At 41.7% G+C, this 263,527-nt stretch overlaps 1 protein-coding gene, 3 long non-coding RNA genes, 1 other non-coding gene and 1 pseudogene across 12 annotated transcripts; 1 reads left to right on the plus strand and 5 right to left on the minus strand.

Annotated features, from left to right (window-relative positions):
* Positions 1-3,314: 3,314 nt before the first annotated feature.
* 1700066O22Rik (RIKEN cDNA 1700066O22 gene) lies at positions 3,315-32,645 on the minus strand. Its single transcript, NR_015541.3, has 2 exons — positions 32,319-32,645; positions 3,315-3,948 (listed from the first exon to the last, which is right to left on the minus strand). It is a non-coding gene; the product is annotated as an RIKEN cDNA 1700066O22 gene (long non-coding RNA).
* Ccdc192 (coiled-coil domain containing 192) lies at positions 32,635-229,960 on the plus strand. 6 transcript variants are annotated; one of them, XM_017318003.2, is made up of 8 exons: positions 32,635-32,861; positions 36,926-36,977; positions 62,837-62,935; positions 90,861-90,992; positions 92,972-93,028; positions 166,128-166,260; positions 166,887-166,946; positions 229,608-229,960. In XM_017318003.2, the coding sequence occupies exons 1-8, from the start codon at positions 32,746-32,748 to the stop codon at positions 229,832-229,834; spliced, it is 876 nt and encodes a 291-aa protein (XP_017173492.1). In that variant the 5' UTR covers positions 32,635-32,745; the 3' UTR covers positions 229,835-229,960. The 6 variants fall into 6 exon arrangements, with proteins under 6 accessions (XP_017173492.1, XP_030106485.1, XP_030106484.1 ...); XM_030250625.1 differs by lacking the exon at positions 229,608-229,960 and adding an exon at positions 177,803-178,069 and having other exon boundaries at positions 166,883-166,946; XM_030250624.1 differs by lacking the exon at positions 229,608-229,960 and adding an exon at positions 177,803-178,069.
* 4930511M06Rik (RIKEN cDNA 4930511M06 gene) lies at positions 44,254-51,290 on the minus strand. Of its 3 annotated transcripts, NR_027945.1 has the most exons (4): positions 50,640-50,760; positions 47,977-48,129; positions 47,172-47,268; positions 44,254-44,758 (listed from the first exon to the last, which is right to left on the minus strand). It is a non-coding gene; the product is annotated as an RIKEN cDNA 4930511M06 gene (long non-coding RNA). The 3 variants fall into 3 exon arrangements; NR_015494.1 differs by lacking the exons at positions 44,254-44,758; positions 50,640-50,760 and adding an exon at positions 51,000-51,290 and having other exon boundaries at positions 44,907-47,268; NR_027944.1 differs by lacking the exons at positions 44,254-44,758; positions 47,977-48,129; positions 50,640-50,760 and adding an exon at positions 51,000-51,288 and having other exon boundaries at positions 44,907-47,268.
* Gm18740 (predicted gene, 18740) lies at positions 86,901-87,704 on the minus strand (annotated as a pseudogene).
* Positions 130,972-137,478, minus strand: 2210409D07Rik (RIKEN cDNA 2210409D07 gene). Its single transcript, NR_045360.1, has 3 exons — positions 137,372-137,478; positions 134,901-135,028; positions 130,972-131,194 (listed from the first exon to the last, which is right to left on the minus strand). It is a non-coding gene; the product is annotated as an RIKEN cDNA 2210409D07 gene (long non-coding RNA).
* Positions 168,346-168,451, minus strand: Gm26038. The gene has a single exon (XR_003952714.1). It is a non-coding gene; the product is annotated as a U6 spliceosomal RNA (small nuclear RNA).
* Positions 229,961-263,527: the final 33,567 nt, after the last annotated feature.

A 263,527-nucleotide genomic window follows, 5' to 3' on the forward strand; every position in this document is an offset into this window, starting at 1 on the left:
AATACTTTGTAAAGGAAAGTTTAAAAACATAACAATAATAAGTCATAATCCACAGAATAAAATAAACATCAGCAAGCCCATTTATAAACAACTGGAGATCATATTTAGGACATAATTCTAATTAATATTGTAACAATGTAGAGTGGATCCTGTAAACTTACAAGATTGGTAAGTATCATACAACAACTTAATTCTAGCAAGACTCATGATGGGTGTTTAAATTGCTAGCTGAAAACTATGATTAAAACAAAACAAGCTATTTACATAGAACTAAAGTACCTCTTATCCAAATGTGTCTCATTATAAGGTGGAAAATGGCAACTCTAGATTGAAGAATCTTAGGAAAAGAGTCAGGTTAGGCATCACCTGGGTGAGATGCAGTAGAGCACTCATTGACAAGGTCACAGTATTTGTGTAGTTACTTTTTCCATTGATGTCCCTGAATGCCAGACGAGAAGCAACTTAAGGGGATACTGTATTTTTGCTCAGGATGTGGTACTGTAACTGGTGATCATGGTGAAGAATGTGTGCAAGAGGAGGAGCTGCTAGTGGCTGTGTGGGTGGGAGTGGAAGCCTGCATACTTAGATCTCAGCAAACCAGGACACAGAAATGGCACAAGGAGCAAGGCTATAAATCTAAAGGACAAACCCTGGTAACTCACACTCTTAAGTGGGCTTCCCAAAGCTCTCACAACTTCTTAAAACAATACCAAGCGCTGGGGACTGAGTCTTCAAACACATGGGTTTGTGGGAAATATTTTATATTCAAATAACAGCAGAATCCTATTTTTGGCATGTTTGGAAAACATGCACACACACACACACACACACACACACACAAACACACACACACACACACAAACACACACAGACACACAATATGAATTCAATCATGTGGGAACATGAGGAAAAACTCCAAGTGAGAGATTTTTTTTTAAAATCCAGCCAGTGCTTTCTAGAGTCATGGTTGTGGATGACAAAGTCTTAGGAACCATCCAGGTGAATGGAGACATGTCAGCTGATGGCACTGTCGGGCTGTGGGTTCAAGTCTAGTCCAGAAAGTCTACATTGGTGGAATGTTGGCAAACATGAGTCAAATATATAAATTACTTAATAGCACAGTAATTGAAGTAATTTGAGAGAAGTTTGGGAAAAGATATATGGATATAACATGATATTGTTTTTATAATCTTTTATAACTCTGATATATTTAAAATAAAAATAAAGGCTTAAATAATTTGTCAGGCAGTAGTAGCCATGAAGTTTAAGAGCATAGATCAGAGGATAGGCTATAGCAGAAGAATCATAGAGCCTGTCACACAGCCAGCCCCATCCATCTCAACTTTGGCCTCCACATGTATAATTATTGTGGCTAGTAAAACTTAGATCATGCTGTACATAGAACATCCATGTTGACTTTCTCGTTTTCTTCATTTTTTTCTTCATTTTTTTCTAGGTAGAGATAAAAAAGATAAAAATAGGAACCTCAAGGCTAGAGAGATGGCTCTGCAGTTAAGAGCATTGGCTGCTCTTCCAAGGGACCCAGCACCCCCATGGCAGCTCACACCCATCTATAACTGCAGTCCCAGGGCATCCAACAGCCTCTTCTGGTCTCCACAGGCACTGTAAACACATGGATCACTGACACACATGCAGGGCATAAGTATGCCCAGAAGTCTGGGAAGAATTAATCATTTCTAGATCACTTATTTTTATTATTTTGAAGTAAGAAGCTGGTAACCACACAGTATTACACACCCCAAAACACTGTAATAATATGGCTAAAGGTTATTCCTGTAGGGTTGAACACTGGAATGCTGATATATAAGCACAGTGCCAACACCATAGTATTCAATAAAATTAAATACAACTTTAAAAGATGATGATATCTGGTAACAGGGGTTATAAGTCCAGGCTTCAGTCAGGGTACAGAGCCCAAGGCACCATTGCAAAGTGTGGCTGATGGACAAGAGAGACAGGGAGTTCTCCAATTTAAATTGTCAATGGGATGTGTAAAGAGAAGTGTAGTTGGAGATTTGATTTATATCCAAGAATAGATTTGTCTCTCAATCTGGTAACTCTGCAAACATCCAAGTATTTCAGAACAATCCAGATTGAAAACTGGAAGGACAGCATTGGATTTGGAGGAACGTCTCCCATCCAGTTTGGCAATGAGCTTAGCGAGTCAACAGGGCATGGTACGTGGAAGACTAACAACTGATGACTGAAAAGAAAAAGATGAAGCAGAGGTAGTAGACTATGTCACACTATATTAGTTCACTTTCTGTTGTAACAAAATACCATGGCCATTGTTTTACAGGAAAGTTAATTTAGCTCTCAATTTTGTAGACGGAGGAGCCAAGATATGGCAGTCCTATGTATTTGACCTCTAGTGAAGACTCTCTTGGCAGAATCACATGGTAGAGAATGAAGAAGGAAAATAGCTGTGTGCAGGAGAGACCAAGCTCAAGGGTTCTCTTGCTTTATTGCAATCTACTCTTGAGGCACGTATTTATTTTTTGAGACCTGCATCAATCCCTTTCTAGAGTAGATACTTCATGACTTCATGACACAATTACCTCACTGTAGGATCTACCTCTTAAAGGTTCCATTACCTCAAATCCACCTCGCTGATGGCCAAGCCTTTAACACAGGAACTTTTGAAGAACAAAGTGCCACCACGCTATAACAGTCAAGAGGATCACTCTGACCATCCGTTGGTGACTGACTCTTGTCCACAATGTCAGCTTAGGAAAGATTACCACTGCTGATCTTTGGCTTCAGTATAACAAAGCTTATCTGACAGGGTTGTCGTGTGGAATAAATATAGAAATGTATTTATGGTCGTGCTTTCTTCAAGAACAGGATGACTATCTCCAGGCAAAATGGTAGTTTGGATAAGTTGTTTTTACAAAAACATCATAACGAAGCAGATTTTTTAAAGCTGAGAGAACAGTTTTAGTAATTTGTCAGCATTCCTTAGATTAATTGACAAGTAGACAATTTGTCTAAAGTCCTTAGACATTTCAGGGTTCCATCAGGACACTGAAGAGCCTTGGCCGAACCTGGAAATATTAATTTGATTCTCCCCATGGGTTAGAGTGGGCCTAGCATGTTTATTTTATATCTCAAGAAACGAGGCTCACTGGTTACAGCAAAGATTCTCAACATAAACACTGCAGTATTCTGGGTCAGACCAGCCCGAGTTATCACCCCCAGAAAAATATATTTATCAAGCTTTCATGTTAAAGATATGAACATGTAGGACTATTTTCTGTAATCAAAATACTTTTATGACTTTGAGTCTTTTTTCACTCACACAAATATAACCATATTTTATTAGGTGTAAATAGTTAGCGTGCAAGGATTTCTCAGACAGTGATTGTTTATAAACCAGGCATATAGACAGAAAGCTTCCTCACTGTGTTGTCTCTTTTCTTCTCCTGGGGGCAGGTGTAAGTCTGTAGGGGGAACAAGGTAAGGGATAAAGACACTGCCTTGTGAGTGGAGCCATCTGCGTTCAGGCTTTAATGTCCTTCCCTCCGAGGCTGATACTCTTTGAGCTTTAGGTGATTTCATTTGGTTTTTAAAAACACATCTTGTTTTTGAATCCAGAAAAATGTACCACCTCACAGAGTCTCCTGGCACACACCAACCTCCATCCCGGGCTTATCCTCTTGTGTGAGGTCACAGCCCCTAGCTGTCGCTGTATTTCATCCTTGGGCCAACCACTAGGCTTCTTTTCAACTTCTTTTTCCTGCCTCTGTCTTTACTTTTGAAATCCAGATTCAAGGATGCTTACAGTGCTCCTGCCACACCATCCTCAGGACTGTTGTAGGTCGCTAAAAGATCCTCACCCACAAAGAGCACAGAGACCGCCATCGTTGCAAAACGCATGAGGATTTTACTTACCCAACATGTTGGGGAACCCCGTCTCAGCATGCAGGTCTGAGGAGAGACCCAGAACAAAGAAAGAACACACTTTTTATACCTTTGTAAGGGCCAGATATAGGCACCAGGGTAGTCTGGCTTATTTTAATTGGTGTAGCCAATAACCTTTTTAGGCATTGGTTGGTTTGTATAGGGTGACTCTCATTTTGTCTGTCCTTGAGGTTTTTAGTGTGAGGCAGGGCAGGGGAATTGCTAATCTTGTTTTTGACCGCTAAAACTGTTTCTATATTTGTTTACTCAGCCAGCTTTTTATCTGGCTCTGTACTTGGCCTGCTAGTACAGTTTGGAAAGTCTTTTTGAAGGGGGAAGGTACGGGGTGAATATTTCAGGACCACTGATAGTCTCACCTGTGCATGCTTTTCCCTAAGAGAGCACTGGCACACCAGCTAATACACTTACTTCACACTGGGCCACAGAGATGCTCACCCAGAACACCTTGCTTCTTTTGGTCATGATAACATCAAGGACTTCTCTATGAGTGTCTAGGCAGCCTTTGTAAAGGATTCTGGGGCCAGGTATGCTCTGACTAAGCACCATCAGGTGTTGAAGGATAAGCGACCCATGCCACGCGCACTCTACTCTCACTGGGCTGTATGTGCACACTCTTTTCTTCCCTCTTCTGGAACCCTCCCATAGACTGTAAAGTCAGGCTCTTCATCACATCCTTCTCAAGCATCGTTCTAACTAGCCAGGACTCTATTCTTTCTGTTTTTAACATATATATACATACATATACATATATATATATATATATGTATATATATATATACATATATATATATATATGAGATATTGAATAGTTTGATCCATTGATACAAAAATATTTTTAAAAAAGCACAGTTCCAAATTATTTTCTAAGATTCACAATAGTTTTGAGGCATGAAAATATTTTTGAAAGCAAAGAACAAGTGAATTTGGTTTTGTAACATTTATAATATGATGAATAATGAAATGATGGTTATGGATATGAGGAACTACTTGGAGTGCCAAGTAAACAGTGAGCCCGTTCTGTGTATTTGCTGTTGCTGGTTTCCCGTGAGCTACTTATGAGTCAGTTGTTCTTCCTCTTCACAGTTCTTTTTGAATGACACAAGTGTCTACCTTCAGTTAAAAAGCAAAATAAATAAATAAATAAATAAACAAACAAATAAATAAATAAATCAGAGAACACGAGGTTGGAGAAATGGCTTAGTGGGAAAGAGCGCTGCTAATCACATACAGAGACCAAATACTAAATTCCTAGCAGCCTCATAGAAATCTAGGCATGGATGCATGTGCCTAGAACCCCAGCACTGGTAAGGGAAGACAATTGGGACCTGGAAGCTGCCTTCATAGCCAACCAAGCTAAAATGGTGACTTTGGGTTGATCCTGTCTTAAGGGAATGAGGCGGAAAGTCATTAAAGCACCTGATTGCTTTGTCTTCCACACGTACACAGACACTTGAGCACACACACACACACACACACACACACACACACTCACACACACACACACACACAAGCAGCAGCATAAAGTTATCAGTACAGATATTAGAGGAACAGGGTTTTTTATTATCATTATCAACCATAAAAGTAATTATTTCCCAGAATGCTTTTATTGTGAATGAAGTAAAATCCACTAATGTTTCCACTGGATTTAACAAATTGTCTTCCTCAGTACTTAAAGAATCCTCTGATTTTTTTTAAAAAACTCTTTAATATTTAAAAAAAAATCAACTAACAGGACTCTGATTTGGTCAATATTCCACCCATCATTCATTTATTCAGCAAATGATTATTGGCCACATATTATGTACTAGCTATTGAGATTCCAGCGGCCCTTATCATCAAAATCCTATACATTTAGGGCTGTCTGGATGACTCACTGAGTAAAAGGTTTGCCACCAAGCCTGTCTGTGTGAATTCAGTCCCTGGATCCCATACAGTAGAAGCAGAAAACTGTTTTTCACAAGTTGCACATATGTGCAAAGAAAACAAACAAATTGTAATTAGCAAAGTATTTGAAGACATTTTATTTCGGACTTAACTTCCCTGTAAACAGATACCTCAAATCATGTAAGAATTTTTTAGGCAACTTAGAATCCCCATAAAAATGACTCTATTTCATAAACAGTTTCAAAAATCATTTTGTCATAAATATGTTCTAAGTTTTTAAATGTAAAAAGAATGTAATTGGAAATTCTGAACATCTGATAGATTTTCTTTGAGGTTTGTTGTTGTTGTTGTTGTTGTTTCGAGACAGGGTTTCTCTGAGTAGCCCTGGCTGTCCTGGAACTTATTTTGTAGACCAGGCTGGCCTTGAACTCAGAAATCTGCCTGCCACTGCCTCCGGAGTGCTGGAATTAAAGGCGTGTACCACCACTGCCCGGCTTTCTTTGAGTTTTAAGTTTCTTTTTGCCTTTGCATTTGGGGCAGAGTAAGTACTTATGATCTGTATTGAAAAAAATAGCCGAATGACTGGCACCTTCAGAGGTAACTGCCCCCTGCAAAACTCTGCAAAAGGGGGCCTGAGTCAAGTTGCATTTTAATATTAACATTTAGAAGAGAGATAAACACAGCAGCCTCCAAGAGAAGTGATCCTTTCTGAATATGATCTAACCACAAGTGGGAGGCCAGAGAAACCATGGAGCTGTTGACAAGTGGAGGGCAGCAAATATTTGTGCCAGAAACCCCCACAGCTCTCCCAGAAGCATTGCCCCATTCTACTGCTCTGCTAGTCAAGTAGACATACTAGGTTCCTCCCTGGAGTGCCTTGTATCATACTATATTTTTGGGGGGCATCTTTCAGTAAGATATTAAAGATAATCTCTGTAAGACAAATATATACCAGATATCAATCCGTCCTTGGCTAGCTTGAGAAGGCCACACCCCATGTTCTCTGCTGTCTGTCATTTGAGCAGGCTGGAGTCTGGCCAGCACTTCTGGTTGCCAGCATGCTCTACTCTGTACATGTTACTGAGCACGGCTCTGCTGAGTGGGGATAACACTAGTCCTTATTAAGAGGAACTTCATAGCCAATGTTTACTTTGACAAATTGAATACAGTCCTAGAGGAAAGAATAGACCTTGTGTAGGTCCACTTTCCAGGGCAGTCAAGAAGGTGTAGTGTGCACAAAATCACCGCACTCTTCCCTTGCTGAAGACAGAATGAAAACCTGCAGCCATAATTCCAAAACTCCAAAAGTGGTCCAGCGAGTCAAATATGTCTGTTTTTGAAAAAGGCAAGGGACCGTTGTGCCTTGGCAAGTTTTTGTTTCAAAGCTGAACAATGTGTTTTCTAACAATTTTCTCATTAAAAGAGTTTTTTTTTCCTTAAGCTTGCTTCAATTCATTGACTTTGATCCTTTGACTATTCTGTCAGGTCTTGGTCAGAATAGTTTGTTTAGTAAAGCCCACGTTATCATTTTCCTGCTGCAGATAAAGTGTCCTCGTTAATTAGTTGCAGCCAGGAAATGCATCCATTTCAATTATTTTCTGAGATGTGATAAAATAACAAATCCTCATTTAAAAATGCATTCAAGGAGTCAGACTTAAATGCTAAACCGTGTTTAATACAACTCACTTCAGTGGAAATATGCTACCAAAGGAGACTGAAAAATACAGGGTTTTTCTTGACTTGACAATCACTAGGTTCTTTTTTGGAGAATGTTAAAATATCAAACCATGAGTGTTTCAGTGTGGCTAAGAATTCTAAGAAGCTTTCATGGAAGTTTCTAGAACAAACCAAGTATATGTGCTGTGTACTTGTTCACATGTAGGTACATGTGTGTTTTGGGTTAGAGGCATTTCCTGGGAAGAAACAACATTTGCACAAGTCAACTAACCCCAGAAAGAAACCCATGCTGACTAAAGACTGCACTGAAGTTCAACTTGATGAACCAATGAGTGTTACTGGAGGTTCTACCAGGTAACTCCAGTGTGGGTGAGAGGTTACTCACAAGGAATAAGGACAACTCAAAAGCAGGCACACTACTGAAAACAACCCACCAATATCTGGGTGATGACTCACAGAAGGTCAAGCCCTGGAGAGCCTCTGCACAATTTTAAGGCAGCTCAATAGATCCAAGCATCTCCACTTAACATCCTGGCTGGTCAGTCTCCTCCCCAAGTAGTTGTCTAATACTTCTATAAATCTCTGGAGGAGCCTTAGGGAGTCTTGCATGTTTTCACTTTCCCAGACACAAGATCTGGAGCCTCATGAGCCTTTATCTCCTGAGTAGCCTTGCTACATTTTTAGGGGGAAAACAGAGAAGTCTCAATTCAGAGAGAACTGAAACACAGCTGTGTATGCATGTGCCTATGAAGGCTCGAGTTCTACATTCTGTTTTGGGGGGACAAAGTGTCTCAGTGAACCTGGAACTCACTGATTTGATTAAGCTGGGCCAGTTACTGAGGATTGGGGGTATGCCTATCTCCATAGCACCAGGATTACAGCAGCACATTCAATACATACATACATACATACATACATACATACATACATACATACATACCTATCTAATCTCTATATCTGGTCCTCTCTGTGTATATGTGCATCTTTGTGTATATGTGTGTGCATGCGCTAGTACGTGTGCACGTGGGTGTGCACTGAGGATCCTAACTCAAGTTCCCATGCTTGTGCTGCAGGTACTTTATTGACTGAGCCATGCATCTGGTCTCCAAAGGAGATTTTTCTTTCTTTAAAATGATTTTTAAAGAACGTTATACATGATCAATGTATTTATATTACTTCCACCCCTTCCTCCTTCCTTAAGCTCCTCCCATTAATCACTATTACCTTCTTTTGTCCCTCCAACTCTTCCCTTCCACCCTTTCAACTCATGATCTTGTCATTCTTACTGCTAAACACACACACACACACACACACACACACACACACACACACACACAAAATCACTCCCAATTTATGCAACCTCCCAAATCTGTTTAGCAATGCACATATGTGCATGTGTCCAGGGCTGACCCCTTGGGATTGGACATCCTCTGCAGGACTTCATTCCTGGAAGACATTAGTTCTCCCTCTCTCCTCAACAATTGATCACCTGTAGCCTTTCATTCAGAGTGGGACCATGTGGAATTTCCATTTTCCATGCTAGCATGTAAATTAGTGTTGTCATTATTCAAGTCCTACTTGAGCAAGACTATTGTTGGGATTTCATGAGTTTGTCATACTTAGGAGATACTTCTATTGGTAGGTGTCCTGGGCCTCTGGCTTTTAAAATTTCCCTAACTTTCCCTCTGGAAACATAGCCTATTACTATTCCATTGGTAGCTTTCCAGAACATGTAGGTAAGGACATGTGCTGCTGAGGACAACACACATTTTGAACACAGGACATGGAAGAGTCAAGAAGGAACTGAACTGGAAGCCTCCTTTCTTAGGCTCTATTAGTAGCTGAAAGTATTAGCAATCTGCCAATGGAGAAGAGCAATTGGTAGTTCTACCAAGCTGTAAATCCAATGAACCATAACAATGACTGAAGCAGCAAAAGCTAACCAAGGGTACATTTGTGGCACTTTTATCTCCGTGTAACCAATAGTTTTCTAATTTGACATAAGCCCCATTCACTAGAATTGAATTAATGCCTAGTACCAAAAATCTCACCAATTACCTATGGCTGGAGAGGTCATAGAACCTGGATAACCTACTACTGCCATTTTTTTCTAAACCAATATAATTTCTAACTGTGGTTTAAATACTAAGTACCCATGGATAATATAGCTCTCACCCCTAATCAGAGAAGGCTTTCTGCAATAAACATATACCATTACAGAGATCTACAATGGAACAAATACATTGAATAAGGCATGTTGGGTGCCCACCCCAAATGAGATATATGCAACTCAACCCCTAACTGGCATGCAATGCTGACCTGTCTTTTTAATCTTACTGTAAAATAAAGTACTTTAATTTTCCTTCAACCTAATCTTATCTTTTGCAAGACATCTGAGAATGGAAGAAAAGTGTTCTGTAAGTTCAAGGGAAGGAGAAATATTGAATACTAATCTTTTTACTTATAAATTGCTATCGCATATATAAGGATGAGAGGATTATCAAGTCACCAGAAATCGTAAAATGAGGGAAAGCTTTGTGAAAACTCTTAATGCCCCCAACTGTTTCAGCTACTTTAGCACGTCATCAGAATTCAATCATCAGTTGTTTCAAATGATGCAAAGATCCTACAGTGTCCCCAGGCCCAGCTGCTGTTTTTACAAATGAGGAGGGGTCAACACCGTAAGTGGATCTGTGTTGAATTTAGGTCTAGCATAAAGCCAGAGGAAAATCGGAAAAGCATCAAGCTAAGACAATTACTTTGTCTAGCTTACAGAGACTCTTGTGGGTCTTGTAGACTTCCGCAGAGTTTCGGGCTACATTTTCCTTCTGTGCTGTAAATTCTCTTCCCAAGACTTTCAGAGAAGCCCACATTCAAGGACAAGGCACTGTGTAACAACAAGATTTAATTAAGGACCCAGGAGGTGGTGAAGATTTAGCGTTATGCAATCAAATGAAATATTCTTCTGCAGTGTTTTGTTTTCTTAACAAATTACCAAAGTTACTCGGGAAGAAATCTAATGGAGAGTAAACCCTAGTGATTAAATCGGGGGTGGTAACGTCTGTGACCTTTTCAGAGGGCACCTTGTTTTCCATTTTTGTCTGAGTCCATTTCAAGTACAACTAACTTCAAGAATAATGGAGAAGGTTTGGTGTGGCGGCACTTAGGAGGAAAAGGCGGGTGGGTCTCTCTGAGTTCTAGGTGAGCTCATTTCAGGCCAGCCAGGGCTACATAGTGGGACTCTGTCTGAAAGAAAGGGCTTGGGGAAGCAGGAGAGCATAGAGTTGGTGGCGCATATCTATAATCTCCACTGTTGGATGCTGCGGCTGGAAAGCCTGAAGTTCAGTTCAGCCTGAGCTACACCCTGAATACTAGGATAGTTTGAGATATTTGGGTAAAGGGAAAATTAGTCAAGAAGAAAATTTAGAGTTCCTCATGAAGGAGCAAACAATGCTGAGATCTACATCACTATAGCAAATGCTAAAGCAGTGAGCCCATTACTTTTAACAGTTTCAAGTGTCTACTTTGCAAGAGCTCACAAAGTACTGGGTTCAATTTCCAGTCTAAGTCATTCATTCTTTTACTCATTCACTCATTCAGACATTTCACAAACATGTTACAAACTGTGTTCTACGACTGTGTGAGATACTACTGAGAGGAGAAATATGCATGGTCCAAAGAAGCAGCATGCTGTAGGATCAGGGCACTTCCAGTCTAGGCCCTTTGAGGAGTTTCCTAGGGGAAGCATATTTACACTGAAGTCTAAAGGATGACTATGTAATGTTTACTGTGTGAAAAGGAGGGGAAGGCATTCCAGGTGGAAGGAACGTATACACAGCAGTCATGAGGATGCAGACAGCGCAGTGTTTGGAGACAGGGAAAAACAAGGTCAGTGTGTGTACGTGCAGCACCTCTGTAAACGGTTTGAATAAACAAGTCCACTGTCCAGATCTTGGCTTTAGATATAACAGAACTCCATACGGAGAAGGCTGAATTCTGTAGAAGAGACGTGAGATGTGTCAAGATTGAAGTCGATTCAGCTTGAAGGAGTTACTTTTAGCCAAATTCCTGACAATCTGACTATGAAAGGGGGCGATAATGACAGCTTGTACAGCATCAAACAAAATAGGAAACCATTAGTGTATAATTATTAAATTATTATACATGAACAAATTTAAAGTTTGGCGGCAGATGATATTTTCATATAGCTTCAAATTATCTTCTTATAAAAATAACTGTTAGTTTAAAAGGCAGAGGATACAGTTGTCCATAGATCCCTGGCAGACACTACCTTAAGTGATCAGCATTAAGGTGGTTAGTATAGTTAGTACATATTGAAATTGTGAATCACATTTGGGCAGTCACTGAGAACAGAACACCATTTCCTTACATTGTCTACAAACATGCACAGGTATCATGTTGAGAGCTCAGGCCCATCGGGACGAAGGCACACGATTACCCTGGCCTGTAACCTTCAAGTTTAAGATCATAAAAGTCAATGGAAGAATGAGAACCTTGTTTCAGGCCAAAGGATACTAAGCAGACATTGTAACTGATGACAGGGCTATGTCTGCATCTTTGGCTGAAAAAATATTTGGATATGCTTTATAAAACTTGAATAGAGTCTGAGAGATGAATGAACATGAAGTTCTTTCATTTCATGGCTGTAATATGTGCATGTCAGGGGATGCTCTAATTTAAAACAAACTCTTTGAAGTATTTGAGAATAATGGTGGCTGTATCCATAGTCTATGCACCCAACTGATTCAGAGGAAAAAAATTATTTCTTGTACTATATTTCCAAATATTTTTGAGCCAGCTCAATATTCTTTTAAAATGAACAATATATTCAATAGTATAAAGAATAAGAACAGGGGCTGGAGAGATTGCTCAGCAGTTAAGAGTGTTTGAAACACAATAGTGAGGGTTAGGGATCAGATCTTAGCTCCCACTTAAGAAGCCTGAAGTTGGGCAAATGTCTTTGACTCCAACTTGGAGGGACCTAAGGCTGTCTGTCTTCTGACTTCTGTGTGTGTGCAGGCTACTCCACCCATGCACTCATACAGTGTGCATATGCTCACATCCATAAAAAATGATATCTTTTGAAAGATGATACGGAGGCTAATATGACTAGAAAGTTTGACTTGGATTTCTCCATCTGAATAAGAAGGGCTAAGCAGCTATGCCCCGGTTAGAATGCATTGTGATAACTAGTCCTCAGTAGTAGTATATAAATGACAAAGAATAAGTGTTAAGTTTTGTTGCTACGTAAGAAATGCCTAAACAATTGGTAGCTGAAATATCACAATTTATCATCTTGGAATATCTAGACTGGGATTTGGAGAATATCTGAGTCAGCTCTTTGAAAAAGGGTGGGATGCCATCGTGTTGCCGTGTACTCCTCAGACTCATTCCTAGCGTAAGTGGTGTTCAGCTCCTTATAGTGGAGAATGTAAGCCATTCTATCTTTTCTGACTGTCATCAGGGGAAGGCTCCTGTCCAGAGAGATGCTTAGCCATAATACCTCCATCACAGTGTAGAGAATTCCTTCACACTGGGGTCTTGTGTTTGGAATCTCTCTTTTTCTTCTGTTACCATCTACAGAAATCACTGCTTTTAAAGCTCATGTGATTAGGTAAGGTCATCCAAAAACTACTTATATCTTGTTGTCATTACTGGAGATTGAACCTGGGCCTCCTGTTAGGCAAACACTCTACCAATGAATGATAGTAATTCCCCAAATTCCCTTATTTTAAATATGAACTGACTAGTAATCCTGACTACATGTATACTCCTCCTTTGTTATGCAACATGATCATGGAAGTAATGTCTGGTAAATGTCATGAGAACATTTCACAATGGTGTCTATCATAGACAGGCTGGAGAAATGCGTTGGAGTCTATTATTAAATGACGCAGGTGGCAAAAGCATGACAATTTGGTTCTTATATCTCTGATCTGGAACTTGAGGCACTTGGGGTTATGATTTGAAACACTGTCAATAGTGAGTGTCCCTGACTTACCTCTACTATGCTACAGGAGTGGTCAGAGAGCCTCTGACTTATGCTGCAACTCTAGCACAGAGCCCAATGCCTGGCACATTGCAGATGCTCCAAAGAGAAGGCATAAACAAAAAAACGGTGAGTGAATGATTACATACAACAGCCGAAGATTTGTTTCTTATTTAAGTAATCAGGATCCCAGGTGCTAGTTGCTCTGCGACAGTCTCCTAGAATACGGCAGGTTAGGGTAGAAAACAGTGAGTTTCCAGTTTCCTTTTGATTAATGATACCTCTGTATTTATAGAACCCAGAGGCACAATTTTAGGGCATAATTTGCCAAGATGGCTTGGAATATAGCCATTTATCAATAGAGGCAGTTAATAAATTTAGCACAAAAGATCTTACAGTGTTATGCTGCTGCAATTAACAGATTATTATTATGAAGCTTAAAACATTGTAAGAGGAGGTAACAGTTTTGAAAATTATTCTAACAGTACCTTTATTTCTTTCTAATATACGATTTGAATCTGCCTGTTCTAGTTTGCTTGTGTTGCTGTGATAGCCAGACCAAAAGCAACTAGAGGGAAATTTCTTTGGCTTACAGGTTAGTCAGTCATCCAGGGAAGCCAAGGCAGGAACTCAAGGGAGGAGCTTGAAGCAGAAACCATGGAGGAACAAGTCTTACTGGCTTGCTTTTTCTGGATTGTCAAGCTACCTCCCTTCTATGATGCAAGCTCACCTGCCCACCTGCATAGGGATGACACCACCTATAGTGGACGGGGCCCTCTTATACCAATCAGCAACCAAGATAATACCCCACAGCCAAGTCCACAGGTCAATCTAACAGAAGCAGTTATTCAAGTGAAATTCCCTCTTCCTTGATATGCCTAGGTTTGTATCATTTTGACAAGAAGCTATGTCAATGACCAAGGTTAAAAACAAATTGGAACCTTCAGAAGAAAACAGACAAAAATTCATGATACTATAAATCATATACTATATTTTGATAAATGTCTGTGTAGTAACCTCAGCTATGGCACACCAACACATACACATATAGCTCTCTATAGACAATACTACATGGTTTTTGTAGTTTGTTTTATTTGAAAATATATGACAGGCATATTTTCATGGCAATGAATACAAATAGGAATTATCATTTGAGTAGTTCCACGATGCTTCCGATTGTGTTGTTTGAAATATATTTCATTCAATGCATTTCTTTCACAGTGGACAACTACTAAATTATCTGCAGATGCTCTAGGGAGACACACATTATGTTGGTCAGCATCCTGCTACATCAGCCTTTGCATGCTTCCTTAAGTATTTCTGTAAAATAAATATCTAGCAATATTACAGATGCCAAAGGATAACAAATCTTAATATTGACAGATTGCTTTTAGAAATGTCTAATCCCTTGCTTAGATTATAAAGCACGTGTTTACCCCTTATCAACAAGGCAAAAATCAATAGACTACTGAATATTTTCCAAATATGTGAAATACATGCTGGCTTATTTGCTTTTATTTTATGTAGTATTTCGTATCTCTACTTCACTGAATTTTAAAGTCTCCTTAAAGATGAGTTTATTAAATGGCTTTTAGGCATTATCTCCTTTCTCATCCTTCCTTGAGAGGAGCTACTTCCTTGGGAATACAAGAAATTGCTTCTAAACATTCTTCATAAATAAGTTGTCTTATTAACATAGGAAATCAAAATATGCCTGGTTTGATCTTCTACTTATGATATGGTCAGGGATCTAAAATTATAACTTGGAAAGTAAAAAGAACCTCCTCTTCCCATCTCACAGTCCTTCCACCATCTTAACTCTGGCTTCTGCCTTTCCTTGGTTAAATATAACCTCAAGAGAAAGTGTAGTATTTCTATACAATGGGATACTATTTAGCTATAATGAAGAATGTAACTTGTCATTTGTAGCAAGATAGGTGGAAATGGGCACATTATGTTCAATGAAATAAACCAGAAAATGTGAAAGGGCAAGTAATTTTTTCTTTTCATACATGGAAATTTAAAAGAAGAAAAGTCAACATGTGTGGAGTAGATGAGGCACTTAGGGGGTGTATATTGTTGGTCCAGGCACAGCCATGACAAATAGCCCAATGCCTCTGTTACCCATGTGAACGGTAAACCTTTCCCTACCATGAGGTTCAGGGAATAAAGACTTCATCAACTGGCTAGATTCTAGCCCAAGGATTGGTGTTTACAAACAAGTGACCAGTGTAGGCAAAAGGTAACAAGTATAGCTTCCTTTTCAAGAATGACTGCAACCTACAACATCTCCCCTACAGAGACCCACACTACTGAGAGAGATTACATAAACCTACGTCCGTGCTCATAAGTATACCAGAAATTAGCCTCTTTGCTCCAGATGTGTAAAATAAATGGGCTAGGTTTCTGGATGGCATAGTTCGTGGCCTCTGTCAGAGAAGCACAACCCACAGGATCTTGACTTTTCTGTCTCTGTGTTTGTTCTTTCTTCATTCTCTTGTCTCCCACATCAGGTTTCCAGGACCAAGCCATGCAGAGTGCAGCAAACCTGGATATAAAATGGTGACTGGCAGAGTATGGGAAGGGGTGTATATAAATAAAGTTGGAATGAATTTGATCAGTGCAACCTGTGTACATGTATTGCACTCTCACACTGAATACCATCAGTATATGCATTTAATGCATGTTAATGAAAAGTTTCAACAAATTTAAAGCAGACATCTTTGGAAAATGAAATATAACTTTTTTCTTATTAAAATGTCTATTATTTTGGGAGTCGGAGGTAAACTAAATGATACCTTATGAGTAGCATGATTTCATGGGTGCTGGACTCATGGCTCTATATAGCAAGTGTTTGCTTCTGATCAGAGCATGGTTTCAGAGGTGAGAAGTAGAGGTAGATCATAGCTGGGAGAAAGCCCGGGGATAGAGGTGGAGGGCTGTGCAAGATACAGAGGACCTCAGATATGCCCTGGACAAATCACTGTTAAGTGGTGACTCTCTTCTCTATTCCAAGCAAAAAGCTCCTTCCTATTACAAACTTTTACTGTTGTGTTTTCATTAAGAGATGTCTCAAGGTCGGTACTAAAGGTCAAGAGTGTACGGCAAGTCCAACAAAATTAAAGATAAAGAGCCTTCTGTGGAGGTCAGCCTCCTCCAGACAAATCCCTTCCACAACTTCAAAGAGGAACACCGTGTCCAAGGCTGATTAATGATCTGCAGATCTGTATCCCAGTAAGATGCCCGCTGTCCCACTGAGAGAAGCCCCACACCTCATGCACACAGTAGCAATAGTAAGAAGATAATTCAACCTAAGTCCACCTTCCAGGATGTTCCCTGAGTGGTACGTAAAGCTTAAGAAGGGACAGTTTAAGAGTTTTACCCCGTTTTACCTCCATCTTCTCTTTTTGAGCTGTCAGAGTAGTTAAGTGTAATGTGCTGTGTTGTGGAAAGAGAACACACATAATTTGCAATCTGAACCCTTAAACTACACCCAGGACTGACAACCGGGTGAGCAGCCAACACAACACCACTTTGGGAACAACAATCCCACAAGGCTGTTTGAAATACCCTGAGATAAAAAGTATAAAATATGCTTTACTACACGTTATACTTGTAACTTTTATTGCCACATGCATGTGTGTAAATTTCAGAACATTTTAAGAGAGACAGCATGACTTAGTTGTCCAAACACAGATGCTCTGAGAGAAATTTAACTCTGTGACTGATAAGTGCCACTAAGAGGTGTCTCTTCCATCCCTTTAGGGCACATCCAGTTTATGTCTACAATATCCTTGGAAAGTTACTTTTAGTTGGCATAAGGAGTTTTCTGTTTTCTTTTGTTTTTCTCCTTGAGATTAGCTAAATTGTAAAATTTGAAACAATTCAACTAATTTAAAAAATACATTTATCCTAATCCAACAAAATGTCTGACCAGTCTTGTTACATAAGTGACAGTTTAATAACATAAAGAGACAGTTTAACAACATGAATACTCTTGAATATTATACTCATGAATTCTTTCAGATTAAGTAGGTACCCTGTTTGCATTTGTCTGACAGAAATGCAAGAGAACCACAAGAGGAACAGTGATGCTGAGTGGCTACTGCCCATCCGAGTTCTGGAAAGATACGAGGAAGGGGGATGGGATGGAAAGCACTCTTTCTAGAAGAACATATTCCAGTTATTGGTCCAGTGGACGAACCTGAGTACTATGACTTGAAATAGTCAAACAGCCTGTAGCAGATCCTCTGCCACAAGGCTCCATATCCAAATAGTGCCGGGAGGGAGCAGGCCTCCCAATAGTGCAGACAGGTCTGGGAGCACAGGTAGGACCACCACTGATGCTCAGAGGAACCTGCCCAGAACCCTCAGGACACAGGAACTAAGGGACTGCCTGGGACAGGAGTCTTCCGGTCTCCATCAGTGCCCAGAGCTGATCCTGTACCAGAGACACATACACAAATACCACCAGGAGAGAGCTGGTCTTCCAAGAGTACCTACACACCTGTGAGCACAGATAAGACCACCACTTCTCTTCAAATTCCTGGCCCAAGAGGGACCCTCACAGGGCCATCAGGACACAGGAACCAAGGATCAGCTGGGGACAGAATTCTTTTGATCTCTGTTTACACCCCAGAGCTGACCCTGGACCACAGCTCTCCATACCTAAATTCCTCCTAGAAAGAACTGGTATCCCAGGAGAACTGGCACACAGGCTTGCAGGAGGAGCAAGCCACAGTCAGAGACAGCAAGACCAGCTAACACCAGAGGTAACCAGATAATGAAATGCAAGCCCAAGAACATAAGCAACAAAAACCAAGACTACTTGGCATCATCAAAACCCAGTTCTCCCACCACAGTGAGCCCTGGCTACCCCAACACACCAGAAAAGCAACACTCTAATTTAAAATTACATCTCGCCTGGCTTGGGAGGCAGCCTCAGCCTCAGCAGCAGCGGTCGCCATCTTGGTTCCGGGACTCAGCAGAACTTAGGAAATTAGTCTGAACAGGTTAGAGGGTGCGCCAGAGAACCGGACAGCTTCTGGGACGGGCAGAAGCACAGAGCCGCTGAGGCAGCAGCCTGGGCGGGCCGCAGACAACCGGCCACCATCCGGACCAGAGGACAGGTGTCCGCCTGGCTTGGGAGGCGGCCTCAGCCTCAGCAGCAGCGGTCGCCATCTGGGACTTTTGGTATAGCATTGGAAATGTAAATGAGCTAAATACCTAATAAAAAATGGAAAGAAAAAAAATAAATAAATAAAATTACATCTCATGATGATGATAGAGGAATTTAAGAAGGACATAAATAACTTCCTTAAAGAAATAAAAGAAAACACAGGTAAACAGGTAGAAGTCCTTAAAGAGGAAACAAAATTATAGGAAAACACAACCAAACAGGTGAAGGAACTGAAGAAAACCATCCAGAATCTAAAAATGGAAAAAGAAACAATAAAGAAATCACAAAGGAAGACAACACTGGAGATACAAAACCTAGGAAAGAGACCAGGAGTCATAGACACAAGCATCACCAACAGAATACAAGAGACAGGAGAGAGAATCTTAGGTGCAGAAGATACCATAGAAAACATTGACACAACAGTCAAAGAAAATGCAAAATGCAAAAAAGATCCTAACCCAAAACATCCAGGAAATCCAAGACACAATGAGAATACCAAACCTAAGGATAATAGGTATAGAAGAGTGAAGATTCCCAACTTAAAGGGCCAGTAAATATCTTCAACAAAACTATAGAAGAAAACTTCCCTAGCCTAAAGAAAGAGATGCCCACGAACATATAAAGAAGCCTATAGAACTCCAAATATATTGGACCAGAAAAGAAATTCCTCCCATAATAATCAATAATAATTCTGTCACATAATAATCATAATACCAAATGCACTAAACAAAGAAAGAATATTAAAAGCAGTAAGGGAAAACATGGTCAAGTAACATATGAAGGCACACTTATCAGAATTATACCAAACTTCTCACCAGAGACTATGAAAACTAGAAGATCCTGGCTGAATCTCATGCAGACCCTAAGAGAACACAAATGCCAACCCAGACTACTATACCCAGTAAAACTTTCAATTACCATAGATGGAGAAACCAAGATATTCCATGACAAAAAAACCACTGAAACTTATAGAGGAGAAAGTGGGGAAAAGCCTTGAAGATATGGGCACAGGGGAAAAATTCCTGAATAGAACAGCAATGGCTTGTGCTGTAAGATCAAGAATTGACAAATGGGACCTCATAAAACTGCAAAGCTTCTGTAAGGCAAAAGACATCATCAGTAAGACCAAAAGGCCACCAACAGATTGGGAAAGCATTCTTAATCATCAGGGAAATGCAAATCAAAACAACCCTGAGATTCCATCTCACACCAGTCAGAATGGCTAAGATCAAAAATTCTGGTGACAGCAGATGCTGGAGAGGATGTGGAGAAAGAGGAACACTCCTCCATTGTTGGTGGGATTGCAAGCTTATACAACCATTCTGGAAATCAGTCTGGCGGTTCCTCAGAAAATTGGACATAGTACTATTGGAGGATCCTGCAATACCTCTCCTGGGCATATATCCAGAAGATGTTCCAACTGGTAAGAAAGCCACATGCTCCACTATGTTCATAGCAGCCTTATTTATAATAGCCAGAAGCTGGAAAGAACCCAGATGCCCCTCAACAGAGGAATGGATACAAAAAATGTGGTACATTTACACAATGGAGTACTACTCGTCTATTACAAAGAATGAATTTATGAAATTCCTAGGCAAATGGTTGGACCTGGAGGGCATCATCCTGAGTGAGGTAACCCAATCACAAAAGAACTCAAATTATATGTTCTCACTGATAAGTGGATATTAGCCCAGAAACTTAGAATACCCAAGATATAAGATACAATTTGCAAAACACATGAAACTCAAGAAGAACGAAGACCAAAGTGTGGACACTTTGCCCCTTCTTAGAATTGGGAACAAAACACCCATGGAAAAAAGTTACAGAGACAAAGTTTGGAGCTGAGACAAAAGGATGGACCATCTAGAGACTGCCATATCCAGGGATCCATCCCATAAATAGCCTCCAAACAATGACACCATTGCATATACTAACAAGCGTCTGCTGAAAGGACCCTGATATAGCTGTCTCTTGTGAGACTATGCCGGGGTCTAGCAAACACAGAAGTGGATGCTTACAGTCAGCTATTGGATGGATCACAGGGCCCCCAATGGAGGAACTAGAGAAATTACCCAAGGAGCTAAAGGCAACTGCAACCCTATAGGTGGAACAACAATATGAACTAACCAGTACCCTGGAGCTCTTGTCTCTAGCTGCATATGTATCAAAAGATGGCCTAGTCAGCCATCACTGGAAAGAGAGGCCCATTGGTCATGCAAACTTTATATGCCCCAGTACAGGGGAATGCCAGGGCCAAGAAGTGGGAGTGGGTGGGTAGGGGGGTGGGGGGGAGGGTAGGGGGGACTTTTGAGATAGCATTGGAAATGTAAATGAGGAAAATACCTAATAATAATATTAAAAAAGAAAAAATGTAAATAAAGAAAATATCTAAGAAAAGAAAAATAAAATAGTCAAGTAATATTTTGGACGACATAGGCAACATGAAGCATGGTAGTAAAAAGTATGGATTTAAGTTTCAAAAAGACATGTATCTGAATCTCAGTGTAGCTACTTCTTAGTTGTAAGATCATGGGATCCTTTTCTGAAATACATTCAGATACCACAATGTTTTTTATTATAATCATTTTCAACCTAAACTTATGAATTCTGATGTCTCAAAAGTTTCAGATTCAGTGAATAAATGTCACTGGAGTCCCATGAACATGAGTTGTTCTATATAGCTGGACTATAACATCTAATTACACTGTCTAATTCACTTATGCTTTTCCTACACCAAAGAACCAAAAAACATGATGACTCTCTTTTCCCAGAACACCTCTTTCAAATTCCAACTTCTAATTAAGCATGTTTTGGACATTTTTACAAAGTACTTAATTTCTTATCAAGACCTAATGGAGGTAAATAGACATTTATATCTTAAAATGAACTTCTAAGGTAGTAAGTTTACTATTGTTTATTTAGCCTCATCCCTGTATGTGGTGCTGGACATTAAAGCAAATGGATTCTAATGGTGTGTATTGTAGATTAGCATATGGGTAATAGACTCTAAAGGCTTCCCTGCTGGCAAAGTTTGATAATTGTGCTAATAAAAAACAACTCACTCTGTCTTTTACATCTATGTTTAAAGATCAGCTTCAAAAGACATGGAAAGGCTGGCGGAAATGAAATTTAGCTGTTAGAAGGCTTTGGTGTTTAATTTCTAAAGTGATAAATTTTGGGGGGGAAATAATTACTTCGAGGGGACACTGGTGAGCTGGGGAAACGTACATCACTGTTTCACGTGTGGTTTGTTGCTGCCGACATCCAACTGACTGAGCCTGGTTGCTTGATCCCCATCTTTTCAAGCTTCAAGGTTCTAAGAATCCATTGTCTGTGATCACTCAGTGTGAGACTGAAGCTTGCTGTTGGTGTGTCATGTCATTAGGAGAATCGGGAGTCAGATGAAAACACTTCTCAGAGTGGGAGTGAGAGGCACCCTACACTGGCTGTTTGGCTGCCACTCTATGCATCTGCCCTGCACAAAATGACAGCGGGATCATTGAGGGAATTTAATATGCTCGCAGCGAGCATCCAAATGAGACTGCTTATTTTGGGAACATCTTGACATGAGGATGCGTTTGTTCTTGGAATAGCCTTGGAAAGGCTTTTACTGAACTTTCTCTTGACTAAAGGGACAGCCGATGTCTGGCACATAGAGAACGAGAAGCGGTCTTAGTTCTGTCAATATTTTTCTTATTAGTAGGAAGGTATTTGATTGCTAAGTATTTGCTTATTGTCTGTTTGGAGCAGCACACATTGAAAGGTTGTTCCTGGAAAGCTGGGTACTTTTCAAGGGAAAACTGAACAAACACCACTCATAATAATACATACTGCACTTTTATTACATTGACAGTAGGCTTCTGAAGGAGACCTGGCATTGTAAATATTCTTTTTATTTTAAGATTTGTAATTTTTTGTTGTATTTGTAACATAGCTCACCAAAAGTTTCCAGTAATCAGAATTTGAAAATTGACTTCCAACGCTATTATGTGTTAACCAGAGAATGTAGGTGGCAGAAAATAAGTTTATTAATTGTGATTATGAATTATGCCTGACATTTCTTAGAACGTATTATCATGCATTTTGGGTTTTTTTCCTTCACTTGAATTATGTTTTCCCTTTAAGTGTATTTTCTGTTCAGTTCTAGGGTTTGCTGTTCGTGTATCCTGTTTTGCTAATGAGAGCTGGGATGGTTTAAGCAATCCTCTGTAGATGATAAGTGACAACCACAATATATTGGAAGTCGATGGCTGCCTCTACCTTTCCGCTTGCTAGAACTTCAAATGCCCTATGTTGCTTTTCTATTCAGTAAGCGTGTCTCCCAAACCTTATAGAATAATAAAATAAAGATCAATAATGATCATAGAACTATAAATGATAAAATATTAGCCATCTGCTTGCAAGGGTGAGCAATGACTCGCTGGTCGAGGAGTGTTGGGGAGGCTGTGGGCAATTTTTCTCTGTGTAATGTAGGTTCGACATCCTTTATGAACACCAAGGACTCCAATGAGAACTGTTTCTTTGTGTTAATGTATTTTTTCTCTTTTTTTTTTCCCCACAGTCCACTCACTGCTCTTGTTTAGCACAACCTGAGTTTATTCCTACTACTTCCTGGGAATATGGCACGATATTAGTATTTTTTATGTGTGTGTGTGTGTGTGTGTGTGTGTGTGTGTGTATGTATGCACATATGCTGAGTCCTCCCCAGTGGAGAAATGAGATCACCACCCTACCTTTAAATTTTTTGACCCAGAATTGTTTCTGCTGAAAAGAAATGCAGGTGTGAAAATGGAGCAGAGATTGAAGGAAAAGCTGTCCGGTGAGTCAGCTTGGGATCCATTCCCATGGGTGGGCACCAAACCTGAACACTATTGTTGAGGCCATGTTGTGCTTCCTGACAGGAGCCTGTCATGGCTGTTCTCTGGGAGGCTCTACCAGCATCTGACTGAGACAGATGCAGAGACTTACAGTCAACCATTGGACTGAGGTCAGGGAACCCTATGGAAGAGTTAGGGAAAGGATTGAAGGAGCTGAAGGGGATTGGCAACCCCATGGGAAGACCAACAGTATCAACCAACCCAGACCTCTGGCAGCTCCCAGAGACTAAATCACCAACCAAAGAGCATGCATGAGCTGGTCTGTGGCTTCTGGCCTCTGGCATATATGTAGCAGAGGGTTGCCTTGTCTGGTCTCAGTGGGAAAGGATGCACTTAGTCCTGGAGAGATTTGATGTCTCAGGAAAGAGGAGGTAAAGTGGGTGGGTAGGGGAGCACCCTCTTAGATGTAAAGGGGAGGAGGGATGGGGTAAAGAACTCTTGAAGGGGTGACTGGGAAGGGGGGGTTAACATTGGGAATGTAAATAAATAAAAGGATTCTTTAAAAAGAGAAATATAAAGGATGAACTCAGGTAAACTTTTGACCTGGGCAGTTGCTCAATTTTGATGTCATGTTGCTTGATGAAGATGGAAATATATTCATGTTGTGGACAGAGACATTAGCATGCACGTCCTCTCTAATTAACTAATGTATCCATTGACATAAAGTTAGAAAACAATTCCTAAGCTACAGCAACTACAAAGTAGTTTGTTGATTTTATGAATAATACAAATGAACACCAGACATTATAACAGAGACATTATGTGCTAAAAAAAAATCACATAAAGCCCTTGTTAATTATGGCTTATTTATTTTACAATTTTTCTAATGCCCACTCTCAGATTATTTTCCAATTCAAAATACAAAGTATTGGGGTGGGATGTTTGTCAGTTGGTAGAGTGCTTGCCTAGCAGGCACAAGACCCCAAATTTAATTCCTAGCACTACATAAATGAGCATGGTGGCACACAGCTGTAACCCAGGCTCTCCGAGGGTGAAGGCTTGCGATTCAGAAGTTTAAGATCAATGTTTTGTATATGCAGAGTTCAGGGCCAGCCTGGACTACCCAAGACCTGGGAATTAAGTAAGGTCAGCTTCATTCATGGGTGTTCCCTGACTGTGGAAAATCGCAAGGTCACAGGAACACACTTGTCTGCTTTGGTAACAAAGTGTATAGCCACAGCTTTCCTCTCAACCTGACCTCTTCTGACAGTTCTCCTCTTTCCTAATGCAGTGTGCTGTCTTGTTTATGATTCCAGGTACTAAATTACATCATCTCGGCGCATTGTCACCTCATCAGCTGCTGTTACTCATTGCCATGAATACGGTTTTTAAAGCTGGCAGGCATATCCTATTTTATAATCAAGGTCACTTTCTGCATTTACATCCCACAAGCCAACAAGTCAGAAGAGATGGTTTTGAATGCAGTGCTTATTGCTAAGCAGTCAATCTTAGCCTGCACTGAGCTTCACTGGGGGATATTAGAATCTTGTCTCAATGCTCAGAACAGACAAGAAACACAGGTTCTGATGGCAAACTGCCTGTATTCCTGAGCTCTCGAGGAAAGGCAATGGCTTTATCCTTTTTAGAGCCACTGTTGGAGTGGGTATAAAAGACTGTCTTTTGAATAATACTGCCTAGTTTGGTAGAAATGGTTGTATTAAATGTTCATCTTTTAATAGCATGAGATGAGCTAAAAGATGTGTCATTTATGCTAAACTAGCACATTTTTCTTTATTACATTTATCATTAGCCCAGACAGTAAGGCCTTTAAAACTGAGTACTTTGGAAAATATTTGAGTCTCTGTGCAGACCACATGGAATGGACCTAATGTCACCTAGGAAGCGCTTGAAGGCATTTTGTTAGGTATTTGCTTCTTAAAGTATTGGAGCAAAGTAAAGAATATATATGCAGAAATACTCTATTATATTATATGCTCATCTTTACTTCCATGATTATATAAGGAACTAAGAAAACAACATAAATTATATATAGATCTGTGAAAATGTTATCTTTAGCTGGTCGGTGGTTAGATCTTCCTCAATGTATTTCAGCCTTCCCCACTGTGTGTTAGCTATAGCTGTTGAGTGAGATCTGTCCTAATAATGATTCTAAAGCTGGGTTCCATGGCTCTCCACCTTCTCCCACCTCATGCAATGATTAGTGAGGGGTGGGCATATATTTCAGGTTGGCAACAATGTACATTTCCCCAGTGATGGGGTTCTAGCTAGTTTGGATTGCCAAATTAAAACACAATATAAGACTTCAGTTCTAAGCTTGTGGGAGGCAATCCTCTTTCTCCATCTTGGACTATACCAAATCCTGTGTAGCTCTAGCTACTGCTAAAACTAGCTGGGTACCTTGGGTAGGCCCAAAGGAACGCACATCTGAAGAAGACAACTTTGTTCTTCCCAGAACAGCAATATAGAACAATGCTGCTTGCTAAGAACATTATTGTGGCTGGGAAGAAAACCTAAGCATTTTAAAACTCCCAGCCTGCTACCTATGTGAGTAAGTGAATTCTCTTGTGAGGAATTCCATGAGTTGCCTTTTCTGTTACTCATGAACTAAAGTGCTTTGCACTGGACAAAGTCCATTACAGCATCTTTGTCCATCTAGCTGTAAGCCATGAGGAAACTCTAGGCGTCAAGATGACTTTCTGAGGCTTCTTAGGTTTCCCGACTGTCAATTAGACGGTTTTTATTTGCTTGACCCTAGATTCTCTACTTAAAGTCTATGAAAATTATCAAAGACACGAAAATGCAGTATCTGGAAAAATTGTATTTAATTTTGCAGCTAATGAATCTCTGAGACACTTACTAAAGACATAATTAGGGGAAAATGTTTCTACAGAGTCAGAAGTAGCACGGGAAGGACAAGAAGATTTAAAGTGGTAGCAGCAAATATAAGCCGGAGGGAAGTCTCAGCAAGTGTGTGTGTGTGCATGTGTGTGTGTTGTGTTCCTGGTTGTATGTATGTATATTCCTGTGTGCATGCATGCATTTGTGCATGTGCATGGATGTGTATGTGTGTGCCTATGTGCATTTGTGCATGTGTGAGCATGCCAGAGGCTAATATTTTGGGGAAACAGAGACCCCCTACTTTCTAATAATGAGTTCTAAAGACTCAGAGTGTCAAAGCAAGGTAATTATTTTAGTCTTTAAGGTTGGGCGCAAGCATAGACATAGTGGCCCATTAGAGTCAAAATGGCACCAAGAATCATAAGTCCTTCCCCTCTCTTTGTCATTGCCTAGCCATTCAGGGAAGTACAATCTTTTTTGAATGCCCTGCCCTTTTTGACCTATGCACTTAGTCACATGACACATTGCCATTCTGAGATAAACTTTTGGTTTGAATAAAGAGCAATCAAAAGACCCAAACAGACAAGCATCAGTGTAGGATAATCTCATGTGTACTGTACGGAAGCATCATCTGTCAATAAAAATCCGATGGAATGGCCAATGAGCTGAGGCAGGATTAGAAGGTGGGACATCTGGCAGGGAGCGGTGAACTGAGATCCCCGCCTGGACTGGAAGGAAGTCAGACAAATGAAACTGAGGAGAGGTAACTAGCCATGTGGCAGATCTAGAATAGTATAAACAAGTTAATATAAGCTTAGGGCTACTCAGAGAACAAATCTATCTATGTCCTAGTCATTTATCTATAAATAATAAGCCTCTAGGTCATTATTTAGGAACTGGGGTATGGGTGGAAAAGCCCGTGGTTACATGTCAGTGCGGGAGCAGGATACGTAACGCGGCATCCTGGTCATCTTAAGCCTTATACTTAAGCCTTAAGCTGGTTTTGTGTGTCAACTTGACACAAGCTGGAGTTATCACAGAGAAAGGAGCCTCCCTTGAGGAAATGCCTCCATGAGATCCAGCTGTAAGGCATTTTCTCAATTAGTGACCAAGGGTGGGAGGACCCATTGTGGGTGGTGCCATCCCTGGGCTGGTGGTCCTGGTTCTATAAGAAAGCAAGCTGAGCAAGCCAGGGGAAGCAATCCAGTAAGCAGCACCCTCCATGGCCTCTGCATCAGTTCCTGCCTCCAAGTTCCTGCCCTGCGTGAGTTCCTGTCCTGACTTCCTTTGCTGATGAACAGCAATGTGGAGGTGTAAGTCGAATAAACCCTTTCCTCCCCAACTTGCTTCTTGGTCATGATGTTTTGTGCAGGAATACAAACCCTAAGATAAGCCTAAACCCATCTAGGCCACTTTTTTATTAGCAAAGGACCACCATAGTGTATTTTTCATAGTACCAGGTATCTCCTTCTATTGTGTCCACCTTGGTTTCTAATTCTATGGGTTTTTTTAAAAAATAATTTCAGGTATAAGTATTATATTTACATCCTCCTCCTTCCCTCCATCCCTATGTTCCTTCTCTCTTCCACTTCCTTCTCAAATTCATGGCCCCCTTTTCCTAGTTATTACTATTGTTTAATATGCATGCATATAAGTCTATTCAGTATTTCTTGTATGCATATATTTTTTATGGCCAATCACCATCCACCTTATTGTTTTGAGATGCTCTTTCATGGAACCTGGAGATTATCAGTTTGTCTAGTCAGGCTGACCAGCAATCTCCATAGATCCATTGTCTCTGCCTCCTTAGTACTGGGATTTCAGGCATTCTTCAACTCTTTACTTGGGTTCTGGGGATCCAAATGTAGGTACACATGAATTGTTGCAAGCGCTTTCATTGACTGGCCCAGCTCTCTAGTGCTCCCTTTAAAAAAATAATTTATGTTTCTTTTTAGTTTGAATGAAAAATAATGGGTTTCATGCATGTGTGTCATGAGTTTTCTTCATATATGATTGTACTTTGGTCATGGCCTTGTCCCTTCTCTCATCGCCTACCAATCTCTTGTCTTCCTCAAAAAGTCTTCTTCTGCTTGTTTGTCATCGTCTCCTTCTCCATCATCTCTATTTCTCCATGTCCACCTCTACCTCCATTACCTCTACCTCTATATCCATATCTATCTCACCATCTCTATCTTACCATATATATATTCAACTCCATCTCTATTTCTATCTCTGTCTCTGTCTCCACCTCTATCACCCCTACATTACCTCTACCTCTATCTATATGTTAAATCAAGGTTTTGCCTATGAGCAATATTACACAATGCATGTCTTTCTTTCCCCCATCACTCTTCCATGCCGCTCTGACCATGTATGCTTTGATTCACTCCTTATCTCTAACATCAGGCACCATGATGGACCTGCTGATAAAAATAAGTTTCTTAAATGAGTGAGCGTTTCACTTTGACTTGGAAAGCATAAGAAGAAGATAAGTGGATGACAGGGGAAAAAAAGATATGCCGTTACCAATACAGTAGAGATTTTAAGGGTAAAAAGTGATAAATAAAAACAAAAGAGTGACTAGAGGTTGTGCTATGTATGAAGTTCGAGGACTCATTTCCTGGCCAGTGTTGTGCACACCATGAGGCTGAGGCAGACAGGTCTCAAGTCTGTGTATGGGGAAAGAAAATTGATGTATATGAGAAACAGTAAGGCTTGCATTAGAATATACTGTCTGCAAGTAGTCAAACCCAAATCTAGTGAGGGGGCATGTGAGGAGGGACTGATGGGATACTGGGCTCAAGGAATCAACAGAAGGCTAATGAGGGTTAGGAGTGCACATGACCAAGCTCAGTCCTGCCTCCTGGGTCAGAATGCCGCTGTTTAGGGAGCTGGCAGGATGGAAGCTGGTGATGACGTGACAGAGGGCATGTTAGAGGACTCTGTGGAGCATGAGAAATGTTAAGAGGGCACTCCTCTTCTAGAGAGCTCTTTGAATTTCTTTTATTTTTGTTAGAAGAGCACAGGGGAGATGTGAGGTCAAGAGAGCCTTGCATGTGCACTCCTCTGACGTCAGGACCGGCTGGAACAGTCTTCCCTGCAAGTGTTTCATGACTCCCATCCTTCATGTTCCATCCCGTTCATGTCGCCTCCTGTTTCTATTCTTCTCATATTCTTCTATGTTCTTTCTAATACATGTTTCTCTCTACCGTGATCCTGTGTGTGCTTGCCTGTACCAAGTAAAGTAGGGACTTTCAAGAGTGTCTAAACTACTAAATCCACAGATCCATGCTTGTCAGTCCCACTCAGAACCTCAGTATTTTCAAGGTGAAAAAGAACTATTGTAAGTCTAATGTTTCGAGGCTTCAGATTCTCTCCTTGGGTCCTGTGATGAACAGCAAGGCTCAGATGAATGTGGGTTTGGTAATGTTGCTTGCTTTTCCTTTACTTAGGCCATGGAGACTGACTATCTGAACTTACTGACCCTGTAAATGTCAATCATCTAGCATGAGGGAAACATTACTGCTAGGAGACCCTGACAACCAATGCTGGCTTCAGCGAGGACCTGGAAGATGGGAGAATGAACACAAACAAACCATAAAGGAAAAGTTTACATCCTCACTCATAATAAACGCTCTTGTGTTTATGGTTGTGTTTCCCAGGGAAAGTTTAGGACCAAAATGGGTAAGAGAAAAGTCTCTACTCACATAGATAAACATTGCTCTCTACGAAAACAGATGGGAGCCTGGAGGTAATTAGACCCACCTTACCAAATAATCAGCATGGTGGGGAGGAGGACCAAACAGCACAACAAGGGAGTCAGCTCTTACAGGGACAGACAGCAAGCGTTTCAGTCAGTGGGCCATGTCCCCATTGTGCTGGCACTGATCTGGGCCTGTTCCTAGACGGTTACTCTGGTTTCTCCATCAACTCTCCGGTCTCCTCTTCTTCTACCCAAATGTAAACACATTGATCTGGACACAGCCTCCAGTCTAGTCTCAATGTGTACCACACTGAGAACACACAGAATGTCTCTCGAACTCTCTAGAAATGGGACCATTTTTTTTTTCCTCTGCAGGATTGGACCTCCATAAGGGTATACTTTGAATGACTTCAGCTTGATTTCTTAGTTACTTACTTGTACCCCTGCAGAGATAGAGCAACAGTTTTGGTATCTCCAACCCACTTTATTTATTCATGTTACAGTAAGCCAATTGTTGCCACTTGACAGTTCCCAGCTCCATAAAATCTGGGGTGGGATTGATTTTGTTCACACTATCACCAAGTATAGCACACTGTGCTATAAAGTAAAGAGTTGGCAAGTAATTAGTGAACCAATGAAAGAGAATGAACACATGAGTGTAGCAGACCCCAAAGACCTCTACTATAATATTCCTATTGTAAGACATAGTACAATACACTCTATCATAGCCATGTCACGTCACCTCATTATAATTTATTCTTGTTCTGCCTTGCTCTTTTCTCATTGCTATCTTCCTTTCCTCCTGCCTTTTCTGGCCCTGTTAAAACCAACTCATTTAACTACCTAGCAGCAGTATAAGCACATACGTGTACATATGTGTATAAGCACAAGCACATATGTGTCCATATGTGTCTTCTGATTGTCAGAAAAGATTCATATTTGGGAACCAGCAAGATGGTTCAGTGGGTAAAGGTGCTTGCTGTCAACTCTGACAACCTGAGATTGATCCCTGGGATTCACAGCGGTAGAAGGAGAGAACTGAGCCCTGCATGTTGTCCTCTACACCATGGTATGTGTAAATTCCCCTCCTTCAACACAAAATAAGTATTGAAAAAAAAAACACAAGAAAAAAAAAGTATTTGATAGGCTAAGAGGTAAGATTTTAAATGGTGTGTTGTAGTCTATAGCAGCCATCCTGAGCTTACATTGTTTTTAGCTTTGGATAGTATTAATGATGACATCAGGCATTTGTTATAAGATGGCTTTTCCTTTAGATTCAGAGAAAATGTGGGTTTCCTTAAAATGCAATTCCAACTTTAAAGATAGAGTTGTTTATGTGATTTTTAACTTAATTATGACAGAGTGCTATGCTTAACTTCATTAGCCTGGTTAGTCAAGAATTTTGTGAATAAATGTCTTCTTCAGGGAACTTGGACATTTGTTAGTCATCTTGTGAAGGCCTTCATAGTACTATACAGCATTCTTTTTAAGGCATCACCAGTGAGGATAGAGAAGTCAGGTTTCTTGTCAGGGACTTACAAACATCTGTTTTGTGCCAGCCATATCTTCCTGCCTTTCCTTTTTATAAGTAAGACATACAATAAGATTAATAAACATTATAAATAGTTTGTGCTCACAATGCCTCGTGCTAACCATTTCTGGGTTGACCTTCCTTTCATAAAATGTTACGAACCATCATCTACATGTGAGCCTCAGCCCATGGAAACCACTATGTGGGTTTTAATGAAGTGGGATACAGGAACAGCAGGATGTTAGACCTGGAAGAGACCAAAACAGTTCAAGTGGTGCCTTTGAAAATAAGAAAGCCCAAATATGGAGTAAGGTGATGTATTTCTGACCTCCCAAAGACTGTGAACCAGTTATAATGCCAACTGTAGTCGTGAACACACACACACAGCTAGTGTTGGCTTCTCTACCTGGCCTGCCAAGTGCTCAATTTGTATTAATTTTGTTCATAGTGTTAAAAAAATTATTTTCATCCTAACTAGTTTATTTTGGTATGAGCTGTGCAAGTAGTTTGAGTTCAGAACACAGGAATGAAGAACTCAGGTCTGTTTCTTATCTGTACACCACAGGGCCCTTATGTCTAATCCTATGGAAGCCAGAAGTGGGGGCTGCCTGCAGCTCCATGGAAAGGTACAACTGTCTGGGAGAAAGTGACAAGGAAGAACAAGGAAGGATTACAGATATGTTGTGACAGGAACCAGACATCATCAGATGTATTACCTGCTCAAGCCTGTGTTAGGGAGCTGGAAGGCATAGCTCTGAATCCCAGCTCTGTCAGCTTAGATCCCCTCTGTGAAGACACAGGGACAGCAGATGAGCATAGCATAAACCAATCTGTTTCTGAGTGTGATCCTCTGCCAGACAGCAGGGGGACAACCGCCTCCTTGGCATTAGACCTGGGTTTTAGATATCTGCTCTAAGCATTCATCCAGTGCTCCTCTTACGTGTTGAGTCAATTTCCAGAAATGACGGCTCTGTGATGTTTCTCCATCTGTCCTCATGCCTGCATCTGACTTGTGAGATGTTTTGAGGGAAGCCTGTGGCTCTGTAACGGATTCTTTTTTAGCTTTGGGCAGTTAACTGTCATTGTAGTTGCCTAGCAACAATGGACAGCAGAGCAGTGCCAGGGATTCCAAAACCCTAAGGAATGAGGTTAGTCGGTGTCTGTCCATGGACAGAGGATCTCAATGGGCCTGCCAAGATGGGAGGATGTCACAGCAAGAAAGTTGTAATCCCAGATATTGAGACCTCAGCGAGATGCAGGTGAGTTCCTAGCTCCTTCTGTCCAAAATTAATCCATGGAAATTTCTGGATAAAGCAACCTTCACTTCATACTTCAGAGATAACCTTTCTTTAAAGTCTTGGAGAAAACATCAAAGAGACTTTTTTCTTTCCTGGTAAGTGACCTTTTTCTATGGATGATTGTGTCATCCCAGATCACAGGGCAAGGCCTGACATGCGATAGAGCTCAACAAGTGTTTGTCAAATGAGTAAAAATGTTCTTCATTTACATTTCTCAGAATTATACACTCGCCCATCCTAAGTGCTTTAATAGTGTGGGAATAGGGGTGTTGAACCAGCCAGCCTGCTCTTTTCAGAGCCACAGAAAAACAGTGACACTGTCCCCATTGTCCTCCCATGATGTGCAGGACACATAATACTGGGACATGCCTCCTAAACTTGTTCTCCAAGTAAACAATGCCAACCAGCCCTGACCACAGGAGTGGGCATAGAGATGACCTCTATCATCGATCTGCAGTCAATCACTGGAAAATTTGCATGTGGGCTCAATACACATTTTCTGGGCTCAATACACATTTTCCCTTTCAAATATGGAAATAGCTTCTTCCATTTAGAGCTTCCTTTCTGATCTTGAGTGAGATAATTGTGCCCCTTTTGTAGAAGAAGTTGTCACCTGGAGGGCAATTTCCTGTGTGGGATAGTTGCATATAGCCCTGGTTTCTACCTCGACTGGCTTTAAACTATGTCTACATTTTAGCGAATATGTGAGCTTTGCTTTTGACATTGGATCAGAGGTCCATGGCTAGTACAGAAAACTCATTTATCTCTTACATTTTTATGTAAAACGCTTGTTTCTGTTTGTAATCTGTGAACCTCAGAATATGCAAAACCTCATTTTTTTTCTATTTTGAAACAATGAAACTCGGCAAACATCCATTTTCTCTTTATTTGTTTTACAAAATCACCTAGTGGATTGATAGTTGGGCATGCAGGCAATTAAAAAGGTGAACATAGTGTCCCAAATGGAGGCAAAATGTTCTCTGATTATCAACTGTGACATGAATAGCCCAGTGTGAAGCAACAGTGATGCCCAGGGCAAGGCAGGACACAGTTCTCATTGTCAAGTGTACTGTGAGCTCTTGTTCTGATACACAGAGCCAACTATGAGATGCAGGTACCAACCAGGGCTTCTTTAGTAACAGCAAGGGGTACCTTCCTGCTGTTCTTGATGAGTTCAGAGTAGCATTTCCTCTTCTGAGCAGGTATGAACTAGTCTCCTAATTAAGCTTGTCATTTTCCTTTCCCCTCTTCCCATGCCCTTAAGACAAAACCTTTTCACTTTCACAAACCATATGGGAACTTGATTCTAATTTCTCTAAACAAAGGAGAGTTAGACTCTGGAATGCTACAAATTCAAGGACCAAAGCAAGCATCTTCCCAGGAGCCCTCTCTCCTATAAGAACAGGGTACTTACCAGCAGTGCTGCTGCCAAACCAGTTGTGTTGAAATCATATATTCACACAGCCAAAAAGTAAAAGGCGTAGGGAGAAAGCTTAGCAGTCAAACGTTATTAAGTAGAAAGAAATATTTATGCTCCAGTAAGGCATTGAGAGAAGATAAACCTCTTCCAGCCTCATGTGGTCATGTGATATCACCGCACTCCACATGCCACAGATGTTTAATGAAGCTTTTCAGTTTTTCCATGAATCCTAAACCAAGAAAACATTGTGACAAAAGCAGGCTCAGAAATATATTTGTTAATTCCTCCTTGCTTTATTTCAAGGCTAATAAATAGGCATTCTAGAGCTTTGTTTAATTATTATACATGTCTCCAATGTGTATGCTGAGTTGCTATAGTTACTCTGGGGCCATGACTCGTGACCTTTAAATGTTACTGTCAGGTGGCCAAGAATCTCTTGTTTTGAAGTCAGTAGTTTTGTCCTGCGTTTTATTAAAATTGGGCAGGTTTTGTTGTCCATGCATGGCCTATCTAAGTAAGCCAGTTGGGTAGGTTATGATCACAGAAATTGAACATGCTATTATATAAATAAGGTATAGCATTTGTTCCCTATAATGGTGTCACTGAGAAATTTAAAAACACAGATACACAATTATGTATACACTTAAACATAATGAGGGCTATAAGAGAGGTGCCTAGCTACTTGTGAAACACAGGGTCCAAGATGTTTCTGGAAGAAGTAACATTGAGTGTGGTATAAAGAAATGACAAACCTTCAGCAAGATAAGAGAACTCAAGGATTTTATTAAGAAGAAATGACTGAGGCACATACTCTGAAATCATTACATGACATAGATCACGAGCATGTCAGCTCTGTGAGGCACTCTGATCGGAGATGAAAAGTTAGATCATTAAAGTCATTCAATGCTACATGTTGATTTTTCCCAACAATTATAACCAGGAAGCTACTTTGCATTCTGTGAGAAAGAGGACCTGTCTATAAAAGGAAGCACCTGAATACCAAATTTTACTAGTGTGCATATGATTCAAGGAGAGCAATTACATTTCTTACAACTCATGTCGCCTTCTTTAAGTGAAAATTGGATTAATTTCACCCATGAACCGCTGATTGCTTTGTGAGCCTTTTAAAAGTGGTTCTAATATCTTTGAGAAGTTAGAAAAGTAAGCAGTAAACATTCACATAAATGTTAAAATGAAAAATAAATCTATTTCTTAGGCTAGAAGTTGAGTCGGTTGAGGGCTTTAAAGCAAGGCTCGCCAGTTGAACTCTGCGATTGAATGTGCTAACTATGAAGTTCACTAAAACCCTCATCTACTCATTGGTTCTTTCAATGTTAACCAGCCTTCCAGTCTTCAGGGTGGTAAATATTGGAACTGGAAGGCCACTCCATGGGCTTATCCATTGGTTAGCATGTACAAGGCCTTAAAGTCGATTTCCAATACTTGAACACTCATAGAAGTTGCTGCAGATAGAGTAACAAAGTCAAGGGAGAGGTGTCCTATACATTCAAGGAATGTACCTGGCCAGTTGCTATGAGATATAAGTATAATAAATTAGTGAACTCTAGAGAACACCAGAAAATATTGACAGCAGCAGGGAAACCTCAGGAGCTGTGAGATGTGAGTTTTGATTATAAGTCAGATGCAGATGGCAGGTCCGTGGACAAGATGGCATTGGAACAGAGATGGGAAGAAAAAGAAAAATAAGTCAGATGGACTCATGTGTAGTCCCCAGGGTTAGGGCTGCTTTGGGAGCCAGGTGAAAAAGATATTTCCAGAATGAAGAAGTGACAGATCCTGTCAAAAGCTGTTAAGGTGAATTGTCACAGGACCAGTGCAAACAGCGATGAGGGAAGCCCTGGCCATGCCTCACGTTCCTATGGAGTGGTACTAGGGAAAGCCTGAAAAAAGGAATGGCTTTAGCAAAAGACGAAGAGGAATGGAATTGGGGCCATGGAGAAAGTAGTTTTTGTCACAAAGTGTGTAAGAGGAATCAAGCAGAAACTAGAAGAGCCAAGGAGGCTCAAGCTGAAACAAATGACGTATCTGTAAGCCTGGGATTGGACTGGGGAAAAGAGAGGAAATGAGAGGAGGGAACAGAAGAGAGGGAGGGAGGGGTGACCGCCCTGCCTGCTGTTTTACAGACGGGATGTGCCTCCTTCCCTTTTCTTTTTTTGAGTTGAAAGAGGAGATTTTGCAGGATTTCAGAACACATTGTACTGCTGTTCAGTCTGCTTATTCTCAAGACAGCCTTAAAAGGCTGCTTCATCTTCCACCCAGAGTTTGTGCTCTGCTAAACTTACTTCCTAGTGAAGTGTCCAGAACATTTATGGGAAATTCTCTCTCTCTCTCTCTCTCTCTCTCTCTCTCTCTCTCTCTCTCTCTCTCTTTCTCTCTCTCTTTCTCTCTCTCTCTCACACACACACACACACACACACACACACACAACTTCAGTGCAAAGACCTATTCAATGTGAGATCTCTCCCTCTCTGTATGTACGAATGTGAGTCTGTGTGTGTCTGTGTCTGCGTGTACTGTGTGTGTAGTTGCCTAAACTAAAATTCTGTAGTTCTAAACTCTTCTTTCTTTTCCCCATGCCATCCAGGTCGATGCTTGGAAGTTATCAGTCATATATTCAGTCACAAAACAGAACATCGGTAAGAAATAAACTTTACCTGATTTGTTTTCTGTAGGAAAAATTCCCCAAACAATGCAATTTAACTTAATATTGAGGTTTTCTTGATAAGGTTTAGTTTTCACATCCTATTATCGAATATTTTTAAACAAATGGTGGATCATTCTTTCCTAGGTAGGATAGTGAAGGGAAGGGAAGGGAAGGGGTGTTTGGGGGGAAGGGGAGGGGGAAAGATGTCAGATAAGAGTGATATAGTGTGTAGCCTTCCCCATTTTAACCCGTCATGGATGTCACATTGTTCTTTGTGGCCCTAGGATAGCTAGACTCCCTGGACTATTTCATTTGTTTATAGACACAGAAGTTCTGGAGTTGAGACATGATATAAATCCAACAGAGCACATTATTTGGCTTGGTTAAATAAGCTTGGGTTTAAAACACAGTCTATTCCAGACACATCCAGTTTGGGTCTTTCAAGGTAATTGAAATAACTGATTCTGGCGTCTGAGGTCTCTCATAGTTCTGTTTTGTACTGGGACCACTGAAAGTCCTCCTTCCCTAAGCTCATTGTGTCTCTATGGCATGTGAAGAGATCTAGGTGGCCATTGAGCCAGGCGAGGCTCGGAGTTGGAGGGTAGAGTGACTATTTTTTATCCTAAGCCTAAACATTGTCCTTAAGTTTCCCTCAGCCTCGGGGACTTTCTCTAGCTCCTACATGAGCTGAAGGGGTCTGCAACCCTATAGGTGGAACAACAATATGAACTAACCAGTATCCCCAGAGCTCGTGTCTCTAGCTGCATATGTAGTAGAAGATGGCTTAGTTGGCCATCATTGGGAAGAGATGCCCCTTGGTCTAGCAAACTTTATATGCCCCAGTACAGGGGAACGCCTGGGCCAAGAAGTGGGAGTGGGTGGGTAGGGGAGCAGGGTGTGGGGGGGAGGGTATAGGAGACTTTGGGGATAGCATTTGAAATGTAAATGCTAATAAAATTTTTTTTTAAGTTTCCCTCAGCCTGCCTTGGTTCACTTTTGGGACTTTTTTGACCCAAAGTTGTTTTCTTAAACTATCTGAGATCTCAGTTAGAGAGGGTGGTATAGTGGAAATGATTATAAAACTAGAATTCACAGCACAGAGCCTGTACACAATCTTTAAGCTATGTGGTTGCAGGTGATTCCTCTAATCTCTGTGAGCCTCACTTTTCACCCACACAACTGATGATGATGTGGCTTGAGTCATCAACTTCAGGTGACATGGTCAGGATCTGAAAGCACCTTGGGCGGGACCTAGAAACACAAGAGGATGCTACTGCACTGACAACTCTGTGTTCATCAGAAGGCTGTTCTCAGTGTGCTCCTGTGAGCATCAGGAGGCTCTTCTGACCATTTGTTTTCTCAGCATTTGCCCAGTTTCTGGTCTCTCGGTGGCATCATGGATTCGAATAGACCATTTGCTTGAAAGCTGTATACCCAGGATATCACCTTTGCACTAAGAACTAAGTAACTTAGTTCATAAAATGCTAACCTCTCTGGCTGGAGAGACGGCTTCGTGGTAAAGAGCATTTGCTACTCTCAGAGACGACCCAATTTCCATTCCCAGCTCCCACATGTTAGCTTATAATCATCAGTAACTCCAGTCCCAGAGGATTTGATGCCCTTTTCTTGTCTTCATGGACACCAGGAATATACATGGTTCACAGATATAGACTAAGCAGTCATATACATAAAATAACAATAAATGTATATTTTGATAACATAATTAACATACCTCTATTCTTTAGCATAGTTCTAGTCCTAGACATACTGACCATAACTTGCAAATCCATGAACTGTTTTCAGATGGAAGATTTTTGCTAGGAAAAAAATGTTAAGTAGAAACCCAATTCAACTTATTAAATGGTTGAAGTTAAAAAAATATGTAGCCTATCTATATTGCTTTTTGGGGGAGAGGGAGTTAGGTAGAAAAAAAACTAATAATGAATTTTTATTTTATTTAATGAAGCTATTTATGAATACATGCCCTAAAATGATTCTCCCATTACCTTTCTATTTGACGGCAACCTCTAAGTCTGGGAAATGGGACACTTCATGGTCCCAATGTCCCTTTCTTCTAAGTGTGTCTATCCATCAGTATCTTTTTGGTGGCATCCACTGACAAGGACACTGACCATATTAGGATTCTGCCTGGGGCTTTCAATTAGCTTCCCAGAGTTAATAATCCAGACCTTTCCGGTTTACAGTTGACATGGTTTGGATGTCTGGGGCTTGGAGGAGCTTCGTTTCTCTTCCTGTGTTTTTACATCCCCAGAGAATTCCAGTTAGCTGGAGGAAGTCAGGCTCAGAGACCTCAGAGGTCATGGTGTATACTCATGCTGCCCCCTTCCACACAGTCCTGTTAAGTCATGGAAATTCTAATGCAGAAAACCTCAGAGCTCTATGTCCCATGAGGCACCAAATCCCAGGTGGCATTCAGACGTCTCTCTTAAATCATTAGTTTTAGTTTGGGCAGAGAAAACGGGGGATATGAAGGGTGGAGTCTGTTTCGATTGTGTGAGGACCTCTTGGCCATGTGGGCATATTGGCACACAGTCTACCTGTCTGTCCCACTTGGAAAGCTATGAGTTATTAAAGGTATTGACTTTATTCGTCTTGATGAATCTGTAACCAAATTTCAGACATCTAAAGGACTCTCTGTTGGTCTCATTTGAAGTAAAACTTATAGGCTGTGGAACAGGGAGAAAGCAGGATGTGTCCCTTCAGATCCTTACAGCAGCAATAGGGTGGTCCAAAAAGCACGACCGCTATGTTGACAATTTTCTTCTCTTTGATCTTAACCGTGAAGAAGCTGTGACTGAGGGGGGTTGAGGAGCTTCCCGCTCTGAGTGACAAAGTTAAAGCTGCTCACATTTGGTAGGGACATTATAGGACAATCTGCTGAGAGCTAGAGACACTTCAAGAGGAACCGGAGGCCCCCCACTTTTCTCATACTATTACTGGAGAATCAAGAAATTACTTGAACTATTGTCTTTGCTTTGTTTTTACCATCCTCTGGAAGAAAACACCAGTGTGTATCATCTCATTTAAAGCTGTTCAAGAGATAAACATTCTATTGTACAGAAGATTGGCCTGAAAATGATCAGGATTGCTCTCCCTGAGTCAATGTGTGTGTGTGTGGGGGGGGGGGAATACTGATGTCCCTGATTGCAAAGGAAGACACACGCAAAGGCGAGAATATGGCTATGGGTTAGGCACGCTAAATTTATTCCCAAAGCTATTCACTTCCCAGCTGTGATGTCACACTTCTCAGTGTGACAGCTTCATTAAAGAATCATTAGTTTCTTGCCAAAGATACAAAAGTTCTCTGGGGGGGGCATTAATTTCCATGGCTGGGCCTACAAGATGGCCAGAAGTTAGCTAAATGCAGCCACATTTTATGAAGTGAAGAGGGAAAGAGAAGATAAGTCATGTGATGTCTTTGGCTCTGCTCTTCCTGTAGCAGCAGGTCTGAGGGCCAGATTTACTCTCTCTCCACATTTTCACATTCTAAGATGGGGCATATATATATATATATATATATATATATATATATATATACATACATACATACATTTCCTCCCTTTGATGAGCAGAAGTTCAAATCATTAATGAATCAAGATGTTAACAGGCTACTGCACTTTAAAGGAGAATTTCAAGGGATTTCAAGACCCTTTCATTCTTCAAATGAGAGTAACCCAGACCTGCATTTCTATGTATCTTTAAATAGAAAGATTGCTGGGGTTCTAGAAGTTAGGTTAGACTTCAGAGGTCACCACTTTGATAAGGAAAGGGTGCTTACTCAGAACGTGTGCTCTGCCTGACTCCTTCCTGCCTGCCTGTCTTCCAGCTTCTCTTCCAGAGTCCTGAGTCAAGTACACAAGCTCTGATACACAATTAGCCATGGGAAGCCATCCTCTCCATTAGTATAATAGAGCTATCCATCACTCCTAAAATTCTGTGTCCAGTGGAATACCCCACCCCCACCCCAAACACAGCCCTCCAGCCTTTCCCTGAGCTTCAAATTCAGGGAGCCAGGAAGTTGGTACCTGTTGCATCAGCCTTTATGACTCAGACAAAAAATAAAAGTCCACTTACATTTCAGTATGTCCGCAGTTCGTTCTCACTGTGGAGTCAGATTCCTTTGTCTGGGGTGCACATCTGTGACTATCTTTTTCTCTGTTGACTAACGTTCAGGTTATTTTCAGGTTTGGGGGTCTTCCAAATGAGCCTGGGGGCGTTCCTGGTTGGGTCTTTGTATGCACATAAGGTTTCATTTCTTTTGGGTAAACTCCGAGGACTGGACTGGTTGAATCATATGATTAAGTGTTCCAGTCCTTGTACGGGAATGATTCTTTTTGCCGTCTTGTGTAAATACCTTGGGGTGGAATGGTTGAGTTGTATGATGTAGCTCTGATTTATCTATTTAATTGCTAAATTGTTTTACAAAGTGGTCCTTGGCATCTTTGCACCTTTTTCAGAGGCATGAGAAATTTCACTCCCTATACATCATTTCCAAGCCTGATAAAGAGCGCCCTTTTAATTTTATTTATTTTCCTGATATTATAATTATAATCTGCATTTCCTTACATGACAAATATTACCAAGTATTTTATACAATTATCTGTCACCTTTTTTTCTGATACTTACACGTTTTGTTCACTAGCGTGTTCTAGTGCTTGTTTCTTATTATTTGGTATCGAGAGTTCTTTTGAAAATAGATTTGGGGGTTAAAGTCATCTTTTTATTTTTTTTTTGTATCTAGTCATTCTGACATCACTTTCTTCTGTCTTGGTTTGTTCCCTTTGTTCAACTAACGGTATTTTGAAGAGAGCAGACGTTTTCAGTTTGGTGAAGTCTAATTTAATCAGGGCTACTTTCACGGCTCATGCTTTTGCATCTAAGAAAGCTTTGCCCTAGGACACAGATATTTTTTCCCAAGATTTTGTCTAAGAGTTTCATACTTTTGGGCTTTATAATTAGGTCTAAGATCCATTTTGAGTTCATTTGACTGAAAGCTGTGTTTTAGTGAATAGCTTTGTAAATGCTTTTCTTTGTAAAAGCAAGTAAGATATTTCATTAAATAAGATGGAGTGATATTATTATATTCCATCTAAAATACTTTTTCCACACCAAAAAAATGCAAATATGCAGGGAGAGGGAGTATTTGTAAGGTCTGAGTTTTTGTTGTTGTTTGTTTGCTTGTTTTTGTTTTTTAGGGCTCAAATTAGAGTTACCTGAAAAAGAGGATCCTCAACTGAGGGGTTGTCTCCATCAGATTGGCCTGTGGGCGTGGCTGTGGGGCGTTTTCTTGACTAATGATTGATGGGATGGCTTGTGAGAGGGCCCTGTTCACTGTCAGCAGAGTCCTTCTGAACAGGTGGTGGTCAGCCATGTGTTATTTTAAGAAAGGGAGCTGAGCAAAGAGTAAACGGCGCTCCTCTGTGGTCTGTGTCTGAGTTCCTGCCTTTAGGGCCTAGACTCTAGTTCCTTGCTTCAATGTGCTCATCTCTGGCTCCCTTCACGGAGGGACCTAGGACTGAGAGATGTGTAAGCCGAATGAACCTTCTCCTCCCCAGGGTGGTCCTGGTCAATGTTTTATCACAGCAACAGGAAAACAAGCTAGCAGAGGGTTAATGCTCTACATGTGTGCTAAATCTATGTAGAATAGGGTCATTACGTCATATACAACTGTATCATAAATAGATACAATGAGAGCTTTCCAAGAATTCCTTAAAAATCACAAATAACACACACACACACAAAAAGCTCTCCTTCTAGAGAAAATTATACTCATTTTCTATGCTCTACTAAATCAAAAATTGCTGTAGAAATGTATTCGGTATAGAATTCAGGCTATGAAATTTAAATCCGATAAAGTGAGGCGAGTGTGTGGGCCAGGGCTGGATTTAAATTTCGTAGCCTGGGAAATGTTTCTACAATGCTTGGATGAATAGGTATTTTAACTCAACACAAAAAGATTTTAGAAACAGAATTGAACTTAAGAAAAGAAATCCTATAGAGAGACAAAAAGGAAAGAAAAAAGGAAAGCATTGGCTTTCTCATTAGCATCCCATTTTAATAATACCTTCTGTTTAACTTGGGAGTCAAGGCTGTGAAAAAGTCTTAGTTTAAAATGAAGTCCTACAAAGAACTCGAGAGGAAATGGTCTTTCCTAGGCCTTTGGGAATGCTGACCTATTTTATTTTTAATTTCTATGTTAGAGTAGATGTATAAGAAACAAAAGGCCCTGTCTTCATGCAAATGCGTTCTTTCATTTTTTAAAAATGTCAATAGGCAAAGAGATTTAGAAAGCATGTGTCTCTGCAACAGATTGTTTACACATAGAATGTTTTCCAGAATTCCCCCAGGAGGGTTCAGTGGAGCAAGGGACCTTTATAAATGGAAGCAGTTGATTGTCTGCAAAATTGTTCCATTAGGTGCCTGTGACTTTTTTTCATTATTTGTTCCCTTCAAATGGCAAAAAGATCCAGTGGGTACCAGTTAGGGAAAGAGCACATAGTGTTGTGAAGCTGATGTGTTGTTTTCTGTGAGAGTGGCAATGCTGAGACAGATGTATGGCGAGAAGTAGGAGAGTTTAAATGTCTGCTTCTTAGAGACCGTGGGTTCTTCTATGTTAACATTTTAATTTGTTTGGTTTTTTGTTTGTTTGTTTGTTTGTATTTTTGAGACAGGGTTTCTCTGTATAGCCCTGGCTGTCCTGGAACTCACTTTGTAGACCAGGCTGGCCTCAAACTCAGAAATCTTTCTGCCTCTGCCTCCCGAGTGCTAGGATTAAAAGAGTGCACCACCACTCCCGGCGTTAACATTTTAGGTAAGATCCAATTCCATGTATTCGGTGGCTTGAATATGCTTGTCCCATAGGGAGTGGCTCTGTTAGGAGGTATGGCCTTGTTGGAGGGAGTGTGTCACAGTGGGAATGGGCTTTGAAGCTCCACCCAGTGCACAAGAGTCAGTTTGTGCTTTATTTGACTTTATTTGACTGAAGATGTAGAACTCTCAGCTCTTCCTGCACCGTGCCTGCTGGATGCTGCCATACTTCCCCTGAACCCCCTAGTGATAAAGGACTGAACCTCTGAACCTGTAAGCCAGCCCCAGTTAAACATTGTCCTTTATAAGAGTTGCCTTGGCCATGATGTCTCTTCACAGTAATGGAAACCCTACCCATGACTGTGTAACTGGCTTCTCTTCTGAAGGGGGCTGAGCAAAGGAGAGGTGTCTTTGGGGAACCATATAATCAATTGATCTGACTTGAGGAACGCACTTTAATTGATGAAAATTGAAAATTGGTAAAGATTTTCTCAAGAGGGGCTCTCCTCCCAAAACATTAGAACAGTTATCCACCATTGCCCCCCACCAAGGGATGAGTGGTCCTTTGGTGACTGCACTCTCTCAATGAGAGGTTGTGAGAGTTGGGGAGCCCCGAGGCAGACAGTTTAAGGATAACAGAGTTCAAGGGAAGGCTTGGACAGGGTTGTCCTCAGCCTCTGCAGCAGAGCCGAGCACATCGGCATAAGCATAATGTATCTCAATACTTTAGTTAAATTGAAACTAGCTGCTGGCGATAACAGCTCCGGAACCTCTCGATGATAGCTGAGATGTTTATGTTAGGTCAGCTCTCAGAGAAAATTGGTTACTTTAAAGTATGCTTGCTGATTCTGATTAATGTGCTGCGTTATCTGTACTCTTGGAGAGCTAAGGAAATGAAGGGGCTGCTTAGTGGCTGCCTTCACGGAGCTGACTTTCTTCTCAGAGCTGTGCAGGAGGGAACACACGATGATGACAAGATAAGTTCGTTTCTGAAAATTCCATAGCTCACTAAAGAAAAACATTACCATCTTCTACCAAATCAATCCATTTAAGGAGCAGTGAGGAATGTTAACAAAAAAAAAGCAATAGAAAAATTATTTGTGGCATTTATTGCAATATAGTGTCCTGAACTATTACATTTTTATATATGGGATAGGGGAGATGGCTTCAGAGTTAACAACTGCTGCTTTTGCAGAGGACCTGGTTAGGTTCCCAGCACCCACATCACATGGCTCCCTATGCCTCCAGCTCCAGGGAATCCCCAGAGAGATGATACCAAGCTTGTACTTTCTTTGCAAGGCTCCCACCCTCATGGTACTGAAGTCCACTTTCTAAATGTCCATACTCACATTTTCAAGTTTCTGCATACTATGGGAAATTCAATTAGTTAAATTTTATCCCCCAAGATTTTGTTCTTGGCCTTATAGACTAAATATGCTTGATAAATACCTGAATTATATTCACCTGTGTTATGTTATTGAATACCTAGATCCAATGTGCTCATCATTTAGGGAATAAATAAAATTTAATTGGTTGATTCATAACTTCATGCAAATGGAAATTAAGCTGTTTTTAAATTACACAATGGAGTACTACTCAGCTATTAAAAAGAATGAATTTATGAAATTCTTAGGCAAATGGATGGACCTGGAGGGCATCATCCTGAGCGAAGTAACCCAATCACAAAAGAACTCACATGATATGTACTCACTGATAAGTGGATATTAGCCCAGAAACTTAGAATACCCAAGATACAAGATACAATTTGCAAAACACATGAAACTCAAGAAGAACGAAGACCAGTGTGGACATTTTGCCCACTCTTAGAATTGGGAACAAAACACCCATGGAAGGAGTTACAGGACAAAGTTTGGAACTGAGACGAAAGGATCGACCATCTAGAGACTGCCATACCCGGGGATCCATCCCATAATCAGCCTCCAAAGATGACACCATTGCATACACCAGCAAGATTTTGCTGAAAGGACCCTGATATAGTTGTCTCTTGTGAGGCTATGCTAAGGCCTGGCAAACACAGAAGTAGATGCTCACAGTCAGCTATTGGATGGAACACAGGGTCCCCAATGGAGGAGCTAGAGAAAGTACCCAAGGAGCTAAAGGGGTCTGCAACCCTATAGGTGGAACAACAATATGAACTAACCAGTACCCCGGAGCTCTTGTCTCTAGCTGCATATGTATCAGAAGATGGCCTAGTCGGCCATCATTGGGAAGAGAGGCCCCTTGGTCTTGCAAACTTTATATGCCTCAGTACGGGGGAACGCCAGGGCCAAGAAGTGGGAGGGGTAGGAGGGGAGGGGAGGGGAAGGGTCTGGAGGACTTTTGGGATAGCATTTGAAATGTAAATGAAGAAAATACCTAATTAAAAAAATAAATTAAAGGATCTGATGGAATTTGGTGGGATTAAGTTCTGTTTGTTATTTATTGCTCTGCTGGGTTAACTTGCCTTAATTGCTATATATCTGAAACACCCTTCTGACTTGGCCCATGGGTCAGTCAACAGGGTCTGCAAAAGAGAGAGTGGGGATGTAGGGGCAAGAGACACAAAGAAGAATGGAGACAACACAGTCTATCTGCTTAAGTCTCATGTCTCAAGTCTCGAGTAAAAGGCACCTGTGGGTACTTGCTGGGGAGTGCAGCTGGAGACACTTAACCACAGCTCCGGGATGTATAGGAGAAAAACAAGATATCAGAGTGTGTTCAGCTGTGGTGGGCTGAGATTTGCCTGTTGGTGGATTACTAGACCTATAGTGTCAGTCCAGGCAATAATGGTGTCCCAGAAAGTTGTTAGGGAAATAATGATGGAAACTGTTGCTGTTTTGTGGTTTGTTTGGTTTTTTTTGTATTAAATAATAAATTTAGGCATGTTCTAAAAAACAAACAAAAAACAAAAAACAAAAACAAACAACAACAACAACAAAACCATCATGCTAGGAAAACAAGTCTCTCGTCAGGGTGGAAAAGTTCCACCTATAAGAAAATAGCCCGAGATGGCTTCAGAGATGACAGCAGCTTTCTGCTAAAAGTCGGCTTCCTGCAGGGGGCAGACCTATTTACCATCTTCTTGCAGTAGGTCTCTGGGGACCATGACCTGAATCCCACAGGGTCTTCTCTTCTGTGGAGAGTAAGTCTGGCTTCAACATGAGTTCTGAGTTTTCTCCAGTGTTCATGTCAAAAATCTGGAGAAAGTTGCTAACAGTGATTTTCTTTGTTAAAGTGCAACATGTCCTTCTGAGATGTCAAGGGTCCCAGTGGCAGAACTGGTTTGTGATTCAAAGCAAAGGAAGAAAGTAAACTGTGCAGTGCGTGTGGGTGACTTTCAGATCGCTCAGGCTCTTACCGGGGAACTGCGAAGCCATCACCCTTTCTCTCCGTGCGCCAGATCAGCCTTTCTTCTTTTTCTTCCAGTTGTTCTTCACTCATTCCCAGACCAATTTCTGTTTTAAAAGGAAAAAATTAGATACTTTTATAAAATAAAATTTAAGCTTAGAACATCTCTTTGTGTCATTTGAAATTTTTGGCTTACACACATTATCAAAGATGGGAGAATTCTATTATCCACTCTCCTGGCAAAACAGAAAAGTCTATGTTCTTGTCCCCAGACAGCATGGAATGTCATTTGTTATGTGTGAGAGTGCCCTTCTTTGTTTATTTTGTTTTGGTTTTAGAGCCATGTTGCTCGCTTATTGATTCATGAGTTAAGGATATCCATCGAAAACTGTGATCTGCACACTCAGTGTCTATTTCACTTATATGACTGATTCTACTTTCACTGTTAGTTTCTAAGCACAACACCACCCAGTCGAAACAAACTATAAGCTGCTCATGAAATTTAAACTCTTCTATTTTAAATTTCCTAATAAACCTAAAATTCCAACCTAAAGCTCTAAAAGCTTAATTTTAATACATGATCCATCTTAATTTAACTTAATATAGCCAAACTCTTTTCATTTTCAACACATAGTATAAAAATATTAGTGAGATAAATTATATTCTTATATAATGGACTAAGTTAACAGAACCTGCTGTGTGTTTTCTATTTACAACACATCCTGGTTCTCACTGAACAGTTTCATGAACTGAAGAGTTGCCTGTGGTTGGTCGCATCTGTTGGGAAGCGCTGACTGGTGTCAGGTGACCTCTACCTTCTACATTCATCCTCTGGGTTGTTGAAAAAGTTGGAACTGTTTCCTCTGGGTCAGTTCTCTTCTGTGCAGAGCTAAGGAAACCAGGACTTTTCACTGTGCAGTGAAAGCCGAAACGGACCAGGAGAATGACGTCACCGCTTTAATCCCTTCCTGGAGGAGATGCAACACACTGTAGTAGCAGAGAGGAACTGACAGATAGCTTTAAGCTCATTTCTATGAATTGCCTGTCTAGACTTCTCTGCCATCTGTGTTTCAGTTTCCCCTTGGTATATTTTTAAAGTCATCTCTTTTATTTGAGGACCATCTGGCTACAGATCAACCAGTTACTTTCCCCAAAAGTTGTACCTGGTAATCTTCCAAAATTGCTTTTAAATAACATTCTTAAATTGTAGCAATAAACAATGCAGAAGATATACTTACACGATGCTGCAGTTCATCAAAAGCACACCAGCAATTTCAACTCTTATTCCTTGTGTTATAAAAACCAATGTTTGGCTACATTTAAAGGTGTTTTCCGTGTGATTGTTTACACAACTCTAGTAATGCAATGTAATGGCTGTAAGATCAGACTGATACTTTTAAAAAACTCTTAGCTTTATTTATTTTATTTTATATGTATGAATGTTTCTCTATTTGAATGTATGTATGTGTATGTATGTATGTATGCATGCATGTATGCCTGGTGCCTGCACAGCTCAGAAGAGGATGTCAGATCTCCTGAAGTGGAGTTACACATGGCTGTGGACCACCGTGGGAGTTCGGGGAACTGAAGAACACCAGTGCTCTGCAAGAACCACAAGTCCTTCAGACCAAAGCTATTTTTTTTTTTTTACTAAAAACATAGAAATACTTAGTCCTTGTCTTTACCTGTAGACCACGTTCATTCGGGCTTACATTTCTGTATTTGCTGTGTCACTAATTTTAAAAGTCACATCCAAAGGATACGGCAAAACCCAGGCAATGTAGCATGATTGTTTATTCCTCAAACTTGTGAGATGCCCTTCATTTGTCGATAGAACACAGACGATCTGCTCTACAGTTGGTGTCATAGTTTAAATGCAGGCAGGCAAGGTGCTGTATACATGAAAAATAACTGAGCTCCAAGTGTTTAGTACTGAAAAAAGGAACCGGTTCTTAACGATTTATTTTATATAACAATCTTGGCAATTCGCTGCCACCAGCAGTTTGAGTGCACTTCCAGCAGCAATTGGGATCCGAGGAATGGCGGAGCTCTTTAGTGTAGTGATAAAATACACACATTCTTGTGCTAGCATGTGCAGAGAGACCTAAATTGACCTTGGTTTTGTTCTCAGCAAAAGGACATGGCCTGCTCAGTGTGGTTTTTACAGTTCCTGTTTGATGGGTGCTGTCTTTTTATAATAAATCCATGACCCCAGAAGATAACAGCCTGACAGACATGGCATTAAGACCCTCGGAGCCACCCTTGGCTTTCTCCTCTCTGTCCATTACATTCTCCTAACAGTCTACTTTGATTTCACTGTGGCTTTCATTTCTAACCAGTTCCTGAGCCACCACTGCCACCATAAGCACTAACCACTGGCCACCTTCCCACCACAGCCCTACTCAGGTCTGTCCTATCTGCATCTGGCTACCCCTGTGGGTTCCAGAGCACAGAACACCAGAAGGAAATTCCTCTGGAATATTTTTTTAATAATTAACAATGATATAAAATAATTCTTAGGATGACCAAAGAGCAAAATGCCTCCAAACACAGAAAAAGTAAGTTCACTAAGATTCCTAATTATCTTAAATCAAAACAAAACAAAACAAGACAAAACAAAACCCCAAAGGTCCTGTTATAAAAAACTGCAAGACAGAATTAACTTCGTTTTTTTTTTTAAACAAATACATGGAAGCTCTGTTCTTTGTAATACTGCTGAGTCATAAAACCTCAGTTTTTACAAATGTAACTGTTCAAAAAAAGAAACAAAGTTCTAATTGGGACCATTGAACTCTTTGACACAGAAAAGCTGACATCATGTTAATTAAAGAGCAACAGAGGGAGTGAGGAGGATGCCAAAGTTTCTCTTTAAAATAACATTTCTTCCTCTCCTTGTGCATGCATTTCCATCTCACCCGATAGCTTTTCCCAAGTTGTCTCTGCAAAGTTTCCTGAAAAACCTTGCTCCTTTGGCCCTGCGCCACTGTTCACTGACTCTTCCCTTCCTGACCTTAGAAGGCCCGCAGAGCGTGTCAAGAAAAAAAAAAAAAAAGAGGCAAAACAAAAAACTGGGTGAGACTCTAACTGGCTGGCAGGAGAAGAAGAGACAGGCTACGTCTTCCTATCTGCAGTTCTAAGTATTTGCTCTTAAATTGTTCTTTGTCTTTGCTGTCTGGGGAGAGTCAGATCCGGTAGGCCCCGGGTGTCAAGGTCGCCACTTTCTGAGAATCTGTGGCCATTACAATCTTCTCCCAGCCTCTCCCAGAGCTGTGCGCTCCCAGAAGCTACACTAGAGAAAGACAATCGTCAGAGCTTTTTCTGTTAACGGTTACCATCTTCTTTACTGTAGCTGTGGGTCATCATGCAAGCCCTTGCCTGGAGTTTTCAGGGATGGGGAAACGAGATGTCAAATAATCAATTACTCACTTAAGGTTACACAAATAAGTGACCCCCGTTTCAAATCCCTGACGTTAGTCACCTTATCTTTGGAATCAATCAATAGGCCCCTTCTCATTATAATGGAGAGAAAAACGGGTTATTGAAGGTTACAGGTGTTCCACGGGTTCGTCAGGAGAGTCGGGTCTGGTGGCAAGCTTGTGGCTGCTGCCATTAGGCTGGGACCCAAGCATTGCTTGTCACTTTACCTGAGTGTGAAATACACCTGCAATTCTGATGTCACTGCAGCTTCTGGAAGCAGCCCCACCCCCACCCCCACCCCCACCCCCACCCCCACCCCCACCCCCACCCCCACCCCCACCCCCACCCCCACCCCCACCCTCACTGCCTACCCAGCCAACTTCTAGTCTACCTGGGGTCTTTTCACATCACAGCCACCTACCCTGGAGTCTCAAGGTGATGTGTCTGACTGGTAGAGTCCAAGTCGCCTGCCTGCGCCTTGGCAGCCAAGGAAAGTTAAGAGTTCTTAACTTCTACACTAGAGACCTAGAATTAGTAAGACAAGAAACTGCAAACGCAGAGACCAAAGGCCGCAGAGCAGCCGGGCAGATGGCCACGTGGAGCTAAAGTTGAATGGACGCTATAGCTCCTTTCACAGGTGAAGGATCTGAGCCTCACTGAGTAGCTGCTGTTGTGCGTGCTATACCTCCTGTTAGGACACTGCCTGCCTCTTAGAAGTAGTTGACTGGGAGACCTTAAAAGAAATGGAAATTTACAGGGGAAAAAAAAAAAAAGAAGCTGAGCGCATGCGCCTGCCCTCTGCCTGCCTTATCCGTCTGGAATGTACTATGGAAATTATTGCCCTGCTTTTATCTGATACAAAAGGGTGCATAACCCATCTCTCCTTCTGATCTTCGTTAAAAATAGTCTGTGCAGATGCCAGACTTGCAGGGGAAACTTTCTCATTAGACAGCAAGTTCAGCTAAGGATTTCCCTGCTAGGTTTGGGGAACAACCTTGTTGGAGTATCGAAGGTCTTATCCCTGCAGCTCACTGTTTTGAACATTTTTTTAATGTGTATGCATTCATAATCTAAGCATCCGGGGCAGAAACACATTAGTCACCGCTCTGAACAGTCAGTATGCAGAATGTAGCGATGCTTTACATAGCAACAGTAACTGGGAAACCACAGTCATCTCGGGCAACACAGTTGTATCACCTCAAGTATACAACTGTCCTTCCTGTCTGCATGTCTGTTTCCTCAAATCGGGATATTTAGTAGTGGAATGATTGCTGATTGATATGCCCAAGTACTCTATCTGAACTTCTGTGTGGCGTATGAAAAAGATGCTGTCCCCAAATATTTAATTGTTTAAATCAAATGATATGTTTTTCTTAATTTTAATTAGAAAAATAAAAATTCCCCTTTTTCCCAGAAAGCAGGCTCCTTGGGCTTTTTATAAAAATTATCTCTTCTTCTATAGTTTTTATTGTGTTTTATCTTCTTTTTTTCTACTTGACTCTCACAACAGTCATTTAAAGTAAGTATAGGAGAGTTGAATTTATTGTAATACAGATTTCTTCTCATGATGTATGTTTTACAGGCTGGTCATATAGGACTGTTTTCATTTTCCTCTTGAACTATGTTAAAATACATACAGATTTTACCACTGAGATTATTTTTGAATCCACTAGTTCTTCGTTGTTAATCATACCTCACACTGTTGCAAGTTTCCTGAAATTCTTCAGCATACAACGTTGAAATTCCATACCCATTTAACAAGTCCCCGTTTCTCTCTGTGTCCTTTATATTCTAAGGAAATAAAATTACCTTTCACTCACAGGGTTGCCCTGCTTTGTTCTAGTTCCCTGCTTTTCATTGAGGAGTAAACATATTCTCACTAGAAATATCTTCAGTCTGTAGGCAACAAGGTGGGTTGTCATGGGTGATTGGTAAGCTTTTAGTTTTAAAGACCAAGTTTGGTTTGGAAAGTGTGCTGTTTACTGAACAGAAAGAGAAAATTATTTTCTTCTTTTGATTTTTGAGCCATTTCCTGTCGAAGAAAAGATTATTTGTTTACTTACTTTCGTAATTTATAACAGAGGCAGGAAGAGCATAGTGAGAATGTCTGTCCAGAATTTGTATTTTATTTTATAATAAAAATAAAAGTACCCAGAATATCACATCTCTTCTAAACACAGCCTTCCTAATTAATTCTGAAGTTGCAGATGGAACTCATCATAAAGTTATATGCAAAAGTATATCTATATATCTATACCTATATCTATTGATTCAAGTGTGTGGACTTAGGATTAAAAAATTCGTCAAATACTTTAAAAAGGTCATGAGGTTTATAAATCAAAATGGCAGAGCACATTTTGTGTTAGAGCACAGAGGAGACCTTGAAGCAGACCTAATATAACGTAAGGTGAATCCAGGTGGCCTGGCAGCCACATCCTTTTTGTGGGAATGTAAGGTATGGGAGGTGTGTACTTTTCATGGTCCATTGCCCCCTACACACACACTGTTGTACAAGGTGTTACTTGAGATCTAACTAGAATATCTGAGGGCGGGTTAAAGTGGCCACTTACTGGTTTAATTTTTTTATAGTATTTTATTTTCTTGTTAATTTTTTCATACTATAATATATATTACCCCCTTCCCTTTCTTCCCTCCAAGCTTCCCAGATAACTCTCCCTGATCACCTTCAAATGCACGTCTCTCATTAGTTCTTATAGCATGCATATATGTATCTGTATAGACACGTCTATTCCCAAATGTAACCTGCTCAGCCCATGTGATGCTACTTGTATGCATCTTTTCAGGGTGGGCTGTTTGGCATGTGATAACCAATTCATGCGTTCTTCCTTGGAGAAGCCAACTCTTCATCAAAGAGGGAATACAAATACTACAAAGTACAGAATGGTATATTATAAGTCAATATAAACGTGTTAACATAGCTACCAGCTTTTTTCTTGTTTGTATTTACAACTAAAGCCTGGAATGTTTCTATTTGACAGAACACCTAAGGTGGTGACTCTGGTGCCAATGTCAGCCGTGCCTGACTTGCTTTTAATTTCTTAGTGTTTAACTCCTGACAAATCTCAGCATTTTGAAAAATGAATTTTTTTTTACTTTTTCACTGTACAACCCACTTACTGACCCCTCCCAGTCACCCCTCCCACAATTCTTTTTTCTATCCCCCCTGTCCTCCTTCTCTAAGTGGGTGGGGACCTCCTTGGGTATACCTTTACTCTGGCATATCAAATCTCTGACATGCGCTTCATTTCCCACTGAGGACAGACAAGGCAGCCCAGCTAGAAGAACATACCCACAGACAGGCAACAGCTTTTGGGACAGCTCCTACTCAGCTTGTTCAGGACCCACATGAAGACCAAGCTGCACATCTGTTACTTATGTGCTACTAGGTCCAGCCCATGTATGTTCTTTAGTTGGTAGCTCAGTCTTTGAGAGCCACAAGTGACCAGGTTAGTTGACTCTGTTGGTCTTCCTGTGAAGTTCCTATCCTCTTAGGGGCTGCAATTCTCCCCAAATTTGTTTAATAAGAATCAGCATGTTAAGAATTTGGCCACTATTTACAAGTCACAGATGAAACTATGAAATGGCATCAACTCCCATGACAATATTGTTTTCTTAAATTAAAATGAGAGCCCACGGATCCCTTGTTCTGTCACCCTCTGTTGGCGATACTGTAGACTTTTGGAAACAGTCAAACTTGTCACAGGAGGAAAGGTGAATGTTTAGAAATGAGTTTTGTCCCAATCACAAAAGAACACACATATGCATTCACTGATAAGTGGATATTAGCCCAGAAGCTCAGAATACACAAGATACAATTTGCAAAACACATGAAATTCAAGAAGAAGGAAGAGCATAGTGTGGATACTTCTATCCATCTTATAAGGGGGAACAAAATACCCATAGAATGAGTTACAGAGACAAAGTGTGGAGTAAAGACTGAAGGAATAACCATCCAGAGACTAACTCACCTGGGGATACATCCCATTTACAATCACCAAACCCAGACACTGTTGTGAATGCCAACAAGTGCCTGCTGACAGGAGCCTGATATAGCTGTCTCCTGAGAAGCTCTGCCAGTGCCTGACAAATACAGAAGTGGATGCTCACATCCATCTCTTGGACTGAGCAGCGGATCCCCAATGAAGGAGCTGGAGAAAGGACCCAAGGAGCTGAAGGTGTTTACAGCCCCATTGGAGGAACAACAGTATGAACTAACCAGTAACTCCTGGGCTCCCAGGGTCTAAACCACCAACCAAAGAGCACACATGGTGGGACTCATGGCTCCAGCTTCATATGCAGAAGGGGATGGCCTAGTCAGACATTAATGGGAAGAGAAGCCCTTGGTCCTGTGAAGGCTCTATGACCCAGTGTGGAGGAATGTCAGGACTAGGAAGCAGGAGTGGGTGGTTTGGTGAGAGGGGAAGGGGGTAGGAGATGGGGGAGGGTGTTTTTCAGAGGGGGAACCAAGAAAGGGGATAACATTTGAAATGTAAATAAAGAAAATATCCAATAATAATAATAAAAAGAAATGAGTTTTGTTTGCTTTATGAGATGCCAAGTATCCTGCGTGCACTATCAGACAGATGGCTTGATAGATGCTACAGATCCACTTTGAACTGGTCCAGGAGCCCAAGCTACTGTAGTCTTAGATAAGCTACCTAATAAAGCATGTGTTTCATAATTAACACCCATCAGGTAAGTGGGGGAGAGTGCCTCATGTGCACTTCATAAAGCAGTAAGAATGGTTACCTCAAAATCAGTACGGTGAGCTCTCACAGGATTGCCAACCTTTTATCCCACCCTCTCCAAGACAGCATGCCAACCTGCACCAGTTCCCAGATACTGTACCTCAGCTCTGTCAAAGGTGACAGATGCTATCCACGGAAAGGGGTGGGGGAGAAAGGACAGAGAAAGATGATGACCTCAGACGAGGTTGGGCCTAGTGGGTTTTGCTCCCGTCCTTTCCTTGTTGACAGCTGACATTGACAGTGGCTCTTAGCACAAGCCTGGCCCTCAGGCTGGCCTCAGAGGATCAGGGATGGAATTAATTCCTGTTGAGCTGAGGTTTCTCCATGTATCTAGCTCTTTCCACCTCTATCTCTTCCCCGGTTCCTCCCTCCCTTCCTCTTTTCCAGGAAAGCAGTTCTCTCCACACCTGTCATTCAGGCTCTCTGGCCCTTTGTCTTCTTACTAAGGGAGGAGATGGCCTGGAAAGCAGAGAAAAGGTCAGGCTGTCTGTGTCACTGCCTCATACAGTGGCAGAGACTATGTTGTGTCTCTTACCTCCAGCTTTCTGCATATATCCATCTGTCATGTTCCTTACCACCACCACCACCACCACCACCACCACCACCACCACCACCACCCACCATCCTCCTTTAGGTCAGGAGAAGGCTAAGGCTGCCTGCCACTTGCCTGACTACTCTCTGTTGATGACTTTAACAATGCCCACACTTTTAAACAGTCCCTTCACTTCATTTTCCTCAATCACTGCGGGGAACTAACATTCTTAATTGAAAAAATGGGAATTTAGTCACAGACAAGTTAAATCATACAGTCAGTTCAGAGGGAGAACATGACCTCCCAGCTGAGGAGCTGGCTGCTCTGCCTGCCAGCCTTGGTCTTGCTGTTTCCCCACCCCCACCCGCACCCACACTGGGCACCTCCTGCTCAGTCAGAGATAGATGCTTCCTGCTGCCTCCAACTGTGGTTGGCTCATCAGGGTTTGAACTTCAATATCTTATTGGGCGGTGATAAGGCAACTCCAACATAGACAATCATGGTTTGCCCAGAGATGACAGTTCCACTGTGAGTGAATTCTGACCATGAAAAACAAGAGTGAACAAATGATGGAAAAGTGACTGTAATGCAGGACTCTGGAATGGGGACAAATTAGGGAGGCCGTGTCGGAAGGGACTGACCTGAATCTGAAGGGAAATCTAAGCAGACAGAAGACAGGTGAAGACGCAGAAGCCCATGGGTGTCTACCAAGAAGGGAGGAAAAGAACAGACAGCATCAATGAAGAGGTGAGATACCAAAACAGGAAGCTTCACCACTACAAACTCTTCTGAAAGAATCTCCCACGTGTTGAGAAGTGACTGTACTTCTGAGCAGAGGCCTGGCTGGGCACCTGGCATGTTAGAAGTCGCAAATTTTAGAGACACTGTCTCTAAAAATGAACTGTGTCAAAATCCTCTCCTATAAAGGTAGAATCTATGACCTTTTTCTTTTTAGCAACCTTTTAAATAAACAGACATGCATGTATCAGCTGTACTAGCAAGCTTAATTCTATATCTGATTGAACTTTCTGCTTGCTGTTGCGAAAGTGTACCTGTGAGAATTCTCCTTTAATGCTTTTTTAAAATCAGCTAGAAGGATTTAATATCAAACTATCCTTTTTGGTTGGTTTAATGAAATTATTATGATGATTGTGATCTGTTGACATGTTTACCTGCTTCATTTGATTAAAGCTTAGTCTTTGTAATGGCACTACCATCACCTAAAACCATGGCTGTCACCTTGACCTCTGCTGCCTCTGTCTCATCCTTGGCCCTGGCCAACAGGATTTCCTAGGGCTGTGAACTCTGTCAGTGTCACGGGTGTGTTACATGGAAAGGATTGCTCAAAGAAACCATTGTCAAGACTCAGCATGGAGGACTGTCGTTTTTATACAACTGTCTTCTTTGAGCTGCTGAGCTCCTGATCAGTCAACAGCTATTTATTTGGCTTCAATCAGGAGCTCAGCAGAGTCCTATGTGACCTCTGCACACACAGTGTTCTAGGAGTAGAACATCAAGTCTATTACATCAGTGACCTTGAACTAGCTCTCAAAGTTTGAAGACGTTTAATGGCTGACACAGATGAGTTAAGTCATCTAAGGACACAGAAATAAAGGCACTAAGAGAAAGGATACAAAGAATGAGCACGGATAGATTAGAGACATTAAGGGGTAAAAATAAGTCAATAAGGAAAGTGGTAAGTTTTCCTATAAACTCTCGAATGAGAAACTTATACAGCTAAAAGCAAGTTGGTGCTTATGTTTTTTATGTTTGTTTCATTAATAAGCTATCAGTCTAAATACATATTCACCTATATACAGTTTGGCATCTTTACTGTAATCAAAGAATATCTGTATGATTAAAATTATTTACTAGTATTTTAGTTTGATCATTTGAACTATATGTATCGGGATTGACTTAACATTCATGGAGAAACATTTAAGAGACCTAAAGTTAAAAGTTACAAATAGGAATTATTGAGTTATTAGAGTTTATCCCTTGAGGAATCAGTCATATTTAAACACAGTATTATCACCTGTGCTTTTGCACTGTGATGCCATGTAATCATCTCCTTTTTAAAAACTCATTTCCATGCTTGCTTATAATGTACTTCGATACATGCATCCCCTCTATTACCCTATTCTCCTTTCCTTTCCCGTTCAAATCCTAATGTCCCCCTTACATTCAGGTCTCCCCTCCTTCCTCCACGTACAAGATAAATCATGCCGCACTTTGTGAGACTGACATGTGACATGACATAATGATCTCCATTTTCCTGCTTATGGAATTTCATTCTTCTTTATGGCTAAACAAAACCCCACCGTGTATATATGCCACACTTTGTTTGTCTGTCCATCCATCGATGGGCAGCTAGGCTGATTCTAGCTTGGCTATTGTGAACATCATTGTGATAAACATGGATGTGCAGGTATCTCTATGGGATGCTGACCTGGAACCCTTTGATTACAATACCCCAGAATGGTATAGGCGGATAGAATGATGCTGACTTCCACAGCGTCTGAGCTCATTCACGCTCCTCTGTAGTGTGCAAGTGTTCCCTTTTACTGAATTCTTGTCAAATTTTTGTTTCCATGCAACAAACTGTTAATTAGTATAATTCACCTGTCAATTCTTTAACCCTCTAGAGTGTTCATTTTTATGAGTGACACAAGTGTGAAGTGTCTACAAGGGTTTCCACTCATGAGTGGAGACCCATCCCTGTTTCCCTATCTTCCTGTCCTACAAAATGAACATTGACCGACCATATTTCACCTTCTCGGCTCTTCTGAAAGTCAGGGTGCCCCTCCAGCCAAGTCTTCATGTTGTGCTTACTTCGAAATTTATTTTTAAGTTTTACGTTTTCATTTGGTTTTTGAAGTTGCTACTTACTGAGAAGAGCTTGCCTTTGGATAAGCTTTCCCTCGCAAGTCATTGAAGGGAGCCCCTGGGATGCTTAAGATCGTGTGGAAGGGCAGCTCATGGCCGGGTGCAGGTACAGAATGCAGACCCTGCATTTTATAGTTTCCTGAGGCTGTGCTGCATTCTGGACCGTATGACGAGTGCCTAATATTGTCTGTATGAAAACCCTCGGCTGTCCAGTCTTCCATGGCAGTCCGTTGGGCTTCGTTTTGGCATCGCAGAGCTTCTGTCTTACATGGCTGAATTTCTTGTTTGGGGAAGTTTGGGTGTTTAGAGAAAAAGGACCAGAAATGGATTAGCTGATCTTGACACAGGGTTTTAAAACTTTTCTCCAGGCAAGAGGATTCTCACTGGTAATGGAGCCGGCTCCACACACTTTTGTGCACAGTTTGGCCTCTCAATGATTTTCTCTTTCTGGAAAAAAAAATGTTATGCAGCACAGGTTTATTTCTAAGTATGAATCTCCAGGAACTACTTTTGAGAATGCTTCTTCTTCTTCTTCTTCTTTTTTTTTTTTTTTTTTTTTGGAGACCATTTGAACCCACTAAAAATACCATTACTACACATATATACATTTAAAACACATGCTACTGAGATCACTCAGTGTCTTAGTCAGGGTTTCTATTCCTGCACAAACATCATGACCAAGAAGCAAGTTGGGGAGGAAAGGGTTTATTCGGCTTACATTTCCATACTGCTGTTGATCACCAAAGGATGCAGGACTGGAACTCAAGCAGGTCAGAAAGCAGGAGCTGATGCAGAGGCCATGGAGGGATGTTCTTTACTGGCTTACTCAGCCTGCTCTCTTATAGAACCCAAGACAACCAGCCCAGAGATGGTCCCACCCACAAGGGGCCTTGCCCCCTTGATCACTAATTGAGAAAATGCCTTACAGTTGGATCTCATGGAGGCATTTCCTCAACTGAAGCTCCTTTCTCTGTGATAACTCCAGCTGTGTCAAGTTGACACAAAAACTAGCCAATACAACTGACCCCTTGTCAACTTGACACACAAACACATCACTAGTAAGCCTCAACCCTTACATTCTTATTCATCCCCAAGGTCTAAATAACTTTAAATGTCCCACAGTCTTTACATATTCTTAAAATTTCAATCTCTTTAAAATATCCATCTCTTTTAAAAATCCAAAGTCTTTTTAAATTAAAAGTCTCTTAACTGTGGGCATCACTAAAACAGTTTCTTCCTTCAAGAGGGAAAATATCAGGGCACAGTCACAATCAAAAGCAAAAATCAATCTCCAACCGTCCAATGTCTGGGATCCAACTCACGATCTTCTGGGCTCCTCCAAGGGCTTGGGTCACTTCTCCAGCCATGCCCTTTGTAGCACACGCGTCATCCTCTAGGCTCCAGATGCCTCTACTCCACTGCTGCTGCTGCTCTTGGTGGTCATCTCATGGTACTGGCATCTCCAAAACACTGCATGACCCCTTCAGTCCTAGGCCATCAATTGCAACTGAGGCTGCACTTTCACCAATGGCCTTCCATGGCCTCTCACAGTGCTAAGTCTCAGCTGCTCTGCTCAACTCCTTCATGCCTTCAAAACCAGTACCACCTGGGTGACCCTTACACGTTACCAAGTCCAGCCAGAGCACAAGGTACAACTTTGGCTATATCTGGAACGCAGCCACTGTGCTCTCAGAAAACACTTCCCAGAAGATGTCACCTCAATGATGCTGGTCTCTTCTTAATCACCGCTAATTTCTTAGCTCCAGCTAACCAGCATCAATAGTCCCAGTAATGCAAAGTTTTTGCTTTAGTAGTTCTGGTATCTTGTTAATCACAGCTGATTCTTCAGCCCCAGCTAACCAGAACTACAGAATCTTCACAATCAAAACAGCAATGGCCCTGAAAAGAGTCTTTAATTTTCCCTCTGAAATTTCACAAACCAGACCTCCATCTTCTGCAGTGTTCTCAACATTATCTTCCAAGCTCCTACACAACATCTGACAGAGCTCTTAACAATGGATGGATCTTCAAGCCCAAAGTTCCAAAGTCCTTCCACAGTCCTCCCCAGAACATGGTCAGGTTGTCACAGGAATACCCCACTCTGCTGGTACCAATTTGTCTTAGTCAGGGTTTCTATTCCTGCACAAACATCATGACCAAGAAGCAAGTTGGGGAGGAAAGGGTTTATTCGGCTTACATTTCCATACTGCTGTTGATCACCAAAGGATGCAGGACTGGAACTCAAGCAGGTCAGAAAGCAGGAGCTGATGCAGAGGCCATGGAGGGATGTTCTTTACTGGCTTACTCAGCCTGCTCTCTTATAGAACCCAAGACAACCAGCCCAGAGATGGTCCCACCCACAAGGGGCCTTGCCCCCTTGATCACTAATTGAGAAAATGCCTTACAGTTGGATCTCATGGAGGCATTTCCTCAACTGAAGCTCCTTTCTCTGTGATAACTCCAGCTGTGTCAAGTTGACACAAAAACTAGCCAATACACTCAGTGTTGCTTATATGTATTTAGGGCTGATCTCTTGGGACTGGTGAACCTATGAAGGCAGGGGTTGTCCCTGAAGAAGACTGAGTCTTCACCTCACAACAGCCATTAATGGCCTATAGCTCTTCTATAGCTCTAGTCTCTGGATGACCTGGCAAGAAGCCCTCACCCACTTTGGCCTGTCTATTGATGTTGTCATTTTATAGCTCTTGCTTAGGCAACCACGTGGTTGCAATTTTGATACAGCTCCTGTATCATTTCTAGAAAGCAACGTCTCAGTCCTCTGGCTCTCACAACTTTTCTATCCCTCTTGCGTGATGTTTCCCTGGTCTCGGGGGTTTCGTGTCAAATGGGTCAGCTGGGGCTGGGTACCACAGTCAGGGGTTCTCTGTATTTTGCCAGTTGTGACTCCACTCTTGACATTATTAAATTACCCTGGTGTAAGGAGGACTTTTGGCTCCACATTGCCTGTACCAGCACTGCTCTAGGTCTAAGATGTCTATCCCCTACAAGCAAATTTTGGAGGGAACCAAGCAGCTACACAGGACAGACTTTGGTCTAGAAGCCAAACCTCTTGTGTCCTAGAAACCTTTCTTTGTCCTTTTTCCTATGGTGGTCCATTGATTTCACTAGGCCAGGGGAGGAGGCCCAGGATTCTGCATACAAACAGAATAAAGGTTTTGTTTTAAATGGCCGGTTCCATTTACCACCAGATGGCGCTATAGTACTACCAGGAAATGCACACGTGCTAAACCGGTGGTGTCATAAACCAGAGGAGAAAACAAAGCCGGTAGAGTATATAGGACCACAGTTTTCTCATTGTAGGGGTTGATCAGAAACAGCTGTCCAGCAGAAGCAGCAGCAAGAAAACGGCACACACCCAGGGAGATCATAATGCTTGCTCTGATTGGAGCCTTTCTGTTGTAAGTTTCCAAATTGATCGGTGAACTGTGGTCGCCACACGAGTGAAAGAATCGTTAGAACATTCTCAAACTTCAGTGCCCAGTCTGTAGCGTCTTCTGGTCCAGTCCTCTATCCACGCCGTAGCTTGTAGAAAGTAACTCTAGAGTAATCCTGAGCAGTTTCTATCTGCTGGCTTACTAGCTAGACTTTGGCAAGAGTGATGTCATTCTTCACCATGGCATCTTTGCTCAAGTGTCTCTCAGGACAGACAGGTGAAGATCAAAGGCTGTGTGTATCCCTGGATCCAAATGACCTTCCTGAAGGATGAGTGTTCAACACATAGCACGCAGGTGACACCTCCTATCAGGATGCGAAACTTTGATCGTAACCTCTTGAAGAACAAAAGTTGCAGATTAACCAAATTATTCTAACATGGGCCGTTTTATCCTCATGTTCTGAAGTTGTCCCTTGTCCCCTATCTTTTACCTTCCTTTTTAGGCTAAGTTGTTCTATAAAACTATTCTGTTATTAGTAAGAAGAGAAGATTGGTGTGAGTCTATGAAATAAACTCAGCCTCTGTTCATAAAGTTGTTCAAAAAGTACTCAGGGAACTATTCCTACCAAATAACAAATAAACAAGCAAACAAAAACTCCTTGATTTTTGTTTTGAAGGGAAACTCACCAGACAGTGGACAGACAGTATTTTCTCTGGAACACTTGGAGATTTGCCTGAAGGAAGCAGAGGAAAAGGCTAGAGCTCTGTTGGAACAGGTAATACCTACCATGGGGACTGGAAAGATCTGCTGCTGAGGCTGCCCGAGAGCACATGTCAATCTTTAACCTCAGACCCACTGACGCAGCACACGTGTCCACATACACACAAACACATGTGAACATACATACGCACATAAACACACGCACATGAACACTCACAGGCACACGTGAACACACACATAAACATACACACATAAACACACACAAAAAAATACACACATGAACACACACACACACACACACACACACCTCCTTCATTTCCATCAACACTTCTTTTAATGTAAGAGAACTTTTCTCCCTTCAAAGCTTTGTTTTTCACATTTGGATTTTATTTGGTTTTCTTTCACTGCAAGCTCCCGGGAGTCCAGTGGGCCTTCCCTAAGCACGTCGGTTCCCGGAAAAGGCAATGTGTATTTATTTGCATTATAAACGAATAAACTCAGAGGCAAATGAAAACCTGTCAGAACCACACAGATTCTTCTAGAATGTTCCTGGGAAGTTGACTCTGCGGAGAGGTCTTCCGTTTTGGGTTCTCTAGCACTGAGCAAAGCAGGTCATAGGCGGTGCTTGGCCTGTGTGGATGGCCTGGACATTCCACGGTGGTTGCTCTCTGTACATAGCTAGGCCTTGATTTTAGGCACAGTGGGTGTGGGTTATCAGAAATTCTAAACCAGGGTCTGTACCATTTCCTAATAATACTGTATTTTGAAGAAGAAGAAGAAAAAACTAACAAAACCAAACCACAACCAAAATCAGTGTATTGTTCATTGTTAAGGACTCAGAGTAGAAATCTTCCCAGACCTGAGTCACCCTATGTGGCACAAGGCCACCAATGTGTACCCTTAATGACAATGAGTAGAGGGCAAAGGACAGGAGGTCCCTAATGACATAAATTTGTATTAATTTCTCATCAATAGGGAGAGAGTTGGCAAGAAGCTATTTTATGAGACTTTTAGATTAGCAAGGTATTATACATTTGAGTCTGACAGGGATGTTTGAGGGACTTGAAAGGAGAGGCTTGTGTGTGATGAGGGGAACTTTAATTGACATGCAAAGGAACCTGCTCAGCAGCCTTCATTTTCTTTCCACTCTATAAGAAGACTGTCATCTGGGGACTGCGTACTGTGTAGCGACTAAAGGTAATCGATGCTGTGGTTTTCACAGGACTTTCCTGAATCAATGAAACCGTGGTGCTCCCCTGGGAAAATGTCCGCTGCAGCTCCATGCCCTGTGGTTTTCCTGAAATAAATTTCAAACGACAGCAAAACCATGATTTATATAGAAAATAATGATTGACATGACACTGTTTCAAACTACTCCCCGAGGAAGACCAGAGTTTCAGAGCAGTTTTGAATGCATAACTAAGAGAGAACACACACACATACACACACACACACACACACACACACACACACTAAGATGTCTGTTTATTTTACAGTCAAAAGCTTTTTATTACTAGTTTTCTCCCCCTACTTTCTGAGACATGTTGTTGCTATAGCCCAAGTGGCCTCAAAGTCACTTTATATCCAATACTGACCTCAAATTCATGGCAATCCTTCTGCCTCAGTCTCCTGAGTCCTGAGATTAAAAGTGTGTCTCCATAATCTCAGCTCTGATTTTTTTATTAAAATAAATGAGATTCAATTTATTCATGATACTTGTTTTTCATAAAATATTCTTACTTGACACAAATCACTCCTAATACTTGAAGAATGCTGGAAGAATTTCTTGATGTAACAGTAAGCAATTAGCTATAGTTTTTCAGCATTTAGGAAATTAAGTATCTAAAATAGAAATGGACTTCATCTAAAGTTTTTGTACCTGCCAGAGTAAAAGGCTAGTGAACTGCTTGGGGCAGGAAGGTGTACAAGCCAGGTTCCCAAATAGCTCACAGAGAGCAGAATTAGTGGACAGGTAGAGCGGGATTGTGGGTACTCTTACAACTCCAGGTGAGCTACATGGTAACATTGGGATTTGGAGTCTGAGTTACTGTCCCAACATAGTTTTTAACATTTCATACTTGTATGACCAGGAGAATTTAGCTAGAAGCTGGTGGCATCACAGTGACGACCAGAAAGAATGATGAATAAAACACATCATGAAGATTTACAGTATTATGGTTGTAGTTAATTTGGGCTTGTTATATTACGCTTGGCTACCTCTATCTACTACTGCAGTTGAAAGAGAGCAATCAAATATAAGCATAGCTCCCAAAGTGTTCCACCCTGACCCTTCGCTTTCTGCTCTAACCTTGTCTTTGAGAAGATAAAGGACTGTAGTTAGTTGAGTCTAGGAATAACTAATGAAAGTCAGAATTAGTTTCGGGTGACTTTTAGGTGCTATAACTTGCAAAATGGGGAGTTGCAGTGGTTAAGTGTGCAATACACACTGGGTGTGAAAGAACTCTCCTGATTCTATTTGAGGGTTGGCCCACGGGAAGCCAGGTGGACCCCGCAGCCTTTCCAAGCTATTGTTTCTGTGCAGTAGCAATGAGGCATAGACAAGATGCAGAAAGAGCCTGGTGTGGCTTCCGTAAAGAAAGGCTTACTAGTAGTCAAAATGAAGAACGGCAGAAACTGGAGAGAAAAAAAAGCCTGGTACTTCCATTTCTTAACTTGCATGGAAAGCAGTGTGAGCTTTGTTCTTTCTACTCTCAGTGAGACTTTCTGTTCCAACAGACATCATTTTCCCTTTAACTGACGATATGAACGTTCCCCAAGGCTCCAAGTAAAGCTAGGAACATCATTCATGTGCTGCCACCCTGAAGTTCTTCTGACACCTATGGAATATACAAAGACAAGCATTTTACTCTTTCTCCCGGAGTCTCCTAAGCTCACATCCTACATGCAAGAATATGACAAGCCGTCTGCGATGCACAGTAAATGCTCTTCAGTGAACAAATGCAGCATCTCTCTCCCTCTTTTTTAATTTATTTGTTTGGTGTGTGTGTGTGTGTGTGTGTGTGTGTCAGAGCACACTTCTCAGATGTTCTTTCTCAGCTCCCACGACGTGGGTCCCAAGGATGGAAATTATCAGCTTGGCTGGAAGCACATTCACCTCCTGAGCCACCATGCTGGCCTAAGGAGCTAAGGTGGGTTTGTTTTTTTTTGAGTACCTCAAGAACTCCAAGTACAGAGCTTAGCTTTGTGGCTATTTTACTCGACAGAGACAGTAGTCCTGTAAGGGGCTCTGCTATGATTCCCACTTACTAGAGGAGGGCAAAAAGACTATAAACACCCTCATTTCCCCAATGCTGTACAGTCAGAAAATAGTGAGCCTGGCACTGGAACTCAAATATGTTTAACTGACTCTCAAAGATCTTTTTAAAAATGTCTTTATTAGGTTTTTTTTTCATGAAATATATTTGATCATGTTCCTCCCTCCTCAATTACTCCCAGATTCCCTCCTCCCACCTCCCCACCCAACTTTATGCTTTCTTTTTCTCCCTCTCTCTCAAAAACAAAATAAAAATAACAACCTGAAATCAAAAACAAATAAAAAAATTAGTAAGACTAAAAATATCAAAGTAAAGCAAAACAAAACAACCCATCCCCCAATATCCTACCTGCTCCCAAATACCATGGAGTTGGTGTTCTGTTGGCCAACTACTTCAGGATATGGAGCCTGTAAGGTATATAGTTTAGATACCCAGTGATGCCCCATTGAAGGAAAATGATTTCCCCTTTCCCAGCTGGAATCAACTGCAAATAGCTTATTATTTAGTGGTGGGATCTTAGAGGATTCTGTACCCACTCTTAGCACTGGGACCCCGTCTGTTTGAACCTCTGCAGGTCCTCTGTGTGCTGCCACAGTCTATGTAAATTCATATGTGCACCAGTACTGGTGAGTTGTTGGCTATGAGCCCACCACACACACACACACACACACACACACACACCACACACACACACACACACACACAAAACCTTCTGAGCCTACTGCTGAGGTTATTGGTTGCTCTCTACAACTTGATGATAAGGCCCTGGTCCCGAAGGCAACCCTCACAGTTCTTAAGAATACGTGAGCATAAGCCAGAGGTACCAAGATTTTTCTCTACCCTGCAACAGTGAACAGGAAGAATTTATCTTGATTCCTTAACTGGGGTTTCGACCCTTGAGGACTTGCTGAGCAGATAGGTTGGCAGGCCCTTCCTCCAAGTTCACTAGAGCTGGTGTAGGGCTTAATAATTTACATTTCTATCAAGACCCCATCTAGTTTCAACACAGTCATTTCAACTCACCCAGCCCTCAGGAGGGGTTTTCTTCCTTGTTATCCAGCACTCCACAGCTGTGTGGAGCAACAGGGCCACTTAGGATTCGGTGTGGGCGTGAGGGCACGACAGGGACAACCCAAAAAAAGGGAGAGGCTGACCTTTCCTCACACAAAGTAAGCAGGAGTGGCGGTAGGCACATGGAGGTCTGAGCTTTGTCTCTTGTGCATCCGTAAATGTGGCATCCACCCTCAAGGACCAGGAGACTCTGCAGCTGCACTGTCTATTCACAGGCCAGGCAGCAACTCAAGAAGAGACAAGCACAAGATAGGAATTTTTTTTTTTTTTCTGGAGACTTCTGGTAACCTCACATACCATTGACCCCTTGTATTTGTATTAAAGCTGAGAAATACAAGTAATTAGTTGTACACACAATAATTGTTTTAAATGTTACTAGCACAAGTGTTTGGGATTTTTTTTTCATTAAGAAAGGAAGAATGGATATTTAGTAGAAAAAGGCATGCGACATTCCCAGCACCACCTGCGAAGGAGAGAATTCTTTCACCACTGAATCGTCTTGACACCTTTGACAAAAACATTAATTGTCTGGGATGTATTGGTTAATCCTTGAACACTAAATGCTGTCCCTGGGGCTCTACCCGTGTGACCTTCAGCAGGCAGTGCTCTCTGGAAGTCTCAGTCATCAACGTATTCCTGGAAAGATATTTATGCTCTTGGGCATTTTACAAGAAGAGACGCATTTGGGGTACGCTACGGTATCTCAGACTAAGATCAGACTAAGACAAATGGAATAGGCTGTTTGCTGTTTCATCCTAAATGCCTGGCATCATAGCCATGCACCTCAAAGACACGTTAGCCACTGGATACCTCTTAAGCCTAGAACAGACATAGGGAATATAACCAGGAAGGAGCATTGTCCTGGGAACCTCGACTCCAGTGTTCAGAGGCAATGTCAGCAAACCACAGAGCCCAAGTTAGCAGAGAGTGACACGCAGTGAACTCTAGGATGCCCGACTTGTTGGAGTTGTGTGAAAACAAAGGTAAAGACAGATTATCTGCACTCTTTATTTCAAAGAAAGAAAGTATAGTGTGTGCTTTCTTAGTGTGAATAAGAAAGTTAAACATAATCTAAGAAGAGGTAAAGGAAAAAGGAAAAAAATCCAAGGTCTCTTCTGCTGCCTCTGCATCCTTTTGCCCTGTGGACTTAGTCTGACTCTTTGCAAATTCCCAATGTGGGCGCTAACGGCTTGGAAGGTTGTTAAAGTTGAGATCATGACAACTCTAGTTAGCTAGCTTTGCATGTTGTTCGTTTTGGGCCCTTTGTGTGTTGTTCTGCACAGTGCTCCGTTTTACAAATATTTACTGAGCACTGTGCTGAAGAAAAGGGTCACAGTACTGAAGAGACCAGCCACTTCTCTCACACAGAGAAGACACTCATGTGGAAAGGACTCCGGCCCTGACACATAGGTGCTGAAAGCACAGAGCTTCCAGTGCCCCTGGCCATTTGCTGGGCCATGCTAAGGAAAGCCTGGGGGGTGGTCCTGCCCGGGGAAACCACCATATTGAGATTAGCCAGTGGGCTCTTGCCCTTGAGAAAATAGAGATTGTAGTCCCTTCATACTCTGTGTGTCTGTCTCTGCATGCTTTCTGTGTGCCTGTTTATGTGTGTCTCTGTCTCTCTGTTTCTGTTTCTGTCTTTACATTGCTCTGACAGTCTCTCTGTGTCTGTCTGTCCCTGTCCCTGTTTCTTTGTCTCTCTCTCTCTCTGTCCCTCTCCCTCTGTCCCTCCCCCTCCTTCCCTTCCCTTCCCTTCCCTTCCCTTCCCTTCCCTTCCCTTCCCTTCCCTTCCCTTCCCTTCCCTTCCCTTCTCTCCTCTTCCCTTCTCTCCTCTTCCCTTCTCTCCTCTTCCCTCCTCTCCTCTCCTCTCCTCTCCTCTCCTCTCCTCTCCTCTCCTCTCCTCTCCTCTCCTCTCCTCTCCTCTCCTCTCCTCTCCTCTCCTCTCCTCTCCTCTCCTCTCCTCTCCTCTCCTCTCCTCTCCTCTCTCTCTCTCTCTCTCTCTCTCTCTCTCTCTCTCTCTCTCTCTGCGAGAAACACAACAATGAGACCTAAGGCCCAGTTTCCACCTTAGATTCTTATTGGGGGAGGGGGGGTCTCAGGTTTTGTCTTCAGCGTTAAGTTTCCAAAGCAGATGGGACATTTCTTTCAGGACTCCCTTGGCAAGAGTGTGCAATAAACAATGAAATGAAGCTCAGGTGGCAGCTGGTGGGTGGAAGGGAGTAGCTCACAGTAGAGGAGTAGGGAGGATCCTGCAGTTTACTTTCTCTAGGGAGTTTCATCAACTTGGCTAATGTTTAGCCTTGTTTCTCCAGCATTTCTGTGTGCATTGTCCTTTAGCTTGGACCAGAAAGAAATCAAAACCTGAAGTATTAGCATGTCATGTTTGATCCTAATAACCAAGAAGTGATTAAGGATTTCATAACAAAGACCTTATGTATCCTATTATTTTTCTCTCTTAAACCTCAGTGTTGGATTTATTTTTTATTCACATAGAAAGAACATTGATCTCTCACAAAGCTGTAGACACTGAGATGTGTATTGAATGGCTAAAAATATGTTGATGCATGCTGGGATTGTGACCAAATACAATAGTCCTAGGTCGTCTTTATTGTTCAGATGCAACAACAGGTCCCCTGATGCAAGTGCATGTGAGATATTCATACTGGAAATGCTCAGAGATCATGCTCTGCATGCCAGTACGAAAGCCAGAGGTTTTATGAATGAGTTTTTGTTTTCTGATCTAGTCTGAAGTCTACTTTCAATGCAACAAAAGCACACACAGTCAGTTTGGTTTGCAATGGGTCTCTGTGCCACTAGGAAGTCTCGTTATGTGGAGCCTCACTGGGTTAATCAAAGTCTTGACTGATTTCAGAGCCTGCTTTAATTATAAAACTTAGCCCCTCCTTTTACATCAGATGTTAAATTTCACTCTGTGACTGGGTTGTTGGGTATAAATTGGACAATGTATGGGCAAAAATTCAAGTCACTGAAGAGATTTTTTTTGTTGTTGTTGTAGTTTTGAATGGAATCGGGCACAAGAACAGATTGGCTTCTGTTGTTGTTATAGGCTGGCTAAGTGAACTGCTAGCCTGTTACATAACTGAAGACTTCCTCTTGCTTGTAAATGTCAAGATCAAACTGAGGTCAGTTTTAAATAGCTGACTGGGTGCTAATTAATGTGATTTTCCCATACAAGGGAAAGCAAAAGTTCTTGTCCCCTAGGAGTCGTGGCTTTGATAAGAGCAGATAGCCTTTGCATGGACTTTACCTACTCTTTATAATGCTTTTTCTGCAATGGTAAACTCATTTTTCTTAGTGTTTGCAAGTAAAATAAGTTAATTCTTCCTCTGATATAATAAAATACCCGAGGGTAAGTGCTTTATATAAGGAAAGGAAGTTTATTTAGTCAATAGTTTTAGACGATCTGAAGTACGGTATCAACATCTTTTAGCCCTAGCGAGAGTCTTATGGTGGGTCATATCACAACAGCAAAATCTCACAGGACAGTGGTAAGTGGTGTATACACAAGAAGGATTCAGAGCGAATGCCCGGGTTGCTTATAACAACATTCTGCCAGGCATTCCCCATTTCTTCAGGACCCAAGCCACTTGTGTGGGGCAGCATTATTGCTGTTCTTTCAGAAGATGTAGATCTCATGTCCCAACTCTTTGCCACCAAACTCCACCCCTTAACAATTTCCTGCCACAGCAGTCACTCTGGAATCACACAGATCTGCCAGGGTGTCAGGGTTAAGCTGTACCTCAGCCATAACATTGAAGTCCTTGCTTTCATTCACTCATTTCTTTTTCTTTCTTTCTTCTTTTTTTTTTTTTTTGTTTTTTTGTTTTTTTGTTTTGTTTTTCGTGACAGGGTTTCTCTGTGTTCCTGGCTGTCCTGGAACTCACTTTGTAGACCAGGCTGGCCTCAAACTCAGAAATCTACCTGCCTCTGCCTGCTGGGATTAAAGGCGTGCGCCAGCACCGCCTGGCCATTCACCCATTTCTTCTTTCAGAAAAATATTTATTGAAACTGTGAGCTAGCATTCTTCTGAGTATCCCCCTATAATAACTCATGAGTGTTCCAAACAGTCCTATGCAATTGTGTGCCATTTTGTTCATGGAAGTCCCTCAGTGGCTTCACAGGCCTCTTGTCTGCTCTTCTCAGTTCTCCCTTTGTGATCTGGTTCAGGGTACACACTCCTGAGAAAGCCAAGTTTTCGTTGTCCTGGATTTTCTTCCTGCCCCTAGACATGACACCTGTTAAAGAGTTCTCTCAAGGTTGCCAGAGTCAACTCAAGTGCTATCTCTCCAACACATCAGCTTTCAACCGAAATCCTGGTCCTTGCTCCCCATCCCCTAGGCTAGTGGTCATTGCTACTTGAACACCTCATGGCTAAATGAGAAAGCTGTGCTTCTTGTAGCCATTTCTGCTTCCACACCTTACACGTACTACGATGGCCCTTTCCTCTAGAATGAGCCAACACCTTCTCATCTCAAATAGGACATCAACAAAGACTCAAACAATTCAATTCAAGAGTTCCTTGGTAGGAGCTGAGGGGGTATCCAGCCCTGTGGAGAGAGAAACAATATTAACAGGACAGGACACCCCCCCACCGAGTTCCTGGAGACTGGACCACCAACCAAAGAATATACATGGAGGGAGCCATGCTCCCTGACAACTATTCTTAGCACTTTTTTCTTTTCCTATGGCTTTTGTTTTTCATATGTATGAGTGTTTTGCATGCATATATATAAGTGTACCACATGTGTGCTAGGTAACCAAACAACTCAACAAAGGACATAAGATCTCCTAGAACTAGAGCTATAGATGGTTGTTTATTGTTTACTGTTATTGTTATTGTTTATTGTTTTATATATATACGTATATATATGCATATATATATATATATGTAAAAACAAAAATATTATTGTCATATTGTTTAGGCAGCCATATCATGTAGCTTCCCTGTCAATTATGGAGAACCATCTCATAGCAGACATCATTGTCCTTTGGCTCTTTCAATCTTTCTGGCCTTAGATGCAGGAGTTGTGTTGAAGATGTATCCACTGGGGCTGGGCAGTCCTTGATCTGGTACCTCCGCATTTTTGACCATTAAGTAGGTTACCTTCTAAAATAATTGACCTTACTAGCCCCAGGTAGCTGCCTTAATTTACAAAACAAAACAAAAAGGTTCTGGGGGGTGGGGAATGTTTAAAAGCTGCTGGTTTTGTGACTCTGTAGCATATGATTTGGGAACATGATCTGTTTGGGATCATGACCCAAGATTTAAATCACTTTATATACAAATATAAGATATATAAAAGGAAATTCCAGTAGGTTTTATTGATACACCAAATAATGCTAAGCAGGACCCTTAGGCAGGGATTGAATCTCCTCCCTTGCTGATAGACATGGGTTACTGATTACTAAATCATGGGACAAGAAATATCTCCTCAATTAGTAAGAGAGAATCAATGAAATAAAAATGGTCCTATTCACTGTGCACAGACCATGCATCCTAAAAGACCCTCCCACACCAGGAGACTGCTTTTTCAAGCCACTCTCATTCCCACTAGATATTGTGCATCTAAGTTTCTCAGAGGCTGTTTGGTCCACGCCCATTAGAAAATTCTCTTCTCCCACTGCTTGTCTTCAGCTTCTTAAGCATATTTTCACAACCCTGGCCCACTCAGACATGCCCTTAGTTGATACTGCATTGTTGATACTGAAGGGAGCATTTCAACTCAGGGATGAACTGTGCCCTTTTCAAAGTTGTGTAAGGCAAGCAGAAGTCAGAGCCTTGTGGATGTAGCTTAAGGTGGCTGTCAGAGACTTGGTTTCAGTGGTGGTGTAGGAGAGTGTTCAAGGAAATTACCTCCATGGAGTGTGCCTTAGTTTGGCGCACTCCTGAAGAGTCAGGCAGCTTGTTGAGAATAACTGACTTCAGGTTATAGTGTACAGGTACCAATGAGTACACACAGAACCTAAAATGAAAAACAAACAAACAAACAAACAAAAACAACAGAAAATCCTTGCCTGTTCATGCTGAAGGAGAAATATTGATCAGGTTTGGAGTTTCATTTCAGGTTCTAGGATGTTTTGTATTGTCTGTTTCCTATGTCATCCACCTTGGGATATCTTCCTGTTGCTTCAGGTTTTTGTGTCTGTGTTTATATCTGGTATCCAATAACGAAGAAACAAACCCCACGGACTCTGTCCTTTCATAGCTCTGTCTCCTCTTAAGCATGTACCAGTCCTGGCTTCTCTTGGTAACAAAAGGGGATGTGTCATCCTAAGATTGGGCATGCAGAGTCTTCCCCACCCCATTTCCCATCATTATTAGTAAGTCCTCATCATGACTGTTCTCTTTTCTTTGGGCTTTTCACAGACTCTGAAGTAGCAGGGAGTTGAACTGTAAATCCATCCTAGTGGAAACAGTCACTCCCTGCTTTAAAACTCATCTGAGACAGTTCATTCAAAGAGGGCTTCTCTGCAGTACTTACCCTCTGGGGGCTTTCCTGAAGTTATTTACCTTTCCTTTAAATTCCTCAAATTGACAAATAGGGACTTTAGGGCAGAGACTGCCCCTTGTCTTGGGGACGGGGGCAATCAAAGATGTCAAACTACATCTTTCCCAATGTGAAGAGCAGGAAGGCAACTCCTGACGCTCATCATCAGAGAGTGCCTGCTTTATGCTCCATGAAGTTGCTTTGTGAATTTATCCAACTTAGAGACTTTCTGTGTCCCAGCAACGGGTTTTTGGTCCCTACAGTGAATCTGCAATCGGTTCACTTATGGCATCTAGTCTCGTGGACAAGAAATTTTTGAGTCATGACCAGAATTTCTTCTCTAATGCTTTGAAGTTTTATAAGGCTGTCAGACAGATGAATAGCCTGAGGGTTTTCCTGAGGGAGCTACATACATACATGCATGCATACATCAGGAACATACATATGTTTGTATGGTATGAGGTTTCTTGGCAGCAATATGCCAAATATTCCCACTTTCTTTGATATCCCTGGACAAGACAAATACAGGTTACTTATTCCAATCTTAATTGCTAGTATTATCTCTCAGATGACATATTACATAGCACACAGTAACTTTATCTATTTTCTACTTCTCTATATCTGTCTGTCCATCTTTGTACCTAATCTATCATCTATCTATCTATCTATCTGTCTGTCTGTCTGTCTGTCTGTCTGTCTGTCTATTTTATCTATCTACTTCATCCATCATCTATTATCTATGTTGCAGGACACTTGCAAAGGGATTAAAGGGCTCTACCACAGAATTCAATAAGTTTCCTAGAAGCCTGAGCAGCAGAAGTGCACAGATGTGCACAGGAACAGGATGACAAGCTCAGTCTGGAGGTTTACTGTGCTACCTAAGACCTGGGTAACAGAGTCAGGGCGGAGCTTCAGAAGCACAGTGTGGAGGAAACTGTAAAGATAAAGGGTAGGCCCAGGTTCAGATGACCAATCAAGCAGATAAGTGAACGGCAGGTCCAGACAGACTCCTGTGTAGTTAGATCGATGGATGGTGATTTAAATAAGCCATGTCAGTGGCTGAGTCTAAATGGAGCTCATTGTTTTGCATGGGGTGGTCAGAGATAGGTCAGTTGGGTGTCACCAATGTGGTTCCTCCTCTTTATGAGGTCAAAGTGGGGATGTCATTCTCTTTCCTCAGTCTACTGTGCCTGATAATTTAGCTGGCCCGACTTTCCTGATAAGATTTTAATATGTTCACATGCTCCTATAGTCCTTATTTTCTTCGATAAATATACAGGGCTGGACTCTTACTTTTAAGACTATGTTATATATCATTAGGCACCTGGTGGGTGATTCTAGACAAATAGTGTTATTTGTATGTCCACCAAGGTAAAGAGCCTCTATTTTCAAAATGAAGTTAAATGCTGTCTCTAAAATGGAGTCTCTGAGTGCAAGGCATAGCCTACAAAGATCACTGTTTTACATTGTGCAGTTACAAGGTGGGCCACACCCATGTTTCACCAGAAGGTCTTTAAGAAGCATTTGTTGTTTGGTTGGTTGGTTGGTTGCCTAAGGGCTAGACTCTGTGAGTTGGAATAAATAAGCTGCTATTTCTAGTACATTCAAGTTTGTGTATTGGGCAGGTTCTGCTCAGCAAGAATAGCTATGTGTTTGTTTGTTTCCATTATACTATGTCTAATACGTTGATTTCAGTGCCTCACAAATTGATGCTACTGCTTTTCAATTTTTACAATCAAACACTGACTTTCATAGCCAAGTTGATTAATCACTTCACCTCGTCTCATGGTTCTTCATTTCTCTCTAGTATTATCTACATGTGTGTGTGTGCACATAGGGGATGCACACACACACACACACACACACACACACACACACATGCACATTAAGTAAAAATTTGGAATCTCTATGGCTGGGCCTCTATGTTTCAATTATTATTTGGCCATTTTGGTGATGATTTCTCTACATCTTCACTCATAGCCTAAGTTGTCCTGTGTTGTGCAGGGGTTTCCCCTCTCAAATAATTTGGGTGTGCTATGAGTTGAATTGTGTCCCCCTGAAATTCATTTGGTGGCATTCTAACTCTGTGTAGCTGAGAATCTGGCTCTACTTGGAAATGGGTTCATTGTTGATGTAATTGACTGAGATGTGGCTGCCCGGTAGTAGAGTAAGCAAGCTGTCCATCTAAAATGATGGGATCCCAATTAAAAGTGAAAATGGAAAGCTGTAGGTATTCATGTGTGAGAAAGCCATGCAAGGATGAAAGCAGAAACCAAGGGGATTATTCTATCCACCAAAGAGCATCAGAAATTTCCAATAAGCCACCAGCAGAGAGGGAAGAGAAACAGCATCAGTTCTCCCTCATAGCCAAAAGAAGGAATTGATCCTGCTGACACTTGGATACAACCATTAGCTTTGACAATTGTGCTATGTAAGCCACCCAGTGTGTGGTCCTCTTTGCAGCAGCCCTGGTACCCTAACATAGGAGTAACTCTGCTCTCAATTGTGTCCTGAAGTACTATTTTAATTGTACACAAACACAGAAGTGCTTGGAAAAAACCTGTTCAAGGCAAATCATTAATGAATCCAGACATCTGTTTTCAATGGTCTGAGACACAGGATAGAATGGAAAATTTGTTGTTCTTTTAAGTGTATGTTTAAATTAGATCAAATTAGTTTTGTGAGTCCAAGTGGATCTTCAGGCATCAGGTTCCCTCCTGTCCACAGGTGGGATAGAAATTATTATGGTGTCTCTATTTCATCTCTTATTTATTGTTCCAGAGTTGGATAATCTGTAGTAATGGTCTACACAGCAGGTAAAGCACTTAGCACATGGGTAGCCTTTGTTTTCAAAGTTTTTTTCTCTATAAACTGAGCTCTGCAAAACTTGGTTAGATTTTGTTTTTGAGCAATTTTGCAAAAATCTAGTTTATACAATTACTTGCTGAAAACACTATGTGCAGGTTGTGGGTAGAAAATCTAGGAACACAGACAAGAAGCAAGAAGCGATAAATGAACCTGTAATTCCACATTACTTAATAGGGTGATTTTAACAATTGCATTTGATGGCTGGATGAATGTCCAGTCTTAGCTTGCTCCATGGCTTCAACTCCATTTACTGAGAGGGGAGGAAAGTACTGGTTGCAAGTAGATCTATTTTGAGTTCAGTAATTCTAACACGCCTAGCATATGATCTGTAACATATTAAGCAAATTTCTCAATATGTGTGTATATGTATGAGTGAAAATCGAGTGGATAATTATAAAAATTATTGAGAGTCATTAACATATAATTAGTGTTTAAACCATGGTTGTTAACAGGATTACATACAGGTCTCTACATTTCTGTGCACAAAGCATAGAGCAGTGCCTAAGACGAAGCCCTTTGATTTCTACAGTCAGCAGATTGGAAGACCAGCAAGAATCCAGCCAAAGCTACAGGAGAAATCCAGAAAATGTCCTGGAGGCAGAAAGAGGAGAGTGTTTAAAGAGGCATGGAGTCCTCAGATGTCTAATATTTTATACTGTGAGGTTGAATACAAAGGCCAGAAAGGGTGGACTGCATATGCTGATGAGAGAATTGTAGAAACTTGACACAGTAAGAACCAGTAGAGCACAGGAGGACAGAAGCCAGACTAAAAGAGAAGTAATTGAGGCTGTTGCCTAGAACCGGGGACTTTCCCCATAGTGATATGTACGTGTATGAGGAAGGAAAGGGGGGGAGGGGGGGTGAAAAAGAAGGATGGGCAGGAAAGGAGACAGAAAGGTCCGGCAGGGAGCCAATGACAGGAGAGGGAGGAATCTCTGAAAACCTACATAGGATTCAGACTCCAGGAGTATCCCTACTTCCTGGTGAGATGGACCTGGAAATTATGTGAAAGTCAATTTAAGCCTCTAAAGTACAACTGGAGTGGTCTTGAGAAATCAGTGATACGTCCCTGACAAAACCCCCTCGGTCTTTCCTTAGATATAGGCATGAGGAAGAGGAGGACGGTTCCCAATGGTCAGAGCAGAGCCAAACAGTTACTCTATGTCTACTCATTGCATGGCTGGGATAATGCAGCTTTCTCCATATGAAGGGTTCAATGTGGCAATTGTCACGGCTAGTGACAGCGATAGATTCCTTATCTACCCTTGCCCATGGCGCCCTATCTTCTTCTATATATTGGGCACATTCGGCCTGACACATTTTAAATTTGGTTTTGAAACGTCATTTTATAGAATTCTTTTGTGACTGTGATTCCATAGAGGAGTAAAAGCAGCTTGGAGATTTGAGTGTGAAGGTGGATGTCGTAAATCAATATGATTTTGTTGTGCCTCCTTTGGGGAAGGGATGGGTGCATTTTGTAATAAATACAGAATATATACATCATAGTATGTAAGAACATTTTGGGTAATCCATATATTATAAGAGCATATGTATGTATACACATGTTTTTGCATGTATATGTGTATATATATACACATATATAGTGTGTGTGTGGTAGTGTGAATAAGAATAGCTTCCAGAGGCTCATACGCTCTAATATTTTGTCCCAGTTAATGGAACTGTTTAGAAAGCATTAAGAAGTGTAACCTTATAGGAAGAGCTATGTCATTTTGAGGTTTCAAAAGCCCATAACATTCCCAATGTGTCTCTCTGTCTTCTTTCTGCTTATGGATCAGGCTGTAATCTCCCATTTATTGCTTCAGTACCATACCTGCCTGATTCCTCAGTCCCTGACATGAAGTTCATGGACTCACCCTCTAGAACTGTAAACCCCAGAAAACTCTTTCTACTATAAGTTGCCTTGGCCATGGTGTCTCATCACAGCAGTAGAAAAGCTGCAAGACAGTGTGTACGCACATAGAATAACATTGTAATTGTGCTGAGTAGCCACATGATGGGCCATAATTGGCCAATTCCTGGAACTGCCACGTTTGGACTCCAATCTTATAATAACCCATGATTGTGAATCATGGTGCTCATGGCTAGATGGACCAACCTTAAAGAATATGACTTGAGTCCAGATAATGATGGTAGCCCATCTTCTTGACTGTAAAGATTAATCCGGGTGAAATTATATGACCTAAGATGCCATGGAGAGTCCTTTTTAAATTTTGCATGGAAAATGAATTGTCTCACTTTTGAGTCTGTAGGTAAGTAGGTAGCATCTCTGCTGTGTGAAGATGGCTAGTTTCCATTGGGAAATAATGGGGCCAGCACAGGCATGGTGCTGAGATATAGAAATAGGAAGAGATAGGGTATGTTGGCTCCTTTGGAATTTGTAAAGTCTATCTGTGAATGAAACACTAGATATCTCTGACTCTCCAGTGGTATAGATCAATTTTGTGTCTCCTGAAAGAGAGAATATGAATGGACACTTGTGTGAAAATGTCTGACTGAACAAGAAGCAAGGAAATGGGATGGCAACTGAGGGAAGTGAGAAGGGAGAAGTTCAATGACATTGTTCATTTATTTTTTTTTTCATATGCTGAGCAGAATCATCTAGAAAAGGCAATATGGAAGACATAGAGTGAATCTGGTGATGTCAGAGAAAAGACAGCAGAAAGCTGTCTTTGTGGCAAGAAAAGATGACAGAATTTAAAAGGATGGCCTTTGGAAATACGAAGGACATCTCTGTTAATCCATTATGAATACTTTTCACAAATCCTGGCTACCATCTCACGTAACAGCAAGGTCAGAGGAGGGATGCTTCAGGGTTAATTCAGTCAGTCAAGAGTACTCACCCAGAGTATGAGTACCGTTCACTGCTGTCTTACCCACTTCTACACACCAAATGTGTACCACCTTGTAAGATACCTGCCACAAGGCCAAGCACCGCATGCAGTCAAGACAACATCCTGGAACAGAGTCTTTTCAAAACACTGGTAAAAGTCTTCTCTTCGAGCTTCAGGTGTCTCTACTGTATTATATGGCTATTTCTAAAATAGTAGTTTATGCCTGCATGTCAGACAAACATGACAGCTTATTTCAGCCATGATTCAAGTGCTGGGACTGGGCAAAGCCAAGTTCCTTTTCATATGTGGCTTCTGCACTCAAGCTGGGTTTTGATTCAAGGGATAAACAGGGGAAAAGCTATCAGGAAAAAAAAAGGATTATTTTGCTTCTCTGTATTTGGTAGGATTTTGTTTTTGGCATAGAATACAATCTGCTATAGAAAAGGCTCCGGGGCATACTGAGCAAGATGTCCGCTCCATTCATGCCCCATGAAGGACTGCCTTTATGTCTGCTGGTGCAATGTAACGTGGAGGTTTCTTTGTTGGTATTTAGTTTGGATGACCGATTTAAAAATGAAGGCAGAATATGCTAATCACCAGCATTGTACAAGGACCAATCTGACATTTTATGTCCGTTAGTGTTTTGTTTTGTTTTTATGAAAGTGGGCATGCCAGCCAGTATTTGGTCATACGCATTTACAATTGTTACACTTTCTCAGAGAACTGTTCACTTCCTTAGCATAGAGTGATGTTCTTAATCTCTTACAACTCATCTTTGGTTCCAAGGCTATTTTATCAGAATAGCTATGCAACCTGCTTTTCTACTACTATTCACTTGAAGATTGCTTTCTGTCTTTTAACTCTCGCCCAGTGAATGTCCTTATCAGAGAGAGAACTGATTCCTGGAGACCACAGATAGTTGGATCTAGTTGGTTTGTTTTTAAATCCAGTCAACCAGTCAGCTTCTCTTTCCTGGCAACTTCAGGCCATTTACATTTATTATTGAGAGATGTTCATTGATCACTGTGATTTTGTTGATCGTTTCCTGGTTGGCTGGATTATTGTTTGTTCCATATTTTTTCCCGACGAATAGGGGTGTGTTGGACCTAATGGGGTCCTGTCTTTCCTTTCCTCATTTGTAAGGGTGAGCAAGGACTGTGTATTGAGAGGGTGAGTGACAGCTCTCTGCTGTCCTTTGTCTGCCTAAGCCCTTCATGAAATTTATTCTTTCCTGCACTCTTGTAATCGAGACTCGAGACTTCCTCTTCCTCTGCATCGTATTCCATTAAGTATCTTCTGGTTTCTGCTTTGCTGCCTTGGTCATGACCTGTCTTACATTGTGCTGATCATGGCATATCCTTGTTTTTCCATTAACTTTAAAAGGTAGCTTTGTTTGATAAAGCAACCGTGATTGACTTGAAATTCAGTACTTGAAATATATATATATATATATATATATATATATATATATATATATGTGTGTGTGTGTGTGTGTGTGTGTGTGTGTGTGTGTGTGTGTGTGTGTATTACATTTGTATGTGTAAATCCATATAGTATTTCTATGCTTGCATGCTTTTTTAGAGTTTTTGAAGAGATCTGATGTTATTCTTAGAAAGGGTTAATTGTGCTAGTTATCTTTTGCCTACTTTACAAAAATAGAGTTTTGGGAGGAAGTATAGAAACTCAATAAAAGAGCTGCTTTTTTTCAGATTGGCCTGTAGGTGAGCCTGTGAGATATTTTCTTGCTGAACTATTGATATGGGAGGGCATAGCTCACTGTGGGCAGTGTCTCCCCTGGGTAGGTGGTCTTGGGTTCTGTAAGAAAGCAGGCTGAGCAAGCCACGAGGAGCCAATAAGCTGCTCTCCACCACCGTCTCTGAATCAGCTCCTGCCTCCAGCTTCCTGCCTTGATTTTCCTTCATGAGAGACTGTTATTGAGCCATGAAAGCCAAATAAATCTTTTCCTCTCTAAAGTTGCTTTTGGTCAGGGTGTGTGTTACCTTAGCAACAGAAACCCTAAGACATGTATTGCCAAGCCCAAGATCGTGAACATTCAATAGAATGTTATCACCAAATAATTCTGTAGCTTTGCTTATTTAGCCGTTAATTCATTTGACTTGATTTCTATATAAATCGTGGTAAAGGTCCAATACCAGGTTTTTGCAATATATTACTTAGTTGCCCTAATAATTTTTTAAAGAAAATCTTCATAGTAACCTTTTTGGCACACTAGACAAAAATCTGTTAGGTCTTTGGACTTAATTACATTCTACCAGTTCATATGTCTGTCCTTGTCCCAGCCTCACACTATTTTGACCATTACAGATCTGTGTAAGCTCTGAAACTGGGAGGTTTTTGTCCTACACCATCTTCTTCTATAAGATGATTTTGAATAATTGAGTTCCTTGGTGCTCAGTAAGAGTTAAATAATCGATTTGTTCATTCTGAAATAAAATCTGTAACTTTAATAGTGGTTACATTTAATTTATAAGGGGTGTTGGCAACTTAACATTATTAAATCTTTTAATCTATGAACATTGGATCTCTCTCCATGTATTTAGGTCTTATTTAATTTCTTTCAGTATCATTTGTAGGTTCGACATACCAGTCTTTCACTTCCTTGGTTAAATTTATTACTAAGATGTATTTTTCAGTATGTTATTATAGACAGATTTTTTTTGTTTTAATTGCTTATTGCTTGTCATTTTGGCTGTATGTTTTACCTTCTAACCTTGCGAAACTACAATTTCTTCCCTAAATACTGTTACGGTTGCTTCCCATACTTTGGTTCTTCTGTTTGGTTCACTTATAATCTTCAAATCTTGATGAAATGATATTTTGTTAATTAACATATAATGACTTTGTTTTTAATAAAAATACTTCAGAAGAACACTATTGCAAACATTTTCATTACATTTATCTTTTCATGTGAGAGTGTGAAGTGTGTGTTATCACAGTGTATGTGAGGTTAGAGGAAGCTTAAGGACATCAATTCTCTCCTTCTAGCAGGTGGGGTCTGGGGTCAGAGCTCGTGCTGTAAAGATTGGCGACAAGGTACTTTTATCCACTGAGCTATCTCACAGGCCCATAATAGGAAGTAGTTCTCTTGGCTGTTGCAGGCACATGGTGCCTTCTCTTTCACTTTTAGCCTGTTTGAATATCAAGACTGTTCACTGTAGGTAGCATATTGTTTGATCATATCTTTTAGTCTTTTTTTTTTAAACTGGGAAATTTGATCCACTGATAAAGTATTATAAATAATGAAGTATGCATTTCGCTTTGTTGTTTATGCATTTTATGACTTTTATGTTTTGTTTCTGTGTGATAACTTCTAACAAACAAATTTGATTTTCTCTTATGGTTTATTTTTATCTTACATATGTCAATTTCCTCCCAAATATGTATTAGGGCACTTGATAGCATCTCGTAGGCCTCTTGGATTTTCTTTCTTTGTTTGTGCTTCTCCCAATAGATGATCCCAGTGCCCTATTACAATTCTCATGGGATGTACATCCCCTGATCCAGAATTCACATGTAAAATGCTGCACCTCTAATTTGACAATTTTTGAAGGTGCAGCCTTTGTGATGCCATTAAGTTTAGATGAGCTCATCAGAGTGGCATCCCTGGTGACATTACTGCTCCTATAAGAGAAGGAAGCGATTTTCTCCCCCTCAATTTGTGAGTCTATAGCAGAGAGATGGCAGAAGGAAGAATCTCTTTACCACTGAATAAACTGGGACCTTGACCTTAGATTTCACAACTGTGAAATATAAATTCTTAAGCCACTCAGACCATAGTAACAGTGAGCCAGGTAGATGGTTTAGTAAATCAAAGTGTATGCCACCAAAGTTGATGACTCAGTCCATTCCCTAGAAATCACATGGTGAAGGGTGAGCATAGAGTCCACCAGGTCACCCTCTAACCCCTACATGCACATCCACACTCACGTCCAGACACTTAATAGATGAAAATTTAGGGAAGTTTTTGATTGGTTGATGTTTATCTTATGTATATGGGTGCTTTGCTTTTATGTATGTCTGTGAGCTGCACAGACACAGTGCCCACGAGGTCCACAATATTGTGTGAGATCCCCTGGAGTTGTGGGCAGTTGTGAGTTACAATGTGAGTGCTTAGAACTGAGCGTTGGGCCATCTGGAAGTGCAGCCAGTGCTCTAAAGTCCTGAGCCATCTCTCTGGCTTTGAAAAATGGTGTTTTTTTTTTAATAGGATGCTATTGTAACAAGTCTAAAATGTAGAAACAGATTTGGAGCACCATGATGGGTCAAGGCCTGGAAATTTTAAGGGAAATGCTTAACAAGTATTGGGAGGGCATAAATCAGGGCTATAGTATTTGCCTGGCATGTACTAGCCTTAGTTACATCCCCAGTAGTGGGGGAATGTAGTTACTACCATGAAATGACAACCAAAGGTAATCAGATGAGATCTGGGAAAGAAAATCAGAGAGCCAGAGAGAAAGCTCCATCTTTTTCCGAGAAGACCAATCATCATGAAAGAATATTGGTAAAAATATGAATATTAACATGAATTCTCACAAGGTCATGGGAGGGAAAGGTAAACATGGTGTTTAAAATGGAGGAAAGATGATCCTGGCTGAACTGGGTTCACAGCCTGTTGTGAGGAGTGGAAAACATGTCAGCAATGAAACTGGATATTTGGCTGAAAAGAGTTCTAAGTGTTGAAGAGGCAGATAAGCAAGAGATAAGCAAAGAAAAATAAGTTCTCAGCTTATTTATATTGCAGAGAATGCCAAGGGCGTTGACACGCAACTGTCCTCTAAGGAGATAGTTCTGAGTGTGAACCACAGACCTCCTCAGCACCCTCAACAAGAACAGCAAAAATTTCAGTTACAAGTGATGGAGACGGCATGGAAGGAAGAGGAGGGTCTCTGATTTCTTAGATCTCACAGGACAGACAGTTAAACTATGCACCTATAAATATGTTATCCTTAGCCACAATGAGCCAAACAAGCCATGATGCTGCGGTCACCTGAAACTAAGGGGCAGAATTCTGGCCCCTTTGTGGCAGAGGCCTGGAGATGAGACTTCTATGCAGCATAGAAGTCAGGGTGTGAGTCACACTGTGCACAGCTGCAAAAGATCAAGCGCTGCCCCACAGAACCATAGCATGTCATCAAAGAGTGATTGTCATACCTTGCAGGCTTGTGGATTCCTCTCTCCTTCCTTCTTTTTCCTTTGTGGAATGGGAATGCTTATATTGTGCCTGTTTGACTGCTATAGTTTGAAGGCAATATGGCTTGTTGGGTTCACAAGCTAGAGAAAAATATTTCTTCCAGATGAACTGTCTTGAATCATACTAATATGTGATGTAGATGATACTTAGATGAAACTTAGACTTCAAAGTTGAAGGTTGTGCAAGCTAAGAGTTTGGGGAGCTGTTGAGCTCAGATGTATTTGCACTAAGCACAATGTGAATTTGGGGAGGGATGGATGTTGAGTGCAAAGGACTCAACTTGTTCTGACTGCATGTGTTGACATCCTATTCCTTTGGGCAATAGATCTAGAGATAATTATGAAGCTGGAATAACCTGAGGTGACATGGTTTTCTTCTAGGAAATAGAAGAGACTAGAGTGACCAGTTTGGGATATATGGATACATTATACATTTATAATATTCATTCTTTAAGCATGCAGACTATGGTAGATACTGTTGTACGCACCTGAATTGGTAAAGATAATGCTCTTCTGGCTTTCTGGCTCTTCCATCTGCTAGTCTCACCTCATCTTCCTCGTGGATTTTCACTAAAGTAAGTCTTGAATTTCTGCTTGGCCCCCTTTTCTATCCTTTTGGCCATGTCCTGTTAACTGACACATCGCTCTCCAGATTTCCTTTACTGCTGCATTGTCCTTGGATATCTTTGTCTGTTTTGCTTTTAACTCTGAGCACATTTACATCAACTAACCATCAGGGGGGATTTTTTTGTTCAGAAAGTCTAGCATTTATTCTTTAGGACGCCCTACAACAATTTCTGTCAATTTCTTTTAATAAATGAGTTTTCTCAAAGAAAAATGCATATTATATTTCAAAGGTTAGTGGTTTTATTGAGAATGAGGCATGCTAACTTCTGTGATATAAAGATTCTAGGTGTCAGGTCTTATCTTTCCACCCCTAAGAATTGGTCATAACACTCACTGAACACAGTTGTTCACTTAGTGTTTTTCTTTGCACCAAATTTGCAAAGACTTTATGCCTTAGTATATGGTCACTGAAGTTCCTTTTTATGATTTCTATAGTAAGTGATATAACAGAGATTTCTTTGGATATCAACATTTTTCTTCATCAAGGACTTTTCTAGAACCAGAAGTACTGGTAAATTAGATGGAACTTTCATTTTTCCTTCCAGCACATCTCTTTCTCTTTTCTTTCCTTTTTATCAGGCTTGTTTCAAGGCCATTTGCAAAGTGGGAAGGGATTACCAGTTGTCTTGCCAGTAATTAGGTTCATAGATACATCTTAGATGCCAAAAGTGAATTGCCAGGTTTTGCCACAAACCATCCACATGAAAAGAAAACAATAAAACTCCTCTATTGTGCTTTCATCAGACACTGATTCATAACAATAACCAAGACACACATTTCAAAAAGCTAATGCAGGAAGTTTCAAAGCCAAGATTGGTGCAGGCCAATATGATTTTATTTGCATGTGGGTGTGGAGACAGATTTTATGTGACCCATATTTGCCTCAAACTCACAGTGTAGACAAGAAAGGCCTCACCTCATGCTCACCCTGCCACCACTTTCTCAGAACTGTGATTTCAGGGGTCCACCACCTAGCACCTCTGACAGTGTGGCCAGTGTTCATCGAATTCTCTGTTCATTTTCCTTGGAGATTTACAGTTCACTCTGCACTTCTGTCAAAGCATATCAAAGCACAAAGCAGCAGAGTAAAACGCACCTCCTGCATTGAAATCAGAGTGGGGCCAGCACTCAAACAAGAATCTCCTGACTTGGAGTGAAGACTTCTCTAAGTTACGCTGAGCCAGAGTACAACTGTTATATACAAAGAAGAAGGATATCTACCTTAAAAGGAAGGTGATGGCAAGCTAGGGAGATTTCTTACTTGTAGAAGAGAAAGGAAATCCCTCATGTAGATGAGCCAACCTTCTGAGAAAGACTTCACAGAGCTCATCTTGGTAGGCAGCCTCAGAGCTAAGGTTGAGCATAATCAAGAGTCCAGTGACTGGAGGCAGACCAATGTAGTCTGAATCTAGTCCATTTGATTAGCTATGAGGTTTTGTTTTGTTTTGTTGTCAACATAGTGTTTTAATAGTTAAAAAGTGTCTTAAAGTTTTCTACTGAAGTAAGATCAGAATGCTTACTGCCGGTCCACACTAGGATACACAGAGCCAGCGATTCTGCTCGCTGCCCCTGGGGCTGGATTGATGTGTCCAGAGGCGCACATCTCAGGAAATGACCCTCCAGGAAGGCCTTTCCTCCTCCAGGGCCCAAAGATAGTCTTCCACCTCATCTGCCCAGTAAATGTCACACAGGACATGCTGCTGATGGGCACAGCTGGGCTGTTTGAGGCTCTCCAGCAGTTGCAGGACACCTGAGCCCCCCACAGAGTTGCTACTGAGGTCCAGATTAATCAGGCTGCGGTTGGCCAGCAGGACAGTGGCAAGGCTACTGCAACCACTATCTGTCACATCCCAGTCTCCCAGCCAAAGCACACGCGGCACTGGGTCTGGCTGGCCCAGGGCCGTGCAAAGCTCCTGGACTCCCAAGTCTCCCAGTGGATTGCTGCTCATTTGCAGCTCCAGCAGAGAACGGTCTTTGGTCAACACGGAGCAGAAGTGGGGACAAGAGGCAGCTGTGAGGCTACAGGTCTTTACCCACAGTGACTCTAGCTGATAGCCAGGCTCTAATAGGCTCTCACACAGCAGCCGGGCCCCCTCATCCTTCAGCTCATTGGCAGCTAGGCTGAGTTCCTTCAGGCTCTGCTTGGCCCTGAGGACACAGCACAGGTCCTCGAAGCCCTCTGCAGTGACATCACACTCCCAGAGCAACAGAGTCCTGAGCTTACAGCTGGGAAGCAGCAGTCCTGGGCACAGTGCTGCAATGCCTGCATTACCCAGCTTGTTGCTGCCCAAGTCCAGTTCCTGCAGTGAGGCGTTGGAGGCCACAACATCACACAGATCCTTGCAGCTGGCTGATGTGATACCACAGTTCTCCAGCTTGAGTGACTCCAGTTGACAGGCAGAGTCCTTCAGCTATGACCTATCTTCAACAAGTCAGTTCACCACTGAGTATCTAGTACTTCAGTCTTTAAAGAGGTGATACCAACACACACACACACACACACACACACACACACACACACACACTGGGGTTCCAGGTGATGGAGTAATACAACTTTTATGGATAGCATCCAATATAATATAGGTACAAAATATCACCATGTGCCTACAAGATATATATAAATGCCCCCCCCCCAGCTTCTGATTTGTGATCGAGCATACAGGATTCATGGATCACATAGTTTATCAGCAGAATACTTAACAGCAGCAAATGATAGAGAACCCAACTCCTTGGATACTTCTTTAGTGGTATCCTCCTCTTCATGGTTCACTGTTGGCTATAGGTATGTTGGACTTCAAGGTCAAGTGATAAAGCATTCCAATATTTCCATTACCCTTTGAAATCTGATTTTCCTGTTACTCGTCCTTCCAAAGTGGGGGTCGTCCAGTGCCGGGCTTGACTAACGTTTGTAGGATGGCTACAACACCATCATATCTAGCAGATAAGAGAACATTCCAAAGGAAAGTTTGATCTGGTTGAAACTCAACCTACTGTCTGTAAACTGGGGAAAACAACAGTGTAAACTTCTCAAGGAATGAAACCGGGATGCTGGAATAATTTAAGAGTAAAAGTTTTTGCAGAATGTCTGCTACATAGTAATTCTATAATAAATGTGAACAATTATTGACATAGTTCTTCATTATTTATTTATATATACAGTTCCACATTGTGTGATATTTATTTTTAAATTGTCTGCCTTTCCAGTTAAAATGTGAATATTTTTTGAAAGTAAGAATAATAGTTTCACTTTTAATCTTCTATTTCTTATGTAGAACAAATAACAAATTTACTTTTGTAACAAATGAGTATATAAATAATTATTTGGTGAAGGAATAGAAACCCTCTAAATAACTGAAAATAGATTTACTAAGAAAAACAATCAAATAATGGCAAGATATTTTACACAGCAGACAGGATATTGAAATAAAATGTACCTAACTGGGGAAAAATAATCCCATGAAGAAGCTTTCTCTAATAATGGCAAAAGTTAACAAACCAAATTCAATTGAGAGGCAGAGACAGAGAGAGGGAGGTGGAAGGAGAGAGAGAGAGAGAGGGAGGGAGAGGGAGAGGGAGAGGGAGAGGGAGAGGGAGAGGGAGAGAGAGGGAGAGGGAGAGGGAGAGGGAGAGGGAGAGGGAGAGGGAGAGGGAGAGGGAGAGGGAGAGGGAGGGAGGGAGAGAGAGAGAGAGAGAGAGAGAGAGAGAGAGAGAGAGAGAATCTCACACCTCTCTTCCCATGTTTCAGAGATCATTGTGGAAGAGAGGTCATAAAGAATACAAGGGCCACTGGCAGGATGACTACATGCAAGCAGTGTTTTCTAGATATAGTAAGGCCATTGCACATAAAAACTCACACTAGTTGTCATAGCATAAACAAACAAACAAAAACAGTCCAAGATCAAGCCAGATGGGATCCCTGAATAGTGGGGATGAGACACAAGGTCTTACCCCTAGATGAGGACCTAGCTTTTGGGAGAGAGAGGTTTAGTTTTCCTTAAGGGTGTGGTCCATTGCATGTCCAGCTATCTCCTTTGGAAGGCCACATCCCCAAGAGTAAAAAGCAACACTAGTTGGACTTGATGGGTTCTTTTATCAAAATATAATGAGTGAGCATATACAGTCGGGTAGGTATAGAATCATGGGTGGATATAGGATGCTATGGGAGGGGGTAAATATCAACATCCAGTATTTGAAACACTCAAGGAATAATAAGATATTGTTAACACTGAAATGGATGCTGGTAGTGATTAGAGGAGGCAGAAGAACAATGAGAGTTATAATACTCAGTACTTAATACGTTGCAGGTTCCCTGCTGAGTGGTGCTTATTTTTGTGAACACACATACTTTTCATGCATTAGGTAATATTCCTTTCTTCCCCACTATCATTGCAAAGGGAAATGAGAGGCCCCGCAACTCACCTCAAGCACTTAGCAAAACGGAGATTTCTCTCTAAAGGCTCTGACACAGCGTCCACATCATTAGCTAGTCTACGTTAGAAAGACAGAAGTAGGCTCAGAGAAGCCAGAGCATATCCCAAGGCACCATGGGCCCAAGAGTCAACTGCCTTAGTGGCCATAAAACACACTGAGCCTCCCGTAAGGCTCAGAATGCAAAGGTATCACCAACAGATCTTGGAATGCGCACTTCTTCTGGCCCTGGGTATGCACCTTAGGGGTTCTAGCACATAACACAGTGGCTGTGTTGAGTTCCAACTGAACACATTCGTGCGAAATGATTGCTTGTGTAGATGGGCTGGGAAAGCCCGTGTGTAGTGTAAGGTATGCTAGCTCACCCATTTCCTTTCAGATAGCTCTCTTCATATGATAAACTACTTCAAAGCACTGATTTTTGAAGAAAAAAAATGTATACTTTGCAGTAGCATCCAGGATGAGGTACTCAGAGATAATCTATGCTTCAAAAGATACTGAGAGATTTTAGTGACTCTCAAAGGTTCTACTGAGCTTCAGAGACTGCACAGAAAGCTGTCTGAGAGTAAGGAAGCGCCAGTCAGGGAGTCAGGTCTCTGAGGGCCATCAAACCACGCCCTCAAGAGAGACCTTAGCAGTAGAACAAGCACAAAAGGGCTTTGGTTGTGGTTTGCATAGATCTGGCTTTAATAAGACTTAAACTTGAAACATTTAACTTCCAACCTTCCCCTCTGACTCCAACACGGTTGTTCTTAAGGTGTTTGAGTGAGTGAGATCCCATACACTCTGTGGAGAGCTGTAGACCTCCAGGAGTTAAGTTTTGAGAACCGGGCGTGATCATAAGATGGGTTTCAGAGGCAGCTGTGCCAGCAGTGGGACCTCAGATCTTAGAGGAAGTGAGTGCTGAGAGCCTGTCAAAGGGAGATGTCTCCTACATCATGACTGTGTTAGAAGTAATGAAATCAATGGCATTTCCCTTTTTCTCTCATTGCTTGTCCTTTGTAGAGAACGTTGCAGAAGCCCTTTATGGAAAGATTTAACAGACGTTAGTAGAAGACAATTCACTCCTAAGTCGACCCTTTAAGAGGAGCCTTTTAAGTGCCACTGAATCCCATGTCCTGACAACAGCGTGTCTTTAGCTTACAGCTTCTGAAGCAACAAAATCACAACTCCTTGAGAAGGTCTCCATGCTGGAGGGAAGGCTAGAGGATGTGAACCGAAAGAACGTTGGTGGAGAGTTGTATGAAAACATGGTTCTTGAGAAAGACAAGGTACGTGGGAGAAAGGTCATCTCTTTTAAGTGTTACTTAACCATACATGACAAGTAGGTAAGCCATTGATGGGTTGGAAGTTCTCATTCAAACGGCTGGGGCTGACACTCAGTGGTAACAAGCACTTGAAGCTGTTCCTACTAAAGGTGTTGGCTTGTCCCTGTGGCTCACGAGGAACTAAAATCACAAGGGAAAATGTACAGCTCTGCCTGCATTTCTGTCTGTCTCTTTGGCTGAAGGCATAGAGAGAAGTCATTGTCTAAACCTACAATCACCTAGGATTCTAGAAGACCAAGATCTGTAGAAAAAAAGCATTTCCTCCAGATGAGGGCAGCTGGCCACAAGAGTGAAGTTGCATTCTAAAATTAACAGCTTAATGGAGGATAGAACCACAGTGCAGGACAAGACCCAGCTGAAGAAGTGGTGGGCCAGTGTTGGGTAGATTACATCATGACCTAGAGTGCTTCACTGAGCAGACATCTTGCCTTCTAGTTTCACACTGGTACTCCAAAAATCAGACAGGGTGGAGGGTGTCACTGGAGCCTATATTTGTTCCTCTTCCCAAGGTGGCCATGCTAGATTCATCTTCTTTCTCTTCTGTTTACTAGTATTTCCCTTAATTGATGTATTGGGATAGGGGCCTGGGCCTAGTTCATTGGGAGTTCCAGACCCCAAACTTTTAACTTAAAATCTGCTAACTATAGAGATTTGCTTAGACTGTACAAGGACCTGAGTTTAATCTTTAACATTGAAAAAAAATTAAGTTCAAATTTGAGTTAATGGGGGTGAATATAGGAAAATGCTATATTCAGTAAAGCTAACTTTATTTCCTGGTGAACATTGGCAGATTAGAATTTTAAGTTAAATTTTAAGCTTTTTTTGATAATGTATCTTTTTTGGGCAATATTAACTGCATACTCTATTTTGTACATGATGTCAACTGTACACATATGTTTTAGTTTTTGAGGTTAGACCTTATGAAGGATTTATTTCTGTAAAATAAAACAATGGATCTTAAAGTTGTATGTGTTGTCTTAGTTGTGGTTACTATTGTTATGACAAAATACCATGGCCAAAATCAAGTTGAGGAGGAAAGGTTTTATTTTGCTTACACTTCCATATTGCTATTCATTACTGAAGGAAGTCAGGACAGTAACTTAGACAGGGCAGAAACTTGAAGACAGGAGCTGACACCACAGCCATAGAGGAGTACGGCTTACAGGCTTGGTCCCCATATCTGGCTCAGCCTGCTTTCTTATAAAACCCAGAACCACTAGCCCAGGAATGGCACCAAGTGCCATAATTGGCTGGGCCCTTCCCCCACCAGTCAGTAATTAATAAAATGTCCTATAGACAGTTCTTATTGAGGTATTTTCTCAATTGAGTCCTAGCTGTGTCAAGTTCAAACAAACTATCCAATACACATATGCTTTTGATTTGTAAAGTAATACATCCCTGAAAACTTATGTATGTATCATTGTATAAATTTGCCTCTTGTTTAATCCACAGAGTTTGTATATGCCTACAGATATGTTTCTTGTAAAAGTACTTATGTGCCCATATACATGTACACACACACACATACTCTCACTCTCTCTCTCTTTCTCTCTTTCTCTCTTTCTCTCTCTCTCTCTCTCTCCCTCTCTCTCTCTCTCACTCCCTCTCTCTCACACACACACACACACACACACACACACATACACACACACACACACACACACACCTCAGTACCTCAAGCTATCATTTTCCCCTACCACTTCCCAGCAGTTAATATATTTTGTACTTTGCCCTCAGGTTCTCTCATAGAATAGAAGAGGAAGAGGAATGGGGAAATGTCCTCTCTAGTACAGTTTTCTGCAACACTTAGCTGAGATGATAATGCTGCCAGTTAGTAGATTGAGAACAGGCACACATTTACATGCAGGATGCTCTGACTATGAAGACTTACACACGTGTTCTTCTAACCTTTCTCTTTCCAGTGCATTGAGAAGTTGCAAGCTGAAGTCAAAGCCTCCCAGGAGAAACTTAACATCCATGTAAGTGTTTCTCTTTTCCCTCTCAATCTCCTGACTCATACCACCGTAATCCCGAAAACAAACAGAAAATTTTCAGAAGTCATAAGTAAGGTTTAGCCACTGCAAAAATATTTGAAAATGTAAAAAAAAAAACACAAACAAACAAACAAAAAACAAAAAAACAAAAAACAACAACAAAAAAAAACAAACCCACAACAAAAACATAAAGTTAAAAATCAGTATTTTTACTACTCTGCACACAAAGTTCACTTTCTTGCAGAATCTGAAAATGAAAACAATATGTGGTCTTATATACAGTCAGATAGTATAACTAGCCTAAATTGGTGGCCTATCTGAAGAGTAATAAATATAGGAAAGGATACCAGGTAAGTCAGCGAAGAGACTCAAATGGCGATCTGTGGTCATTGATACGTAGAGAATAGGTCTGAAGCAGAGATCCTTTATGCAAAAAGTCCCTGGAAAGTTTCAACCAGCAAACTTCCCAGAGATTCTGTTTCCTGGGCACTTAGGCCACAGGTGACTGTAGAAGACACTTATGGCAACACATCCAATCCTGGGAGTCAATGTCGAGTAGTATATTTTATGTGTATTTGTTGGCCCCAGATTGTGATATTTGAAAAAGTAACCATAAATCAGAGTAGGTGAATTCCATTTTCTCCTGTAACATGTTTAACAAAGACCTCACACATTCCTGGGGCAAGTTCATTGCACTTTAGCCTATGTCTGTGCAAAGGGCTAATGAGCACCAACAGACAGATATTCTTGTGCACCACTGTCCATTTATCAGTTTCCCTGCTACTCTGGAGAATATGAATGACCCTTACGTGTGACCCCAAAAGCTTGCTTGTCATCCTAGTCATTGCCCTCTTCACCTAGACAGCATAGCTTAATCCTGATAAAGGATACTGGCCAGCCACGTCAAATGGCCACTCTCAATAGCACCAAGTTCCTCAGACCAGCTTAGAATGCAAGCAGAAAAGACTAAAATAATAAATTCTGAAGACTACCCATTGATTCTGTGAAGTGAGCTGGCCTGAAAAAATCTTTTCAATAGTCCCATCTTTTTGGGTTCAAGGAAAAAAAATTATCTTTCAGACCAGAGTTTATAATCCCTAGACCCAGTCTTTTTCTAACCTTGCACACTCATTTGACCAATACTGAAAATGACTTGTGCCCGCATCTGTGGCGTTGTGACCTGTTCTGCAGAAGTATGCCACACTAGAGCAGCATTCGGTTGCAGATGTTTTACCACTGGTCTGCCCCAAGGGTGCCAGATAATGACTGCAGTTGGAGGAGAGCTCTGGTTCTTAACCTGTTACCTACGTCTGTGTGTATAAAGAAAGGCAGACGTACTTCCCAAGCTTCTGGGGCTGTCTTCCAGCATCTCTTAATGACAGGCTGATTGTAAAAGCCTGTCACTGATGCCTCGGGGAAATCTCTGTGGTATCTACTTCTGTCTCCTAATTCTAGAGAGTTTCTGCCTCCATCATGTTGCTATTGTTCCAGGCTTGTCTGAACTAGGATTGCTTTTTTTGTGCAGTGTCTAGAATTTTCTAAAGTAATTGTCAGACATCTATCTAGGTTTCAATATACCAGTTTACATCTATTAAGGATTTTCCTGAATTCACCAAGAAATGTTAAATGAAAACTATTAACAATTGTTATTTTATTTATTTGAGTTAGTTATTTGTCATCTTATAATATCAGTTTCAAATTCTAATATAAAGCTAACAAGCTAGGCGTTATTTCTCAGATGCAAAGACTGAAACTTTAAAAGGTTAGATTACTTTTTATCACACTTGGAAATTCATGATTTTGCCATCCCAACTGAGTGTCTTTCCAAATCTCTATCCCTCTGTCTCTGTCTCTCTCTGTCTCTTTCTCTCTCTCTCTGTCTTTCTCTCTGTCTCTGTCTCTCTGTCTCTCTGTGTCTCTCTCTGTCTCTGTTTCTCTGTCTCTGTCTCTGTCTCTCTCTTTCTCTCTTCGCTCTCAAAGGTCATTTAAAGCTCTATTTCCAAAATCCCTTTCTCTGTCTCTGCCCTGGAAATGAACCATGCCTTTGCAGAGCTCCAATTCACACTCCTATGTAGATAAACAACCACCTCCACCTCTTGCAAGTTCTTTATATCTTAATCATCCCGTGATTATAACCGCTATGTGCATTTCTTAAAACACTGTCCCTGGAAAAACTTTCAGTAGGATGCTACTACCTACTCAGAAAAGAAAAAGAAGTGTGAGGGAGGGTAAGTGGGCTGGAAACAAAACAAAGTGTGTTTATTCCCTTTAGAAATGATCCATAGATAGCCAGTCTCTGAAAGTGTTTATCTATAAGTACTATTTTAGAGCACATCAGCTCTGTAGACTGCTGACATCTAACTTCAAATGAAAGCAGAACTTCCCAATTTGACCTAGCATTGTGCTGCTATCTCACGATCAGCAAGTCAAATCCGTCTTCTTTTTCTGGATCTTGAATATGTCCCTCTGCTAAAGTCTCCAGCCACAGTGGCTAATGTAGCACTATTAGATTATTCTAGAGTCCATCTAAAAACCAGTATTAAACTCCTAACCTTCTCCACTTCCATCCTTCAAGTTGTCGGCTGGAGGGTCCTGAGCCCAGACCCCCAGGTTACCCCACTTCTACACTTCATCATGCTATCACATCTCTGCATCTTTCTGCCCAGTGTAGAGTTTAGCTGTTGTAAGTTGTCCCAAATAATTGACAGATGAAAATTTAGAGCCTTCTCCTGTCCCTCTACAGTCATCGCACAAACGGCCCATTTGTTTTAGCTGCACAGTTTTGCTGTCTTAGAAGAGAAAGGATAAAATCTATGTATAAATAGTTCAAGTGAGTGCTACATGCAATGCTCAGAGCCCTTGCTTGGCACACATGAAGCATGCGTGCAAGAAGGGGTAGGGAGACAGGGGGAGAGACAAGAGAGAAAAGAGAAAAGGGAGAAGAGGGAGCGGGAAAAAGAGTGGTTGACTTAAACTGGGTGCAGACAACAAAGCTAAATTGGGGGTGGCAGTGAGATTTGACCCATTAGAGAAGAGAAGGGGTTTAAGAAACCAAGATTGTACGGACAAAACTTCATAGATAGAGAGAAGGTTTTTACAGGAGGAGAAAAAAGAAAGATCTTGAGATATCTGAGGATTCAGATGATTAAAAATTAAATAATAGGGAGAGCTTGGAAGAGTTTCTAGGAGTCATGTATTTCAGCCTTCATTTGTATTTGAGAGTCCCATTAAAGACTAAACTTCCTATTGTACTCTGACAAACATACACTTGTATAAATTAACCACTGTGCTGGCTGGTGACACAAGCTAAAGTTATCTATGAGGAGTGACCCTCTATTAAGAAGATTCCTCATAAGATTATGCTGTAGGCAAGCCTGTAGGGCATTTCCTTAATCAGTGAATAACGGGGGTGGGCCCAGCACATACAGTGGGTGGTGCCATCCCTAGGCTGGTGGTCCTAGGCTCTATAAGAAAGTGGGCTGGGCAAACCATGAGGAGCAAGCCAGTTAGCAGCACCCCTCCATGGCCTCTGCATCAGCTCCTGCCTCCAGGTTCCTGCGCTGTTTGAGTTCCTTTCCTAACTTCCTTCAGTGACGATCAGAAATATGGAAGCGGAAGCCAAATAAACCCTTTCTTCCCCAAGTTGCTTCTGGCCATGGGGTTTGTCATAGCAATAGTAACTCTAATTAAGACAACCACTTAATGGCCTTCCCATTTCCCAAAGACCATCCTGGATTTGCTTGCAAACAGCCCCTGGCCCTCATCTCTGTTTTTACCCTTCTTTCTCTCATCTCTTCTCCTTTATTCTTACTCTCAGACTGATCCTGCTACTAAAATAAAACTTCCATTTTCCCTTATATTTACAGTACCACATGATATTCCGTACCAAAATGTCTTCTCTGGACTCATCCAAATAACTCTTACTGTTGAACACTTAGGGGCTAGAGAGATGGTTAAGAACACTCAGTGGTTAAGAGTACTGGCTGGTTTACCAGAGGGTAGGGGTTCAATTTCCAGAACCTATTAGTGCTCTCTTCTGGCTTCCATGGGCACTGTACACTCATGGTGCACAGATATGACATACAGGCAAAATAGCCATACATGTAAAACAGGCACTTTTAAAAAATATGCATTTCTGATACCTTAAATTGAACAATTTAATTTGAGCAAGGAGCAATTATGAGTTGAGCAGTGCTCAGAACCATGAGTTCCAGAGAGTTCTAACAGCAGCAAGTGCTGTGATTGAATGTGAAATAACTTCAGAAGCCTTCTCTGTGTTGGAACATTCGCTCCCAGCTGGTGGCAGTGTCTTGGAAGGTTGTGGAACCCACAGAAGGCAAAGCCTCACTGGGGGAAGTGAGCCACTGCGGGTGGAACTGTAACCCGCTTCACTTCCTGTCCACTCTCTGCTTCCTCACTGTGGGTAAAGGTTAAGCTTTTCTCACCACTATATACTGTATCTTTTCTTTAAACATAAACAAAAAACCAACCAGTCAACCAATCAACCAATCATTTCCTTCTTCAGGTTGCTTTTGTAAGGTGTTTTGTCATAGCAATGAGAAAAGCAACTGAAGTAAGAACAAACATGGGGGAGGGGGCGTTCAGAGAACAAGTACAAAACAAATACAGAAATCACTCATCTGATCAGTTAGGCATCTGCTCTATGGGTGTAAGGAAAAATGAGATAATTTCTCTATTTTTCCATGGCCTGGCCAGTTAGTTGTGTGTTCTTGGCTGAAACAGTCTTTTCTTATAGAACGAATTTTCCTTTGTTAGATTTCATTTCTGTTCATGTACTAAGTTAGGTTGATGGTTATTATATGGAAATCCAAAGCAGAGAAATCCTAAGGCCAGAGTGCCTCCTGCATAGTACATTCTATATCTGTTCTCATACTATCTGTGTATACATCTGCCCCATTAGACTCTGAGGCATTTAGGAAAGTACCAAGAATCCATGGCTGTATCTACTATACATATACATATACATATACATATACATATACATATACATATACATATACATATACATATACATACACCACTCAGTGGAGCTATGGAACTTATACATTGTCTCTTCTACTTGTTCCCTACCCTGGGGTTAGAACTGGGTCTGAAAAAGCACATATCCCAGAACTTGGAGAGTTCAACTCAAGGAGTAGGAAAAAAGACAAAAAGAGACCCATGGGTGCACACCCATAGGGAGGCAGCTCCTACCTGATGAATCAGGAAAGGTAGGCATGTGAGTAATGGGAAACTGAAGAAAAGCCTCACTCTGACCCCAGAGGCATCCTTAGTGAGTTCTAGGATCTCAGTCTGTGCCATCATCAGGTGCCAAGTGACAGTAGGAGACATGTGGAGAGTGTCCGCCATGAGGGCTTAGGCCACAAGCAGTCAGACACTTGCATGTCAAAATCTATAGTGCAGGGAACCAACACTGAAGGCATTGCCTATACCATGTGGATGAAGCCTGTGTTAACCCCTTCCCCACCTCATCTCCATTGCGTTGTTCCTGTGGCCTTCCCCTGTGCATGTCTCCAGGGACTTTGCTTATCATTCCTTTGCACATGCAATATCTGCCTGTGCCATTCAGTGTGCCGTATTTTTCTCAGTCTTGAAAGAGAGAGCTGTTTCCGGAAGTTTCCTCCTACCCAGAAGCCATCTATCTTTCATTGGAGTCTTCATTTCTGTGTTCTTCTCTTCACTCCTACAGCACTGTAACCCCATGATGGAGCAGCCTCGTGCGGTCAGCCTTTTCTCTAAGCCCAGGTTCATGGGGAGGAGAACACAGGCTCATCTTGGTTTCCCATAGTGTCTCTTCAGTGCCCTGTACATGCTTTAATGAAACAACTTAGGGGGAAAAGAGAGAAACAAGAGGAGTTGCGGTGGGAAGAAAGACAAACCATTATATGCATTCTCTTTATTTTTTTAATTATGTATTTATTTCATTGACATTTCCAATGCTATCCTAAAAGTTCCCCACACGCTCCCCCACCCTCCCACTCTCACTTCCTGGCCCTGGCGTTCCCCTGTACTGAGGCATATAAAGTTTGCACGACTAATGGGCCTCTCTTTCCACTGATGGCCGACTAGGCCATCTTCTGATTCATATGCAGCTAGAGACATGAGCTCCGGGGGGTACTGGTTAGTTCATAATGCTGTTCCACCTATAGGGTTGCAGATCCCTTTAGCTCCTTGGGTACTTTCTCTAGCTCCTCCATTGGGGGCCCTGTGATCCATCCAATAGCTGACTGTGAGCATTCTCTTATGCATGGGGTTAAGCACATGTGCTTGCTTGCACATGGAGTGAAAACAGAGGGGCATCTACTTACTTTAGGGAGGAGGAAGACTGTCAGGGTGACGGGGAAAGAAGAGTGCTTCAGGGGTTTGAGCAAGCATGCAATATATCTATGTGTAAATGTCATCATGAAATCCATTAGTCTGTATTTGAATTTAAAAAAAAATCAATAAAGCAAGAAATTGTACAGCCAAACTAAAGTGAAATGTACTTTGACATTTATAGACACATACTTTATGCTTCTGGGCAAAAACTTTGTGGACAGAATTATATTCCTTAAAGATGTCAGTTACGTAAGGCACCAATTCAAGCTGAGGCTGGTACTGTCAGGGTATAGCGTGCACTCGTCACTTTTCTATTGCTGGATTAAACACCACGAGCGAGGAAACTTAGAGAAGAGTTTATTCAAGCTTATACTTCCAGAGGTATAAGAGTCTGCTCTGCGGTGGCAGAAGCTGAGGGCTCGCATCTTCAACTGCAAGCACGAAGCAGGGAAAACAAACTAGAACGGCAAGGGTCTTTAAACTCTCAAAATCCACCCCGCAGTGAAATACTTCCTCCAGCAAGGCCATAGCTCCCGACCCTACCCAAGCAGTGTCACCATCTGGAGACCAAGTGTTCAAATGCCCAGAATGATGGGGGACATTTACCGTTCAAACCATCCCAATGTGGCAAGGAGAAAAGATAATGATCTTCTCCACTGGAAGTTACAAATTAAAAACAAAAACAAACAGAAACAAAACCCTAGAGTTAAAATAAACTCCTACTTTAGGTGAAGAAATAGATCTAATGGAGTGGTCGTAACATGAGCAACAACTTGGTGTCTGCGCTTATTCAGCTCAGTCATAAAGAACCCAACTCCTGATGAATGATATTATTATTTAATTAGACTGATTCCTATGAAGTAGAAAGTGATACAAGCCTTAACATTTCTGAGTTACCACTTGCTAATATTTTTAAGATTAAAATTGCATTCCCTAGCTTTACTGTGCCTAAAAACAGCTTATATTTTAAAATTGTTTTAAAGATTTATTTTTTCCCCCAGTAAGTACCCAGTCTGGGCCACCCACAGAACTAAACTGTCCTGGACAATTTTTTTTTTAATTTTCTATCCCATGGTTACTTAACTGCTTAGACCTACACAAGCTAAAACAAATACTTAAAGTGAATGTTTATAGTCACTTGAAGATAATTGTTCAAGTTATAATGACTTGAATTAAGACTAGGTATTTTGAGAGAAAAATATTCCTTTGAAAATGAGTTCCTTCTAAGCGGTTGGATTTATTTCCCGTTGAGCTTTAACATTTTGAGGTACTCTGTCTGTCTGTCTGTCTAATCCAGCATTAATGTGTACAATAGCCTACAGGTCTGCAATCCCAATGTACCCTCATCCCAGTGTTCATTTTCCCTCTTAATGTCTAACTATACATAAGACCTACCCAGGACTCAAAGTTCTGTTCATCTTCAATGGAGCTCTTTCAAAGTGGAAATCTGGGTAATTGGGTGGTAGGCATTCAAATGTTGCTATTCTTTATAGCATTTATATATGTCTGAAATACTTAAGTAAGACCAAAGAAGAAATCCTTCAAATCACTCATATAGCCTTCCTCAGTCGGTAAGATAGGCAACTGTGTGTTAAAACCTGAACCTCATGACCTACAGTTTCATAGGATACTCACAGTCTGAGCAGCTGACGAAAGGCATAAGTCACGTGGGCAGGTCCTCCCTTGGAACTTCTGGAAGTTTTCCCTAGGAGTTTGGTTTATCTTCTTTTTTTGTTCCTTTAAACTTTCTAAATTAAAGCTCTACAAAGCTCCAGTTTGATCCCTGTGTAGTTTCTTCCAGCCCTAAAACTCCAGCCCCTCTACTGATTGATCCTTTCTTCTCTTGGCTACTTTCTTGGGGTTGGTTTTGCTCTTAAACATCCATGAGCACATTTCCCCCAGCAATATCCAGATTCCCTTTACAGTTGAGTCTCACTGTGTGCAATCTCGGGAGGCTTGCCATTCAAAGTATTCTATTAGCTTCTAACTTGAAGTAAGCCTACCTGCTAAGCTGCATATTGATTTGGGAGAAGCGGAAGAACAACAACCAAGCGGATGTATTCTCATGGTGGTACCCAGACATTATGACTAATTGATACTTCCTGGACTAGAATTGTTCTAAGACCTTTTTTCTGAATCAGGTTCCCATCACTTGTTGCTTTTAAAAGTCTTCAAAAACTCCTCTGACTCCCCCAAGCACAAACTCATTTTGTTTGATTTGTTCAGAGTCAGAATCAAACAGCTGTAGTGGAGAACCACTTTGTTTACATTAGCTCAATGATCTTCAATATGTGCCCCTTACGACAGAAGTATTAGTGGCACTTTGGAATCTGTTTGAAATGTGTATTTGAGGCCCCCATTCCATATCCTGATCTAGAATTGGGGGGGGGGGGGTAGAAATCCAGCACTGTAAAATTTTGAAAGCCTTCAGGGTATTTCTGATGCTGGGAATCCTGACCCTAGGAGTCACTGCTACATTCAGTCAGATTTCCCCACTCTCACCAGCACTGTCCTTGTATCAGCTACACATCACTGATACTCCTACCACTGCAAATCATCTCCAGGCCTGACTCCTAACAGCACCAGGACTGCAGCACAGCTCAGCGCAAAGCCCCGTATAGGAGGTAAACCAAAAAAGGCCTGCTCTTCCTGCCCCTCCTCTGCAGCCCACACTTCTGCCTACCCTCGAAGCATCACTACATTCCTGAAGCTTGTCATGACTAATTCCACTGTCATGTGACAGTAATTAATACCTTGGCGTCACTAACAGTGCAGTTTCCTAGCGCTGCTACCCACATTGTGTCATGACTTTTTCACAACAATCCTGGGAGGTCTTTCTTCCCCATCAGATAAGGAAAGTGAGAATCATCATTGCTATGATCTCTACTCACAAAGACTCCACTGTTGCTGTTCTGGGTCCATGGTACCTGTTTCTAACATTCGTCTCATTCAATGTCAGGATTGCTGCTTTTTTATATACCAAAGCCCACACGATGCCTGTGGCAGTAAATTACTGCTCACGACGTCCACACTTGATATAATCTTTAGATCCTATGGAGAAATTAATCAATTTGAGAGAATCGGGCAGATGTCTCTTAGGGTGTCTTACCTGGAGCCAACGAGGGGTGAGAGAATTCCTTTTTAGTAGAGCATTTTAAGGCTATTTTTAAAGAGCTATATATATTTAACCTAAATGGGAAGTTTCTCAGCAGCTATATATGGGAAGAGTCACATAATGCTGAAAGTTTGTACCTACAGCGTATATAGGAAATATTGCTGCATGTGTTGGCTGCACCTGTCTTTCCTTGGCTGGGTTGTCTGTCCTGCATCCTAATTTAGCCGCCCGTTTTAACCATTGTGTGGTCAGTCTGTGTGGTTTGTCTTCATTATAGTTGATTCGGAGAATTTGAAAATTGGGTCGTAGCAGAGACTTCCCAGTTGGTGAGTGTTGTTCCCAAACCCCTGAGTGCTTAGGAAGGAAGAGCTGTCACTCTGCATAAGGTCATCTCCTGACACAGACATACACACACTGACACAAAGACACACACACACACACACACACACACACACACACACACAAAGATACAGACACAGAGACACAGACACACACAGAAACACAGATACCCAGAGAGAGAGACACCGAGACACAGACACACACACTGACACACATACAGACACACACACACTCATACTCACACACATACACACACACACATACCCCGATGCTGGCTAACAGCTAAGGCTTTGAGGACTTGGAACTCAGCAAGGATTCTGAGAGAGCTGGGTTCTGAGAGAGCTTTTACCCTACTCCCCTCTCATCACCTTTCCTAACTCTTTAGGAGGGAGCTGTTTCCTCCTGGCGAGGATACAGGAGCCTCTCCTTTGCTCTTTTATTTCACACCAATAGCTGAGTTCTCCAGGTGCTGGGGCACAGCTATGCTCATATGTTACATTTAATGTGAACTTCAAAACAACAACAATAAATAAACAAGTCTTTCTAGTTTATACTAAAACATCCATGAAGAGTAAAATTATTTTTCTATCTCATTCTCCAAAGGAAAGAAACAAATAATTGTATTTAATCTGACACAGCCTAGAACTTTATGAGCATTCAGCTTCAACTGCTCTCTTGACATAAGTTTATAGTTATTAAATATTAACTGCAATGTTTAACTATACTTACTTATTGATACTATAATTTCACAAAAGATTTGAGAGCCTCATAAAAGCAGTGCGAAATAGCTGTTCTTTAAAAGTCCATAAATAGTAATAATTGAAACCATGTGTTAAATTAAATGGCCACATCAAAGAAAGTAGGATTTGTGTGGGTGGGTCATAACTTATCACATAGAACAATATCAGAGCAGTAGACATAGTAATAGTAATGGATTTTGGACAGCCGCTTCTGCACTTTCCAGCAGCAGAAGGCAAGCTCCCAACATGTGAATAGCGTTCTTTCTTGTAATTATAGTGTAGCTACTTTGGTTGTGCTTTCAACCCAGAGCTATTTGTGATAATCCAGCAGGCAAGTTTTCCTCCAGTCAAAACCTAAGCAAACAATGTACAAGATGAAAGCCAGCCATAAAGAGTCAGGTTTGTTGAGAAGGCGTCTGACTTATATACAAAAAAAGAGGGTAAAGCCAGGGAGGCAGGTCATGTGATTTTTCAGAAGGTGAAAACCCAGCTCTGTGTGAAGTCTCCTCATTTATAAGTATTGGCAACTAATTCAAAGAAAATAAAACTCTCTGTGTGTGTGTGTGTGTGTGTGTGTGTGTGTGTGTGTGTGTGTGTGTGTTAAGCAAAGCCTACATACAGGTGAACTAAATAGCAGCCATTTTTCAGATTTTAAATCCAGCCAGACGCTTTAATCCTCTGTTCTATTGTTTGAAAGATGTTCTTTGCAAACAGCAGGACTGTGTGGTGATTGCAGCTGAGGGGAGCCATGTGGTCTCTTCAGGTACTAATTTGTTAGTTGGGATAATGGTAGCTATCATAACAAAGAGACCCCAGAATTTCAGCATCTGAACACAATAGAAGTTTGCTTTTCTTGTTTGCTTAGATTAGTCTGTTGTAGGTGTGCCTGTCTGTAGGCAGATGTCACAACTCTGTGGCTTTCTGAAGGATCCTCCTTCAGCTTGCAGGACCCAAGGTCACATTGGGGGTCATCTCTTTTCCAGACAGTGAGACCTGATCTCTGCTTAGACACTCCTGGAAGTGGCACCGCTTACTTCTGTCTACATCCTAATGGTTAGAACTCAGTCCTAAGGCACAGTGACTCCAAGGAATGCTGGGAAAGATGATCTGACACTGGGCCAGGGAGAAGGTTATATTATACATGTCAATGAGCAACTGTCCCATCCATATTTAAGTCGCCCTCTGATCTAGGCTTTATAGGTCTTCACGGTTTGACTCCAGAAAAAAAGTGCATTCAGTTTGTATTATTATTATTAAACCAAATAAGAATTAATATTGAAATTTATACAATAAATACCAGACAATCAAGAGCTATGCTTGAGAATATGCAATATACCTTCAAATATCTTAAGTTTTGATATTTAAAGGACAGGAATATTGAATGCTCTGTGTATGTGTGTGTATGTGTGTGTTCATGTTTGTGCAGGTGTGTACATGAGTGCAGAAGTCAAGGGGTTGATTTTAGGTGCCTTCCTTGACTAATCTCTAACCTTATTTTTGAGACACAGTCTCCAGCTGTACCTGAGGTTCACCGATACAGCTAGACTGGCTGACTGGCCAGCAAGCCCCAGGAATCCTCCTGCCTCTGCCTTGTTAGTGCTGGGTTAACGAGTGTACACCACCACACTCTGCTCTTCGACGTGGGTGCTGGGGATTGAACTCGGGTCTATCATGCCTGTGTGGCAGGCACTTTTCCAACTGAGCTATCTCTCGAGCCCTCTTTTTCCATCTTTAAGACAAGATAAAATTTGGCTCTGCCCAGTGTGTTGATATTAGCAGAAGGTTTGGTCTTCGTCACTTAGTTAGAAGGATGTTCCTCTCTCTTCCAAAGGGATTTTACTAACCCAGAGTTGAAGCCACTGACTCTGAGTCAGGTGTGTCTGTCATGGCCTGTGCCCCATGCCTCCTCCCAGAAACCTATCCAAAGACTTGTGGCTTTTGTTGTGGTTGAATGGTAAATTTTATCAGAAAGTTTGGGAGTACCTCAAAGTTTGGGTCTGTGCACTATGTCCAATCTTTCTAAACACATAGAAATACCCAAATATACCCAAATATCTTGTGTACAGGAAAGGTCTGCATTTTAAGACCTGTCAGTACCTAATTCTCTGTTGTACTTAAACCCTTTAAGTTGTTTGTGTCCTTTCCCTTCTCAAAGCATGGCTTCTATCCCTTCTACACTTGGGGTAGTTTTTGTATTGAGACTCAGACATCTCCACAAAGGCTTGTAGACCATCAAAAGGCCAAGTGCAAACCCGAAATTCTTTTCCTTGGTAGGAGTTTGGGGCTGTATTCTCTGTTAACTAGTTGCGGTTCTTCATCTGTAGGTAGATGTTTTCAGGTTGCACTTACATGAAGCTTCAGAGATTTCTCAAATTGGCATACACTTAGTAATTACACTAACACGCTTAGATAGTTGAGCAGAAACGCAGCGTTTGTAGCTTGACCTGTTGCCAAATGCGAAGAAGTGTGAAATTACCAAGTATGTGTGCTCTGAACTGTTAGTTTTAGCTAGAACTGAAATAGACAAAGCCTTAGTCATTTAGACATTGCTCATCTCCAGTGATGGGCCTATCATCCCTTGGCTTAGAAGAAGGCAGCTTCCACAGGAGAAAAAAAAAACTGGTGCTTAATAACAATAAACATGATGCCCAACAGTCACTGGCAAAGTCTGGAGAGAAGAGAGTATAATACGTTCCTGTCTCTTCCAGAAACTTTCCCTCACATTGCCCACATATCCATAGAGTCTTAGGCCATCATGGTTAACTAAATGCTTTCTAAAATTATTATCTCTGTGCAGGCTATTTGTATGGATGTGTATACACCATGATGTGCATTCAGAGGCCAGAGGACATTTTGACACCAGTTGTGTCTTCCATCTTTGTGTGGGTCCCGGGGCTCACACTCAGATCATTAAGCTGGCTGGTGAAGCACATGCTTTCCTGCTTAGCTATCCCACCATCCCTTGCTATTTCAAGGTTACACCATTCTATGAAACCATTTTCCCCTCTGAACAGCCAAAGCCAAGCTGCTAGAGTCCGGAGGCCGGCTCTCCCATTGACCTGCTGTTAGTCTCTGAGTGGGCGCCTTACTCTTTTGGAGGCTTAAATTATCACACTGCCAAGTGGGAGTATTGAATATATATTATTCATAGATGTGGCCCGATGGTCAGATAAGTCGCTTTATAAAACCCCAAGTATCTGCAAAACAGGTATAAATATTACATAAAGATGCACTAACGAACGAACAAAACACAATGGCCAACCAACCAAGAACAACAGCCATGAAAAGAGCCAGTGAACTTCTCTAGTTTGCTCAGTGGTGAGCTGTCCTGGAGTCTTTGTCTGTAGTGCGAGCATCTGCATGCCGGAACCCACTTTAGTGGGATTAACTGAGAGGACGGAGGGGATTACAGGAGCACCTGCTTGGGACACAACCAACACTTGAGGCTCCTGCTCCTGCCCTCGCTTCAGCTCTGATGCCCCGCCCTCTCCGTCACCCTCGACATGTGCTTTGACATTACCTAGCACTTCACAAACATTTATTTTTCAGTATCAGATTCTATGAGGCTGAGTTTAACTCTCAATTGCTTCACTGTTTTCAAAATAAATTATGTTCCCGTGTTGAGCCCAAGCAATTACTCATTCCTTGTGTGCATGAAGGGCTAGTGTAGGAGGCAGCGGTCCTCGCCTGCCAGTGCAGGCACAGAGGAATTAGCTGGATGCTTCTGCTCACCTTCACTTCAGTGCGAGTACACTGATCCGGTTAGGCAGTTGCCAGTGCCACAGGGAATGGAAAACTACCGCTGAGGAAGCTTGCAACTGGGAAAGATCATCTTTGATGCTCAGGGGCGGGCGGTTCTGAATACTCAAGCCCTTCCAGCTTTGCTTTCTCAGTGATTGCTTTCTCAGCCCCCCACCCCACCCCGGAGAATGTCATCCAACCTGTTTCTCTCTAATTCTTGCTTGACCCCAATAAAAAACTGTCCCAACTGGGAGTGTTTATAACGTATATTCCCTGTGTGCTTAGTGCAGAACGATTGCCGCCAGTGTTGCCAGCGTTCCTTTAACTTCCATCATGAGCTATTCCTGTCTGGAGACATCTGAACGTGACTCCTGTGGGTACCAGCATGGGGTCAGGGAGTCCAGATATACCCCCTTTCCATGTGAAGCTTTTGATCTTACTCCTTACCCTCCCGATTTCAGTATCTAGAAGACTCAAAATGTCCCAGGATTTTTTTTTTCTCCCATTCTCAAACTCTCAGCCATTCTAGAGTGGAAGCACCTATACTCTACAACCAAGAGACCTCAGAATGGTCGGGAATTTCTTTCTCAAAAAGTAAAATTTAATACCTAGAAACAATAGAAGGATATTGACCCCTCTATCGTTGCCAGGTGAAACAGACATCTGCTCATTTTAAATATTAATTTAAATAACTGCTTATGTGCAGTTATTTATTATTTTTTGTGTTTATCATATAAATAGGTCTATTTTTGTCCAAGCTTTCTTCTGGGTTTTATGTATCATAAACTCTGATGTAAAACTCACTGCAAGGCTGGAGAGGAGAGGGTCTGGGAGAGTGCTATTGAATCTTTGTATATAAATCATAAGCTTGGGATCTGTAACAAAAATTAGCAACCATATAAGTAAATTATGTTAGACAGGCTTGTCTGAACCAGCGTGATTTCTCAGATGAGGATAACCAGGTCAGAGAATTGACAAGTAGTTTAAACATGAATCATTATCAGACTGGAGGAAAATTCACACAGCAGCCCCCTGCTTTTTTCCCCACTCTCTGTTTAACTAAGTATGGCAGCAGCACAGGAGAAACTATGGGGGACTTGAACTTCTTGCAAAGGACACAAGCAAATCACAGAATTCCAGGAAAAGGCAAACGGAATGTGAACCCCACAGAAACGGTTATTAATTATTCATGCCTCAGCCCTTTCTGCTGATGCTAACAAGACAGTCTCTCATGCTAGGCTTAGTGGGTGCAGGGAGCTTTGGCCGTGAACTGTGACTGTCTGTCCTCTTGAAGCACTATTTAGGAGGAGGGCTTATGAGGAGGAGCAGGGAGGAGGCTGGGAGGAGGGAGTATGATCAAAAGAGGCTGCGCTGCAGAGAGAGGCGCCAGGCGTAGGGGAGAATGTGGAGCACTTGAAGGTGCCGTGGGAGCTGGAACAATGTGAACAGTCAGGCCTTCTACAAGTCAGCAGAGAGAGAGCAAACGTGCGAGATGAGAATAGGAGCTTTTTTTTTTCAGCTTTTCGAATTTGCTAACAAGAACACAGCTAGATGTTTACAGTCAGACATTGAAAACAAGTTGTGTCCAGTTGAAGCCCACAGGGACTGTTCTCCTTCAACACTCTTTCAGGCATGGAGCATACCTGTCCCCAGAGACAGGGCTCAGGAGTTTAGCCAGGGTAATTAAGAGGTCTACCACAGTAACTCTTGAGGGTTGCAGTGTTCATTAAAGTCTTTGTTGTGGACTCACATTATGTTGATTGGTTGGAATTCTCCGATTGAGGAGGATTTCAGCCTGAACTGGCTGGATAAATATTCATGAACAAGTAATTTTCATGTCCTGACATTGCACCAAGTTGCTTGGATGAAAACTTGGTCATATTTTAGAGGAGAGTTCTCACATTTCTACAAGACCATGTTGCCTAAGGAGTGGAATTTGCCTTTCAGATATGGACTTTAGGACACACAAATTTAGATTTCAGAATGGCCTCCCCACTAATCTATCCCTTACCTGCTAGCCTCAATCTGACACCGCTGACAATCTGTGTCAAGGAAACTGTGAGCTCCCACTTCTGGCTCATGCACATTGATATTGTTGTTTCATGCATTGTTGAAAACTTCAGAGGTTTCTTTAATGTCAATTATTGCTCCTCTTCCTTCTTCTCACCCTACCCCCCTTCGTGGTGACTTTCCTCTCCTCGGTCATTGGGATCCAGTGAAATTGCCGAGAGCAGCTTCCCAAAAAACCTGCCTTCAATATACTTTTACAAATGAAGAAGAATGTCAATTATTTTCTTCTTAGGGTTTCTTAGTTTTCTTTCCAAGACTCTGTTGTGGGAAATTTCTGACCTTAAAATGTGACTCTTGGTATCCCGTGGGAATGAGTGTGATAGGAGGGGCTCTCCCTGTCATCAGTAAACAGGTTTAGCCTTACAGAATGGGTAGCAGTTAAGACTCCAGACTCCATTTCTCAATGTGAAGCCACAGCCCAGCCATGCATGTGCTGTGCAGACCTACTGTGTGCAGTGGAGCTACTGTACAAGTCAGCTTTTAGTGTGTATTAGGGAGAAGGAAAAAAGTGTTTCCTGTGCTGTTTTCTGTGGACCGGCATGTTTCAGAACAAGCTAAATTTAAACCAGAGAAATAACAGATCATCAGGTAAACCCCTGACTCTCTCCTGCTAGACTTTGCTTAAGATAGGGTGATTATAAAGCCTGAGGCTGGGTCTGTGTTGTGGACACCCAATGATAAAGCTAGATAGGTAGACGATAATGGCATTTAATACATCACCACATCACCTAGAAACTCATGGGTCTTTTTCTGCATGGATTTACCTTTGGCATCATAGAATCTGTTTCCTTATGGGAATATCCAGATTGATCACTTGAGTCCAAGGATAGTCCTTAAATAGGCAAGTATAAAAAGGGGAATTTGTCTAAATTACTGCTTGAATATATGCTATTTCAGTTTTTTTCTTTTTTTTCTTTTAAACATTCAGTATGTCAGGGCTGGAGAGGAGGCTCAGTGAGTGTTTGCTCTAAAAACATGCTACCCAAGTTCAAATCCCCAGGACCCATATAAATAACTGAGTGTGGTGGGGTGAAGGGAGCAGAGACAGGCAGAACTCAAGCACTCATTGACCAGCCTACCTAAAAGAAAAATTGGGCTTTTCGTTAGTGAGGGACCCTGCTTTAAGGAAATGAGGCAAAGAGTAATAGAAGATGTCCACTGTCTTGTTTTGGCTTGTGCACTGTACACACACGGGCTTGCTCACCCACACTTTCACAAGCATATGACACACCACACCAAATATACACATACGCCAAAAAATGGCATCTCTCCATAAAGTATAAAGATGACAGAGACTTTTTATCTTTAAGATTTTTTTCATCCACCTCCAGGGCACAGAGGGAGCAATGGGAGGTATTGGAAAGCTACTATGGTATTTGCAGATGTGTTTGAGAAAAGCTGTGGAGTGGTCAGGAGGTCAAGAAACCCAACTAACCAACAGCCTGGTAGAACTAACAAAGAAATCACGATTCAGAGTTGGTGTTCTGGAAAAAGCACATTAGAAAGCAGTGTTTCATGGCCCCTGCAGTTAGGAGACCTTTCTGTCCTTGAGAAGACCCAGTTTTGGTTCACAGTACTCCACGTCAGGTGGCTGACAACAATCTGTAATTCTTTCTAGTTCTAGGGGGGATCTGTGGCCATCTGCACACACATGTTGTGTATAAACTCACATAAGTGCACACACATACACATAAATAAAAGTAATGGTTTATCCCTAGAGTTAAAGATCACAAAGCATCCAAGTTGCACTAATGAAAGGTTTCACTGAAGGGCTAATTTACCAAAGTGAGATTTTACTACAAAAGAGATAGGATTAGACAGACCACTAAAGCTGCTTTGCAATTTAAAATTACCCTTATAGTTAACAGTAAGCATTGTTTTTCATAGTCCCATGTACAGAAATACATCTCATCTATATTAGCAGAATTGGTGTTGGTGGCAGTCACAGGCAACCCCCAGACTCTCCGGGAAGCACAAGACCAGTGCTAGGAACACGCTGGGAAGCAGAGTCAATCACAAGGGAGGTTTCCCACCAGAACCTCTCACTGCTGTTCAGTTTCAACTGGTGCCTCTAATCCAGGCCCTGGAAGCCTTCACTAAATCCTCCACTTCCCAACCAGAGATTTCTCCTGTGAGGTTCAATCTCATAAGTTGGGGTAGTTCTAAGCTTAGAGAATGATTCCAACGATGATTGGCTAGCCAATACTTCCATGACACAAACTGAGCTGATCAGCGGAACCACTTGTGCCCAAGAGTTTGGTTGGGATCATGATAAGGCCATCTCTTAAGGAAAAAAATAAGAGAAATCTGTCCTTGCTATCACATAGATGGCCCGGATGAACATTAAAACGTATCATCTTAGGGGCTCAGGAGTTGCCCTGGTGGGTGAAATGTTTGCTGTGCAAGCAAGCATCAGGACCAGTCTTCAGGACCCCAGCATTCAGGAAAAAGCTGAGCGTGACACCACACACCAGCATCTCTAGTGTGGACAGGCTGTGTTGTAGGACATGAGGACAGAAGGGTCCCTTGGACTTGTTGGTCTTTTAGCCTATCCAAAATGGTGAGCACTAAGTTCAATGAGAGATCCACTCTCAAAAAATTAAGCTGGAGGAAGATAACTGGCATTAACGTCTGGCCTCTATATGTTTATCCAGGCATGAACACAGGCACCTGTACATACAGAGTGCTGTCGCTGCTGCTGCTGCTGCTGCTGCTGCTACTATTACTACTACTTTTAGCAAAATAAGCCAGAAACAAAGGTTTACATATTTATGACTGCATCAATATAAATGTCCAGAATAGAAGTAAATTTGGGGACACACAAAGTACATTTTCATCCCCATTGGTCTGTATGAAAAAATGAGACATAACTGTTAACGAGTCTGGGGAGGAATGTTCAGGGACTATGTAATCATTGCATAACTCTGTGAGGATATCGAAGTTGGTTGGCGTGTACACTTAGTGTAAAGGTGAATATATACCTCCGGATAAAGAGGAAAAACCACAAGTGACTCCTGAACTTTGCCTGAGGGATCTGGGAGTAAGAGTTTTGTTTTCCTTCAGCTGATCCATGCCACCCTGAGAAGAACTGAACATGGTCATCTGAGTTTTGAAGCTGTGTGCCATGTTTCAAAATGCAAAGTTCCTCCAAGTTTATCAACTTATCATGGAAAATCCCTACAAAACCAGCACAGGACTGTTGGAAGACTCTTCAGAATCTGACAAATGAATAAAAGAGCATGCTCCCTTTCTCTCAAAGCATTGCTGTGAAAGTCAGGGAATTAATGAGTTCACTTGGATTGATCTTTGTCTATTTTCTACACTTAAAACTACCATGTAATGCAATTCTAATCCTATTCATTTTAACTGCAGTAATACTTTCATTTAGAAAAGATCAGCACCAGACAGGCTAAAACTAGCCTCAATGCATTGCTAAGCTTTTCTGACATTAGCTATATGCTGAGAACCTGAAACCCGGGTTCTGTTCACAGAGACGCCAATTTCACTGGTCTGGGATGCAAGTAGGCTAGCAGGACTTCATAGTCTTTCTCAAATTATTTCATCATGTTGGTGAAGTTTGTAGCTACAGGTCTAAGTTATTAACAAATGAGGCCCACATGAGTGACAGCACATTTTGCCAAAAACTATGGCAATATGTAGATTTGCTGTGGGGACTCAGGTCAGAGGTAGACACAAGCCACCATAAACATGGGGACATGAGCTCAGCATTAAATTAGGAGATGGATGGGTGTGGATAGAGCTGATCTGTGAGACAAGGAGAGGTGACGACACCTGAACCTCAGCTAGAGGAAGGGGATGTGAACTGAAAGCCTAACAGTCTTGTCATGTATTTTATAAATGGCTGTGTCTGAACTTTCCCCCAGAAAATGCTTGAAGTGACAGGTGAAGTGACTGTGTTGGAGTGTTGGAGCTTCTGGATATATATATATATTGAGGAAATGACCCAATCGCCTTCATTGTAGGTTCACAGTAGAAGAAAGTCTAGCGTGCTGGCCTTTTCTGTGAGGATCTTAAATATTGAAATAAGTCCTGGAGTCACTATTTTAGAATAAAATTTAAATATGTCTTCTCATATCAAGTTCTGACCTACTTCTCTAGAAGTTCCTGCTCCCAGGTAAAACATCCTCTCTCGACCCTGAACTTAGTGGCTGCTGAGAAGCAGAGGCAGGCAATGCTAGGCAAGTCCCAGGGAGTGAGTGAACACTGACTCTGACTCTCCGTAGGGACAAGCAGACCTCGGCTTCTCTCCTAACCCTGGACGAGCTTTGGTAGTTGGGTAGTTTCCACCTTGTTGTCAGCACGTCCTGCTTTCGGCTCCTGCCCTGCACTCTCCCTATCTTTACAATCAGACAGCCATGTGATGCGGGTGGTTCTCATGCAGAGTAAACAGTGTGAGTCCTTTCTACAGCACTGTTTGAGTTGTAGAGAGATTGCCTTTATCTGATATGGTAGAGTCAATAGTACAATAATAACTACTCTCTAGGTTGAGTCCGGGCGGGCACTACAACCATATGAGTTCTAAGATCTAAACTAAAAACAGCTTAAATCTTGGCAAACACTGAATACCCCAGTAAAAGTAGCTTGGCAGCCAAGCCTTCTGATGGTTTCTTTTGCAGTGTCTGTACTGTTTAGATGCATTAAACTCATTGATTTACTCTTTATTTGCCATTCCCTTCCAAGGTTTCAGGTACCCAGTATCAATCATGGCCTGAAACTATTAAATGAAAAGTCCTAGAAAAAAAGAAGCATTCATACGCTTTAAAGCCTGTGCTCTTCTGAGCAGCATGATAAACACACACTTGGCCCATCCCTGGATATGCACACTCTATGAGCCACTTGCCTGACCATCTCCATTATGAGACGGTGGCAGTACCATGCTGCTGGTGTCTGGTAAACCTCTGTAGAAGCCCTATGCTGTGTCACGTACCCTACTTCACCTCCTCTCATCAGATAGGTCCTGTATCCTTTTAATATCACAAAAATATGAAAATAACAATGTATAATTTTGAGAAAGACAAGGAAAACATTGATTTTTTTATTACTGTGCATTATCGTAATTATCTTTCTCCTGACACTGGTGTTAATCTTACCACTCCTAATTTATCAGTTATTCTTTACCATGTCTCTGTAGGAAAAGTCACAGTGTTCTACCTCCATATCTGTTGCCGTGATAAAATGCTCTAGCCAAAGTCATCCTAGGAGAAAAAGTTTCATTCGGCTTATACTTCCAGGTCACAATCTATCGCAGGGAAGTCAGCAGGAACTTGTGGACTGAAGCAGAAACCTGATTTATTGTTGTCATTCTGAGATGTGACGACTCACTATACGTCAGGGGATGGCCTTCCTCCAATGCTTCTGCCCCCCAAATACAAAGCAGATGAATGTCACATACCCAACTTATTTTGTTTAGAAATAGTTTACTTAGCAGAGACCTGCCAGAACTTTCCCAACCTGGGAGAGTATCAAAGGCAACAGAACAACACAGAAGAGCACACAATGTATTTATTAGTGTTTTATTTATCCTAATACTTACTGTCCTATGCGTGCGTGTGCATGGTGTGTGCTGTGGAGTCTGGTACCGAGGAATATGTTTGGAGGTCAGAGAACATGGAGTCAATTTTCTACCTCAACCTTTATGTGGGTTTGGGGATTGAGTTCCAATTGTCAGGCTTATCCAGCAGACACTGTGACCCAGTGAGTCACCTTGCATGACTTTTGTCTTAGTTACTTTTCTTGGCCGAGGTAAAATACCATGACTACACGGCAACTTATAAAAGAGATCGCGTAGTTGGCTAATGACTTCAGACAGCTAGAGTCCAGGACGGTAGAGCAAAGGAACAACTGAGAGCTCTCAACCTGACCCACAGGTGCAAGACATGTAGGCTTGCTGCCATCTTGGTTTTGTTTCTCAACTATCCAATTTATCTGCTGTTTATGGGAGATATGTGCTGGGATATAGCAGTAAACAAAATAGACAAAAATCTTTGCTCTTGTGGAGTTTACTGTGTGGGTGGGAAAGTGAGAAAGACTATAAGCAGATAGCTAAAACACTGGAGTGAAAAGGGCTGCAAAGAACAGAGTAGGAAAGGGACTGGGGATTCTGGGAGAGAGACAGCTGGGGATCTCTTACAGAGAGAGTGATGGGGAGCAAATCTGAGCAGAGAAAAGCAGGGAACTCTGGTATAGCTCTGAATGACATTCCATTAGCAAATCAAGGAGGGATGAAGCCCATACCCCTGGTATCTGAGGACAGCTTGACAGCTAAGTGTCCTGACATACAAGTGTCCCTTGGGCATAAGGTGCTGTTGTGGCAACTGAAGCTGTGCCCGGCACATAAGGCCTTTGAGGTACAGAGAATAATACCTGCTTTTACGAATGTCTACACTGTAGGTTAGCTAACTTTCCATAGTGCCATGGTTTGAGGCAAGATTTCCAAGGGCAAGTGGAGCCAACAGTCCTTCCAGGACCCTCCAGAGGTATCCCTAATTTAGATAAGTTGCAAGTCACTCTCCAAAAATGACAGCACTGCATAGACTCTGTGTCACGAGAGAACAGCACAGACCCACCTGGCCTTTCCCTAAATATATCCTATCCTCGTGGGAGACAGTTGGTTTTGCAGGTCAGAGTACTTACCATCAACAGTGTGGTGGCAATATCTATCTCACTGGACAGGTTTCTCTCTACATATTGTGTGTGGGTAAAGTCTATGTTCTCACATCTGTGAGTACAGCTGATGTTGACAGTGCCCACAGCTATTTGTAACCGTGCCTGTCCTCTCTGCCATCTGCCCTGTGTTTGGCGAGAATGAGTTCCTCTGCTTCTGACTGCTGAGTTCCAGCTCAACCTGTTTGCCCTTGGAATGGTCTCTAGCAAGCCACATGACTAGCAATCACGTTTTAATATGTTCTTACATATGCCTTTCCTCACTCCACTGATTGAACCAACTCAACTTCCAAAGACTGTTTCATTGGTGAACCACCCTTTCTTATGGTTGCTAACCATATGAAGCCAGGGGCCCTATGTGCTAACCAAAGTATTTTACAGCCTTCTTGTGGTCTCTGCCTTACTTTACAAAGCCACCGAAAAACTATGGAACTGCCCTTATTACAGAGAGTGGTCCCGAAGGCTCCATGCCTTCTGTAACCTACGTGGTCACCTTGAAAGTCCTTATGTTTTCTAAAAGAGGTCATAGATTTTTTTTTCCCCAGTGCCTCTACATAATCGTGTTTCAGAGGTTCTGTTAAAACCGGTGAAAGGTTTACTGTCCCAACTGTGCCCAGACACAAAAGAGTCATTGTTCACTTGACCTTTAGTTGTCAATTGGCCAATTTTTTTCCTGCTGATTGAAATCATGGCTATTTCCAAAATGCCAGATTGGCACGCCACTCGGGATCACAGGTTGCAGCAAGGTTTGTCCACTAAAGTACATCCAGGAAGGAAATGAGAATAAGGAAAAGACGCCCCCCCCCCCAGATGTGCCTTCTTTCTCCTTATCCTTTGGAAAATGGGAATCGCAAATAAAAAACTTGTCTACAAAGACAGGACCAAGGTTGAAAGCTGTGAGTTGTCTAAGGAAAAAAAAAAAAAAAGACTAGCACTTGTGCCTTTTCCTTGAAATATTCTCCATAGCACCAGCAAGTTCGTCCCTGGCCAATAGAAGCCCAGGGGAAATGATAGAGGGAACAACATAACCTTTGGTTGTGATTAAGAAAGGTACCGGAATTGCTTAATGTTCCATGTAATCTGTTTGAATGGATCCTGTTGAAGTGCGCCAGCTGGAGGAAATATTATTTATAAAAGCAACAAGCAACCTTCAGCAAGGAAGCAGAAACTCTGAAATAATGTGGAAAATTTTGATTTCAAACTCCCGTTCTTAAAACTCTCCCCCGCTAGGGTTTTGTATAATTTAAACAGGTTTTGACTGTTTCCAAAATGCCCTAATTCTTTTACTGAATGGAGCTATTTCTGAGCACCTTTCTCCACCCCCAACCTCCATGGGATTTCACAGGCCCGACTACAAAAAAAGAGCTTTGCAGATTCTGAAGGTATCATTTAATGTAAACATCGCCTTGAGATGAAACCTGTCTGTGTTAACAATCCATTGCAGTCTGTGGCAGATGGGAGCCCTGTGGCTTCTCTAGAACACAAGGGCTCCATTTTACGCTCTACTCACTCTCCTGACCCACGTGAGAGCACTGCTGTCCTTATAGAAGGGTCAACAGCTGGGGAAGGGGAACATTCAGGAGGAAGTCACGGGCTCCTTAGAGTAACCTGTTTTCACCACCTGTGTTAGATTAATGAGGTGACCGTGCTGTCAGATTTTTGTTTGCAGAGAAACAATGACAGTTTTTATTAAAAGTTTTTAATATAACAGAGGACAAGCCCAGGAGTTGTTCAAACTCATGACCTGGTTCTTAAGATCATCTGGAAACCCTGATGGAAATATCACAACAGGGTCATGAGACTTTTTGGCCAGTTTCTGATATCCTCAGAACACGAAAATACAAGGTACCCTAACCAAGTGTTTGAGGGGACTTGTGGAAGATTGATGAAGAAGAGTAACCTGGAAAGGCATTGAAAATAAGTTACTTATGTTAGCATCTATTAAAACCCATCTATAAATCCTAATTTACAGTGCCTACAAAAACAAATCCCTCAGAACAGCATGAGAGTACACAGTTCAGTGATGCAGTCTAGAAGCTAATAACTCACACTGCTTACACTTTCCTCCAGAAAATTCCAGAGTACAAAAATCAAATACAAGAGAGTTCAAAATCAAGTTCAAAAGAGTACTGAAATCAAATGTATAGCTGAAACTCCAGTCAGAAACATCTTCTGTAAGCTCCTTTCTGTTGTACTTGGTGGCTATCAGGGTCTTCAGGAGCCTTAGGGAGCTTCTTTATTGAAGATGAGAAGCTTATCAGCATCTTAGGACTTGAACAATAACCAGCTCCACTCAGTCAGCAATGTCTGTTGTCCCGGAAGGCTGCAGCTATCCTCCAACTGTGACACTTGGCTTTCCTGAGGAGCGGTTCAAAAACCCAGCGTTCTATAAGAGCCCTCTGATGGACCTCTGGATGACTCAACAACACACAGTAGAGCTTCTACTTCTAACCAGTGATGGGTATTTCCATATGCATTCACTTTTCAGGAGGGCTGGAGACTTCTTACTAGTTAAGTTGAAAATGGGCTACTATGAATGCTTGGTTGGAAAGTTCTCAAATGCCTCAGCACCTTGCTAGAATTTAAGGAAGGCAATGTTCTGCATGGGAGCAGTGTATGCAGGCTTGTATGCACTGAGCTCTCCTATGAGGAGAACCACCAGTTACTTTTTTTCTCAGAGCTTTGTTGGCCTCGAGAATTGATTACAGAATATAAATGTTGCCAGTGATTTTTCTAAATAAAAGCCATGATCACTAGTAAATGCTGGGTTAGGGTTATAATTTTACTTTTATCTAGTGATTATTACTTGGTTCTTTATTGAGAGTTATTAAACATCATTTTGCCAACAAGGGCGTGTTGGTATCTCCATCATCTAAACATTCAGTATTCTCAGACAGGGGGATGACTACACACTCCAGCTACACACTCACCTTACCGGCTTCTGCCAAATGGTCAGGAGCAGGAGACCTCAGTGGTGAAGTGAACAAACTGACTCTGTGGAGATGCGTCAGTACTGAAAGCATGCAGACCTTGTGTTGCTTGTGTTGATTAATAGCACAGCATATGCATAAGTTCAGGCTACAGAGGCAAAGACAGAGAGAAAATAGGGAAGGAACGCAGGAGTTAAAATTACAGATGCGAATGCCTGAATCTTGTGTCTACCAACTTCATTCCAGACTGTGGGCCAGTGGTAGAAGGGAGATTTGTGTAGGGATGGGGACTCTCTCCTAAGTAAAATTCCACACAATGAAAATACCAAGGCATGTGACTATTCCCCCAAGAAGCCCGCATGTCTTTCATTCCTTCCAGGAAGAGAAAAAGGAATGTTTCTCTGCCAGCACCAAATGCATATTGGACTTGTGAAACTTCGAAGGGTAGCTTTCCAGGGCTTGCTTTCACTATCTGCTCTTCTCGGACTCTACAGGACCATCCACTGAGCTTTTAGAACTAAAGCTTTAAAAGAGAAGCAGCTGAATCCATTTGGAGGTTAACATAGCATGTCATCTTAGAGGTGAATGATCTGCCTGAAGCCTTAGAGATGCCTGACATTTTAAAGGCCCTTTGGTTTAGATTGGCATAGCTCTAGGTGTGCAGTGTCTCTAAATACGGATCCTTGGTGTTCTTAAATATTTAATCAGCATAAAAAAAAACTAGGTGTGGTCTGCAGGAGAACTGTTTGTGCCGTGGCCTGTCATTAACTGCCTTACTGGACACAGCTGTGCAATGGTCGTCCTGAAACAACAAACCAACATGTGGATGTCAAAACAATAAAGGTACACTTGTCTACAGTGTGACCTTTCTGTCCGACGGTCGTTCCTCACTCCTTGGAGCAGCCCCAGCAGTTCTTGATCAGAAAAGAGAAGTCTCCCGTTAAAATTCCTTGACTCAGGATGGTAATTTCTCCTCTATTTATTCGCTGAGAATGTTCAGCCTTGGCTCATTGATTTGATATCTACATTTCTTTTCAAAACACCTTAAAGAATCATTTTACATATATATATATATATATATATATATATATATATATATATATATATATATATATATATATAGAGAGAGAGAGAGAGAGAGAGAGAGAGAGAGAAAATAAACATATATAGTACATAATAAATACTATATAATATATGAAATCTGGGAAAAAAGCTTTTCTTCTCATTGGGAAAGGGTATTTTACAATCAAGAAGGATGTTGAACCACATCACTAACCAAATCTTTTAGTAAATGACAGAAATGGGGGAATGAGTCAATATCGTGCTCCACTTGGGATCTGCACCACTTTCCTTCCCTGACAGTATGAAAAAGAAGGAAGTTCCCCTAAGAGAACTTCTATATTACTCAATCATACTTGATACATCTACAATGCAGACAAAGCATTCAAATGAAAAGACAAAAGAAATCCATCAGAAATGGTATAATCTTTTTCTCCTTCTGTTTTTTACTCATTTATTTGCTAATACCTAGAGTCATCTATTATGCCCTATTATTGGAAAATAGTGTAAATATTATCTCTACTTTGCAAACTCAGGCCAGCAGAGAGAGTCCAGTCAAATGAGCATTCACTTACAGTACAATCTGCAAAGGACTAGCACAGCGTACATTCACATTTTAGGGATAAGACCTGACACTATCTCCTAAGTGAGAGAAAGAGGAGGTAAGGGGCCTCCTAGGAGAAATAACAGATAAGTTAGAACAGTAAGTGTGCTTAGGAGAGAACACTAAGCAGGAAGACACCAGATTTGGCTCCCTAGAAAGACAGAAAAGCTCCACGATGAAATCTAGACAGGAAGCAGCACCAACAGCAAGCAGCAGATACTGCAAATTATTGTAGATAAGAAAGGATTTGTATTTTAGATTGTATTTGGGGCTGGGAACCATGGAGAGTGACCTAAGGAAGATGAACCAAGGGCACCCACTAGAGCTACGGTAGGAGGCAAGAGAGGCTGTGAGCTGGGAGGTAGGAAGGATGCAGAGGGAGGGGAGGTGGGAGAGGGTAGGATGCTAAGACCTTGGGTCAGGCATGGAAGTGGTGCTGCTCAGAATAGGCAGTGGTCTGGAGTGAGATGAATGTGATTTCAAGCACACAGCCTTGATTTGACTGTTGGGCATTTAAAATGACTGAGGTTGGGAATTAGTTGGCCATACAGATTTAAAGCTGAGAAGTAAGACACCAGTTGAAGTGTTCGAAGGGAACTCTTTGACAGTTTGTTTGTTTGTTTGTTTGTTCTCAGCATTGAATACTGGTGGTTCACGTTATAAACATCTTTCAGGAACTAGAAAACAGAAAGCAAGGTTCTGCTACCTTAGTCACTTTAATATTTGAGAGTGCTGTAATTTCCAGTGAGCATATTCCTCTATTTTTACCACCATTGCTGGTAACAAAGAGAGAGCAGAGCAGAGAACTGAAGAACTTGCCCAGGAGGAGCAGGGGGAAGATCAGCCACACCAGAAATGCTTTTGTAACGTGAACTGTCAGATATGTCTCTTCTCACACACTATCTGCCGTAATATTTTCTGTCTTATAGTAGGATCTGGGTTTGGTGGGGTTTTTTTTTTTTTTGGTTTTTTTAGTTTTCAAATATTATTATTATTTGTTTTTAGCTTATGAACTTCCAGAATTGGTGCTATTGTTTCTTGCTTGATTTTCATGGGGTTAATGGTAAGGGCAATTTCTTTTCTCCAACTGTAGCCCTATACCTCTACAGTAGTGATGACAGAGACATGAGACAGTAGTCAAGGAAGAATAACATGCCAGTGGCTTAACTAGGTTCATGATGAAAATTAAAATAATTCTTTGGCAACATTTATTCTCAAAAAGTTCTCATAGAATGCACTGAAAAACAAAATATGAACTTATATTTCTTTTCTTCTCTTCAATCCAAATCTATTTCTTGGATTTAAAACAGTCTCTGTTTTCTGGAAATAATACCTAATGTATGGGCAGGGCACTCAGGGACCAAATTAAGGCTCACATTCAAAGGGTATACAGATGCATCTTGTGTTATAGAGAAAAATCAAGAATGCAATACCTTCTTTGAAAGTTTAAAACAGTTTTTCACACACTCTATTTTGACCATGTTCCCCTCTTCCCTAGCATTTCCCAGATTCTCTCCTCCCCACTTCTTTATCCAGCCAGCTTCATGCCCTCCTCTCTCTTTCCCATTTCTCTCCAAAACTAAAATGGTCAAAGAAAAGAAAAGAAAAGAAAAGAAAAGAAAAGAAAAGAAAAGAAAACTCAAAACAAAACATAGAGTCCATCTTGTGTTAACCAACTGCTGCCGGGTGTGGCCTGCTTAGGAATGTGGTTAAGATACCAGTGTTGCTCCATTGAAGAAAAAGTTTCCTTTCCCCAACAGATAGCAATTGCCAAGTGCTTTTTGGTTAGGAGTGGAACTTTGTCCACTTTTTCTTCTCAGTGAAGGGACTTTTGTCTGGTTTGAACTGTGCAGGTCTGGTGCATGCTGTCACCATGTCTGTGAGTTCATGCATCAGCTCTGTTGTGTCTTGAAGATACTCCTCTTAGAGTCATCCACCACCTCTGGCTTTTGCACTCTTTCTATTCCCCACCCCTTCTCCATAGAGTCATGAGCCTTGATGAGGGAGATTTTTATGAAAATATCCTGTTTCTGACTAAGTGCTCACAGTCTCTCACTCTCTGAACAGTTGTCAGTCTCTGTGTTAATTCACATCTACTGCAAGAAGAAACTTCTTTGATGAGTGTTAAGTAATTTTCTGCTCTATGTGTACAGCAATATGTCATTATGAGTCATTGTTTTATTACTATGATCCTTTAGCAGTAGGTTTCTTTCTAGGCTCATGATCTATTTAGTCTCAGGTTCTTGAGCACTTTAGAACTGTCAAGTACAGATTCCAAGTCACAGAGTGAACCTTAAATTTAATAAGAAGGAGAAGGAGAAGTGGAGGGGGGAGGAGGAAGGGGAGAATAGGAGGGGAAGGAAAAGGGGAGGGGGAGAGTAGGAGGGGTAAGTGGAAGAGGAGGGGAGAGGAGAAAAGAAGAAGGAGGAGCGAGAGAAGGAGAAGGAAGGAGAAGGAGAGAGAGAAGGAGAAGGAAGGACAAGGAGAAGGAAGGAGAAAAGGAGGAGGAGAAAGAAGAAGAAGAAGAAAAAGAAGAAGAAGAAGGAGGAGGAGGAGGAAGAAGGAAGAAGAAGAAGAAGAAGAAGAAGAAGAAGAAGAAGAAGAAGAAGAAGAAGAAGAAGAAGAAGAAGAAGAAGAAAGAAGAAGAAAGAAGAGGAGGAGGAGGTAATTGGTTCCTCCTATAACATTTGTGCCACTACTGTAGCTGGCAGATAGTGATGATTCTTTTCCTCCCCTGGTAGCATGCAGAGCATCGTCCAGCATCATAAACAACGTAATAGTAAATACATCTTCAACTCAAATTATAATTGTGTGTGTGTGTTTCTGAAATCACTGATTACTAAGTTGTGTTGCATATTAGACATTTTTATATTCTGAGCCATCTCTTACAGCTTTCTTCTAAAATTTTAACATTTGTATTTTAATTTTTTTTGAGCAACTACTTATTAGAAATTTGACCATGCCAGGAAGAAAAGAGAAGTACTAAAGTACTAGCTATTGATTATGGTATACTTCTCTTTAAAAGTCTTTTAAAAATGTGAGATACAAACAGATAAAAGTCTAAAGGTAAATTTTCAGGACCGCAGGACACTGATGGAAACTGTCTTTTCAATCTTCCTCAGTGATAGCACTGTCATATTGCAAGTTTCCTGCTTTCCTAGAGATGTAGCCTTACTCTAAGAGATAGAAAACTAGTCAAAACGGTCACTCTTGATTATGTAGACTTGGTTTCTGTCTATCTCAGTCTACTTCAAAGAAGAGCAAGTAGCGTGCAGCAACATCATCTCAGAACTTCCAGAAGCCTTGGGAGATACCTAGTGAACAGGAGCATAAGCGTTGTGATATTAGGTGACACGTGATTCCCTTGTCCCAGGAACAGAACACAACTCTAGATTAGAATGCTAATCTAGAGTTGACGACAAGAGGCTCATGGGAAATCAAGGCTCCATGATTGATCAGTTGCTGGTGTGGAGTTCCATGTGATGGTTGGGGCAACAGATAGACTGCTGCACAATGGAAAAGAAAGCAGAAGTGCCTGGGATAACTGGAAGGACACATTTATCAAGCCAGACTGGTGCTTTCAGTGGTAATCAACCACAAGAAGTTAAACTCCGAGGCATGCCCTCCTTAGGGATGCAAAATCTGAATTTATGTGATATATAATGTATTATATACCCAAACTAAGAAATTAAGAAGCTTCACCAAGTCCATTCCTAGCACAATGGACCACAGGAAAGAAGGACAAGGGTTATAAAAGAAAATTAGAGACTGGATCCAGATGAAAAAGGCTAGACCTGGGAGTGGCACTTTGGGTAAAGCACTTGCCTTGCAAACCAAAGGACCTAGGTTTGGTTCCCAGAACTGAGGATACTATAATCTCTGTGCTGGGAAGATACAGAGAGGTGAATCCCTAGGGTCAGTCAGCTAGCTTAGCCTATTTGGCGAGTGGTGAGTTCTAGGCCAGTGAGAGGCTTTGTCTGAAAAACAAGTTGTTGTGGATAGTATCTCAGATTGTTCAGTAGCTTCCACATGCATGTCATACACATGAGTATGCCCATACATGCACATGGAAACACATATGCACCAAAAGGAAAACTGAATAAACGTGAGGTTAAAATCTAGCATGGTCCTTGGAAGCCTGACAGAGAAGAGCCACTGAATATCTTAGGCAAAGGGCGTAGAGAGTGAACAATGTTCTTGGAGTTTCTTGGAGACAATGATGACATTGTACATTCTTCTCTCTCTCTCTCTCTCTCTCTCTCTCTCTCTCTCTCTTGAGACAGGGTTTCTCTGTGTAGCCCTGGCTGTCCTGGAACTCACTTTGTAGACCAGGCTGGCCTCGAACTCAGAAATCCGCCTGCCTCTGCCTCCCGAGTGCTGGGATTAAAGGCGTGCGCCACCACACCCTGCTGACATTGTACATTCTTGAAGATGAATGTCAACATGCTTAAGACTCATGTGTAATTAGAGCTGGTATATTCTTAAAAGAAGGAAGACATTAGTGACAAGATGGCAGTCATCATGGCGGTGGGGGTAGGAGTAGGGGTTGGAAATGAAGGGTCCCAGGGTGTTCATCAGACATCCCTTCAGCTTCTTTGTAGGTTTAGAATTTATTGAGCTAAAAAGTTGCTTACAGATTAAACCCAAGTTAATTTAGCCTTCTAGACACTCTGAATATGAAAGGCTGTGGAAATCAAAGAGAGGGAGAGAGAGAGAGAGAGAGAGAGAAAGAGAGATCGTTACAAGTAGAAATGCCCACTTCAATCACATACCATGTTTGTGCTAATAATGGTGGTTTGGTTTCCCACGGGAAATGAAAAGAAGCCTTTTATGTTTCACAAAAACTTGTGAAAGATTTACAAAAAAAGAAGAAGAAGGAGGAGGAGGAGGAGGAGGAGGAGGGGAGGAAGAGGAGGAGAAGGAGAAGAAGAAAAGGAGAAGGGAGAAGGAGAAAGAAGAAGAAGAAGAAGAAGAAGAAGAAGAAGAAGAAGAAGAAGAAGAAGAAGAAGAAGAAGAAGAAGAAGAAAGAAAGAAAGAAAGAAAGAAAGAAAGAAAGAAAGAAAGAAAGAAAGAAAGAAAGAAAGAAAGAAAGAAAGAAAGAAAAATGTTTACTGCCTGTCCTTTTGGGATATCTCATTGACTTTGAGCCGCTTTATAACTGTACATTGTAGAAAATGAATAGTAATGTAAATAACAGTCCACAGAAATGTAAATGAGCTGTCTGGTGGAATGCAATTAGTTCTTGGTTCATTTAAACATTCTATTCAGCTCTCCTTATTGTCTATATATGTATAGCTCTTTGAATTCTCCTTTGAAAAAACTGTAACTGTTTTGAAGAAAGCTCTTCTATGTGGCCCAGACTGGCCTGACCCCATGGTCTTCCCAGCCAAGAATGACAGCCACTATCTTTCAGAATATTGTTGCTCAGAGTGTGGTTTGAAATAGCCAAGACAAATTAAGAATATCAGCCCTGGCCTAACTCAAATCTATTTTGTAAAGGGCCCAGGACCTAAACAAATCAAAAGTTATCCTATCCTTATGCATCAGACATGTTGATTCTGTTAAGACGCCAATTAAATCCAAACTTAACAACTTAGTCAATGCAATAGCTAGCAAAGTGACAGCTGGCTTCTTAGAAGAGATTGATAGGCTTATCCTAAAACTCACATGGAAATTCATGGGACCAAGCAATGCTAAAAAGGAGAAATACAGTCATCAGACTGACACTTTGTATTGATAACTAATAATGAGATAGGCAAATAAAGTGACATACTCAACAAATACAGCAACAAATATTTGAGCATGTATGGCACTGTGACAGCAACTCTGACCACTGTGACAGCTGCTAAGTGGTTGTGGTTGTGTTGCACGGACACATTAGATGGAAGGGTGGTTCACCACCGCACAGGATGGAACAGGATGGAGCGAGGTTTCCATCCTGCTGCTTACAACGCTGTGCAACTTGAAACCCAAGAACCTTTTCTTATGGGATCTTTCACTTCCTGCGTTTAGACACTAGGTGAGCTCTGGTCACCGTGGGTAACTGAACCAGAGAAAAATGCAGCTGCAGATAAGAGGGGGTAGCTGTGGCAACTTCTTTACCAGAACTGGGACTGAAGATGGAGTCAGTACCCAGGGTACCGATGTGAACTTTCATAAAAGCACGTGACGAAAGAAAGTCACAGAATGTGCTATAGCAAAGGGATGAGAAGAACTAATGGAAAGCTGCGGATGATGGCGGAATCACTTCAGAAAAAGAAAACTGAAAAGACTGCAAAAGAATTCAAAATGGCAGTTGCCTCTGAGGAAGAGGGAAATTTGAAGAATATTATAGGCAAGTAAATACAAAATAGATTATATGTGTGTGTGAATATGCCACAGTGAAAACTGTCACTTTGTGCAGGAAACACTGGATGCTAAGACTGAAACAAAGTAGATTTCAAATGTATTACTACATGGATATGATACACATGCATGCATATGTATGATACACATGTGTGAGTATGCACACCCTATAATGTAAATGATGATAATCTATATGGCCTTTGAATCAAACCAGAAAACCCCAAATTATATGTTCATATCCTGTTCATGCTTGGCAAAACCCAACTAAGACAAAATAAAACCGACTGATGCCTGGGCATCTTTGAATCGCCTAGGTTTTCATGAGGCAGTAGCTGAATTCTGTGAGCTGTTATAGAGTTCAAATCTCATAACTGCCGAAACTCTACAGAAGACTGATTGAGCTTGTCATCTGTTCTCAAGCCCAGGAAAAGAGTTATTCTGCAGGCTGATGCAATTTCTGCCAGCAAATACTGATTGCAAGCATTTAAAAATGCTTGGCCCTCTTCAGGGATTATTTTGTTTTTTCCCTTCCCTCTGTTCAGCTGATTAATTCTGCTCTAGTGAGCAACCCATACCTCTACTGTTGTTTAAATTATTGTAGTGAAATAAATATTATCTTGTTGGGATTCTTTAATGTGTTCACTTTGCGGAATAATTTGGCTTAATATATCCAATGAGCACACATTAGGAGCTAAGTAAATGTATACAACCTTGAATTTGTTCAAGATATTTGTTCCAGCTTCTCTGCATACTCTATGTTAGACTTCCTGAGGGCAGAGGCCTTCCCATCTGCATCCTGTCTGTACAGATCACATACCCACTGCTTCAAACTGTTTGAATGATTCTTTACATAGAAGGGTTTAATTTTTACCCCTATATTAAAGTAAAACACATCATCTCTGGTCCTTCAAAGAGTTCCAGTGTTGCAAATTGATGTTTCTGCAGATGATCTATTCTTTCTGCCTCTACAATAAAAAGCTGATTTCTTAGTTACACAGGACCAGACCACAGAAGTGAAAAAACAGTAGCAATAAAAAAATAAACAAACAATGATGTTTGAGCCATGTATGGTGACATACTCCTGTAATCCCTGAATTTCAGAGGGTGAAAGAGAAGAATCACAAATTTGGGGTCATCCTGAGTTACATAGTGAGATCTTGATTCCAAACAAGAGGACAAACAGTAACAGAACACAACGAACCAGACATATGTCTCTCTGGAAACATCTCAGTTTCCTGCAGGAAGAGGAAACTTGAAAATTCCTACTCTATATGATACCAACAATTATTCAGTACTTATCATGCATCCATGATTAAGAGAAAAATTTTAAAAATCAGGTTAAGAGGATGGAAATTGTGGAGAGCTGGATAGAAGGCTCAGCAGGTGGGACCTCTTGTGCTCTGACAGGGGTCCTGAGTGGAGTTCCCAGCATGCACCTGTAACTCCAGGGATCCAATGTCTTCTTCTGGCTTCTGTGGACGCCACACACATTTGCACATAACACATGGAGACACATGAATCCTCAGAATTAGAGGAAAAAAAAAACAAATATTTTTATTTAAAGAAAAGAAAATGGAAATCATCATCATAAAAACAATATTCTACCCCTCCCCCCAAATAAATGTGTCCCTTAGTAGAAGGGTCGTTTTGTTGAAGAAAAGTTAGAAATAGCAGATGAAGAAGAAAATGCTTCCCACTCTCTCCCTGCTTTCCTAAAAACAGGGCAAAAATATGCAAAGATTTCCTTCCTCCCTCATTGAGGGAAAGCAGGTTAATCACTGGAGATCACCTAGACCTGAGTCAAGCTGGAGCCAGCAGGAGATAAAGCAACACAACTAACTTTGCCAACTAGATGTTATCTTCCATTGGTGGCTCCCTCCAGCTGCGTCTGGAGAACAAGCTCCCAGAGCTCTGGTAGATAGCAAAATGTGAGGGTTAGAAGAAGTCCCTTAGATGAAATGGAAGGGCTAGAAGTCCCGTATATGAAACGGTGTGGTGTAGTGTTTACATGGAACCCCCACACACGCTGCCTAGACTTTAAACTTTCACTGAACACAAGGTGAACGCTATATGGTTTTTGTGGTGTGGTGCTTGGGGTGGGAAGATCACATGTTCATATGTGCTTAGCATGTTTTTCAGACGGTTTTGATCCAGGATCAGCTCCATCCACTGAGGCAGGGCTCTACAGGTCCAGAGATGGTTGTGCCAACCTTTCCACCAGTCCAAGCCCCGGAAACTCAACCTCACTTCCCCTCATCTTGTAACTTCTCTAGAACGTGCTCTTTTCTTCTGTCCTTCTGCTAAGAAAGGACAGAAGCTTAGGTTGCAGGTCTCCTTGAGAGGACCTGGCCCCCGAAAACTCCTGTGCGTACGTAGGAGGCAGATATCAATCAACTTCTAAGTAGAGAAAAATGAAAACTTTTCCTCCCCTGTGATAAAAAGCAAAACTTTACTCTCGGTGATTGTGGTGTCTAAACAAACTCGATAAAGTGTGCAAATTTTACATCACATGTCATCCGTAGTATTTTTTTTTTTTAGGCAAGCATTAAAAATTACAACAACAATATAAAATCCTCACCAGGAGATTTTTTTTTAGACAAGCAAGTGTTGTATGTAAACAAGTGTCCCCCTGGGCAGACTCAGACAGTACCCTTGAGGGTCGGTGGCTAATTGCTGGCTCTCGGGTGCAGACAAAACAGTTGTGAGCACCTGATCCTGTGAGAACAGCATCACTGAGGACAGCAGAGAAGGCAACTGCACTGCAGTAAAATGTGGCAAGCGTGTTACTAAGCAAGCCAGGAACTTAAAGGGGCATCATTAAAACAGAAAAAAAATTTAGATTATTGAATGAACCTTGATAGGAGAAAGCTAACGTTACATGTTTAAGATATTGTACTCTCTTCAGCCAGACTCTACCATCTTAGAAAGTAGCTATAACTTGAGAGAAGAGCTAAAACAATAACCATGCCTAAAATCCTATTTAAACCTACAAACGTGACAAAAAAAGAATTGGCTTGGTTTGTTTTTCTCTTTGGTCCTATGGGATGTATTCATAGAAGTACCGTGTCTAACTCCACAGGAAATGCAGAGGGACTCTGGGGTAGATGAGGGGTGTGGTGCAATTGAACTGTTAAGTAGAAAATTGGTCTGGTTTTCTCATTAGGAGGTATCCCAGATGGTTCTACAATCAAGCTAGAATCTCCCAAGTTTCCCAGATTCTCTCTGATATTTCCTCCTTTAAGTCCTCTCTCAGAGTCTGTCTTTCACCCATTTTCTAAATGCAAATTCTTAACCAACATTCCCAGTCAAGCATCTCCTCGAAATCTAACCCCTTTTCATCTTCTTCCTTCCAATGCTGGGTGCCCGCCCCATGGCCTTCATCAGGCGGCTTTGGGTTGTAGTGATGGCAAAAGGGTCTCCCACTCTTTTTGGAATACAAATGTTTTGTGTACAAAGGGTGTGCTTTAATGAAACATAACAGCATCTTTAGCAGGAAAACAATGCCTATTACTCAAATAGCAGGTGTTCAAGGTTTCATGCAGAAACAGAAGGAATCATGCCATGCTCTACACCAAAGTTTCTGAAATGCAGCATCTTTACTGTTAGTCCTACAACTCTTTGCTACCCTCTCAGTGCTTGTCCTCAAACACTGAATAGGGGACCAGCTTTGTTCACCCTTCCCCTTGACTCTGACTATAGCTCCACTCGCCCTCAATAGCCTCTGGAAAAGCAGAGGCTTCGCCTCACATAGGGTACCTCAGAGAAGAATGTCATGCACACACTACTGTAAGTATTGATGAGAATGAAGCAGACAGTGGACTGCTACTGTTTGACCTAGAGAAGGTTAAGTTATGGCTAGAGAGCTCTAGATTTTTTTTTTCAGTTGAAACTGGAAGATGCTACTGAAAGCTTTCGATTGTTGACTCTGAAAGAAAATGCTCCCAGCTTCAAGTGATTAATTTGCAAAACATTTTAATCACAACTGTAAACATGAATGTACCCAGGAAATAAAAGCCACAATCAAGAGTGACTATTTTGGGAAGGTGAACTATGTACACATATCTTTCTGGGGATTAGTAGATGAGCTGTCAGGAATGTGGACAGTCTTCTCACGGGCTCTCCAAGAGTTACTTGTCTTCGGTCCATGGCTCTCTGTTGTATGATTGAGCTCTGCTATGATGCTTACTGTGAAGGAAAGGAAAATCAGACTGAGAAACTCAAGAGCCAAAAAAATATGTTTTCATTGAGAGCCCTGACCTTCCATTGCTATGGTTTCTGTGCCCCCACTTTGTAACTCAATATTAAGAAAGTTGCGCTGCCTTCCAAGATGTAACCAGAACTCTACGGTGCAAAGGGGACTCAACTTTAAGCATATGATACAGCCTGGGTCTTTGCTGGAAAACTTTGAACCTGGAAAATGCCCACGAAAAACACCCAGGATGCTGCTGTTCTTGTCAGATGACATTTCTGGTTTGTTATCAATGGTCCTTCCATGTCAGAGACACTCTTTATTCTACTGATGAGCCAAACCAGGTAGCTTAAAATGAAGGTTAGTTGTTTTTGGAATCCCATCATATGTGTTGTGTGACAACTTGGGACAGTCTGAGTGTTAAAATTTAGCATAGCTCACACACAGGAAGTTGGATGGGCATTGAACTCATATTCTCTACACACCTGGGAAGGGATCGGCAGCACACAGCAAAGGAAGAAATGAAGCACCATGGCCACGTGCTCCCAGCATTACTGCCGTATCAGAATGTGCAAGAGACACCATAAAGAACGTGTTTTTCTGTGCCCTCATATAGTGAGTCCTCAGATACTTAGGTAAGAAGTTCTGTGTGTGATGTATAGAAAGGGAAACTATATTTCAACCTGAAACCCTTAAGTACTGCATCAACATAAGAGCAAAAGGCAGGAAGAAAACATAGCAAAGCTCTTGCACTAGTGAGAGCTCAGGAAGATTTAAGATGATCTAGATGTTTGTTCTTCCCCAAACCTGCTTTCTAGATCTTTACAAAGACTATGCATAAGCTTTTCAAGTCACACACACAAAAAAACATCATTCGTTTTACTCTAATATACTTGAATGTGAAAAGGTTTTGGAAGACAGAATCATTGAGAATCATTGCATCATGTTGCAGACAGTGATCACATGACTGCGGAATCTGATGTCACTGCTTCATCACCTTGGGCTAACATCTCTTACTATCTTTCCTTATCAGTTGGATATTTGTCCAGGAAAAAATATCTCATCAAATCCAGTGGTTTGGCTAAGACATGTTCTCCATTATTACAGATATATATTTCTTAATGATTCCCATGCTCGATTCTGAAACCCCATTCATAGTGCGGAGATATAAAACAAACAAAACCAAAACCAAAAACAAGTAGTCAGGAAATAAAAGGTATGTAGTGATGTACCCAGTTCATAAGTTTCTGAGAATTAAACCTTAAAATCTGCATGAAATCCTATCCTTAGAAGTATACACAGCAAGAAATATCTATCAAATATGAGCCATTATGACATACTTAAGAAGCCCACGATAAAACCTTAGGATGAAGCAGGGGATTGATTTAAGAGGAAAACCTGGGACAGTGGTTGACCACTAGGGGAGAGTGACTCTCAACATAAAGATTTGAAACCAGGGGCCTGCAATCTGCATATGAAAACCACCAGAAGTCTTAAGCAGCAATGATACATGTGGCTTTTACACTTAATGTTCTCACAACTTGCTTAATGACCCAGGTCTGTAGGGTTGCAAGAGAACAAGCAGAAGAGAAAGAGAGTTTGGGGTTGAGTGGCCCAAGTGTTGCAATCACTCTATTTGCCCCTCTGTCCCAATGCCCATTGAGTGACTGCAAGACACAGAGCTCTGCAGTTGAACAGCTAGAATGAAAACAGACACACGAAATAGAAACAGGTCTGCAGACTCCATTCACATGCTCCAAACCTCCACCAAGTAAATAAAGGTTCATGTTGTAAGCTTCTGCATAGATGACCACAGAACACATTAAACATACTTGCAGAAACAAGGACACACTAAAATTTTCTTGTTGTTGAGCCATTTCACATTTCCTGAACTTTTGTGGGGTCTTAAGGAGTTTATGCCTTTCCTTAAGCACTTTGGTTTTTTGTTCTTCTGGGACTGGATGACGGCACACCAGTAGTAAAAGACTAATGGCAAAAACTTCAAGGCTCTGAAAATCAGTGCATTTTATTATATCATTCACTTAAGGGCTTAGTGTGTTATGTTTTTATTTACTGAGGCATACAGAACCTACCGAGCATTTACCATGTGTGTTCTTAAGCTAAAAGCCCAAGAGAAGGTTGGAATAAAGATTGTTGACCAAGAGGGAGAAATTTGATGGAATGAGTCAACCAGAACCCTGACTATTGAACCTTCTCAGGGTTTGTATAGAAACAAGACCTGGCCTGGAAGCTGCCCAGGAAAATGAAATATCCTCTGGTGCCAGGAACCACATCAGGTCAAACAAAGGGGAAAGGGAACTGTTGGCAAATGCTATGGCTTCCATCTGTATGTGTTCATAGTACGAAAAGCCGCTGTAGAGTGCAGAGCAGCAGCCGCAGCAGGGACAGAGAGAAGGTCTAGCTTATCATGAGTTCTGAGGCTCAGTAACACAGAGAAAGGCCAGATGCACCCCTGGAGTCCCAGTAACTGAGGCAGGAACATTGCTGTTCAAGGCCAACACTGGCTAGTGTCAGATCTTGGAAAGGGAGAGGAGAAAGGAGGTTATAGAGAAAGAGTTTGAGTCTGATCATCCAGTTAAAACACACACACACACACACACACACACACACGCGCGCGCACACACGCAAACACACACTCGTACACACACTGGAACACAGGTAATTTTTCTGTATGCTACATGGCAGAGGTAGGGAGCAGGATTTAGGCATCCTGACAGCTGTCACAGAGACGCTAGATAGGAAAGGAAGGCTTGGTAGAGCTACCTTGAAGCCTAGGTGGCGGGGGCCTTGATGTGTTTCCTACCCTGTTCATAGCTCTCTGTTTCCTCAGGACCTGGTTATCTAGAAGTCCTGAGTTCTTATGAGTTCTATTAACAGCCACAAAATAAGTTCCAGACAAGCCAAGGATGTGAGGTGAATCTCTGCCTCTATAAATGAAACCTGAAAAATAAACACTCCAAAGAACACATCATTTTGGACTCTGTCATACTCAGGAACAGCTATCCAGATGGATGCTCTAGGCTTATCCTCCCAACTTCCCAGAGCATGAGAAAACTCACTCAAGTATGTCCGCAAAGGTCAAAGAGATTGACTGATATCAGGACCTCACAAAGAGTCTTAATGTTCATCCCGCCTGTCAGAGTTTTGATGTTTCTGTTTTATTTTGACTTGGTTTGGTGCTTGTTTCTGAGTGGTTTTTTTAACTGTTGGTGTTTTTGAATTTTTTTGCTTTTTTTTTTTCAATTTGGTTGCTTTTGGATTTTAGAATAGATTTTTGAATTCCAGAGTGAAGAAGGGCTTATACCAGCTCCTAGTCTTACATTGTTCCTTACATTCCCACTGGAGGAGAGATGGAAAAGAGGGACTCTGTGGGTCACCTGAGGTGCCTGTTTAACCCATGTTCACCCTGAGATGCACCATCTTGCAGTAAGGAATTTGCAACCTAGCCTGGGATCCTGGCTCACGTTCCAGTAGGTGATGAGAGAGCAGTCCATGGAATAGGCTGTATTAACCTTTGCCCTAGCTGGCACAGCTCTGATTTCTACAAGGGAGGGAAGGTTGTGAAGAGGAACTCAATGGAGCTATGCTGAAAAAAAACAAAAAGACAGCAACAGCAACACAACAACAATAACAACAACAACAAAATCACTGGAGCAAGCACAGCGACAGATGTTGACTGACTGTGGCCTTGGTGAAGAGAGTGAAGGAGGCCAACGTGACATAGCAGCTCCCACTCAGCTTCCAACAATTGTTGTCTGCGTGGGTCAGTTCCTCCTCTTCCAGAAGGGCTTGTTTCTTGTTCATGTGACCTGTGGAGAGGCACAAGGCTCATACTGAAAAGGTTCCATATTTGGTGTAACGCACAGTGTCACCAACTTGTAATTCCTAGTAATTTTTTTGGACTGGTAATTTTATTTTGTACCAGGTCCCTCCCTCCACAAAATACATGGTGTAACTCATCCTATTTTTAAGAGCAACCATTCATAGCTTTCTCTAAAATATTTTTAGATATCGGACAAGTCATTTAAAAGTTTAAATGTAGCAAATGCTCGACAACTGGAAGCCAGCTGATCGAGGAATGTGCCAACAGATTTGAACCTGACAAGGCCTCTCAGTCTAGATGAATCTTAAAACTTGGGGCTGTATCTAATGGTCAACATGGCTAACCCCTTATTCTCCAGAGGCAGCCATTTTCTAGTATTTGGGGCCTGTCGGCACTAGTTCATCCTGGGCATGCTGTCCCCACCTGAAAATATTAGGATTTGAGTCTTGTGGCATCTGTGACAGCATGCACTTTCCGCTTCGTTACATTTATTTCTTGGGCTGTGTTTTAGCCAAGAAGCTGCCTTTCATCTTCCGCTGACATGGGTCCCCCCCCCCCCAGGGACTTTAAACCACTGTGGGCTTTGCCTGTCACTTCTATAGCAATTTTGCAAGTCATGTCGTCTGACTTAGCCAGGGTTGGTGTGATGCTGTGTCTGACTCCACTGAAGAAAACACTACCTGATCCTACTCAAGAGCTCCCCTCCCCCTCCTTCTCCAGTTTTTAAATTGTGTTTTATACTCATGCGTGCCTGTGTGTCTGCCACAGACGTGCACATGCCTGCGGGAGCCAGGTGAGGTCATAGGGTTCCTTGGAGCTGGAGCTGTGGCAAGGCACCCTGTGTGAGTGTGGGAACTGAACTTGGATCTGCTGGGAGAGCACTAAGCACTCTTTACTGCTTAGTCATTTCTCCAGCCCCTCTTTTACATTTTCCCCTTCTTAATGCCACCAGCTTTGCAAGCACGCTGTGTGTTGTAAAAGGTTACCAATATAACATACAAAAATGCGTAATGATTCTCTTATGCTTATAATCTACACATTTTAGTACATTAGAAATTAGAGAGAGAGAGAGTCCAAATTGGAGATCTCCATCAAGCTCCTCCCCTTGGAGCTCAGGGGATCCCCATGGAAGAGGGGGATGAAAAGCTGTAGGAGGGCCCACAAAACCGGGGCTCATAAAGACAGAGGCAGCAATCACGGAGCCTGCACAGGCCTGTGCTAGGTCCTCTGCAAATGTTATGGCTGTCAGTTCAGTGTTCTTGTGGGACTCCTAACAGTGGGAGTGGAGGTGTCACTGACTCCCTCACCTGCTCCAAGGACCCTTTTCCTCCTAGTGGCTTGTCTTGCCTAGGACTGATATGAGGGCTTGCGCCTAGTCTTGTTGTAACTTAGTATGCCAGGTTTGGTTGATATTCCTGGTAGGACTGCTCTTTTCTGAAGGGACATGGAGGAGGAGTAGCTCTGGAGGAGAGGGGAAGGGGGCTGGGAGGGGTGGGGGAGGGAAACTGCTCAGGATGCATTGTGTGAAAAGAATAAAAGAAAAGAAAGAAAGACCTGTGTTGATGGGTTAGCAGACATAATAAAGGCTGCTTATAGGGATTTTAATTTTTGTTGGAGTTAGTCCTACTTCTGAAAAATATGAAATAAACAAATCTTTTCAAGGATATGCTATTTGGGTTTTTTTGTTCCCGATTTTTGGATTTTTTATTTTGTTTTGGTTTTTTTGTGTTTGCTTGTTTGTTTGTTTGAGATAAGGCTGGCTTTGAACTTGAACTCTTTCAGTCTCAGCCTCCCGAGAGCGGAGGTTGTAGATGTGTGGTACCTTGTGGAGCCCTAGTGTACACACTTGTCTTCATAGAGAACGCTGGTAAGCTATGAATAGTCTGACCTCTCTCTCTCTCTCTCTCTCTCTCTCTCTCTCTCTGTGTGTGTGTGTGTGTGTGTGTGTGTGTGTGAGTGTGTGTGTGTGTGTGTGTGTGTGCGTGTATGTGTGTGTATACACTTTTGTACTGGATAAGACAATGAGTATATTTCTAGTGGTGTAATTACTCAAAGTCTCTAGTTTACTCACTTGAACCCTGTGCCTCATAAAGTCTCATTGTCAAAACAGGGTGAGCTTTTATTTTGCCTGTATAATTTTGAGATTATGCACTTGAAAAATATTGTAACAGGGAAGACAGTCATTCTCAGAAAGAGACTCTTAAATATATATATATATATCAAAACCAAACAGCAACCAACTAGTATCTTGAGTAGAAAAGAGTCCTGGCTGCTAGGCTAGGGGTCCGGTTTAATTTCAACTGTGTTTCTTCAGAATGTTCATACCCACCTTCTGAATGTGTTCGTGCCATCTGGGTCATGCTGTGTCACCGAGCAGATGGTGTCTGCTGCTAGACTGGATTTCCCTCTCGCAGAGGCATGGCTTGAGAAGAAAGGGCTGTGTGGTGGGTGAGCGTGATCTTCAGTAGACACAGCAGGCTGTAGATGGTGTGGCTGCTCTTTGTGTATTCATGGTGGCAGCCTGCCCTGGTGGCCCTGCCAAAAGTGCCCTGTGCTTGCTCTTTTGTTGTTTTGTGCCATGTGGTGACAGCAGTATTCTGGCAGCTGACACCATCAGCAGGTGCCCCTAAAATACCAAGTGACTCTGGTAAGACAGGAGGAGGAAGTTATGTTAGTGGCCACCTAGGGCCTTGTGCCACCGTTTCACAAGACATTGGCTTTTGTTATTTGTTATGTGTTTATTATTTTTTTTAAAGCCAAATGGTGCCACCCTTCTCTTTGTGGTTCTTTGAAGACAGCAACAGTGCACTGCTACCATGGGTGCTTAAGAGGGATCATGTGTGAAAGAATAAATAACCCAAGAGAGTAGGAAAGAATTGGCCTGACTTGAAAAGGCCACATTTGGCATAAAACAAGTCAGTGCCACTGTCCAAGCAAAGCAAGAAAGGTGAAGTTTGCTCTAGAGAACAGAATGGAAAGTGTGGGGAACATCTTCACAAACCCAGTACGTTCTGTTTCAGAATGCACGATGTTCACAAACACAGTGATCACGGGAAAGATGCTTCCTGGGTCCAGCCACAATAAGTAGAGCTGAGTTACTGTATATAGAGACAGCAGAGCCTTCCTATCTACTCAAACATTTCAACCTTATTGTCTTGAGAGGGAGAGGGAGAGAGAGAGGAGAGAGAGAGAGAGAGAGAGAGAGAGAGAGAACTGCAGATGCAGATTTGTCAGAGTAATCAACACCTTCTACTAGGAAAGACATCTTTTCTGCAGCTCCTCCCACTCAGTGTTCAATTCCAACCTCTGAATGGTTTCCAATCACTAGGTCTGTGGAATGGAATCATTACCTATTAAAATTTTCCACTCTACAACTTTTTTTTTTACATCAGTTAAAACTACCCATTATAGGTTGTCCCCCAGAAATCATTTCATCCTCACATGTCATGTGGAAAACTCCTTCATTTAGAATCTTATAAATATCATTCTCATAATCAAGTATATTTCTGTCTACACACTACTTTATCTGGTCAGCCTTGGATACAGGACCTGCCCTACAGAGGCACAAGCAGTGAGTGGGAGATGGGGAGTGGAACTGGAGGGCAGCTTCTAGAGACAGGGGGTGATGGCCCAGGAAGTTGAGGTTGGGAGGTGACTCCTTCACTAGTTTGTTTTTAATCTTGGACACTTTAATTTCTATTAAGATGAACCTAGAGAGGGGCCAATCAAAGACATGGGAGGAGAGTGATGGGAAGAAAGACCCTGGACACATGGAAGGGGGTTGGACCTAAAGCAAAGGAGGACCACGTGACTTTCTGGATCCTGTCCTTTGGGAGCAACCCCTAGATGAGGGAGAAAGACACCAAAGCAAGTTGTTCCACAGAATGTGTGGTCTAACCTAGAAAGAGCTCCTGTCTGAGTTCTTCAGCTGCCTGTGTCTCTCAGGGAAGGAGGTTGCACAACCATGCGTAAGGAGATGGGAGATTTGGGGGTTGAGAGCTTGCTGCAGGAGAGGCTCAGAAGGGTTGTTGAGCCATCTGGGAGACTCAGCTGAGATTACATAGATGCCAGGAGTGTGGAAGGGCATTAAAATGTGACGTGCATAGTGTGGGTCTGTAAAATCCGGTCAATGGTCAAGGGTCAAGGGAAGTGAAGGCAATGGAGAAAAGTAGTGAGAAAGCAAGTGAGCAGGGAGTGAGGGAGGCCATATTTGAGTTGTTTGTCTCCCGATGGATATTCAGGAAACCAAAGTTCTTTTTTTTCTTATGCTTCTTTAATAGTTTTTTCTTAAATTTTTATTATTTAGATGCATTTTATACATCAAACATATTAATAGTATTGAGTATTTTGAGAATCAAATAATACATAAAAAACTTGTTCAACTTTTATATTCATACCCTTTCATACCCTAAAAATATCACGGGTGAATATTTAATACCATCCATAACTGAGGATCCTATATCTAGTGCTGAATACTAAGTTGAAACCAAAGTTCTGATCATTTACATTTAACAAGTGTGGTTTCTGATGAGTGTGTCTTAAGGTAAAACTGTCTTTATCACACTTGTGAGTTTCTCCTGTAAGCTGTGTGATGATGATGATGATGATAAGGAGGAGGAGGATGACTATTTCACGACTGAGCAAGAGCTTGGGGTATAGACAAAAACACTGGTGTAAAATAAAAGGAAACAAACCCACCCATTTTACTCAATGTATAAATTATGCTGAGTCAACAGGGGTGTGTGTGTGTGTGTGTGTTGGAGTGGGGGTGATAAATATATTGACCATAGGAAAGGTTTCCATGTGTCTTACTGTATCTGAGAAGGGAACTTTCATCTATGTGCATCACAAATTTGTCCTGAAATTAGCATTTTAGGTTTTCTAGTATAAAGTAGCCCCTATAAAGATCAGAACTTTAATTTTTTTTTCCTTCTACAGCATTCCCAGAGCCAAAAGCAGTTCCCGGATGGGCGAGCATTTGATTAGTATTTGTTGCATGGGTGAATGCATGAAGCTGGGCAGGACCTTGCTTTGACCTCTTACAGGTAGCTGAAAGTTAGAAATGGAATTCTTTTACAACCACACACCTAAAAATGATCTTATTATCTAACTTAGAGATATTTCCATTCTTTTCATGACTACAACAACAACAAACCAATGCAATTTCAGCTGAGTATGTTGGCTTTAATCCACCTTTAATCCCAGCATTTGGGACACAGAGGCAGATGGATCTCTGTGAGTTTGAGCTTGGTCTACATAGTGAGTTCCAAGACAGGCAGACTATGTAGAGAGAACCTACCTAACTCTAAAGCCAAACAAGAGCCAGGGACACGCCAATGATGTCTCAGGAACTATTCTCAGACGTTTGGCTTCCAGATCCTGTGGATCCTATCTCAGGAAGGGTTAGAGCAATAGAGCCCCCCCATTATTCCCACGCTGAAGACCACCAGGATCTCTCTGATTAATGATTCTGCTGGTGTTTAACTTCGCTGACTCAAGTTTTCCACCTAGGCCCATCACTGTTTGCAAATGTCTGTCCTATGACCTGCCTAGGTGCAGCCTTTAGCAAGGTGTAACACATCATTCGCTCTGCATCAGATTCCATCTTTCCCCATCCTGCTTTTTCCTAAGGCTGTCTGTCTGCCCTCCAGCCCACCCTGTGCTTTCCCCTCCTGACTTCATCACCTCTAGCCGTGCATCTTCCTCTGTGCAGACCGTGTTTACCTCCTAGCTTGTCTCATGAAACCATAACTGCTCTTTACGCTTCCCCTTCCAAATGACCCCTCTCTCAATTCACTCAGTAACACTAAGTTAGAGCTTTCCTGCTGACACTTTTTACTTTTAAATCCCTTTCTCCAAAAGAAGAACTATTTATTATATTATGTAATTAGGAGAAAACAGCCTATTAATGTGAACAGTAATTAATGTAACAGTGTGTATAAACTAAACAGTTAAGGTGGTCAGCTCTCAATCGACAGATTCAATGCAATCTCCATCAAAATTCTAGCTCAATTCTTCACATAGTTAGAAAGGGCAATTTGCAAATTCATCTGGAATAACAAAAAACCTAGGATAGCAAAAACTCTTCTCAACAATAAAAGAACCTCTGATGGAATCACCATGACTGACCTCAAACTTTACTACAGAGCAATTGTGATAAAAACTGCATGGTACTGGTACAGTGACAGACAGGTAGAATTCAATGAAATAGAATTGAAGACCCAGAAATGAACCCACACACCTATGGTCACTTGATCTTTGACAAGGGAGCTAAAACCATCCAGTGGAAAAAAGACAGCATTTTCAACAAATGGTGCTGGCACAACTGGCGGTTATCATGTAGAAGAATGCGAATTGATCCTTTTTTTTGGGGTTTTTTTTTTTTTTTTTTTTGGTTTTTCAAGACAGGGTTTCTCTGTATAGCCCTGGCTGTCCTGTAACTCACTTTGTAGACCAGGCTGGCCTCGAACTCAGAAATCTGCCTGCCTCTGCCTCCCAAGTGCTGGGATTAAAGGCGCGTGCCACCACGCCCGGCTTGAATTGATCCATTCTTATGTCCTTGTACAAAGCTCAAGTCTAAGTGGGTCAAGGAACTTCATATAAAACCAGAGACACTGAAACTTATAGAGGAGAAAGTGGGGAAAAGCCTCAAGGGTATGGGCACAGGGGAAAAATTCCTAAACAGAACAGCAATGGCTTGTGCTGTAAGATCAAGAATTGACAAATGAGACCTCATAAAATTGCAAAGCTTTTGTAAGGCAAAAGACACTGTCAATAAGACAAAAGACCACCAATAGATTGGGAAAGGATTTTTACCAATCCTAAATCTGATAGGGGACTAATATCCAATATATACAAAGAACTCAAGAAGCTGGACTCCAGAAAATCAAATAACCCTATTAAAAAATGGGATACAGAGCTAAACAAAGAATTCTCAACTGAGGAACATGGAATGGCTGAGAAGCACTTGAAAAAATGTTCAACATCTTTAATCATCAGGGAAATGCAAATCAAAACAACTCTGAGATTCCACCACACACCAGTCAGAATAGCTAAGATCAAAAATTCAGGTGACAGTAGATGCTGGCGAGGATGTGGAGAAAGAGGAACACTCCTCCATTGCTAGTGGGATTACAAGCTGGTACAACCACTCTGGAAATCAGTCTGGCGGTTCCTCAGAAAATTTGACATAGTACTACTGGAAGATTCAGCAATACCTCTCCTGGGCATATACTTAGAAGATGTTCCAACTTGTAATAAAGACACATGCTCCACTATGTTCTTAGCAGCTTTATTTATAATAGCCAGAAGCTGGAAAGAACCCAGATGTCCTTCAACAGAGGAATGGATACAGAAAATGTGGTACATTTACACAATGGAGTACTACTCAGCTACTAAAAACAATGAATTTATGAAATTCTTAGGCAAATGGATGGATCTGGAGAACATCATCCTGAGTGAGGTAACCCAATTACAAAACATCTCACATGATATGTACTCACTGATAAGTGGATATTAGCTCAGAAACTTAGAATACCCAAGATACAATTTGTAAAACACATGAAACTCAACAAGTAGAAAGACCAAAGTGTGCATACTTTCTTCCTTCTTGGAATGGGGAACAAAATACCCATGGAAGGAGTTACAGAGACAAAGTTCGGTGCTGAGACAGTAGGAAGGACCATCCAGAGACTGCCCCATTTGGGGATCCACCCATAAACATCCACAAAACCCAGACACTATTGCATATGCCAGCAAGATTTTGCTGACAGGACACTGATATAACTATCTCTTGTGAGGCTATGCAAGTGCCTGCCAAATACAGAAGTGGGTGCTCACAGTCATCTATTGGATGGAACACAGGGTCCCCCAATGAAGGAGCTAGAGAAAGTATCCAAGGAGCTAAAGGGGTCTGCAACCCTATAGGACGATCAGCAATATGAACTAACCAGTACCCCCCCCCCCAGAGCTTGTGTTTCTAGTTGCATATGTAGCATAGGATGGCCTAGTTGGCCATCAATGGGAGGAGAGGGCCTTAGTCTTGCGAAATTTATATGCCCTGGTACAGAGGAATGCCAGGAAGCCGGAGTGGGTGGGTTAGGGAGCAGGGTGGGGGGAGAGTATAGGGGACTTTTGGAAAGGAAACTAGGAAAGAGGATAGCATTTGAAATGTAAATGAAGAAAATGTCTAATTAAAAAAAATGGTCAGCTCTCTTCAAAATGCAATTAAGACAAAAATAACCATAAAATATAATTTTGAAACTTCCTGGTATGTGCAAGTTTTACTGTAAAATGGGATGGGCTATGATATAAGCACTCTTAAGTAACTGGTCAGTTAAGCTTTCTGCTTAGGAAAGAAATTTTAGCTAATATCTACCAGACTTTTAGACTCAGCTGCAAATTAGTGATTATGAAATCATAGCTTTCACAAGCCTATCGTTTCTAACTTCTCAGTTATTCTATCTTTTTTTTAAAAATTGTTTTAATTATGTTTAATATGTGGGTAGTTTGCCTGCATCTATGTGCTGTGTGGATTCAATACTCATGGCAACCAAAAGAGGGCGATGGATCTTCTGGAACTGGTGGTGCGATCCACCGGTGCAGGTGCTGGTAATTAAACAGAGGTCCTCTGAAAGAGCAGTCAGAGCTCTTAACCACTGAAGCATCTCTCAGTCCTTGTCTATTCTCATTAGAGACTGGAGGATATCATCCTTAGTGAGGTAACCAAATCACAAAAGAAGTCATTAGATATGCACTCACTGATAAGTGGATATTAGCCCAGAAACTTAGACTACCCAAGATACAATTTGCAAAACACAAGAAAATCAAGAAGAGGGAAGACCAATGGGTGGATACTTCATTCCTCCTTAGAATAGGGAACAAAATACCCATGAAATGAGTTACAGAGACAAAGTTTGGAACTAAGACAAAAGGATGGACTATACAGAGACTACCCTACCTGGGGATCCATCCCATAATCAGCCACCAAATCCAGACACTATTGCATATGCCAGCAAGATTTTGCTGAAGGGACCCTGGCATAGCTATCTCGTATGAGGCTATGCCAGTGCCTGGCAAATGCAGAAGTGGATGCTCATAGTCATCTATTGGATGGAACACAGGGCCCCTAATGGAGAAGCTAGAGAAAGCACACAAGGAGCTGAAGGGATTTGCAACCCTATAGGTGGAACAACAATATGAACTAACCAGTGCCCCCAGAGCTCATGTCTCTAGCTGCATATGTAGCAGAAGATGGCCTAGTCGGCCATCACTGGGAAGAGAGGTCCCTTGGTCTTGCAAACTTTATGTGCCACAGAACAGGGGAATGCCAGGGCCAAGAAGTGGGAGTGGGTGGGGAGGGGAGCAGGGCAGGGGAGTGTATAGGGAACTTTCAGGATAGCATTTGAAATGTATATAAAGAAAATATCTAAGAGAGAGAGAGAGAGAGACTGAGATTCTGATAGGAATCAGGCTCTAGCAGGCATCGATAGGTACTGCAGTGAATAAATCTTATCCACTTTGGGCCATAGATTGTTAACTTCTAGACAATGCCATTTATGTTTCTCAAAGGCCCATTAAGGGGTGGACATGAACAAATTATACCCAGACAGGCAATTTCAAAGGGCTTCTCCAGAAATGTGTCTGGTGTGTGTTGTCCTTAGGCTGTGCTATCATCCATCTTTGAGATTTGGAGGCAGTGCCTAGGAAAGTAAAGATGCACTTCTACCGTGTGCAAATCAGTAGTTGCAACTATGGGAGCTGGGAAAGTAAAATTTCCACATCCCTCAAACTGTCTCCAATAATAACATGATTGAACCTAATTCAAACAGTGTGCTTCCTCTGAAAGCAGAGTCCTGGACCAGTGCCCTGTGCATTCCTCTATCTGGATCATTTGTTCTCCAGAAGCCTCTTCTCTAGAAATTCTGTAGTCCCTCTGCTGAGGCTCATTAAGACCTGAGTTTGATGTCAATAGAAGTAACATCCAAGGACCAATCATAGACAATAATAGGAAGAGATGCAGTGGCCCAACTCATCTGATTACTTGATGTTTAACTCCTCCCTTTTCAAGAAGTCAGATGTACTGCCTAAAACTGATTTTGCCTTTAATAATTTTACTATCAACAAACAAATCGAGTTACTCTTTTACAGGTCAGACCGACTCTCCCTCTCCATGTGCCAATGCCTAAAATACAGTATGGTTTCTCTTCTCCTTGATGTTCCTAACTAGGAAATGGGTTCTTTCCATGGTGGGCATCTGGGAAGCATTTCTAGTTCCTCCTAGACTTGGTTCTGTTGTGAACTTTAGCCTGGTCTCATAATCTAATCCTTTTATTCGGAGAGCTTTTGAACTATTGCACAAGGAATGAAATATCAAAGAGTTCACCCATTGTTGAACTTGAGAATACAGTCTACAAGTTCCTGGGTCTTTTTCCATGTCTGTATTTTCCATGTCTTGAGCCACGTTTACTCCCATCCCCGGTTATCCAATTCCTGACCTCATTCCTTCTAGCCTTTGTGCTTCCTTCCTGGAAAGTCCGGGCTGCTTTCTTCATGATGCCAGGCTGGCACAGGACTAAGAGTTCAGACTAGTGTTAGCAATTTTGGCTTAAAAACCCTGGAGCGAGCTTTCTGCCACTGGTTGGGTGTGGCCTCTTTAAGTCTCATAACCAGTCTCCAGTGCCTGGTTTCCTCAACTACAAAATAAGGCTGCTAACAAGAGTCTCTAACACATTTATTTCTTATGATGACCTCATGTGTTAATGAGCATAAAACACATACAAAAATGACTGTTAATTAGCATGAGCTGTTGCTAACTCTCCAGAGACATGTGTAACTCATTCTGGAAAGAAAGCAAACCATTGTTTATGTAAATTTGAGGAACTCTAGTTCTTTCAGAAAGAAAAATATATGATAAAAACAAAGTCCTGGAGCTATGGAGATGACTCAGTCGATATAGTGCTTGAATCTGACCCCATAAATCACACAAAAATGCTTGGTGAAGTGATACATGCTTGTAATTCCCAGGACAAAAGAGGAGGCGTCAGGTGGATTGCTGGCTGGCCACCCTAGCCTTCTAGAGATGCTCCAACCCTGTCTCATAAAGAAAGAGAGAGAGAGAGAGAGAGAGAGAGAGAGAGAGAGAGAGAGAGAGAGGAAGGAAGGAAGGAAGGAAGGAAGGAAGGAAGGAAGGAAGGAAGGAAGGAAGGAAGGAAGGAAGAAAGGAAGAAAGGAAGAAAGGAAGAAAGGAAGAAAGGAAAAAAGGAAGAAAGGAAGAAAGGAAGAAAGGAAGAAAGGAAGAAAGGAAAGAAAGAAAGAAGTAGTGGGCAGTGTCTGAGGGTTATCCCCTGAGGTTGTCCCCTGGCCTCCATACATGTACCCACCTGTACTTGCACACAAAATCATACAGCAAAGAACAAACAAACAAAACCTCCATATATAATACACATGTCTATGTAAATACCAAAACTTCTTATCTATATTCTACCTTGAGTTTAGTTCAAGTTAGCATGTGTAGATGGCCTTATTCAGCTCCTAGGACCCTCCTTCAAGTTTTATGTCCACAGTTTTAGCATCTCGATTACAACCCACAGCTTCCAGGGGTGAAGTGCCGACTGTGTTTTACCATTCTGATCTAGGGATGCCATAAGAGGACTCGCGAACAAGGCTCATTTTTGCTGAAGAATAATGAAAAGGTGGCCTCTGAAATTCTAGGATACAGATAGAGTTGGCGTTATTCCCGTAGAGCCCAAATTCCATTGTGAGATTCACCAACTAGCAAAAGCCAAGGTGTTGCCAACACTAATAGGGCATATGAAGAGATGAGGAGAAATACCATGTGACCAGAGAAGATGCAAATCCTCAGACCAGTGAAGCCTTTTACCAAGCCCCTCCTGATCCCTAGAGTAGTTCAAGCCAGGATTTTCTATCTGGAGAACATTTCTTTGAAGAAGACTCTCTCGTGGCAGGAGACTGAGAAGAGCCAAATAAGACCTCTATAGATTGAGTGAAAACTAGACTATATTCAGCTCACTAATCTACTTGCTACCTACTTCGATCCCTATCTAAAGAATAACAGCAAGAGAATTTTAAAAGGGTTTAGCTGGTAACACCTGTCCATTGGATGCAAGGCAATAGTTTATGGCTTTCGGATTAGCTATAAAATAAAGGCCTCATAGATTATAGAGTCGGAGATCAATGCAGCCGCCTTGGTCTGTCATTTCTCTTCAAGTAGTTTTATGATCACATCTAATCCCCTTATCTTGCAGGTGAAGTCAGCAGGGGCAGTCCATAGAACTGAACAAGGGCTCCTGGCAGAGAAGAGAGGGAGGACCAAATGTGGCTATTTTCAAACACTGCCTTGACAGAGCACCTTGACTTGGGAAAGGATTTCCCCTAGAGAAAGAATATTTGAAAAATATCCTCACTGGGGATGCATCTTGGCTGTTGGAGCACGTGTCTAGCAATACTCCATCCTCAGCACCACAAAATAAGAGCTGTGATTCTCCCAAACTTACTCATATGACTAATACCTAAAGATATAGCTGCCTTGACAAGGTACTGTGACTAATTCCCACATGGTATTCTCCATGGTCTTGGACATGTTTTACTACTCAAAACTCTAAACCATTTACCCATGAAAGGACCCTCAGTGGAAGCAGAGCCCACTCTAGAAGTCGACCAACTTATTACTTCCCAGCTTCCCTTACAGCCAAGGAGAAATAAGTTGGCCAGACTGCTATTCCTTCCTGAGTCTGTGAATTTGGAGATGCAGAGATGGAGATTGGAGCTACGAAGAGGGGAACAGCGAACTGCACCTTGCAAAGCAGCAGAGGCAGCAGCAGTTACAGCACGCACCTGCCACCCCAGTGATAGCCTCACATCGGGTGGGGGAGGGGCGTCTGAGACTCTGACGGAGTATCCCATAGTTGTCTGGCTACTGCCCACTTCTTCTCATTGTAATCTTGTGCTGTAATCTTCACTTTCGGAGGGTTTTTTTGGGGGGCCATAAATTCTTTCTGTTGTTTTGGTTTCTGATTTATAACTGTGAACTACTTATCAGAGAGTGGGAAATATTCCTGAGAAATGTTATTAAATGGGTCTATTTGCTCTCCTGTCTCTACACAGATGGTATGCCCCAGTCGTCTGAGACAATATTCATGTAGCTTTGAGTCCAGTCCTCTCTCACCATCTCAGGAATCTTAGATTACCAACTATTCATTCCTTTCTTGTATGCTTAAATTACATCCTTTTAACTTGATCCTTCCTGTCAATATTTGAACAAGATTGCAAAGCTCGGGTGAAATGAAATGGCTTGTCCAGATTCCACACATCCATGTAGCTGTGCCTCTACCTCAAGGTTTACCAACTGGTGTGCCTGAGAACTCTGTGTTCCAGGAATTGGTTCTAGATGGGCTGTGATATGTCAAGGGTTGTAAATATTTATGGTTATAAAAAATTAAACCCGTTTTATGGCCATTCAAAACTTAACAGTTGAAATTACATCTGAACACTAGTTCTGTGTTTCCTTCTCTAAGCCTTAGAGTCAGGAATAACTATTTTGTGTGCAAAAAAAAAAATGTTTTCTATAGCAATCAATTCAGGCTTCAAACATCACTGTTTCATCTCCTTCACTTTGCCTTCTCTTGTTAAGGATAGTCTGGTTTACCCAAAACCTACCATCCTTCTGAGGATAGCACTTGTCTTTGCATTTGGTTTCATTACTCTAATCTTTGCAAAATTTAGAGCACAAAGAATATGTCTGACGATTTCTTTATTTTTAATCATGGTAAGGCCAACAAGATGTAGAGTTAGTTCCTGCTGAGAGAGACACCTGTTCAGCCTCACTGGAGAGAGATTTCTCCAGTGTTTTCTCATACAAAGAAAAGATGGGATCCAAATAAGGCAAACCTAGTCGTATGTGTGCGCTCCCAGGAGACATGATAGTCTGAAGAGCCTCACTCTTCCGTGGCCTCTGGCTGTATATCACCGTTCCATTGTTTATTATCCTAAGTAACCAACTCTAATGAGCCTCAGCTAAACCTGGAGTCATCTTTGGAGCTCAGTGTTAAGCTTCGTTCTTCAGTTTGGAGCGTTGAACCGGAAACTCTGACAGGGGTTCTGTGGCGGTGTCTCGAGGCAGGATTGCTTTTCCTTCAAGGAACTAGAACCTTCTCTCTCGAGGGCTTCACATGATTGCTTGGGGTCCCACGCACATTATAATTCTCCTTACTTAAAGGCAAGTGATTGTAAACATTATTCACATCCATAGGTAATTTTATGTCACCATGTAAGCCGGCGTTTGACCAAACAACTGGACAATATAGTCCAGCAAGGTTTGCGCCTCCAGTTAACCCTCTGGGTGATAGCTACCAGGCTGCTTGCTTGTATTATGAGAATATTGAGAGTATCTTTCCAATGAGTCATTGTATGTATGAATAAGATGATACATGACAAATACTCAGTGATGTCTAGTTTACAGCATATGCTAGATATATGTTAGATGCTGTAATTACTAAATTATAAATGCTGTCATATTGATCACTTGCATAAATTATTTCAGTTCCTTCTTACTGCTCTGGGCATCACCCTCAGGGCTCCTATCTATCTCCACAGCCTCTCGCCCTCTCAACTGGACATCTCCTGGGTTTCTTTCAGACTCTTCTGCTCATCCTTTGCCTCTCCATCACAAGACTCTACACATTCTGTTCAATCCAATTCAATGTGCTTTTGCTCTGTTTAGACCTATTAGCATCTCTTCTTTCATAGCTCCTCATACTATGAAGGATGTTTCCAAGCTTCCAATATCCTGAGTGAAGTTCCTTCCTTTACGGAAATCTATTTGGATATATATCCCTCCTTCATGACAGTTGTTAAAGTTGTCAATGGAGTGTACATGTATTGTTCTTAGTCTGTTTTCATAACTAAACAGACTAAACACTAACAGATTCTGAACACTATCAAAGGACTATGATTGTCCCATTCACCCCAGTATCCCGTTTGCTGAGTCTGTCTGTGATAAACAAATGCATGCTTCATCTATCTCAGCACAAAGCATTTGCCTGCTCGGAATTTCAATCTGCAAAGGCTGCAGAGACAAACTATAGGCTCACACTGTGCATTCGCATTGATCCTCCCACAGCTAGAAGACGAGAAAAAACGCGAGTCCAATCCAAGATTTGCAACTGCATTTAGATATTCCTGTACTATTCCATTTTTAGAGTGTTCTTACATAACTTACATATTTTTGCTCAAGTCTGTGTAGCTTTACACGATCCCCTTCACATACATACCCTAATTACATGCCAGCTTATTAAGTTTGTGCAATCTATCCTTTGGTTATCTCTCTCTCTCTCTCTCTCTCTCTCTCTCTCTCTCTCTCTCTCTCTCTCCATACATACATACATACATTTTCATTACCATGGCTTTCATTCTCTCTCAATTTGCTTTTACTTCCTTCTACTTCAGACCTGTTCTATATTTTTTTTTCTTTCTTCAAGTATGAGGATTAATGCCAAGGATTTATAAATACCAGGCAAATACTCTACCAACTCGGCTATATTCCTGTATATGTGTTTAAAATATATTTACTTGTGAGCTATGGTTGTAGCCCAGTAATAGAGAGTTTAACTAGCAGGCATGTGGCCCTAGGTTCAATTCATAGTGTATATGCATAAGCATTTAAATGCACATACACATGTGGGCACATACATAAACACTATGCCTCTACATAAACAAATACATACATATAAACATTTGAACATGCAAAATACTTTCAGACTCTTTAGTACTAACTATACAATAATTGCTCGGTGGGAGTTATGTTCTTGTTTGGATTCTCTCTCTCTCTCATTCTTTGTTTTTTACTTGTGAGACAGAATCGTATACAGTCCACGCTGACCTTAAACTTTCTATGTGGCTGAGAAGACCTTGACCTCCTTATGCTCCTGCCTCTAATTCCCAAATGCTAGGACTATAAGCCTGGGACTCTCTGCCCAACTCTTGGGTTGCTTTTTAAGTAAGAAAAATCAACAAACATCTGAAAGCTTTTAAAAGGAGAGCCCCTTAAAGGATTCTTTAAGCAACAGCTTTCAACCTTGCTTTGAATTGGAGTCACATGGCATCTTTTTTTTTTTGCTTGTTTGTTTTTTTTTTTGTTTTTAAGATTTATTTATTTATTATATGTAAGTACACTGTAGCTGTCTTCAGACACTCCAGAAGAGGGAGTCAGATCATGTTACAGATGGTTGTGAGCCACCATGTGGTTGCTGGGATTTGAACTTCGGACCTTCGGAAGAGCAGTCGGGTGCTCTTACCATTTAATCCGTGTGAGTTTATTCATCCACTTATAAACCCCAAGGTGGTTTCAAAATTTCCATTTGGCATTGGAAAACGAGAAGAGGCACTTGTCTCAGATCTCTCTGTCGCTGTCAGAGTTAAGGAAAGGACTTAGAATACTCCTGGTAGGTCTCTTTGAAGCTTACAGAAGTTGCTAGCATGACTCCGAACAAGGCAGGCATAGGGATTTTCTTTAGCTAGTGTAGCCTGCAGAGGTTATCAGCAGTCGAGAGTGGGAACCGAGAATTAGAAGACAGAGTGCTTTGCTCAAGAGGAGGGAGAATATGCTGGAGTTGGTGCAGGTTGGCAGTCATGACTATGTCTCCATCTTTACACTAAGAAGTCTAACTCTATATTTATGATTTTCAAAACCAGAGATTCCTTTGCTTTAACTAATCTTTTTTCTGTCTACAGCTGAAACTGGTCCACCCACATCACCTGCACTTGGTTTTTGTGGGGATAGCTCCATATGCAAATTAGTGGAGTTGTCCCTACTCTGGAGACTCACTCCTGGTTGCATAAGTGCCCTAGGGTGAGCAAGCACACTGCTGGTCACAGGGTGCTCCTGCAGCTTTTGTGGCCAGCATCTGGCTCTTCCCCACAGATTCTCCTCTAGTCAGCCTCCACAGGACTAACCAGGAAGCCTAAAATGCAGATTAAAATCCCATCCCAACTTCAGTTGAAGCTGACTTAGAGAGAAACTTGAGCCTACATGTTTTGTAAATCCTCCCCCATGTTTGAGATGAGAATAAAAGAGGGAAAAATCTTGGCATTTCCATTTTGAAAAAGTAGACAAAAGAAAAACTACACTGAATTAATTTGCCTTATAGCCTATGTCTTCTTAACAACCTCTGGATGGTTATAAAATTTCACCATTTTCCTAGTCTTACATTGGATCATGGCTGCATGATGACCCCAGCCTTCCGTCTGTCATTAGGTTTACATTTCTAAATAGCACAAATACCAGACACAATGGCAGCCTAAGAGAGTTCATAAGACTGGGGAAGGCTTTAGGTCAGCCGTAGAAGAAACAGCTACTTTATAAATCTGTGATTTAAGACAATCACCATAAAACTACTGGATAAGACATACGAGAAACAATCCAGGACATTGATAGAAGATAGTATTGAGATGAGACCCTGAGGCAAAAACTCAACAAAAGCCAAACCAGAAAAAAGACCCTTTTGCTACAGTTTGCGTGTGATTTGTCCCATAGAGTCTGAACAGTTGCGACATGGTTCTTAATGTGACGATGTTGGGAGATGAGGGATCTTTTGTGAGGCCCTTGAATCATCATCGGCAGCACATTCCTCAAAGGAATTGGCAATGTCCTCTTAGGACAGTAAACTAATCCTTGTGAGAAGGTTGTCCTAAAGCAACAAGCCTGGACACTCCTCTTTGGCTTCCTGTCTAGCGATGTGATCTCTCCTTCTTGCACAAACCCCCACCTTTATGACACCATCCACCATGAAATTCTCAGCAGAATACAGCAAACTGATACCCTCGACCTTTCAAAACTATGAGCTGAATAAACCTCTCTTCTTTATAAAGTACCCAGCCTTTAGTCATTAAGCTATAGTTAAAACAATTATTGAAAATAGGATTAAGTCAAACTAAGAAATGTCTTCGTAGCAAAGAAAATAGTCAACCAAGTGAATAGTTAGGCATCAGATTAAGGATTAATATGCAAAGAACTAAAAAAATCTCAACAGCAGAATATCCCAAACAGGGCCATTGAAATGGCCAAATAATCTAAACAGACATTTTCTCAAGAAAAGATATACAAATATGTTTTTTAAAATGCTTAGTATCACTAACCATCAGGAAGTGCAAGTCAAAATGGGATATCAGTCATCACATCTCGTTTATAATAACTTTACCAAGAAAACAGATGAGGATGAGAAGGGAGGGAAGCCCATTCATGACTGTTAGAAAGCAGCATGGGTGCTCATATAGGAACAGAATCAATATGTCGTCTATGAATCCCAACACTGGATGGACATACCAAAGAGACAAAGCTGATATATCAATGAGGCACACATACTTCCGTGGCTAGGGAAGCACTACTCTTTGTAGCCAAATAGATGGATCAATAATAATAAAATGTTAAAAGTATGCCCAGTGAAATATAAAAAATAAAAATCATGTAATTTGCTGCAACATGAACGGGTACTTCAAGAAACTGCTAAGGTGAAACCAACCAGCCATGGGAAGACCAATAATTCATGTCCTTGCTCATATGTGGAAGCTAAAGACATGAGCTCATAAGGAGAAAATAGGATAGTGGTCTTCGATGTCAAAAATAGAGACCAGAGAGGGTAAAGAGAAAGACTGGATAACAAGTATCTTAAAAATACAGTTACATAGGAAAGGTAGGTTCCAACGGGCTACAACATGCTAGGGAGAGCATACTTTATAATAATTATTATTTATTCAATAAGAAAAAAGAAATTTGGAAGTTTAAAACATAAATAATAAATAAAGTAATGAAAATACTAATTAGTCTGATTTGATCCATGTACATTATATAAATAAGCCAAGAAATTAGCATATCATACCCCAAATACATAGAACTAGTGATCTGGGTGTACATGCTTGTAATTCTAGTACTCAGGAGACTGAGGCAGGAGGATCCCCACAAGTATATACCAATAAGAATGACCAGAATCATGCAATGAGAGAGATCCAAGTTGACTTCTAAGTCCTTCCCATTTTGAAAACCATTTTTTAATTGAAGACAAAGGCAAAAATAAAGTATTTGGGGAAAATTCAAATGAACTTTATAATAAAAGATAGGATGTTTCCATTCATCTATAAAATTATAATTATTGTACTACTATGATCACTATTTCAAGAAATATTCTCTATGAGGAAAGGCCTGTAAGGCTTCAACCCTACATAAAGAACTATATATGGGTAACTAAGGAATGTTGAGAGTGCCAGCCCTGAGTCAAATGATCAGCCCTGAAAACATACAAGTAACATGTGTAAACAGAGCAGGTTACATTAAGGAATACACGCACATACACAGACTTATATACATAGATACATATAATATATGTATACATGTACTTACATACACATATGCATATACACATGAACATGCACTTACAGGTTCATATAGGTATCAATAACAATTAATAAAAAATTAGATCACAAGTTTGAAAGAAAGTAAAAGGGGTACAACGGGAAATGTGGAGGGAAGAAAAGAAACAAATGTGGTTATATAATCTCAAAAAATAAAATATTTATATGGAAAGAAAGGAGAGAGAGATCCTCTATGCAGTGCAACAGTGGAATCAATGCTTAGATGTATCAATGGCTAAATAAAATGGCACCTAGGGCTAGGTGATTTATAGTGCAAAGGCTCTGATACAGGTCTGGTAACCTGAACTTGATCCCCAGAACCCACATAAAAGTAGAATTTTTTTTTAAATACAATTGTCCTCTCACCTCCATGCACATGGCATGCACACCTCCCAACACACACACACACACACACACACACACACACACACACACACACACAATATTAAACAAAAGAAAGCATGTAACCTATTCATGTCATAGAACCTCAGTCTTCTTTAAACGTGAAAAGGCAAGAATTCTAATCCATGTTTCAGTATGAACAAGTCTTGAAGATAATGTGCTAAGTCATAATCTTATTTACATGAGGTACCCAAAATAGTCAAACTCATAGAAACAGAAAGAGAAATTATGACTGCCCCGGGAGAAGAAATGAGGAAGTACAAGTTCTAGGTTTTGCAAGCTGGAAGAGACCTGGAAATTGGTAGCCCGTGACATCTCCGTGCTTGGCACTACTGCACTATGTACTTCCTAGTGGTTAAGACGATGGACATGCTGTGCTCTCCATTGGAAGGTGGAGCACACTGGTGACTGAGAAGACTGACAGTTTACATACAGAACCGAGTGAGAGCAAACAGAAGTCAACTTCGACGTGTGACATTTGAGCAAAATAAAGGGGCATCTTGTTAGTCTCTTCATTCTTTTATGCAATAAAAATATTTCTTATGCATGCTCCAATTTTGGCTTCATAAGTGCTTGACTGGCTGGTTCTGTGTCAGCCTTACTCTCATCCAAGAGTTTCAGATTCAATCTTTGGTACCCAAGGATGTATTTCTGGGTATCACTCTGTCAGGCTAGTGTTGCTTTCACTCTTTCAATAAGAGTATCTGGAACGTTCAAATCTAAACCAGAACTCAGTGAAAATGGTTCCAATGGTATTGCAGTTTGCTTTCCGTTCCTGTGATAAACACCATGACCAAAAATCATACTTGAGGGAGAAAGGACACATTTCAGTTCACAGCTTATACCACAGTCCATCATCATCCAGGGAAGCCAAGGCAGAAAGCTGGAGCAGAAACTGAAGCCAAGGCCATGAAGGAACACTACTTACTGCTTTTGCTCCTCGTGCCAGCTCAGCCTGCTTTCTGATATATCCCAGGATCACCTGCCTAAGGGTGGCCCTGCCCACGGTGGGCAGGGCCCTCCCACATCAATCATCAATCAGTATTCATAGGCCAATCTGTTGGAAGCAAGTTCCTCATTTGAGGTTTCCTCTTCCTAGGTAACTGTAGTTTGTGCTGAGTTAAACCAAACTTGATCAGCATGTATCAGTTTTCTGGGTCAAGAAGAAAACAGGTAATTTATCATGAGACTGTTGTGAAATCTTCAACCTTTTATTGACAAACAACTGGCATGATCATCCCTAAATCTTACTATCTCAGACTCTGGGAACTTGTGACATAACGAGTTAGAGACGTGGCAAGTGGTACTCAGCCAAGTCCACACAGTTCCCTCCCTGCTTTTATCCTGGCACATCTAAGGCGAGGGTGTGTTGATGGGAACAGGCATCGAGACCTACTAGTCATGATTCCTATAGTTAGTTTCAGATCTTTACCAAGGAGTTCAGATGCCTGTACAATCATCACTCTGCTAGATTTGTAATGGAATTAGAGGAGGCACCTTGTAGAGAATGAATTAGCAGGTCAGGCAGACCCCCTTGAAGCCCACAAAGCCAAGGAATAATTGCCATCTGATGAGTTGTTTTCTAGCAAGAGTATTTGTTTAGACTTGTTAAAATATGCAATCTGAAACTTGTTAATACCTCCAAAGCCAAAGTTTACCTCACTGTGGCATCCTCCCTCCCTTCCACGCCTCAAGCTCTAGCCACGGGTGGCGCGTACATTTTTATCAGGTCATGCTGTGCAAACGAATTCACATACAGGACAGATGTTGGAAGTAACTTGTTTTAAGCACTGTTTTAAAACAGCTATGCATAAATCCCAACAGTTTGATCTCAACACCAAGAAATGTGATTTCATGATATAAACCAGAGAGCTTCTCTAAATAGTATTGCATGAATTTATTGCTGAATGTTCCTGAGTGCTGAGCTGTGTCTTCAGAGAAGAAAGGATAAGTTTCAATAGATACAATGAATGACAAATCAGGGTGACTTCTTCCCTCACCTCTACTCCTTTTTTCCCCTACAATGTTTTTTTTTTTTTTTTTTTTTTTGTTTTTTGTTTTTTTTAAAGAAACTCAGACCTCTTTGCATTGCCCATGCTGGCCATGAACTCTGGGCTCATTTCATTCGTCTTCTTGAGTCTCCTGAGAAGATGGGACTCCAGATGTGCATCATACTACCCACAATCACTTCTAGGCCTCCAGATATGCATCACACTGCTCACAGTCACCTCCAGGATTCCAGATGTGCATCACACTGCCCAAGTCACCTCCAGGATTCCAGATGTGCATCACACTGTCCACAGTCACCTCCAGGACTCCAGATGTGCATCACACTGCCCACAATCACCCCCAGGACTCCAGATGTGCATCACACTGCCCACAGTCACCTCCAGGATTCCAGGTGTGCATCACACTGCCCACAGTTACCTCTAAGTTTAGGCAACTCTACTTTCAAAGAGCACCTGCAGTAACCCTGCTGAGAAGTTTTTAGCTCATTGGCCCCTATGCAACTATTTTTGCTCCAGATCCATCAGATTAAAGCAATTGAAAAATTAAAGAACTAACAAATTACTCATTTAATTGTAGCTATTAAGTAGATGACTTGCAGCTTTTACGATAAAATTATATACCAGGATGAGTCACTTTCAAGAATTGATTGGGATCTCAGAAATTCCTCCTATAAAGAATCAAAATTCGAAATAATAATTCTACAGTCAGTTAAACATGTAACTCATACACGTCTCAACAATTTTTAAGCCACTCAGCCCTACACACTTTTAACATAAAAAAAAATTCACACGAGGGTGTACAAGATTCATTCTGAGCCTAAGAATTTCTGTTGTAAGATAGTGATTGTTTCGAAGCATCACATTGCATGGGGAAACAATACACACAGCCTGTCCCCACTTAGCTGCTCTCTGGCTTCCCTGGGCAGTGTCTGCAGGTGTTTGTGTTGCACAGTCACTATTCCCAGCCTAAGACTACTTTTCTGTTTTCTTCTTGAATTTCTGGCTCACTTATTTTTTTTTAAAGGTCAGCACTTGTACTTGATGTGCAGGTGTGTTGCTTACCACTTTGGGGCCAAAGTGGAGCGTGTATAAAGAGCTACTGACTGGGAATATTCATTTAACTAGGCTGTCTGAATTACACGAGGAAACCTTGAAAGTCACTGAAGCAGCCTGATGCTGAGGTCTTGGGTTTCCAGCCCTTGAGTGCACTCCTTTGCTTTAGGAGGTAAGATGGATCACAGGTGGCCAATAGCTGCTTGATTCACTTCTAGAAGGATGTTTTTTTCCTCATGTGTAAATGGAGTGCCAAAGTCCTGAGGGAAAAAAGATAAAATAAAATCTGCCCAATTATAAAGTAATTGCATAGCGAAGTGCTTCATTATTTTGTGACCATGTTAGAGGAGCCTAGCGCGTTTCCCACAAGGCAGATAAGGGAATTCATGTTCACCCGTGAATAATCTCTCCTGTCTGGTTTCTGTTCTTTTCCACCCACGTCACTTGGGGCTATTTGCTAATGATCCCAGCACCTGTAAAGGTGGGGCTGAGAAAAATGAAATTGCTTCATGTATAGCTTGGGCCCTTTGGGCTCGCTCTGTCCCCAGGGAGAATTGGCCTGAGACGCAGCTTCCTACTAGGCTCTGTTAGGTGTGACAATGCACCTCTCTCTGTTCGTAGGGCGTGGTTTGAAATGGTGAGACCAAGTAGACTTGGCTCTCACAGCACTGCCTGCCTTTTCTCTTTGCCAGATCCCCCTTGAACACTTTGCTTTCTTCTTGCCGGACTCGGGCAAAACCGTAGTTACCATTCAATATCTTTCTCAAAATTCACAACATGTCAGCTTGGTTGATCATCTCTAGGTAAGAAACTGAGGCTGTATTGCACAAAGAAAGAACAGGCAAACCTTCCCCCTTGATCTCAGAACGTCTTGAACGGTATAATATAGCGCATAACCTAACATGCTAAGAGCGAGTTTGCTGGCGGACATTGACCCTGTTTGTTTCTTGTGGTGGAGAGTGGGAAGCCTTTGAACACGGGACATCCAGCATAATAGGCAAACAGTCTACCACTGAACTACGTCTCCAGCCCAGAGCTCATTTCTTTCAAGTTACCAAGAAGTTGGGTACTTAGATTCTTCTATTATGAGTAAGCTCTCTCCCTTCCTTCCTCATTCCGTCTCCCCTCCCCCTCCCCCTCCCTTCCTCTTCCCTCCTCTTCCCCCTCCCCCTGCCCCCTCACTCTGTGTATGCATACATGTGCACGCTTACCTGGAGTCCTACTCTTTCTGATACTGGAGGTTTAAACTTGAGGAATCTTAGGTAGAGTTCTGTGTTCCAATCTTATAGCTATCCAATTGCCCTTAAGCTCTTATAGACAGAAAGCAGCATAATATTGGTATAGGAAAAGGGACAAAGATGAAGAGTGGGGACCCCTGACTCTGAGACCTGCTTCCTGCAGTTTTATTAGCTGCAAAGAGGAGCAACTTGCTGATTTTCCTCTACGGTTATTTCTAGGGCTAGGGCTGCACCTAGACTCCAAGAAAACACCCAAATCTATGTTATTCTAGGATTTGATGGTCCCCTATGGCTTTCCAGGTCTCTCTCTGTGGTCAAGTTCATAGTGTTAGCATTCCACGGTCAGGAAGTGCATACCACTTTCATTTCCATTAGAAAAGTGTAGGCTATGAAATGTTCCGTGCTAGGCGTGTCACAGAGGCCCTGTCCAGTTTGCCTTAGGGATAGATAGTAGAATGTAAACAGACCGCATGCATTTGAACCTTCATACTCTGAGCAGTTCACTTGAACCTTTCTGTGACTCAGTATCTGTGTCTAAAATAAGAGTAACAATTGTCCAGTCACACCAAAATGTCTATAAATACAAAATGATCCAATGCATATTAAATTCCCAGAGCTGTGTCTGGTGTGCTGCAAAGGGTCAATAAGTGTTCATTTCTCTCTAGAAAATTCCCGGCAATGGGCTGTATGCCACAGGAAGGGAGGGCAGCTTATTGTCTTTAGTGCAAAAATGTAATACAGTTCTCTTGTTAGAAAGTACTCCCTAATCATGGAAATTGTCTCCAAAGCATGTAATACTTCTTTAGTTTGTATTCATCTGTAATTTCTATTAAATTCATCTCTAATTTCTGTTAAATAGTCACACTGGTGTCCTGAAAGCTAGGCTATAAAATGGAAACCTCTCATATCTATAATTGTTTTTCTCACTGAGAAAAGAAATTGATACTTGATTTTTTTTCTATAGAGCAGTCCTTCACCTGCACAAAATTCAGTTGTTTGCTGGATTATTAAGATCACTTTATCATTGGCAATCTCAAACCGACTAGATTTGGGGAATGATTCAAATGGACTGTAGAGGCAGAAATTCTCACTTCAATATTGTATGGATGTTCTCCCATCAAATGAGAGTAAAAATACAAAATCAGAGGTAGGAGCATTGAAAAGAACTAGAAAAAAAATGTTGATTCTGATTTTTGAATCAGATGCTCTTGGCATCCACATGAGGTCATACATGCGTAGGTGCCTGGCTGAGTCCCAGGACCTATAGTAACTGTTGTATAGCAACTCTTCACTGACCAGCTAACTTTCAGTTTTCATTTGTGTTTTTCCTTCAAGATGCTTTGTAGGAGAGTTTCATTTGACTGACCTTCTCTGTCATGCCACATGTGATGCTGATTGTCAGCTCAAAAGTAAATAAGTGATGATAGATAGACAGACAGATAGATAGATAGATAGATAGATAGATAGATAGATAGATAAGAAAGAAATGTGATGATAATCCCCTTATAAGAGCAACTAAAGGGGGCGGCTGGAGAGATGGTTCAGCGGTTAAGAGCACCAACTGCTCTTCCGAAGGTCCTGAGTTCAAATCCCAGCAACTACATGGTGGCTCACAACCATCTGTAATGAGATCTGATGCCCTCTTCTGGTGTGTCTGAAGACAGCTACAGTGTACTTACATATAATAAATAAATAAATCTCTGGGCCAGAGCGAGCACGGGCAGAGGGAGTGGGGCCAGAGTGAGAAGAAAGAAAAGAGCAACTAGGGGACAATGACATCACCTTGTCCACGTTATCAGCTAGGCTTATCAAGCCTTTCATCTAATGACTCTCAAGGAGTTACTATAGCAACCATCCTACAGATGCCTCCCCATATCACTGCAAAACCACTCTTTTATATCCATGTCTGTTATGTTAGCAGACCTAATTAACTTTAATTAACATACTAATGGTGCTTTTGACTAATGATGTGCCCCATTGCTTTGGGAAGAAACCAAAAAAGACCTTGGTTCGAGTCCATCTTACTACTTAATCTATGACAATGATTAGGTACAGTGGGACTCAGAAAGCTCAGTCCTCTCATCTACCCAGAGAGACACAAGTTGAACGATAGTTATGTTTCACTGGGAGCAGTGGGAATTCTGCTTAAGGGCATGCTTGCAACGCAGCATGAAAAGAATGACTCTCTAACCATGGCCCTGGGAAGAACATACACAGGACATGCAACTGTGGTTTCTTTGGACTGTGATGAATAAAGACGCAAGAGAAGATGTGCAGTTGACACTTAAGCCAAGCTCTACCCCTCTACACTTTCACTCATTATTAACCAGAAAGGAATTGAAAGGAGAGACTTAAGTCTGCCTTCTACATCCAAATCCAATTCTGTCCTACGTCCTTGGTAGTGAGCATTTTATTAGTGGCCGTCTGTAGACAACGTTTTCATCTTCTTGATGTAGGACATAAAGGAGAGAGGAAGCAGGTAGATTTCAGACGAGGGGGAAATATTTGTATTGCCCTGGGAATATGAACCTCAGAACATTCTCCAACTCATTCCACGTAGGCATTCCCTAGCCTCACCTAGGCATCAGGATCAAACTGTTCACATGTCTGTTTTGAGGACATTTAAGTTAAATTTTGTCTGCCCAAACAAAGTAAGAAAAAAAAATCATCAAGGCATCCATATAGAAAATTATAAAGAGAAAAAGTCTCATTTCAAGTAACTACAGATTCATATCTTATGAAAAGTGAAAAAGACATCTTTGTAAAAGAGGTGTTCATATGCTAGTGAAGGGTTAAACTATGCCCTTTCAGGTAAAAACAATAAACCAGGTACCAGTCGACTGCAAACACGGAGGAGACACATCTACATGTTACCTCATTTGATTACGACAGCAGGGACGGAGCTTATCAATGACATGTGGCTGGCCCAGTTTCTCATTACTATTAAGTGACAAGGTCCAGCTGTATAATACAAGGCTGTGATTCAAACTATGTGGAAATACCCCCAAATTTAAAATATCACCAACAGCTCTATGTTGTAACTCCTCTATAAATAGTTCCCTGGCTATTTCTTGACTTGGTATAATGCAAGCCATTCAGCAATATGATACAGATAAATATTTCCTTTTCAAAACATTGCACAAATACATGATTTCCTCCCTTTTTTCCACCCTTTGGGAGAAATAGGAAAGCAGCAAAGTAATAGGAACTTAGCTCCAAGCGATAGATACAAGCTTTCCTGTCCTTTCAGTAATGACTAAAGAGAGTCTCCCGTTACTAAGGAGACCATAACAGACTCCATTAAATTCAAGCACAAAACTTGGGTTGCCTGGCTAGTGAATGCCAAGAAAAGCAAAGGAAAATATTATCATTGTTGAAATCATTTGATGTCCCTGACTAATAAAAACACATTGGCAAACTGAATTCTTCAAACTGCCCAAAGGGCTCAGTTAAAGCTATGAATTAGTATCACACGGCAGTCAGCTCTGTCTGGAAAGGGGGTGGGTAAAGACAAAGATGCTAAACTATTCTAAAGAGTGTTTAAATAACTAAAAGTTCACAGTAGAAACCTTGGCAACAAGTCTAGGTTTGTTGTTTGTGTTGTTGTTGTTCAGTTTTTAATGTAAATTTAATTTCTCCTAACCTTTTCCCTGTAGCTAAATAACAAAGTTAATGTTTTTGAGTTACATCATCCATGAACTCTAAATGAAGCACAGGTCTTCTTATCCAGCTTCTCACGAATGCCAAATTCATCTTTAAAATGTCCCTGGTGACTCTAATACCCCCTCAAGCTTCACGGCTGGCCTCTCCTTACCTGTACTGTGCCCTTTCTGTGAGTGAGAGGAGCCAGAGGTGGAAAGAACTTGGGGGAGAAGCCAAATTCTGAATTACCTCTTGACCCAGCTTCCAAAGTTACCCTGGGCCTGCCTGGAGATGTTCCTCCTGTCTCTGCTTGATCATTCCCAAAGTGGCATGTCCTCGACAGGACCCATCCCACCTTATTATGGATGCAGTTCTGATTGTTGGGAGTGTTTTCTCAGGTCCTGCCAAAACCTGCCTCCTCATGTTTTCTCCCCATTGTTCCTCATGGTATCTCTAGAACAACATGATTGACTCAAGTTCCTCTCGCCTGGAATAGTCAGCCCCTCAGATAACTGGAGTCAACTGTCATGACTGCCCTTGGATACCGGTTTTGGGTTTTTTTTTTTTTTTGTTTTGTTTCCTCTCCAAACAAAACAGTCTTGATTTCCCTATTAGGTCATTAGTCAAGCAGACAATGGTATAATAATAAGAAAGGTTGACACATCACTTCCATAAGAGAATAACAATATAGTTTAAAAGTTATAATTTTTTTTAAAGTAAAATGTGTTAAATGAATGCTTGAGAGGTTGAGGGCATAGCTTAAAGGTTGACTCATTCTTAGTTTATGCAGGGATCTAAACTCTAATACCAAGAAATAGAAACAGAGCCAAGATAGGGAAAGGTTGAAAGTCTTAGTTGCTATTGAGATGCACTGTGTCTCCTGCGTTCAACTGTCTTGTCGAAAATACAAATGTGACTTTCTCTAACTAGTGAATATCACTGTCAGCTCATGGTTATATCTCACCAGCCCTCACCAGGTTGCCTTTATTTATTATTTTGCTTAGCTATGATCAATGTCTACTTTAAGAAAAAGCTTCTAGAAAAAAATACACTTGTCTTCTTCCAAACAACTAGAAAGTGAATATAGACCATTAAGACTTAATAAAATGTTCACACCTCTATAAGGAAATAAGATATCAAGTTTGAAGCCATCCTGAGATACACAGCAAGACCCTGTCTCAAAGAAGGAAAAAAAGAGAGGAGGGGAGTTTTCAAAAGGAGTCATGAGGAAAGTAAATCTTCAATTCTTAGTTCATCACCAATTTTTTTTTAAGTCCCAACATACAGAGACACTTGAACCTTGTGCTACTGACCAGCATCTATGTATCAAGGCTCTAGAGTGATCCCTTTGCCCTTCTGTGTCTCCTGTTTGTTTCTCTGCCAGTTCATCACTTGCTCTAATTTTGTGTGTACCTTGCTTCCATCAGTACAACCAATCCCCAGTGTACTTCATTTTAGGTCTTTTTCTACCTATAGCTCATCCTCCCTTCTTTTCGATACCTATCTCTTCATCACTTCTACTTCTTCAATGTTCATGTCTGTCTTCTTCTCTCTTCAAAGGTCTGAATTGTAAAGGCAGGGTTCTGAGAGTAGAGTACTCTTGAGAGAGCCACAGAAAAAGTCAGCAGGGGCTGAGTGCCCCCCAGATGCCACTGCTGCTGCCCTGGAGTGGACAAAGTCTATAGGAACAAACTGACTGAAGCCAGCTCCTGAGAGGAGACACAGATCAGCAGACAGCTGACATGTTTCTTGACACATTCCCTGAGCAGCCCAGTCTCTTCTGGAACTAATCTATTTCTCAAGGCGAATCATGAATGGCTTCAGTGATTAGCTTACTCAGGATCAGAGAAGAAGGTAGAAGGTTTTACTGGTCTTGATTTCAACAGCCAGTCAGCCAAGTGCACAGTTCCTGATAATCAGAAAATGTGTCATTGTGGAATGAGGAAGGCTACTGAGAAGTGATGGTACCTGGGCTGTGGACTGCCACGGTTAAACCCTGCCATATGCCACCTCTCTCTCTCTCTGGTCCCCTGGAGAATGGCTTCTTTGCCATGATTCCTTTGAATTGGTCTTTTGCTTTTAGCCATCCTTGAGGCATTAATTAAGATTTCATGATGTTCTTATCATCCTGTGTTTAGTCTGAAAGACAGTCCATCTCTGTTTTTATTTTTCAAGCCAGGGTTGCTTGTAGACCACCCTAGCTCTGATCTCTGATATGTAGTTTGAGAATAGCCCTGACCTGATACCCACACCTTCAGTTCCCAGGGACTGCTGGGGTGACAGGCACGAGCTCCCATGCCAGACTTGACAATCTGCCTTTGACTTATGCAGGAGATAAAGCCCTTGCCTTCAGGCATCTGCTTTCCCACTACCCTACATCCCCAGCCCTATCACCCAACTAGAGAACCTGAGATCTGTGCCTTTCTCTAACCCAGTATTTGACTTGACTTCACTGGCTTTTCACTGCAAGGGCTGACTCCCAGTGACCTGAGTGCTTGCCCTTCAGTTACCAGGGAAGAGTAGGCTCTTTCATAGGGAGCATTCCTTTCCCTATCTCGAGATTGGTGTCCGACAAGCAATGTTATTTGTTCATTTTCTGGGTTTCTTAATTATCAGCCACAAAGACTTGGCAAGGTGAGCTGCCCAGTGGAAGAAAGGCAGCTACTCAAAAGCAACAGGACTGTGTGAACGCAGTGCTTGTCCCAACAAACATGGCTCCAACTTTGCAGAGAAGTCCAGTTCTGACAAACCAAATCCATTTTGGAATCCATAAATGCTCAAAGTGAATACCTCCCAATAGCGCTCCCAGGAAGGTTCAGACCTGCCCTGGTTCCTGTATTTACAATGCCACAATAAATATCTGCAAGCATCTACATTTCTGCACTTTTTGGTAACGGCATGTACTTCCAGAGTCTGTTTGAACACAGATTAAACTCAAATGTTGGGGGACAGGACGCCTAATCAAGGCTCTGGTTGTGAGTCTGCGCACAGACTGGGGTAGAAACCTGATGCTCAGATACAAAGATGCATTAGCATCTTTGGAGTAAATGCTAAATGGCAAGAAGAGGTTTTCTAATTGCCTCTATTCAAAGTAAACAAACCACAGGTTTCAGATCCAGACTGGACTCCCGTCCCCCTGCCTCCCCCCTTGAAGAGAGTAAAAAAAGCTGACGGTGCAGAGGGTGCAGAGTGGGATGAGATGAAGTGTCCTCACTTAAGCAGGGTTTCAGAAGCAATGTTTACCCAGACACCATTAATTCCTTTTATCCCTTTGATGCGTGTGCCGTCTCCAGTGACAGGAAATTCTTATTTTTTTAAGAAACTAAAGCACAAAAAGGCAGTGAAAAAGCTACAAACTGATTTGGCAATAGCTAAGCAAGAGGCTGCCATCACTGTCCTGGAACTCAATGAGAAGATAATGACACTCTGTGAAGGAAGGCCCTTCCCTAGAGGTCAGTATTACCACGTGACAGGTGCGCATTGGCCCCTCTTTCTGGGTGATGCATATAGATTGTTCGGCAGCAAAGCGAAACGCCAGGTCCTGTGTTTGGCCTAGCAGGATGCTGGCCTGGCCTGGCCTGGTTCTGTTAGGCAACACATGAGTTGAGGCAGCACAGGGACTGCGAACTCCAGGCTGGACTTGCTTTGACCTTTCGCCAGGGAGATAATGACTACGCAGTTGTAGAGGGGATGTCTCTGCATGTGAAGAGCTGGGTTGACATGCATCTAAGAAATGTCACTGGAGAAGCTGGGTGTCAGAGAGGGAAGGGTGGAGCAGAAGCCAAAGGTCAGGGCACTCCAAGGCCTGGGGCTCTAGAATGGGGCCAATAGTTTGTTTAAAAAATAAGTGCCTGTTGGCCAAGACAGGCACAAAGAAAGAAGGAATTATTTCTTGCCAGCAGATAAAGCAGGAAGCAACTGGGAATGCTATTTGGGAATGAAATCTGGGTAATTCAGAACAATCATAATAGCTTTATAGGTGTGTGGGAATGTGTGTGTATATACAGGTGCATGTGAAAGGCCAAAGGCTGATACCAGGAACTTTTCTCTATCGCTTTCTCCTTGTTTATTAAGATAGGATCTCTCAATGAACCTGAAGTAACTGTTTCGGCTACACTGGCTGCCCAGCAAGCTCAAGGTATTACAGACATGTGCCACTTGGCCCAGTGTTTTATATGGGTGGTAAGGGTTCGAATTCAATACCATGTACATTAGTTTTTAAAGGTTTTTGTGGTGGTGGCATTTCAGACAGGGAGAAGGTCATTGCCTAGCTCAAGTTGGCTTTGAACTTTCAGTCCTCTCCCACTGACCTTCAGATGCCATGATTGCAAGCATAGGCCACCATGCCTGGCTTTACAGTGATTTAGAAAAACTAAAAGGACTTCTGCTATCAAGAAACTATATACACACCAGGAAGGGCTAATGCATCTCAGAATAACTACTGGATAAGTATATAGTCAGACTCCATTGGAATGACAGAAGCTCAGAGACAGTAGTCAGTCCATCCCAAGTTAGAAAGAAGCAAGCAGCTGCGGGCAGGTAGCCTCGGGGCAGCAGCACACTAAAGCAGATGTACCTCTCAGCTTCAGTAGACCAAGGTCATTTTTTCCCCTTTGGTATATAGCAGCTCTTTGCTGCCCAGTGATCTCAGGGTAAGCTCTGGTTTCCAAGGACAAAGGTCGTTATTTGATGGGTGCTCTCCCTGCAAAGCCAGGAACATGCCATTGTCCTTACCCTGGCTTCCTTTCTTACTCATAAGTAATGATGGAAAAGGAGAGGCAGCTTAGGAACAAACGGAGAAGGAAGCAGTGGGCGAAGTGGTGGCAGAAACGGGACACTCCCAGCATCCCGACTCCATAGTAAAGACTTTCATATGAATTTGGTTTCCTTTTCTCTTTTGTTTCCTTCAATTTTTCAAGACAGGGTTTCTCTGTGTAGCCCTAGCTGTCCTGAATCTTGCCCTTTAGACCAGACTGGCCTTGAATTCAGAGATCCTACTGCCTCTGTCTCCCAAATGCTAGGAGTCAAGGTATGTGCCACTACTGCCAGGCTGGTTTAGATCTTCAGTTCTGAATAGCCATTTCTCAGAATGCAACAGATAGATGCATCATCACATTGCTTCCCCAAAACACACAGAAAGACAAGTATTTTCTTTTTCATCAAAATAGCATAGAAGGAACTTTTTTTTTAAATTGCCTTTTGACCAACATGAATGCTCACAAAACTCACTAGAGAATGCTCTTGTCAACTTAAAGGTTGTTACATGAGGCACCATCCCATAGTTCCAATGGTCACAGAAAAGAAGCCAGCAGTCTTGCTAGAACACTGGAGGACACAGTCATTCCAGTTCTCAGCTGCTTGGTAAACCTGCTGCAGAAGTGTTATTGCCACCTGTCTAGTTCCAATTCTTTTCACTTTGGCCCAAATGGTATTTTGTGCTCTTTAGGACTCAGTTGGGTTTCTCAATAGTTTACTTTTAATCACGTGTTTACAATTAGCATATACGTTCTTAGATATCACGATATCCTCAAGTCTTTAAGGGCTTGAGGTGCTTTCATGCATTTGCATATCATCCTTGTGTAGGGGCCATGCTAATCTGCCCTCTATGGCTCCAGTTTAGACTACATGCTTCTGAAGTAAGCACACCTTGGATATCCTAATGGGTCAACAGTTAAATAATAGTGAAGGGAAGGAAATAATAAACTGCCTTTGTGATCTGATACACTGGTAAAGGAATATAAAAACAATTTTAGAAGCCATTAAAAGGCCTATTGTGGACCCACAGTTGCTTTTATTTGGTGAGAAAACTAAATCGCTGGACTGTTATGTATTTATTTATTTTAATAGGTTATGTATTTAGTTAGTTAGTTAGTTAGTTAGTTAGGCATGTGACCTTGTGGGAATGTATGTACCATGCATCTATCTGCAGGAGCCCGATGATACTTGATCCTCTGGAACTGAAGTTCCAGGCTACTGTGAGCTTCCATGTGGGTGCTGGAAACCGAACCTGACCAGACGCAGATCTGCTGCAAGATCAGTAAGTGCTCTTAACCTCTGAGCCACCTTTCTACCTCCTTTTTAGTCAATATTTATTGTGTGAAAGGATTTCCAGGAGCTTTAATGGCTTGTATGTAGCCACAGAGCATCTCTCTCTCTCTCTCTCTCTCTTTCTCTCTCTCTCTCTCTCTCTCTCTCTCTCTCTCTCTCTCTCTCAAGTGCATGTGCACACACACATTTAGACTAACAATATTATCTCTTTCTCCATTTTCTTGGATCTTTTTTTCTTTTTTTGTAAAATGTTTGTTTAGAGCTCTCTGATCAAGTGGCAGATGCCCCAGGCTTAAGGAGAAAGGGTGATTTGTGATTCTTGGAAACAAATCAAGAAAGAGCATACTGTTGGCTAATGAAGTGGAGTCCCTGGTACCCTAAGGACATTCTTCCCCATCCATCTCTGCTTCTTTCTGCATTGAGGCTTCCCTGTCTCCATAGGTCTTAGCAGAGGGGAGAAGTCTGAGGACAGGCAGCAATAATGTGCCCTTATCACCTCTGATACAAAGAAAGCAGACATTTCCCTAGCAGTACTAGTAAGGAAAGCATCCAAGAGAAGACTGTCTAACTTGAGTTGGGTACCCATCCCTGGGTATCCCTGTGTGGGCAGGGCTGGGGAAGGAAGGATGGATGGATGGATGGATGGATGGATGGATGGATGGATGGATAAGAAGGCATCCACCACTGGGTGGCAGGCTAGAGGGAAAATCTGGTGGGGAAAGAATCCTCTACCTGGCAGCTGCCACTGGAAAGCACAGAGCTGGAGAAGGGCATCTTTCATTGCTGGAATGGAGATGACGGACCAGCACCTGTACACGGTCTGCTCGTGGTCAAACTAAAATCTAATCAAATACTTTCTGAGTCGTTCATCCCAGGGACGTTTGCACTTTAAAGGTAGTTTTTCGTTTTGCTTTGCTTTATTAATCTATCAAGAGAAGGCCCCCACGCTCCAGGAAATAACTATCTAAGTGGTATAGGTCTAGACCCCACAAGAGCTGCCGTGAACTTTGAGGAAAGGCATCCCCTTCTAGCCTCTGTTGGTGACAAGGTAGCCACCAGCCACCTTGGCCTGCTTATTGTAACAATTTACACTGAGGGAAGGGGAGGGGAGGTGTTGATTGTGAGTAGCAGGTCATGGCACAGGATTAGGGTGACAGGGCTTCTCTGTCAGAATTACACAAGTCTAACAGATTAATGGAATATTTCCAAATAAAACAGAAATCCCTGCTACCCACACACTCCAGTTTTTTCCTTGTTTGCTTTGTTTTCGGAGTAATCGGCTTGCCTTTTGGATCAGAGTGTGTGTCCCAGAATATTAGGAATATCTTCATGCATATTCATACATGAATTGAGAGAACAGTAAGAGGCTAAGCTCGGTTTTTTTCCCCCTTATACATGAGTTCAGCTGAGAATAAAAACACCCTTGTTATAAAACTAGCACAGCAGGAACCTCACAGCCAGAGTCTTTGTTGGTTTTCTTTTGTGCACATAGTCTCAACCCAAGGCAGATTCCTTTGGTCATTTCCAGAGCCCCTCCCCTGAAGCACTTACAGCTTTGTTTACCACCAGAAAAAGCTGGAATCCTAGTGTGCTAGTGTTCTTAAATAGGAGGTGAGTCTATTCTGAGGTGAGTCTATTCTTTAAATCACAATGGGTAAGAACTGAACAATCTTTCCGTTCTTTGCATTAGTAAGACTAAGTTACTCAACTGGAGAAGAGGGTTAAGGTGCTGTAAATTCCTGATGGGACGCCTTAAGGGGGAAAGATTTGTTTCAGCTCATGGTTTCTGAAGTCTTGGCCCATTTGGTTTCCTTGTCTCTGGGCCTGTGGTGAGGGCATCCTGGCCACAGACTCTTATTTCTAGGCAGCTCTCTGGATGAAGGCTGGGGGGTGAGGGGGAGCAAAGGAAAGAAGGGTGTGGCCAGGCCAAGTCTGCTCTCAAAGCCACTCCCAGTGACCTACTTTTTCAAACCAGTCCCTTCCTCCAGCCCCTCCCAACCAACCGTGTGTTCAAACTGAGCTGTGTCCATGGATTAAACCATTGGTGCAGTTAGCACACCTGCAGCTAACGCTCCCTAGAAATGCCCATGGGTGTGCAACTCCTCATCTTCACCAGAGTCACTGTACAAAATATCTTACCTACCCGGTCCTGATGTTGGTTGAGTGCACTTACTTGATAGCATGTAGGTTCTTCTTTTTAACCAAGAGATATATTTCAAGCTTGCTTCCTTAAAGAAATATACTTTTTTTTTGTCTTTTAACTTTTTAATTAACTTTTCTTATGTGACACAATGACCAATGACCAACTGGCCTGGCTCTGTCCTCAAGTGAGAGTTATAGAAACTCTTAAGCCATCTTTTAACTTTCCTCTTATTGAAAGGACATTCTCTCAGTGACACTGGTATATCCCAGCACAGACATTTCCTGGATTCAATAACTGCATAGAGCCAGCCACCTCTGAGGGGAAAACTTGTAATAGAAGTAACATTTTAGTTTCAAACACCAAACAACTCATCCCATGACTTTTGAGAATAAAACTGCTTTTCTATATTCCTCAGATAATTGAGGGGAAAACTTTCACCTCAGATGCTGTGGGCTAAACCTCCCTTGCCCTCATCAAACAACTTCAAGATCAAAGCTCCTATAGTAGAAGTTTAGGAACTAGGGATGAGGAGAAAAAGAAAATGTCCTAATGCTAGATATGGCAATCCCTCCGTATAGTTTATGCATTAAACTGCTCTGAAATGATGACCGTACTGAATCGTTTGAATTAAGAGCATTTAGAGAGTGGTCATGTTGGTAGTTACTAGACTGAGTTCCATCTTGGATAAATATCCTGTGTGTAGAGATTTTGAGCAATGGCACCCTGTGCTTATCTACAGTTTTTTTGAAGGCTGAAAGTTCCCTAGACCAGGGAACAATGGCTTGACCAAAAGTGTTTTACAGACACCTTTCTTTCTGAACAAAGGATCCTATTTTACCAGACAACACAGAGTTGTACAAAAAAAAAAAAAATGACCAGGACAACCTTGGGACCTCACCATGTAAACCACTGTAAATTTTTCACAAAGCACTACTAAATACCTGTGTTGTTAGATGGTAAGGGATTCACTCTGTTGTCTGCTGAGAAGAACAGATAGGTAGCCTGCATTCCTACTGCCTGCACAGGGTGCCTTTACCTAGATAGATAGATAGATAGATAGATAGATAGATAGATAGATAGACAGATAGATAAATAACAATACTTAAGGGAAACAAAAGATGATTTCTCTCCCAGTAGGCATCAGTCCCCAACACGTTTGCAGAAAAAGTCAAGCAGTACCATAGAATCTTCTCATGCAGACGCTGCTCTGAGGTAGGGTCACTTCTATTTAGAGCAACAAGAGGCAGCACCTAACAGCAGGGAGGCTGAGATGGCACAGGTGTGATAACACCAAGAGGTGGTTCGTCCCAATATAGACTTTCCAGGGGGCTAATATGTAGTCATAGAAATAGGATTCATTTAGACACTATGGGTTGCCCACTCTCTCCACCAAACTCACCTCCAAACTGACCCACTGAACCCCAAAGCCAAAGTCTTCTCACTGCTTTTGGAAGTCTCTAAGAGGTTTGACAATGGCCCCAAGGGTCCCCGACAAAGATGAGCAATCCATTGCACAAAATCCCAGGAAACAGAAGTTGCTCCATCCAGCCAAAGGCTGCCCCCTAATGTGTCATGCACAAATTAAGGATGATGTTCCGTTTCAAAAATGACAATTCAGAAACCTCCAGGCACACAAAGGACCAACAGATAAACTAGGCCTAGATGGGGATTTTTATTAGCTGCCAGTGACAGGAACGGAAATAAAACCAGCCTGAGCAGGAAGCTAAGTCTTAGCTGCCAAGGCTGGCGTGGAGGCTGAGCCCTGAGTCTGGGAACTGCTCAGTTGGTTCCTCTGTGGGTGTTGGCCCCATCTAAGGCAGGCACAGGCTAGGAACAGGTTCCCAGGCTGTCCTGGCTCACAGACCATACTGACCATCTGCTCTTCCCGCCTGCGCAGATCAACTTTCCCCTCCTTTCTGTGGACCAGAGCATGATTTTCCTCTGGGGACCGGTCACCTGTTCTCCGCTGTCCTACAGAACTGACAGGCTAGGTGACCTCTCCCTTGTAGAGAGCTTGCATGTAGGTTGGCCTATTACCAATCCCAGTCGCTTTTCTTAGGACCTTAAATCTTGAACTCAGCTGACACTGGCATGCGGTGGGATGGGGGAGGGGGAGGGGGAGGGGAGTGGGGAGTAAGAAAGTGGGGTATGGGGAGGGAGGAAGGAGTGGGGAGTGCCATGGACCCCGGACACGGCACACACATAGGAAAAACACTAGAGCTAATTCTTGTGGAAGCTGGCCCCTGGCCACCGAGGGAACTGTCTAATGGTTTCTGGTGCCTGCGTCTCAGCTGGGGCCTCACATTTTTTTCCCTTTATCGACGTCTTCCTTCAGTTCTGGCAATCTTAAATGTTCTTCGAAATTAATGCTATAAATTTTTCTAAAGGCTTTGAGTATTGGCTCTCAGTGTTTGTCACCAAGGAAGCTGTACTTAACATCCAAGTCTAGGGAGCTGTTTCTTTTGTGTCGTCAGTAGAGAATATTGGGGAAGGAATTGGACAGTGCTTAAACTACATTGATGTTCCTTGGCCAGCTGTCATGGCCAAGGTAACAGGGTGTTATCATGGTCCACAACTGAGCCTTGTGCCAGAAGGCTAGAGCCCAGGAACATGATCAGATAAGAGAAGTGCGGGAAGCTTTTTGAGGCTGAAGAGAAGTACACCTGTCACGGTCCCCTGTGATCCGCTTTCGTTAAATCTCATAAAAGTAGAGAGCAGAGCCATTCACTGTCCTATTAGGAGAGAACACGGTGTCTTCTCTCTCTCCTTATCAGTTTCATTGCTGTTTAGTTAGGCTCTTCCTTTATGAACATTCTGGAAATCTATTTCCTTTCTAGCGAGCAGAAGGTAAGAAGATGCACTCTGAAGCCTTTCACTGGGAGCCGGGATTCAGTAGCTAAAGCAGCTGTGGGAATTCGATGACGTCAGGTCCCCTCCGTCCTTTGTTTGGGAGACTAATTTTGGAAGTCCAGCATTATCAGGAAATGGTGCTCCCTTCCTTCTGTCTCTCCCTAAGGACTGCTTCATTTCCTTTTTCATTCTTTCTTCTTCTTCTTTTTTTTAAGTCTCTTGGGTTCTATATCCAGAGAGGTTGGAGGAAAGGGCAAACATGAACTAAATGTCAGACAAGGCACGTGGGAATGGGAACCGGCCGTGACCAGCCGCAGAGACTTCCTACTTCTCCGTGGTCACTGCCGCGCCCGCTGCTGCCAGAACACTGCTAACCACTGCAAGGGAGGGCAGAGCAGGAAGGAGCTCTCTTCCAGGAAATTCACTCAGCAGTGTCTGGCACACCTTCATCATATGACAGCAGATGGATGCTTTGGAGACTTTGGGGCTACAAACTATCGTCAAACCCTCTTAAAACCAACACAGCTGTCCCTCCTTCAGAACACCTGTTGACCAAGTGGAGAGTATAAGTGATGCCCTCTTCTTTGCTACCCAAGAATGTCCTCTGGGTTTTATTTGAGGGACTTGATGTTTTCGATAAGATGCTGAGGTTGGAGATTAATCACATTGATCATGTGGCTAAATTGTCTTAAAAAGGCAGATGTTTGAAGGAACAAAGGGCCCATCAACTCAAGTGTATAAAAGATACAAAAAAGATAGATAGTAGATAGATAAACAGAAAGATAAAAAGAAAAAAAAAACCCTGATTTGATGTGACAAATGGGAGAGCTCTGTATTCACTTCTTGGATGGAGTATTGACAGCCTTGTGTACACATATTGGTCTAGAAAGAAGTGTTGGTTTTTAAAGAGGCATTATCTGTATCATACTACCTTATTATACATTCAGCTTCCTCAATCAAGTGCAATCACACAGAACACAGATCAAGAAATAAAGAAGATCTATAAGGCTGGGCTATAGCTCACTAGTAGAGTACCTGCTTAGCATGTGCAAGGCTCTGGACCAGTACAGAAATAATTTAAGAAAGACAGGGGCTGAGGAAAGGGGAGGAGAGGGAAGAGGAGAAGAAGGGAGGGGAGGAGAAGAGAGGAGAGGAGGGGAGAGGAGAGGAGAAAGGAAGGAAGAGGAGGATAATAAGAAAAAGGACAAGGAAGGGTATGTGTGAGTGGTTGCCTAGGGTATAGCTGAGTCCGCAGAAAGTGTTACCCCATGCTGGTAGGAAAAATGAAACAGAAGATGAACCCTTCACTCCGATCCACAAATGTTTTCCATCTTCCCAAAACCACTGTCTGGTCGAGCAGGCAACCTTCTAGGCCCACCCGGAAGTCCTGCCACAAGGCTGCATCATCTCCACTGGGGCCCAGCTGTCAAGAGTCAGCTCCACAAAGTATGGCCCAGATGTACTCTGGGGGCAGCATTTTCCACCCCTCTTCCTAGTGAACGAGGGAGGAATCCTGTCCAGAGTCCAGATAATTTTAAACGGAGTCTGTCAGCTAAATGAGGGAAGGTTCTGTAGCAACAGTCTGAACTTGGATTGCTATAAACTGTCAACGACAACTCAGAAAAGTGATTTTCTGAAGCCAAAAGGATGCAAGAGGTAGTAGAAAAATGTGTACAGGTGCCATGGGTAGAAGAAAGCAAGAATGCCTGATTTCTCAGAGGCAAACAAGAACTTCAGTGTGTGTGTGTGTGTGTGTGTGTGTGTGTGTGTGTGTGTGTGTGTGTGTTCATATGTATGTATAACTTAAAATTATTTAAGAATTTCATAGATTCATACAGCGTATTTTATCAAACTCAGCTGCCTTTCCCCCATAACTCCTCCCCACTCTATGTTCTCCTTTTTGCTTGTTTATAACTCACCGTACTCAATCCATGCTGGTCAAAGACTCATGGGAGAGGGGCAACTCACTGGAGCATGATCTACCTCCCAGAGTCTGGACCCACCCCTTAAAAATCTCCTGACTCCTACTCCTCTATCAGCTATGGACTGCCAATAGTTCCTCATGTAAAGGTGAGGGCTCAGAGCCTATCCCCCTCCATGTTGGAATATTGACCAAAAACATAGCTTTTGCCTCAAAGGGGAGAAGAGAAAGTTAATTCTGAAGCCAAATATGAGTGGCCATGGCCCAGGAACACAGGTTTAGGCTACTTCAAATTTCCTGTTCCAAGATGGAGACAATTTCATGAGGTTTTTGTACTAAGAACAATAACAACATCAACAATCAAACCTCGGGTCCATTGGTGGAAGTATTGGTGAAGTGGGCTCCAGCAGAGTGGAGAAATCTCAGCTACAGGTTTCAGACGCTATCTCATGGCACTGTTAGCGTTTGTGTTGGTGAAGCTAGTAATCTGCTAAGTCGAAAGATTTCAAGGTTTTTTTACTCTGTTAGTCACAGGATGTTAGGTGCTATAAAGGTGGTAAGGAGCTGTTATACCAAGTTGCTAAGTAAGTTTCTTTTAAAAGCCAACTAATTTCCAGTGTGCATTTATCTTACGTGCATAAGAAAGTATGCCACAATCAGATAGTATATATTTTATTTTACTTTATATATTAATGAACTTATTTTTAAAAAGTTCATTTGCCTTTTTTCTTTTCTTTTTTCATTATTTTCTCTTTTTTCTTTTTCTTGAGATAGAGTTTCTCTGTATGCCTCTTTCTTACCTTGTAGACCAGGCTGGCATCAAACTCAGAGTTGCCTACCTCTGCCTCCTGAGTCCTGAGACTAAAGGCAGCCATGCCAACGTCATTTGTTACTTTTAAAAGATATTAGCTTTTAGTTCAAAAATCAAAACTCTCTTAAAATTTATTTTATTCATCTAGGTACAACGATTGGTAAACACAGGAGTCTTAAGTTTTGTTTTTTGCAGGAGTCTGGGATGACAGAATCATTTGATTCTAGGAATTTGAGGTTAGTCTAGATAATTTGAAGAAACTCTATCTCAAATACAAGTAAACATGACTTAATTTTATTTGGTGTTTTTGAAATATAATTTCACTATGTAATCTCAGACTTGCCGATCCTCCTACCCCAGCCTTCTGGGTGCTGAGACTATAGGCATGTGCCAGCGGGCCTGGCTGAATTAAGACCCTAGAAGATGAAAGATGAACCCAAGGACTGACTGCTAGAATCTCCAAGGAAGAAAAGGTAGTTGAGGTGCACAATCCCAAGATCCCACAAAGTATGGGAGAGGGGAGCAAGTTTAATTCCAGCAGCAAAAAAGAACAGTAAAGTTTGCAGAGCAGAGCAGGGAGTTTGGAATCCACGTCAGAGTGGTTGGCCCACCTGTGGAGTCCTTCCCTCCAAGTCAGGAGTTTAGCTAAAGAGGGTTGGAACTATGACTTAAGACAAAGACCTACGATAATGTGTGCTACAATAATGATTGATCTGGCAAGCTATGGTTGTGGTGTAATGATGGTGTGAATGCTGTGGGATTAACCAAACACTCTCTAGTGAAATTTAAAGACAGCTCCACACCAGGGAAGACATGCCTAGCACTGTAAATCTGAATAAGAAAACATGACTGAGAAGCCCATGGACCTCAGGGGTGGATCTACCACGCCTATTTTCCTAAATAGACACAGTATAAAAATGCCCTCTAAATATACATCTATCCCATGGGTTGGATCCAATAACAGATACAAGAGAGAGGGTACAAAAGCTATACATGGCAGCTGCACATTCAGACAGACAGACAGGAGACACTCCAGAGTGGCATAAAGGCAATTTTAAAAGAACTTTGCTGAACCAACTGCTTGGGGTCAAATCTCCTCCCTGAACAACATGCTCTGAGAATCCAGAGTATCTTGGGAAAGATGCTCTAAAATTTGACCGTCAGGATATCTTTAGACAGAGGGGGACACCTATAAGTCAGAGTCACACTGTGTTCATTCAGGAGGGCATCTGACCTGAGCAATCAATGATCTGAAGAAGAAGATGCAGAGAAGGCTCCACCTGCAGGTCGTGAACCTGAAAGGACCACCCAGAGATAGAACTTGCACCTGCAGCTCATCCATAAAAACCACCCAAGGATGAGGGCAGCATCAGCACCACGGGCGTGAGCCACGCACAAACTCTTCACCCACCTCTCTCTTTACTTTTATACTTGCCTTTTTTTGCTACCCACTATGTCAGTTTAGTAAACCTATGTTGTCCAACTGTGTTCTGTTTCTTTATTTATCTTGTTTTTCTTTCTAAGGAATTTTCCAAAAAAAAAAAAAAAATTTCAGAGTTGGGAGCTGGAATTTCAGGTCTCTCTGCTTCGGCCACTTGTGTATGGGAATTGTTTTAAATTGTCTTTGTCTCTTTCCTCTCTGCATTCTACCTTTAAGCAAAGCTACCTTATATTTTTCCCCTTGTTGCCACTGCTTCTGCCTTCTGTTTGCTTTATTCTGCCCTGACCCGTCACTATATTTCTAACTGTAGTCTGATTCTACTATTCACCTTTACATTCATTCTCTCAGCAAGAAATATCTTAGTACACACAGTCATGCCATGTATCTTCATTTACTTCCCAACTGTATTGAAGTTAAAAGAGGTGTTTTTAAAAGTGACTTTATGGTTTGTTTGTTTGTTTATATATATATATATATTGCAACAGATGGTGTTTAACACAGAGACCTACAACTGGTCAACATGTAGACAATAAGAGATTGTAGGGTGAACAGTCTCATATGGGACATCTACATCACCCTTCTTTCCCAGGTTCAAGGATAGTCTTGGAAGAGGAAGCAGAGCATTAGAGTCAAGACTACAGGAAAGAGTCCTTCCCAGAAACAGCAGGGGGATTGCACACAGGAACTCACAGAAGTTGTGATGGTGCTTGTAAGCTCTGCACAAGATAAAAGCTGACAAATCCCAGCATGGAGCTGGGAGATAAAGTCCCACCTGTAGCTGAGGAGATACCAATGGCTCCTGAGGGGCTAAGAGTCAGGTTTCTTCAGGATATGGGACATTGGAGGATCGCCATGCTCCCGTAAATGGTCCAACACTAAAGAGCACATAAGGTTGAGTGGGAAACATGGTACGGAACATAAACAGGCATTTGGAGGGGAAGGGAATTCGGCCTAGATTATATAAGTACACACTATATACGTGGACGAAATGCTCAGTGTTTCAAAATAGAAGGTAAGCGCCATGGAAAAGCCCATCAATGAGAATGAATTAGGTGGAAACTAGTATATCGGTGCTTAAAGGCAAGGTTGAATTAAGAAAGTACAAACGGAACATAGAAGAATATGAGACTCCATTGAAGGAAAAAATTATGGGTCCTAGGTATAAAAGGGGTAAAATAATTTCAAGCTAAAGACACAGAGGTTTCACTTTGGGGTTTCACTTGACTCTGGGAATTTTTAAATTTCCCTCCACATTTTTTTTGATGAGTACAATGTACCAGGATGTGTGAGATACAATGAAAGCAATTCTAAGAGGAAAGTTTGACTATAAATGTGTTTATTTTAAAAGTAGAGAAATTTTAAATAAATAACTTAATGTTTCCCCAGATTGTTGTGTTTTGAATGAGAATAGCCCGTATAGGCTCATCATATATTTGAGTGCTTGGTCCCTAGTTGATTAGCCATTTTGGAAGTGTTAGGAGGTGTGGCCTTGCTGGAGGAGCTGGGTCACTTGGGGTTCACTTTGATGTTTCAAAGTCCACAGCAGGCCCAGTCTTGCTTCTCTCTGCCTCCTGCTCTTAGAACAGATGTGAGCTCTCAGCTACTGCTCTAGCACCCTGCCAGCCTGATACTATGCTCCCTAGTGTGATAGTTTTTGACTGAAACTATGAGCAAGCCACCAATTAAATGCTTCCTTTTATAAGTTTCCTTGGTCCTGGCGTTTTGTCACAAAAATAGAACCATAATTAAGATCTCCTTACATCTTAGAAACACAAGAACAAGCCAACCTCAAAATCAGGAAATGGAAAAGAGATAAACAAACATCAGATATTTATAAATGGAAATAAAAAGAACAACAAAAAAATTACTAAAACAAACTCAACTCTTTGAAAGGATAAGCAACATTAACAAACCCTTAGCCAAAGTAAAGAAAAGAAAAAGACCCGAATTAATAAAATTCAAAATGAAAGGGGAGATACTGTCATAGCTACCAATCAAATGAGGTTACTAGAACATGCTTTGAAAATTTTTGTTCTAAACAATTATAAAATCTCAAAGAAATAGTTATATCTCTACACACATACGACTTACAAGATCAAGTCAAGAGGATATAAACATCTGAAATACATCTGCAACAAGCAACAAGAGACAATGATGAAAGGTTTCCCAAGTTTAAAAGAAAATGTCTGGGTCCAGATAAATTTGCAGCTGAATTCTCTCAGAAACGTAAAAGTTTAACGACAATGCTACTCAAACTATTCCGCAAGATAGAAAGGGATGACATCTTCCCTATACCAGGTTTTTTGTTTTGTTTTGGGTTTTTTTGGTTTTTTTTTTTTGTTTTTTTTTTTGTTTTTTTTGGTTTTTGGTTTTTGGTTTTTCGAGACAGGGTTTCTCTGTGTAGCCCTGGCTGTCCTGGAACTCACTCTGTAGACCAGGCTGGCCTCGAACTCAGAAATCTCCCTGCCTCTGCCTCCCAAGTGCTGCAATTAAAGGCATGCACCACCACTGTCCGGTATACCAGTTTTTAAAAGCAAGTTTTACACCAATATCAAAGCCAGACAAGAGCACAATGAAAAAAACGAAATTATAAATCAGTCTTTTTGATGAACATGGATATAAAAATTCTCAATATAGTATTTCCAAACAAAATCCTCTGATACATCAAAACAGTCACTCATCAGAACTAAGTGGGCATTGCTTCTCGGTCTTTTGGCTAAGATCAAATGCAGAACTAAGTGGGCTTTATTCCTGGGTTATAAGGTTGGCTTAACAAATGCAAATCAAAATGTAATATATCAAATTAATAGTCCTCTGGATGGAAATAACATACTTACCTCAATAGATGCAGAAGAGACTTTTGATAGGCTAACAGCCTCAAGACATATGCCCTGAAGAAACTAGGAACTTGAAGGAACATACCTTAACCAATAGAGGCTTTCTATGACAAATTTATAGCCAAGATTACACCAACTGGGGGAAAATCAAAGCGTCCTCACTGCAATCAGGAATGAGCTCTTTATCCACTCTTGACCAATCAATAGAGCAGTAAGACACAAGGAAGAAATGAAAAGGGAATAATATTCACAGAAAAAGAGATTATCCCCATTTGCAGATACATGACCGTATGCCAAAGACTTCAACAGAAAATGATTAGACTTATAAGTACTTTTACTAAAGTATCAGGGTCGCAAAACCAACATACAAACATCAATAACTTTTTTATATACTAATAATGACCACACTAAGAAAAAAAATTCAATAAACTAATCAACTCAAAAAATAGTTTCAAAAACATAATAAAATACTCAGGAATAAGAGAGATCTGGGAGGCAAAAGATATGCAATGAAGACTTTTAAACACTGAAGAAAGAAATGAAAGATAGCATGAGATGGCCAGGCCACCCGTTCTTATGCAGTGGCAGACACTGGCTGTACTTACCAGAAGTGATCTACACAACATAAACAATATTATAACAATAAATAAAACAGGAAAAGAAATCCTGAAATAAACATAGAAGCACAAAAGATCCCAAAGAGTCAGAACAACCCTGAAGCACAAACAAACAAACCGCATTACACATTACTGGGGATATTATCATTCCTAAATTCAGGTGAACCGAGATATAGTAAAAGAATAAATAAATATATATGACTGGAACAAAGCAGAGGTGTAGACAAATGAAACAGAAGAAGGAAGATAGAGTCAGAAGTAAACCAACGCAAGTGCAAGTGTCTGACTTTGCCCAGAGATTTCAAAACCATACGTTAGATGAAAGAGGGTCCCTTGCCTCACATGGTGCTGGGAACCTGCATATCTACATGGAGAACAATGAAACCAGACGCCCATCTCTCACCCTGTACAGAAAAAGCCATTCAAAATAGAGATTTTGAAGACTTCAACATGATACCTGAAGTGAGACTTGTAGGGCACTTTATAAGCAAAGAATCTCAAGGTCTAGACTTAAGCAAAGAATCTCTGAGGACTTCTGTAGCTCATGAAATAATAGGAGAACTGACAAGTGGAATTGCATAAAATTAATAGGCTGCCAAGCAAGGCAAACTAGTGAGAGACAGGCTACAGAATGGGAGAAAACCTTTGCTAGCTTTACGTCTGACAGAAGATTAATATCCAAAATATACAAGAAATTCAAATAACTAAACTACAAAAAACAAAACAAAACAAAAACAAAAAAGAAACCAACCCAGTTCAGTCAATAAAGAGGTTAATGAAATAAATAAATAGCCAGTACTGGATAAATGAATTACAAATGACTAATAAATGTGAAAAATGCTCAATATCCTTAGGCACCAAGCAAATGCAAATTGAAACCACATTGGGATTTTATCTCACTCCATTCAGAACAGACATCATTAGGAAAATAGAAATAACAAATGCTTAAGAAGCATACAGGAAAAGAAGGACCATTAGGCATTGTTAGAGAAAACAGAATTGGACTAGACACTATGGAAATTAGTGTTTTGTTTTTCAAAATAAAAAATTTAGAATTGCCATAAGAACAAGCTATAGCACTTCTGAATATTCACCCAAGGGACTGTAAGTCAGCATTACCTCTGTGCCATTTACATACCATGTTTAGTACAGTACTACTCACAATGACTAAGTTACAGGATCAACGTAGGTGTCCCTCAACAGATGGGTAGCAAAATAGGAGCTATATAATACATGCATACATAAATATATTGATATATATTTATTTTATTCAGCTATGAAGAATGAAATCAGGCCATTTTTTAAGAAATGGGTGGAAACCAGGGATGGTCATACTAAGAAAAATAGTCCAGACATAAAAAGAGGTCACACTTTATTTACAGGCCATGGAATTCTTTATTGATTTATAAAGTGAGACAGGGAAAAGAAAAAGACTAGAGGTGGAGGAGGAAAGAACTGAGAGGGGAATAAGATGGGAATAGAGACAGGTAAATGAAGTCAAAGTACATAATATACTTGAAATAAATTGTCTCTATGAAGCTTAGTGCTATATATAATGTATGCACATCAGTAAAATTCAAATATGGCTGGAGAGGCAGGACATGCCAATATTTATACTTTCGGGTTCCATGTTTCATTAGCATGACTTTTAATTCAATGTCATAAGTAAATCATTTTCTTGATTAATGATTGGTATGGGTGGGTCCAGTTCCCTGTGGATGGTGCCACCTCAGGGCAGGTGGTCCTGAGTTATAAAGCAAGCAGGCTGAGCAAGCCCTGGGGAGAAGCTAGTATCATCATCATCAACACCAGCAGCAGCAGCAACAACAACAACAACGACAGCAGCAGCAGCAGCAGCAGCAGCAACAACAGCAGCAGCAGCATTTTTCCACGGCCTCTGCTTCAGCTACTGCCTCCAGAGTCCTACCTTCAGTTCCTGCCCTGACTTCACTCTGACGGTGTGTGAACTGGGAGTTGTAAGATGACATAAATTCTTTCCTTTCCAAGTTGCTTGAGGTCATAGTGTTTGTCACAGCAGTAGAAAATCAAAATAAAATATCATATTTATCATATGCAAGGTCCCGGCTTTAATAATCTGTGTAAATCAATAAATAAACAGACTGCAAATGAAATTATCACCAGTTTGTCAAAGATTTCATTTGAACACTTGGCTTTACATTTTATACCCTCTATTTGGAAAAGAAGAAGAAGAAAAGAAGAAGAAGGAGAAGGAGAAAGAAGGAGAAGGAGAAAGAAAGAGAAGAAGAAGAAGAAGAAGAAGAAGAAGAAGAGGAGGAGGAGGAGGAGGAGGAGGAGGAGGAGGAGGAGGAGGAGGAGGAAAGGAAGGAAGGAAGGAAGGAAGGAAGGAAGGAAGGAAGGAAGAAGAAGGAAGAAGGAGGAAGAAACAGACCGAAACCTTAATACAACTTTCTTTGATCCTGCCAAGGAGGAAGAAGAGGAAGGAGGAGGAAGAGGAGGAGGAGGAGGAGGAGGAAGAGGAAGAGGAAGAGGAAGAGGAAGAGGAAGAAGAAGAAGAAGAAGAAGAAGAAGGATGAAGAGGAGGAGGAAGAAGAAGGAAGGAGGAAGAAACAGACTGAAACCTTAATACAACTTTCTTTGATCCTGCCAAGGAGGAAGAAGAGGAAGAGGAAGAGGAAGAGAAAGAAGAGGAAGGGGAAGGGGAAGAAGAAGGGGAAGGGGAAGGGGAAGGGGAAGGGGGGAAGGGGGGAAGGGGGGAAGGGGGGAAGGGGAGGGGAAGGGGGAAGGGGAGGAGAAGGGGGGAAGGGGGGAACGGGGGAAGAGGAGGAGAAGGAGAAGAGGAGGAGAAGGAGAAGAGGAGGAGAAGGAGAAGAGGAGGAGAAGGAGAAGAGGAGGAGAAGGAGAAGAGGAGGAGAAGGAGAAGAGGAGGAGAAGGAGAAGAGGAGAAGGAGAAGAGGAGAAGGAGAAGAGGAGAAGGAGAAGGAGAAGGAGAAGAGAAAGAAAGAAAGAAAGAAAGAAAGAAAGAAAGAAAGAAAGAAAGAGGAAAAAGAAGAGAAGGAGGAGAAGGAGCAGGAGGAAGAAGGAGGAGGAGGAAGGAGAAGGAGAAGGAGAAAGGAGAAAGAGAAAAAGAAGAAGAAGAAGAGAAGAAAATAAGAGAAAGAAAGAAAGAAAGAAAGAAAGAAAGAAAGGAAGGAAGGAAGGAAGGAAGGAAGGAAGGAAGAAGCCACAGATTGGCGTAATGACATGGGGAAGGCTAAAGAAAAATATCTCCCAGGCACAATCAACCATGGCTAATGTCATTACACATTAGATGGGAGAACATTCTTGAAGAATTATTCTTAAGTGATGGATTTGGAATTAAGTGTGTTGAGACATATGTATAGAAAGGGAGTGGATATAGAGAATTGTACATTTAATTTAGGTGGAGAAGGGTGTTGGGGTAATTATGAGCAATAGCTGTAGAAAAAAATGTTATTAAATAAATCACTTACTGGACACTGGAATGTAGCTCTATTGATAGAACATCTGCTTAGCATACATGAGGCCCTGGGACCAATCCCTAGCATGGACAAAACGAAGCATGAAGGTGCATGAACATCTGTAATCCTCACACTGAGGAGGTGGAAGCAGAAGGGTCAGTTCAAAAAGTGTGAGGTCAGGCTGGAGAGATGGCTCAGTGGTTAAGAGCACTGACTGCTCTTTCAGAGGTCCTGAGTTCAATTCCCAGCAACCAGATGGTGTCTCACAACTATCTGTCATGGGATCTGACATCCTCTTCTGGTGTGTCTGAAGACAGCTACAGTGTACTCACATACATAAAGAATTCTTTTAAAAAAAGAAGTGTGAGGTCATCTTCAACTACATACTGTGTATAAAGGCAGCCTGTTTCAACCAATCTGCTTCTAAAGAAAACATTATTATTTTTGCATGATCATTAAAGGTGTTATTAAAATTGAAATTAGTACTCAAAATTGTTTTATAATTCATTTGGTTTCTAATAGTGCGGTCTTCTGACATCCACCTCATGGTGAGCCCAGTTCTTTTCTTCTTCAATATGTCTGTGTTTTACATGGTGTTTTAAGGAGAGCCTAAGCAATTATGGGTTTAAATTGAACATTCTGAAGTCTACATCATTGTATAGGCAAGAATTTTACTAAATATAAAAACATACCTCGGGGTTAGGAAGGGAAATAGTGCAGAGTAGATCCGTGTGCACAGAAAAGGACAGAGAAAATAATGCTGTCCATTGTTTGAAGTGACAAAGAATTGGCAAGGGCTCAAGTACCTCAGGAGACAAGATTAATATTAAGTATATCTGTCAACATCCTGTTTCAAAACCCCAGCCAGGATCAGAAGTATCTAAAAACATCCAAAGAGGGTTTCGCCCAAGAATGAGTCATGTGCTGCGTATGAGAAAGCCAGCAAACAATCAGCAAAGGCCATCAGAAGTCGAACAGACCTTCTTAATCTCCTCATCCACCTCCTGAGGTTTGCAGATGTGACCACGAAGGACCAGCAAGCCATCCCTCTGCTCTGCTGCATTGGGAAGCAATGCAGAACGTATGGATTACACAAGTTAAGTTCAGTCACCAACAACATAGCTCAGCCTGTTTCCTTACCTGATGAATGAGACTTAAAATCGCTACTTCATGGGGTGGTTGGTAGATTAAGAGCAATGTACATAATCGTCTGACACACAGGGAATCAGCAAACGCCGGGTCTGGTTGCCTGAAGTCCTGAGATTAGCGGCAGTACAAAGACACCCCGCTTCAGTCCAAGGGCACCCTCCCACATCTTAAATTTTCTGCCCGTAGGCCTCTTCTGAGAACGGGGATGAGGGGAGGGATCATTGTACTCGTCTATAAATACGTAGGCCTTTAATAATCTAGAAATACCAAGTGAGTCAGTATTATATAAAATGCCAAGTGGAACTTTCTAATTTTTCCAGAACAGTAACATAGCAAAAGATAGCTCAACCAAAGGGGCAGAAATCTAATAAGTCAGAAAACCACTAGTAAACAGAATCTTTTGGAAGAAAATCTTTTATACTTGACCATGTATGGATACCAATTTTATATACATGCATGTCAAATTAGAGTTTATAAATCATAATGGCTTTTTTTTTAATTGAACAAAATCTCAATTGGATTTGTCTACCCAAAGGACAGGGTATAATATCCAAACATTTAAACATGACATGAAATCCAGCAGAAAAGTAAAGGAAGATTACTAATATGTTTACAATATGTGAAAGGCTGAGAAAAATTTAAAAATAATATTTATTTATTCTAGTTAGCTATTGCACTGATATATGGCATGAAAACACACACCATTTCGCTTACAATGCACTTAGTGAACTCAGTCATACTGCCACACATGTTGAAAGCCCTGAGTTTGATCTCCAGCCCCAGGGATAGATTGGAGTGAATCACAAGCAATGTTATTCCCCTTATATTTTAATGGTATTTAATTATAATTCAGGTACACAGACATAATCACTGGCCGAGATTTATTGAGGCTGGATAGACAATCTATGTTCTTACATCTAAGTTCCAGTTTGATCACTCTACCACAAACTCTCTTAAGATAGTCCAGAATGCTCCATGATTAGTGTCTTCTCACTATAATTTGAGTTCTTTCCTGGTGGCTCAAAGGTTGGAAGGAGTACACAGTTTTATAGTGAAAAAAAAAATTTTTTAAAAGTCTTAAAAAGACCAAACTCAGTTCGTGGTTTGAATGCTGCCAACTGAAGTGTTTTGTAGTATTCTTCAACACTACTGTCTACGGGGCTGTGCTGTATGTTGGATAATTTTCAATGGTTTCCACGACTTAGCAGTTCATTGACTTTCCATTACCAGTAAGATTTCCAGCTTTCCTTGGAAAGTCAGATGAGCTTGTGGCCTGGGATTTGAATCCTTGCCTGACGACCTTTGGTTATCTCAGAACACTGGCCATTCGCTGCAAAAATCCTGTTCAATTGTCTTCTCCCATCTCTCCCTGGGGTGATCCAGAGACCAGGGCCACTCATATCCTCACCTGCATGGTGCTTTCTTATATAATCCACATTTTACAGAAAATAAACCCTATACTCAGTCAGACTAAAAGACTGAGGCTAGCTCCAGAACTCAGCTACTCCATTTTCCATTTCAGAAAGCCTTGGATGCTCATCCTTCCTTAGTTATGCTCTGAAATGAGTAATCAGATATAGCCTAGAGCAAGAGATAAAACAAATGAATAATTAGGTAAAAAGTAGAACCACCTCAGATAAAATATTACCCATAAGTAGTTGCCTGGTTTGATCTTAGGTTAAAGACATTTATTTTCTTTCGTTGTCATCGTCGTTGTCGCCCTCCTCCTCTTCCTTTTCCTCTTTCTCCTCCTCCTCTTTGTTTTTACTCTTAAGCTGGGAGAGCCTTCCAGGCCCTAGAACACCTGGTCCTCCCCCAGTCATCGTCCAAGTGCTGGGATCACAGCTGTGCACCATGATACAGGCACCAGAAACACTCTTGAAAGAAGAGTAACTATCAGAAACACGAATGTATTTGGATTTCTTCCCATATTGGGGACCAAACTCATGGCCTCATGCATACCCACTTTTATATAATTTTTAATTGCTTTATTTTTTGAGAAGATCTCAGTATAGACATGGCTAAGGCTGTCTTTCAACTTATTATATAAAAGACTTGGCCTTGTGCACTTAATCTTCCTGAGTGCTGGTATTAGAAGACAATAGATTGTCATATATGAGTAAAAAACACAAAATTATTTTATTCAAGTTTTTCCAATTTTTTAACGGATATTTTATTTCTTTACATTTCAAATGTTACCCCCTTTCCTGGTTTCCCCTCTGGAAACCCCATATTCTGTCTTCCCACCCCCTGCTTCTATGAGGGTGCTCACCCACTCACCTACTCCTGCCTCCTCACCCTGGCATTCCCCTACACTGGAGCATGGAGCCTTTCCAGGACCAAGGGCCTCTCCTCCCATTGATGTCCAACAAGGCCATCCTCTGCTACATATGCGGCTGGAGCCATGGGAGCCTCCATGTGTACTCTTTGGTTGGTGGTTTAGTTCCTGAGAGCTCTAAGGGGTCTGGTTGGTTGATATTGTTGTTCTTCCTATGGGTTGCAAATCCCTTCAGCTCCTTCAGTCCTTTCTTTAACTCCTCCATTGGAGACCCCATGCTCAGTCCGATGGTTGGCTGCAAACATCCACCTCTGTATTTGTCAGGGACTGGCAGAGCCTCTCAGGAGACAGCCATATCAGGCTTCTGTCAGCAAGCACTTGTTGGCATCCACAATAGCGTCCAGGTTTGGCCACTGTATGGATGGATCCCTAGGTGGAGCAGTCTCTGGATGGTCTTTCCTTCAGTCTCTACTCCATACTATCCCCGTGTTTCCTCCGTGAGTATTTTATTCTCTTTCTAAGAAAGACTGCAGCATCCACACTTTGGTCTTCCTCCTTCTTGAGCTTCAGGTGGTCTGTGAATTGTATCTTGGGTATTCCGAACTTCTAGGCTAATATCTACTTATCAATGTATGCATACCATGTGTGTTCTTACAGAGAAATTGTCTGTATACTGTGTATACATATACACTTGCTAATTTATTTATTTTCAGTACTAGTGGATTCAACCTAGTTTGGGGAGAGGTAAGCTGGGTCAGAATTCCAATACCAGATATAACCCCTGTTTGGGGATTTGATTTTTTTTTTTTAAGTAAGGATGACTTCCCCACCAGAGAACACAACTGCTCTTGTCTCCTCGGTACTGGTAAATCCAGACCTTAGCTCGGCTACTCTGTTCCCTTCCCTGTCCGAGAAGTCGACCTTCCTGATTGTGCTCCCGAGTACTTCCCTTGGACTTCTGTGCCTTGCAATTCTGCTTCACTAAACAAAATTTATCCACAGTGAAAGATATGACTGCTGTAATCCAAAGGATGGAAACTTAAATGGAGCCACCGCATAGGGTCCAGAGTCTGGACCCTGGTGAAACAGCTGCTTGAGGATGCCTGCCCCAGACTCTGGATCTTGGTTATCTTCTTTAACTTGAAAAACAAATTCCTTCACGAGTCTACTTTATGATGATGAATCCATCAAAAATTAGCTTCAATCTTCAGAAAAATGTGCTGTGTTTCTTCGCTCAAACGTGTCTTCATACAAGTTTTTTATCTTCCCCCTTTCTAGACCTTATTATAACCCCAAAGCAAAATGGATATACTTACAGTAGATCCCTCACCTGTGACAAAATATAAAAAAAGGATTGCATATACTTTATCATATCCAAACGCACCCTGGCTTATTTCATTTAACACTATTTTAAAGGTTAAAAACAAAGTCTATATTCAGTTCAAAACTAAAAGTACAACCAACAACAAAATATATATTCATTACAGGAAAGATTTTGCATCTATCCATAATTAATCCATATTGAAACTGACAAAACTAACACATTAGGAAAAATAAATAAATTTAAAATAACAGATCCTTCAGTAAGACACTTGAGTTGGATTTCCAGGAAGACAGTTTGGAATGTGTTAGGCTCTCGGGTTAAGTGTTTATGGTTTCTGAGTGTGGATGCACTTAACTAGTCAGGCTTCTCAGGAGAAGAAAGACCTGGGAAGATTTTTTTTAATATATATTATTCAATGTAAAGAGAAGTTTAAGGACCAATGGCATTATATAATTTTATAAAAATAGCTACATTGTATTTTCATTTTTCTTTGTAAAAGTTAGTCCTTAAAAGTTTTATTGTTTTTTTTTTCCAAACTTTTGTTTTAGACTGGATATGCTATTTTAAGAGTTGCTTTTGAAAGAAAAGAAGTCATTGGAAAAAGTAAAAATGATTTAGGAACTTTCCAGCTTCTTGTGTATTTTATTTCAAAAATAATGTTAGTAATGGTAGAACGTATATCAATGTGCTCCAGGAGTAATTACTGGGCAGGGTTTCATTCAGTACGCTTGTCCCCAGTATCAAATGAGAGGCTGGGCATTATGGTTGCTCCAGCAGTGACGGTTTGAAAGAACTATACTCCGCTTCATGATTAACACAAGAACTTAGGAATTGGATAGCTTTAAAACACACCAGAGGAGATGTTAATGGCCCACAAGAGACCGTAGCATGGTCCAAATATTAGTTACTAGAGGAGAAGAGCTTATTTAGTTACTTGATTCAGAGTTCCTGAATAATAGAAATCTTGTTTGCAGGTACAGTAACTAAAGAAAAGGAAAAATAACCCTGAAAGCATGCCTCGCTGAGCAATAGTGATCCCTGCTGGTTCACAGGTAAAAGGAGGGAGGCATTGGCAGGAACACAGTACACCAAGAAATATAAAATGCCAAGATATGGAAGGGGCAGACCCTAAGTGGGGAGCCAGCTCCTGCTCTGTGTTGCTTGCTGCAGCCTAGGTTGTCCCAGAGTGACTCCTGCTAAGGAGGTAGGGAAGAGCGGAGGTCATGTCCGATAGAGTGCTTCTAGGAGAACTCTGCAGCAACTTTGACTTTAGAGTGGACCTGTGAGCTACCTCAGTGATCTTTGCGGATCTGAGGCATGTAGGTCCTATCTAATGAGGGCCGATGTCACATAGGGTTCCTGATCTCGAGTTTGCTTTCTCTCTAGAGCCTGTTCTGAACCGCAAGGCAGGGCTAACAGCTAAACTGTGCGTTTATTAGAGTCAGCCAGATGTTTGGGAAGAAGAAATGAAATACAGACTCATTTGGAAATTCAGTTTTAAGTTTTATAGGAAGCTAATTTTAAACCGTGGAATAAAATTTGGGAATGAGGTCTTTATTTTGCTTTTTATTGCGTGACGGGAGCCAGTAAATTTACTTCCAATAAAACAACAACACAGCCAACCACCCAACCAATATGCAGAGGTTGAATCCAGAAAGAGAACCAAAACAAGGCATGCTGAACCAGTGGTTCTCAGCCTTCCTAATGCTGAGACCCTTAATGTTGTAGTGGACCCTCCCAACCACAAAATTATTTCATTACTACTTCATAGCTGTAATTTTGCCACTGTTATGAATCATATGCAACTGATAGGCAACCTCAAAGGGGGCGTGACCCACAGGTTGAGACCCTCTGCTCTAAACAGAGATGTTCAAGAAAAACAGCGGAAGGATTGGTGTCTTTCAAAGGGAAGCAGAGCTCTGGCCCCCAAGGCTGCTGACTGTTCAGGCAACAAACGCAACGAAGAGAAAACATTGGGAGGGCTTATGGGACAACACAGAGACTGGCTTACTCATAAGAGTTCAATGGCGATAACCAGGCAGCTTGTTCCTGAACTTAAGGTAAACATTGCCTTTTACTCACCAGCTCCAAACAGGAAAAACAACAACAACAACTATCACAAGTATCAACCAAAAATAATGGAATAAATGGGTGAGAGTAGGATATGCCCAAGCATCCTGCAGCCCCTCACTTGCTGGTTTGCAGAGGCTCGGTTTAAAGCTCCGGTCCTGACCTTCGACCTTGTCAGAGCAGCATCACCGTTCCAGCGCTCACAGAATTATGAGGCATCCTCATCAAAACCTGCGCACGCATCTTCACATCCTTGCCTGGATAAACCCTGGATGTATAGCTGGTGCTTAGGCGTATCAAAGAGGCCTGGGCTCTGAATTCTGCGTGGGAAATCAGGTCCCTCTGAGGATGGCCCCTCGTTGGTATTTAAACTGACACTTAAGCAGTGCCTTAAGATCCCCAGAGAGATCTAACCCAGTCAGCTTCAAAACTACCTGCATCCATAGGTAGCATTTTTACTGTATTCGGTTTTTAGGAGAAAGAGTATAGAATAGAAAGAAACAAAAAACCTGCCATCTGAACCCGCAGCTGTATTGATCCTAATACTATGCCTCAGTCTTGCTATCGCTCTAAAACTGGAAGCCCATTATACAGTTTTATTGAAAAATAGTGTGAAAACTCTCTTCACCCCAAGAGCTCCCTTTCCAGGAGGGGTCTGTTCCTTTTAGGGATAGAGGCCACAAGTTTCCACTCACCCCAGCACCAGATGCACTTGTGATTGGTTGTGTATTAGTTACCAGAAAGTGGCTGAGACCAGTGCAGAGTCTAAGGGAGAGGAATGGAGTCCTCTCATGGAGTCTTCTCATGGGGTGTGGCAAGCTCATTTCAGAAGAACATGTGGGATGGGATGCCCTGCCGTAGCCATCTTTGGAAAATACCACCGGCCACATGTGGTTTGCTTTATAAGTCAGTTTTGAAGGTCAGGAGCCGAGTATAGCCTGTTGGTGTTTCCTTTGTAATAAATTCCGTTACTTCTCAGGCCAACAGATGCTCAACGCAGATTAGAAGGAAACATCAATATGGGAAAGCACGTTAAATGCTGTGACATTCACAAGTGTACCCGCAAGTTAAAAAGCCATTTCTTAGCCACATTTTCATGGATGGAAATGGGTGGCTTTGTACTGAGGACAGGGTGTCTAGCAACTTTTCTTTTTATTGGGATTTTTATCAAAATGTTTTACTAGAGAGATACTGTGTGGAATTGAATTGATATCTTCCGATGCGTCACAACTTACCAAACAGCCCCTCTTCTGACAAGGGACAGACGATGGGAGAGAAGCAGCTGGCCTCAAAAGAAAGAGCTGTGTTGTTGAAAATGTTTAAAGCTGTCACTTCACTTTTCTATTCTTGGTTTTTTGGATTTACTTTATATGCGCATGAGTGTTTTGCCTCCACGAATGTATGTGAATCACATAAGTACCTGTGGATGGTTGTGAGCTTTCATGTGGGCACTGGGAACTGAACACAGGCCCTGTTTAAGAATAGTAAGTGTTCCTAAATGCTGAGACATTTCTCTGTGCTCAATTTATATATATATATATGTATATAAATATGTATATATATGTGTGTGTAATATATATATATGTATATATATATACACACACAATCAAACAGTAAAGAATTTCATAAATTTCACATAACTGAGTATCAGCATATAGTAGCCAAAAAAGATAAATTCCCTGTTTTCATGGATAGTTTTATCACCTGGGTAATAAAAATCATTCCATGTTGATTTAGTAATGTATTCCCAGAAATAGTGATCTGTTTTATTAAATGGTGGCATTGCTCATTCAGGCAGTGTCATGGAAAGACATCTCTAACAAATCACCGACCAAATTATTCTGAGTAGATACCGGTCAGGGAATGAAGGAGTGCTTAGCAGGCTATTGACAAACCTATCTCCTGTCTCTCATTTCTGCTTCTTATTACTGATTAATAAAGGCTTTGTTCTTGAGAAAAAAAATGTGAGGTGATACAAACTTTGTAAAACTATATTCAAGTTCTTATTGAATTTGATTGATTTAGAATTCTAAACATATGTACAAAGGTAGAAAAAATAGCGGTAGAGTCCATCATGTGGCTGTAAGGAGGAGCAAGCATAATTAAAAATAAAACTAAGCAAGTCAGGCAATGTTTAATTAAAAGTGTTTAATCCCAGCACTCAGGAGTCAGTGGCAGGTGGGTCTCTGTGAGTTCAAGGTCAACCTGGTCTATAGAGCTAGTCCCAGAACAGTCAGGGCTATACAGAAAAACCCTGACTCAAAAAACCAAAATAAATGAATGAATGAATGAATGAATGATAATAATTAATTCCCAAAGGACTGAAATAATGGAGAACATCGCATACTGCATCGTCAGAGAAAGCCTAGAGGAAGTTTGTAACCTCTGGCATGACGCTCCCACTGTGCTCCACACCAGCCTGCTCCCAGCCATTTGTCTGGTTTCATTCCACACATTTTTGATGGTTCATCTCAAACCTCAGCATCCTGAAGCTACTGAAACCAGTCCTGTCTGACTCGGCCACATCTCACCAACTATAGCCTCAATTTTCTGGCTTCCTATTTATCCTTCCTATTTGGAACGATATTTATGGCCTATCTTGTACCACTTTCTAACAGTCGTGTTTGATTGTTTTGCTGTTGGGTTGTGTGTGTGTGTGTGTGTGTGTGTGTGTGTGTGTGTGTGTGTTGGCTTGTTTGCTGGTGCTGGAGATTAAACCTTTCCCAGACAAACCTCACATTCCAGAAGTAGTCAGTTTACTTACTACACCACACAGAGAGATTAATTGGCAGCCTTGTATTATTATGATGAAAATGTATCTGGTGTAGTAATAAGCAAGAATATTGGAGGAGTCAGAGTGGAATCTCTGCACATTACTAAGGGTATCTTCTTTTCCCATGGCTCCTAGTAGCATGTGGGTTTCTTTGACAACCAAGAAGAACCAGTCACATGGGGCTATCTTAAAGCATGCTGCAGGATGACTAGAGCCCTGGAGCAGCCTCCCTGGGACAGGGCCTGAATGGAAGAGTTGACTACTAATCATGCGTTCTTAACCCCTAGTCAAGAGCCTTCTGGGAAATGTGATAAGGACTACTCTGGAGTGTGTGTGTGTGTGTGTGTGTGGGGGGGGGGATCAGGCTTGTTTTTAGAAAATTCTTGATTTTCATCACCTTTGGTTAGAACAAAATGTAAGGTAGAAATCTAGGGACTCCAAAAGGGATGACCAGAGCCTCATGGAAGCTGAAGAAAGCCGTGGCCCTTCTAATTACAGAGCTGTCAGCAAAGCTGGGCAAGAGTGGGTCTCTATGCCTTATGGCTGGAGCAGGGAGTTCAACACTAATAACTTTATGTAACCTCCTCTGAGGTCATGAGGGAGTTTAAGATGGGAAATTAGACAGATATCTCTTGGGTCCATGATGGTCCCGACTCAGGAAGCAAAGGTCAGGAGGTGAATGAGCGTGCCTAAGTGCATAATCAGAACATAGTTTAAGGAACATTTGCAAGAGCCAAGTGTGGTGGCACATGACGATTGTCCCGGCAGTGGGAAGTCTCTGAGAATGAGAACAAGCTACAGGTCAGCCTAAGAACTTGTCTCAGCAACCAAAAGAGAAGCGCTACCAAAAAAAAAAAGAAAACTGAAAAAGAATGTCATCAATTCTAACATTCACCTTAATTCTAACAAGATAAAAATTATCCATGATTTTATTATCCTAGCAACATGATGGCTCTTGTGTCTTAGTGTTCCTTAGACGCACGTTTACACATGCACATGTTTCTAATCAAAACACCACATTTTATATTCTTCTGTTTTCATAAGATCTTCTACATTTCAATGAGTGTCCATGCCTGGGCATCCCAAACAGGACGAAAAAACTGTGTGTGTAAAGGAATGGTTGCTGAGGAATGTCAACCTTTCTTTTAACAACAATAACTGAGTGATTTAGGGATAACATCACAGCCGGAAGCTACAAAATGGTGTTCCGTTCTTGGATCTGCGCCCTGACACTCGTGAAATGCTTGTTTAAAACAAAACAACAAAAACAAGAATGAATGGAAAAGGAAGGAAGGAAGGAAGGAAGGAAGGAAGGAAGGAAGAAAGAAAGAAAGAAAGAAAGAAAGAAAGAAAGAAAGAAAGAAAGAAAGAAAGGAGAAAGAAAGAAGAAAGAGGAAAGAGAAATAAGGAAAGAAGGGAGGGAGGGGAGAGAGAGAGAAGGAAGGGAAGAGAGAGAGAAGGAAGGAAGGAAGGAAGGAAGGAAGGAAGGAAGAAAGAAAGAAAGAAAGAAAGAAAGAAAGGAGAAAGAAAGAAGAAAGAGGAAAGAGAAATAAGGAAAGAAGGGAGGGAGGGGAGAGAGAGAGAAGGAAGGGAAGAGAGAGAGAAGGAAGGAAGGAAGGAAGGAAGGAAGGAAGGAAGGAAGGAAAGAAGGAGCAGACTTACTACCCACCTTCAAATAACTTACTAAGGTCTCTTCAGCCCTTACTTGATCATCACCCTGTTTTCACATAGCTCCCATCTGTGTGCATCTTAGATGGCAGTGAAAACCAAAAGATGTGCTCATGTTGACCTCCTCAGGCAAGCTCTCAGCCATGCACACAGCTTTGAGGGGGGATGAAGTGACCCATGGCTGGCTGTCTTCTGTGTGGCAGCAGTTAGGTATCCATATTAATGTGAAATGAAAGTAGGGGCTGGAGAGATGGCTTAGCAGTTAAGAGCACTGTCTACTCTTTCAGAGGACCCAGGTTCAATTCCCAGCACCTACATGGCAGCACAGAACTGCCTGTTAATTCCAGTTCCAGGGTATCCCTCATACAGACATACATACAGACAAAACATTCATATGCATAAAATAAAAATAAGTTATATGAAAAAGTTAAACGTAAGTAAATTTCATCATGACAAAAAGTGACTCTTACAAATGGATCACACACCCACACCCCACACACAGGGGGAGGGGGTGTGGAGGAGAGGCAGACAGACCGACAGACGTAGGTCCTCATTCTGAACTCTGCAGTTTGTGAACCTTATATGACAAAAGAGATTTTAGAGATTTGGTTCAAGTTACAGATCTCAAGATGGGAGATGTCAGTGAATTATGTCAGGTAGGTGTGCACATATGAGCTCTCTAAAGCAGAGACCAATGCCAGGCTGTGGTCAGAAGGGAGTGAGCAAGGGTTTTAAAGATGGACTCTTAGTGACTTGGGAGGTAGGGAGAGGGAATTGGATGCCAAGGAATGTGTACCATCTGGAAAATGGAAAGGGCAAGGAGCAGACTCTCCTAACTCTTCCCAAAGTGTGCAGCTCTGGTGTCTTAGTTTGGTTTCTGTGGTTGCCATGGTCACCACAATCACAAGCAACTAGGGAGAAAGGATTTATTTCATTGTGTTGCTTATGGTACGTCAGGAAAGGAACTTAGGGCTGGAACTCAACAAGGAGACAGGGAATCTAGAGGAGCAGTCCTTACTGGCTCCCTCTCCTAGACAGGCCCATCCTGCTTCCTTATACTACTCAGAACCACCTGCTGAAGAGTGACAACACCCACCAAGAGAGCTGGGACTGCCCACATCAATCATTAATCAAGAAAATGCCCTCCAGACTCGCCTCCAGGCCGATCTGATAGAGGCATTTTCTCAATTGGGGTTCCTCTTCCCAGAGCATTCTAATTATATGAAGCTGACAAAAATTAACCAGGACACCTGGCATCTCTTGAGTTGGAGCCTCCTGAGACTCATGGTAGACCTTTGGACTATGCAGTGATAAGGAATGAAATGTGTGTTCTGTAAGCAGTGGTCTATCATACATTGTTATAGCAGGAAGTTATGTCTGAGCCTTCCTATGTCCTAATATGACCTGACTATGGTCATTTCAGACCATGGGGAATGCGCAGGCTGAGGCATTTCATTTTGTCCCAGTGACTACTGAATATATGTACCATGTGCCTTCCCATCTTCTGTACAGTGATAAAGGGTGATGAGATCTTCCCTGGCCCATGGGCTGTGAGCTTAAGTGGCATGGGTTAGTCTACAGGCTGAGAGGATGACAGCTTCCATGTCACCTTCTGGTTCTCTGTCTTTCCTGTCCAGGCAAACTGGAAGGCTCTCAGTGAGACAGAGGGTAGCGTAGAATTTCATGGCTAGTTAGAAGGAACCTGCCTGGAGGATCTCTGGATCTGCATGAGGGAAACTACATTTTGATGTTTGTGTCACAGAAGTTTCTAGGTGTATTTGTTGGCAGAAACTAACTTACTCAGTCCTTATTAGTAAGCATGATCAAGATATGTCTATCCTAGGAGATTAAGGATATAATGTATTACATGTGACATAAAAACTACTTTCTAATTCTACCACTTCCAATTACATGGCTATGGGGAAGGACATGTTTAGCATGTCTCATATGTTTGGTTCAACACCCAACCCCCAAGAGTAATTACTTTGTCACTCTTATTAACCTATGTCTTCTTCTCAATAGGCCTAAATTTTATTATAGGACATTGCAACTCATACTGAAAAATCAGTAACCATGGAATGACATCTTTATCACACACTCCCTATACCCAGAGATCAGGGAACATCCTGGACGGGGGCAGAAGTATGTAACAGCCAGAGGACCAAGGGGACTTCTGCAGTCGTGTGTTCTTCTGTACATGAGAGGACCACCCAAAAGTCACAATGGCTGTCATTGAGTGCACAAGACCCATGAGAAATCATTACAGTCAAAACCCCAGCATGGATGGAAGAGGGACTCACAAGACCCCCATATCTAGCCAAGGAGCTATTGACAGCTTCTGAGCAGGTAGGGAGTCAGTTTTCTTCAAGGGTATGGCCGCTGGCAGGTTGCCATGTGCAAGTGGATGACACCACAGTTGTGCACATATCAGATACTAGGTTTGGTTTTTAAGAAGAAAAACATGAACTTGAGAGGGAGATGTTAATAGAGAGGGGTACAGGAGGAGAGGGGTAAGGTAGTAAGGGGTGGGCATGCTCAACATAAATCGTATATATGTAGGAAATCCTCACATAGTAAACAGGTTTGAACATCTCTTGATAATTTTGGTTTTCTATCATTGGTAGCCACGAATGCAGATCTGCAGAGTTGTGTAAAGTCCGTCATTTTTGTTAGGAAAATTGCTTTCACCTCCAAATATCTTACATTTAAAACAATTGCCTAAGCCTTTCCTCTTTTCCCTTTTACTTCTTAGAGAATTTCATACAACGGGTTTTGATTCTATTCACTCCCCTCCCCCAACCCCTTCCAGATCCACCTCCCCTCCTTTACCAAACCAAGTTTGTGTCTTTGTTTTCTTTCGTTTTAAACCCTTCTAGTTCACTTTGTGCTGCCAATATGGTCTAGGGTGTGTGGCCATCCACTGGAGTACAGCTGTCCTACCCATGGCCACGCCCTTAAAGAGAACCTCTTCCTTTCCCAACAGCTATCATTAACAGCAGCCCCTCTACTAGGGGTGGGGCTGACTATGTGTGTACCAAGCTCCCCTCTCCATGCTGGGATTTTGTCTGACTTGCGCTTCCGTGTCGTAACAGGCTGTAGCACGTGTCCCACGCTGTAACACCTGCTGTGAGTTCATGATGTGGAGCTGCCCTGTTTTGTCCAGGAAATACTGCTGTGCCACAGTTTTCTGCTTGCTCTGCCTCCTTTGTTCTTTCTAACCTGTCTTCCAGAGAGAACTTTACCAAAAGAGCAGTTCTATGACCACCAACAATGAAAAGTAAATTCACCTTATATATTCCTATCCTGAGAATGGGAATACAAATAAAAGTATAGTCTATTGTAATGATAGCAACTTGACATTTCCTTAACAGTGCAGGGTGGTAAAAACAGCTCATTCATTCAACTTATTTGATAGAAGAGAGACTGAAAACTAGAGGAATTGAGTAGGCAAGTAGCCAGAAGGAGGACAACTCCTAAGAGCAAGCAAGCACGGACAGAAAACAGATATTCTATGTAGGTGTCCCAGGTTTATACAACCAGAAATCACATTTTAGCGTGCTGGGTTGGGGGTGGTGGTGGAGACATGTAATACCACCACTCCAGAGGCTGAAGCAGAGAGACAGCAAGCCCAAAGTCAGCCTGGGCTATCTATAGCAAGACCCTGGATCAAACAAAATTTTTAAAAAGAAATGCCATTTAAAAGAGAGAGAAAAAAAAACTTTTTTATTGTGACAAGATACACAGAGCCTGCAATTTAGCATTTTAACCAGTTTCAAGTATCAGATTTAGTGGCACCAAGTATCTGCATTGCTGTTAACATCTACCCACAACCCCCACCCCTTCCCTCACTTCAAACTAAACACTGTGCTGGAAATAACTCTTCTCTTTCCTCTACAGGAGACACCTGTTCTGCTATTTGTGTGCTTACTTTAAATAGATTCATACAATATTTGTCCTCATGTACCTAGCCATGAATAAGGATTTCAACTACTCGTTTGATAAAAGATATATTTTTATGTGGATGAGTGTTTTGCTTGCAAATGTGTCAGAGCATCATGACAGTGCAGTGCCCACAGAGGCTAGAAGATGTTGGATGTCCTGGAACTGGAATTACAGACAATTGTGAGATGCCATGTAGGTAAGGGGCTGGGAACCAAACCTGGGTCCTGTGCAAGAGCAGCTGACTGCTCTTTACCACCAGACCATCTCTCCAGCCTTACACAACTGTAGCCCTATGCTTCTGTTGGCTCACTGACAAAGGAGCCATGTCACCTGTTGCCTTGTCCTGTGTTCACTGACAATGGATCTCTCATAGCTTGTTCCGCCTAAGGACTGTTCATCTTTCCCAGGACAGAAGTCTATTTGGGGGCAAAAAGTATTGAAAACATGCTGATACTCTACCAGGTGTATCCAACCTTTTGTCATTGTGATTCAATATCATCTACAAAGTTCACTCTAAAGAACTATAAAATCAAGCTACAAAAAAAAAAGAAAGAAAAAAGAGAGAAGAAGGAAGGAAGGAAGGAAGGAAGGAAGGAAGGAAGGAAGGAAGGAAGGAAGGAAGGAAGGAAGGAAGGAAGAAAATCACACCAAAAGTATAATAATGTTTTAAGTAAGTCTGTGATTTTGTGTAGGACTCAACATGTGAGCCCATGAGTCATGGTTTGGCCTGGAACCCAAACTTTGGTTGAACAAATCAGCTTCTCCCTCAAAAACTTCAAGATCTACAAGTTTTTACTGAGGGGTAACCAATAACATTAAATGAAAAATTAAATCTTAATTTCTGCAGAAGTCTATGAAAGGGAGGAAAAAATCGTGTTTTGTCTTCTAGGTTATTTGGCAGACTAGACATATTGACTTAAGGTTGGTTGCTAAACAAAAAGTCACTTTCATCACATACAAAATTCATGGGTGTTCTATAAAATATTGAGAGCTGAACAGTTAAGTGATTGGAGTTTACATAGCATTGTGAGCCACCGAAAAAGTAATAATTAAAGGCTTGGGGCTTCTGAGCAACAAGACACTACACTGACTGGCTAGGAGGAGGGGCTTTTCTGCTTCTTCAGGAACACAGACACACTGTTACGGAGAAACAGAAATTCTCTGAGTTCCAACAGGGTAGTGAGTGTCAAAACTCCTGGGATCCCATGGCTGGGGCAAGGAAACAGCACTGAACCCAGGATTAAATGGGCAGGGTCAAATATTAGGGCCTCCAGTATCCAGTGGCCTAGCAAAAACCAAGTAGCCAAGTACACTGAAAGTCACAAAACAAGACATGCCAGAGCAAGGGCCATGCAAGGAATGGACATCTTTCTGCCACACCAAAGCAAAAGGGCGTGTGAACGTCTTAAAGACTTTATTGTGGAAAAGGGTAGGGAAGGTAGATGTAGGGACCCCTGAACTGAGTGGCCTTAGTTGTGTCTTGTCAGAACAGTTATCCAGAATGGGCAAGCGTGCATTTGCTTTCCTTGCTAGCTACCAACCAATAAAAGATCACTTAAAAAAATAAATCAATTAAAAAAATTTTAGACACTGAATACACATAATCATGCTCTTTACAAGGGGATTGTTTGTGGGAAGGAAACAAGCTTCTGGTTTTAACATGGTCACACTTTCCTAAAAAACAGAAACAAAACAAAAACAAACAAACAAACAAACAAAAACCCAGAAAAAAAAAACAGTCAGGTGTTAGCAGCACAGGACTTTAATCCCAGCACTCAGGAGGCAGAGGCAGATGGATCTCTGAGTTTGAGGTCAGCCTGATCTACAGAGCAAGTTTAAGAACAGCCAGGGATACAAGGAGAAACCCTGTCTCAAAAAAACAAAACAAAACACAAACACAAACAAGAGCAAAACAAAACAAAATAAAACCCACCATGATTTCAATTTCTTAAATTTACCATGTGGCTTGAAGTCCTTGGAAGGTGTATGATGGCCCCAGTCTCAGCTGCTATAAAAACTGTGAAGCTCAGATGTTTGTCACTGTCATATCGATGACAACAGGACCACTTATTATCTTGGGCACTTCTAGGAAAGAGACTTAGTTTGGGTGACACTTTAAATAAGTGTAGCTAAGACAGAGTCTTACTAAAGTTTATCAGACTTGGTGTCAGTTATTTTGTTTTTTTCTGATCAAGATAAACAGAAAAGTTTTAAGATTTGACAGGATAATTTGTATATTTTATTACTTTTAAAGGGAAACCATGAATTTAGTTTATATCTAAGATGGTTTTTCTTGATTTTTTTCATGAAAAGGAACCAATTCAAGTATCAATTGCAGGACTTTGAAAACATTTTCATTTTAAGTGGATACTTTGCTCACTTTTCCCTATGTCTTAGTCTTATGGCTGTGAAGAGACACAATGACCATGGCAACTCTTAGAAAGGAAAATATTTAATTAGGGCTGGCTTACAGTTCAGAGGTTCAGTCCATTAATGCCATGGTGGGAAGCATCGTGGCAGAGACTGAGTGAGACATAAGGGCCAAGTTACCTCCAGTTCCTTCTATTTTCCTGCACAGGACACTCTATTCTTCTCAAGACATCTCCTTTTTATTTTGTGTGCATGTGTGGGTTGAGGGTGGCATGCGCCACGTCCCACGTGTGGAGGTCACAGGGAAAGCTGTGCAGCCTAGGGATTGGATGTAGGGCTTGGGGCTTGGAAGCTGTAGATTTCACTCGCTCATTCATCTCACTGATTCAACCTCGTTCTTTGTCGCCGAAATAAATCCCATTGTGTATATATGCCATGTTTTCTTTAGCCATCCCTCTGTAGTTGGACATCCAGATTACTTCTATAATTTAGCTGTTGTGAATAATGCTACAGTAACATTAATGTGCAAATTCCATTGTGTGGTTTTAACTTGAAGTCCCTTGGGTAAATACCCAGGAGTGGTATAGCCGTGTCACATGGAAGATCTATGAAGAGGGACTAGAAAATTCTCTGTTAAATTGAATCACTGTTCAGTCTGTGGGAGCTTTTGGCCACCTCACTCATTCTCGGGATGATTGGCAGTTCTTTATACTGGTTTCCTCAGTAAATTACCAAGAATTCAGACTCCAATTAAACCAATTAAACCCTTCGCTCAGGGCTTTCTGTCTTTGTTAGCAAGGGATTGGGGTGGTGCAGCATCCATGGAAACTTCTAGCTGAGCTTGTCAAAGGCATGGAATAAGGAAATTCACAGAACGATAAGATCCCTGTGTTGAACTAGGCAATGTTCAGAATTGGATGTGATTATTGGAGCCTTAATAGCTTTGTGAAGCGTGAGTCTCCCAAACATTCCCATTGCGGTAACGGGCCTTTCTTTTCCCATGCAGGAGTCCTATGGAAGGTGATATCTATTAGTTAGAAGTGGACCACTGACTGTCCAGATCACAGGCTTTCACATGACCCTGTGCACGGACCGACGGCAGTGTTCTGCCAAAGCGTAGCCCATGGGGAATAGGCCTTTGAGGTTGTTTAAAAGTGGTGGGCTGTGAGAGAGAAACAGATTTTCTTCTTGGAGCTTAATTTAGCTGGAAAGAGAAGATAGGCAGAATGTGTTTCCTGTAGTCTCATGTCTTGTGTAATTTCATTAGATATAAACAAACTTGCTCTGAGTCATGTAATCAACTGACATATTTATTTCTATGTAAAATGTGACCTTCCAGCTATATATAGCACATAGCCCAAAAGAACAATTTCTAAATAACTCAAGTGCCCCATTATAGTCGGTCCAGTCATCAGATCCCACAACAAAGACAACTTCTCAGGCAAATGCTGTCCTACTATACCATTGCCCAACAACAAACATCAGTGGGACTCTCAGCTTAGGCCACAGAACTGTCTAACCCAGGAAAAAATGTGCAGCCAGGTAATATCTTCTGACTTCTCTATGTGGCCCACCATGGCATGAAGGCAGCCATACCCAATACACACAGGCACTTATCCTCCATCTCCGCCTACTCACATGTCTAACACACACACACACACACACACACACACGCGCGCACACACACGCGCACACACGCACACACGCACACACACACACGCACGCACGCACATGCACGCAGGCAGGGAAAACTAATTGAGTTTGTTCTGATGGCTAAAGAGAAGTGTGGAAAACACTCCCTGTGTATTCTAGGATGTCCTCAGGATTCTGAGAATCTAAATGGACCTGTTCCCTGCCATTTTCTATAATCAATCAGCAGAAACTTTAAAAAATTAAAATAAAAAATGTATCTTACTTCCCCTAGCACTACAAGTTGATATACTCTGTAATGTATAAGTATTCATTGATAGATGGAGATAGAAAAATTTCCTTTTAGGTCCATGGATAAGACTATATTCAAAATTAAATGTAAAGGCTACAATTTTATTTTCAGTGTTATACATCCTTTTCTGAAGCATATACCCATTTACCTTTACCCCTCCCCACTTCTACCTTCCTCAAAGATACTTGCCAGCTGACATCAATCAAGGAAATGCTACTTACCGGAGACAGCATCTTCAGCCTGGCTGTCTTGTCATTCCAATGGTCTCCTTTAAAAGCATTAATTGTGGATTCTCATTAATATTACAAAACAGTGGTTTGTGTGATTAATCTCAATTATCAATGTGATGAGATCTAGGATCATCTAGGAGATGGGCCGTAGGGTGTGCTCGTGGTATAATAACTTGGTTAGATGAATTGAGGTGGGGGAAACTTGCCCCCTTATGGGTGGCACCATGTCTGTGTCGGGATCCTGGCTGGTGTAGAAGAAGTAGAAAATGAGCCGAGCATAAACAGTCCTCTCTAATCCTGACAACAGGCAGGATGTGACCTGCTGCCTCAAACTCCTCCTGCCATGGTTACCCGACCGACCGGGATAGACTGTACCTCCAATTGTGAACCAAATATAAATCTTTAGGGGGCTTAGTCAGAATATCTTGCCCCAACAGCAGGAAAAGTCATTTAGATTGGGTAGATGTTTTCTTCTTATCCCTACTGAACGGATTCTTAAGCTGCCTCCCTCCAACCTGACTTGTGGGAGAGTTGTACTCTATGTTTTTAAAGAAATACAGTGTTTTAGAGAGTATAGCAGAGAGACTGAGGTTTAAGGTCTTCTAGGAAGCCAACGGTGCTAGAATACTGAGCAACTCTGATGGTCAGGTTTCTCAGCAGGGGTTCCGTCTAGTGGCTTGTCACTTGCATACATATTTAATTGTTTCTATCTTGCAGACAGGAGGTTGAACCTAGCTAGGGCCTCACACATGCTAAGTAAACACTCTCCACCAACTGTTCCCCTGGCTTTTTCTTATTTTGAGACAGGGGCTTCACTGAATTGCCTGTGTTAGTCCAGTTTACTCTGCAGGACGGGCAAGTGTTAGGCTGCTTCCTTCTGCATCTGTCCCCTGAGCGGCCATGAGTACAGGCCTGTGGCATCCTGGGTTCTATTCAGGGTGGATTCTTTCTGGTAACAAGGGGGAGCCACGGGGGGAGCCACGGGGGGAGCCACGGAGCCTCAGACTGGTATCAAAAGCAGCCATGGAAGGAATGGTTGTTTTGCTTGTCAGGTTGTTTCTTAAAACAAATAGACATTTCTGCTATAATTCTTCCACTTTTGTTTTTTAAGATTTATTTTGTTTTGATTCATTGTGTATTTGTGTGTGTGTGTGTGTGTGTGTGTGTGTGTGTGTGTGTGTGTGTGAACATACATGAATGTACCTCTGTGTATGCTCAAGTGCATGCAGATGCCCCTGCAAGCTAAACCTTGGCACCCATGTGCCCTGGAACTGAAGTTACAGGCTGCTGTGAGCAACCAGTATGGAGACTGGGAACCAAACTGTGGTCTTACACAAAAGCATCTATTACTCTCAGTGGCCCTGCCATGTCGTCAGCCCATTTCCCCATTTCCTACACAGCTCTCGGGGAGCTCCAGGACTTTCAACAGGACTTTCTAAGGACTCAAAACACTGAAAATCCTCCCTCACCGTGGTAATAAAGCTGATATTTTCGATACCAAAGGCACTATCTTGTTTTCTGTACAAGTTTTCCAGAGACAGCATGATTTAAAGGCAAAAATCAGTAGTTTGAGAGTCTAACAAAAAAAAAAAAAAAAAAAAAGAATCTGAGTCTTAGCAATTATTAGCTATGCCCTGGGCTGACTGTGTAAACGCAGGGATTCTAACGCCTAAGTTAAAGAACTTGAAGCCCCCAAGAAGCCCTGGGGAAGGAGCCTGATTCATGGGTGCCTTCTGTTGTTTCCTTAAAAATGACGTCTCGCTGGGCGTGGTGGCGCACGCCTTTAATCCCAGCACTCGGGAGGCAGAGGCAGGCGGATTTCTGAGTTCGAGGCTAGCCTGGTCAACAGAGTGAGTTCCAGGACAGCCAGGGCTACACAGAGAAACCCTGTCTCAAAAACAAACAAACAAACAAACAAAAAAAAAAAGGCGTCTCTACCTTCCTTTGATCTAAATGTCCCTCTTGTTTGGATTAACATATTAACATTAAAACACACACTCACACACACACACACACACACACACACACACTGTCTCATCACTGCTGGCCTCTCAGGGACTAGTGATTCCACATCCTGAGGCCTCTCCTCTCACTACTTCAAAGGGAGAAAATGCCAAAATGCCCTGCAAAGGGGGACCTCCAGCTTCATTTCCACCTGTAAGGCAAGCGGCTGCTTTGGGTTAGAAATGAAGGAAAGTTCAGATTTTCAAAAGCTGGATGTGATTCCTCTACTTAACTGATGTGGCGATGATGTCTATCTTGAGATTTTTTAGATGCACGCGAGAACTTTAGACTTCCTAGAGACACAGCAGAAGGGAAGCTGTTAGAGGAATTTTTGCCTGGAACTCTGGAGAGCTCAAACAAAGTTAGCAAGAATGGGATATGCAGATGGCGATCTGATTGTCCCTTCTGGAAACAGAAGGAGATGGACCGCCTGAAGCTGACAAGGGTCTTCAGCCAGTGTTCTCAATGGGACACCTGGAGGGCAGAACGCAGCCGCCACCAACTTCTTGATTCCTTCACTCACCTCAGGTGGAGTTAGATGGGAAAGCCACCAAGAAAGCAGCCCTGAGAGAACACACTACCTCTGCCAAACTGTCTGAACGCTTTGACCTCTACTTAACCACGTATTTATACAGACGTGGATCGAGATGGGGTAGATGTCAAGATAATGGGTGAGGGGAATTATTCCGACCTAAAAATATGTTCCAAAACCAAAATAAATAAGAGTAGAACAAGTAGGAGGGTACATTGACCTCAATACTGAACGTCACATAGGAAACAGGGTTCACATTGCTCAGATCCGGGAAGCTGATTTGATCAAAGTGTCTATAAACGGAACGATAGACATGCTTGTTTAATAAGTCCTGACTCATAGAGGCACAGATAGAAATCACTTCTGCGCTGCCTACCCAACTACTCTATGACCCTTTGTATGCATCTTAGAGGCCTGGCATTTCTCCGAATGCAGAATTTCTCATATTGGCAAGGTACCAGGTAGGGCCTGGAACGAAACTCCATCATCAAATCCAGCAACGTATAAACTGGACAGGATGGGCAAGCATCGTGGTAGCCTCTCCGTTCAGATCAGGTTTGGTTGCCAAATAAATTGAGATCAGATCAGGCCGGGCTTTGCCACCAGATGTGCTATGGAAAATTGATTCCCAGAGCTTTGGGGATAGGAAATCTGCAACTTAGAACCAAGGGAGGGTAGCTTGTACAAATGAGAATTGCTCAATTTTACAACTAACAGGACATCAGCTCATCTACACAAAAATATGGGGAAATTTAGAGAAGGGATAATGATATAAAATATAAAGCCTGGTGTTCAAATGAAATCTTTGACAAACTGGTGATAATTTCATTTGCAGTCTGTTTATTTATTGATTTACACTGATTATTAAAGCCTACATGGACAGCAACTATACTTAATATCTTTTGAGCAAATAGTATGCGTCAGATACTAATTTAAGGGTTTTTTAAATTCCTTAATTAATTTATTTTTAAAATAACTACAGAGTATTAGGTATTATATGTTATTTTCAAACATATATTTTAACTCATTATACTCATAGTATATTCTCATAGGAATATCCATATTCCTCACCCCCCTAAACTTGCTCCAGAGTCCGCCTCTTGCTTTAATTTCACATGAATCCTTTGCCCTCTCTTCTATTCCTACATTTCTCTTTTGCCCCCTGTTGAAGTCCCTTCTAGTTGTCAGGCTTTCTTTGCATTTATTCCCATCTGTATTCATATGTGTGTGTGTGTGTGCGTGTGTGTGTGTGTGTGTGTGTGTGTGTAGTATATATATGTGTATATATGTATATATATTGTATATATATGTGTGTGTGTATAATAAACTGATTTAAAATGAGAATATATAATTCTCATCTTTATAAGCTTGGATCACTTTGTTTTATAGAATATTTTCCTGAAATTTTCATAATTTTGTTATCTTTTTTAATTGGATATTTTATTTGTTTGCATTTCAAATGTTATCCCCTTTCCTGGTTTCCCCTCTGCAAACCCCCTATCCGGTCCCCCCTTACCCTGATTCTATGAGGGTGCTCCCCCCACCCACCCACTCCTGCCTTACTGCCCTAGCATTCCTCTACACTGGGGCATCAAGCCTTCTCAGGACCTAGGGCCTCCCTTGCCACTGATGCCAGATAAGGCCCCTTCAACTCCTTCAGTCCTTCCCCTAACTCCTCCACTGGGGTCCCTGTGCTCAGTCTGATAGTTGGCTGTTAGCATCTAGATCTGTATTGGTCAGGATCTGGCAAAGTCTCTTAGGAGACAGCTATATTAGGCTCCCATCAGCAAGCACTTCTTGGCATCCGCAATAGTGTCTGAATTTGATGTCTGCATCTGGGATGGATCCCAGGTGGGGCAGTCTTTGGATGGCCTTTCCTTCAGTCTCTGCTCCACTCTTTGTCCCTGTATTTCCTTTAGACTGAAGCAATTCTGGGTTAAAATTTTGGAGGTGGGTGGGTGGCCCCATCCCTCAAAATGGGGTGTGTGTGTGTGTGTGTGTGTGTATGCCTAACCTCTAGGTATGGTTTCCACAGGTTCTCCCTTCCCTTTGTCAGGTATTTCAGCTAATGTCATCCCCATGTGGTCCTAGAAGGCTCTTGCTTTCCTGGCATCTGGGACTTTCTAGTTGCTACCCCTAGTTCCCCATCCCCTATTGCTACACACCTCTGTTCGATTTCCTGACCCTCTGTACATCTCCTCCATCTCTTCCCATACCTGATTCTGCCCCTTCCCCCTCCCCCTTCTCTCTTCCTCCCAAGTTCCTCCCACCCTCTACTTCCCTTGATTGTATTGTTCCCCATTCTAAGTAGGACTGAAGCATCCACTCTTTGGTCTTCCTTCCTCTTGAGCTTCATGTGGTCCATGAGTTGTATCCTGGGTATTCCACACTCTTTGCCTAATAACTACTTATCAGTGAGTACATACCATCTGTGTTCTTTTGTGACTGAGTTACCTCACTCAGGATATTTCCTAGATCCATCCATTTGCCTGAGACTTTCATTAAGTCATTATTTTTAATAGTTGAGTAGTACTCCACCATGTAAATGTATCACATTTTTTTGTATCCATTCCTCTGTTGAGGGACATCTGGGTTCTTTCCAGCTTCTGGCTATTATAAATAAGGCTACTATGAACATAGTGGAGCATGTGTCCTATTACATGTTGGAGCATCTTCTGGGTATATGCCCAAGAGTGGTATAACTGGGTCCTCGGATAGTATTACATTCAATTATACTTAAGAAAAATTTCATTGTTTATATGTACCACATTTTCATTACTGATTTATCTGTTGATGAGATTCTTGGCTGTTTCCACTTACTTGCTACTATGAATACAGCAGCAATAAATATGAATATAAAAGTGTCCTTGTATTGATGTATGGCATCTTTTCCATGTGAACCCAGGAATGGGATAGTTGGGTCATATTGTATTCTAGTTTGCTTTTCTATAGTTGTGATAGAGCACTAAGCCCCCGGCAACCCCCCACCCCAAAAAAACCCATGTCGCTGAAGAAATGGTTTCTTTCACTTTATAGCTTGCTGTTGCTTGTGAAGGAGAGTGAGAACAAGGTCTTGGTGCAGGAACCTAGAGGAAGGAACTGAAGCAGAGGCCAAGGAGAAACACTGCTTTCTGGCTTGGTCCTGGGGCTTGGGGCTTGCTCAGTCTGTTTTCTTCCGCAACCCAGGACTACCAGTCCAGGGGTGGAATCTCCCTCGCTAATCCCACACTAATCATCAAGCAAGAAAACACCCCCACAGACTTGCCTCCTGCCCAATTTGAGGGTGACATTTTCTCAGTTGAGGTTTCTTCCCCAATAACCGGAGCTTGTATCAGGGTGACAAGGAACTGACAGCACTTATGGTAGTTCTCTATCTTTTAGTTTATTAACTTAGACAACAAAGACACATAGACTGTACTGTGATCATATTCCTTTACCCCCTCTCATCCTTCTCCTTCTGGAATGCCCTTCTTTCCAATTAGTCTCCTAGGAATTGCTAGGTCCTTAAAGAGTATACTGTATTTAATATCTATATGTGCATAAACTGTGTTTTGTTCTTTTCCAGCCACTACTTCCTCCCCTCCAGTTCCTCTGCTATCCAACCACCACCACTTCTTCCAAACTTCATGTACTCCTTTTCCTGTAAACACACTAAGTTCAGGCAGTGCTGCCAGTGTTCCTTGTCACAAGCAGAGAAAGCTAACTCTCCCTCCCCAGCTGTCATTGTTGGCTAATAGTTCAATAAGGCTGGGACGTCATGAGTCCCTCTCCCATTCATGCTGAGATTTTGACTGATCTTTGATTTGATCTTCTGTGTGCTGTCCCAGCTGTTGTGAGTTAGTGTGTGCAGTGGCACTATCATGCCCAGCAAATACTGTTTCTCTATAGTCTTCTATCTCCTTTAACTTGTACCATCTTTCTGCCCCTCCCCACCTCAACCCATGATCTGAGCCTTGGAAGAGCAGCCTTATTTATAATAGCCAGAAGCTGGAAAGAACCCAGATGTCCCTCAACAGAGGAATGGATACAAAAAATGTGGTACATTTACACAATGGAGTACTACTCAGCTATTAAAAAGAATGAATTTACGAAATTCCTAGGCAAATGGTTGGACCTGGAGGGCATCATCCTGAGTGAGGTAACCCAATCACAAAAGAACTCAAATGAAATGTACTCACTGATAAGTGGATATTAACCCAGAAACTTAGTATAGCGAGATATTAGGTACAATATGCAAAACATATGAAACTGAAGAAGAACGAAGACCAAAGTGTGGACACTTTGCTCATTCTTAGAATTGGAAACAATCACCCATGGAAGGAGTTACAGAGACAAAGTTTGGAGCTGAGACAAAAGGATGGTCCATCTAGAGACTGCCATATCCAGGGATCCATCCCATAATTAGCCTCCAAGCGATGACACCATTGCATACACTAGCAAGCCTTTGTTGCAAGGACGGTGATATAGCTGTCCCTTGTGAGACTAGGCTGGGGCCTAGCAAACACAGAAGTGGATGCTCACAGTCAACTATTGGATGGATCACAGGGCCCCCAATGGAGGAGCTAGAGAAAGTATCCAAGGAGCTAAAGAGATCTGCAACCCTATCGGAGGAACAACATTATGAACTAACCAGTACCCCAGAGCTCTTGACTCTAGCTGCATATGTATCAAAAGATGACCTAGTTGGCCATCACTGGAAAGAGAGGCCCATTGGTCAGGCAAACTTTATACGCCCCAGTACAGGGGAACGCCAGGGCCAAAAAATGGGAGTGGGCGGGTAGGGGAGTGGGGGAGGGAGGGGTGGGGGACTTTTGGGATAGCATTGGAAATGTAAATGAGGAAAATACGTAATAAAAAAAATGCTTCCACAAAATGGGGCCATATATATATATATATACATACATAAAAGAAAATGTGATGTAGATTTCCCATTTAAAGCTGAACACTCCTCAGTCTCTTATTGTATATTAACCAGTTACAGTATTAATTTCGATCTACTGCAAAAAGCTGAGAGGTACACTAATTTATAGGCATAAGGAGAAAATGAGGGCAGTTTAGAGCTGGGCTCATTTTGTATAATCTAAATATTTAATTTAAATTTCCACTCTAAGTGAAGCATGAGGCACCTTGTTACAGTACTAACAGACCTATTACCAAATGAAAGAAATGGGTGAACAAACAGTGCAAACAACTCTAACAAGCCAACAGCAGGCAACTGGAAAGGATCAAGTGTAATACATAAATTAGCCCATTCTCTCAATATCAAAATTTTATTTGTAGACGATTGAAAATAGCATTCTTGACATATTATTTTTTGACATAAAGAAATTAAGAGGCACATTTTAAAGTTTTTATTTAGACGTTTCTTTTTTCTCTCTTGCTCTTCCCTTCCTGCTCCCTGCTCTGTCCCCTCGCTCCTTCCCCCTCTCTCCCCATTCCATCCCCCCCTCCATGTGCTCATGGCCAACCTCTGCTTCTGTACTCTGTCTTTCTCTGCCTCTACTAATCTCTTAACTCTCCTCCCCATGCCCTGAATAAACTCTATTCTATACTTTAAAAAAAATGAAGTGTCTTTTTCATTCATAAACATCTGTAATTCATTATCTTGAAACTGAGCTCATTAGCAGATTATTGATACATAGTAAGCTTTTGTGTAATGTATGAGAAAATAGATTGTTTATATTTTTCTTAAGGGAAAGGCTGTTTTTTTTTTGTAAAAATTACTGTTTTATCCACAAAGCCAAACTTAGTACCTTGCACATGAATTCACACTATATGAGACAGATGGCTCAGATCTCTAGCCACTCCCACCCAACCCCACTAGACACCCCTGTTGGTATAAATTGCATCATTTAAACATGTGGCAGTATATTGTAAGCTGAAAGAAGAACCACACAGGTACTTCACGGATGCCAAGACCAGATCAGAAACTAACTGAAACAACAACAGAGGAGATAATTTCTGTGGTGTATGGGAAAGAGAAACTGCCCGATTCCCTGTGATAGATTCCATAATAGATTCTCTTTGACACTAGACTGAAAGGTCTATCCCTAGAAGACAGGGACAACCATCTGTCTCCCAAAATACTTCAGGATTTCAGAAGAATCTGACATTGTGAAGACTGAGCAGGGAGACCAGAAGAAGCCAAATTTCAATTACATTATTGAGAGTTCTACTTCAAGTCTTGCCTGGAGCTAGTGCTGTCTCTGAAGCCAGTACATTCTCTTCATTACTTAAACCAGTTTAGCATGGGCTTCCAGATTGTTTGAACAAAAATATCTCTGAATGATACACTATTATTGTCTTTTAATATAAAACTGTTTTTTATTCCCACTGTGGCAGACATCACAGTGAATTACACAAAAGATGCTATTCTTCTTCATTAACAGAACCCCAATTTTACTGGTAAGTTAGGCAAATAATATGTCTTAGAAATTTCCTCCACAGAACACAAAACATGAATGCTCATTAGCCACACCAACGATGGGGAATTTTTATTTTCAAGACTGCTTTAGGAGTATGCTAGAATTATAAATGTATATCTATAGCATCTTTCTACAAGCATATAGAGAGAGGATGCAGAAGAGGAAAGGGAAGAGATTGTGCAAGCATCATGGAAGTTTTCCTACCTCCTACATGGGACATTTTGATCGGATTTTCTTTTCCAACTCTTAGACAAAGCTTTTTGAAGAATGCAGTAACCTTGCAAAATGAACTAACCCTGGAATTCCTCAAATTCATCTATATGGAACAATAATCTCTCTTTGTCCAAGTTGCTGATAGATGGGCCATCTTATATGTAGCTCAATCACCCTGACTGATAAGTCCACAAATCGTATTAATTCTCTAATCCTAAGTATAAAATCAAGTTATTCAATTGATTAAAAACAAATTGAGAAAAAAAGAAACTTATATTGTCAACCCTAGGCAAACCTTGACATTTGAAGGTATTACTTGGCTCCAAGAATTATGTTGACCAATTACTACATAATATAAATTAAATTTAAGCAATCTTAAGATAGAGATAAAAGTCTGGGTTGCAGAAATGGATGTATGCTCTAACTCTTTGTTTATCAAGGTGGTTAGAACCAGAGGACAATGGGAGGGTCATCTTGGAAAGTAGCCAGAACAAATGCCCGCAAGTCTTCATGGTAGCCCTGCTGCCAATTCCTAAGATTCTTAGCATTTGCTAGATCATAAATCGATAATAAATGGAAACATATGAATGAGATGTCTGACCTATTGTGTCATTCTTCTTTTGCTTTTTAAAAAGAAAACATTTTGTTAAGAAGTGAATACGTGAAAGCTGGGCAGTGGTGGTGCATGCCTTTAGTCCCAGCACTTGGGAGGCAGAGGTAGTGGATTTCTGAGTTCAAGGCCAGCCTGGACTACAGAGTGAATTCTAGGACAGCCAGGGAGGCAGAGGCAGGTGGATTTCTGAGTTCGAGGCCAGCCTGGTCTACAGAGTGAGTTGCAGGACAGCCAGGGCTACACAGAGAAACCCTGTCTCAAAAAAAACAAAAAACCAAAAAAACAAAAAACAAAAAGTGAATTCATGAATATAATTATTATAATCCTATTCATTCCCTAACTTCTCCCAGAGTCACTTCTACTCCCACCCCCCACCCCCAACTTCATGATCCCCTATTTTATAATTCATGAAGTCCAGTTTATGCCTTCCATATACTTAAAGGGTTAGAGTCATCCATTAAAGCATGGTTGAGCTACCAGGGCCCACACTATTTAAGAAAAATGACTCTCTCTCCTTCAGAATCTACCCACTGCCAATAGCTCCTCAGCTGCAGGAGGGGATTAGAAGCCCCTCCTACTTCCATGCTAGGATGTTGGTTGGCTTGCTCTTGGGCAAGTCTTGTGCAGACCACCACAGCGGCAATGAGTTCATGAGTTCCGTGGTTCTGCAATGTCTAGAAGGCACTGTCTCATTGTCAAGGTTTGAATAAAAATGTCCCCCCATAGACTCGTATATTTGAATGCTTAGTTATGAGGGAATGGCACTGTGCAAGGATTGGGAGGTGTGGCAACATTGGAAGAAGTGATTCACTGGTAGAGGGCTTTGCGATCTCAAAAGGTCATGCTAGGCCCAGTCTCTCTCTCTCTCTCTCTCTCTCTCTCTCTCTCTCTCTCTCTCTCTCTCTCTCTCTTCAGGCCAATAGGCCAATCTTAAAGAGGGAAGCATTTTCAAAATCAAAGTTCCTTCTTCATTGATGATCCTTGCTTGTGACAAATTAACAGAAAACAACCAGTCATACTATTGATGACTTTCTCTCCTCACCCCCAGCCTACATCACATCTCCTGGGTTAGCCAGCATGGAGGAAACACCCTTATCAGCACCTACTTGATTTCTCCATGTCATATGATCAAAGTGTATGGTGTTTTCAGCAATAGGGTTTTACCATTGAGTACTGGTCAAAAACCAAGAACAATGGCAATAGCCTGTGTTATTTAGGGGGCATTCTAGTCTTTTCACATTAAGAACCTTCCATAATCAATTAGACATGCTATGACCCAAGACAAGCAGGAGATGCTGGTAGCATAATGGTTATGTGAAAAGGCATCAGATTGTAACAATCCTAGCAAGCACAACTATAAAGAGACAAGACACTTGTGCCCCTCACTTTGGCTATAAGACTATTGAAACAGGGGACCTCAAGAAATTAAAACTTCCCCCCCCCCCAGGAATCTCATCCTATAGGAAGAAAAAGGCCAAAGGCTGGGTGCCAGACAAAAGAGAAACTTGTCTCCAAAGAGGAGACTCCATATATTTCTGCAACTTATCAGACTACCTTGCAGGAGAGACTGGACTTGAGACAAGGATTGGTCAGTGATGAGTCAGCCCTAGGTGTGAACACAGCTTGACCAAGTCAGCCCTAGGTGTGAGTACAGCTTGACCAAAACTGCGTGTTTATACAGACTTCCTGCCATCTAGTCAAATCCAAACCTCCTGAAAGAACCCCGAAGACAGGCTTGGGTATCACCACACCTCCTCTTTTGTTCCTCTTTCCAATGTGTTCATATTGAATAAATCATTCTCTGCTCTTCCCTTTTAGTTGTCTCTTTCATTATTGAAGTGGAGACGAGCTGCTGAGCCAAGGCTTTGACCATAGAAACGCCAGTAACAAGATGTGGTGCTATGATTTAATAGCTGCCTACACATTTCAAATACAGTTTTAGACAGAGGTCCTGCGGACATCCAACCAACATAATGAAGCAAAATGTGATTATTTACATGGCTTAGCATTCGGAGCCCCACAACCCACATGAAGCTGATGTAGAACATGCATTTGTAATGTGGGCACTCTTATGGCAAGATGGGAGACAGAGCCAAGAGAGTCCCTTCTGATCTCTTGGGACAACTAGCATAAGTAGTGGCATCCGCAGAGACCCTGTCCCAAGGTACAGGGAAATAACTGGCATGAGAGGTTGTCCCCTAATCCTGACCTTCAGCTTGTCACATACGCATACACATCACACACATATTGAAAATAATAGTAAATAAAATTTATAAGGGATACAAGCATATGAATTGAGTGATGGAAATTGATATATTTAAGCATTCCATAATTGTCCCGATTTCAATGTCCAATATATTTCAAACACATACAATGAAACTTTTTATCTCAATACAAAAGTGGTTTAGTTAAGTATTTTATCAATCCCCTACATGATTTTTATACTTCTGTAAAGTCCCTTGGATTTAAACCCAAGCTGAAAACAATTAGCTTTGATCTCCAAAAATATAACTTACCTGATAATTTAGAAAAACTAATGGGGAAAGTGTCTATGAGAATTACCATTGATAATGAATATGAGGTTTTTGTAAAGAAAGGAAATCTTGTTTGAACTTCTTTTGGGAGAGTGTCTCAATCACTTTTCAATTATCTTATGTAATTTCAAGATGAAATTACATCATGAAGCTGAAAAGAATAAAATCCAGCTGATAAGGCAGGAATAGCACTGGACAGGAATGAGACTTGAAACAACCGCATTCTGTAAGGTGTCCCCAAGAGCAGGGCACTTGTTCCTGCTTTATCTTAAATAGTATTTTATATTAAGAAAGATTCATACATTTATACAATGTATACTGATCATATTTATCCACCACTGCCTCTCTCCAACACCCTCCCCTGACCTGGTGTTTCCTGCCCTGTCTCCCACCCAAGTTTTTTCTGCTATGGTGATGCTTACTCATAATCCCAACATTGCAGAGGTGGAGTAATGCAGATCAGAGAGCCTGGGCTATATAAGAAACAATAAGGATTATAATTATTGCCTCATCCCTGGGTCCATTTTTTACTGCTTTTTTTTAAAGCTATCAGTAAGTTGTAGAAAATAAAAGTGGAACAATAAAGTGTTAGTGAAAATGAAGTTGAGCTACTACAAATCTATCATTCTAGCACTTAGGAAGCAGAGGCAGGAGGATTATACCTGTAAGGGCATCACAGACTAGGCAGGAATTTTCAGACTAGCCTGAGCTGCATGGTTTTAAAAACCATAAAGAAAAAAAAAAAGAGAGAGAGGAAGGATGGGGGGGGAGGAAGGTAGAAAGGGATGGGGGAGGGAGGGGGGGAGGAAGGGAGGGGGGAGGGAGGGAGGGAGGGAGGAGGAAGATGTTGTAATTATATTGAAGGGAAGAATGAGAGGTGGTGTTGGTTTTCTTGAGTGCCTCCACTCCTGTGGACAAGAGTCCTCCCACTCTTTACTTCAACCTGCTGCTGCTTCTCCACACTCGTGAGCACTTTGACGGCCCCTCCCCCTCCTTGCTACTTTTTTCTTGGTCACTTCTGAATGGCTCCCTGTATATTCTAAGAGCAAATGTCCAAGGGCTCAACAGACCACTCAAAGCCCACTGATGTCATCTGATCGAGGAATCCCACCAGCTTGCTAGTTCTATATCTATCATATGTCCATAAAGTTGTCAAAACAAGAGGGAAGACAGTGTTCAGAAACTATAACTCGGTACCTACAGAGATTGGAGCCATGATCACAGACTCAGTAACCTAAAACAGTCCAGTTGCATTAACTCATAGTTCTGGAGGTCAAAATTTCAAAACAAACGTGTCTGGCCCACAGTCAAGGTGCCAGCAGCCAACAGGGCTGTCCCTGCTAGCAGTCCTGAGCAACAGGATTCTTGGCACTTTACAGTTTCTATAGGGTATTTAAACATCTTGACTCTGGGTGCCTTGCTTATCTGCAGAGCCAGCAGTGTAGTGTATCAGTTATTTTTCTTGGCACTATGACCTAATAACCCAGCAAAGTTCCACTTAAGCAAAGCAGGCTATGTTTCGCCTCAATGTCATGATAGGGAAAGCACGGTGGTGGGGTTTCAGTTGGGGCCACAGTCGCCTGCACCAAAGCTTATTACATCTCCACAAATCATGAGGGGAGGGCAGAGAAAGAGGAAGGTGAAAGATAATAGGGGAGGGGACATGGGGAGAGATGGAGGAGAGGGAAGGAAGGAGAGGAGGGAAGGAAGGATAGGAGAGGTAAGGGGAGAGAGGGGAATGGGAAAGGGAGAGAAAGTGAGAAAAAGGGAGAGGGGGAGAGGGAAGAGAAGACTGGCTCAGGCCAGAGCCGGAACTAGGCCATAACTCATAACTCATAAGCTTGCACTGAGTGATTGTGTCTGCCAGCCAGGCCTCTTAAGGATTACTTCAGATAACTTTCTGGCTGACCACATCTCTCCCTCTTGTGATTACATTGAGTCTACCATGGAAATGCAGGACTATCTTTCCATCTCAGGATCCCCAGTTATTTTTGTCCCGTGTGCCCTTAGCTTTGTCACATAAAGTCGCATACTTTCTGCTTTAGGAGCATTATTTTGGGCATCGTTACCGACATCGTTGAGAGGGGTGTTATTCTGTGAACCCCATATCTCTATTTCCGAAGAACTCAGCAAAGCCTGCTGAGAATTATGAGCAGAGCTTTGACATCTTCCTCTGGCCAGTGTTTCATAAAAGTAAACACCTCAGTAACACATTTCTGCTCTGCAGTGATGGGGAACTCACAACCTGCAGAATTCGCTCTGAGAGTTATGTGACAGTGGTTTCTGGCTGACACAAGTCACAGTAGATTTAATGCTTAGAACAAAATAAATGAACCCCCCAAATAAATTCTATGTGGTCCCTCGGCTGCTACAGAAGTTATTGCAGTTTATCGTGTCTTATGCCCAATTTAAAAAACAAAACAAAACAAAACAAAACAAAAAAACTTCAGCCAAGATGTGTTGATTCTAGATCATACAGTACACCTAGCTGGCTGGTGAAGTTTGTGATAACATTGTCACCTTAAAGCTAATCTAAAGGCAGAGGGGAATGGGTGCAGGCTAAGGAAGAGAAAAATTCCATTCACAGCCTTCAAACTTGTACACAAAATATGACAGCATTGCATTGCCAGGGTTGTTGGCAGTGTCAAGTCAGCTAAATAAAAATTATTTTTCTTCTTATATAAATAAAAATTTAATAAGCAAAAACAACACCCTTTATCCTACCATTCTCAAAAGAAAATCCTCTAATGTTTTTTGTTATTCTCAAAGAATAACAACACCAATGCCATCACTCCCAGAATATTGTTTTGCTTCGCAATGCTACATCACACTAGAAACTGAGAATCCTCTGCAGACAAAGACGCACAAACTAAGTAGGCCTAGACACACGAACTAAGTAGGCTTTCCTCATGTGCCACTGGGTGGGGAGAGGAGATCAGGGACAACAGACCCTTCTAGGGTCTTTTAGTCCTCTGCATGGAGTCCCTGCTGTGTCTCTTCCCATAAGCACAGAGACAGACCTCCACCCACTGTCTTCTCTCTCTTGTTCCTTCAGACCATCTCCTGGGTCTCTCCCTGCCATGAATTTCTGACCCTTCCACCAGGGTTCATTTCCACCTATGGCTTCTGGCCATTGTGGTGATCATTACATTTTCTTCTTTATTTTCTTTGAACAACCAACTACTCAGCCTTTTCTGAAAGGTGCACTGTGGACCTGCTCATTGGAAGAAGTAAAACATTCCTATATATCCCCCTTCTTTTGCTTAGATTGACTCTTTCCTGGAATAGCTCATGATGCTAACAATGTTTATATCTTCTCAGCTTTGTTCAAGAACATGTTCTGTAAAATATCCAGAAATTACTTGGGGCCTTGAATCCTAAAAAGAGGATGAGAGTCAAGTTCACCCGTGTGCCCTTAGCTTCCCCCAGCAGAACACCTGTGCTGTTGCCAAGCCGACAGAAGACAGGTGTTAATGTAGGTATTGTGAGCCCCAACCTGGTGCGTAGATACTTTAATGGAGCCTTTCGAGATTGGAGCCTGGTGGGCAGAAGTAGGCCCACGAGAGTTACACCTTTGAAGGATATACCTGCCCTGCTCTCAGTCCTGACCTTCCTGAAGGCTATACCTTACCTGGTCCCTGTCCAGAGCTCCCTAGTGTGGGAACTGCCACCATGTGAAGGACAGCTGTCACCCACTTCTGTAACTCTGGGACTGGCCTACTTTCTCCTGCTTCCCTACCATGATGAACTTAAACTCTGTGAAACCATAAACCCTCCTCCCCATCACCAGTTGTTTCTGTCAGGTAACTTCATCCATGATAGAAAGTAACTCACAGAATAAAATATGCGTTGGCCTCTGCTGACCAGAGGATGTCTAACACCTTGAGCTCTTCTCCCACTTCCTACCACTGACCAGCTCAGGAAAGTCTTATACACATTCATTCCCTCTGAAGTTTTGGTAATCTTAGTCTTCATACACAACTGACAATGGGCATAAAACAAGAAAACAAATGTTCACATGGAGAAATACGTGGACGCATGCAGAGCACAAAGAGGTCTAGACAGATGAGACTTACACAGACCTAAGCAAAGATAACAGGCCTTAGGTTCCAGAAGAGATGGGAGGTTGGAGCAGGCTCTTGAATGCTAAAAGGGCAAGTCTCCCTTTTAGGGCTATGTGGTTAGATAGAGAATTGTCCCAGTGAAATGTACATCTGACTGAACCAGGTGTCAGGTCCCCACCTCCACCCCTCACACACACACACACACACACACACACACACACACACACACACACACTTTCCCCTCCCATTCTTCCTCAGAAAGGATCCTTTCTAAAGAGAAAGAATAACAGATAGAAAAGCATATTTGCATGCACTGGCTTTTAAAACTGCCAATGTAAATTTCCTTTTAGATATTGATTTCATTTACTAAATGAAGAACTGTTTCTGTTGGTAGTTCCTGGGTAGTCATCATGAAATGTGTTAAAGATTTACATTTCAGAATGACTGGGTTAGGCTTCCCCACCACCCTATGTTAGTTTTGCATCATCAGCTGTGATATAGTCTCATTGTTTCACCACCTAATTACCACCTTCCCAAGCTGACACCAAGGTCTCCTTCCATCTTTCTGTGACAACGTCCTTGAGTCTTTGGGGGCATATTATCTGTCTGCAGCAAGCTTTAGGAATAAAGGGGGCTCACTCATGAAGTCCAGAAAGCCCGTTTCTATTTGAGGTACGATCCTTACTTCCTCTGCCCTGTGGAGCCTCTCTCTTCTCTATCCATGCCTCACAGGAAGAGACTTCATTGCAGAGAATGGAAATGAACCATCCAAACACAAAAACAGAAACAGAAGCAAAACAAAACAAACCCTCCAACACTCTTCATTTACTCTGAACGCCCTGGAGATAATTTAGCCAAGTATAAACTATTGCGATGTCTTTGAGATCTAATCTAATCGAATGAGGGTAGCGGCTGTGAGGACCATGACTACATTTAGTTTGCCAGGAATATTTACAAGCAGAGCCTTGTGGCACAGCCAGGGAGAGGCACAAAGAAGAGAACAGATGCCGTCCCTTCTCCAGTCTTGTCAAGAACAGGTTTATGTGTACATCTGCTGGCCTACCTTTTAAGGATTGAATCAAAAGCTCGGTCTACCATGCTTCTCATAGGTCAGCAGAAACCTGGTTGATCAAAATCATCTGTGGAGATTTTTTTGAAAACACAGACTCCCAGGCATTCTGATCCATCCACCCAAACAGAATTTCAAGGCTGAAGCCTGGTTTGATGAAGTCCCAGGAATCAAATTTGGGGATCATTTTCATAGCTTCCAGAATCTAACCCACAGTTCTCAAGGAGGGCTAGCAGGTTCTACTAGGTTAGTTCTCCTAACTGTTACATGTCTGTTTTTAAAGACATTCAACTCAGAAATGTTGCATTCAATGTTACAGAAACATGAGAGTATATTTTTATTGTTATAGAATTAATATGCAGTCCCATATGAAGCAGAGACTTTTCTGAGTATGAAACCAGCCTGGTATTCACAGAGAGTTTCCAGACTGCCAGGGCTCCATAGAACAACCCCATCTCAAAAACAAAACCAATAAAACAAGCAAAAAGAATTAATATGCTTTCCTAGTGAGAAATCTTTCTGAGAGTTTTCCATTCACAAATGATTATTAAGAAAGATAGAAAACTAGGAAGAGTTTTGTTTCTTCATTTTTGTATATATATAAGTGGAAGAGGCATATCCCAACCGGTGTGCCAACTGGGAAGCCCATGTATGACATGGGGTGAACCCCGACTCCCCAGTGGACATTGATAAACCTACACGGCTTTCAAAACCAGCCCTGAGTGACTCAGATGGATGGGCATTTGTACAGAGGAGGTGGCTGGCACAGCCTTAGAGGCTGAACAGTAATCCTGGGTAACTCTGGGATGAGGTATTTAATCACCTCAACACTGAATCTTTCTTATTGTGTAAATACTTGGCAGCCTCAGTATCCGCTTGGGAAAAAAAAAAACAAAAAATGAGCTAACAGAGTTTCAGAGCGAGTACCCAAATGGGGTGATTGTTCATGCTAATCCTGACTGTCCTTCAGGGCCTCTCTTATAGCTGCCACTCCCAGGCCCCGTAACAGAACATGGCTGTAGGAGCTAACATCACTTCATCATTATGCTCTGTGAACAGAACCCCAATCACTAGAAAAAAAGATGAATTAACTAAATATGACTATAGAACATGCATGTGTCCTGGCTGAAAACAAAATATGCCACAGTGTTGGGGACATTTGATTCACAAACCAGACAGTGGTTCTCAATTTAGTAAATACTTGGAGGAGACAGCAATAAGTGGACTTTAAAGGGAACACCCTTCTTCAGTCATGGTGTGTTTAAAAGCCATTCGCCAGGCACTCATTCAACATGATAGGAATTCCTGTACTTATGAATTGATGTTTCCGTGTTCTGCATCTTCTGATCTACATACCACTGTATGTCAGTGGGTTCGCCCTGCTCCCATCCCAGGCTGTCCATGACAGCTTTGTACCTGTCCATTATCTCTATATGTGTGTAGCCTCAGTAACAACACGTCGCAGATTGTACTCATTGGTTACAGTTCACTGGTGAATAGAGGAAGAGTCTGAGGGATGCCAGCTTAGAGAATCATTGTTAAGCTTTCCAGAGCTCCTGTAATGGTTACAAACCAATGCAGATTGTCCTCAAAATACCTCCCAACTCTTAGACTCTCAGCTCTCCCTTTAAATGCAGTTCCCTTTGGTGTAATCTACTTAGGTACTATTGGCTATTTTTGTCTGATTTTCTTGAGATGCATTGCTAAAAGTGCAGGGACCATGAGGATGAGAAGGGAATGCCCAAAGGCACAGGTAATGGCTCGGCTAGCATTTGGTCCTTCCAGGCTGGCACAGAAAAGTGAGCAGCTCAGGCCAGATGCAAGAACACATCTGCATCCTCATTCTAAACCCTGCTAAACATGTCTGACTTCTACCACCCATATCTCGTCCATTTTTTCTCACTGCCACGAAAGAAGAAAGGATTTGTGTTGAGTCACGATCTCAGAACATTCAGTCTGTGGTTACCTAGGCCATACGCTTGGATGGAACATTGTAGCCGTAGGAGCCTTTCAGGGAGGAGACTGTTCACTTCATGACAGTCAAGAAGTGGGGAGCAAAAAAGGAATTGAGGACCGGATATAGGCTTGCAGAGCATGCCATCAAAGCCCTACTTCTTCCAAATATGTCTTATTTCCTACTGCCTCCAGGAACTTTGGGGGTTGGGGGGAACACGAACCAGCTGAGTTCAAGCATGCAGTCCAGGAAGCTGTGGGAGGTATTTCACATTAAAGTGAGAACCTGTTTTTATCTTTTCCTTGCTGCAATCTTTAACTCTCAGTTCTATTCCTCTTTGATGTCTTTTTGCCCCCTTGAGGATTGAGGATCGAGCCCATGGCCTTGTGCGTACAGGCAAGCATTCTCTCTACCACTGAGCTATCCTCCCAGCCCACTCACCTCTGTGTTGAGTGTAGGCAGAAATGAGGAATAACAAGAGCTGTAATATGCTGACAAAAACTCCTGCCAGTGTGACAAGTTCACTCTCTGGCTGTGGCTAGTCAGGTCTGTGCCTCTGTCACAGGTAGACAGACACTTTCTTGTGGCTGTCTCTTGTCTTTGAAACTTGGGATGGAGTAAAAACTTAACTTTCTTAGTCAGATGGAAGACCCTCCATGTCCAAGCAGGCATGACTTTGATCTGCTGGCAGAAGTCTGGGAGATGGCAAGTATTTGAGATTTGGGACATGTATACTGCCAGAACCTCAGAGAGCACTGTCTCTTCCTGTTACAAAGGAGCAAGGACAATAAAGAAAAGGAAAAGTAACAATTAGCTGTTGCTTTCAAAAACAACCAGGGGCCTGAAACAATGTTTAAGAAAGCTAGTGTATGCGTTCCTTCACTTTGATGAAGATTTTCAAAAGCTTTTGCCATTTTGGACAAGTAGGAGGCCGGGAGGATTGCTCAGTGGTTAAGGAACTTCCCAGAATCCATGAGAAGCAAACATCTGTAACCCCAGTTCTCCTCCATGAGATGGGGAAAAAAAATCTCTGGAAGCTCATGAGCTAGCCTGGGGTACACAGCATAGTATCAAACCACAAGAGACCCGATCTCAAACACAGAGGAAGACAAGGAACAGCGGCTGAACCTGTCCTCTGACCTTCGCACATGCATACCCCCCACACAAGAAAGGGAACAGATGTTTTTGTGTTGTACACCTGAAGAGATTAACAATAAAATTCCTTGTGTAGGAAACGCCCCTTTTGGCGTAAACACCCATTAGATTGTCTCCTCAGCATCTTCATTTCATACAGAGAAGCAATGCAGTGAAGAGCTGAAGGGTTCTTGTCGGCTCTCTTTTGCTCAGCTTCCTAAGTCTTTGTCTAATTCTTTTCTGATCATCAACTTTCTGATCCACAGTCCGATTGATTGATGCCTTTCCCAGAGCTCTTCTGCTGAAGGCTGGCCTTCCGGGATGACAGCAATCAGAAATAAGCTTGACGGGAGTTGGGTTTGGCTGAGGTTAGAAGAATAGCATCATCCTTGTGATGGATGCTGTTCGTGCCCTTAAGAACAGACACCAGGGGCTGGAGAGATGGCTCAGCAGTGAAGAGAACTGGTAGTTCTTCCAGAAGACCAGAGTTCAATTCCCACCACCCGTATGGCAGCTCACAAGGATTCATTACCCCAGTCCCAGGATATGTGATACCCTCTTCTTACCTCTATGTGGCCTGCATTCACATGTTACACAGACATACATACAGGTAAAGCACCCGTACATATCAACTTTAAAAATAAACATAAAATAGTCTCTGGGTATGTGCATACCTGTAATCCCAGCTCTTCTGAGCCAGAGGCAGGAGGATCAGATGATTCAGTCCAGGCTGAGCTACATAAGACCCTGTGTCAAAGATGACAAAGAAGAAGGGATACTACTAAACTCCCAGTCTCTCACCCCGCCATAGGGTCACATAAGACCAGAAGGTGGACACATACAAGCCAAGAAGACTTCATCAGAGCCCAACCATCCTGACCTGGGATGTGCCACCTCTGGAACTATGAGATACCTTGTCCATTGCCTAAGACACCTCATATGTGATCCTTTGTTGAAACATCTGAACCCCGCCATGTCTCTCCATCTCTTTCTCTTTCCACCTTCCCTCTCTACCATTCTCTTTCAGAGCAAGAATTTAGACGTACTATCTAACATCACCTAGGTAAGGCCTCTGGTTGCTGTACTTTGCCCATTTATTGTTAGGAGCAGACGACCAAGGTATTTATCTATAATGCTACATAGCCTGATGCTCTTCAGACGATATAAAACTTTCACCATCTCTATGTTCATTTATCTCAGAGAGAAAGAGGGAGTTAGGGGAAGGAGAGGAGAAAAAATGGAGAGAGAGACCAGGGTGGCTTCTGGAGTGGCACAGCACTCTGGCTTTTCATTTCACATGTCAGTGAAAGACAAGGTGAGGAGAGAAAAATTTGACAGAGGGGTCAAAGTGAAAGATGTTAGCAGCCAAACATGTCCAAATGTAAAAGCTCCAAAGGAATCTGTCACCACCCCTGGGCTGCCGAGCTTGGCCTTCCCATCCAGCTGCTCTTCTCAGCCTCTGCCCACATACCTCAGCTTGCTGTGATTTTTCATCTTATCCTTCCCACTACCATTGAAACTTACTTCTGCCCGTAAGAACCCAATCCAAACCTGCATTTCCACACCTCCACCCTCAGGGGACACACACACACACACACACACACACACACACACACACACACCGATCTGTTGAGATTGACCAATCCTCCTTCCCAAAAAACACCTGTGAGGGCTGAATAGCTTTGTACAACCAAAAGTTACTAGCCACCTGGATCTCACCAACCGCTCACCTGCAGGAAATGCCTGCCTGGCACTACCTAGCAGGATATAAGACTTTCACCAAGGCAGACCATGTGATTTCAATTTTCTGGTAGAACATGTGGGTGAAATAAATGTCAACATCATGCTTTATCTGATGCAAGACAGCCAAAGTATTGCTACTTTAATAACAGCAAAAATTAATGAGATTTTTCACATTTTTCAAGCTTCGTGTTATCAAATTGATGTCTATTTTACAATTATAATGCATCTCAAGTCAGAAGAGTCATATCGAGTTGCTGATTGGTCCATATGTGGTTGGTTACTGTTGCTACTGTTACAGTTCTGGCCAGATGTAAAACGTGGGGCCCTGGTATGTCAGCAGAAAAGCCTCCTGATAAATGGGCAGCTTTTCCTGAGCTGCAGAGCATATGCCTACTGCAGAGACAATGAACCAAATAACTCTAAAATGTTATATTTCACTGTTCTTTTTTTCTTTTTAAAAATGATATTTTTTATTGTGTGTGTGTGTGTATGTGTGTGTGTGTGTGTGTGTGTGTGCCTCTGTGAATCTAGTCATGTGTGTGCCAGTGCCTGTGGAGAACAGAAAAGGGCATCAGAGTATATCTGAGAGTACCTGAGGGTATCAGATTCCTTGGATACTGGTGCTGCCTCCAGCTCCAGATGCAGATGAGTAGTGTGTGCTGTGAACCACTGAGTGTCTTCCCTACTTCTTTTGTTGCTCTGTAACTTAAGAGAATTGAGCAAATGACGGTGTCCTTCAATATAAGCCTTAGGATTTAACATCGTGAGAACGAAAATTTCCAAGGCTTCCTTGAAATGTAATAACTTGCAATACTAATTCCTAAGATCAGAGAATGGCTTGGTGTCTCCTCATCACATTTGTGACCCTCAAGGATGCTGAACATTGTGCTTCCACCTGAGATTGTTTAGGAAGGGTCCTAACTTTTATTCACTAATGAATTTGGGTGATTTTTTTTTACCTGAACACAGATGTGTGTGTGTGTGTGTGTGTGTGTGTGTGTGTGTGTGTTGTAAGAGTCTCATTCTATATCCCTAGCTGGCCTTCGGCTCCTGCCTTATCCCCCCAATGCTAGAAATATAGGCATAAGCCATCACAACCTGGCTTGTATAGAAAGCCTGTTTAGGGGCTGGAGAGATGGCACAGTGGTTAAGAGCACTGACTGCTCTTCCGAAGGTCCTGAGTTCAAATCCCAGCAACCACATGGTGGCTTACAACCATCCATAATGACATCTGATACTCTCTTCTGGTGTGTCTGAAGACAGCTACAGTGAACTTATAAAAATAATAAATAAATCTAAAAAAGAAAGAGAGAGAAAGGAAGGAAGGAAGGAAAGAGAAAGAAAGAAAGAAAGAAAGAAAGAAAGAAAGAAAGAAAGAAAGAAAGAAAGAGAGAAAGAAAGAAAGGAAGGAAGGAAGGAAGAAAAGAAAAGAAAAAGAGAAGGAAGGAAAGAGGAGAAAGCCTGTTTAGCCATGGTTCGCAAGAGTATATCAGATTTGGTCCTTGGGCTTGTCTTCACTGAGAATGGAGAAACCAATGGGCTTCCCATCACAGAATACCACCTATCGAAGCCATGTATCAGGATGCCATTGGCTCCATTACCCATACACTGATGTCCAAGCCCTTGAAATCCTTACTACTTATACATAGGTCTGCTTTTTGCATAACTCAGAGAAGTTCAATGGTGAGAATCCCAAGTACAGAGTGGTAAGGAGGATGGCATTTCTGAGGTCTGATAAGACAGGGTTTACTCCTCGGAAGTCAATAGGCTGAGTTGTAGGATTCGTTTTCCAAGACGTTGGGAAAACGCACCAATGATTCATCTTTCATCTCAATGCTGGACTCTCCTCCCCTCCTTCCCTTCTTCAACTTCAGCTCAGAGATTCACTAACGGCCATGACACTGGGTTAACTGATGTCCTAGAGGATGTTCAATTTTATTTTAAAATGTCTACCAGTCTTCAGACCTAAAAGAACTGAATCTCTGTGATGGATCCCATGCAAGCCATTCCCTAGCTGGGCTCAAATTGTACTCCTGGCAACAATGTAGCATGGGCTGAGAAATTCGTCTTTCCACAGTACCGTATCCTCTTTCCACAGTACCGTATCCTCCGAAAGGAGCAAGGGCAAGTTTTGCTATTGTTTTTCAGGCACATACAAATATAATTTGAAGCGTATTTCCTTTATTGAGGCTCTTGTGAATGATTCTTTGTGGGAAGGAAGAGATGGAACCTGGGATGGCTGCTGTTTGGGGTCTGCATCTTCAAGGTTTCAAGGTTGGCTCATTCCCATGGTTAAGTGAAAGTGAAATTTATATATATATATATATATATATATATATATATACATATATATATAATGTGTGTGTATATACACATATATATGTATACATGTGTGTATGTGTGTATATACATATATATGCATATATGTGTGTATGTGTGTGTGTCCAAGTTCTTTCATGAGCACCCCAAATCTCTCCTCTCACGGGAATCTGGATTCCGTCCTTGGCGTGTCTTACCAGATGATGCAACATCTGGGCCGTCTCTTGGGGAACGTGCAAAATGAAGCGTTTTTGTCTTTGCTCTCTGAGAACCCAGATGTAAAATAACTTTCCTCTTTTGTTGTTTGTCTTTGTTTCCTTTAGCAACCAACTCAGTGGAAGTACTCTCCGGAGGTCTCCCACCTGTGGAAGAAAGCGACAGGAAGTTTTCCCTGATCATGGAGCTGTCCACCCAACTTTCCCTTCAGACGGAGAAGATCACTCAGCTCGAAGACACCTTAGCGGAAAAGGAAAAGAAGATCGAGGAGCTGGAAGCAGAGTGCACTTCCCAGGTCCCCCAAGGTGAAGACAGACTTACAGAAGATTTATAGGAACCCCCTGCCGTCCGTCCCCACCCCTCCCCACTGTAAATGATGAGGCTAGGAGCGCTCCCACCACCTCTGATGGGGAGTGGAATGGTTTCCCATGTGACAATAAAGTTTAGTAAGTGTCATCAAGGTGGAGTCCAAGGCCCCAATCATTTGTCCAGTTCAAGGTTACAGGTTTGAGTATCACCATACAGGGTCCAGGCTAGAAGGAGTCCATAGAGGGGAAGCATTGAAAAGCAATACCCTGAACGTGTCCGACACTCAGCGGCAGAGTGCTCTATCTTTAGACGTTCCTGATTGACAGCAGGGAGGAAAGAACACAAAACTGGTCAGCTGGCAAAAGATCTAGGTACTCTCTTCTTTCTTGAAGTTTGCCACACTGTGAAGAAAGGATGCTAACTGTCCCTCGGTGCTGCACTGTTTGGGAAACGAGAGTGTGCTGGGGAGCCAGCCTCAAGTTGGGGAAGCTCAGAACACAGTAAAGCAAAATCATTGCCAAGAGAGTAAACAGCTACACGGTCGCAGTCTGTCCTTTCATGGCCTCTAAAGTTTGTTTCTTTATGGCATGAATTTTACAAGCATTAGCAAGAGTAGAAACAAAATAATGTTGAAGCAATTAAAAAAAAAAAAGAATCAGAGCTGTGGTCCTTTGGGAAAAGGCTCTGGACAGTATCTCTCTGGGAAAACACACAACATGGATTCCACCCCCTTAGGAGAAAAAAAAGTCGAAAGGAAAACTTCTGTTAGGGCAACCACAGAGCAGGGAGCAGAGTAAAATGATGGCAGAGAAAACGGCAGCATTGGCAAACGGAAGCAACCCCTAATGGATGGAGTACAAGGAAGCCTGTCATGTTTCTCTCTCACCTTCCCAAGTGATCCATCCTACCCCAGGGGCACTGATGAGAGATTTCAGAACTTCACTCTCCTGGTCCTCAGGACAAGTCACGCTGGCTGGCTTCTGAGTGTGGCTACAACTCAATGCAATTCATTCAGTTCAACAAACAGGCATCACAATGCTTTCTTCCAAGCACAGTATTAGATGCCAGAAACACAGCAAGCTCAGAATCATCTTTGATAAGCAAGGAGCTCGTATCCATATAAGAGCCTCCTTAAATATGGTGATTTTAGAGATGGGAAATAGCAGAGAGAATATGAGTGAGCCCAGGGGTGGGGAGCCTGCTTACCTGCCTGCTGTAAAGGAGGGTCACACATTTGTTGAGCAATCCTTAGGAATGTAGAGCCCTGGCCTCTGGTGCTAGACCAGAAGAAATACATATTCTAATGAGCCAGGAATTCCATTGTTATCCAAGATGACAACCTTAGGTAGGCTCCAAACACAAATCTTACACATTAACTCCCTGATTCGTGGACAATTGCTCCTTGCAAGCTGGGATGAGACCAGGACTATTAACAGAGTGTACAATCTATTTGTGTGTCCTGACTACGTAGGAGACAGTTTCCAAACTAGAGTTCCTGCCCTTCCCTTCTCTTCTTCCTTCCTCCCTTTCCTCTCCTCTCTCCTCTTTCTCTTCTTTTCTCCTTTATCTTTAAAGAAGCTAATGGAGCTTATTATGGACATATGATAGCTTTGAGATTCTAGGTATTTATCAAAAGAAAAATACTTTGTTTTCTAAAAACAAATTTCACCATTATCTAGGTTTGCATGCTGAGCTATGATCCTCCTATATTTCAATATAACCTCACTTCAAATATAATGGCTACATGTTTCTCTCTCTCTCTCTCTCTCTCTCTCTCTCTCTCTCTCTCTCTGTGTGTGTGTGTATGTGTGTTTCTGTCTGTGTGTCTGTGTGTCTGTGTGTCTGTCTGTGTCTGTCTGTGTCTGTCTGTGTGTCTGTGTACCTGTGTTGTTTAATATTAGAGATAAGACCAACTCAGAGTCATGAGTAGACTCTGAAAAGCAGCTGGCAGCAATTCTTTACCTTTTCTGAGGTGTCTACAGCAGCCCTACAGTATTGCCTTCCGACATCTCTTCTCTGGTACCTTCTTGGTCCATGATCTTTAACACCAGCTACATATGCCAGCTGTGGTTCTAAGTTTCTCCCCATTGCCATTGCCCCTGACACAATAGAGATGCTGAGGGTTGACATCTCCTTGCCGTGTGTTTATGAGAGAAATCTTTAAATCTTCACCTTCTGGAAAGAATGGAACATTCCCCAAGACAAGACATGTCTCCTCATTTTGATATGTTATGTTAATGTGTTAATGGAACTTCCACCTCTTTATTCTGTGAAAGATTGTGTTAAGCCCCTGGGGGTACTAAGGATGATACAAAAGGAGGGGAGAGCGAGATAGAGGAAATCGCATCATATCCTGTGAGGGCCCATATTAAGTTCTACAACAACTCACTGGTTAGTGCCCAGGCTTCCTCATCATGAGAGCAGACACAGAGTGGAGATAAGTAACAAGAGGAACAGACCTGCAAGTAATGATTAATTGAGACTGTTGCCTCTACATATCCAGGCACCAGCCCTTGGAGAGAAAAGCATCAGGGGTCGTTGTACTTTCAAAAACCTTTATAAGAAGTTGATCTTGATTCAGGTCTGGGTCACTTTCAAATCTGAAGGTGGCAAGGGATTTGATTTAAATAATAAATAGGCTAATTTGTGCAGGTGACATTTTGGTAAGAAGAATTTTTTTCAGTACCCATGACTTATGCAGCAGGGGAGACATTGGCTTCTGAGTACTTCCTAAGTGGAAAGAATCACATTCCCAGATAAATCTCTGGAAGCTCAAGGGCATTTTGGAGTTTGAAGAAATGGGAAATAACAACAAAAAAACAAACAAGCAAACAAACAGAAGATGTTACCAAGAACAAGGTAGAAAGCTGAGACCAATATCCAAGGGTGCCTCTGACCTCTCCATGCACGCTCTGGCACACAGATGCCCAAACACAGAGGATTATACATACATCATACATGCTTTACATGTGCACATATACGCAGGTAACCATCAAAACAATAAACCCAGAGAACAAAATTCATAATGAATAATTGAAGCCATTTTCTAATACTCTAAAAACATTTCCAGAAAAACACAGTTTTAATTATATCTTTTCACAAATTATGAGGTTTTTTTCAGAAAGTTAAACTAAGTAAGGTGATATAGTCAATTTAAGTAAGTTTAACAACCATTTCATTGTTATTTTAAATGTTCCTAAATGTGTTCATAACAAGATGAAATTGCTTTAAAGTAATAGGCTTTTAAAAATGAACAGAAATCAAGTCATTGGTGCAGTATAAAAGAGGATTCCGCTCCAATAACAGCAAAGAAAGCACAATTTAAAGCAACCTGCCCTGTCTAGATGCGTTTCCAGGAAAGAATGAATGAATTCAACCAAATTTTAATTATCTGCTACCCCCATACTTTCTCCCAAATCCAACTATTTTCTTCTACATGATGCTAATGCAGAGAATTTTTGCCTTAACAAAATGAATAGAGAAATGTTGGTAGATTCTGTGAGCCCATATCAAAATAACATTTATTTGACAATTAACAAGTGCAAGAATGAAACTATCCCCAAAGTATTTTATTTTATACTAGTGGGGAGGAGATGAGGTCCTGAGTAAATATGTATTTTTGACCCAAGCACAACCATGTCAAAGACCCCAATACCTCAGATCCATGGGAATCCCCAGGCTAGGCTCAGAAGAAGTGAGGTTATGTTGAAATATAGAAGGATCATAGCTCAGCATGCAAGCCTAGATAATGGTGAGATTTGGTTTTAGAAAACAAAGTATTTTTCTTTTGATGAATACCCCAACACCTCAGATCCATGGGAATCCCCAGGCTAGGCTCAGAAGAACAGCAAAGTGGTACCCTGGTCCCTGGTCCCTGGTCCCTGGTCTCTGGTCCCTGGTCCCTGGTCCCTGGTCCCTGGTCCCTGGTCCCTGGTCCCTGGTCCCTGGTCCCTGGTCCCTGGTCCAAGAACTACACAGGAATTATCTACCAAAGCTTCCTCCTCTAGACTGACTGCAGCTGAAACTGATCCCCTCTAGAAGCCCCCTATTGACCTATTTCCTAGATCAGTGTTACTAGTGAATGTGCTGAGATTCAGGATGCTGGTTCATATCCTTCAGAGCTCATGCCTGCCTGACCCCAGAAACTGTCATTGTCTTCCTTCCCTGTCATCCCAGAAAGGTCAGTCCCAAAGCCATGCAGGTCCCAGCAACTTTATTATGTTATTTTTATTCTATGTATATAGATGTTTTGCTTTCATGTATATCTCTGTGTATACATGTATGCCTACTGCCCACAGAGGACAGAAGAGAGATCCCCTGGCACTGGAGTTACAGACAGATGTGAACCACCACGTACGTGCTGGGACTCAAACTTGGGTCCTCTGGAAGAAATGCCACTGCTCTAAACCACTGAGTCATGTCTTCAGGGCCCCTACCAAGTAGTTTAAAAAGCTTGTTTAAAGATTTACATTTTTATCTTTAAGTGTAGTGTGTGTGTGTGTGTGTGTGTGTGTGTGTGTGTGTGTGTGTGTGTGTAAGTGAAGGTGCCCTAAAGTCTAAAAGAGGGTATCAGATACCCTGGATCTAAAGTTACAGGAAGCTGCAAAAGGCCTGATCAAAAGGTCTGATCATACTGACTTGGAATTTGGAAAAAGAACTGGACTTAGCTCAGAGTGTGCTTAGCATGTGTAAGCCCTTGGGTTCGAACTCCAATAGGAAGGGTCAAGGGGAAGGAAGGAAGGAGAGAGAAAGGGAGAGACAGAGACAGAAAGACAGAGAGAGACAGAGAGAGGGGGGAGGAAGGAGGGGGAAACCTAACCAAAACTATAAAAAAAATAATTCTTACAACAACAACTTTTTTTGTCAAGATTTCCCAGACATGGGAGACCATTCCTGTTAATAGAGGAGAATCAAGTTCAAGTAGGAAATGAACTTTGGGTGTGTGTGCTGGAACAAAGTTCACAGCAAAAACCAGGGCTAGTCACAAAGTTTCCCACACCTAATGAAATTATGGTTTTATGGTAAAACTAAACAAAGCAAAACAAAAACAGTGCTTTTTTTTTCCTGGATTCCCAGGGAAAACCATCTCCTAAGCCGGATACTTAATACACATTTAGTGGCCTAAACCTTTGGTGGGAAGACCTGGATTGTCTGACCATCTCCATTTAGAACATTTACATATGTTTTTTGCTCGGTTGCTGTTTGTTTATTTAGAAAAGAATGACCCTTAAGCATTCAAATCCAATAATACCAAGCCCTGTCCTTGAATGGAAGACCACATTGCCTGTGGCCTGATAACATGTTTTAATATACAGACAGAGCTGCTATGTAGCTCAGGCTAGCCCTCAATTTGTGATTCTCTTGCCTAGACTTCTTCACTGTTAGATTACAGATTTGTTATTTGGCGATAATTTTTTTTTCTTGACTGATGCTATCCCAACAAAGATGGCAGCAGAGTGATTCAGCCTAGCACTAGTTGTTTGCGCTGCATGAGCCTGGCTAGCAAGTCACAGCTCTAATCAAAAAACAATGCTACCTCAGCCTTATGCTGGCATGCCAGTCACTGTTTAACAACACTTGGTTGCTGCTGAAAGAACACAAACAAACAAACAAACAAAAACAAGCACAGACAGCAGAAGTTCATGACCTGGTGAGGGACCTACACTGAGAAGTGTATTTACGACTGTAAACATATAACTGATATTTTCATAGTAGTTTACAATTGATTGAAACATTTTCAAATTGAATGACTTTGTTTCTTTCTCACAAAGATGGTTTCAGTTAGATAACAAATCCCAACCTTATTACTAGAAACTTCCAGGACCAAGACATACAGCCCCAGGCAAGCACACCTTCCCTCCTACATCCCCTCCGAGGTTCTATAACAAAGATCCTCCTTGTCTGTCGTCTTTCTCAAAACTATCTCTATTCTGCATTTAGGAAAAGAATTTTCTGTGGGTACCGTCTTTATCAAACTTGATCCCATCAACAGTTTAAAGATGAAAAGCTGCCCACAACCAGTTGATCAACCTGTTTGGTTTCAATGAGAACAATGTTTGGGGGCTACAGAGTTAGCAAGATAATAGAGTGCTTGTCTAGGATGCATGAAGACCCTAGGCTCAATGGATCCTAGCAGAAGAAAGAAGAATAGCATGGAAAGGGAGGGAGGGAGGGAGGGAGGGAGGGAGGGAGGGAGGGAGGGAGGGAGGGAGGGAGGGAGGGGAGAAGAAAGGAAGTCTGGGAGGGAGGGAGAAAGAGAAGATGGGAGGGAAAGAAGAATTGATTTCTGTTTACTAATTGGTTTGTTTTTTTTTCTAAAATAAATATTCCTGTGAAGAGTATAAGCTGCATCCTACAGTTTACACAGGGTCCCATCACCCCCTATTGTCTTAGTCATGACTGATTAAGATAGTTGGCTTACCTACCTAGTTCTATAAATAAATGGCTCTGTCACCCCTGATGAATTACCATTGTATAGTAGGTTGTGAACTGGTACTTTCATAAATTTTAGTGTTTTGAGCTTTTGGCTTATGATTGAGGTACATACATATAAATCCAATATATATTCAAAATGAGTAAATTACACATCAGACTCCATGTTAATGCACACGCCAAACTTGTGACACAGAAAGGACAGACATGAAAAAGAAAATCCCTGACTGAGAGTCCATTGCATCTTCCTCATCTGAGTCTTCTTGGATGTTTGTGCTCATGGAGTAGAATTCTATCAGTGAATGCCCTTTGCCCCACACTCCAAGCACAGGTAAGTAGGTGAGGAATCACCACCAGATGTGCGTTTCCTGAAGACAGGAAGAGGTCTCCCTTACCGACAGACCGCCATTCTTGTTAACACAAGCATCATCAGTCAAATGATGTACCATGACGTCTGTGTGTCCAGCTGCTTTTACCTTCAACTTGGATAAAATATGAGCAGATATGGCTTTTTCAGTGCAGCATATCAGAAATCAAAGGAATACATTCTGCCTCTACTTACCCTGATGAGTTAGTGCATTTCCCAATACACACAGGAAAACTGAGGAACTACAACCATGGGTCAAATCTGGGTGCTACTGAAATTGGCAAGGCCAGAGTAGTTTAGAATGCTCCTATGTTCTAAGTGATTTTATTCCAAAGAGATCAGTATTTGTGACACAAAGTTACATGAAATTCAACACCTACTGTCTAGGAATCATATTGTTGGAATACAGCCATTCTTATTTAATTAGGCAATAAATACATCTAAATTACATGCTATTTAGCAAAGAGTGCTTGCTGACCCCTGGTCTAGAGCAATGAGATGAATTGCTCGGTTAAATGGACAGTGTGTTCAGAAGCAGGCCTGAGACTTTCTTTCTTTCTTTCTTTTTTTAAATAGAAGATTTTAAGTTGTATATTTAAAAGTCACAATAAAATCATTGAGTTTTTATCTTTAGCATTCTTTCCTTAAACATTAATAGAGAATAAAGCAAATGTAAATTATTCTGAAATCCAGGAGAGGAACATGTAATAGGATTAGCCTTCTCCTTTGATAAATTCAATGCATAGCTTTCATCTTGCATCTAGATCATCTAGCCTAACATCTGTAATTTGTACACTCATAATTGTTATATTTCTGTGAGACTTTCTTATTATAGAATGGGTATAACTTACACTTGGAATATAAACCTTTCTATGCATATTTATTCTTAACAAGTATCATTTAAAAAATATCTGTTAACCAGGGCTTCCAAATCTCATGGAACCTTGGCTAAAAATAAGTAAATAAATATTAATAAATAAATGTAGCCACCTTTTATGAGTCTGTATCAAAAAGAACTCTCCCTCTAGATTATTGATACATCCTTCTCTCTGTATTTCTCCCATTCTATTCCCACATTAAGAGAATTCAATAGGAGGAAGAGGAACAGAGAACATTTCTCTGAAAGGAACATGAGCCAGGAATGCATTTCCTCTGTTCATTGCTGCATCTTGTCATGGCCTTAGGATGTGGAAGGGGTGTGTAAGGAACCATCCCCATGGGATACCATACAGGGTAGATTTTGAGGCCAGAGACATCAGACTCTGCTGAAGTCCCATATGCTTGCTTGGCTTGGATGTAGCCAGCAACAGACCTTATAAAGATCACAATGCCTGGGAGGAGAGGGGGTTTAGCATCATCGCTCGACAGAAGATGTATGAGGCCAGGCAGTTGAAGACCCTGGATGACTGAAGTTCTTACCTCCCTGGTAGGACTGAAGCCAAGCATCAGTACTCAAAAGCCTTAAAAATTAAAGATAAAAAAAGAAAGAAAGAAAGAAAGAAGGAAGGAAGGAAGGAAGGAAGGAAGGAAGGGAAGAAAAAAAAAAGAATCTATACAGAGTTGACTTTTCTCACCAAAATTCACATGAGCCATACTATTAAAACTCTCCCATTCAAAATGTAACTTGAAAAAAAAATGTAACTTGAAAAGAGACCACATCTTTACCTAAACAATTCTGTAGAATCCATCCTTCCAGAGTTCTACTCCAAGGGATGTTTGTGAGACCCAGTCAAATATCATGTTTTATTTCACAAATCCATCATATTGGTGGGTAAAGAACTTAGTCCAGGATACTTTCTTTGAACCCTGTAGCTTGAGACTGTCCATCACCTCTTCATTTACTATGAATACATACCTTCCCATTTAGCTGTCTAAACATAGCCAACTGAGTTGGTTGTACTAATAAAACTTTATTAAATTCTTAAGAGCTGCTAAGATAGGGTAGAAAAAGTTACACAGTTGGTTCAAATTATTTATGGGACTACACTAAGATCGGACCTTCTTGTTTTCTTATCCTCATGTAGAAAATACTTTCAAAGAAATATTCAAACTAATATTTGGCCAGATATTTGGGTATCATGGTCTAGTCATGTTGACATGGCTTAATATAAAATTAACTATTACAAAATATAGACTGCTTTAAATTCACTCCGTATATCTAATGTCGCCTCAACATCTAAATCAGATAAAGAAGCTGGGCATAATGGTACACACATGTAACCTCAGGACTTTGGAATCTGACACAGAAGATCTGGCATTGAAGACCAGGCTGGGCTCTCTAGCAAGTTCAAGGCCAACCTGAGCTTCATAGTGAGATCTTTTCCCAAACCTCCCACCCCACAAAAAAATTCAATCAACACAATACATCATACTAACAAACTAAAGATGAAAATTCAAATAGTCTTATCAGGTGATGCAAAAAAAATGTAGCAAAATACCTAATCTCTCCACAATTACAAACTAATTTAAGTCAACCCTAACTTACTCTCTTATTAAGAACTTATTCTCAGGCTAGTGATGTAGTTCAGTACTGGAGCACTTGCCTGGTGTTTGCAGAACTTCTGCTTGATCCCTGGAGCTCCCAAAAGAAGAAGGAACTGACTTAATGGAACTTACTTGCAACACATTCAGTGAGAACAGATGGAGTGCTTTCTCACTGCAATCAGGAACGAAGTAAGGCTGTCCAGTTTCAACAGTCTTCTTCTGCAAAGTGCTGAAGGTCACAGGCAAGGCCATGAGGCAACCAGAGGAAGTCAAGGCATAGAGGTTAGAAAGGAAGAGACAAATGCTCCCTGTCTGGCAGTTTGAAGGAAAAAACAAACAAACAAAAACAAAACAAACAAACAAACAAACAAACAAAAAACAAACTCCCTAGGATTACTAAATGAATTCAACAAGGACTCAGTATCTAAGATAAAAATAAAATAAAATAAAATAAAATAAAATAAAATAAACCTTGAATTACATGTGATAGCAATGAATCTCTAATGAGGAAAAGGTATAGTATCATTTGTCATTACAGTCATGTTTTTTAATCAAGCATTCTTGGGTATAAATCTAACAAAACATATGCAGAACCTGTGCTGAAAGTCTGAGACTGCGAAGAAAAGAAAAGAAATAATAAAAAGAGAGATGTACTATGTTAGACTGGGTCTGAAAATTCAACACAAAGAAGTTATCAATTCTCTCAAACTAATAATGGACTTATCGTTATTCTGATAAAATTCTAACAAAATGTTTAATATACATTTCAGTCACCACCCTAAATTGCTGTGTAAGGGCAAAGTCACTGAAATGCATGGTAACTTGGAACTGTTTGAATAAAAAATGGCCAAGACCTTTCCAAAATAAATGGTAAGTACCAAATTACAGAGTCTCAAAAACTCAGACTAAAATAAATGCTCAATAACCTTCTCACAGCCATCCATATTCTAGTCAATCTGAAAAAAAAATAGATACAAAAAGAAATTCTTGAATGAAGAGAACAGATAAAATGTCATATCTATGGAGAACAAAGACACAAATTACAGTGTATTTCTCATTGGAAACAATTCAAGGGAAAGAGTAAAGGAAAGTCTTACAATGTTGAATTAAAGAATCTACCAACCTAGAGTTCTCTGTCAGCAAAGCCAGTTTTCAAACGTGAATGAGAGATAACAACTTGTAAGCTGCATAGTGTCCCGTGATAGTTGTTGCCTGTAATGCCAGAACTTGGAAGGTGCGGGCAGGAGAGTGAAGAGTTCAAAGACAGCCTTAGCTACATAGTAACTTCAAGGCCAGCCATGGCTACATTCAAGGCCAGCTTTGGCTACATAGTGACTCCAAGGTCAGTCTTGACCACAAGAAATCCTGTCTCAAGGAAAAGGAATACCTTTTTCTTTCCTGAAAGGCAGAACTACAGAACTAGGTTGGCTTAGAGACTGTGGGGTGTAAGAGCTACAGCAGACACAGGGTGTGCATACGAAGGGCATGAAGCTTTGTGCGATGGAAATATTCTGCACTCCAGCAGTACCCTGGCTGTGGTTCTGTACGTCACCTTCCCAGTCTGTTACAACGAGAGAAACAAGCACCTCTCTTACAGCTACAATACTGACATACTATGGTAAATCTTGGAACGGAATGTGAATTTACCATTATCTAAAATATGAACTCAATAAATAAAATATGAACTTGACTTCTTTCATCAGCATCCTCTTCCTTCTTCCCACCTCTTCCTTTCCCTCCCCCTCTTCCTCCTTCCCCTCCTCTTTCTCTTCCTCCTCCTTTGTCCTGTCTTGTTTTTTGTCACCTCCTCTTCTCTCCCTCCCTCACCTCCTCCCAACCACAACTGTTCCTTTCCATCCTTAACTTGCAGTTGATTATGTTAATGAGTCTGAGAGGACATAAGCACATTGCACCCTTTCAGCAATGGGTGTCGGGTATCCACCCCTGTGTCCTTTTCACAGTGGCCTGCTCCAAGTATGTGTTATCCTGTCCTGTACTGAGCAGGGACCAAATGCAATGCTTTGCTTCAATGGTTCCAGCAGAGGATCTAGATCTTGCCCTTGTTCTCACTTAGCATTCTGGCAGCCCTTTGTTAATAGGTGACTAACAGTCTCTCTAGAATCTAATCCCTCCTTCTCGCCTTGTCAGCAGCACCTGTGTAGCTCAGTGACTTGCTTCATCTCACATCAGCGGCTTGTTCTTGAGGCTTAGAGAACCTTCATGACTTCGCACTCGCTCACATGCTTATGAAACTGAGGACAGCCTCTCTGGCTTTCTGTTCTTCTGATCTACTGGGCCTCTGGTTCTCCTCTATATCTGCAGGCTTCCAAGCCAGGCTGGCTGGGGAAAGAGGTCATTCCCCTGAGGACTTCTGTCCTGTGCTCCACCCCTCCCTTACGTCTATTCTCCAAAGGGCTTCTACAAGGATGTTCCCAGCAGAACTGCAAGTTTTCACCTTCAGGTCCTGTTTACACTATCTGGGTAATTCTGTTTCCACAGGAGCCCCTCTGCTCTGGGAACAATGCACAACTCTTATACTTAAGTTATCCTGCTAAAAGGGCATCTCTTGGGATGAACAAATGAAAAGATTTAAAAGGCTGAAAAGAAGGACAAACTTCTGATATTGGAACAAGACAGGAGGTCTAACCCTTCTATGAAGTCCCCTGTGTTTTATAAACGACTTGCAGGGAGATGCTTGAGTAACGCCCTTCCTCCCGCAGCATGCAGTGCTTTGACCATGCAAGGCTTCTCCTCACCCCATTGCCAACAACTTGCCTTCCATATTAGCACAAATCTGCTTATCCCTAAGATGCAACAAACCCTTTGAAGGTTGATATGGTGGCCTATTCCTGCAACCCAGCTCGATACACCATAGAATACCCAGCCGTTACCAAAACATACAAATCTTTTTAAAACAATAGGCACGGAGCTGGAGAGATGGCGCAGCAGTTAAGAACACTGACTGCTCTTTCACATGTCCTGAGCTCAAGTCCCAGCAACCACATGGTGGCTCACAACCATCTGTAATAGGATCTGATGACCTCTTCTGGTGTGTCTGAAGACAGTGACAGTATACTCATAAAAATAAAATAAATAAATTTCTTTTAAAAAGATAGGCACAATATAAGTTATGGGAAACACTGCATGCAACAATCACCAGACAGCAAGGACGTCATTGTCGATTTCTAGATTTCTTTTGTTGTGCTATGGGGTTGGAGATTGAACCCAGGTCCTTGAGCTTGAGCTTGCCAGGTAAGAACACTATCACCTACCTGTTTCCCAAGTCCATAGTTCAGTGCACTTAAAAATACCCACTAAGGACTGAGAGTATAGCTCAGCAATAGAATGCTGACCTGGTATGAGCAGGGGCTCTGGATTGGATGCCTGTGTTGATCCTCAGAGATACCACCACCACAGAAAACATCTTTAAATGTTTGTATTTTACAGTCATAGCCCAGTTCTGAACTCCCGACGTTACGATACTGACTTGCCCGACAAGACACAAACTAGTGCCATAGTGGCATAATAGGAATAGTGGTAACTAACTCCTGTCTAATTGGGAAACTGGTCAAAGCCCACAGGTCTGGAGGTTACAGGGCCTAGGGGGAACAAGGAACCTACTGGAGTTTTGGGGGGGGGTTGATTGTTCAGTTGGTTGGTTGGTTGGCTTGGGTTTGGTTTGCAAAGTATAGATAAAAGATACTAAATGGTCAGATTGTCAAACTACTTTATTAAGTGTTCGTATTTATACTAATAGGTTAGTTTGTTCTCAGTCTTAGGCAGAGAGCCTGATTTATGCAGTGGACAGAAGTGAATGCAGAGACTCATAACTGATCAGTGGACTAAGGATAACTGCTTGCTACTCAGTCCTAGATAAGACATTTATACCACAAGCCTTTCCCCCACCAAAAAGCAGAGAACAACATAGAAAAGAGAAGAGAGGGGATGTAAGAGCTGGCAGCTGGAGAGGCATCCTGTAAAACACTGTCTTCTGAACACAGCATGGCTGTCTCACTCAGGAACTCAGTGCAGGTGGGATTACCTGCCCAAGATCAGGGCATTGAGATCAGGGAACATTCCGGCAGGCTGCACTAAGTGGACTCAGTTTGTTACCAAAAATAACCAAAATGACAGGACAGGAAGGTGGGAGACGTGGCTGTGTTGGAGAGCTAAGTGGCTATGACCTAAGTGTTCACAGGTGCATGTGTGTGAGTGTGCGTGTGTACGAATTGTCTAGGTATAAATAAAAGATACTCTTTAAGAAATACTTACTCGTGAGTATCTTCATGTTTCTTAAAGAAAAAAGGAGGAAGAGGAAAAGGAAGAGGAAGGAGAGGAGGAGGAGGGAGAAGAGGAGGAAGAGGAAGAAGAGGAAGAGGGAGAAGAGGAGGAGGAAGAGGAGGAGGAGGGAGGAGGAAAGTTTCAAGATGCAGAGGAATAAATTCCAAACAGAAATCTTGAGGGGCAGGGGCCATTTCTATCCCTTTATCTCAGTTTTATCTGCACGGCAAATCTTTCCGTTCCCCCAAACTACGCTGTCTTCTAACTTCCTGATACCACTCACTGCCCAGGATTCGATTCCTTGTGACTCCTTTGTAATGCCCCCCCCCCCAAGATAAACACAAAGGTCTTTTTCAGAAACACGGGTCATATACTTGTTTGGTTCTGGCCAGCTGTTTATTCAGTCACCCCACATCCTGGTGCACAGGGTACTATAGATAATTAACATTGCGTGTTCTCTATAAAAATCGAAGCCAAGCTACCCTTGGTCAAAGATTTCCAACACAAGAAAACCCTTTGTGTGAACAGGAAACTGATTTGCAGACTTACTGGTAACTAGACAAACAACTCGTAAGTAAATTGTATTTGTCATCTTGGCAGCTCTGTTCATATAAAGAGGCTTAACTGGAAGATTAAGACAAATTCTATCTGAAAATATTGCACTGTAAAACCGTGCACCTGCGGGAGTTCAAAGCAGCGTGGTTCTATTACAGGTTGTGCAAGCATTTGGGAAATTTTTACAAAGTCACAAGCCTGGAAATCTAAGGCAAAGTCCCCCAACCCCCAGTCCAAGTTTACTTGAGCTCTCAAAATAACACTGAAAGTTATACTGGTCTACTTCCTGAAGGAAGTCCCCCAAGACTGGCAGGGCAGAGCCAGCTATGGGATGTGACAGAAACTGCCAGAGTGCCACGGAGGAAGGGAGCCAGTGACCTCCAAAAAGCTAGGAAAACATCAAGTCTGACAGAATTCCTCTAATACCTACATTAATGAACACACACTTGCGCGAGTGCACATACACAGAGAGAGAGACAGACAGACAGACAGACAGAGACAGACAGACAGACAGACAGACAGACAGACAGAATTCCTAGCCTATATGTCTATAGGGAGATTAGACTTTATGCTCTGTCAAAGATTTTGAGCTGAAACAAACAAACAAACAAACAAAAAACAAACAAAAAAAAAAACGGAAATAGGAATGACTGGAGAAGTAACAAGAGGCTTCAAGCGTTTGCCCAGGCTGAAGTTCTCTGGAAACTGGCACCAGGAGAGCAGCATTAGTATGACCCAGGTGTTCAGTGGGTGTAAGCAGGGAGGGGCCCACTCAGCTCTGTGTTAAGCGAACGACTGCTGTTTTTATTACTACCTGCAATTTTCAAATTAATGACCTAATGCTGCACAGGAAGAATAGACCACCTCTTAGAGGGTAGTTGGATTTATTTTTTTAACCCAATGCAGGAAATGCTCTGGTTGGGTCTGACCTTCTTCTGAAGCTGCTCTGGGCCCATTGCCAAGGCTGGCTCCCCAGGCCTCAGTCCTGTTTTTTTGTTTTTTTTTTTTTTTTTTGGTGGTTTGTTTGTTTTTTTGTTTTGTTTTGTTTTTTTGTTTTGTTTTGTTTTTTTGTTTTTTTTTAAGACAGGGTTTCTCTGTATAGCCCTGGCTGTCCTGGAACTCACTTTGTAGACCAGGCTGGCCTCGAACTCAGAAATCTGCCTGCCTCTGCCTCCTGAGTGCTGGGATTAAAGGTGTCCACCACCACGCCCGGCTCGGTCCTCCTGTTTTTTATCTAGCCCAATCCCCTTCCCTTAGGCTTGCTGTTCTCTCATCTCTCCTATAACACACCTCCCTATATGGCAGGTGACAGAGGGCAACCTGGGTGCCTTGCATCCTGCTTGAAACAGAAAATCGCCGCTGGCCAAACTAAATCCATGTCACCTTTAAGGCATAGAATGGCATGAAAATTCACAAAACACACTAGACTATGCATTCTTGAGTCTCTCTCTCTCTGTCTCTGTCTCTCTGTCTCTCTCTGTCTCTCTGTCTCTCTGTCTGTCTGTCTGTCTCTCTCTCTCTCCTTCCAAGTATTAGAATTGAAAATATGGGGCCACTACATCTACCTTTGTGGGGTTTTTTTTGTTTTTTGTTTTTTTGTTTTTTTGGATTCAAGAAAACAAAACAAAACAAAACAAAACAAAACAAAACAAAACAAAAAAACCGAACAAACCAAACAGTCTTTAGGAACTTGTACTGTACCTGTGAATCCTTCAAGTGTAAACAGTCGGGCTATGTGTGGGCCCTGGGCCAGTGAGCTTCTGCCCTCCCCGCCCCCCCAAGGGGCGTTCAGAGAGTGCCTGAGGCAGCCTTCAGTTTCCAGCCACTAATAAACGAGATAATCATCCTGGTGAATTAGGCTACGTTTCTTTTGCTGAAAGAATTATCTCTTAATTATTCACTTTTCAGAAAAAGCAAAAGCAAACCATAAACACAAAACAACTTAGTTTCTAAAAAGCTCCAACATTCAAACCTCTTAGCAAACTCTCATCAATTTTGACATATGAACTCCATGTCAGTCAACCCTTCCGTCTGTCTTTTACAGAGACTTGTCCTGCTCTCTTCATATGACTCCTCTGATTCCCTGTACCTAATGAATTTTGTTTTATAAGCCCGGTTACAATCCCCTTAATATAAACTTGTTGGATTTAAGCAGACATGGCGTCACACAAAGCATGTGGAATGCCACCTGTTGGAGTTCTGTTTGCTTTCGTTGTAAAAGAAACTGTAGCACAGAAGTGACTGTCTGGGAAGCACTCTGCTGTGCTCTGTGCTTGAAGGTGGTTCTGACTCATTTCCTGATGTCTCAGCAGACCTGGGAGCAGCCATGTTCAAATTCACATTACACTACCCCCTAGCCATGTGACCTCCGGGCCACTCATTTACCTTTCTGCGTCTTGTTTTTTAGGCTCACTCCTGAGCAAACACAGCTTTAACCGGTCTTCCTGGGTTTTCCCTCAGAGCCAGAGGTCATTTCCACCTAGACTGGGAAAAGACAAAGCATTTTCAGGAGGCTGACAAAGAACCGATGCTGTTCTGCACCCTCCCTTTGTAAGATTTCCTATTTCCTGCTCCAGCTGTTGAAGTTAAGGATGCATTGAGTGGGGCACTCACCTTCCGGCTGGGCTCACGACACTTACTGTAGAAATACTTAACAAACAGAGATGAAACCAAGGAAGGCTATTGCACAAATGAGTGAACCCTACTGAGTGTAAACATGAGAAAATGGATCTTCTCTTTTAAAACAAGAAGTGTGCCCGGGCCAAAAGTGTAGTATTCAGCCAAGCACTTTGTAACACAGAGTGAGAAATCCCTGTCTTAAGTAGGACTACTCTCTCGAAACGCTACATTCCCCTATCAAGATTGCACAGTAATGAACCCGGAGAAGCATGACCTACCAAGTTGAAACAAGGTTAAGTTGTCTTGTCTGGGACACTTATCAGGTGTTTCCTGAATGCCGTGTGTCAATGGCTATTTTCATGCTGGCCCAGGAGTCATTTGTTGCTAGAGCAAAGAATAGTAGATCAAAATCCCAGATAGGTGGTGATTTCGAAAACATTCCAAGTTAAAATTCCACATACCAATAGCTATCGCAAATGGTTGTGATGAGGATTAAATTGGATCATATGTATGGCCACACACCCAGGGCAGTATTTAGCCAGCACTTAGAAACTATTCACCGTTGCTATTTTTTGCCAGCGTATAAAAACCACAATTTGAAATTATACGGAGTCTATAAGTCAGCTAAAAATATGCATCTACACTTACAAATGTGTACTGGTGGCAAGTGCCATTCTGTAACAACTGCTTTGGTAGGGACGCTGGAAGCAAGGGATGAGTCAGAGATGGAATGTCTATGCCTTTCTGAGGTAAGATCCTTCAATAAAAGCCCTCAAGGAAAGGAGGGGATGGAAGGAGACTGGGAAAGAGGTAAAAGTTGTGGTCTCAGACAAATCTACTAAGTCTACCTCCTTTGCCTCGATCTACAGCAGAGCAGGGGTTCTCAACCTGTGGGTCTTGACCCCGTTATGGGTTAACTGATTCTTTCATAGAGGGTCACCTAAGACCATTGGGAAACACAGATATTGACGTTACAGTTCATAATAGTAGCAAAGTTATCATTATGAAGTAGCAATGAATATAGTTTTATGTCTAGGGGTCACCACAACATGAGGAAAAACATAAAGGGTCAAAGCATTAGGATGGCTCAGAATATCCGATTGAGAGGGAGAGCTGGCCTTAAATAATAGCAAGTAGCTGTTGACTTCTGGATTAGGAGGGCCAGCCATTTTCTTTTTCTCCTATATCCATTCTAACTTGCTACAGGCTGCACCTCCTCCTGTGAACCTGAACTACAAGGTTAAAATCTCTAAGGTATGACAGTCCACCTTGAGCTAAGGCAATAAAGGCTGCCCCTACCTCCTGCCACCCCAAATAGTCATTTTAAGGTTCTATAACAGAGTGGTGGACCATGTAGCTTATACCACAGAAAATATTTTCTCATTCTGGATGATGGAATTCTAGGCCAGCGAGGGTAATGATGAAGATGCATTGCCTGGCTTATAGATGGATATCTTTTCGTGTCTTCATCAGCTGAAGAAGAAATTTTATCTTAAAAAAAAAACTCCAACCCTGCTCTCCCTTTCCTTATAAGGCTACAATCCTGTTGGTTTACAGCGTAACCTTTATTACTTCATTTAACCTCAGTCACCCCCTAAAGGCCCTATGTCCAGATGCAGTTATGCATAAGGTGAGAGTTCCTACATGTGAATTTTGGAGAGACTTCGTGTTGTCCAAATTCCCAGGCATCAGTGACCTGTCAGTAGCCAATACTCATAGCCACTGAGACATGAGCCCAGATGCCAAAGCGTGCTAGACTGTTACAAATGTGATAGCTGCTGCTTTCTTCTTTGTATCTGTCACTCTTTCGGTTTGACTTTGCAAACTTTTCCTCTGTCGTATAAGGACTAGCTTTATGAACTATTTTGACCAGCAAAATATACTGGAAATACCAATTCCAATCTCAGAGTTAAAGAGGCCTTAGGCGTTTCCATTATTAGAAACTGGTGCCATCACATGAATATGCCTGGGTTAGCCTATGAGACAATGACAGACATTACCTCAGGCACCAGCCAACCACCAGACACATGAACAGAGAGTAACGGGCTTCTCAGACTGAGCGCGGACATAAGTGAGTCCAGCTGAGCTTGGTAAAGCCCGACCCGATGTCAGTCTGGTAGAGCTGGAAGCAAGAACACTATACTTAAAGTGCAACAAGAGCTTGTTAAACAGAATAGATCATGGAGTTATCCAATAAAGGGAGCCTACAAAAATAGGGAGAAGTTTAGGGTTTAAGAACTAGTTCTTCTCCGGTTTTTAATTTGTATGACTTGGCAAATAACCTTCCTGAAGCACGTTCCTCGTGCGCCAAATGAAGATTATGTTCTAAGCCATAAAGGAAACTGCCAAAGCGCTTAAGTGAAAATCGGTGGGAAAGTTCAAGGAAATTAAAAAGAAAAAGAAAATAGCTATGTAAACTCGAGTGACTTCAGGGGATTAATCTAGACAGCAGGAGACCTAGTCTAAATGTTCCAAGCTTCCCAAGTTAAATCTCTATGGGTTTAAGAAATAGGTTCAAACTTGAAGTTTTGTAGTTCGGTTTTCTAATGAATAAAATAAAGGTGGCCCCCAAGTTCTCAGTCCTATGGTAAGAAATATCTAACATGGGCACTAACCAGACTCAGAATAATTGTGAGGCAAGAAACAGCACTCAGTGCAACATCTCAGGTGCAACGTGATGCTGGTTCTATAGTCTTCAAGTGAAAACAGGAGGAGGAGGAGGGGAAGGGGGAGAGGAGGAGAAGGAGAAGGAGAAGGAGGAGGAGGAGGAGGAGGAGGAGGAGGAGGAGGAGGAGGAGGAGGGGAAGGGGAAGGAGAAGGAGAAGGAGAAGGAGAAGGAGGAGGCAGGAAAGGGGAAGGAGGAGGAGGAGGAGAAGGAGGAGGAGGGGAAGGGGAAGGAGAAGAAGGAGGAGGGAAGGGGAGGGGAGGGGGGAGGAGGAGGAGGAGGAGGAGGAGGAGGAGGAGACCTGGTAAGTTAGTAAGTCCTAAGCAATTGGTTGGATTTCTGGGTCACACTGGGAAGTTGAATTTATGTTCTGGGGACATTTGAAATATCAGAAAACCTTACAGAGTATAAACGAATAAATCTTAGCAAAGTGGTACAGTTGAAACTAATGTCACGAGTCAAATGTTTAGCTTCTAGACAATAGGTAGAATTTCAAATACAATTTGAAAGTAAAACCCTGGAGGACTAGGGAAATCACAGAAACCAAGAACACTGGGCATCATCAGAACCCAGTACGCCCACCACAGCAAGTCCTGGATACCCTGCAATAGAAGGTCAAACGGACTTTGCTTTCCCAGTTGCCCCAGAATAATCCAAACAGCAGAAACAGTGGGAACCAGGGGAAGGAGCAGGAAGAAGAGATGGCTGGTGAGGTGATTAATGGGAGGATATCAAAACATTTACATCAGTGCCCACCCACGGCTCTGCTGTCACAAAGGGCGTGGTTAGTTCTTATAGCTACAGACTCCTGGTTGGTCTCCAGATTGAAGGCAGAGGAGAGCTCTCTTAAGTGGGAGCTGGTGAATGGGAAAAGCTGAAGCTGGGAAAACAGAGCAAGCTCTGAGCAGCTTGTGGACACCGAGGACCAGGATTCTTGGCACTTGTTCTCCCTCGCACACTCCCCACACAGGCTATGGAGCCAGCTCTTCGGCAAGGAGAACCTGTTAGGATATTGCAAGAGCATCTATGCTCATTTGGACTAAAACCTGTGTCTGTAGCTAGGAACAGACAAGCAGAATTGTAACACTGGGGGAAACCAACTGTAACAAAGTAACCAAATAACAGCAACAATGAAGTTCTCCACTCAGTAAATAGAATTGCCCACCCCGAGGAAATTACAGATTCATAATCAAATAAAAGTGCAGTGTCTTATATGCAGTTAAAAGGAAAAAAAAAAAAAAACCTTCCAAACTGAAGAGCTTCTTTAAATTGCTGTGAAGGGATTCAGTGCTGAATGCATCAATAGAGATTTCTGGAGTGAAAATGTTGGATCTATTGATAGCCCTGGAACAAGACAGCAAACTATGCAGAGCTGAAGACTCGCTAAGAGAACAGGGTGCTTCTCTGACCATAAACCGCAGAACACAGATGGAAGATGTAAGGGAAAAATTTTAAGAGCATGAGGAACAGCCTGAAGAATAAATATTAACTTAGTAAGAGTTCCAAAGAAAGCAGAAGAGAAGAGATGTTATAGAAGAAATAATAAACACAGCAAGAGATTAAAATGTTCTTATCAGATTTTCAGATGAAAAAAATCTCACACTAAAAACAAAGGCAGTCTCTTAGCCTCTGCTCCACGAGCGTCAGGACCCACATGGTGAACTATCCAAAATCACTTGGAGGGGACCAAGAGTGCACCATTAGGAAACACGATCAGATGAACGCTGGCTTTCTATCTGCGAGAATCGTTGCTAGAAAGCAAAGACACCATCAGCACGCTCTGAAGAGCAAGTATTTGGGTTCTAGACTTCTAAGCCCCGTCGATACCTCAGAACCAGATAAGAGCATGCGCCCATCTTTGACAGAGTGCATTCTCACATCCTTACTCAGAAAAATGTACCATTAAATATTTTCTCTAGAAATATATAAATCCCCAGTTAATGTGCTTCATTTAACACATGTTGAAAGAACAGTATACTTAGAAAATGGGACGATAAATTCTCAATTTCTGTGGAATAGTTGGAAAAAAACCAACCATGTGTTAGTAAACACATACATTCTCAATACATTTCAAGGCACAGACATTATTACAACTACATTTTTCTAACTCTAATACAAAATTCATTAATGACCCAAGAAGAACAAAGTATATTATTCCATTCATCCACAAATTGTCTCAAATGTCTCCATACTAAGTCCCGTATGAAATCAAAAGCAAATTTTAAGTACAGTCAAGTTAAAGCTGAATGTATTTAAAGTAGAATAAGACACGCAGAATATGGTTAAGATCACTGGGGCAAGAAAATCCAGAATTAAAACCATTTGCAAGAGAACAGCAAAATTTAAAGTAAGTTAAGTAAGCACCTGGATTAGAAGCTTCATAAATGAAAAATAAAAATCAAAGAAATTAAAACTCAAAGAAGATACCCATAAGATACAGAGCTGCGGGGGAAAGATTTGAACAATTTGGGAAACCAATGTGACATTTTTGAAAGAAAGATAAACGGTCAACAGCCTCATCAAATATAAAAATGGGGAAGAAGTTATCATGTGTGGAAAGTCAGACACAGATTAACGACACGCTGCGATGCACTGGATTCTGAGGATTGAGTTACGAGCTGGAACCAATGGGAGGCCCTGTTCAGAACCTGTGTGGAGGGGAGTGATGTGCTTATATAGACAGCTCAGAGGAATGATTCTTCAGTGATGTGGATGAAAGATGGGGGGATGGATTAAAGATGCCAGCAGGCAGGCTGTGTGAGCGTCCAGATAAAGCCCTGACAGCAGAGACAAAAAGCATGAGCAGGATTCCAAAAATCTTTAGAACATCGCAGCACAGGCTTCGGTGGCCACCTGAGAGAGTAGTCTGCTGGCGAGAAGCAGAGGTGGATGCTGTAGATGAGGAGACATGATTAAGGATGTCAGGGGCACCATCAAGCCATCTGGAAGCACATGAGCTATTCAGAACCTTCATGTAGGCGTGCTGGAGGAAATCTGGGTTGAATACATGAACTTGGGATTCATGTGAGTCCCCAGATAATTACTAGTTCCAAAATAGACTTTTGTCCTGGTACCAAGTCAATGCATTTGGAATAAGATCACTTGGTAGCATTGCCTTGGAGTGCTGTGGGGCCAAGTCAAGGTGTAGTGGGCAAGCTTAGACAAGTCAGCAACTTCCATCACCAGCCTGCGAGTGGGGGCAGTGGCTGGCATTCAGGGTATTAGCTGACCCTGCAATAGGAGACATGGAAATCATGAATGAGAATGAGGTTTGCCCCCCACATCATGAGATACAAGAACAAAGCAGCAGTTAATTAGAATCTAGCAAAGCATCACCATTCAAGAGGTGGATTTGAGGGGGAGCAACCAGTGCTCTGATTTGCTTTCTGCTGCTGTAGTGAATAAAACACTCTGACCAAAAGTAACGTGTGGGTGGGGTAGTTATTTAGATGATAATCCCAGGTCATAATCCACCGTTGAGCAAAACCAGGGCAGGAGCTCAACAGGCCCCTGAAGTAAAAACCACGGGAGTCACATTGCTTGGAGGTTTGCTCTCTTGCTTGCTCTCTGGCTCGTGTCTCCCTAGCTTTTTTTAAAATACAGCTATGAACCACTTTCCCAAGAAATGATACAGCCTACAGTAGGATGGACCCTCCTACCCCAGTCATCAAGACTACCCTGTAGACATAACCACAGACCATCCCGATCTGGGTCAACTACCCTGTAGACATCCCGATCTGGGCCATTACTACACTGTGGCTTCTCCACCAGCCCCGGTTTTCATTAACATAAACTCTTGCCCATTGTCCTGTACCTTTAATCTAAGCCTCATACAGAGCCAGTCATGATGGCCCTGAACTAGTTTCCAGAGCAAATGCTTTGCCATCCTCGGTATACTTCATTGATTTTTTTTCTCCCATTCAGTAGACAGAAATAGCCTGCCTTTATTAAATTTAAATTACATTTAAAATGTATCACTAATGCTGAGTCTGTAGAGTTGAGATGGCCTGAAGAAGTGGAAGTGGACTTCTAGAAAGCTGTGTAATGACAGCATGAAATAGGTGTTGTTACAGAAGACCACATGGGTTTCAGCCTACCAGGTAACCATAACTGCTATGAAACCCAGAGTTAGTGAACTGCTTGTTGGTAGGACCAACTTATCTGTATTTGCATCTACTTTTAGTAATAAATTATTATATTAATATATTTCTAAATTATATGTACTCATTCTTTGAGGATTTTACACAATATACTTTTATCATATCCATTCCCACTTCTCCCCCTAACTCCTCCCATATCCAACATCACCTCCTTTAAAAAATATTTCAGTAATTTGTGCTGCCCATATACTCCAGCATATAGGGCTCATGAACGTCTCAGCTTTAGTATCTTCAATGATAATCTATAACCTAAAAATGGCTCTGGGCCAGCATATTGGTTGCTTCCTCTGAACCTTAAAGTCCTTTTTTGTAAGACAGCTCAGAAATCTCAGAGATAGATCCAATAAATGTGCAAATAACGTGGCCGTATGTGTGATGGTTTGATCTAATACACTAGCTTTGTTTTTATAACAGTATTTCTTTTATTTACTTTTTTATTATTTTACGTGAAGGAGTGTTGCCCCTGCATGTAAGTGTGTGTACCACATGGATACAGTGCCTGTGGAAGCTGAAAGAGGGGGATTGGATCCCCTGAAACTGGAGTTTTAGATGGTTGTGAGCCACCACATGGGTGGCCATCTCTCCAGCCCCTATAGGCACAGGAGTGTTGAATTGCTGTATAGAAGAATAGTTTCAATCCTCAAGATTCAGTACCACAAGTTTACATAAATGCATCGAGCATTTGCCCTAACTCGGAGAGACAATAGCATTTTCTATGACCTTAAGCTAGGGGAAAAAAACAAAACAAAAACAAAACAAAACAAAAAACAAAAAACAGGAGCCACAGAAGCAAGAGGCACTGTGCACTCTGGAGGAGCAGCCAGCTTTGAAGCTAAGAGGCTTCTGTATCACAGTCCTGACCATCCTGGCCCAGCCAACAGGAGATCCCATGGCTTTTATCCGGTGGCCATCGACAACGAAGACCATGAGTAGAGATCAGGCTGCAGTGAGGACTGAAGCAGACCTTTGTGAAGTCCCGAGTGCAGCATGCACTGACCTGGTTTTATGGGGCTAGTTAAAATAAAAGGAAGGCTTTCTCTAGCTGATACCAAGAGCTTGCTTATCTCAAGACTTCCAGTATTGAGTCCCTCAGAAGGAGAAAACAAAAACAAAAAAAAAAAAAAAAAACCCAAAAAAACAAAAAAACAAGAGTGTGTGGTAGATTTTGCCACTCCCCTATCCCCAGAAACTCCCTTCAATAGATTCCTTTTTTCTCACACACAAGACACTCTTAGAAAAGTCATTTCAGTTTTACCACTGTCAACTCTCTGGGAGCCTATGTACACCACAGAAAGAAAATAGGCCTGTTCATTTGCCAAAAAGAGTCTGTCAAATCTAAAATAGTTCTTATAGGTGAATAATAAAGAGAAGAAAAAGGACATTAGTATCTGTGGCCCATTCTTCACAGTCATTGCCTGGCTGAGCCAGCTGAAACATTAGCAGCAGACCAGAGTTCTTACCCAAACTTCCCTAGTGTCTCAGCTATGGCTTCCGCTGCTGTGATAACCCATGAAGACCAAAGGCAACTTGGAGACGCAAGGGGTTAAGCCATCTTACACGGTCAGCTAACAGTTCATCACCGAGGGAAATCAGGACAGGAAATTGCTAGACCTCCAGATAAGAAAGTAAAGGAACTGGGATACATAGGGCCCTGGGATAATTTTCTTTTTCTGTAAAGGTTTTCTGGCCCTCCTCATGTAACTTAGTGTGCCAATGAGTGTGGCAGCACTTGCAATCCCTGCATTCAATAGGCTGAGGCAGGAGGATCGCAGGCTCAAGACGAGTGTGCACTACATGGTAAGACCCTGTCAAAAGAAAATAAAAGTACTAGAAAAAAAGAAACACGGCTTGAGGTTGCTCTTGTATTAAATGCAGCATCATTTGATCATGATCATGACGTCTATATTTTTCCATCCCACCACCTCTTTTCTGACCATGCACTCTTCCCTCCTAAAGATGAACTTAGAGTCTCTCGTTTTACTAATGTTCTTTTCCACCTCTGAGACCCAGCTCTGCCCATTCTCCTTCTTCTCTGATAGGAGCAATTGTGGGTGGCATGGCTGGTGAGTGAATGGGTCACCTTGTAAACCATTGTCCTTACCTTCAAACCTGAAGACCTTTCTCTCATCCCTGCAGATTTCCCACGGCCATCCAGGACCTTTTAAGCTATACCCCAGGTCTCTCACATCACAGCCGTCTGGAAGAATGCCTACCAACTAACTCCCGACTCCATCCCAACATATTTTGCTATTGTTGTTTGTCTTTGTCAGGGTTTGTACTCCTGCACAAAACACCATGGCCGAGAAGCAAGTTGGGGAGGAAAGGGTTTATTCGGTTTCCACATTGCTGTTCATCAGCAAAGAAAGTCAGGACAGGAGCTCACACAGGGCAGGAACCTGGAGGCAGGAGCTGATGCAGAGACCATGGAGGGTGCTGCTTACTGGCTTGCTTCCCCTGGCTTGCTCAGCTTGCTTTCTTATAGAACCCAGAACTACCAGCCCAAGGATGGCACCACGCACCATGGGCCCTCCCATCCTTGATCACTAATTGAGAAAATACCTTACAGCTGGATCTCATGGAGGCATTTCCTCAAGGGAGGCTCCTTTTTCTGTGATAACTCCAGCCTGTGTCAAGTTGACACACAAAACAGCCAGTATATCATTTCTGTCTTGTCTGGTTCTCACATCTACTTAAGGAACTTCTTCCTCTTTTTCTCAATTGTCTCCTCCTGTCTTTTCACCAGTCTGACTCCAGTAATCATACTTGCTTTAGGGGCTCTCTCTCTCTCTCTCTCTCTCTCTCTCTCTGTGTGTGTGTGTGTGTGTGTGTTGTGTGTATGTGTGTCTGTCTGTCTTGCTCTGTTTCTCTGTCTCTCTCTGTCTCTCTGTGTGTCTTTCTCTGTCTCTTTCTCCACCCCCCACCCACCCACCCCCACTTTCTTGGCCTCTGTCTAGAATGGTGTGAATGTCTTTCAATTCTCACTTTTCCAAAAGTATTTTTAACTCGATGTGATGGGAATTATTTTGAGATGCCCTCCCTGACCTGTGCATACCCGCTAACTTTTATCCCACTTCACTAGCAAAGACATCTCAAATTTCCCCAGCAATGAGACATTACAATTTTAATAAAGGAAAAACATGGCTTTTGTATTTCAAGTCTGTAAACTAATTTGAGATGAATCATGGAAATACATAGGAAATAGCAGCAGATTTGAGGAAACACGTGTGAGACAGCCATAGGCTGGGAGAAAATGGTCATGTAGATATTTCTAATGTTATCCATCCATATTAGGTCCATAATACACAAAGTGTACAGACAATGGAAGCTAGGAAGATACTTTTAAATGCAAAGTCAGGCACTACACAAAAGGAAACAGGGAAATAACCAATGATAACATAAAAGCTGTTCAAGACAGTCAGTCATCAGGAAGTGTAAGCTGAAACTGTGATGGGGCCCTGTGCCACTTAGAACCAGGAATGTCCACGCCTGGGTTTGAAGCATAGGCAAGAGGAATGTGGCTCTACCAGAATACAATGATCCAGCTGTTGGTGGCGGGAGAGGGAACGATTTGACAGTTTTCTGAAAAGTTAAGCAGAAACATCGTCAATGGCTAATTGCAATTGCTTCGCATCTGCAGGCATGGCGATGAGTTCCCGAAACCCACTGTTGCCATGACTTCCTTCCCATGAAAGAGGGTTCCCAGGAACTACGAGCCAAAATAAACCCTTTCTCCCTAAGATGTTATTTTATAACCCAGAAGTGCCACTCTGGGTCTTTACCCTAGAGAAATTAGAAGAGGCAGGAATTCCACAGCACGATATGTATGGAAGCTTTATTATAATAGCTACAAATGCAAACAACACGAATAGTCATTAATAAGTCAACAAGCTGCACATGGTGCTGCACAGCTACAGTCTCAGCTCTCAGGAGGCCGGGGCAAGACCACAAGTTTAAGGCTAACCTGTGCTACGTAGCACATTGTCTCCAAATAAAAAGAAAAATATGGCAATAGTACTACATATACAAGAAGTCGCTGCTAAGACTCTAAAAGGAATAAACTACCAGCATACATAACAGCAGAAACCACACAGTACATCTAATTCCATTCATATGAAGTCTAAGAACAGGGGAACCCACTATGATAAGAGAATATAAAGGGCTGGAACTGAGGATTGGAGCAACATCACTGAAGAGGAGAAAGGAGACCTCTGTCATGACAGAGACGTGCTTGAGTGCAAATAACATAGCTATATGCATTTATCAAAACTAATTATGCTCAGAGCATAACACCTGTCCATTATGTTACATGAAAATTAAAGTCTCTACTTAAAAACAACTTTAAAGACTACCTCAAAAAAAAAAGATACAAAGAAAAAAGAAAAGGAAAGGAAAGGAAAGGAAAGGAAAGGAAAGAAAAGGAAAGAAAGGAAAAGAAAATGTCTGTTGCATATGAATACCCTTTAAAGATTGTAGCTGGTGTTACTTTTAGAATATTGATAGGTTTGGTTGTTGTTGTTTTGTTTTGGGGTGTGTGTGTGTGTGTGTGTGTGTATGTGTGTGTGTCTATGTGTGCCCAGAGGCCAGAAGAAGGTATGGATTCTACTGAGGCTGGAGTTATAGACAATTGTGATCAACACAGCATGGCTGTTGGGAACCAACCTCCAGTCCTTAGCAAGAACAGCAAGCATTTTAACTCCTAAGACCCTGAACCCCTGAGCCATCTCTCCAGCCACTTACACAATATATTTTATCCATTGATTTAATACCCTGTAGATTTTTCCCAACACTGAGTATTCATTTCAAGGAATACTTTTTATTATCCCAAATATTTCAAGTAGGATTCATTATATTTGCAAGCCTTGCATTGCTATCATCATTTGAGATCATCAATATTTAAGTCCAGGAACAAGTCTACAAGTCTTTCTCTTTTATGTTGACTAAGAAACTAGTAAGAATGAAACAAAGAGAGAGAGAGTGAGAGAGAGAGAGAGAGAGAGAGAGAGAGAGAGAGGAGAAGGAGAAAGAGGAGGAGGGGAAGGAAGGAAGGACACACAGAACACAAATAAGGCTCAGTACACATCTGGAATCCCAGCACTCAGAAGGCAGGGGCAAAGACAGAAGTGTAACAAGTCTCCACACAGCCTGGGAGCTATAATGAGACTATGACAAAGTGGGCCGGGAATGTGCATTTTCCATCACTGAAGATCCCTGAAGCTGTTTGGGGAGGAGAGCTAGAAAGCAGGTGTGTGCTAATGCTTCCGTTTAACCAGAGTACATGAGTGACTTGAAGTTGCTTCAGGAAGATCTGTACAGCATTTGTTGCTGGTTTTGTTTGTTTATTTGTTTGTGTCTGCTTTTGGTGATTTCTGTAATTAAACCCAAGGCCGCAACATGTACTCTACCATCAACCCCTAGGATTCCTATTGAGCTAGGAAACGTTGGTACAAAGTTGATAATTTGGTTCACCTATCATCACAGAAAACACCCTGAATCAACTCCACTGTACACATCGTCCATCGTCTGTAGAGTTATTCTGGCACTTACAAAGGATAATTTTATCTTATCTTGCCTGCGATCTCGATCTCTAGTCCTGACATGAACAACTCTCATTTTGTTACACCCAAATGAATCTATACATTTTTTTTTTTTTGCCACAGCATTCCAGTTTTTAAGAAAAGTTGTCAGGGAAATAGCAAAATAGCAATTTAGCTGTCAAAAATGCTTTGCATTGAATGCTTGAAGGAGACAGGGAAGGCCTGTCATTAACCCTGTTAGTCTCACAAAGTCTTATAGAAATGTTTAGTAAAGATGTTTAGGGGGAACAAAGGAGAGAGGATGGGAGCAGAATTCAACAGAATGAGAATTAAAATAACAGGAGTAAGACAAAAAGAGAGAGAGAGAGAAAGACAAGAATATAAAAGGAAAATAGGCAAAGAGGAACATGGGAAGCTGGCGTGGAAATGAGATAGAAACACAGACATAATCCTCTTTAAAATGGTTTCTCAGTGTGTATACGTGTGTGTATGTGTTCTTTATTGTTATTATTATATTATTTACATTCCAAATGTTGCCTCCCTTCCTAGTCCCCCACCCATGAGTTCTTTACCCTACCACCCTTCTGCATTGTCTCTGAGAGAGTTCTCCTCCACCTATCCACCCCCACCTCACCCCACTAGTGTCCCCTTTCCCAAGGGCATCAAGTGTATACAGGATTAAGTGCACCCCTTTCCCACTAAGACCAGACAAGGCAATCCTCTGCTATATATATAGCAGGGGCCATGGACTAGCCCATGGCATGTGTGCTTTGGTTGGTTTGGTTTGGGAACTCTGAGGGGTCTGGGTTAGTTGATACTGTTGTTCTTCCTACGGGGTTGTGATGCCCTTCATCTCCTTCAGTCCTTCCCCTAACTCTTCCACAGGAGTCTCCAACCTCAGTCCAGTGATTGACTGTAAGTATCTGCACCTGACTTAGTCAGCTGGTAATTGAGCCTCTTATGGGACAGCTATGCCAGGCTCCTGTCTGCAAACACAACATGGCATCAGTAGGATTTGGTGCCTGCACATGAGACGGATCCCAAGTTGGGGCAGTCTCTGGATGGCCTTTCCTTCAGTCTCTGTTCCATTTTTTTTTTTTTTTTGTCCCTGCAAAAATTGTTCCTTTAGACAGGAAAAATTCTGGGTCAAAAATTTTGAAGATGGCTAAGTGGCCCCATGTCTCAAATGTCTATCTACTAGAGGTGATCTCTTTAGGTCCCATCTCCCCACTGTTGGACATTTCAGCTAAGGTCATCCCCGTTAGGTCCTGGGGGTCTTTTATATCCCTGGTATCTGGGACTTTCTAGAGATTCCCTCTGCCCCCCACCCACATACACACACACACACTGCTGAATATATCTACTCATCCTCAAGGCACACTGGGCCTCCCTCCTATCTCCAAACATATCTGATCCTGCCCACCTCCCCATATACCTGATCCTGCCCATCTCCACACATACCTGATCCTGCACCCTCCCCTCTCCCACCCAGGTCCCTCCCTCCCTCTGCCTCCCATGATTATTTTGTTTCCCCTTCTAAGTGGGATTGAAGCATCCACACTTGGGCCTCCCTTCTTGTTAGGCTTCATATGGTCTGTTGTATCATGGGTATTCTGAACTTTTTGGCTAATATCCACTGATCAGTGAGTATATACCATGCATGTTCTTTTGGGTCTAGGTTACCTCACTCATGATGATATTTTCTAGTTCCATCCATTTGCCTGCAAAATTCATGATGTCCTCATTTTTAATAGCTGAGTAGTATCGTATCAAAATAACCAAATAACCCAATTAAAAATAGGGTATAAAACTAAACTGGGATTTCTCCAAAGATGGAACATGAATGGCTGAGAAACACTTGAAGAAATGTTCAACTTCCTTACTTATCATGGAAATACAGATCAACAGTCTTTTATCTTACGCCAGTCAGAATGGTCAAGATCAATAAAACTAAAAGCAGTGCATGCTGGCAAGAGTATTGGGTAATGGGATTACTAACCCATTGCTGTTAAGAGAGCAAACTTGTTCAGCTGCTATGGAAATCAGTGTCAGGCCATGGTTCCTCAGGAAGATGGGAATAAGACCCACTTAACCACTCTTGGGCATATACCCAAAGACTCTATATCTTACTACAGAGACTTGCTTAACCATGTCCACTGTTGCTCTATTCATAATAGCCACAAAATTTAAATAGCCTAGATTCCAACAGAATGGATCAAGAACATATGGTACATTTTCATAATGGGAAATTATTCATCTGTTTAAAAAAATCATAAAATTCACAGATAAAAGTATGGAACTAGAAAAACCTTCCTGAGTGAGCTAACACAGACCCAAAAAGACAAGTATGGTATGTATTTTCTTATATGTGACTGTTAGCTTATAAGCCTCAGTAGGCATGCTACTATCTGAATAACTACAAAAGTTAGATCTGGAATATGGAAATATAGGGGAGGGATGGATTTCCCAAGAAAAGGGTAATGGAATACATAGTTAGAGAGAAACAACAAGGAAACTGGAACAGGAGAATTAAACAGAGGGGGGAAGGGAAGGGTTGGGTACAGTAGAAATACAGAAAGGGACAGCTAATACTCTGAGCTATTTGAGGGGTTATACAGAAACCTTCTACAATAGAAGCTTCTTACAATATATGCACAGATGAAAATAATCTAAATGGAATCACCAAATGATGAGGGAGACAAAGCCCCTAGTAGACATCTCTCACCACCAAGTGAAACCTCTAGTACCAAGAATGAGTTAGATCTTGTAGGCATAATGTTTTGGTACACCATGTAAAGATCATCCTCATTTTATTCAAATGCTGATTTCTCTATATTTATGTCTTGTTGAAATCTGAAGATGGCATTTTAATGCTGTCAAGAGTCTCTAGTCTCAAGTTTGTGTAAACAATGTTCATCATTTATTCTCTGCCTTGTCAATAAAAGCTGGAAAAGCCAATGTGTGGGCAATAGAAAGAAAAGGGTGGGACTTCTGACAGTCAGGGGAGGAGGGAGAGAGAAAGAAGACAAGAGGGGTCCCAGAAAGATATCATGGAAGAACACACCTGAAACAGAGAGACAGACCAATACTAAAATGCAAGTATCTTGGGGATTTGGGGTGGGAGGTAGCCAGATTAGATCAGAATATTAGAATAGAATTATAATGTCTAATTATTGTGCTTTAAGTTGGAAATAAATCTTGGTCTCTCTGTGTTGTTATTAGGGAACTAGCTAGAACAAAGAAAGACAGCCACTGTATTAATTTACTATATACATTTATAGTAAAATTGTCCTAACACTAATTGAGTTGTTGAGCAAAGTGGCTCCATAGAAACCTACAAACAACTCAGACTATTGCCAAAGCTACCAGTTGCTCTCCATAAACTAATGATAAGACCCTATTGCTAGAGACAGGACCTGTAAATCTCATTTACCCCAGAGAAATAGGGTTGGTGCCTCGCTAGAGCCTTAACTCCTACTTACTGCTGTTTATGGTACCAGAAGGTACTCTGCACACTACCAGGGGAGAAATATGTAAACAAAACAAAAACAAAACCTGCTACAAATCCTTCAATATGCAATGATGACCTACTGGCATGATACCCTTGTGCAATAGTGGCACAAACATTGTAGACCTAACCATCTACTATTTGATTGGATTTAAAGCCCACTCCATGAGATGAAACCCATGATTGACACTGCTCAGGTGGACTATTCAGGCCATGGACCTAGCAGAAAATCAAAAAATCATTCTGCTAAAGAAACGGAACAATAAATTTACTCTCAAAGACATTCAGCTATACCCATAGGTCAGTGTCTCACTCAGCCATTATCAACGAGGCTTCCTCCCACAATAGATGGGAGCTAATATAGAGACCCACCACTGGCCAATGTTTAGAGAGGGAGAGAGCATGGAACACTCAGTCCTAAATGGGGTTTCTTCATCAAATCCCTTCCTACCCACTGCTCAGAGAAGAAGAAATGTTGCAAGATCCAAAGAGGATGGACGACCCCAAGAAAACAATTCCATCCAAATTTAACAGGACTGATGCACATATGAACTCAAAGAGATTGTTGTAGCACACAAAGGGCCTGATCAGAACCAAATCAGGCAGCGAGGTCTCAGTACTGAGAGGGAAAGTGGACACAGCTCCCATTCCCAACAATTCACAAGCACTCACAAAGGAAAAATGAGGAGTTTCATTGAGCATACAAACCAGTCTTAAGGGCAGGCCCTAAGGCTGGCAGTAGGTGACCAAGACAAAATAAATTCAAAGGTATTTGGGGAGGGAGTTTGTCTCATATAGCTTTATTCATTCATTTTTAAGTCTTACTGGGTTTTTACTGCATTTTGTGGTTTCTGACTTTGAGTTGTGTTGATGTGTGTATTTCTTCTGCACATTCTTGCTTACTTTTTTTTTTGTTTGGTCATTTTGTTTAATCCTTGTTTGTCTTTTTTGTGTTTCTCTCTGTTTTCTTAAGAGAAAGAAAGAAAGCATGGAGTCTGAAAGGCTCACTGCTTTTTGTAATATGGGCATTTAAATAATAAAAGCATAAAACGGAACTTCCCAGTTTTTCTATGAGAAAAGATCCTTGGTTTTCAAAAGCAGCACCAGTAATAA

Source organism: Mus musculus, chromosome 18 (genome assembly GCF_000001635.26).
Source record: "Mus musculus strain C57BL/6J chromosome 18, GRCm38.p6 C57BL/6J".
Taxonomy (NCBI): Eukaryota; Metazoa; Chordata; class Mammalia; order Rodentia; family Muridae; genus Mus; species Mus musculus.

What these genes read in the sequence shown, in the direction of transcription:
- Ccdc192 (XM_017318003.2), top strand. Translation starts at nt 32,746, where the DNA reads ATGAGGTTAGTCGGTGTCTGTCCATGGACAGAGGATCTCAATGGGCCT. An exon ending in AGGAGAAACTTAACATCCAT is followed by an intron (nt 93,029 to 166,127) that starts GTAAGTGTTTCT and finishes TATTTTTTTAAG; the next exon opens with AAACTAAAGCACAAAAAGGC. An exon ending in GGCTGCCCAGCAAGCTCAAG is followed by an intron (nt 166,947 to 229,607) that starts GTATTACAGACA and finishes TGTTTCCTTTAG; the next exon opens with CAACCAACTCAGTGGAAGTA.